Here is a 260,851-nt window from a genome sequence, read left to right as displayed (position 1 = left end):
TGAAGATGGTAAAACCTGGTTTTGAGTGTCAACTTGTTTGGGGAGCCGGAATGTTTGGGAATATTTATGTTTTTTCAGGTGACGGAACTGGCCTCTCTGGGATCGCTGTACGACACCCTGCGTGCCCGTCAGTTCGAGTACCCTCTGGTCCGCCTTTGGCTCTTCGCGACTCAGATAGCGTCGGGTATGGATTACCTGGAGACCAGGAGGTTGATCCACAGGGATCTGGCTGCCAGAAACATCCTTCTTGCTTCCAGGGAGATGGTCAAGATCGGGGATTTTGGCCTCATGCGAGGATTGAGCCAAGAGGTGGATCATTACGTGATGTCGGCTCACAGAAGGATCCCGTTTGCATGGTGAGGGCAGTTGGGAATCTAATCCATCCGGGGTTCTGAGACAAAAAAAAATACCCCAAAACATCATTTTTGGGGTTTTCCAGGTGTGCTCCAGAGAGCCTCCGCGTGGGCTCCTTCTCCCACTCCTCAGATGTGTGGATGTTTGGAGTCACCATGTGGGAGATGTTCACCTACTGTGAGGAGCCCTGGTTCGGCCTGACAGGCAGACAGGTACGCACTCGTTAGCCTACACGTGACCGCGTGAGACCGCGCTCCCCGTGTGTGTGCTCGCGTCACTCAGCGTGTTTGTCGTCACGTTCGGAATGTGACCCCGCCCAAAGGCCTTTTGATCGCACGCTCTCAGCTCTTTGTTCCCATCGATCCAGATCTTGTGGCGCGTGGAACGGGAGGGCGAGCGTCTGGAGAAGCCGCCGGATTGCCCTCAGGAGCTGTACGTGGTCATGCGGAAGTGCTGGGCCTGCAACCCCAACGACAGGCCAAACTTCTCGCAGCTCGGCATGTTGGTAGCAGAGGTGGGTTCAACCGCCCGGTGAACAAGCGATGGAGCCGGCGCCAGCCTGACCCATGACCTCCTTTACAGGCTAAACCAAAGGAAGTACAAGCCATGAGAGACTTTTCTGAGTCCCGAAAACTCGCACTCGCAGCCAACGACTTTGTGACCCTGGTAGAGCACAGGTGGGCAGAGGGGTGGGATGCGTATTTAATTCCATCTCCTGTTATTTGTTGTTTATGTTTTCGCGGGTCTATGCAGCCTGGAGATGTCCGAGTGGAGGGGCCAGAACCAGAAAACCCTGGCGGTGGGCTGGTTTCCCGCGAGCCTCACCGTGCCAACGCCACCTGCCGTCTCCGCCGTTCTGCCACCCACCAACTCTGGGCCTGGCCCCGGGCCCGTTTCTGCTCCCATTCCCGTTCCAGTGCCCGCTGCCTCCTTCATCTCCACTCCACTGAAGGGCAGCCTGCATCACACCGGACACGGAGACGTCCACCCAGACCGCAGCTGGGGGACGCCGGAGAGCCTGGATGAGTCAGTCATACTTCCTCTCTGTCCAAAACAACATGTCACTGTTTTACTACACCATTACTGCGGACAATAAAGATAGACTGGGTGTGTTTCTTGGTCTCACGTGTTTTCTGTTTTCTGTGCAGCAGTGGGAACTTGAGGCTACCGGGTCCTGTCAAAGAGAAGGAAGGCACCAATTTGCAAAAAATGGCAGGTGGGAACTGAAAATGTGTGGTAAAATGTAAAGAAAATATCGCTGTCCATTGGCTTATTGTGGACAAGCCTTCCCCCTGCTGGATGAGCTAGGTAGTGACGGTAGATATCTACAGTCACTGCTTAATCTAAATTGTTTGTGTCCAGGTATGTCCCAGAGCCTGGAGTCCGTTTTAGGTGGACATCGACCGCGGTCTCAGACTGTAACCACAGTCAGAGTGGATCAACAGGGCCGACTCCTCCCTCCTGTCATGGCCGCCCACAGTGCGGTTATGCAAAAAGACCCGCGGCGGTTCAGCGAGGCCAGCATCGTCCCGCCCCCTCGACCGCCACCTCCCAATCTCAAACGCCCAATTAAGTCCCAGAGGAGGCCAGTAGTCCTCCCCGTCCCAGGCGCCCCGTGGCCTCCGCACATGGTCATGGCGGCGCAGCCTCAGCCGCAGCAGAGCACCTCTAACCTGGCAAAAATGACACAGATGGCGCGCTCGACCCCGCAGCTGGACGACAACACGGACGGCAGGGAGCGAGAGCGCAGCCGAGAGAGGCCGCCCCACTTGCAGAACACCAGGGACAGCCTCGTCTCACAGGTGAGCTTTCAGCTTTCTGCACGTTAAAAAAAATGTTCTAAATCTGACCGAGTTGAATATTCCTGGGTCTGTAGGTCATGGGGGGGGTGCACGGCGTGACCATCGAAGAGGCCGACATGGCCCTCCAACGCAACGAGTGGAACCCAGTACGAGCTCAGCAACAGCTCAAGGTCAGGCGATATTTGGTAACGTGCCATTTTTCACTTTGGCGCGTTTTTGTTTTTTTTGTATTTTATTCAACCTGCTGCTTTTTCCTGTTTGGCGTCCTCAGTTGGAGCAGCTGTACTCGCTGAGCCTCTGCTCCAGGGACGACTGCCTCCGGATCCTCTCCAAGTACCAGTGGAACCTGCAGCTGGCCAGCCGCTACCTGATCCGGTGGTCACGTGAAGAAAAGGCCGGTCCTCGGTGACAAAGCGCCACCTCGGATGTTTAGAAAAACTAAGAAATATTCACGTAAAAGGGCTGTATTTTAAGAAAAAAAACCTCCTAAATGTTTGTTTGTACACCTGTTCTGAAACCTTTTTTTTGCAACATTTTTGTATCTTAATCTGTAAATATTGTAATAAAAATGACTTAGTGAATAAAATGGATAATCTGGTGATGTGGTTTAACAGGATTAACTGATTAGCTCCATATTGGCTGGATTTAAAACACATCAACAGGGTCCCTCATCTCTCCAGTCACTGTGGTGAGTTGCATTGTGGGTAGTGTAGGCAAACAATCTGATTCACCTAAAAATGTTAAATGACTGAAACACATGAAAATTGATCCAGTTTTCTTTCCGTAACATTTTTTTATTCATGGACAACCATGTTGACCATCCTCTACAAAACAATGCGCTGGAGAATTATTTGACAAGTCTGAACGTAAACACAGGCAGAAAACTAAGCATCCTTTAGCTTCAAGAAGCTAGTGATACCCTATTGGATATACAAGTGCTAAATATATGTGGTTACTACGGTAAACATAGCATCTGCTGCTGGAGTGGTGTCTGGAGGTTTTGGCAGTGGTCGCAGCATCTATGGCAACCACAGAAGTTCACAGTCACCTAACGAGACCTTCGTTTCACCACGTGTTGCGTTTAAAGGCACAGTTCCAAAGTGATCCAAAGCCCTGGGTTGGTTCTGAACTGGCCGAATTAATCTAAAATCTCCCACCAACCCGACCTTTAGCAGGTGAAATTGTTTGGTCTAGACAGGCACACTTGGCTCTGATCTCCTCGCTCCCTGCAACGACGTTCCCCGAAACAGCGTGGTGATAAAATACAATGCTTAACAATTCAGTCTGGGAGATTAGCATTTACGATGCTAAAAAACAGACTCCTAAACACTGACTGTACATCATGAACAACAGTAATAAACAATCATACGTGTATAAACACTATTACATTACTAGATGTTGGTGTCCGTTAGCGTGCTATTAAAGCTCAGAAGGTGGCAGATGCTCAAGACTCTTGAGACTTCAAAGACTTAGAGGCAAATGTGGCGGCTGGTCAAAACCAGCCTGGACAGTTTTACAAAATAACGCATCATTCAGTGTTTCAATAGTATTTGTGTAAATGGACAGCACCAGGACGATGAAGACACGCTGGAAAAAGCGAAGGAGACGATCAGAAAGTGCATAAACGTGGAACGGCGTCGGTTGCCCCGTTTACGAAAACACGGTGCTGCGCTGGTTGGCCTCGCCCACCTTCTCGAAGAACATGAAATCCTGCGAGGAGACAGAAGACATGAGTGAGAGGAGACCGGCGCCAGTGGCGGGCCTTAAAAGGAAGAAGGCGAAGCCTCACGATCAGGAAGCAGGCCCCCAGCAGGACGGCCTTCATCTTCACGTCCATGTCCAGCGGGAACTGGATGCCGAAGTTGTCGGTGTCAGTGAAGACCTCCTTCAGGAGGCCGCTCCACTGCTTGCTGATGCGACCGATGGGCTTGTCGTTGTCTTTGCCCTTCAGCTGCGGAGCAACAAAACGAGGGACTGTCAAAAAACGTTCGCCCTCTAGTGGCGGCGTGCAGGACAGGACCAGGAACGCCCAAGCGCTCACCTCAAAGTTGACGTCCCCGCAGCAGTTGCAGGCCAGGCAGGGCCCCTCCAGTTTCAGACACGTCTCCTTATTGGCCCCCTGGATGGAAAACCGGGGCAGGAAAGGGTGCCAGTCCTGTTTGATGTAACCTATTGTTGTGCCCGGGGGTGCCTGAACCTCCATCTGTGGGACCCCCCCCACACACACACACACACACGTTATCCCAGAGTGGCTGCAATACTTGGAGCCGAGCGGATGAAGACCGGCTGTGACGGGAAATGTAGCCATGAATGCTGAGTGAGTCCCACCACATAGTGAAGGCAACACATCTCACGTGGCTCCTGTCTGGCTGCCAAACAAAACTGCATTGTGTGTGTCTGTGTGTGTGTGTGTGTGTGTGTCTGTGTGTGTGTGCAGCCTGGCTCCTAGCCAAAGTGGACACACAACGATTCGATTAAGCAGAAAGTGAAAGAAAAGACTCTCAGAGTCGGGGGACGGTTGGGGCGGAGGCCAGTCCAGCAGATGCCTCCGATATCGACCTTTCTAGCTAGCTTACGTGCTAACAGTTAATGCTACTAAAATATTAGAGTAAAGCACATTTCTTTGCTTTCCTTTCCATTCCCGGTTGACTGGATCGCTTTGTCATTTCATTCTTCAAGCAGCACCGAATCAACAAATGACTTGTGAATAATATTTATCCTTTCGGGTATTCGAAAGGCCAAGAGCGACACCAATCTACCGACCTTTCTGAACACGACGCCTGATTATATTTGTCCAAGAACTACAGTCGGTCCAAAGGTAATTTTGGTGTGGAAAAATCAATAAACTATGAGACCATTGAAACTTATTCACACACACATTTACATTTCTATAATTGTGAGGACTCTGACATAATGGTCTGTCCTACACCTGAACCCAGGTCACAACCCGAAAATGGGCCTTTTAAGTGAAAACGTCCCGACTTTGCGGTCCTCGGGTCCTCACTCGCTACCACAACACACACACACACATGCACTCACAGACCTCTTGAAGGCAGCAGGGGCACCAGCAGGAGACGCAGCGGAAAGGTCGGATGAGCCGCATGACTTCGCGGTCCATGTTGTCTTTGATCTTCATGTCGAAGCTGCGCAGCGACCCGCAGCAGTTCCTGGTGCAGCAGTCGTTCTTCTCTTTGGCCTTGTAGATCTTCTGGCCCAGGCTGTTCTTGATCTCGTACTGGTTGTTGGTCTCAAAGCCGATGAACGCTGGACATCAAGACAAAGCAACAACCTGATGGGACTCCGCTGCTTCTTGAGCGGGAGCGACTTTGGCGAGCCCGTCTTACCTTCCAGGAGTTCTACTTTCTGGTGGATCAGGATCTGGTCAACCTAAAACAAAGCATTTGATTGTCATGAATGTGTTTGCTAAACCTAGAGGAGCGTCTAAAAAAGTTCCTGGAACCAAATAAAACCACCGCTAAAAGGGCCCTGTTCTGATGAGGGGAACCTGACCCGCTCAGTCCAAAAGAAAACAGCAGAACCTGAACCAGTATGAAGGACAAAGCCCAGCTGTGGTGTTTTCTAGAGGTTCTCCGTCTATACCTGTGTGAGGTACTCCAGCCCTGGTGGGACACCGACCGGAACGTTGCCAGGCCCGCTGAGCGGCGCCGGGGAGATCGCTCCGGGATGACCGCCGTACTCCGGTCCTGGAGCGGGACCGGGCTGGTACATGACAACCGGCGGCTGGCCTTGGTCATAGTTCATGTTGAAGCCTGGAGGAGGGGCCTGAGGGTCTCCGTACCCACCTGGGCCAGACGGGTAAGGGGCCACCATCTGGCCCCCGTGGTGAGCCATGGGGTACGGCGCCTGGTTGGGAGAGCCTGGATAACCTGGAAAACAGGCATCGGGCTCAAGTCCTTTTCAGAGGTTCTGATTATTCCATTTCCTGCTGCTTCTTAATGTCCCCTCTATATTCAGAGCTTCTTTGGCTTCAAATCACACAAAACTTCAAAAAATAAATAAATAAACAAACACCCTCACCTTCCAAAACACTAATAAATGCCGCTTCACCCCCGTCTACACGGAGCAGGGCGAGTGCTCAACACTTGTAAGTGTGTGAGAGTGCATGTGTGTGTGTGTGTGCCTGAGATCATCTCACAGAGCCAATAAGCTACTTATTAGCCAAGCTGCAGCGGCGGCCCAGCAGTCAAACGTCGGTACTGGAGCGCGTTGCACTTCTCGTGGTTAAATGCTGCACAAACAGCAGACGCCTTCCCCAACCACAAACGTAATGGCTGCAGATGATCTGACCAGTGGAAACACGCCGCCAGGAGCTTAGCGTCACTCGAGTTCAGATCTGGTCTCACAAGAAAAACCAGATCTTACAGCAAACACACACGGCCAAAAAGTGTGTGTGTGTGTGTGTGTGTGGGAGTGTGTGTGGGTGAAGGCTGATTTATTGAATTAAGCGGAATAATGAGTGTCACACAAAACACATGTCACCACTGTCCCATCCGAGCGGAAACACAGTCAAATGTTTAACAGGAAAAGAACGTGGTGCTAACATGCAGCATGGTCTGTGGTCACCTCAGAGCAGCGTTTCTCACTTCACTTCAGCAAGCTTCTTTTTTTAAAAAATATTAGCACGTAACATCAGGAGGGGACATGCGGAAGCTACCAATAGTCGTAGATGCAAGTAGGGTAACATTTTTAAGCCATTAGCTGCCAAGCTAGTTTTAGCTTCACCGTATTTTGTTATGTTTGAGATATTGATACATAGTGGCTAAAATTAGCTTGTAGCAGCTAATGTTGGTGTCATAACCTGTCAAACCGGTTTCATTCACCTGAGATGGCGTTTGGGGGGGGCAACAGTGGCGCTGAAGGTCATTTAAAGTTGTCGGGAAGTGACTTATTCCTGTTCTGCCTTTCCAACAATTAAAGAAAACCTGAAAGTCAGCAAGTTGCAGCGTCCCAGTAACGCAAACTTAAAATCAGTGTGAGCGGAAACCTGCCCGCACAACAACACCTTTCACCGCCTCAACCGCCAGGACAGACTGAACCTTCCAAACCGGCGGCCCGCGGAATTTCTACAGCTTAATTGAGGGCAAATTACCCAAAGACAGAGAAGGAATGCGGAGGCGGGGGGAGGGAAGGGGCGAAAGATCTAGAAAAACGTGGCTCGGACGGAGAAATGAGGAAGGTTAAAATCAACTGTTGTTGTGACATTGAGGGTAAAAAGGCAACGGTTGAGTCACTTACCAGGGGCGGACATGACCAGGATGGTTCGCTTCCCGGTACGTTCCTGGGGTCTCTATAGGAAACTGGAGGAATGGGGAGAGGAGGAGGGAGACAGGCGGAGGAGGAAATTCATCACATGGAAAACTGTTACCTCCTTCACTCACATGATGAAAGTGACAATTAAAGCGTCCAATAAACGCGAATTATTGCGAGCAGGTCGTGTGATTCAGTCACTTGGAAGTTCAGCTGCGCCCAATAAACTGAGCAAAAATGGGGCAAAGTGAAGTCAGGAGCCCCCGAGAAGCGGAGGGGGAAAGTGCTGGTAGTTGGTGTGATTTATGTGGCAAAGCGTGAACAGGGCGTTTTCCACATGATTCTGGGGGGAAAGAATTTCCAAAGGGAAGATTAGAGTCATAATTCTGGATCAAATTGGTCTGTTTGTCGTATCCTTCAGCAAAAGTCAGGAAACTCGGGGGTGGGGGTGTGTGTGTGTGTGTGTTTTCCAGGAAGGGTTGGGTGGTCATCCGTTTCTTTTTTGTTCTTTGTCGTTGGAAAAACTTGGAAAACCGACACAGAATCGCCCAAAACTGAGTTTTAGCATTTCGAACACAACTGTGGTTAATTAGAGTCCGTGACGTAATCCCCCTGTGGGGCCTCACCTTCAAACACGCGCGCGCTTATGAGGAACCCGCCATTTGGTCAAATTGAGCAGCGAATAAAGGCAAAAGCATTAAAATCTCACCTGTTTCGTCTTGGGCTCAGGATTTCCCCCAAAACTGGCAACAGTTGCGAGGAAACTCGACCCGCGGAGATGAGGAAGACTTTCCCTCCTTCCTCACGTCGCCGCCGTTGCTCCTCCTCCTTATCGTGAATTCCTCCTCCCCTCCCTCGCGACCTTTTTCTCAGGTTAAACTTAAAATGGCGACTATTTGATATTCTGCGAAGACGTTCCCCACCATGAAAACGCAAACATGCGTTTCTGTGTGTTTATAACACGGAGGGCGTGGCGCGGCTTTATTTATCTCCTGCGGTGTCTGAAGGAGCCACCAGGTGGCGCCAACGGTGCGCGGACGCCCTCGGTGACGTCATGGCTTCTGAGCGCGTTCATCAGAACTGGGGAGGGGATTTTTGTTTGTTTGTTTGTTTGATTGTTTGTTTTCCAGGTGAATTCCAGAGAAATTTGGGGGGGATTTTTTTTTTCAATTAATACGTTGCTCCGCAAAGTTCAGAATAATTGCGAATGTTTTTAATGTCCTAGAATTTTTACTGTACATTTTGAATCTAGAAGATGTTTAATGGCGTATGTTTTAAATTTTAATCTGAATAAAGTATTCTCTGTCGTTCAAAGGAACTGAGGGTCGCGGTTCAAAGGTCGGCACAATTTCCCTTCTACGGTCAAAACTCTGGATTTAAGTTTAGGTTTTGCACTGGTGAGATGATTCGATTTCCCATGTCAAAGGTCAGCAACATTAAGTTTCTTGAATGTGATGGAGAAAGGGTTTAAAACTTTTGCAAATTGAGAATTCTGCTTGTTTTCCCGCTGTAGAAATAGTATCCTCAGAGGTACGGCAGGAGGCTTTTAACCAAAGAAACAACAGCAAATCTGAGTAAAAACACGGGGACACGCTGTTGCCAGAACCATCGTTTCTGTGGAAAACTACTTGAATTAATGTTTCTTTTTCGGTTCTTGCTGCTCTTATTTCAGAAAAAAAACCAAGTATTTTGTTCTTATTTTGCTACGTTCTTCCTCAGACGCACAGGCCAACGGTTTTAACCGGTCTATATTTGGCACCTGCTGCAGCCTCTGGTACTTATAGGACTGAAAAACTGGGGGCGGGCACACACACACACACACACACACTCTATCTCACACACAAACACGAGAGGGTATAAAAACTTTCTACAAATACAAGTAACTGCTTTGACTGATAAGAGGAACATAATTGTTTTATTATTGCCATTTACGTGACCTCAGGTCTGCGATGATGAAACGAAACTACAGACTTTTACCCTTGTGACATTTTACAGGCAGATATTGGCCATAACTTCTTATATTTTGTGCTACATTACAGCCAAATCTGTCTTGGTATAGGTATATCCATTTAGAAATGTGTATAGAAGGCAAATATCACAGCTTATTTTCCATGAACTCTGCCTTTAATCCCTAAATATTTCCATATAAATTAGAATTTTTACTTACGTTTTTCTCGAGTTCAGTTCAAGATTCAAGATTCAAGATGTACTTTATTCAGGATAAATGTTATATGTTTTTATTTTTGCCATCATTAAGCATGTTTTATGTTCCTGAGGAGAAATTAATTCTATTGATAAACCAATGAACACGGGAAAATACTGATTTTACAGTTAAAAAGGTTCATTTTATTGCTGCAAAACATCAGAGGTTTAGATCTGAGTGCTTTATAAAACACCTTAACCCAGGTTTAAGGGCTTTTTATGCCTCAAACTCATTTCGACACAAAACAACGCCAACAATCTGTCCTCGAGTTCAAGGATTGTCCACCCAGCCCGAGGAGCCTAATGAGGCGTGCCTCTGATAATCAGCGCAGCCTATCTGACCCCTCCTGCCCCCCCCCCCCCAACATGCTGCCAGCCTCGTCTTTATTTATACACTGATCCATCAGCAGCGGCTATGTTTGGCCCGGCCTCGGCGTCCTGAAAGGGGAATAATTAGGACAGGGCGGCGAGTAGGGAAGAGTGAAAACGTGTCTGAATGTGCATAGACGGGAACAACACACACACACACACACACACACACACACACACACCCACACACACACTCAGTTTTACTACATTGTCTCCTGAGTGTTGGCAGCCAGTGGGTGGAGGTTGTGTGTGTGTGTGTGTGTGTGTGTGTTTGTGTGTGGTCTGCGTTGGGTGGCTATCTGCAGGACAAGTCGGGCGAAGCAAAGTGATCAAGTTTTCCAGATTAGAGCACCACTGGGAGGCTGATTTCATCTCTAATCTCTTTGGGCCTCCGGAGCCAAAACACGGATTTATTATGGGTGTATTTGGGATTATTTGGCTTTGATAATCGAGTTTATCATCTATGAGACAGTATTGTTGGCTTGTTTGCTTTTTGTGTGGAGATTTTACATCCAATAACATCAATTTTGGAGCATTTAAATGCACTTTTGTCTGTTGTTATGGACACTGTGGCGAAATCAAATGGGAAATTAGGGTTATTTCATCAGTCCTGGTTTTCGATTTCTGCCCTTTTTCTCAAAATTAGCCGGCGTTTTCCACTGAACTCGCTGTGACGTCACCAATACCGTGGTTGATTGCAGCTAATTTGGACCTTTGGCAATAATTCTGCCCATCAAACACCAACTACGTGCACAGATCTGAGTGGCAGCTTTGGGCTGAAACTGTTCTAAAGTTATTGATCAGCCTCACGGAGGCAGAGGCCTTATCTCCCTCCGCATCTGCACATCTGCCCCACGTGGCTGCAGATGTCGGGACTCATGCTGGCAGCGCCAGGCGGCAGATGTAATTGACCTGTCTGAGGCCAAACAGCCCGAACAGCCCCTCCATATAAACCCACCCTGTCCACAGGCCTACAAATACCAACACGCCACAGCTGGGACTCAGACCGAACAGCAGCAGATCTGAGGGTTCCTGCTCTGACTTCCTGTCTCCGACTCGCTCTCCGTCCAGATGCTTCGATCCAGCTGTGTCCTACCTGTCCTGCTCCTCCAGCTGCTGCTGGACCGGACCTGCAGCGCCGTGTTGCCTGACAGAAACGAGAGGGTAAGAGAAACTGTCAGTTTGGGACACGTCTGACCCCCCTTTGGTTTTCGACTAGAACTTTTGGCACAAAAACATTTCAAAGAATGTAAATTTTCCAGGTTATTGTTGCCAGTTGTGTTGCCCTGATCTAATTATTGTTAAAAGTCTATTTTTCTGAACATTTTTGATCATCTTGAATATCCCATAAATATGGAAAAATAAAGCAATCGGATGTTACTCATGTTGCAGCATCCAAACTTTGAAAAGGGATTTAGGATATAATGAAAATACCAAAAATGTCCCTTTATAATTTAAGGGGTTTTTTAAGGAAAGAATTGTAGAACTTAAACGTGGTCCTGATCTCTCCTCAGGAAATCGACTGGCAGGACCAGGACCTCCCCCCCCGCCGGGATGCTGGCTCGGTCCAGGCTGGCCTCTCCCAGGGTTCGGTTCTGGCGGTGGACGCGCGTCCGCCTCAGCCTGTGTCCGTCCAGAACCCTCGGAAAAAAAACCAAAAGAGGTTCGAGCGCCTCCTGGAACTTATTACATCTAAGGTTACTGATAGAAATGTGGAGTTTGGGATCGAGTTTAATTTTCTGCGTACTTCCAGGAGGAAACTGGCTCCTCTGGACTCCATCGGAGGTTTCCTGATGTCCAGGTCCCGAAGCCGCCAAGTGAGTGTCGTGATCCACGATTTAGGACGATCCGGGCGCAGAGTTCCGATTCCTTTTTGTATCATTGTTATTCAAAATGACGACATTGGACTTTATATTATTTACACCCAGAAATAAAACATTTGATGCTTAACAAAAAAATCCGATGTTTTAACGAAAAGTAATGATTTATTTTCTTCCTTTCAGGATGAACCTGATCGCCACTGGGAAGACTACAGGAAATAAACACAAATCTTATATTTTATTCGTTTAAATACGTTATTTGAATATCTATTTATTCATCATTATACATGTGCGACGCTTGTTGACTGTCGCCCTCTGGCGGCCGAAGATAAACACGACAATCACTTCTGTGTGCGCTAAGATGCTGTAAAAGTGCGCGTTTGGGTTAAAATACGACGAATAAAACAATCCCACGTGTTCCCAAAGACTTTTATTTTTCAAGCTACAATTAAACAATATCAGACTGCAGAAAATATAGATTTCGCTTGGGTATTTTTCTCTCTTCACTTTCAAATATGTACAGTTTTCAAAGAACAGGATATGTACACAGAACTGAAGCACAGAGCGCAACCGCTACGGGAGACTTACCACGCACTCCGAACAAAGAAACGATACAAAAAAAAAAAAAATGCAATAAAACCGAACAAATGAATGAAAAAGTCTCAATCTATGTGGCATAGGCTTATATTCTTTACATCACACCTGTGAGACATTCGTGTCCATCCTGATGCGCTTCTTATCCCACCTCTCAGAAAGTTAAGAAATAAACGATTACATGAAAACAGAAGTCGATATTTTACAACCATTCGTCAACAAGCCTCGGAGCCAGCGGCAACCCCCCCGTCGCGACTTAACGTTAAAAAGAAAGCAACGAATTTGATGCAGACACTGAGAAACAGTAAGCGCTAAATGTACACAGCTACACGCCAAGTACGGTCTAATTCAGTTGTAGCCCAACACCGAATGCCCCAACGCGTGGTAGAAATTTTACTCTGAGGGGATCGAAAAGTGCACAACTGAAAGAAAAGTCTGTGCAATCTTCATTTGCAGCAACGTCGGAGACCAAACGTTGGCAGATTGTACAAATTTAAAGAGTCTGGGGGAGCGGGAGCGCCCAAAGAAATAAAAGTTACCAAAAAAACAAAAATAAACGCTGCCGCTCGATACGGGCTCGCCGAGCGTCACATCGAAATCTGTAAAACGTCCCCCGGGAACTGGTTTTCAACGGTCACAATGAGCCGATTTGTCAATACAGTCAATAATTTATGAGACAAAACGCAACATGAGCAGACAAGAGACGAGGAAATAGCGTGCACGTCGGCACGGGTTCGACAAGGCGGCCAATTAACGAGTTAATTGTCAACGCTCCAGTGTCAACGAGGCCGCCTCTCCGGTTCTCCACACAAGACGAAACAAAAGAGGGAGAAAGGAAATAAATGGTTCTGATTGTCGGAAAGAAATCCTACAAAGTGGCGACAGAGTTGCCGTCCGGGCGATGTTGCAGGCTGTTTTGGCTGTAGGCATCAGAGAAAACGAGTGTTAGGAGGGAGGGGCGGGCAGTTCTAGGGGTCCTTTTTATTCCCCGACCGCCGCATGTCCCTGCACTTGTGGCAGTAAAAGACGTCCGGAACGTTGGACTTCTTGATCTTGGCGCAGGACAGGTGCACCCAGATGCCGCACTGGTTGCACTCGATCATCGGCCGCCCGGCGAACGGCTTCCCGCAGTAGCAGGTGATCAAGTCCCACGAGTCGTCTCCTGCGTTGCGAAAAGAAAGAGAAGCGACGTGAGATGGGCAGATGACATCGGCCGTTGCGTGAAACGCAGCAGCGCCAGACGTACCCGACTCCACCATGATGTCTTCGTCGGCGATCCAGGTCTCCCCCTCGCTGGAGCTCATCTCCGCGTCCCTGATGGACTCCTCCTGCGGCGACTTCCCCAGGGTCGGCGCGCCGCCGCCGCCCGAGGTCCTGTGCATCGCCAGCTCCTCTCTGATGGGTCGCACCTCCCCGTGCCGGCTCTCGGAGTCCGTCTCGCTCTGAGCGGAGCTTTTGAGTTTCTTAGCTTTGGGCTGTTTGGAGTTTTTGCTGCGTTTGATACGAGCCCTTTTCTCGCTCTCGCTGCTGCCGCTGTCCGCCGCCGATATGGCGGAACCCAGCGACAGCTTTTTCAGCTTTTTGTCCTTCTTGCGCTCCGCCTTCGTGCCAGCCGGGCTCTCGTACAAGGAGTCTTTAAGGCGCATCTTGTCCAGCAAAGTGCTATCGGAGTGCATGCGGCGAATGCTTTTGCCCTTGTTCGCTCGGGCTTTCCGGACAAACGTGTGGATGGTGTGAATGTCTGAGCTCCCATCTGCCCAAACATTGCCCGTAGAGCTGGTGCCCCCACCTCCACCTACGTCAGCTGACAACCCTGAACTGTGCGCAGAGCTAGACGATGTCGGGGACCAGGAACTTTCCTGGAAAACACAAAGAATCAGCATTGCAGTAAAACAAAAACAAAAAACACTTCACCATAATGACAATACCTCCAGTGGTTTACCTCTTTCGGACTTGGGATGTAACCAGCATATGCCAGGACAAAGCTGCAGAATTTGTTGAAGTCCTCCACAGTCCTCTTTTTCCTCTCTGGGGGCTGCAGCAACATGTATGTCAGCGTGAAATCTAAACATTCTGCAAAGAAAATTACTGAAAGGATTCAAAGCTGGAATACAAAGCTAAAAGTACTCACCAGAGGCTCCGTTTTGCACGCCAATAATGAATCTAGGGGAGGATAAAAGAACAATTGTAAGGAAGACATTTTGTTGGATTAAATGTAATTGTGCAGAAATAGCAACCACATTATTGCCCGAGCAATGAGACACATGTGGACAAACGATAGCATTAGCTTGCTAATGCAGCTTAACTAAGGCTATTAGCGATGAGATCATGCACAAACACCGTTTATACAACGCGGTTAAATTTATCAGCGACCCAGTAATAACCAATTAAAAGGGGAATTACCAAGTCAGACGTCTTTTGCCAGCCCAAGTTTACTGCGTACAAGCGCAAATGATGCTACTTTTTTTCCCCCCTTCGCATTTTGGGGTGATCGACTGCAGCCAAAGTTTGGATATTTCAAAACAGACCGCGGGGAACTTTCAATTTAGAGTCTCTGTAAAATAAAAAAAAATCGGCTGGTTTTATTATAAACTGTTGACAGCAGAGGTCTGCTCATTTCCAGCCAAACTTTAAAACAATAACGGTCAATAACGCGACTCTCGGTGTGCTAGCGGCTAGTGCTAGCCGACGTTTAAAAGAAGCTAATGCAACACGTCGTCCGAGACAATAATACCCGGGAATCGATCAGAACCAGCTGCACATTGTCAAATACATTTAATGCATTTCGTTTAAAGCGGTCATTTCTTGGGATTCGATTGACAAATCTTGGTGCGAGCAATCGATCGCTCGACCAGTTAGCTAAAACACGCTAGCTTTCTTAAAATGGAAGTGGGAGGTTTTGGGCTACAGCTCGGTTGGTGTAATGTTTAATCGATCGTTTTGTCGACACCAAACTCTAGCTTGGGGTTAATATTGCGAGCAGCTGTTGTGAGTTGATTTAACATTTTCAGTGAGCTGTATATCTCCTCTTAGATGTTGGCTATCCACCCACTAGCTACATTTTAAAGCGCAAGTTCGATGGGCGCGTTAACTAATCAGCAAGAGGACTTCGCTGCATAAATGCGGGATTGCGTTGACGGATCTGAGGAATTCTATCAATTTAACCTCAATTTCTTGTTTAGACGGCGAAACTGGCGGAGATAAACAATGGATGAAGGCAGGACGTGCATCCAAACGCAACGTTTGCGTTCGACACAACTTGCGCTGTTAGCCATCTTAAATGTCCGCACAACACGGCCAACAGATTACAAGGGTGAACCGATTAGCATCACGCACGGATCGTTTAATAGTTCACGACTAATGATGGTTCAACTCACCTTGGTGCTCAGACATTATGTCAAGCATTGTCGCCTCACCAACAAGGCCTCGATGCGAGTAAGAGAAGCAGCAGGCGAGCTAGCCGGAGTAGCGGCCGTCGCGCTGTGCCTTCCCCGGCGTGGCTGCACCGTACCGCCGGGTAACTCAACAGTCTCAAGCCGACGGCGAGAAGGACCTAAAAGACTCTTCTGGCGGACCAGTTCGCCTCGGATCAAAGTTTCCCAAGTTTACTCGCCAAGGATCCGGTCCATTAAGGTGAACATCCTCGAATCCGTCGCCACATAGCCGGACAAAATAAAAATTCCTGTACCGCTCAACGTCCAGCACTAAACTCCACTTGTTCACCACTGCATTTATATAACAGTCGATCCGACGATGCAGCTGAAGTCCTTCCAATGCCTTCGATCGACGCACGTAGCAGTGAAATTAAGTTTGCTTCGAGAAGTTCGATGAAGTTTTGCGTTTCCTCGATGAATGCAGACAAAACCACTCCAGTTCTGACTTTATTCCGCACTGTCGTCTCAGTGCGCGGCAGAAACCTCTTGAGGCTGCAGCGCAAAGTGTCGCCCGCTGCATTCTGGGTAACGTAGTTCGAAGGGTCTGTGGTTTACCCTACTCAGTGGTCGTTCGAAAACGTCAACGCACAACGTTTCCCAGGGCTGATTGCGAGGGAAGCGACGTGCCCTCTGGGAAATGCAGTATAAGGTGAAAGAGCCCAAATATGCTATCTAAAGCAGCACTCTCGACTGGGCAGTGAAACCTTTTTTGGAGTTGAAGCTTGCTGTGTTCCAAATATTCTGAAGGCTGACAGATTCCGTTATACTTTCAATGGAAAAGTAAAAACAAATTCTTGAGGGTTTTGATGCTGTATGGTCGCTTTTCAACGACTTATTTTGTATGCTAACGGGCTAACGCTACATGGGACCATGTTGACTGAATTATTACAACAAGGCGTTGATTCTGGCGGTTTTCTCATAATACAAGGTACATTTTCTAAAATGTCTTAATCGTGATTAATTAATCGTAATTGTAATCGTGTAAAACTGAAGCGGACAGAAAAGTCACATCGTTCTTATCTTGCTTTGACAGATTGTGCTAGCTATTCCGGTCGACGTCTCCTGAAGAGTTTGATTAACTCGGCACTTCACAGGTATTTAAATAAAAATATTAATAAAGATAACCCAGCGACTCCCTAGTTAAAACACATGTTACACAGTATTTTATTTTTTATTGTAAATGTAGGGAAGAAGAAGTCCATGTCCTCGGATTTGAAGTCAGCGAAGAAGAACTGAAGGATGGGTTAAAAATAACACATAATCAGAGGTAACTGTAAAAAAAGAAAATCTAACTATACATTAAAGAATCAGGCATGATGACCCACATTTTCACCATCAGAGTATCTTTTATTGGAACATTCCATTTGAGATTAATGTTTAATCTGATTCTGACAGTGAACGACCAGTCAAATCAGTGCAAACCAGTAGCACTTAACGTGACTCTCTTTTTTCGGACCAGACTCCACTTCCACAACGCGTACGCCGACCCGCTTGGCTGGAACGATAACACGCCTTTCACGGTTCACCGGTTCTGTGCTGAAGAACTTACCCGTCTGATGAGGACGCCACATTCCAAGCCGACGACGCTGGTGATCGATTCTCTGTCGTGGGTTCTGAGACACGTCAAATGCCCAACTGTCTGCAGGACTCTTCATCAACTTCGGAAAGGTGGTGCCGGATGCTATGTTGCGAATAAGTTGTATTTTCTAGTTTGGGGAACTGGAATGCAGTCGTTTCCCTGGTTCATTGTCTTCTTGTGTGTTTTCATTAGGGGGAGCTGCGAGAGCTGTTGTCGGTCTGCTCCACACAGACATGCACCAGCGGGGCACTGTGGGAAGTGTAGGCCACTTGGCCACTTGTGTCATCACCGTTTCACCAGGTACGAAGGCAGATGAAGCAGTGGCCAAGATAACAAAGCGGCTAAAATCAGGGAAGGTTATCCAAGATGTAGGTATTTCCATAGGGGAGGGGGGGGGTCACTCTCCCTGTTGTGGCAGAGGGTGCTAAAAGGTTTTTGTTCCCAGGAGGAAGTTTTCAGCATCCAAGAGGATTTTACAGTTGTGTTACAGTGCAGAGCCAACCAAGCCAGGCCCAAACATGCTGAGCCTGGGGAGCAGGAGGTGCCGTGTTACACATCATATATATTCCCACAACACGCTGAAGCCAAATGTGGCCAGGCTGAATGTGCCGCTGTGGCTTTTTACTTTCCTGCAGACGGACCCGGCGGCCAATTTGACCTTCAACCTCCGACTGTCTGATTCAGAACGAGAAGCAAAGGAGAAACTCGCACTTCCCTTTATGTTCAGCAAAGAGAAGTACAAACGTTTCCACATGTTTCAGACTTTTCACGCGGGTTTTTTATTAACGGACCTACAAAAACCGCCCCCTTTGTTTTACAGGAAGACAGCCCTGCTCTGCTCAGGCCCAGGTTCAGGACAAATTGTGTACGAGCCGGATGCTAACGACGACTATGACGAGGAAGACCCCGACGATGACCTGGACGTCTAATAATTAGACATAAATCCAACTAGAACCGCCTGATGTCCATCACTTGTTTCTATTGAGTAATAATAGATTGGCCACGTTTACAGAGGTTGAATATGATACAATTTTCTGGCCAAACATTTGGTATTGATTAAACATTCTAAAATTCCAATATGAACCAAATGATATTTTCAATCATCCCTGGAAGCAGTTGAATCATCCATTGTTGTGGTCATGTTCTCTGTATGTTAAAATAATATTAAAGGTTTATATTTTAATGCTTTTTTTCTTTGAGCTTCATTTAGAGAGGTAAATTCAGATGAGAACAGTCATTTACTTAAAAATATGGGAAAATAAATACAATAATCCAGCACACACACACACATTGACATAAAGTAAACCTACTAAAAACACCGATAGTTTAGGTTGGGCCCTTTTTCTGAGCTCTGCTGCATTTTCTGACCATTTAATTCATATATTTCCAGGGTCATTGTGTGAATTGCATTACTTTTTAACAGCCGGGTCACAGATTGTTTCTGGATTTAGATGATGGGCACCAGCAATAAAAGAGAACTCTACCTTCAGTCACAAGTTAATGTTTGAGCTTATTTTATGGCACCTATCGCGCCATTTTGAAGCAGCACCATCAGAAAGACGTTTTCTATGTGTAACCTCAACCAGACAGAGGAGCAGACTCGCAAATCCTCTCAATTCGCAGATTTTCTTTCCAAATTTTGCTCGTCCCCGTCTGTTTATTTTCTTCCACGTGGACGTGCTGCGCGCAACCGCAGAATCCCTCGCGGAAGTGACGGAAGCGCGGCGATGGCGGCTCGCAGCTTCATTCCGGATTTCAACTGGACTACAAACTGATTGGAAGTGGGCCGGCGAAACTTTGAGGAACTTTTCCAGAGCCGCCGCTCGTCGGACGCTGTGGCGTGGAGTCGCGTTGAAGTGCCGCTCGTCTATCGGCCTTCCCGCGGCCGTTTTGGGGTATTTTTTTCGTCCTACGGTCAAGGTGGTCACCCTTTCGAGCTAACATAGCTTGTCGGCTACGAGCTAGCGGTAGTCGGCTAGCTCCCGTGCTAGCTTGTCAACGAGCTGCGTGCTAAGGTCCACGGAGCGGCAGTCGGCGTGTAGCAGCTGTCTTTTGGCCACGTCTGCGTTCGCCTGACATTGTTAAAATGAAACTGCACGTTGTTTAAGATTAGCTGTGCCACAAGTGTGCAGAGCGAGGTACTCACACGTTTGCTTGGCCTCCAGTTAATTTGAATCGCTAGTTTGGCTGCTGCGGCTACAGACGGATTTTGCCGGCCGACGTCTGAGCAAGTTTCCCCCAGGAATCGCGACGAAGACTCCGGGCAACATCGTGCTACCGGTCGGGAGGTGAAGTGGGCTCCGTTGTGAGGGGTCTTTGCGTGCTCGTCGACATGCTGAAGACCCGACAGTGTTTGCTGGGGATCCGCACGTTTCTCGGCGTAACGTCGAGAATATGGGGCTTCATTATGTACATCCTCAGAAAGCACCTCCGAACGGTGAGAATGAGTTTGAATTTTGAACACGACCCTTGTGCTTCTGTGACAAATCGACCCATCAGCGATCATTGCGGGTGTAAACTAATTCTCCTCATTGATGTTTGGCTAGTTTTTGGCTCACCTGTCTGCCTCACCTGTGGTGCGTTTCTCTAATTCCATGCAGTGTTTTCGCCTTTAACAAGTCTTTCTGTTGTGTGTCGTTTCATCAGATTTATTTCTTAATGTTGCTGTAAATCCGCCAGTATTATCCTCACACGTTACATAAGCGCAGTTTGGAGTACAAGAGTTGTATTTGGTTGCATTCTTTAAACAAAAATGCATCCCCGAATTGGTTTAAATGGGGAATTTTCTTTACCCCTGGACAAAATCGGTGCAGGGGGACATTTTTGCCAGCCAAAAACTTGGTAATGGCGCGATCTGACCATAACTTTCCAAGTTAAACAGATGCTTGTTGCTGTTTTAAAATCCTTCCACATCCAAATGCTTAATCACAACAACCCACAACGCCAACCTGCAGCCCACCTTCACTTTAGGCACACGCAGGTGTCAAAGGTCTTTGCAGACGCCTGTATTCAGTGTGATATGAGTGGACTTTGCCTCTGCCACCCTATCATCCAACAATGCCTGGAGGAGCGCCCTGGAAGTTGTAATCATCCCGTTCGACTGCGGTTCACTGTGCGGCGGGAACGCTCGCAGGCTCTGGGAACGAGCCGTCCAGGCAGCATTATGACTGAAGTGAGAGGGATTATGTCAGCACAGAGAGCGCTCTGTTCTCTCCCTCCCTCCCTCCGTCCGTCTGCTTGTTTCCTTCGCACTTGTTTTACTTTTCTCCGGTGCGCTGCGACAGCGTCGCGGTTGGCGTGCGGGGCGACGGCCGGCCGGCCAGGTAAAGCATGCCGGTTAATTCCACGGAAACCCTTGAGCGCGCTCTGGGAGGAGGCAGTTAAATATACGACGCGTTAATGAGGGAAGCCTCCATGTTTCCCATCATTGCTGAATTGGATTATGAATTATGTGACGAGGACTTAATCCCGAGCATCCTGCACTGTCGGTGGATTGCATCCAGCTTGTTTACTACTCTGGCTGTCAACATGGGGGGTTCAAGGCAAAGCTATTAACCTTTGTGAGCTGCTCTTCAGGCTTCGGTGTTGCCCAAGACAAGTTCCTTGAGAGATCACAGCTGAATTATTGGTAAAAGTTCCTTTGGTGTTTGCAAGTCTGTTGTCCAGAGAGCTGATGGAAGGGTCAGCCGCCCCCCCCCCTCCCCCGACGCTTCCCAGCAGTCGCTGCTTCCATATGTCACTCAGGTCTCAGTGGGTGGTGACTGGGGAGGAGGTCCTGTCCAGAGCTTTGGTAACGGGCAGGACGCTCTCTGGAAAGTCACCCTGCAAGTCTCCTTTTCTGTGCTCGGCCCGCGCTCCTCTGACACCCACCAACAGCTGAAGGAATATAAATAGTCCTGGGGGGGGGGGGGGGGGAGCAGAGCCCCCGGGCCAGAGCGGGACTGAAGAGCAGTCTGAGGAAGCAGAAGAGTGAGCGTCATGAGGCATCACTTCACTGGCCTCCTGCTGAGTCGTGAAACCTTAATAGATAAAAAAAAGGACACCTGTACCTTAAAGCTGCCATGAGCTCAGCAGCGCGTCAGATGATAAAACCCACTCTGATTGACTCCACGTGCGCACACACTTGAAGTGATTGATACGTGAGGAGCACACGGATCCTCCGGGAAAATGGTTTCATTTCTTTCTTTTGCCGTCTTTATTTGCAGATAATCCAGTATCAGACGGTGCGCTACGACACGCTGCCCCTGTCCTCCATCTCCAGAAACAGACTGAGTAAGTAGATGAAACCCAACGGTTCCAGGAGCAGATTCCGCTCTTCCACCTCGCTGCCGTTTGCTTTCTTTTGTTTGTTTTTTGCCTTGTGACGCCTTAATAGCTCTATATTTGTAGTGTGTAAATTAACCTGAACCGGTCTGATGGGTTTAAAGCCTAAACATCGTCTCCAGGAGGCGCGTGGAAGCTGAGGGTTGTGAATCCTTCATGATATTATCTGGTTTCTGCTCTTGTGAGACAATTGTGGAGCCGTCAGGAGTGATTTAGAACGTGAGCTAAGCCAGCCTCTGCACAGCGATGAAGAAAATCCCTTGGGCACGAACGCGCTGCAGACCAGCTCGCATCAGATAAACAGATGTGATGAACGTTACCTTTTCTTCCGCCTTTTTTTGATGGGAAACAGTTGTGCAGCACCGGTTGGTAATAACGGCCGTGTGATGACTTGGCATTAAGGCATTTGTCACGAGTCATTCCGGCAGTCCACAATAAATGTGCACGTGGACGCGTTTAGACTGTGACCGCGGAGCCGATGAGGTAACGCTTGATTTTTACCTGCGCTGTGAGGACATTTTGACCGGTCCTCGCTCCTCCACGGGGTGTTTATGGGTTAATGCTTGAACAGCGGCGCGTGCCCCGTTGTGTGTTCCGCTCCATGTGTGGGTGACACTCTTGACTTGAAAAAGATTCCTTTTTCAGTTCCAGTTGACTCGCAGCTGAGCCTGGGCCGCTGGCCCCGCCTCCTGGGGCGCCATCATCGGCGGTTTTGATGATCTGCCGCGTCGTTGATCGGCGGCCTGCTCTGTTTGCTGTTAGATCACCGAGCTGTCGGCCGGAATGCGTCCGTGCGCGACCTGAAAACACAAAATCTTCACATTTGAACTTCCTGTTTCTGCCCGGCCCGGTTCTGGCGCCCTTTTGTCCGCATTAACGCGTCTCACCCGGGTCTCTCGTGTTTGAATGTGACCCAAACTTTAGATGGAGTAAAGAGGAAGATTCTGGTTTTAGACCTGGACGAGACGTTGATCCACTCTCACCACGACGGGGTCTTAAGACCCACAGTGAGACCGGGCACGCCGCCAGACTTCATCCTCAAAGTATGACCCCCCCCCCCCCCCCCCCCCACTGGTCACACACACATTTGAGCTAAAGGTCTCTACGTCTGTTGTGACGTCGTCTCCGTCTTCTTCGTGCAGGTCGTCATCGACAAGCATCCAGTAAGATTCTTTGTCCATAAAAGGCCGCACGTGGACTTCTTTCTAGAAGTGGTGAGTGTGAATCTGTGCTCACACCGATGTGTTTGAGCCCGGCAGCGCCGTTTACCCGCTCCACGCCTCGTGTGTGTGTGTCCCTGCAGGTGAGCCAGTGGTACGAGCTGGTGGTGTTCACAGCCAGTATGGAGATCTACGGCTCGGCGGTGGCGGACAAGCTGGACAACAACAGGAACATCCTAAAACGTAGATACTACAGACAGGTAACGCCCTCGGGTGGATTTAAACGGGTCCAAAGGTCCGCTCACACCCTCCTCACTTTCTGTTCGGTGTCTCTTCGCAGCACTGTACGTTGGATCTAGGTAGTTATATAAAAGACCTGTCTGTAGTACACAACGACATGTCCAGCATCGTCATTCTGGACAACTCGCCTGGAGCTTATCGCAGCCATCCAGGTACGTTTGAAAGCATCACCGACTGGATCCAGGGCGTTCGCCCGTTTCTGGGTCGGTTCTTGTGTTTTAAGATCGTGACGACGTCATTTAGAGCAGAGATTAGCTCAGGTTGTCAGTTCTGCCCACGCTGCTGATGATCCTGATGGAAAACCACTAAAGGTGTCAATTATGGGCTTTGTTTTTACACATTTTACTGGCATTTTGACGCCCTTGTCGGACAAATAAGTCACACACGTGGCAGAGACGAGGTCAAGAGAGGACAAATGACTTATTTTTGCTACAAAGCTTCTATTGTAACGCAGCTACACAACGTTAACCATCCATGGCTTCTTCGAAAGACTGTAATTAAAAAAACTTTCTCGTGTGTGTTTGTGCCCTCCCCTCCAGACAATGCAATACCCATCAAGTCCTGGTTCAGCGACCCCAGTGACACAGCACTTCTTAACTTGCTGCCTATGCTGGATGCACTGAGGTAGGAACCCAAACCCCCTGAACCACTTCCTGTTCCGCTGCCTCCTGCAGGTGGTCAACGTGGCTACGTTGTTCAGCTCAACGTCTTTTGTCGTCCCAGGTTTACTGCCGACGTGCGCTCCGTCCTTAGTCGAAACCTCCACCAGCACCGGCTCTGGTGATCAGCTGATCCGCGAGAGGGGCGTGGCTTGTTCTTCAGCCTCTTCCTCGCCTCTTCCATCCCGCCCCTCCGTTCCCGCGCAGACGACCCACCAGCCCTCCTGGGAGCCTTCCCGAGAAGGATTGAGGGTTGGGGTGACCCCCTCACACGGGATGAACAATTTTGGGATCACGGAAACCCAGAAGCTCATGAGGAGGGAGGGGGGCCGCTGTTTTTTTTTTTTCTTGATTCTTTCTCTTTTTTTTCCCCCCCCAGAAAAACAAAATGGAGCCTCTCTGCCTTATCGCTCCTGATACTGACTGTGTGCGTATGTGTACGCGAGTATCTTAAGGTCCCTTTTTAAACTTTTCTCTTTTTTTTGACAATTGGAGGAGGATCAGCAGAGAAGCAAGAGACAATTTTACATTTTTATTTTGTCTTCATCAAGGCAAAATACATCGTGCTTAAGTAGAATCATTTTAAGGTCAGAGCAGCTGAGGAGAAAATAGATCTTTTTTTAAAAAAGAAAAATGAGCCTACCCAAACTGATTCAGTTATTTCCCAAGGTATGTCTTTTTCCACCTGAATAAGAATGGATCTTTGGAAATTGCGTAACTTTGCTGACATCATCCCACCCATGGGCATGGTCAAAAAGCCCGTATTTGTTTATCCATCATTATTTCCTCAAAGTTCCCCTCAAGACTAACAGAGAGATGACTGAATAGAAGAAAAAGGACGACTTGTTAAGATATTTGGAGCGTCACGCCTCCTTTTCACGACCGATTCTTCCTCTATTATGACAGACTGCAGACCCCGCATTCGCCATGTGATGCCATCCTGATTTCATCTGATGGGAGTTGCACTTTATTGCAATTTTTTCTACCTTCTGTTTTTTTTTTTTTTTTGTTGCAGTTGGTTTTCTATTTGATTAAAGTTTGCAGTCTTTCCCCTCTTTCTGTACGGATCCGACTGCTCGGCCCTCCATCTTTAAATGCCTTCTGAACAATGTCGGTCTCGTCAAGGCTCACAGCAGCTTCTTATTGGCTCTGTCCAGGTCTGTGTTATTAATAAAACACGTGTCAGTATCAACCAGACACTTGGCCACCTTTTTTCACTCGATTGAATACGTTCTGCAGTTTTCACTGAGGCGACACTGCTGCCGCCCTGCGGTGCGATGCGGAACTGCACCATGACGCGGTTCAGACGGTTGAGCAAAGAACATTTATATTAAATACTGTTACTGTATATATGAGGGTAAAAAGACGCAATGTCCGATGTGGTCTAAAGCGGATAAAGAGTCTGGAATTTTTTTTTGTTTGACGAGAACGTTATGAAACTGCGGGAATTTACAAATGGCAAAAAAACCGGATCAGCAAAAGACAGTGATAATGGAAAACTTTTGGTGAAGAGGCGCATCTGCAAAGGTCTGCAGGTAATGTTCAAGGTGAGACATTAAAAATATGACGGAGACATGGAAGAGAGACGATATCTGTCATGACTAAATAATCCACTCAACAGTGGATTTACTGAAAGTAAACACAAGTAAAAGGCGATCTCCAGGCTGGAAATGAACAATTCGGTGATGGACGAGCATGAGACAGCTATTACATTGCTCTTTTATTTGCAGGTATGCCATTTGTCCCTCGACATTTGAGCGGAATTGCGAGTAGGTTTAATTGTTATTCCTGACCTATTTTACCTGTGAAAACACATATCCATGGTTTACGGACAGCCTTTCTTCTCCCTACATATGCAGCCGCCCCACACGGGCTAAATGAAGGCAATAGAATTCATAATTTGTGTTTTTTGAGGCGTTTTGCCCTCTGCAGCCGCTTTCTGCTGATGGGCCCCGGTCATATGACAAGGACAGCTGCCGTCTCACTGCTCTACGTCTCAGCGCGCGTTGGTTGATCAAAATAAAATAGTCCCCCTAAGAAAAATACCAGAAAGAATTGGAACCGCGCAGATACGTCCTAGCCGAGAGCCACCGGTTTATAAAGAAAGGTGCCAGTTTTAGTGAAAGGCTGAAATTAACAGAACAAAACCTGCCGTGCGATTTTGCCTCGACACTACGTCACAATGTTATTGTATCACTCCGCTGCATTCGCACTAGGAAAACAGCTGTAGAGCGCTAGCGGCTAGTTAGCATCGTTTGTTTGTGTCGTGTGTGTCAGCGACTTGAGCCCTTTCTTGAGCAAACTCCATCATCGCACAGCTACCCGGAGTGACCGACTTGGTGTCCGTCATCTCTCTATAACGATGAAATTCCAGTACAAAGAAGAGCACCCCTTCGAGAAAAGGCGATCAGAGGGAGAGAAAATAAGAAAGAAGTATCCGGACAGGGTCCCAGTAAGTAGCCAACATTAGCATGGTGACTCGGTATATGGGTGGCATTTAACTGGCGAACAGAAACGACGTTTAAGAGGTCGTGAAGAGTTGTAATCGTGCGATATCAGTCATCAGTTATTTCCCTCAAATCTTACATGGTGGTCTAGTCGGCTGAGAAGGCTAACATTAGAGGTTAACAAAAATGCTGTCGGGCGCAGAGAACAGGCCAGCTAGCGCTAGCTTCTTCTAATCCTTCCGGGTATTAATTTATGCTAAGCTAATACATATCGAGTGTTTTATCCTGTACTACACTAATCAATCAGCACTGCCCGTTTAGAAATATCAGCGAAAGAAGTAGGAGTGGATAAAAAGGGTCTTATATTAGGAACGTGGATGTAGGTAGCAGCGCAGCCTGGAATAGTTGTGCAAACAGAACAGGACACTTGTTTACGCCAAAGTGGCTCTCAGATTATTTCCACTAAATTTTGGTCCTAAAAGGCCGAAACGAGCTCCATCGAGGAGAGCTTTCTTGACATGAATCTCCTGAATTTGAGCCGCATTTTATTTTGCACAAGGCCTCTCATATCTTAATCTACTGATATCAGACAGTTATTTCTCAAGAATGCAACCTTCGGATTTTACATTTCTGATGAAAAGCACAGGTGATGCTAGATTTTGAATATTTCTCATTTCAGTGCCATCTAAAATCCCCCTTTTGAATTCAACTTCTTTGTATTTTGCTCACTTCTCTTTTTCTGTGTTTTCAGGTAATTGTGGAAAAAGCTCCCAAAGCCAGAATAGGAGATCTTGACAAGAAGAAATACCTTGTCCCCTCTGATCTGACAGGTAAGCGCAGTTTTAAAAGCTCGGTTCTATTCCATTAAAAAAGGACGCGTTTTATTTGCGATGCGACAGAAATAACTGTAATATCTGATCATCAGTGGGCCAGTTTTACTTCCTCATCCGAAAAAGAATCCACTTACGGGCTGAGGATGCTCTCTTCTTCTTTGTAAACAACGTCATTCCACCCACCTCAGCCACCATGGGACTGTTGTACCAGGTACCCGCTGTTGGTTTTCCCCAGACACGCTGCTCGCTGTTAGAAATCACACTAACGCATTTCTGTCTTTCTCAGGAGCATCACGAAGAGGACTTTTTCCTCTACATCGCCTACAGTGATGAGAGCGTTTACGGGAGCAGCCAAAGGGAAATCTGATCCCATCTTTTTGGAGACCTCTAAAGTTCATTCATTTAAATATTAAATCAAGCTCAGCAGCTTAGTTCCCAGAGTAAATATGTCAAATGCACTTTCACTTCCCTCTCATATCCATTTTTTCAAAAAGAATCTGCAGTCTGAATTGTATTTTTCTCCCCTCTATCTTTCACTAGCAGCTTGAGTTGCGGCCAGTTATTGGACTAGCGTAATATATAATCATAATTTAAGGAAAATACTAAAAATAACTTCCTCTTTGACAGGAGGGTATAGTTATGGCCAGACCTTTGGGAAGAGCCTTCCAAATACATCAATTTCTGATGCTTCTTAACACTGAAGCGTCCATATTTGTCTTCTTGGCCTGCAGGAGAACAAAAGTGTGTTGCGGTCAAAGCAGAAAAGAAATCATTTAAAGATGTTTTCCATTGGAATTCTGGGGAACTGCTTAATTTTCCCTAAGCAAAGTTAAGTAAATCGATCCCATCCTCCCGTCAGCTGCCACACCTCTGACCTAAGTAAGGAGTGTAATAGAATTCAGACTAAACCATCGTCTGCTTTCAGTGGTAAAGATATGTTAATTGCTACTATGATTATTGTTATTGTTGATTCTAGATGGCTTGATTTCTAAAGGTATTGTAAAGCTGAGTGCAATTTTCTCCTTTTTTAAGTTTTTTCTTTTTTTTAAAAAAAAGATTTGAACTCTGTATACAGCTGCATTACTCTTTCTCTCTGCTCATGACCGTACATGATAAAAATGTGAAGAAAACACGTTTTTGTTGTCTTTATTGAATTCATACAGTCATGTTTGCCCCGGGATATATGAAACTGCTGTTAGTATTAAAACTGTTTTATTTGGATGTAGTCAAATGGCAATATAGATTTATAGCAACCTGCATTAAATATTTGCCATCTGTTCAACATACAAATTACCCTCATATCTCTCAACAAATACTTCCGGCCAGTGTTATGTAGCCAAGAAACATTTAATCTTATGTTGTTTTAATGTAGGAAAAACGACAGTAAAATCTCTTTGACGCAAGATGGCGTTTTCTGTTGACTGTTGTGTTGCGTCCGATAAGGAACCCTCAAAGTATAAATACGCTGCTTGAGCAAATAGGATAACGAGTTTACGTTTCAGGGCCCCACCAGCAGAAAAAAACAACTCCATTTCCCACAATGCAATGTTAACGCAGGACAGGGCGGATGTCAGCACCGGAAGCTCACTGTTCCACCAAAAAGACGTCTCGGGTCTGTTTATACTTTTCCACCCAAGTTTTGGGATTTGGTCGGCTAGCCTTTGATTATATATCGAGCCTTCTACAACGTTGTTAACTCGAAAGGCATTTAAGTTCTCTTTTTACGACCCATACAGCATCAAAAGTAAGATTTCCTGCACTTTCATCATTAAAAAGATTCAAAATGCTCCAGCAAGCGCTAAGCGGCTAGCTAACTCGATTAAACTTTTGCCTTCCCGTAGGTTTAGAGCTATAACGGCTACCAGAGGTTTGAATATTTACACGCAGTGGTATAAACGGAACATATTGCATCGGCGACGCCTGGATTTACAAATAGAGCAGACCTTAAGAGTAACCAAATAGAGCTAGGTTAGCTACTAGCCAAATAGCAACGAGGCCTTTACACCCATTTATTACCCCCATGTGATACTCATGTGTAATGAAGCTATTTACGATATTGTAGCTACTTCGAATCACCTTCTAATAGCTGTTTTGATCTATGAAACCTCGCCAGCTGGCCCCTCCGCTGCCTGTCACCATGCCCGCCCTGTTGGAGAGACCTAAGCTGTCCAACGCGATGGCCAGAGCCCTTCACAAGCACATCATGAGGGAGCGGGAGCGCAAGAGACAAGGTGCTGAGTAGAATGCATAGAAATGCTTTATGGATTATTGTGTCCCTGTGCTGAAGAACCGCGATGTGATTCCATTTTTAGAAGAGGAAGAAGTGGACAAAATGATGGAGCAGAAGATGAAAGAGGAGGAAGAAAGAAAGAGGACAAAAGAAATCGAGGAGAGAATGTCTCTAGAGGAAACCAAAGAACAGGTGCCAATGTTGAGTCTAAAGCCGTCGGCATGTGTGCTGCAATTGGATCGCTGACTGTTAATGTCCAGGTGATGAAAATGGGTGAAAAACTCCAGGGGCTGCAGGAGGAGAAGCATCAGCTGTTTTTACAGCTTAAGAAAGTGCTTCACGAAGAAGAGAAGCGGCGCAGAAAGGAGCAGAGGTACTCCGGAGATCACTCAGCTCCACCGCTGTGGCACCAGCTTCAATTTCTTTTGTCTTTTCCAGCGATATTACGACGCTGACATCGGCGAGTTACGCTTCCAGCCTGCCCATGCATTCTGGCCAGCACCTGCTCAGCATTCAAGGTACTTTTCTCACCAATCTTCCGCTCGCCGTTTTCGACCGCTGCGAACGTGAGCCATGTCATTCTCTCTCTCTCAGGCAGCCCAGTGAGCCACAGCCGCCCCGGTGCTCTGCTTGGAGAACGTAGCAAACAGCTGTTCCCAGCTGCAGTAATTCCCGTGAGTAACGTGAGGAGTGTGAATTGGGATTAAATGCATTCGAAAAGTGGTGTGTAGGATCAGACACGGTTGATTGAAGGTATCAAAATTGTCATTCAGGCGCGTCACTACCAGACGCCTGGGTTCAGTTCAGCGTCAGCAGATCACGGACAGTTCAGCGGAGGCCAGGCGGTCCATGAGTCCTATGGTGTAGCTCAGGCTCAGCACCCCTCCACCTATGCTCCTGGACCCTCTGTGCCTGTTAGCTTTGCAAGCAGCTCTCAGATCAGAGGTAAAAGTCATTTGTGCGTGTATATTTTGATGGCCTCTCAGAATGACGTTTGTGTGCTTTAGACAGAAATGCTGCCCCAGGCTGAACCGCTCGGGAAGCTAATTGGATTTTATTGTCCACCAGGTGCATCTGCATTTCAGGCCATGCAGTACCTCCCCCATCAGCAGCCAGGCTACCCCGTGCACGGTCACTTCACATCCCAGCCGGGTAAGTTAACCTCATTTTTATCATCCTCATGGCCGCTCCGTGTCACACGATCGTGTTCTTCCCTATTTTGCACGAAGGATTCATTCCTGGAGCAGGGATTCCCCTCCAGAAGCAGCTGGAACATGCCAACCAGCAGTCAGGCTTCACTGATGCAGTAAGACAGACTTTAGGACAACTATACGATCTTAACGTTCACGTTTCAGGACGTCAGATTGGTTGTTATTGTTCGACAGGGTGCGTTAAGGCCGATGCCCCCTCCTGCTATCCATCCCTCTGCTTCTGGCCTGCTGCCCACCCCTTCCATGGCGGTCCAGATACCGACTGCAAAGGTGACTCGCCGAAACACAGCTCAGAGTTTTTTCGTTTTCAGGAGAAGGGTTGAAACCTCGAGCTTAACGGTGGTGTTTTCCCTCTCCCAGTCCCCGTTCCAGAGCTCTCCCCAGGGCGCTCCACGTCACAGCTTCCTCGCCCACAGCCAGACCAGTCAGAGGTTCTATCCCCACAGCAAGTAACTCGCAGTCGCCTTCACTGCCCATGGGATTTTTCAGCTTCACTCGGTTCTGAGGAAACCTTCTGGGTGACCGTCTGGATTTTATTTCCTGTAAAGGTTTTACTGTATTACGGAAGGCTGCAGTTCCACGTTCATTTGCCTAAACAGACAGTTTGTCATGTTATTTTAGCTCCGCTACTGTGTAAATAACTTGTACAAAGACGCCATAAGTTTCCGCTCAGTCAAAACCTGACAAAATCCTAAATCATTCACGAGACTTCGGTGTTTTTAAATCTGCAGCATCGCCGCCACTGTCCGAGCTTTGTTCCTCGAATAAAACCACAAACGCTACATCCAACAGTTTTGTGTCGTCTTTATTTTGGAGACATTCTGCACAGTTTGGACTCGATGTGAGAAGTAGAGGTGCCAAACCGGAACAACGTGCCTCCTGAAGCGGACTGCCAGAAAGCCTGCCTGGAGACCCTCCGAGGGGCCTCGCAAAGAACTTTCGAAAGGAATGGGATGGAGGAAGGACTTTAACAACTCAGGATGTTCTTTGAAGACAAACAGACCGAGCGGAGCGTCGTGTTGGTAACCTTTGTTTAATGGACAGGATTTAGGCAATTTTAATGTCAACAGAAAAATGCAGATCTCGAGTTGAAGCCCTTCATAATACGGGAACATATAAAAACAAAACGGTTGTGGTACGATGACCGTTCTTTCCCATAACCGTAGGAAGCTGCAGAATATTTGTAGGCCTACTCAGACTTTAACACCTGCGTGTCCACCAGGTGTCCACATACACATTTATTTAGCATTTGATACTTTCAATTGTTTTAGTGCTTTTCCTAATAGAACCCAAAGGAGGACCAATAAATGGAGTTGGGGAGCGAGTATGAAAACCCAAGATGAGAAAAATGAAGAAAAGAGGGAGAAAAGCATTGACCAGGCAATATCCCCTCCTCGTCCCCAGGTCCAGTGCATCCCGTTTGACCCTGAAACACAATTTCAAAAGTACGAAGAGAAAGAAAGGAAAGAAAAGTCAGAAGGAGGCCGGTGCGCAAGAGGGGAAGAATAAAAACGAGACGCATCAGGAGTGGACAGCATTCAACGACCCACCGTTCTGATCCGTGCAGCCCATAAATGTGCAACACAAACTGCGCTAACGAGCTTGCTAGGCTAACTTTCAGTAATGTCCAGTTTTACCAAGAATAAAACTCTAAAGAGGGCTGTTACATGTTCAGGCTACTGTCGGGACCCATCAGAGCCATTGCTGATCAAGCAAAACCAGGCCAACAATATAAAACACTTTGTATTACAGTAATCTCTCGATGTCCGGTCGCTTGTCTTCGTGTGACAATAATCCCATTCAAGTATTTATTTAATCAAAAATCACATAAAGTTATTACACAGTGTGGGGCAGTCATGTTAAATTTGGCCCTTTACATTTGCGGTTCCGTTTTCTTGTCCAGCCGGCGTCAAACTCCCTTTAAAGCTCTCCAGTGCGAAAATGAAAGAAGGACAGAAACGGTCTCACACACAACAACAACAACAACAACAACTACAGGCAGATCAAAAGTAAACAGTGCTCAAAAATACAACAAGCCTCCATTTATGTTATAGTGCTGCAATACATGCTGACAATAGCGCTACAGAAAACAAATGGCAACTCTGTTTCCTTTGTTTTCCGATACCGAAGGTAAAAATCTAAAATCCATGGATCCTGTGGGGTGGCGATGCCGTCCCACCCCGGGGGGCCCAATGCTGATTAATAAAGTGTGCGTGTGGTGTGCATGGCATCGCTGGGGGGGGCGCTCAGTGACGGGACACATGCTGCGGGGGGTGTCGGCACAGCCGCGGCGCTGTATTTACCTGCAGTGGCTCATTTACCCAAAGTTTTGACACTGATCGCAGCTTCCTCGTTCATTGCGTTTAGAACGGTGATCTGAAAGAGCGCCAGGCGGGTTTGGGTTAGTTCGAGATCTGCTGTGTTCCGACGCGGTTCGGTTTATCTGAGCGGGCACTGACCAGAATCTCCTCCCCGGCTTCGTTTTTGTTCTCTATCTCTTTGCCCAGGTCTCCGTCAGGGATCTTCAGATCCTCCCTCACCTCGCCGTTGTCATCGAGGAGGGACAGGTAGCCATCTTGGATTCCAATCAGCTACAAGAGGAGGTGAGATGGTCACATTGCGCCTGTCAGGAGTTCACGATTTAGCTAACGATCATCATAAGCATGAGATCTCTATCACTGACCCCCATAGCTGTGACCTCTGATCCCCTCGGGTCTCGATAACAAACCAAACTTCATACTTCCAACATTTGCAATACAAAGGCCGGGTTTTTCTGCCACATTTAAAGAGGAACAAGTGGGAGCCAGGAGAGCGGTCTCACCTGGTAGTCCATCCTCTTGATGTTGGGGACATCCATGTTGTGGGTTGAAGGGCAGATATCTTCATACTTCTTCCCGGAGAAGATGTCGATGCCAACCAGGTGCACCTACGCAGAAAAAAGGGATGATTTACAAACGTTTAAGACGTTTTTGTTGATTGTAACAGCAAGAGGAGCCACACGGGACCACACAACAGTCGCTGGTTTCAAGTTTATCTACTCAGATCCAAAGAGGGACGATCTTGACTAGTCAGTCATTCAGGGAGGGACGATGGGAAAAGTCAGAGACATCTAGAAAAGTGCTGTTCAAACCGCTTCTATCGACAAATTAATAACCTGATTGCATCTGTAAAAAATAATTACATAGCTGACAAAGCTCTTTGATTTTAGACACTGAGGAACTGCGACCCAGCCTCCAAACAGCATCCGGAACCGAACCGTCTGCTTTACCCACCTTGGCGTGGCCGTGCTTGCCCGTCTTGGAGGTGGACATCTCGACGATCTTGCAGGGTCGCCCTTTCAGCAGCACGAAGCCGTTCTTACGCAGGGCAGAGCACTGCATGGGGTAGGTGGAGGATGCCCCGGCATCGCCTGTCTGGAAGTCCAGGTCTGTATCTGCCATGTTTGCTGTGAAGAGGCCAACAAAACCAAAACGTGCGCGATTGTGCTTCGGCAACACTGACTAACTGAGGGACAGTGACATTATCCCAGCTCAATCGCACCTCTCACCAAGGATTTATTTATTTACCAGCTATAATACTGCTGAACAACTCTGTATTGTTACAACATTTAACCACTGCTGGCATCTACAGAGATGTCCTCCCATTCTGGACCACAGAAACTACCTTGTGAAGCCCAGAACCTCCCAATAGCCTGGATGTAAATATCGGCAGGTGATGTCGGTTAAAACTGGTCCTGTGAGCAGGAAGTTGCACTCGACGACTCAAGGCCGTGAACGCAACACGGCGGTGCTAAATTAAGCAACAGAAACATGGCACCTGTTGGCAGAACCAAACCCGGACCTGCCCTGCACCCAGAACTGCGAGGGGGGTTTCGAATTGTAGGTTAAATCGGGAATTCCGCGCTAACCTGCAGCTCAAGTTGCCGATTTAAAACGGGCCCCCATCGTCCAGATGAACTTTTATTCAGCAGGGGGGTTTCTGATCTTCAGCATGCCCCGAGTAGAGTCTAACGGCCAACGGCCAACGTTTTAAACACGACTTATTCGTGATAAAAGTGCGTGTTGTCGTCCGATTAGGTCGGTCAACAGAAAAAAAACGGGTCAAATCCGGGCCGCTAATCCGCACTCACGTCCCGCTAATCAAAGCCGGACAGGGGCGCCCACCGCGGAGCGTCAACGTGCCCGGCAGGTGGTAAAAACCAGCCTCCCGGAGCGATAAAACGGCGTATTTGTGCCGTTTCTGGGCTAAGCTAGTTGCGGCCTAGTACCGCGGCCCGCTGAGGATGCTGAGGCCCGAGTGACGGGGCTTTAAATCCGTCATGAACAACAAAAACAACCCCCCCCACCACCACCGCCACCACAAGGTCGGCAGGTGTCACCCTCAGGCCCGTTGAGGACCCTTCAGACTTTGGCCCCGGGGGGGCACCCGTGTGTCTGTGAAGCGGGTTCGGCCCGCTCGCTCCCGGTAATGACTAAGCTGATGGCTGCGGCGGCTCCGGCAGCTGTCTGCGGGCTGACGGTGGTGGTGGTGAGGGGAGGGGACGATGACAGAAGCGGTACCCGACTGACTCGGAGCAGATTTGGGGAGGATGGAGGATGCTGCCGAGAGTTTGCGGTAGTTGTGGATCCGCTGTGGGGGGGCGAATTTTACCGTAAAAAAAAGGCTTCAATCGGACATGGAGACACGTTGACCGCTCGGACAAACACACCTGCTGGAAGCCCGGAAAAGAAACCTACCCTCCCGGTGGCGTCTCTCCTCTGGTTAGAAATGCAGCAGCCTCTCGCCGGTGGTTTCCTCCCCCTTCTTTGGCTCCCCGATTCCGCGCTAACGGTTCGTCTGTTACCGTTATGCCTCCTTGTTGCTGATGTCGTCCCTTTTATTCTCTCCCCCCTTGAACTGATGGGTCGGCTGAGGGCTTTATTCCGCTCTCATTTCCGACCGCTCGCCTCTCGCCTGCTTCTAATCTGAGAGCCAGGTCGCAGTTGAGCTCCTGCAGAGATCCACGACTGCTGACGGGAACCACCGGGCCGAGCAGAACCACAGGCCGAGCTACGTCTGTGTGATGGGATTCTCCGCCTCCCCCCCCCCCATTCAAGCTCCACGACATGATTGATTATCTTTGTCGTTTTCCTTTGGAGCTGTCACAATAAAATCATTTTTGAAACCAGCGACTATTAAAGTCAACTTTTAATCTCTTGATATTTCAGAACCTCCTGGAATCATCCTTGTTTCTACTCACCTTAACGATCCGCACCTTTGTCGGATGTGCTGTTCACATTAACCTCCCAGCCAGTTCATGTTTAGTGGAAACACACACAATTTTCAGTATTTTCAGTATTTTCTTTGCACTCTAATGTTGAAATGTTACAGTTTGCGATTTCTGTATTCAGTAGGTTAACAAAAATGTGTTTAAGGTTAAGAAATTTTGACTTGAGCCATATTATTTGCATGATATGAATTTAAAATGAATTCTGATAACTTTTGCATAAATCAAAAAAACCATCATAATCACGCCGCCATACTTTTATTTTGAAAGGAATGTTTTATATCATTTCCCTTCTGCTCGCGCCCAGCTTCACGCGCTGTGATTTTTTTATGAATGCCCATGAAGCGAACCCTGACAGACGGGTCCGTCGTGCGCATGCGCGGCTTTTCATTCTCCCACAGCGGGGACGGCACTTCTCTGTTCCTCCGCTCCACGCAGCTCTTATTTTGAGCCGTGCACCACGCCTCGTCCTGCCCACAGTTGACACATGTTGACAGGCTTCCATAGCAACCGTAAGGGATGAATTCACATGGAACCCGGACAAAGACATTTTGCACACTTGTTCCATTATCAGCTTCCTTTTCTTCCATTATCAAGCTTCTGCCTTCTGCCTGCTGATCAGTTAAAGTTTGGAGATCTGATCAGGTTCGGTTGAAGTTGGCACTGAGACGTGCTAAATTTACTCCTGCAACTGGAGTCCGATGACCTCATGTCTCCAGGACAGTAGTTAAAAATACAGTTAAATATATGGAATAGACGCTTCGCTTTTCCTCTGAACACACTAGCTACTGTAGCTAAAATATATGATTAATTTCAACATAGTTCATAAATTATTCTTAGCGGTTTACAGGAAATATTTTCATATGACCACTGACCTAATATCAATTAATATCATGGCTATCATTAAACTGTTTTCTTATCGCAAATTGTAAAACTAAACTTTTGGGGCTAACGGAGAACCAAAAGCAATCCCCACGCTGTCGAATCACTGGAGATCCGTCTAATAATCTAATAAAACAGATTTTATTCTTGGGCCTTTTTTTGTATCATAAGTTTTTAATTTGTTTCGTGATTTTGAATAAGAAAATAGGTTCGTAACGCCGATTCCACGATGGGAGCACATCCCACAGTGTTCCGCCAGGGGGCGGTAGCTCCGCGACGGAAGCTGGCAGCCTCGACACGAGAAGAAGAAGAAGAAGAGAAAAGTTATGGGAAGAGCAGGAGGGAGGGGGCGACCGAGTGCGAGTGTAGTATTCCGGCAGCGAGCATGACCGACGCTGAGGCGCAGAGCGCTCCACCATCGGCACCTGTGGAAGACAAACCTCAGGTTGAGAGGAAAGTCATAGGTGGGTCATCGAAAGTGATTTCAAAAGAACTGCTATTTTAATGGAAGCCTTTGTAGCTCGCGCGCCTCGACTGATTAGTTTAAAATCTTGTTGGCTTCAGGGCACAAATAAAAAAATCTGAATTCTCCCCTTTGGTATCTTCACGCGTTTGATAAGTGACGGAGCTTTTTTTCTTCTTATCTCTAATTAAATCAAATCAAATCAAAGGCAAACTGAGATTTATCGTGGGAAGTTTATGTAAAAGTCCATCAGTCTCCAGGCATCTATAATTTGGCACTAGGAGTTGCGTGCGTTATTTAAATTAAATGGAGCCGCATGATTGTTTTAACAGGATCACATGACCGAAATTCCCTGTTTTCCGGGAGCCCACTGGTGCACGCGCCTGCACAGGTGTGGCTGATTATTATGGGAAGCGAACGTGCTAATTAAAATGCATTTGGGGTAATTTTCAGGAGGCAGAAGAGGGAGTTTTAATCAATATTTTAGGCCTTTTCGCAGATCATGAAGTGCAATCTCGGTTATTCAGCAGCAGGCCTGCCCCGTGACCTGGTTTCAAAGTCTGAATGTTAATGATTGATGCACAGAGCTTCCATTTCTTGTAAGCATTTCTTGTGTCCCTGCTACAACCAAGATAACAGTCCTATTGTATGTGAGCAGTCTGAGATTTATACACACTTTTAATAATGTGCTGCCTGTGGTTGTAGCTACTTTAGTTCAAGGTACAGTGAAATGGTTCAATGTGCGGAACGGATATGGATTCATAAACAGGTATGTCCATTTTCATTTTAGGCTCTCTTGAAGCCCCAGATTTCCTTTAGTAATTTTCAAATTGCTTTTGACAGGAATGATACCAAAGAAGACGTGTTTGTTCATCAGGTAAGGCAGACAGTATTTTCTTCATTTGATGATGTGGCGTAACAGTAATTCCATTATTTTTTTCATTGCTTTTCCATAGACTGCCATCAAGAGAAACAATCCTAGGAAATTCCTCCGCAGCGTCGGTGACGGAGAGGTTGTGGAGTTTGATGTGATTGAAGCCACAAAGGTGAGAGTGGGCAGTTTTTCTCCCGCCGCTGACGCGACGGAGCTGAGATTTCGTCTTTCAGGGCTCGGAAGCAGCCAATGTAACTGGCCCGGGCGGCGTTCCAGTCAAAGGCAGTCGCTACGCGCCCAACAGACGGCGCATTCGCCGGCGGTTCTTTCCCCGCAGTCCCCGGCCCAGTGACCAAATTCAACAAGCCGATGGCCAAGCGCCACCTGGGGAGGCTGAGGGATCGGGCGACAACGACGGCCAACCCCAGCAGCGCCGCCGCAGGCCCCGGAGACCCCGGCCAGATGCACAGGATGTAAGCTGAACCCTGTAAATGTGATCAAGTGCACCTGCATTCATACGGTCCTTATTTTGGAGCCTGTGTTGCGCTCTCTTTTCTCTTTCTCTTTTAAATATCTGACCCGATCCCTCCTCGGGAGTGTTCTTTGTCCTCACGGGTGTTTCTGATGTTTTAAGGGTGACACGGCTCAGGACGGAGCGGAAGGCAGCAGTCAAACGCAGCGGCCTCCGCGGCGCAGATTCTGGCGTACGTACCGCAGGTGAATGAACGACTACGGCGACTTATCTTAAACGCGCCAGCCTTGCTCGTGTTCATGCTCGTCCTGTCCCGGGTTTTTACCCCAGACCGTTGCGTCCGGAGCCGCCGGCCGATCAGGCGGCGAGTGATCAGAAGCCCGCTTCAGGGGAGAACTCGGAGCAGGGGGAGGAGAAACCGGCAGTGATCGCCCAGCCCCCCCAAACTAACGGCGACATCACAGAAGGACAGAAACAGCAGCGCCGCCAGCCCAGACGTCGCAGGCAAAGGAACTCTGAATCTTCTACCTCAAAAGTTGGTGGCAGCTTGTCAGAAGCGTCGCTTAAAATCGCCGCCGTCGCACAAACCTCACGTCTGTTTTTTGCGTTTCAGAACGATACAGAGAAGTCGGCGTCAGATCCCGGCACCCCGCCTCAGACGTCCAAACCAGGGGATCTTAACTCCACACTGAAATCGCCAAAAACGACCTCGACGCCTCCTCAGGAGTCAAAGGCACCTCAGGTAACGCCGCCAGGCTGAGCTTCGTCTGTCCACCATTGTCTACGCAGGCTGATCGTCTGTCTTGTAGGAGACGGCAGCTGATAAAACAGTCCCAGCGGCAGCAGAGTGACTCAGAGAGGACAGTCACATGACCCTGGCAAGAGGTGGGACCCCCCCACAGACACACACACACTCGGATGTAGTCACGCCTGGCTCTGATACGATGGGGTGCAAGATGTCATTTTAGGTGCTTTTGTCTTCCTGTAAACTCCATTTTTAATTTTTATCCTATGTAGGTTCTTGGGTCAGAGGACTGGACCCATTTTGGAACACATGCACTGTTCTCTCCTGCACTCCCCCATTCTCTTTGACACCCCCACCCAGTTTTTGTCATCACCCCCGCGCATCCTGTCCCCTTTGCGTTGTCCGTCCAGAAAGAGATGCAGCCGGAGAGGAGGGACCTTGAGTGGGTGGTGGGAAACTATTTAGACATAACTTTGAAAAGAAAAATGAGAAATGATGGACGTTTGCTTGGATAGCCCAGTTATTCCAACCCATCCATTTATAAACAAATTTTCTTTAATTGCCCAAGTGGGACACAAGTTGTTAATAGAGGGACCGACCTTGAATTTTATTTAACCTTTTGCTTATCCTTTGATTTGGGTTGAAGTGGGGGGGGGGGACCAAGCCTATGTGAAATTGGAAGTGCGTACTGGGAGTCTGTTTAGTTCATTGCCACCAAAATAAACCCTTGAAATATGTCTGCTCCCACCCTTTCTTCATTTGAGGGGCTATTTGGTCAGAAAAGGTTTTTCTTTGCTTTACTTTGGAGGGGACTTTGTGCAATGTCGGTACTTAAACATGCTTACAAATAAATCATGTTTGCAAATCTCAGAGTTCAGCGTTCCGCTGGTGTTTCGGTGCTTGTCCAACTTGTTCATTTCTGTTCAACTTAACGTACTCGATCCTGCTCCAAGGCTCAACAATTCAGGAAAATCAAAAATCCTGGAATCCTACCAAATGAAGTGGGATCTCCACAAGAGCAGAAAATGAATCAACCCTTCAAATATTTACAATACTTTCATTAAATGATAGGTTTCCCTGGAAAACACAAACCTTAGAATAGTTAATATACAAACTGGAGTGCATAAAGACTTGTTAGACCCCTGTACCTTTTAGCAAACGCACTATATGTACACAAAGTTCTCAACTACTTTTATAAATGAGTTTGTGCAAGATTCTCATGATCAGGTTGATAAGTCTCGGTAGCGTCTTAGCCTTAGCTCAACGTTGGCTCTTTTTTTGTTTTTTTTAAATTTCGGGAAGTAGATAAAGTGCAGGTATCCCATAGTCTCTTGCTTCAGTCCAGTGTCGCTGTGGAAACGTGGCGCCTCAATCGTCCACCCCTGAGCTTCGTTTGTGCATCTTTTGCTTCATCTTACACACCAACTGTTAATTCACAGCGATACCAGCAAAACGCACTTTTAACCACAATCAACCTTAATTTATCCGTCAAATTTAAGCCCCGCCCACATCCGCAGTTCAATCAAAGACTGGGTTTTTTTTTTTTTTTCTTCAGTTGAGGTCGCGGTCACCACCGAAGGGTTCCAGCTCCGTGCTGAGCTTGTTCAGGTCCATATCAATCATCCCTCCTTCCCCATGCTGGTGGAAATCCGCAGCAATCTGGTCAAAAGTCTTGCCCCGGGTCTCTGGAACCCGGAAGAATGTGAAGATGAGGAAGAACAGAAGCAGCGCTGCGAAGATCAGGAACACGTACGGCCCGCAGAGGTTCTGAGGACGGAACCAATCGGGTCAGAGGGAAACAATTCAGTGGTCTTTGATGTTCGTATAAATCCTTACCGCGACATATTGGAAGCACATGCCAACGATGAAGTTGGCGGTCCAGTTGCAGAAGCCGGCCACGGCCATGGCTGCCGGCCTGGGACCCTGGGAGAAGAGCTCGGCCACGAAGAACCAGGGGATGGGTCCGGGACCAACCTCGAAGAAGGCCACGAAGCTGTAGATAGCCAGCATGCTAATGTAGCTCATCCAGGGAATACTGTCCTAGTGTACAGGAGAACGTAAAGGTTCACCGACAGCGCCAACACACAATGCCGGCATCCTTGCGAGACTGACCAGCAATGCCAGAGCCGCCGTCATGATGACGGCGCACACGCACATGCCACCCAGTCCGATCATGTGGAGCGTCCGCCGACCCATCCGCTCTATCAGGAACAGCTGTTGGGAAGAAAACGGGCCGAATTTTAGTGCCATCGTCTCAGAAGAGACAGCTAACGTTACTTCTGAGGACATTTATATGAAAACCACAAACGGAAGCGTCTTATTTGAATGTGTTAGTTTGCAAGAAACACTCCAGGAGTAGTGAAAACATCATGAAACCAAGCAAGCGAAGCTGCTGCTTCGACCTTTTGTTGAGGTCAGTTGAACATTTCGACCTTCGCCAAGTGAAACGTGACGGTTCGACATATGGGTGAAAGCTAAAACTGCTATCTATATTTGCTCTTTGATGAAACTGTGATAAACACTTTAGCATTTTAACCAGGGGCGAATGAATTTGGTTACCGAGACAACGGTGAAGGCGCAGTTTACCACGCCTGCACCTATGGTGGCGTAAACTGGACTCTGGACTCCCGCCTTCATGAAGATACTGGTGGAGTAGTAGAAAATCTGTCCAGAGGGATTAAGAAGATCAATACTTGCTGGATCCATCTGCTACATACGGAAGCGGTAGCGACTGGGACTCACTGCGTTGATCCCGGAGAGCTGCTGCGAGAGCTGCAAAAGGATGGAAATGATAATCGGCTGGCGGTAGACCGGAGAGCGAAAGAGCTCCAGGATGGAGACCTTTCTCTCCATCTCCATCTTCCTCTTCTCCTCCTTCATCTCCGCCAGCATGTCGCCCACATCCAGCCTCCCTGTCAGCCTCTTTAGACCTGCGCAAATTTCCATGCGTGCATGCCGCCATAAATTCTCATTAAAGGAGGAAGTACGGGAACTCCGCGACCCTCACCTCTCTTGGCCTGGTGCTCCTGGCAGCGGACTATGTAGAGGAACCGGGGGCTCTCGGGGCAGAAGGGCAGAAATGACATCTGAAGAACAGTCGGCACGACTGTTACACCCAGCAGGAGAGGCCACAGGTCCTCGCTGCCCAGCAACTGATCCAGGCCCAGGATCTTAACAGGGATCAAACCAGGAATCAGAGGTTTGAAACATTTCAAACCTCTGATGCGAACATCTTTGCTGTGGTACCTGTGCTATGAGAATACCAGTGACTATCGCCAGCTGGTGCAGGGTTCCCAGCGCCCCCCGCAGGCTCGTGGGAGCGATTTCCCCCACATACATCGGTGTTAACCCCGACGCAAGTCCTGCGCAGACGAGACGTCTCGTTAAAAACTCTCCAGTGTCACATTCCTTTGATTTTAATAGAAAGGCACTCGCCACAGTAGACGCCAATGACGAAGCGCCCAAGGATCAACATCTCGAAGGAGCGGCACAGCTTGGAAAACGCCATCAGACTCCCGCCGATGAAGGCAAACATGTTGTTGATGAGCATGGCTTTTCTCCTGGAAATGTTCAAAAATATCCAGAAACGTCAGATATTTGCAATCTTAATCAATAAAAGCACTTTTTTTAACTGAAATATTAGAAAATATATGCTGCTCTGCACCTGGTGGCCTATAGAGGGCAGTGTCATGGAAAACACACTAAAGAAACTAAAATAACTGACATTTGTTATTCATTGTCACTTCCGTGATATTGTCCATTGTCATTTAAACCAGGTACGCGAATACTATTTGCATTAAAAGAGGCAGCGTTTCATATTTTCGAATACACACACAACGCTTCACTCACACACTCGTCCCCTCTTGTTGAACCATGCAGAAGAGTTGCAGACACTCTAGGCAGAATGATTCTGCACAGTAAAGGTCAAAGTCCAATCAGGGAACAATTGGCCTTTTTTTGGAAGACCTTGTCCTGAGTGGTCCCCAGCACACACTCACTGACCCAGTAATGCTATCATGGATCAGAAATCCAGTCCAGCTCAGGTTACTGTGGGGCGTGGGGACAGGGCCAAGTTGCCCCATTGTGGGATCCATCCATTTTAGATCCACACTGCCTTTAGAGCCAGATTTAAAATTCTGTTTAGGTCGATCTTTAGATCCTAAAGTTTGTCTTAATCAAGAAGCAGACTGGATCACACTCATTGTGAGGCAAAATAAAGGATTGCGTAATTCTGCTACATGTAGGTCCACTACCTGCCCAGCCACTCTGAGACAAAGCCCACGCAGAAGGAGGACAACATGCCACCGATGGAGAAGATGGCCACTGACAGCGACCAGAGGGAGGTGAGAGTTCCTGCAGGGATGGGCGCGCCGTACCGATGAATCCATGTGGCGTTATATTCCCCCTCGATCCTCTGCAGAAGGGTCGGAAGAGACGCGACGATCAGACGAAAACACGTTTGCAATAAGGCGAAAGCAAAGCTTAAATGTGCGATAACTGCACCCGTGGCAGAGTGTAAATGAAGATTACAGGAATCTATCAGCTGTCCTCCAACTAACTACAGTAGGCGCTGGGGAAAAACTGATTTTTCCTCACATCTACAATTGTTTCCCACTCGTGGGTTTGGTTAAAACATTAATGATGGGCTAAATTTGTTGGCCAAGCTGGAAAAGTGATTGATTAGAGACAAAATAAAGGAAACATAGCTTAGTAAGTCAGGCTACTGTCGAAAGATATCAACACAACATGCTAGCGCCCACGGAGGGGGACCCACTTCCATATTCATATAAATACCTTCCTGCTAATTAAAAATGTAGCAGTTAGCTTCAGTCAACACGCATGTCCATGTGTTTTTTGGAGTAGTTTACCCAGATTTTTGGGACAAAAAAAATCACCACCTCCATCTATAAATATTTTAGCTGAGGCTTGTCAGCAGCCTTCCAACCCTGATTCAAACCCCCCCCATTAAAACAACACTCGTAAAGAGGACAGAAATATCCTGGTTAGCATCACAGTGTCTCATGCCTGGGATTTTTTCCCCTCTGTCAAGTTTGAGTTTTAAACACCGTCTGCACGACATGAGGAGGCGCCGTGACCTTAACGTGAGCATGAACACAAAGCTATGTGACGATGTCCGGGAAACCTCACAGCGCTCCAGCGTGCGTTTTCAATGATCTCTCTACCTTCTGAGGTGCGTTGATCACGCCAATGTTGTACCCGAACTGCAGAGATCCCAGGACGGCGGTGAAGACCGAGAGAACAAAGGTTCCCGTCACTGTCTGAAAACAGAGCAATGGTACGTTCAGGAGGGTGTTGAGAACACAACTCAACACCAAGGCCGGCTGATATTATGGAACTGTGATCCTTTGATCCCTGATGACATCACCAACCACATTGTGGCGTTAATTTAAACTTTCCCCTCTGGCCCCGACACCTGTCTCCATGATGAGAGACGTCTATCGGGACAACAGGCCCGGCCAAGTGTTTACATCCCTGGGAGGTATTTTATCTGTAGCTGACAGCTAAGTTAGCATCAGAGGGGGATTTTTGATGACTTGTGTCTTTCAACCTGCTGACCAAAACAAACCCGCCATGACCGCTGGTCTGTTGACATTTTAAAGATGAGGGCGTGAAAACATTAAACACGTGACAAGAAACTGGTGGTTTTCTCACGGTTTTTATCAGAGTAATAATATTTAATGCCTTTTTGTAATTATGCAGCAGAGGAAGGTTGTGTTATGCTCTATTTAATTTATGTATTCATTTTTTTTAAATGACCTCAGGGGCCTCAATGTTAATGAGTTCAGTGTTTTCTTTGTTGTGGTCACACCTCCGGAGAAATTATTTGATAGCTGGTTTTGAGGTATCTGTTTTGCTGGTGGCAATTTAACATATCAGTTTATGCTCAGTGGTTGAATTATTATTGAGAGATTCATCAAATTTATTACCTGTAATTTCTGCTATTTAGTTGCTCAAGGTCATTGCTAAAACTAAATTGGCGTCAGAATTTCCTCTTTGGCTCAAACACATTCATTTCGGAAGAATATTTTGGCATCATTCTGAAAGACATTTAAGATTTTGCCAATTTCAAGTATTTGTAAGTTGATTCGTTTGATTGCACAACCAATTTGCAACTCAAGAAAGAAAAGCACTGACGTGCGGAGGAGAAGGAGTCGTGCGTAATAGCTCTCCAAATAAAATAATTACGCGCAGCTGAGCCAAATACGCACAAGTCAAGACAAAAAAAAAAAAACATTGTACAGAACCATCAACACTTTAAGACGCTGAAAAGAAGCCGATTCCCATTTCCAAAAGTTTTCAAGGAAAAATTAATACCTCCCCTCCGAGTTGCTGAAATCCAGTTGGCATGACTCTGGCAGGCAGCTGCAGATGACAGATGCGTCTGGTGCCAAATGGTGACACGAAGCGTCGCGACGGGGACAACAAGTCCCGACCTCAAGCTGCAGCACTCAAGCAACGATAATCGCACCAAAACGTAAGATCCAAAAGCCCGCACCAAAACCGAGCAACCTGACGCCTTGTGTTTGCGGGGTGTCTCGTTGTGTCGCTCCGGCTGGGTTGGGTGCCACCCACGTGCACGCCCTTTTCGGGGCGGCGGGTTGGCTGATGCGTTAAAGGGCAGAGCTCCAGCGTGTCCCGAGATCGGCCCACTGCGCCTCTGTTCTTGAGATCACGCAGCAGAGGTCGAGCCGTACGCAGGAAACGACATCATGACCTTAACTCCTATTGGCTGAAAGCGTGACGGGGTGTCAGGAAACCGGGGGCCCCAGGTGTGACGCGCAAAATCACTCCGAGTGACTGATCTTATATCATTATTGACATGTGCATCAAAATATGCTCAACAAATCCAATGTGGAGACCAAAGTTTTTAAAAATTTTCATGAGCTATACATTCACACGTGGATCTGTATAAGTGCACTTTTACTGACCTGCCTCAGTTACTTGGTCTCTGAAGCTGTCAGACCTCAGTCAAACCCGGCAATGACTTAACATTTCAGCGAGGGGCTCGTCTCTGACGCCCATTGTCAGTCTTTTCATCAGGGACAAATCTTCTATTTAAAATCACATGCCAAAGGGGTCACATCACGCCACCCAAACACACACACACACATAACAAAGCTTAATCCATTTCAACCAGGCAACAGGTGGGCACTAAATTTGGTCTGCACCACCTGAGTTGGAGTGGTTGGGTGGGTTGTTGTGGGGGGTGGGGGGTGCTGGGAATCACAGGCTGCAGTGGAAAAAAGTTACACCACGTCTCTGAGTGTTTTCAGATCACACCCCCACATCACGCCACCTCCTTTTTGGACCGCTGCCTTTTCCTTTCCCTATCCTCATGCACACTCTGAGGAAGAACGGAGGAACTTGACACCATCTGATCCAAGACTCACCCCCGCCACACACACACACAGACACTCTCTCTCCTCTCTCTACAGCATGTGACTAAATGTAGAGAAACCTTACACCATCAGGACGGTGGCACCATCCTGACCAATTTACGGCTTCATGAGTGCAAACTGACAGAGGTGATATTCTTATGTGTGTCACATGAATTCATACAGAGGCCGCTAAGAAAGTTGGGCCAATTTGAAAATAAATAAATGGTAATAAAACACAACCTGGATTAAACAGTCAATATTTCTCACCACATTGACGCTCTCACGGCACAAAATGTCAAATGTGTTGTTCAAACTGGAGATTTTGCCCAGTCAAAATGTCAATACACACACGTGACAGAGATGCAACAGCTGATGTGGGTTCCTCCTTGTTTATGACCTGTGTGTGTGTGTGTTTGTGGGGGGTCATCTGGTTCAAAATCAGCCAGCAGTAACCTCAGTCATACGATGGATAGCAGGTGTGAACCAAACATCTGACCCAGGTTAAATGAGACAAATTATGAAATATGTTCAATAGATTATGGTCCAATCACTCAAAATGGGGTTTATTGTATCAATTGTGCATATTTAAATGGGATTTGTGGAGAATTTCTTTACAAATTGGTTAGAATTAGGTAATCTTGAGTTAAAAACAAGGGGGATTCTAGATTTGGAGTGTAGAGTTACAGAACAGAGGAGCCACACAAATGTTTCTGGTTTTAAGATGCAGTGATCAATAATTTTACCAAGACCACAGCAAGACAAGAACCAAGATTAAGTGTGTATCATTCTGAGTGTTGACCTTGCTTGATGGCTTCTGTTCTGTGCACACCAGATCAGGGTCCAGTTTCTCTGGTTCCCAGATGTGATAGTTGTGTGATCATTTTTAGACGTGACTTCATTCAGCCGTTAGAGCAGATTGTGGTGTTTTCAATGCATGACAACATGTGGAATAGATGGATTAAAACAACACAAATACATCTCTTTCAGTCCCTGAATGTTATTAACATTCTGCACGAGAAGTGGAAACACAAGTTAAACAGGAACAGACCTTTCTAACAACTAAGCCCTGACCACTTGTACAGTTATACATCAGTAGCATGTCTCCCCTGTTACCTAAAAGTATTATTAAAACATATTTGTGATACAGTATGTGCATATAAGTTTTATTGTATGTGCCAGTAGAAAAGAGCTTATCATTCTGGCCACGAATCAGATCATCAGGATCCTCCTGCAAATGAGAAAGAAATTACATTTTCAATTTAAATAACACAGAAGCGCGAGTTTCACTTCCTTGTGACGTCAACGTGTAAACTTCAGGAGCTCAGGAACGTGTGCTCACAGTGCACGTATTGGAGTCAGTCGTTCAAAGAATGATATTTTCATACACTGCTGTAAAGTGATTCTACAGCGGTTGCACGGGGGAAAAATACAGAACAAGTTCACAATAACTAACACTCCAAGAACGATAGTTTACACAATATTCCTGCGTGTCCTATTTACTTGTTCTCTTGAATTCCTACATTTCTGATTGGACGGGAACGCAGCATCCCACCAATGACGTATTTAGGCGCGTGAGAGCGGCTGGACGCCTGTGATTGGACAGCTGTCCACACTTAACACGCGCCCCTCCCCTTTTTCATCTGCGGAAATCCCCCCTCGGACAACGTGCTCCACTTTTCGAACCAAATATTTTGGTTTTTCGGCAAAACCCCCTTTCGGCTGTTCTCGCTGGTGACTCCCTAATAATCGGCGACGGGACTGGCAAGGTATCGCCATGGCCACACAAAGCTTATCAAACAAAGAGCACGTACTTTTCGCATTCGGTCGATAAATCAAGTTTTGGAGTAGTTTAGCTAGTTTTGTCGAAACGTAGCCATAACGCGAATCGGCTAGCGGTGCTAATGCAAACGCACAAAAGTCGACGCACAGATCGGTTTCAAAGCGAACGCGTTAGACGCTTTCAGTGGTGATGAAGCTTGTGGACCAATTTATGGGTATTGTGATGTGTTTTTTTAATTATTATTGTGGAGGTGCAACGAAATCCGAAATCAAGATTTTGTAGGTGCTGAAAGAAAATGGAGGCTGGCTAACGCTAACAGGCTGTGGTAGGAGCGCTCGGAATACTTGACACGGTTTTTGCTTCGTTTTAATTTATATTTTGAACCGTTTTTGTTGTAATTAGCAAGAAAACGATGCATGGGTTTTTTATTATTTTTGGCGGGGTTGACAAAATCAGTGCAATGAATCAAAGTAGCCAATTAGGGAATTAAAATGTCCAACCTCTTCGAAAATCTGGCAAACCAAATCTGGTTAAAAAGTAATGATTACTTAAAGATTTTTTTGGGGGGGGGGGGGGGGGTCATAAAAGCAACTTTTAAGATTTTCTTGAATGACCCTTAATGAGATGACGTCATCGTCGATGTTCCTTTGCAGATCTTCCTCTGATCTGCCGGCTCATCATAGAGGAAGGATGGAAGATGAAGGCTTCAGTTTGCCTCTGAGCCAGGACACCTTTCAGGATCTGTGGGAGAATGTGTAAGTGGCGCTTTAGTCAAGAAAATCTCCAAAAGGAGCCGTCTGATAATCAATTCTTTTCCGTTTGCTGTTGCAGGGCGGCACCCTCCATAGTTACGATCCCAACAACGAGCTTGGAAAACGAGCAATGGCACCAAGAACTTGTAAGAATGCTAACTCATTTTAATAATTCAGTGACGTCTGTATGCATCCTGACTCTCCTGTGTCTCAGCTCATGAACTACCCAGAGTTGCCTTTCAATGAAGAACTCTTCAATCTGCCCTCGGAGATGGCGAGCAAAGACAGCGCGAACCTTTCCACCCCAACCGTCCCGGTTACCACCGATTACCCAGGAGAATATGGCTTTGAGCTGCGCTTCCAAAAGTCCGGCACTGCAAAGTCCGTCACCTCCACCGTGAGTAAACCCACACCCAGATTTAACAGGCCTCTTTTAGATGGGTTTAAATTAAACTAATATTCACAGCGGGTCTTAATAATTGAGTGACTGATGAGGTTTCTTAGTCAGATATAAAATGGAATTTCCACAGCTGCTTCATCTGGTTAAATTCTGCGAGACACTGCGAGAAATACATGATTATTGAAAGGTTTTACTTTTTTCTCTTCTGTTAATATTGAACCTTTTCTGTAAAACAACAGTAAATACAGTCTTACCTTATCTAAAGTCCTTTGTTCCGTTCCTGAGCGTGGCATTGGTGTGGAAACTCATTTATTGTGACAATTTACTAAATTTTAAGGTCTAGACTGGGCCAGTGTTTCTGGAGAGCCAATGGAAGTAATGTTTCCACGGTGACTCGTCCAGCAGCCCCCTGCGGTTGGTCAGTTTAGTTGAAGTTAGGCTGCTCCTCCCCAGAACGCCCGCCCCCTCCAGCCCCTGCACCGGTCTGTGGGAGAGCTGCAGTCTGCTTGTAAGGCTTTGACATGACGGGACATGTTCCTGCGCGCTCCTCCTCCAGCACAGAAAGGGTTAAAAAGAGGACCTGGGCAAGGTAATCTGTCTCTGAGTTGGACGATTCAGTCTGTGTTCCTTTGGAGAGCTTTAGTTGGAGTTTTGGGTTGTTTTTGTAGAGAGCAGCTGAAGTTTTCCACATCTGCTCCAGACTCGGGCTGGTCTCCTGATCACAACATGCACGTCTCTTCTCTCTCTGCGCTCCCTCAGTACTCCGAGATCCTCAATAAGTTGTACTGCCAGCTTGCCAAGACCAGCCTGGTTGAGGTGCTTCTCATCAAGAAGCCTCCTGCGGGCGCCGTCCTGAGGGCTACAGCCATTTACAAGAAGATCGAACACGTGGCAGATGTGGTCCGCCGGTGCCCCCACCACCAAAACGAGGACTGTAAGAGAAACGGCAGCACTTTGGGAATGTTTGTCCTGGCTGGAGGAATCTTACATGTGTTGTTCCCTGTAGCCGCGGCACACCGGAGCCATCTCATCAGAATGGAGGGCAGCCAGCGGGCTCAGTACTTTGAGGATCCGCACACAAAAAGACAGAGCGTGACGGTGCCGTACGAGCCCCCCCAGGTAGAACCGCTATCGCGCTGGTCTGTTTGTTTTTTAACTCATTTTACCTTAAAGCTGAATTCCTCTCTCCCTCATTTTAGCTCGGCTCTGAATTCACCACCATCCTCCTCAGTTTTATGTGCAATAGTTCCTGCATGGGGGGCATGAACCGCCGGCCCATCCTCACCATCCTGACCCTGGAGACTCAGGAGTGAGTACTGCAGTCACCATGACCGTCATTCATTTGCAGCCATTGGGCCACCTTTGACCTTCGCTCCGTGTCCGCAGGGGCGTGGTCTTGGGCCGCAGGTGCTTTGAGGTCCGTGTCTGCGCATGTCCCGGCAGGGACCGCAAAACGGAGGAGGCCAACAGCACCAATATGCAGAACGGAACCAAAGAAACTAAGAAGCGAAGTAGGTTTACATTTGTTGCCTAGCAGTCGGGTTTTGGGCCCCCCCCCGCTGCTTGTTCTGACCCCCATTCTGCTCAACAGAGAGCGTCCCACCTCCTGCCGCCGCCGCCGCTGCCAAGAAGTCCAAGACGGCCTCCAGTGCCGAGGAGGACGACAAGGAGCTTTTCACTCTGCAGGCAAGTACAGGTTGCCAGCACCGCAGAGCTCTTCGCAACTTGTTTGTAATTAATTCTGCCGAACTTTTTGCTGCAGATCCGCGGTCGCAAACGCTACGAAATGCTGAAGAAGATCAACGACGGTCTGGAATTGCTTGAAAAGTAAGTCGCCACTAGATGTCGCTGTCTTGTCCCGTATGACTCCCAGTTTATGATGGACTGACAAATGTCTCTGGCTTCATCTTCCCAGTAAACCCAAGTGCAAGGCCGCTGCCAAACCGGAGTGTCCCGTCCCTCCGAGAGGCAAGAGGCTGCTGCACCGGGGAGAGAAGAGCGACAGCGACTAAGGCGCCGAAGCTTTTCCCTCTGTCGGGTTTTAATCGTCCTTCTACGTACTGTCCTATTTTTAACATCCTGCCCAAAAATACAATAGTCCATTTAATCAGTGTTGTTTCCAGAGGGGGAGTAGTTTTATCTTTTTATAAGGATAAAAATACCATATGATGCATTTTTTGTACCGTTTTTTTATTTTTTATTTTTTTCCTCCGTTAAGCACAATTACAAACAATAAGAAACATTCTGGCTAATTGTGGTTTCATAATGATTTAAAGAAGAAAAAAATTGTTTTTTTAAGGTTAGTTGTATACGGTGTGGGCTGGCTGGATCACCCAAAACACAGATGCTGTTATTTTTATGAACCAATCAGCGTTTCTAGGACAGACTTCCATTTAATGCATCAGTGTCTTTTTTCTTTAACACAATCACAAATGTATCCAATAAGCTTTCTTTGTCTCCTTTTTTCTTTATTTTAGGGATGTTTGTTTTGTATAATAACTCTATTTTTCTGTTCATCTGTTTTTTTTCCACACTAAAATAAAATTGCTAAACATTAATGCCGTTTGGTTTTTTTTTTTCTTGGCCAAATGAGGGAATAAGCATTAAATGTGCTAATTGACATGTTAGCATGGTTGTTGCGCGACAGCGTGACCTGATATGACTAAAGCTCATCATAGTGTCATTATCAACTTATAAAACAGCTCAAAACATCACTTCCTTGTTGAAAGTCACAGGATGAAACTGTGACTTTCACTTATGCTGAGCAACTTAACAATTTTATAATTTTGTGGCTTAAATACACCATTTTTAGCCCTTTAAAATTATTTGTAAACTCAGGTACCAACAGCAAATTTCCACTTATTGATGCTTAAACCACGTTAACTAATATGTTAGGTTGCTTAATGATCAAAGTGACTTGGCTTTGATAATTGGAAGATCAAAGATCCTCCAGAATCAGCAACATCCCCCAAATTCATCCCTTGGTGGAGGTCACTCAAATTTGCAACAGAACACCACAGTAATTGACCAACAAAGCCAATGAACCCTTAGATCACAACCAGGAGAGAAATGAGGTCTTTGCTTTTCACGCCTTTATATTTCCAGGCGGGGCTGTTAACATGTTCTTTATGCGCTATGCCCTTATATTTCTCTCACATGAAAAGAAGGAAGGGGCATGTTTCAGCGAGCAGCATGTGACAAATAATATAAGTGAAAGAGCCAAAGAGGACCAGAGAGGCAGATGGAGCCCATAAGCGCGGACAGAAAACCTGCTGGTAACGTTTGATTCACCATTAATAAAAAACATGTTCAGAAAAGTGGATCTGCCTTTAAATGCAGATCTGCCTCCTCTTTATTACCTAAATCATAATTCTCTGACAGTTAAAAGTGTAACGGTAGCTTTATCTCACCGAGGGTCAGAGGTCAGACATGAGATCGGTATCAGAACGATGGATTTGCCTGTGATTTTTCCCTGTTTTTGCCCACAGCAGGACGCTTTCAAGCGTGTCGGCTGATCGCGGGCGTCGCTGTTGTCGCAGCAACAGTAATCCTGGCTGTGGGGGTGTGCTTGTTCCTGTTTGGTGGGTGCAAAGTTGCAGCATTTAATATCAAATAATGCCCAATTTAGTGCCACAATCACGTGGCTTATTCATCCATCCAATAGATCCAGTGAGTAACATTTGGTGACATCTAGTGGTCAGATTATAGAATGAATGAACGTGAATTGGAAGGGGACCCATGCGGGTGTCGATGTAAACACCACTTTCTTTATGTCATCTCTCAGCGATGCCATCAGTAGATCCGACCCCAGAGCCACCGCGGTGGCAGCGGTGCGAGAAGCTGCTCTGCGAGCTGGACCCGATGCTCCCGATGACCAGTCAAGGTCGTTTCACACCCGGTGTGATGTCTTACAGCTTTGCTCGTGCACGTTTAGACGTTCACCCCTGTGCTACAGACCCCAGATGCAGTCGGTGCCCAGCTGGTTGGATCTGGAGGAAGGAGCGCTGCTACTTCTTCTCAGTGAGGCTTTGGGAGAATCTCAATTGGAATGAGAGCGCAGAGTTCTGCTGGCGGCACAACAGCAGCCTGGTGGTGTTGGAAGACCCAGCAGAGATGGTAACTCGTGTCAGGAGGTCTACAGGAGAATGCAACAGCATGATACTCAAAACACTGATTCCTTTTCAGGATTTTCTCCAATGTGTGATGAAGAAGTACCCGAATTTCACCTTCCCATGGGTGGGGTTGACAGACACCCAGCAGGAGGGGCACTGGGTGTGGATGGATGGGTCTGACCTCCAGCGCAATATGCCGTAAGCACTGATAAGTTCTTCCCAGCTTTATTCTCACAGCTAGGTGTCACCAAATCCCACAGGAATGTCCAAATGCCAGTCAAAATCATGATCTATCCCGACTTTGGAACTTACGGTTCTGCTCCCGTGTGTGTTGTAAAGGCTGATGGTCGAATGGGACTCCAACGACGCGGACTGTGCTGACCTGAGGGGGGAGAAAAGTCTGTTCGCCGTCAGCTGTGACTCGTACGGGCCGTGGGTTTGCAAGAAAAAGTTATAACACTTATGCTGCTTTAGGTAACAGTGGCATTGATGAAAAAGTGCTTTTTCATGCTTTTATTTAAGGAACAGACACATGTGAAGCATGTACTGAAACAGCATGCACAAGTGTTCGAGAGGACATATATAATTTTGAAAGCTATTTTTTAACTAATTAAAATATGTCAATATCAAATATGACATCTGCGCTCATTTCGGATAGCTTGACAATAAAAATTAATTTTATTACATCAGTGCCACCTAGTGGTCAGCTATAAATATACAGCGCCAAAATAGAGTCATATGACGGAGGCCACCAAGGTCAAAAAGATTAATCTACTAAATCTAATGTCACAATACTGCGCAGTAGTATTGACGAGTGTAAACAAACGGATTCAGGGATTTTCAATCTTTAATTACTTACATTATTCTTTATATTTGTGTGGCATTGCCAAAATCCATGCAGAAGTGATGCTACAGTTTCCAGAATGTCTATTTCAGCTTTATTGAGCTTTACCGAAGCTTTAATCCGAGACCATTTTGGGCCATTAAATTCTTCAGCGCTCTGGATTCACATTGTGTGGTGGCATCGTCTGAACACTGCACACCTAGGCAGTTGTTTTGGAGACGTTTCTGTACGTCGAGCAAAAATGGTGCCCGTGTCAGGCATTCTGGTGTCTAGGCCAGCAAGACATGTCTTGTTTACATACTCTCATCTCAGCTTATTTACAAGTCCTATTAGAGGTAAATAGATCTCCTGTGGGTAAGTTTTCCACTTTTGAGAGTCAAAAGATCAGGAACCATCAACATCCAGTCAGTGAGACCTGGAATCATTTAACCAGGATGTTTAAGAGGACATTAATAAGCTGCTAATCACCATCCACTTGGGCTGATGCACCACGCAAGTGATCTTTTCCCTTGGGGGTCGCTCAGACGGTGTGGGTGCAGTAAATACACTTGACCTGTTTATTTTGCCTTTCTACCTTGCAGATGCAACCCACCTGTTCTTTCCAGTGATTTATGCTCTGCAGATGCTCCTAATAATTACAATAATCATTACAAAAATAATGAGTTATAAAAGAATCAATGATTTTAGATCACATGGAACAGGCGTTGCTTTACATAAAATAAACATATACTGACAGCTCTGCTGGTGGAGAAAACTGTACAGATGCTAATATTTCTTCTCTTTTGGAATATTTTAAATGCTATGCTGGAGATTTTTCAACCTTCCTGGTTTGCAGATTATGATTTTAAAAATGTTTTTGTTATTTCTGACAGAACTTTATGTATTTGGTTTGTCTGGGTTTCACATATATCATAGAAAGGAAACCAGCAGTTGTGCAAAAGCGCTTGTGTAAAGTTCAATCGTAGAAATTTAGTCTGATTGGACTGATTCAATTTGAAAAATGATAAATTATATTATTGTGGTTTTCTAATAGTCAGGAAGTTTGCCCTCTCGCGACCTTAGTGGGACTGACGTCATGGTGTGGAAATAAACAGCCATCCAAATATCACCTTACAAAACAACATTTTAAAGGCAACAAAAATGATATATTTTCAAAGAAACCCGCAAGTTAAGTGTTTGTTGTATTTACAAAATAATCATAATTTTGCTACGTAGGCTAGCTAAACAGCTATTAGCCAGCCACGGCTAATTACTACGCGTTGTGGCCGAAGTTTCACTTCAAGCTTTCTGTGTTACTCCGCGGACATTTTAAAATGGCCTTTAAACACCTATAATTGGGCTTTTAACGACCAGAATTAGGAGTACAGCGTTACTGTAAGCAGAGCAACTCATTTCAATGTCGAATGTGTGAAAATATAATTCAAAAACCACTATTTACGGTTCGGTGACAAAGCTCTTCGCTCCCTTCCTGGAGATGTAAACACTCGTATCGAAGATAACTTCACCCAAACATCCTGGCGTTAATTGGAAATCTACTGTAAAGTTAATCAGGTATGACGTTAAATATGGTCAAATTAAGCTTTTAGAACATTTCTGTTTTATTATTCCACTGTTAATTAGACACGTGTCTCAGTTTGCTGTCATTTTTGGATCCATTGCAAAGCTTAAAAAAAAACTCTATTTCTTACAGAAGCTGCATGTTCAGGTTTATTTTCGGTCTAAAAAAAGAATTTGCTTTAATATTTAATCTCAGCAGAAGAAACCTGTTAAAAAAAAGTGGCATCACGTATTTTTCCATCTAAAATGAGCCCCCCAAGCACAGAACTACTATCCAAATATACAATGTCTAGTGTGTCTAGTGATGGTGCTGGAAATCACAAATGACAACAATGTTTAGTTCCAGTTCTTGAAGAACTGCTTGAAGATGATGGTTTCTTTCCCTTGGGGCAGAATCTCCACCTGCAACACCGAAGCACATCAACTTTTACTGCTCGCTGTAGGAATTGGGCTATAATCCATGCGCCACCTATAAACGGCCTTATAAAACCATGACCGTCTGGTGATGCTGCATGAACCCAGGCCTGAGATCCATCTACTCGCCTGAGTTTTCATCCTGGGGTACTTCATTTGGTCGATGAAGTTATCGGCCATCTGTAGAGACTCCTGCTTCTCCTCCGCATTAGCGCCCTTTCCTGGATAGCGGACGACATCGGGGCTTAGCGTGGTGCTAGTTCTCTTGTAATTGATTATGCATTTTAAAACAGGATCCACCTTTCCAGACAAAGATCTTTCCATTGGCGCCGTTGTCCAGGATGAAGCAGTCGTCGCGGACCAGCAGGTCCTTCCCAAATGGGCTCTTGTCTGAGATCTTGGTTATTGTCATGGAACCAGTGGCATCAGACACCTGCACAGTCCAGGATTACAGGTATGTTATTGAGTGATTAATGTGGAAAATGTATGCCTGTAGAACATATGAAGGATATACCTTATATAGGGAAGCTGAGTTGGAGACGTCAGCTATGCTGTCATCCTCCGGCATGCTCTCTGGAAGCTCTGGCATCTGTCCCAGGACCTACCGTCAGAAAAAAACAACAGGGTGGATGGAAAAACTACAAATGAAAAGATGTCGCGTGCATTTCCATCTGTTGCTAGCACCTCAATCTTGAACCAGACGTGACAGAATTTGACTCCAGGCCGTGTTCAGCATTGTTTGTCTCTACCTTGAGCATTTCCTCTGGCTCCTCCCCCTCGCTGGTGTCAATGATGCGGGCCTTGCCGTGTCTTTCCGTGTCGCGAATCAGCGAGGCGATCTCGCGCACTTTCTGCTTCTCAAAGATGTTGGCCTTTGATCCGCTCCAGGACACAATAGTCTGTGGGACAAAGGCCCGGCGTGGGGGTGGGGGGGTCAAACTGTGCACCTTCCAATTTGGGTGTTTCCGGTGTGAGACCTCACCTCCCCGAGGTCGAGGATGAAGCAGTCGCCCTTGTTGAAGCTGCTCCAGGTCAACGCCACCTCCTTGGCACGGATGTTGCGCTTCCCTTTGATCTGATACAACCTGTGCACCGTGCCGCAGGTCTGAGACCTCCTGAATGCCGACTCAACACCGCCCTCCTGTGGGACAATCAGGAACTGCATCAAAAAACTCTTCCAGGCTTTAAAAAAATGTTGTCTTCTTTTCAGAACAAGTAAAAGCAAGCGATGAAATTCTAGCCCCTCACCTTGTAGCTAACCCCTCTGGGGAAGAGTGTCATGAACTCTGGGGTTTCGTAGCCCTGAACGTGCCTGTGCTGGATGGGTTCACCGCCCAGGAAGTTGTCCAGTTGGATGGCCAGCATGGCACAGGCCATCTGCTCGTCCCCGGTTGACTTCTCTCCTGCGACAAAGCAAAAGCCGTGGAGTGTTTATGCGAACGTTGGACGCGACAACTTGTTCAGTGGCCGACTGTTCTCTTTTCCTCTCTGTGCTTTCCTTGTTGGGAACTAATACATTTTCACCATTGTCTTTTTCACGTTCACACCTGCGTTGTGCAGACGATTGTGGGTAGGATCCTACTGGATGGACGTGCGGCTATTCGGTGAGTAACACTTTTGTAATAATTGCAGCACTCTGAAGGGATGCCATGCATTCCTTCAACAATCCTTATACGCGTGAGTGTGCATCTCAGGTGTCTTCATTCTTCACTCCAAATGCAAACAGCCTTTTTGCAAGGTTTTAAATACCTGCTGGGACTTGCTCGGCCTCGCGTGTCATTAAAAAGGCTTCTGTTGGGACACTCTGCAGCGGCGGCGAGGTCAAAACATTAAAAAGGAGCCGGTCGCTCAAAAGAGGGAGACAAATAATAGATGAGGCTAGAAAAGGTTACTGTGTCAATATAAGGAGCAGAAGAGTAAGGAGTAAACAAGAGGAGGTGGAGGGAGGTAAAGACACACTGAGAGGCAGCTCCGAACTGTGACAACCAGCTTAGTGTTACCTAAGCACTGGATACACGCTGGAAAACAACGGCCGCGCTTGACGGCCGTAACGGCCCTCCTGAATTTTTAACGGCCTTGGTTCTAAAACCGTCCGTCCCCTCCATCATCCCTCCGTCTAACCTCTCTCTCCGCACAATGGCGCTGCAGGTCAGCGCCGTGTCTCGTGTGTCACCGGTGATGGGTCGATTATTAGCCTCTCGCTTGCGGCGCGGGGCCAGCGGTGGGCGTGTAGCAGCGTGAGCGGCGGACAACTGTTAGCACTCTGGCAGGAGTCAAACAGAAACTTCTGATGCGTATCTGAGCGATGTGCTGCGATCCCACTCGTGCAGGATCGGGGCCGCCACTTCGACTTTATCCGAACCTTTGATTTTCCACCGGAAGTCGTAAAAACATTTTCCCGACTCTCACCTATCCACATGTGGATGTCAGCTCCCATCTCTCCACGGTTGTCCAGCACCAGGTACGAGTCCCCGTTATAAAAGGAGCCCACCTCGGTCTGATCCAGCGGCACCGCCTTCATCTTCTCCACCCTCCACACTTGGAGACCCAGGGAGCGGACCATGGGTCCGAACTGGCCCGGCGCTGCCTTTAAGGGGAGCATGCTGTCGGACAAAGAGAAAGGGAAGGGCTTTAAAAAAATTAAAAAAAACAGATAAGGGGAACACGCAGGTTGAAACAGGAAGTATGAATATGTCAGGTTCCGTGCAGGATTCGGTGACACCATGTAAGAGAGGATGTGAAGCTGGTGTGACTCTTGACTCATAAACCACTATCTTCATCAGAACACTGGGCCTATTTATATGTTCGGCAAATATAAGCATCCCTCCTAAGTCCCATTTCCATGTCAAATCATTGCATCGCATTTGCAAGTCTTGATGTTGTTTACTCATGTAAATGTGTGCATAAGCAGGCTTCTGGTGCTCGTGGGCCTTCAGGTTGGGGCTCAGTCAAGCCCCCACCAGGTGCTGTTGGGACACTTCAAGTCTTCTTGATGGTGTTATTAATGGAGACATAAGTGGGCGGGAAGGCTGGGTGCAGCAGCGCTGAGGGAAATGTCAAGAAGTGGCCAAAGCACAAACGCCGGAGGATGTCGTGGATGTCAAGGGAGCACTTACACTTAGTCTTGACACAAGATGAAGTATAATGTTGCTGCCTAATGACCGGGGGCATTGTTACGCAACGTAACACCCGGCTAACGCCTCATGAGTGTAGTTTAGAGATGCGGAAGAGGTTAAAATGAGCCGCCGTCATTCACATTTCTGACTTTAATGGTCTGTAAATTAGAAAGATGCAGAGAAGGAAAGTAATTAATTCCGTTTGGAATTAACAGTATCATTACATGAAAGCTAATTATGTTACTTTCTTGATGCTAAATAAAAGAGATGAAAAGGACTGAAAATATGCAGCATCATCAGGTTTCTTAAACCTCAGAAATCATTTCCGGAGTGACAACACACCAACTTTTGGCAGCTTATCGAAGCTGTGCGGCTGTACGGCTGCGATTACAGCTTCATTATATCTCAAAAACACCCTTAAAAGGATTGTTTATCAGGAAATCTGACATCAACATGACCAAGCAAACAGGATGTCAGCAGCTCTGCTGTCTAACTCCCCCCTCCTGAAATTCAGCCCTTTAAACAACAACTGGTGCTAATTCATGTGCAGAAGGTGAAGGAGTGATGGGGGAAATAAGGAGACAGGCAGGCCTCCCAAAGCTGCTGATGCAGGGGTTAAAGTTACGGCGCTCCGACGCCTCCAATGAAGAGTCTAAGAGAAATAATTCTGATCCACTTAACTGCATGATCTCCTCTGGGACCCCCGGCATGCTGTCCGTGCCCAGCTCCATTCTGCGTGTCCACCGGAGTGTGAGTGTGTGAGAGCTCGGAAGGGTCGGAGAGATCTGACGAGGAGGGGGAGTGTTTGGGATCACCTGGCTTATATGTGGCGGGTAACTGGAGCTGGCCCGATGAAAGCCTACCTGTGGCCTGCGGACAGGGCGCCATGTTGGCGGGCGGGGGGAGTAGAGTCGGGTTCAGGCTAAAGCTAAAGAAGCTAAATTGATCCCTAATCTGATGGTAAACTGTAGCTGCGAATCAATACCGAGCCAGGCAGAATCAGAACCCCTGATTAGCACGTGATTAGCGTTGAAATGAGCTTGTGGGGCTTCATTGATTGTTGATGGTTCTCTTTTGGTTTTTGCAATCAGCCCACTGAGGTGGACAAAGTTCTTGGGAGTGTTGTCACATCCCCCTGCTTCTGCCGCTCCCTCTGTGCTGGCTGCTCTAGTTTTCTGTCATATTTTGGATAAACCAATAATAAAAGTGGCACAATTGTTATTCTTAAACCAAATACCGTATTTTCACGACTATAAGGCGCACCAAAAACGCTGAGATTTTCTCACAAATCGACGGTGCGCCTTATAATATGGAGCGCCTTGTGTGTGGACTGAGTTCCAAAATCTGCTGTGCGCCTTTGGTGGGTGAACTACGGGAAATGCACCGCCAATCGATTAGTGGCACACCTACGCGTAAGGATTGCCTAAAATGGCGCCGGTCAAGCGAGACGCGTATGAGGCTTACTTTAAACTGCAGGCCATCGAATATGCGGCTGAAAATGGCGATCGAGCAATCAGTGTTTTCGCTTTATGAGGAGGCGGCATCTCTCCATACGCGCGAGGACAACTGTTGCGCAGCGGCTGCCCGCGGATTACCAGGAGAGGCTGGCCATCTTCCCTAACCCTAACCCTAACCAGGAGAGGGTGGCCATCTTCCCTAACCCTAACCAGGAGAGGCTGGCCATCTTCCCTAACCCTAACCAGGAGAGGGTGGCCATCTTCCCTAACCCTAACCAGGAGAGGGTGGCCATCTTCCCTAACCCTAACCAGGAGAGGGTGGCCATCTTCCCTAACCCTAACCAGGAGAGGGTGGCCATCTTCCCTAACCCTGACCCTAACCTGTGAGGATGAAGTTTTGATCACCCGCGCTGTTCGTTCACTAGACTCAGAGTAACCACGCAAACAACTGGAGTCCTTTGCAAAGGGGGAGCCGAGCAGCAGTTCAAGCTTCCTCTGTCAACTCCGTTCGTCTGCTGCTCGCTCACCTCTTTTATTGGTGCAAACAGAATGGGTGTCTCCACAGGATATCATAATTCATTGTCTTCTGACATCTTTACAAACTTCTCTAATCCTGACCAACAGGATACGTCTGAGTGCTGAGCTTGATAGTAAGCAGCTTCAGCACTTTTACGACACTCTCATGTTCTTCCTTTCCTATCAACATTCCTCAAACACTCAAAGTCTACATACATTAGCATTTAAAGATAATACTAATAACAACAATAACAATAATCCTTCTCACAAACCCTAACCAGGAGAGGGTGGATATCTTCCCTAACCCTAACCAGGAGAGGGTGGATATCTTCCCTAACCCTAACCAGGAGAGGGTGGCCATCTTCCCTAACCCTAACCCTAACCAGGAGAGGGTGGCCATCTTCCCTAACCCTAACCAGGAGAGGCTGGCCATCTTCCCTAACCCTAACCAGGAGAGGGTGGCCATCTTCCCTAACCCTAACCAGGAGAGGGTGGCCATCTTCCCTAACCCTGACCCTAACCCTAACCAGGAGAGGGTGGCCATCTTCCCTAACCCTGACCCTAACCCTAACCAGGAGAGGGTGGATATCTTCCCTAACCCTAACCAGGAGAGGGTGGATATCTTCCCTAACCCTAACCAGGAGAGGGTGGCCATCTTCCCTAACCCTAACCCTATTACCAGGAGAGGGTGGCCATCTTCCCTAACCCTAACCCTAACCAGGAGAGGGTGGCCATCTTCCCTAACCCTAACCCTAACCAGGAGAGGGTGGCCATCTTCCCTAACCCTAACCCTATTACCAGGAGAGGGCGGCCATCTTCCCTAACCCTAACCAGGAGAGGGCGGCCATCTTCCCTAACCCTAACCAGGAGAGGGTGGCCATCTTCCCTAACCCTAACCCTAACCAGGAGAGGGTGGCCATCTTCCCTAACCCTAACCCTATTACCAGGAGAGGGCGGCCATCTTCCCTAACCCTAACCAGGAGAGGGTGGCCATCTTCCACACCTACTGCCGCGACAAGATAACCGCGCCCAGCCACATCACCAACATGGATGAGATCCCTCTGACTTTTAACATCCCTTTGACCCACAAAGTGGAGAAAAAGGGACCAGCACGGTGGTGATACGCACAACGGGGCACGAGAAGTCGTTGTTCACCGTGGTTCTCGGCTGCCACGTAAACGGACAGAGCGCTGGATGACGGAAGGCGAACACTCCTTCACAAAGACTATGAGGCAGTGGCGGGCAGGTTATGCCACCATATGCGGGTGGATTGTAGACGCATGGGCTATGATACCATCTTCATGTATTGTAACGCTATTGTAACGCATCAACTCTGAAGCGGAACCGGTCGGTGAGTCCGATTCAGATGATGAAGAAGAGGAATTCGGGATGTTGGACATTGAAATAGTGCAGCTGTTTAATTCAGATACAGAAGATGAAAACTTTGATGGTTTTGTGGCAGAAGAATGAATATTTTGTTCAATAAATGTGTCAAAACTCGCTGTTTTACTTCCGTTGTCATTTTTTACTGTATGTTTCAGCATGTGCCTAATAATACGGTGCGCCTTATGTATGTTTTAAATACAGAAATAGCACCCATAACTGAGACTGCGCCTTTTAATACAGTGCGCCTTACGGTCGTGAAAATACGGTAGTCTCATCAAGTATTGACACTTTAGCTTCTCATGGATTTACAGGTAAATCGCTCGCCCTCGTTAAATCTCACGCCTGCAGCCTCGCCCTCATTTGACCAAGGGAAGGCCATAAATATTTACTCAAAGATTTGGACGTTTTGCTTTGCATGAACACACGTAAACGCGGCCAAACTTGCTTGTTTGCCCTCAGGGGTTAGCACTTCTGTGGAAAGAAAAGCAGCACTATTGTAAGGACAGGGGGGTTCAGACGGAGGCGACCAAGGTCACCATTAGCCAAGAGGGGTCAGCGGCTCCATCCTCCATTCACGGATTGATAAGCAGATGGAAATATGATAGCGGAACAGCTGACTGGGAGAGACCTGAGAGTGCATCAGTGTGCGTTATGTTTGCAAGATAAACTGAAATCAATACGGAGGCCGATGAGAGTTACGATAATTAGCATCAAAGTGCTCTCAACCTGCAGCCTGATGTTACGGAAAGTTGCGCAACAGCTGCAAATGAGATATTAATGTCTGTGGGGAGAGACGCAGACTCAGGAAAACTATCAGTGTGGTTATTTATCATTCTAGCAACCAGTTTGAATGAAAAGAGACGATCGATGTCCCCTCGCAATGTGAGATTCCTCAGGGCATGGAATGTTACAAGAAAACACAATAGGGTTGTGTGTGTGTGTGTGTGTGTGTGACGCTGAGAAGAAACTTAGCACAGTTTTCATCTGGTGTCTCTCTTTATTTAGTCTGAGTGTAAATCTTACCTTGTAGAGGGAGATGGTGGTGGGACACAACGTGTCTGAGCAGAGGCAGAGTGAGAACGAGTCAGAGAAACTTGTCTCTCAAAAAAATCTTTCTCTCTCTCGGCAGACACTTCCTGAATGTAGAAGCCCAGCCCCCCGCCCCCGCAGCCACAAAAATGACCACTTAATTCTGATGTCTGATGCAACAGGTCAGTTGTTCTTACTTTATCAGCTAAAACAATATAAGTTGTTTGCTGTTTCAAATGCTAAACCCAAGGTTTGGACCCTCTGACAGCACATTTGCACCCGATGACTCCGTCAGTCTGTCAGAATGTGGTAAGTATCACCAGAGCAACCGACCCAAATATTGTAATTAGTCATGTCAGGCGTCTCCATGTCAAATGCACTCTTTTTGCAATGGATACAGTTTCAGCCCGTGACGGAAAATGTGGGTTTCAACATCCTGAAATGCTGAAGCATAAACCTATAGTATGTTGGGTTCACATGATTTACATTTAAATCAATAATTGTCACTCAGTGTGGTAAATAAGTGAGCATGATCAAGTGTCAGAGGTATTTAATGCTTATTTAATTACAATCTGGGGATTTAAAAAAGAAAGTCATATTTTTGCTAGAACTTTGTCGCCATCTGGTGGCCAGAGAGAAAAAAAAGCTGCTTTAAATCTAAACGTAGTGAAATTAATGAGTAATACCTGCGAATTTACATTGTTTTAGCCTAACATTAATGCACCAATGCTTCTCATTTAACCCTGGATTAGTTTAAATGCTCTTCAAAGAATGAGAGTGACATGTAATAAAACTTTTTATTAGCTTTTTCAAAGTCAAAAAACAGAACAAAGTTACAGAACAAGAAAAACAATTTTTTTTTTAATATATACAGTGGCAAATTCAAGTGAACATGCCCGAACATGTTGCGCCTCCTCAGCGTGTAACCCTGTCTCACCCTCGGAGGCACATGATGTGCACACGCATACGCACATTCATACGACCGAGCGAGGAGTCCCGATGTTCCCTCAGGGTTAGATTCAAACATTGTGGACAGAAACCAGCGTCTGGGTCCATGCGGGGATCTGAGTGCAGGAACCCAAGATTTAAGATTAATCCAGAATAATCCAGTTTACTGGATACGGTTTCCAATCAGGACTCCCAGTCAAACCAATACAATTCCATTTGTCACAGGTAAATACACTGGCGGGGGGGGGGGGGAATAAACACTGATTTCAGAAATCACTTGTGGATGAAGAGGGAGGAGTGAGAACAGCCATCTCATTCCATAAACCTGGAGACCACATCGAAGTGGAACGGGAGAGGGACAGAAAACTCGGCATTTTCTTTAATTCCTGTTTTACAGCCTAATGTAGTCGTGTAAGAAAGCAGCCAGATGCAAAAAGATCACACTAATGTAGTGGGTAAAATGTTTCCTTTAAATAAAGACGCCCAGGGCCAGCAATCTCTGCTTGGAGGAGAAAAAAAACTGAACTGGGGGCCAAAGCATTTGCTCATCTACCATTAACTGCAGTGACACCGTGACCTGCTGACCTCACGTGCCCCCGCCCCCTTCATCCACATTATATAACCCCCCCCCCCCCCCCCCCTGCAAACAGGTTTACAAAGTTACCAAAAGCATACGAGAGAAAAGCTGAAAAATAAAATTTTCATCTATTCATATTCACACGTCTTTGTAATTGACTTAAATAAATGGTACGGTCCAAATCCCGCGTACAAGATAACTCAGCTGTCAGAAATAGAGCGAAGATTTGCAAAACACACCGGAAATCATTTTGGAAATTAAAATGAGACCTAATGATCGATTACAACGTATCGAAGAAGTGCTGCCTGTAGAAACAGTGATGACGGCAGCCGCGTCATACCAGTCTGCTAAATTAAAGGCTGAAGTTCAGGCTTTTTCTTCATATAAATCTTCGGGTTTTTCACAGGACCATCGTCTAGATTTTTTGTCTTTTGATGCAGAAAATTTTCAAAAGACAACAAGGTGATGCTGGTGGGTGTTTTCCCGACATTGTTCAGGTCTTTGGGGCAAAAAGGATGAAAAAGCGGATGGTGATGGAACGATAACTGTAGCTCTTATCAAACATATCAACTTAGCTTCCTTTACCCTAATTTGTTGCCGTCTAAATCTTCCAGCTTATAACTTTGATTAATACAACCCACTCCGAGAAAAAAAAAAAAAAAAAGGCTTTTGGCAATATTCTCTTTCAAAGACTATACATAGAACATTTTGAGGACTGGATGCGCTATAGAGTTTTAAAAGGAACATTTCCTTTTGTATGCTGACATCTTCCTGTCCTGGGTTTTGTAGTTGTCCTCCAACATTGTGTGTGTGTTTAAAGAAAAGGGGGGGGGGGGCAAAGTGTTTCAAAAGGCAGCCTTTGTTTCCTCTAGACAAAAAGAAATCACTTTAGGTTTGACTTCGTGTAGTGAAGGAGAAGCTCCGGTGGTCACAAGACCAAAGGTTCCCTCAAGAACAGTCACAGAAACTTCTGCCGCCGCTCCCCACTGGTTTGTCCCTCCGGTGGTTCAATATGCAGTTCCGGGGGCCCCGTCAGCTCCCTCGCACCCGACGCACGTCAGTTCTCTTCGTCGCTGTCGTCGGGGCTGATGGCTGGGCTGTAGGCCGGGGAGGTGGGGCTGTAGCCCGGTGATGTCGGGCTGTATGTGGAACCTTTAGGGCTGGTCGGCGAGTACGTAGGAGACGTGGGTGAATACTTGGGGGAAGTTGGGGAGTAAGTCGGAGAGGTGGGGGAGTACTTGGGGCTGGTGGGGGTGTAGGTCGGAGAGGTGGGGGAGTAGGTAGGAGAGGTGGGGCTGTACTTTGGAGTCGTTGGGGAGTAGGTGGGGGATGTTGGCGAGTACTTTGGAGAAGTAGGGGAGTACTTCGGTGAGGTGGGGGAGTACTTTGGAGAGGTGGGGGTGTACTCCGGGGAGCTTGGACTGTATGAGGGTGAAGTAGGGGTGTATTTTGGGGAAGTGGGGGAGTAAGAAGGAGAACTGGGGCTGTATGAGGGGGAGCTGGGTGTGTAGGTGGGCGACTGCGGGGTGTAGCGAGGGCTGGAGGGAGAGTAGGAGGGAGAGGTTGGGGAATATGAAGGAGAGGTGGGGGAATAGTTGGGGCTGGTTGGGGTATAGTTGGGGGAGGTGGGAGAATAAGAGGGAGATGTGGGGGAATACGAGGGGGAAGTGGGGGAGTAACTGGGTGAGGTGGGAGTGTAGTTTGGAGACGTGGGGCTGTAGCTTGGACTGGTTGGAGAGTAGGAGGGGGAGGTTGGAGAGTAGGACGGGGAGGTGGGGGAGTAAGATGGAGACGTAGGGGAGTAAGACGGAGACGTGGGCGAGTAGGAGGGGGAGGTGGGTGAGTAGCTGGGTGATGTTGGGCTGTAACTGGGTGAGGTGGGGCTGTAGCTTGGCGAGGTGGGAGAATAAGAGGGGGAGGTGGGGGAGTAGGAAGGGGAGGTGGGGGAGTAGGAGGGAGACGTCGGGGAGTAAGACGGAGACGTGGGCGAGTAGGAGGGGGAGGTGGGAGAATAGCTGGGCGAGGTTGGCGAGTAGGAAGGAGATGTTGGGCTGTAGTTGGGGCTGGTGGGGGAGTAGGAGGGAGAAGTGGGAGAGTAAGAGGGGGATGTTGGGGAGTAGCCAGGGCTCTGAGGGGTGTAGCCTCCAGGAGAACGAGGCTCGTAGGCAGGTGAGGTGGGCGAGTAGTTGGGTGACATAGCTCCGCCTACACGGAAGAAAAACCCTTTTAACACACAACTTATCGAACCGTTACTGTCGCTGTTTAATATCATTTTGTGACGCTTTTCAGATGAGAGAGACGTCTGCATGATCTGACCTGGAGATGGGATGTAGGGGCTGGCCGGGCCTGGAGACCCAGGAGAGCCAGGCGTGGGAGACCAGGCTGGTGAGTAACCCGGAGAGAAGCCGCTTGCATCAGACGCTGCGCTGGGAGAGAACCCTGCCGCTCCCGGTGTCATTCCACTTCCTGGAAGTGGGGGGGTGGGAAAGGTACTGCTCAGCAACTGAAACTTTAATATAAAGCAAAAGAACAAAAGACCTGAGGGTGCGCTCACCAACACTGGGGGACCAGGCACCGTAGGCTGGTGTAGCTCCCGTGTTCCAGGGTGTCATGGCGGGTGACATTCCGCTCATGGGGCTCGGCGCCGAACCGAAGAACATGCCAGTGGCTGCAAAAAGGACACATCCGTGTCAAAGTTCTTCAACAATGTTGCACTGCACAATTAAAGAAGCTAAAATGACCCAGCTTACATCCGGCCACGCTGATGCCAGGGATGTTTGTAGGGATCTCCATGCCGTATTTACACTTCTCCGCATCCAACAGCAGATCGAAGCACCCTGTACCGGCTGGGGCAAGCTGGCCGAGCATAATGTTCTCCGACACGCCTTTCATGGGGTCGCACTCGCCGTGGGACGACGCCTCCATCAGCACATCCACCTGGAGAACGAATTGCAAAGATCAACGTGAAAAACCATTCTGGACAATTTGGGAAGTATTCCCGGTGTCTCTCCTGTCTCACCGTCTCCTCAAAGGAGCACTTCATGAGCGGTCCCGTGTCCTGACGATTGATGCCGTGTCGTGTGATGGCCATCAAGTGGCCGCGGCATGTCATGGTGTCGCAAAGCAGCGCCAAGTGGCGGTAGTTGACGTAGGAGCCGTCAAAGGAGATGACGTGGTACAACTCCCTCTCCAGGGCCTTTCGCACCGCCTCAATTCCCAGCACCTGATGGTACACGATCAACACCTCAACATCTCCCGTCGTCCCATCAAAGTGAACTGCTTTTGAGCTTCTTTTTTAACCATTACCGTGAAGATCTCCACGATATCATTGGAGGTGGTCCTGACAGGATCGACGTCCTTCTCACTGAGAACCCTCATCAGGCTCACACCGTCCGTCTCAAGGATCCACTCCTGCAGAGCCTTGAACTCGCCGTCCTCCGTGATGATGATTTTTTTCTTGTTGTCGGTTTGGGGCAAGTGCATGTACACCTGGAGAAGAAGGTGACCGTTGACTTGTTGCTTCTCCTTTTACATTATGAAGGCCTGTGTGGGAGTGTTCACTCCGTTACCTTGCTGATCTGCTCAATTCCTTGAAGAGTCATGTCTGTCAGCATGTTCGACTCGATGCACCTCAAGAAGACATCGTCGTCCATTTTGTCTACCACTTCCTCATCCTGGAATTCAAAAGTGGATTTATTATTCAAACAATACCCGACTCTTGTTTGTGCTTTTTAAAGTTAATGCTCACCTCTTGAAACTTGTTCTCATCACTGTTCATGATTCTGATACGCAAAACGAGCTTCTCAGCGTTGTCATCGTTGAAGATGCAGTTGAGATCGTCTCCGAAACCTTGTGAAGTAGGGAAAAAAAGTTATTTTGGTTTTAACCAAACCGAAAGGGGCCGGGTCCCCGTGCTTGTGGCTCACCTGCATTGATCTTCTCTGCAATCTGCTCCATAGTCAGTTTGCGATCCGTCATGTGCTTGCGGTCGAGCTCGATGCGCAGAAGCCACGGTGAAATGCGGGTGACGTCAAAATCGGGCATCTCATAGTAGACGTTGACCCACTCCTGATCCTCCTCCACCACAGTGTTCTGGGGGTTCGGGTCGTAGTAGATGGCAGTGTTGGCCGTCACCTGTTTACAAAAGGGGATTCCCCCCCCCCCCCCATCAGTGTCGTGTAAAAGAATTATTTCTTGGCTTTAAAAAAAACCAGAGCTTTTGTGTTACCTTTCGTAAAGTTGTGTGTTCTAGTCGACAGAGGATGTCCTTGGCTCTCTCTGCATCACGCGCGGCCTGACCCAGCAGGAAAACAGTGAGTGAGGGGGTTTTGGGCCTCTTGGAGATGTTGATCAGCTCCTTCAGACGAGGCACGCCCAGCGTTACGTTCTTGGCCGACACGCCAGCATAGTGGAAAGTGTTCAGTGTCATCTGGGTGGCCGGCTCTCCCAGGGACTGAGCAGCCAGAGCACCGACCATTTCACCTGGATGAGCCTGGGAAAAACAGGAACACGGTGTTGAAAGGGTCGATGGGAGATCCGACAGCTCTAAATGTCAAATGCTAAACTCACAATGGAATGATTGAACTTGGTCTCAATCTCTCCCAGCAGCCAGTCAAAGGCCTCGGTGGACAGGCGGAACTCTTCTGTCATTCGCTTGGAGCAGAGGGTGGAGCGCAGGTGGATGTTGAAGAGCAGAGTGGCGTTCTGCTGAGCCTGTTTGCTCAGCGGGTCGTCCCCATTCACGATGACCAGCTTCTTACTGAGATCATGAGTACCTGGAGGACCAAATGCACACTCAAATTTAATGGTTACGGTTGAAATACTCGAATGGGATTTTCAATTTGAAGGGTGAGGAACTACAAGTTTCATTTAATGAGACATTTTTGAAGATACCTTCAACCACTCTGAGAGGGCTGAGGTCTGTAGGGGTTCTAGTGTTGATGCGGAAGATCTTCTGAGCGTTCCAGATCATTCTGGCCAAATTACACGGCAGCACCACCTACAGGACAATACAATGTTTGCAATATATAAGCCCCTGTTGCATTTGCAGGAGGGGGAAACCTGCTGGAGGTTTATCCACAAACGTAAAGGCCCACCTTACTGTCCCCAGTGGGGAAAATCGCTCGCAGAATTTCCCTGTCCTCCTTCATTTTCTCAAACTCCCTCTCCAGGGAGCTCTGCACGTGGGCGTTTGTCATCACGTCCTTTACGACGTCTTCCTGCAGCGTTCGCCTCAGTGCTCGCTCGTTAGTGCAGTCAAACTTAAACCTGTTCAGAGGGGACAAAACCAACACTTGAGACAACAAGCGTCTGACAGTAGGTTTAAAATAATCTGAGTGGACGTAAGAGTGACTTACTTCTTCTCAAATGCCCTGTGTGAAGGTTTGAGCGTTGCCACATTTTGGAATTCCACATTTTCTCCAGCCAGGCCATCTTCACCATAACGCAGCTGCACAACCTGGTTGATGGAGTTACGCACTGTGCCATCGTACTTCACCATTACCGACTCCATAGATTTGATCAGACGACGTTGGATGTAACCTTGTGAAAGAGGGTGCCGCAGTTAAGGACAAAAAAAGCCATTTATGGTGGTAAACAAGGTCAAATTTCTCTCGCCTCTACAGATAATCGTACCAGTCTCAGCTGTCTTTACGGCTGTATCGATCAGACCCTCTCTTCCTCCCATAGCGTGGAAGAAGAACTCTGTAGGTGTCAGGCCGGCCAGATACGAGTTCTCCACAAAGCCTCTGCTCTCGGGACCGTAGTCATCTTTGATGAAATGTGGCAGCGTGCGGTGTTTGAAGCCGAAGGGGATTCGTTTACCCTCCACGTTCTGCTGTCCCACCACAGCAATGACCTGAAGAAATGGTTTGTGAAAGGAAAATGGGTTAATATCAAATCCGGGTTCCATATGCTGTTGCAGTGTAAAAGTTTGTATTTTCTCACCTGGGAGATGTTGATCTTGGATCCTTTGGACCCGGCCACCACCATGGACTTGAAGTTGTTGTATTCAGAGAGGGACTTCTGAGCCGAAGATCCCGTTTTGTCTCGAGCGTCGTTGAGGATGCGATTCACCTGGTTCTCAAAGGTCTGCCTCAGCGTATTACCAGGAGTGGGCTCCAACTCGTTGTTGTGGGCTTTCTCAATAACCTGTGCGCAAAATCAACCACAACGATGTAACTTCTGCACCGTGACTGCAGTTAACCAGCTCAGACTGGAGTCAAGACAGGCGAGCCGTCATTCCGCTTACTTCTATCACATCCTGTTTGGCTTTCTTGATGGTATTCTGGATGTCGAGGTAGGTCTTGGCATCAGCGATGGAATCACCGATACCAATGGAATGACCTGGCAGGAAACAAATAATTGTAGCACAAATTGACATGACACTAAACACAATTATTTCCTCAGGTTTTTAAGCAGCGCGCCAGTAAAGTGTGTTTGTCGTACCCTCAATGAGCAACCAGTTGTTGACCACCGTCTGAATGTTTGAATAGAAGAGTCGGGTGATGTCATGGCCCATCTCCAGGTAGGAGATGTGGACAAGGGAGCCAGCAGAGGTCCCCAATGACTTCTTGCATAAGATGCCCATAATCAACTCCCCATTCTCCACAATGACCTGAATGAAGAAGTAAATTTGCTTCATTTGCAACTGTTTGCCACTCCTTTTAAACTAAGAAGAAAAAAGGAGAAAGGGGACAATGCTGTACCTTCGTGTCACCGGGTGAGATGTGTTTGTAGGGACCGCTGTCTTCATCATCGGGGTGTGTGCTGTGCGTGCGGATCACGTTAATGTGTCCGGGAATGATAAGGCTGAAGATCTGCTTGCCGGTCCAAAGTGCGCGCGGCTTGAGGATGGCTGGCTGGGGCATTTTCCCGTCCCACGTAGACAGAAACATCAGGAGATTCATCACTTCCCCCTGTATTGGAGGAACAGCACGTTAGGGTTCTTTCAGAGGGGAAATAACAGCTCCTCGGGGCTCCAGTCGGACTTCTTACTCGGTCTAAAAACACGTCTCTCTTGGTGAATTTGCGGACAGCTGTGAGAGTGTCCTGCACGATACCCATGACGGGCCTGTTGGACTGCGGTGTGACGATCATACGCGGCACCATCGCCAGCTCCTGGATCTCTGCCCTCGTTTCCAGAGACTGGGGCAAGTGGAGGTTCATCTCATCTCCGTCAAAGTCGGCGTTGTACGGGGTCGTCACGCTGGAGCGGAGGAAAAGGCAAGGAAGATGCATTTCAAATATACTGCTGTGGTTTCTGAGAAAATGTATTTACAGCACATTTCTACAAAAGGTTGCTGCGCGTTTTAGTATGAGAGTGTCCCTCTTTCAGTCAGTACCTGAGATTGAGCCGAAATGTTGACCATGGGAGAATTCTGACCCTGTGCCCCATCATGGACATTTTATGTAGCGTGGGTTGTCGGTTGAAGATGACGATGTCGCCGTCGCACATGTGTCTTTCCACCTACAGAGAAAAACACAATCCGTTGTAGTCTGAACACAAAAGCTGAACTTGGCAGTCAACAAGGTTTCCAAGATGTTTACATGCCTTGTAACCAATCTGCAGGTGGAGGTCACTTGGTTTAGGGTGAAATCGCAGGTCGATTCTGTCTCCGTTGTCGCGAATGATGTATTTGGCTCCTGGATACTGGCTGTTTCCTCTTCTCACCAGCTCTTGTAGCCTAGAAGTACGACCAGATTTAGGCGACATGTCGTTCCAAGTCTGCTTGGTTTTGTAAGTCTGTTTTTGGTACCTGTCAATATTAAAAGGCGTGACAATTTCTGGAAATGTCATGTTGGCTGCGATGGATCGCGGTACGCCCACTTGGTCGATTTGCAGGTTGGGGTCTGGGGTGATGACAGTTCGGGCAGAGAAGTCCACACGCTTACCCATGAGGTTACCTCGAACTCTGCCTTCTTTCCCTTTAAGACGCTGTTTTATGGATTTTAAAGGGCGTCCAGACTTTTGCATTGCCTGTGAAAAGAAAAACGTGTCTTTAAGCACATAAGACTTCATTCTCTATTGTATTTCAACACGATCTCAAAGTTTCGCAATACCCTGGGCAGGCCTGGCAGTTCATTGTCCACCATGGTGGCCACGTGAAACTGAAGCAGTTTGACATCCTCGGCGATGACATGAGCTGCGGCTCCACTCTGCTCATTTCTCCTCAGCTGGTTGTTGATTTTGACAATGTCGGCAAGCTTGTGAGTCAAGTCATCCTATGAAACAGCGGGCAAATGTAGGTGTAAACATCAGCTGTACCACCAAAATAAACGTTAGATTTAGAGGTTGCGTTACTTTACCTGGTTACGAGCAGAGCCCTGCATGACCACGGCTGGCCTGACCGCCAGAGGAGGCACGGGCAGCACGGTTACAATCATCCATTCTGGTCGGGCAAACTTTGAGTCCATGCCTAGAATGATGTCCTCTTCATCAGAAATGCGCTTGAAGATCTCGTGCACTCGCTCTGGGCTCAGAAGAATTTTCTTCTCCTGCGAGTCCTCGTTGACGTGCTTCCACTCGGCGTATAGTTCCAAGCCAGAGCGTCTGATACGTGGCTGATAGCGCCCGCAACCACCGTGACCCTACGGCACATAATTCGTGTTTGTTAGAAACTAGCTTCAGCGGTACCATAATGGATAGCAGGGAATATGAAAACACAGCCCAACAATACCTTCTCCTTTGTGATGTCTTCCTCAGTCTCTTGCTGCTCCATTCCAAATTTGTTGTCCATCTCCTCACCTCCTTCACAAATATTTTTCCCTTTGCACAGCTCGTAAACGTGCGTCAGACGTTTCCTGGGCTGCCCTTTAGATTTTACCAGGATGTCTTTGATTTTTGGATTGTTCTGTTGCCCGTGGTTTAAAAAGAGCAAGTTAGGGAGAACACAAAGTATATTTGATCAAATATCTGAATATTTAGCATTGAGCTTTGTTGACGTACCGCATCAACCAATAGTTTAGAGCAAAAGAAACAGACACAGCGGAGGACCTTCATTATCTTTGTCACAAAGCCAACATGGAAAACTGGCTTTGCCAATTCTATGTGCCCAAAGTGGCCAGGACACTCTGTCATGTTGCCTAAGAACACAGAATTTAGGACATAACATCAGGTGAATGCAGATACACAAGTATGCCTGCAGCAATTCATCTTGAAATGCCAACAAGAACCAGTACCTGCACATGTCTGGCATCTTCCAGTTCTTTCTATGACCCCTTGCCTTGGGTCCATGAGGCCACCGAGCTTCGGACGTCCTCCTTCTGTTGTTTCGGGGTATCTGATTCCCCCTTCTGTGACGGACATCCGTTTCTGAAAAGACAATTTGACCATTACGCGCCAAGATTTAAATACTTTTACTAGTGCACACACTTAATTTTACATGTCCAAAAATAGATTTCATTGTAAGGCATTAGCAACTTGTTAAAAAAAAAAAAAAAAAACCTTCATAAAAAATTTCTTGCCCATATTAAGAATTAATGTATACATTTGATAAAAATTAAACAATTAATTTACATAAACACGTATTATTTCCGTCGTCTGCAGTGTTTAAGGTTAATAAAACATGTACAACATATTTTAAATCCCCTTTTAATTTATTGAAGAAAAACACAACTAAGGTACTGAATGAATGAGAGCCAAGTAAAATCAAAATATCTGTCCACATTTAAAGAATAGCAAGAAATCAAAATCTACTCACTTGTGGGCCTTAAATAAGTAAGACACAAATATCAAGGAGGTTTATTTAATGTGGCATCATGTTTTTCTGAGAATGTTGTGCTTAAAGTTTGCAAACTTCCAGCTACATGCTAGCTAGCACAAGCTCTACCGGCGTTGTATAGCTTGCTAGGCTAGGCTAACAGCAATCGCTTCTGACACAAAGGCAAACGTCTTTATCACATTCGAAACTATAAAATATCGATTAAGCAAATCGGCAGAGTGATGTGTGGCCTGTTCGACAATCAACAAAATACCCAATTTCCCCAAAAGAACACCTACAAGTTCATCTGGGCTGATGATGCCGAACTGAACTCTCTTGATCGTGCGCAATGGGCATGCGCTGTCGCCGGAGGGCGGTCCGTGCATCCTGTCTATTCAAAGAGACGCGTCCTTCCTCGGCACGCCGCTTTGTGAACAGGAACAGCCGTTAAGTAGTCACCAAGACTCTGGTCAGGCCGCCAACGGTAACCGGAAAGTCTCCGGAGGCGATATCCCAGGGACCTTTGATGTCGGTTACCGTTACTGCCGGATTATCTTTAATTAAACGGCTACCGACCGCTCCCTTCCCTTTTCCTGGTCTACCCTGTGGAGCGCTCTAAGCGCTTCTGAGAGAATAGGCGCTCGACGGCTTATTTTATAGACTGAAGACTGGCTACGGGGTTACACACGCACAAAAACAGGGACTCTCTCGTTGGAGGGTGGGTCACGGATTGCCGTAGTAAAATGTCTATTGGACAGTTAAGGCAGTCACATGACTTATCAACGCTACCACACATACAGCCAATTAGGGGATGCCTTTGTGTTTTTTAACAAATAGAAACGTGGGGTGGGGATTGAGATAATCCTAAATCAATGTGATTGGCTGTATTAAAAGGACATGGGCGGAGCTACGCTTGTTTTGCATGTCTATGGTGAATATGCAATGACGAACTTCTCGATTGGTCCTTTATCTTGTTACTATTGAATTAGACAAAAGAAAACTCCAATGGCTGCGAGGAACTGAATATATTTTTGAATAATTTAAACAACCCCACCCACTTCCGATATTTTCCGAAAATTGCCGATGTTCATTTCTTCCCTCAGAGCAAAATAAAAAAAATTCTCTGTTCCCCCGTTCGTCTCGGTGTAGAACATCCCGGGCTCTAAGAAAAGTGGCTCAGTGGCTGAGGCCTGTTCAGACCCGTGATAAAAGCAGGGAAAATTGTCAAAATACATAATATTTTGTCACCGAAACGAATGATAATTGGTAATTTTTCGAGCACTTTAAGAAATACTTTGACTCTTCGACTTTTCGCCTGATATTTTTTCGGATTTCTGGGACTTTGTTGGGAACCTCGGACTCGCCTCCAACCGATGCCCGGCCAGTGGACTGGATTTTCCGTCGACCCGATAGGAAAGTCTCGGGGAAGCCTAAACTGTCGCCGCATGCTCGGTGTTTGAACTGGTTTCGGCATTTTGTACAAATGCGTGTTGGATGAGTTGTTTTCGACATATTTGCCGTTATTACTCATCGTTAATCGCGGATGCCTTTGTTTAAATTGTTAAACATTTTTCAAGGCCACGTTACGAAAAGCGGGTCGCGACGGTGTCGTTTAGTTATATAGAGTTAATATGGATTTATATCCTTGCCCGGATGACAATTCAAACGGCGTTTTTAGTGAATCCATTCAACAGATAGGAGATTTACAACAGAGGACATTTATTTCTCTTTCTTGGCGTCACAGCTGGCTATCATGTTAGCGCACCTCAGGGCTGTTTGACATGTTTCCTTCTAGTATTTTACTGCCCGATTTCCAGCATTATTTCTCCTTTACAACTGTAGTTTCTGTTCGCTTTACACAAACGTTTTGCGCTGGTGCTCCACCGATAAATTGTGATTTCATACGGGAAAGCAACTTAGCAGTTGAGTTAAAGCATTTTTGGACTTGATTCCACCGGTTAACGGGGATTAGATGCCCAAATTAGCTCTTCGGCTTTCAAAACCTGGATATCGTGAATAAAACGAAGCGTTTATTGCTTATTGATATCGTCGTTTAGTGTAAAGCGGCGCTGCTACGGTGGAATTGTGTGCTATTGTAGCTACTGTAAGGAGCTGATTAGCTTCAACATGGCGGCATTTGCCGCGACGCCGCTTGTTGAGAAAGATGGAGTCCTGGAATATTACTGCAGTAATGTGAGCCGCGGAAATCTCTTTGGTACATCGCACTCGGTTCCATTAGTCTCCGTTTTGCCCCAAAATTAAGGTTCTAGAAACCAAATGACTTGTACACTAAAGTCGAGTGTGTCTAATGTCCATTTGTGGCAGAGCAACTGACGAAATTACAGGGAAGTTTGCTAGTCAATATTTCAGGAGGTACTGTTTGGTCTATGGCGGTGCCGAAGTTGAAGCCATTTTGTTCTGCTTATTTATTTGTTTATAGGCAAGTCAGATTCGTTTACCCCCTAGAAAACGTCTATGTAAGACTTGCAGCCTTATTCTTAAGTCATTGTGTCAAACAGTGATGAAAAGATCTCATCTGGACTTTATGTATTTGCTGTATTATTATTCATACCAAATAATGAGTGGATACCTACCTGTTGTCGATTTTAAGGCAGAAAAGTAAACCGTGGTCTTTTAGACGACCCTAAAATAAAGGCTGTATTGTTGTGGGACACATGAGAGCCTAATCATTAGTTAATGTAGTCATCATCAATGTAATGGTTGTAAAAGCAAGATAAATAACGCTGTGTTGCAGTTGTTCACTGGGTTGTGTAAATAAAGAATGAACCAACATGATGGACTCTGGTTTCTTTTGTAAGTAACCCATTTTCACGCCATTAAAGTCAGTTAGGCCAGTGCATGTACAAAGTGAAACCGTGTTCGTCTTCCTGACAGCATGAAATACTGGTATGTCCTGTCATTTATTTTTTTACAGACACAGTAGGGTTCCGTGGCTAAAATCCGAGGATAAACCACATGTCCTCATTGAGTTATTCCACGTTGTCATTATTAAACTGAAAATATGACTGAAATGCACAGAAGAATGACAGTAAATCAATGATGACCATGTGCCATGCACAGCCAGCTAGATACAAAGGCTCCATTATGGACCAACGGGCGCCCTCTTCTGGACAATCTTGTAACCGTTCGGACGTTGCGCAACAGCAATTTCAATGCGGAAGTGATTCGCTATTTAGTCCCCCTACTGGTCAAAAGAGGTCAGTGCAGAAACCCGATGGTCTCAGTTTTGTGTTTTTAATGTAACTTGTTATTGATGTTCTTTGTAAAGTGTTGCAGTGAAGCTTACGATTGATCTGTAATATTCTGACATAATAGTCTGAATTAAAGGCTGAATATAAAATGAAAAACATCCCCTTAACCAATGAAGATAAAAGTAATTATTGTATTCTTAATGCATATTTCAAACCTACCTATTTTCAACGGTAATGAATATTTTATAGCTTGCATTTAAAAGCATACAAGTGCAGAAATTGCTGTAACCACCACAGTTTTATATTTTGACAAGAAATTTAATGGCAAGTGGAATTACCAATTATATTGGAGTATTTGTGATACTACAAAACAAATATACACAAATTCAGGACTTTGCTATTTAATTCCCGCGGAGGCCTGGTTATGGGATGCAAACCGTGATTGTCGTTTCTGAATTCTTTCCAGTGTCACGAGAACCTGTGACTCTCATGTCAGCAGGTCAAACGTGACAAGCAGGATTCCTTCCAGAGGCATCAAATCCCAGAAGAGGTGATGACCCGTGCATCTAGGGGGAGCTCTTGTCCGGAGTTGATGTTCTCTGGAGACGGTGAGGTATGAAGTGGTGGGGGTCCAGTATACCGCTGCAGGCTGAGGCGGATGTTAGGAGACAAGTTCGAATTTACACAGCCTGCCAATACAAATTTATTTTAAAACCTAATTGCTTAAATCGTTTATTCAGCGCCAACTAATAGATGACAGTGTGTCAGGTTTGCTTGTAGTTTCTGAGTTCATCTGCTGAGAATGTTCTCAACTGCATTTGCCCCGATGTTTTGTAATAAAAATGGGTGGCGCAGGGTCAGAGGTGTCCTCCCTCTCTTCAAATCCATTTGAGCAGTTTGTCCCATTTCTGTCCACCAGAGAATGTACTGTTCCCTGTAGTGTTTGCTTTGGCTCGTGTCTACGCAGAGCGTCTTCATTTTCCCTTTCATCCCTCCTTTTATCGTCCACACACCCTCTCAAACCTCGCAAATTCTTGGCTGCTATTCTTTTAATCAGTTTTTTTTGGTCAGCATCTCATTGTCTGGATTGGGAATGTTTAAGTCTGCTTCACTCTGGGAGATTTTTCTGAGGGGGGATCTTGTGTTAAGGTTCTTTCAGTCGTTTCCGGGAACTATCTGGGTGCTAAATTAATTGCTCTTGATCCCACCTCGCATCGCAATCGGCTTAGTGCTAATCTGGGGTTGTGGCGCTGCAGCCAAGTCTCGCCCAGGCAGCGGCTACACCAAGCCGTCTGCTCCTCTCAAGGTTTTGACCTTTGCCACACACTCCCCAGCTCCCCATTGTCACACACCACTTTTTTGTCCTTTCAGTTGTCGTGACGTTTGAGAAGTCTTTATTCAATGTGGTGTAGCTCAGTTCAGTCCACCGTTCCAGCCATATGGGACATCTACTGAAGTGGCCACAGTTTCTGTACATCTTCTCCTTCCCTTGTTTCATTTCCTTCTCCCCGTCTCATGCACTTTGACTTCTTGCCCAGTGTTTTGTGTCTCTCTTCCTTTGTGATGTCGTTGACCATCTGCTTCAATTCCCCCTTGTGTCACTTTGTTCTCAAGTTATTTACCTTACAGCTGTTATATTATGCTTTAACTCTTTTATCTTTTACTTCTGCTCACTTCAATGAGGCGTTAAGAAACGAGCCAAAAAGCAACATAAAGATCAAAGGTGTGCGTTATGTCTGCCTCCAATGTTATAACTGTGTATCTCACCGCCTGTTGGACTAATAAATCCATTAATGTCTCCGATGTCTCTGAGTCTATTACCAATTTACTCTGGGCGTCAAGATTGTTGTGACCTTCCTTTATCATTCTTTTGCAGCTCACTGTGTGCGAGCCGTCTCCAGAGGTGCGCAGCGAAAAGAGGACCGTTTACTGCCCCTCCAAATGCAGGCCGTCTAGAAACAGGAAGTACCGTCGCCCAGAGCGCAGCAGCACACGGCGTCAGCCAGCACGCAGCGACTTCCTCCTCCTCCTCTTCATGGCAGAACAGAGGCTCCAGCGAAAACACCCTCACGCTTATCAGAGAATTATGCACCCCTCCCCTCCAGTGCCCGTCCTGCTGAATGGCGCACATACACAGCAGGCTTTTCACCCCTCCACCACGTACTCCCTTCTCCCTTTCTCTCCCATTCTCTTGTGTCCACAATGCCCCCACCACCACCCCCGTCCCACCGCCTGCTTCCCCTTGCCAGTACAGCATGCCTGAGTAGCTGCCTGGAGATGAAGGAGCTAATTAATTTGATTTAACAGTCCTCTCACTCTGGCAGTGGAAAAACCAGCCGTCCGTTCCCCCCCTCCCCCCATAGCACGCCATATCAGGCACCCCTCCCCGATGATTTTCCTATCCTTTCCAGTCTCCTTTGGCAACAACCACACGCGGAACCATCTCCTCCTCTGCTCCGCTGCTTTTTCTCCCTCCTCTTTCCTGTTACACAACCACATTTTGCCAGCCGATTGTCGAACATCAAACTTCCGGAACTCTCGTGTGCGAACCAAACCCATCTAATTACTTAGCTAAGAATTTATTTATAGCATTTCATCTCCTGCGTGCGCGAAGGGATGTTCCGTGTGACTCAGCGGCCGTTCTTCTTCACACATGCCTGTTATAGCTCAACGCATCTGTTTTCTGGATCTGACGCAGGCCCGTGATGAAACCCCAGATCTGTCATCCGACCCAGGGACGAATCCTCCCCTTGAAGGGTATTAGACCCGTCCAGCATTATTCTACGGCCCTCGGCAGAAGTCTAGAACTTGCCGCTTGTCCTTACAGACGGCAGCAGGCAGGTTGGGGACGTCTGCTGGGCCCAGTCTGTGCGGTATGCGATGCGCGCACACTTTAGCTTTTCGGTGTCTCGCAAGCGAGGGGTGGCGCAGCGTCGAACTCACTCACCCCCGTATGCAAAAAAAAAAAAAAAAAAGTTTCCCTCTACTGCAATTTAACAATTTCTCTGCTGCATCTCTCGGCTGATGACAGTTTTCCCCAAAACTTGCACTTTTCATCTCACGACCGGCGCTGTTTCCCCCGGCTGCCCCTCCTCAGCTCGTCTGTTTCGTTGTGGGCTGATGCTGCGTGGAGTTATTCCTTTGCACTAATGTTACGAATGTTACAGAGCATCAGTTCACAGGTTTTTACTGCAGTTTTAGTCGAGCTAACTGGCGTCAACATGTATTCCGAACCGAGATGTCTAAGAATAGAGCCCAGCAGGCCTGTCGCCTGTCCGTAGATGTGCCCTAGCTGGCGTATTTGACACTTTTAACTCTTCAACGGTGCTTAAATATAAACAACAGCAAATTCAGCCGCGCCTCAGTAGCCAGTAAATATAGTTTTAAGGGTTCTGCGGAGACTTGACGCTGCAGTAGGTCTCTGTGGTGTGAGAATTGGTTTTGTAAACAGCAGAGAAGTGTGAGTTCACGACGTGTTCCGACACGCTCCCTTCCCTCGTCTAAAAGGAGGTGTCGTCGGGTTACCTGCTGAACTGCCCCCACGCCTGTAAGACAGCACCGAGAGTTTGAGCACGCTCCCCCATCTGCGCGGCCGCAAATGTAAACAGCCGCCGCGCTTATCTGCACATGTGCTCGCGGGCGATCTATGCGCCTGGGTTTCACGCTGCCCTTCTGTTCTCTGTGCACAGGACGCAGAACCGGGAGTAGCTTCCTCGCCCTTGCAAAGCCGCCGCTTCCTCTTTAAGAAACCACCATCATTTGAAGTCCTTCAGTGCCGTTCGACTTCCTGCTTTGATCTCGGCCCAAGTCAGCCGGAGAACAGGTTAGTCATCTCTTCTTTCATATCAACGAGGGATGTTTGCTTACCCTTGAACGCGTCTGACGGCACCTTCGCACGTTACGCGTCGGCCGCGATCGTGCCTGGATTTAAAACGGTATCAGGACAAACCAAAAACAAAAAGACGTAAACCTGTCGCCTTCGTGGGGTTTTCTGCAAGAAGCGTTAGAATATTGACCCTGGGAAGGGTGGCGTTGAGCTTTAACACGCACCGGCTTCAGTTGCACGAAAAACAAGCTGCAGACAGGACAGTGTTTTCGGAACTGTCAGTGACCTTTCTCTGCATTATCAGATAAAAGATGACTGACTCACCCGGCTTTTTTTTAAAACAGGAACAGAGGACATCCAGTACTGTAGGTCATTGCGGGCCCGCTGAAATTTGAATCTACGAGCCTGGTGAAACATGGCCGTCTATGAAAAGGCAGAATCTTGGGAAGAAACCAAACCGCTGTTCGCTTGCGGAAATCTGCAAATATGTAGGCAAATCGACTCATCGCATAGCTGCTATCAAAATCAATCATGTGAAAACCTAAAATCCTATCAAGGAAGGCTGCTTCCCACTAAAGAACCGCTGCGAGTTAATGTTTTACTTCACAGACACGGCTTCCTGCATGCAGCCATGTTTGGCAGCACGAAAGGCTTTGATCACGTCTGACCAAACATTCACTGAATGGAAGGCCAGGTCGGGGCGATTGGGGGGGGGCGGGGTGTCATGGGCCGGTGCCGCCACACATGTTTGGACAGAGCAGCCACGCCGCCAGAGCGCACACGCAGCGACCTCGTCTTTTCATGCAGACTTTGCAGGGTTTTAATTTTGCCCTCAGGCAACTTAAACATGTGTCCCATCCATACACACACACACACACACACACACACACTCGCACACACAGCGAGGGGACACAGGAAAGGAGGGAGAGGGGGGTAAAAAGAAAAGTTCGTCAAACTCAAAGAGCCAGAGAGGTCACAGGAACAACAACGATCCCAGAGTGGTTCCCATGGAGACAAGTGTGGCCGTGTACAATGAGGGTGAGAGAGTTATGAAAGAGAGGGAGAGAGGGAAAGGGCAGGGGAAGAGCAAGGGGGGGTGTTGGCGTCAAGGTTCAGTTAGTGGGTTTGGTTGGAGAATTGGGGGGGTAGTGCCCAATAGTACAGTGGGAAGTACGATGGCAGCGAGGTTCTCCCACCTGGTCCTGGTTTTAACGCCTCTCCATCTTTTGTTTTGGGGGGAAAAACGTGGTGGATTTATTCAAACCTTTCCTCCCACCCACAGATAACTGACTTAAAAGCAATTAATTGCTGCCAGTAGCACTTGAACCCTTTTAGTTGAGCGCGCGGACCACAGAGGAGCATCGCTGACCCTGTTTCTCCTCCCGTCTGTTCGGCTTTACCCCAACCTTTGTGCTTTAAAGAGGCACTTCACCGCCATTTTATTTGTTCATCCTTTGAAAACCCGTTTCACAATGTCTGGGGGTCTGATGGAATTAAATCACATCCTGACTGCCATTTTAGGGCCACGGTGTCAGCAAAATGTAATTTCCGCCCATGACTCATTTCTAACGTGGTACGCGAGGCCCATGCATAATGCAAAAGCGCTGTGTGACTTTCTTGCAAGGTGATGCCACTTCCACTGTTGTGCTCGTTGACACCCGGAAAGAACTGGTTCATAGTTCAGTCTATCCGGCCGCGCGGCGTCTACGTTGGCTTATGCAGCGGGCCGGCGCAGAGACGCTCATTCTTATTTTATTTGTGCGGAATATGATATGGTTCCTATCGCTTCAGGCGTCCGCTGACGGCTTTGGCTTCTCCGTGTTGAAAGCGAGGTCGTAAATATTTGTCGTCAACGCTGTAAAAGAACCGTGGCTTATCGGTTAGGGTTCGGGTCAGCCGTTCCACCAACGCTTGCTGGAAAAAGGAGCGTTAGAGCTTGTTTTTTTTAATCAAATCTGGGTCGCTCCAGCGTCGTAATACGTCTTCCACCTATTCTTTTTTTTATCAAAGTTACTGTCAGTCACAAGGCTCGAAACTTTAGCGTAGTCCTCAGTAAATTGGCAGAGTACCCCTTTAACGCCTCCCTTGAGGTCCCGAGGACGGCTCCTTTCCGCCATTTAACCGCTGCTGGTCTGTCCTCATTCTGTCTCACTGTTTTGGCCCGCTCTGGCCTCACTCCTCATCGGTCCAGCGCTCCTCGTGCCCAGGTTTTTTTTTTTTTTTTTGGGAGTTGGTGTGGTTCCTGTTTGTTTTCAGCCATTTTGGGGACTCGCAGTGTGTGTAACAAACTGCTTAAATGGCGTCCTCTTGCCTGCTTGCTCTCTCGCTGTCTCCCTCAGCCTCTCCCTCCCGCTCCCTATCGCCGGGCTTTGTGTATATAAAGTTGTGTTTCTGTGCGTGTGTGTGCGTATGGAGAGAGGGAACAACACTTCCAAATAAAAAAGGAAGATTGGATTCAGCGGAAGGGGTGCGTTTGTGGTTGGGGGGAGTGTATGCAGAGGGGGGGGGGGGGATTCACTTGCCGGTTTAAAAAGAGCAAAAACACTCAGGATGGTGTGTCAGAAAACTGGACAGGGAGAGCGAGCAAGTTTGAGTGTGAGAATCGCTCCTGCCCTCTGTCTTCACACATTGCTCCCTGTATGTGTGCACCGCCTCTCCCTGCGCTCTCTCTCTTTCTCTTTCTCTCCCTCCCTCCCTCTCTCTCTCCCTCGCACACTCAGACGTGCGCATACACAGACCGAGGGGGAGAGAGAGGGAGAGAGGGAGTGTGTGAGGGGAGAGAACACATCGCAGCAGAGATGCAGCAAGAGGTTTTCCGAGGTACGTTCTCTTGTATGCTTGCCTTCCTGAGAGACAGCCAGAGAGAATAAGAGGAAGAGAGGCTGAAATTCTGTCGTCCGCCCGCTTGTTTTTCTTCTCCGCTCCGCTGCCGTGGCGACGGTTTTAGCGCGGCGTGCGACGAGGAGGAAAAGCTTTATTATTTTGCTGTGTCGTGGCGCGAGCGCTGGTGGGTGTGCGCGTTTTGTGCAGTGTGTGTGTATGTGTGTGTGTGTGTGTGTGTGTGTGTGCGCGCGCGCGCGCGTGCGGACGTGTGTTAGTCCGTGCTGGGTCTGTTTATGTGTGTGCCAGTAACAGGCCTCGTCTCCCTCATCCTGTCCTCGGTCGCTGGCGCACCACGCAGTTCTTTTTTCCAGAGAGGTGACTGGTTCTGAGATTCTGATGAAACTTTTAATTTATCGGAGCCTCTCGCGTCTCGGTGGGTCGCGGCAGACGGAGGGGCATCCAGCCTACGTCACAGCAGATGTGAGCATTGTTGTTGGGGTCTCAACATGGTGGGCAAAGCCGCCGCCGCCCCCCACCCCCACCCCCTACCCCCCCCCCACCCCCCCACCCCCCCCCGGCTCATCTAAATTTAACTAAATTCAGGGAGTGTTTTTCCAGAAAAAAACCCAGCTCGCAGGCGATGCTAAACGCTAGCAGTTCTGGTGACTGTAGCTTATTTCTATTCCGGGCCGCCCAGCTTGTCCTCCATTTTAACCAGCCTGTTGTGCTGGAGCTCGTCTCCCTGAGAGCAGCAGAGGGCATATTTGATCTCAGCAGCCCTGTTGTGGTTGCCCAAAGCTGCACTTTTTTTTTTTTCCAAAACAACGGAGCATCTGCTTGCCAAGCACTCCGCATTCCTGGTAGCCAAGCCCCCCATGTTTAATGTATGGAATACGTGACCTGTGCTAGGGTAGAGGTCATAGGTCAGGGATTGGGAAGTGGAGTTTCTTTCTGCTGGGTGTTGTCGTACAGGTGTGTTCGTAGCTAGGATTGCCCCCTTGTTGTTTTGCACATTCCTGTTTACGACGTGAACGATGCTGTTTGTGTCTTTTACGACCCCCCGGGGTGGAAAGTAACACTGAGTCCGGCGATGTTGTTTACGCCCAAAACGCAAACAAAGTGGGCCGGTTCGGGAAAGCGACTTTCGATCTGGACTAACCTGATCCGTAGCGGCAGTTTATGGCGCGTGTAATGCGTGACTCCGCTATTACGCAAATGTCTCACGCCTGATTGAGACGAGGAACTCAGGTGGGGTTTACGCGTCGGTCTGACTGTGTCAAATTGAAAATGATTTGGGGAAATATTCTCGCAAAGTTCACCGGTTTAGTGTTGCTGCTCTCCGAGGGTACCTCTTTCCCCTCGCTCTTCCCTAATGCCTTCCAGGATTCTGTTGCAGCGGGAAGAATTCTGGGAATTACGTGCTGGGCCGAGAGCTAACGAAGAGCGCAGAGTACGGCGTCTCAGGCAGGTCCGTCGGTGCGTGGAGTGGCATGCAAAAACGCCAAATTACGCCAGTTTAGATGTGGGGGTGGGGGGTGGGGTGGAGGGCCAGGCGTGCAGTCAGTCATACTGAGCAGGACAGGACGATATGAGGGCCGGAGAGGCAGATTTAAAGTCGCTCCCACTTCCCCTCCTCACGCTGCCACCGCTCCCTGAACCATACCAGCCACCCCTACCTCCTCCCACCTCCGGTCCCCAACGCTCTCTTGGTCGGGGGTTGTCCAGAGTTCAGTAGCTGCTTAAGTTGACGATTCTCCCCCCACTTCCAACGCCCAAACACGCCCACTCACCCACCCACCCTTCACAAACCAACTGCTGCTCCGCTACTTGGGCCCCTCTGGCTACCCCTCACTGGGGAGAAAGCCCAACCGACACCTTCCTTTTTCCACATTCCCGTCGTGGCTGCCCCGCCAGTTGGAACAGCGAGGCCCCCGCGCGTTCTGCCTTGCAGGCACTCCCCCTCCACACAGAACTTAGAGGCCTGCGGTCCCAGATAGCACCGTGTCTTTCACCCTCCACCTTTAATTGCAGATGAGTGAATGCAGCAAAACAAAAACAAAAATACTCCTGACTTTTATGGTTCTGTTGATGCGTCTTAATCTCAGTTCTCTTTCAAAGGTAGAAGAAAAGTCCACAGCCGACAGCCGTTAGATGACTTGTGTTTGAGTAAATAGTAAAACGTGGACTATTATTTCATAATCAAAGGCCGTGTTATGTCATCATGGTGTTGCCAGTGGGCTGAGCCTGAGGTGGGGCATCAGTTGACTCCTCTCTCCTCCGTCACTCTTTTAATTGATTTTTAAAGACACAGATGTGAAAATCCTCTCCTCTTTCGTCACGGAACGCTGTTTCACGGCATTTGCCGAGAAGATCGTGGCTCTAAAACTTTAGCTCGCTGATTCTCGCTGGTGTTTCCGGAACGGTGAGGTCCCGGGTGCAGATCTGACGTCCTCCACGTGTGATGCTGTTGCCTGTTCGCAAACTCTCCGTCAGTGTAATTTCAAGCTGAGTGATTTCTGAAGCATTCTGACCTGCGTTTGTGGGCAACGTGCACAAGACGCTCCGCTAGCAGTCGCACGGATGAACAAAGTTATCTGAGCAGAGGAGGATTCCCTGTCGAGCGTGTGGTTCTAACTAAAGGAATAAAAATAGCACCGTGAAACGTCCTGTAAGGAAGCTGTGTTATGGCGCGGAATAAATTAGGATTTCATAACGATGAAACGTTAATACATTTATAAACATTATGGCTACCCGCGTGCTACAGGGCAATTACGCGCGTGCCATAATTGTGGGTAAATATGTTATTATTTTCAATTTATGTACTTTAGGACTGTGACCTTCAAATGACCTTATACCGTTATTGTCAGATTTTGAAGTCGTTGATGATCCAGATGATTTACTGTACATTTAGGCATCGTTTAGTGGAGCGCAGCTAAATTGTTAGCTGTTTGCATTGATATACAAAGCTAGAATAACAATTAAATTAAATTAACATATAGAGAGCAGTAAAATCAAACATGTTTGTTGGAATGTCATATTGTTTTAGGACGCAAAATGAAAACTGGCAACACAGTTTTGGAATTGACAGCGCACTCCGGGCACGGAGCTGGCCCATAAGCCCGCTGTTTAGCCGCGAATTAGTATTATGTCTATTTTCTCGCACATGAAACTGCAGGGCGAGATGGAGATTAAAGTTTGTGCCTCTCGTAATGACCTACTAAAGAGAAAATCCCCAGGACGGAGAGGCAACGGCGCAGACCCGCGTCTGACTGAATCCGACTGAATCAGCGTGCGCCAAACGCCTGCGCCGTTACACGGAGGCCCGGCGTGTTTGACATCGAACCTTTGGTTGTTTGCGCCAGCTCGATCTGCAGACGCGTTCGCGTCCTGCGGCTTTCCGTGGTGCCACAAGCGTAAACAGATGAGCACTTCACAGGCTGACCAACATGTTTGTTTTGCTCAGAACATCCTGTTGCATCGAGGTGTGGGAATAGAGTTGCTGTTTATTTTGACTTTGCTTTTAGGTCCGTTCTACGCTAACGGTAATGTTCGCTTCCAATGTGTCACAGATGAGGTTTAGCTTTTGCTCACGTTTAACAGCTTTGGAATAAACCCCCCACCCCTCCACATTTAAAGTTCATCACAGGCTCCCGTCAGACGGGGTGTCGTGCCGGCTCCGCTTGTGCAGCAGCTGTGTGCGTCACAGGGAGATAAAGAAAAGGAACGAGGGGGCGTCGTACGCACTTTCCTGTCCGCTCTGCAAGCATTAGATGAGACGGTGAAATTTTTAGCCTTTGCACGTCTCTCGGCGCGTCCACCCACTTGTAGCGGGCTGACGCTTGCCATAAGGGATTTCCTGCATCTGTCGCTCAACAAATGCGAGCGACAGCGACGGCCCGTTTGAACGGGCCCTCTTGGCGAGGCGGCGGCGGCGGCGGCGCTTCCTTGTTTTGTTTTTTTCACATTGCTGTGTCAAAAAAAACCTCTTGTTCTGATTGTGCCACACGCACCTTTGGCGGAGGCTGCCGACGTGCACGGGCGTCAGTCCACCTGTGACGGCGCTCGCATAGCTTCACCCTTTTGGTTTTGAATGTCATTTACAAGCCGGCCGTTCCTCGCTGAAAGACTTTGTTTACCCGTATCGGTCTCGTCCGTGGCTGCGTACGAGTGCACGTTCACCTCCGTGGAGACACGCATGTTTGTGTGCGGGAGTCTGAGCGCGTGATTATTTGTTTGTCTACGTGCAGGTTGTTGTTTTGCGTGTTTGCTCGGGCTCCCGCCCGTCTGAGGGTCGGCGGCGGCGCTCCTTTCCCCCCCGTCTCTCGGTCTGTCGCTCGCCCTCACTCTTTTTCTGTTTTTGTATCACCCCTTAACTCTCCCTCATCCTCACCCTCTCTCTCTCTCATTCTCTCTCTCTCTTTCATTCTCTCTCTCCCTCCTCTTCCCTCTGCAATAACAGTGCTGACCTAGTTTTCTGCCTGTTCAGTGCTGCCTGTGGAATTTTACAGCGGCCTGCCTTCCTGGCTGCTTTGCTGCTTGAAAACGCAAGCAGAAAAGCATGACTGAGGGTTTTTGTTCTCATCGCATCATTTAGGGCCCTAGACTCCCTCAAAACGGTGGTGTTTTCACAAACGTATCGATTTCTTCAGTCCAAAACGAATATATACATTGACCTAGGCCTAGGCAGAGCCGCCTGAATCTGTAGGGAGGACCGGCAGGTCCGTGTTCACCACCATGGCGGGCGAATTAGAATGGACATGAAAATAGCCCGTCGCTCATCTCCGACAGCTTAGCTGAGATTGTACCGGATGCACAGGGTGGAAAAACGCCCCTTCTCTGCGCACATGTGATCTCCCTCCCTTCTCTTCCTCCCTTCTTGCCTCTCCTGACGCGTTTGCCTTCACATATAAATGAGTAGAATCGTGCCCGGCAAACACCGACCCCTGCCAGGAATGGCGAACAAGGCTTTTGCTGAAATAACCCCAGCGATAGGCCCATTTTTACACAGTTTGAGGCCGGCGCTGCTCTCGATCGCGACGGAATCGGTGGCTTTCAATCAGCCAGAGAGAATGTCGTGTCACAGATGAGCGAGGTTGAACCTTGAAAATCTATTTTGAAGGCTCGGTTATCGCATGCTGAAACCTAAACCCGCGCTGCCATAGATTCATTCCTTCCCTCGACTCACCATCCCTGACGGTGCTTTCAGGGGTTAGCATTTCTCTGGGTTTGTTGTCCTTTCCACTCTTTGAGGCGTCACAACAGCAAAATTCTGCAAAATGTTATATGCGTGTAACGTTCTTATTTTGTGCCGGTGTAATGTTTTTATGTCAATACTCATGTTACGCATTCTTTTCTGCTTTCAGATTTCGGCGGCTGGTCATGGTGTCCAGTGAGAAGGCGTGGGACCCCCTCCATGCGGGCCTTTTTCAGTCATATCTGAGTGAGCAACGCCTGACTGCTGGGTTACCTCCCATTGTCAACATCAAACACAGCGCAGCAAAGGACGCCACGTGCCGCCGCCGTCAGAAGCTGTCGCCTTTGTCTTCCCCACAAACATCTGTCGTGCACGGAGACACCCCTCATTCATTTCAGGCTTTGTCCCAGTTACATCCGCCCGTGCGTTACTGTGACTCAAACGAGATTGAAGGGCTCCACAAACCAGTCCAGTGTCTTCGAGTGGCCTCTCAACCTGAAGAAGAGGAGAAGGAGGAGAAGAAGAAGGCTGAGCATTTGGAGATGAAGGGTAAAAGACATGTAGGCCGGGCAGAGACAGCGATGGAGGACAGGCTGGAGGACGTGGCTGATGGACCTAAGAATGCAAAAATCACCTTAAGCTTCCCACTCAGCGCTGCCCCACTTCCCACAACTCTCACGTCTCCAACCCGTTGTCGAAGCTCCTCCTCTTCCTCCCCCTCCCCTCACAGACGGCGTCCATCATCCAAGAGCTCAGATGAGGGATCATTGTGGAAACTGGATGCTACCATGGACATAAAGCACAGACAATTTAAGCCCCCGAGGCACGACAGCTCTCCGTCCTCTTCACCGTCCTCCTCCTCGTCTCCGATGACTGTTCACGGATTTATGAGGAAGGACATAAAATCCCCACCTCCCCTCAAGTGCTCCAAACTCAATCCAGAGACTCTTTTGCCCAGGTCACCCCCGAGATCCTCCAATGGCCCTTTGGGGGTCAGTTATGGCGTTGATGGATGGGACGAGAGGCATCGCTTGGCCAACGGAACTGCATCGCCCTCTGCCCAGATCCTCTTCAGTCTGGGCACTTCAGCCTATCAGAGAGCAGGAGATGTGGAGCGGAGAGAGAAAATAACAGGAAGACCAGCTGGGAAAGTTGGAAGCCCTCATTTAAGTCTTCACCCACCCACTCTCCACCTTCCTTCCCCGATCCCGCCTCCACCTCCACCCCCATCCGAGGGGCTTACAGCACCCGCGCACTCATCCTCTTTCCCCCCTCCCAACAACCTGAAGCCTGAGCTGATTTGCGGGGTGTGCCATCGGCTTTTCAGTTCGGCATCCTCGCTGACGGTCCACATGCGGCTGCATCGCGGCAGCCGCGCACTCAGCTGCCGTTACTGTGGTAAAGTCTTCATTCACAGCAAGAGACTGCAATCCCACGAGGGCTCCTGCGGGGTGCCAAGCCTTCCCTCCAACAACAGCCTGGGCCCCCCTCCTCTCACTGTGCAGCCAAAGGAGGAGCCACTGGAGGAGGGAGAGGTGAGAGTGGAGGGGGGAGTGTTCGTGGGAGGAACAGACCTCAGCAAGGCGCGGCCGGGAAAGAAAGCACGGAGCCTCCTGGCACGCATCCAGGGTGATGATGCAGCAGCCGCGGAGATACTAGAAGGTGACGAGAACCATTTTGTGAAGGTGGTAGATGGCAATGTCATTTACTTCTGCTCCGTGTGCGAGCGCTCCTACATGACGTTATCCAGCCTGAAACGCCACTCTAACGTGCACTCGTGGCGGCGCCGATATCCGTGTCATTACTGCGACAAGGTCTTCGCCCTGGCGGAGTATCGCACGAAGCACGAGGTGTGGCACACGGGAGAGCGCCGCTACCAGTGCATCTTCTGCTGGGATGCCTTTGCCACTTACTACAATTTAAAAACACATCAGAAGGCCATCCATGGGATTAATCCCAATCTCATCTCCAGCGAAAAGACAGCCAACGGTGGCTATAAGCAGAAAACGAATGCCCTCAAGCTCTACCGCCTCCTCCCCATGCGCTCCAGGAAGAGACCCTACAAAACCTACAGTGACAGTTTGCACAACGGCCTGTTACTCCCACCGACGGACACACCTTCACTCGCACTGCCAGGCCTAGGCTGCTCTTTGAGTCCCGGAGACCTGCAAAGCTTCATCAGAGGGCCGCACCCTGTAAAGCCCGACCCGGATGCTTTTCCTGACGGTTTCCCTGTTTCTTTGGATGTCGAGCACAGGGGCCTCTCCGCGTTAGCTCCCCTCGCCCAGACAGACATGTCCCAAATTCGGAAACACGACAACGAGGCTCAAGAGTCCGACCAAGCGAGAGGCAGTGGCAGCTTTAAAATGTCTAGCAGTAGCAAAACCAAAACTTCTAAGAGCGGCAGAGGCACAGACGCAGGCATGCCCTCGGTAATAACATATGGCCACTCCAAACCCTCTGTCATAGTTCATGGAACAGCTATGTCATCGTCTGTTATCGTCCATAGTAACCAGATCAGCCCAGCAGGTGACAGCAGCCTAATGAACAGTCCACCGTCTGAAGTTAGCAGGAGTAACAGCAGCCAGACGTCGCACAAGAGCAGCCCCAGGTCACTGAAAGTACAAAGGGACAGCGCAGAGAGCCACAGAAAGAGAACAAGAGACAGTTCAGATCCAGCAGACGAGCACTCGGCAGACAGGCACGACGGGGATGCCGGGAGGTTGTTTCACAAGTCGCGCAAGTCTCACGGTAGAAACGAGATCTCCAACTCCAAGTTGTCGTCGGCATCGGCGGGGTCCCAGGTGAAAGAGGCGGGGCCCTTGTGTCAGATTACTGTGCGTATTGGAGAGGAAGCAATAGTAAAACGTAGCATTTCCGAAACGGACCTCAGGAGAGACAAGGGCCACACGCCTCCAAAAGCCAAACGGAGCGAAGCGTCATCCGCCCGGGAAGCCAAAGAGTCGCGGCATTCCCACTCCCACCATCACCACAAACATAGACTCCAACACGCAGCCAGCCGGGAAACCCAGAGTGATAAGGAGGAGGAGGAGGAGGAGGAGGAGGAGGAGGAGGAGGAGGAGATGGAAGTCAAGAAAAAGAAATCCCAGCATGAAGTCAAAGGGTACTACTTCCGCCAGGAGGTACGAGAGCAGGAGAGTGACCACGACACCCAGGACAACTTGTGGCGGCCTTACTATTCCTACAAGCCTAAGAGAAAAGCCCAGGCGCACCTACAGAGGGTGAAGAGCTGGCAGAGAAAACTGAAGTTCAAGCGCTCTATCCAGCTGAAGAGGAGGGGAGAGAGGCTCAAGAACCATGCGGACAAAGAGACGGATAAATCGCTAGATGAGGAAGAGGACGGAAAGAGCGAAGCACTTGAAAAACTGTCGGCAGCCAAGCACGACAAGAGAGAAGTGAAAGACAAGAAGGCCCGCGTCTCTGTCCCTTTAAGGGACAAAAATAAAGACGCAGACGATACGGTTAAGGAGCCCTGTCACAAAGTTTCCGGTCCTCCTCTGCATTCTCCAAAGCTCCCTCTGTCTACCTCAGTAGTTCCAGCAAGAATAAAGAGACGACCTTGGACCAACGGGAATGCGGCAGAGTGTGGTACATGTGGCCGCTGGTTCTCCAGCCCCAGGAAGCGAGACAAGCATGAGCTGAGCCATCTGCTGGAGTTCGTTTGCCTTTTCTGCAGAGCCACTTTCCCCTCCAGAGACAAGTTGGAAGACCACCAGAGAGCCCAGCACCCCAAGCCGACCGAGGCCCCCTCTGTACCCCCTAAAGTGGCGCTCGGAGAGCAAGTTGAACGAATCGGGGATAAATCTGCCTCAGAGATGGCGAGAAATGACGACGAAAAGGCGGGGCGGGTCAACCTGTTAGGGAGCAATTCGAGCCCGAGTCGTCTGAGCAGAAGAGCATTGTCGCGGCACACGTGTCCGCAGTGTCACAAGGTGTGCAAGACCTCCTCGGCGCTGAATCGCCACATCCGCCGCCATGATCTGAGCAGTTCCCCAGAGAGAGAGAAGGAGGACAACGACTCGGAGCCCAAACCAACGGAAACTGCCGTTAATGCTGCTAGCGCAGACAGGGAGGCCGAGAAAGAAGAGGTTCCCGCCGCTCTCTCGGTTTCAGTCATCAGCTACTCGCCGTCGGACCCGCCCAACCAAGCTGTCTGTTTGTCGCCGCAGCAGCACCCAGACCAGCGACATCAGGTGGCAGAAACCAGCGACAACAAGCCGGAAGCGCCGGGGCTCGTGAGTTCATCACCAGAGAAGAAGCCCAGCCCGCCAGTTGCAGACCCTTTAGTAGAAAGCCCGGTTAAAGTCACGCCAACTAAACAGGATCACTCGTCAGCGGCGCTCTCAACTCTCCAGAGCGTGCTGGTCATGAACGGGTCGGAGTGCCTGGACTGCCGCATACCCAGCAAAAAGAACCTGGAGGACCAAATGCACAGACTGCACAGCCCCGCGCACGCCGCGTCATCCACCAACACCTCTCCAAACGCGCCCATGACGTCGCAGACCAGAATAACCACTGCCGCTGCGCCTGTTTCCAGGACAACGGCTCACGTCTCCGAGGGCGGATTCACGAAACGGGACGGGGTCATTGTGGACAGAGAGCGGCACGGGGGGAGTGGCTTGTTTGCATGCGCGGGTTACAAGGAACCACCTCAGGTCCAAGATCTCAGAGTTTCGTGCCTGTCCAGGAGTCCCTCTCCCAACGAAGCACAAGACCTGACCATGTACACCATTCTAGCCAGAGAGCGTGAGACAGAGAGGCAAAGGGAGAGAGAGCGAGAGCTCAAGAGACAGAAAGAAAGGGACAAAGACGTGGTGAAAGAGAGAGAAAAAGAGAACGAGAGGCACCAGCAAATGAGCAGGGTCGCGCACACTCCTGAAGCCCAGAACGCCCTGTTGGTGCCTAAAGAGGAGCCCTTGAGCCCTATGCCGTCCCCCCAGCATATCCCCACTCAAACCACTATGAATGGGCCCTCCTCCCACAGGCACACTCCCAAGTCCCCCTGCCGGCCCCCCTCAAACATCGGACTGTTAGCTCAAACCAGCAGCCAGGTTCACTCAAGTTCACAGGGACTCGACAGACTCGCACTGCCCACAGGAGCAGCTGGTGTCGGCGACCGCCCCTCGGCCCACGCCCTGCTTCTCCCCCGGGCCCCCCAGCCGCCGGAAACGGAGCAGCAGGACGTCTCCTCCAGAGATTCCCAGCCGGGAAACAACACCCCAGTGAGCTACTCAGCCCAAAATTACCCCGTACCCCTTATTGTTCCAGACAGCTACCACTCCGGTAAAAAGCAAGAGGAGAGCCTGCTCATGTCCTCCTATCCCGGAGCTCTTTCCTTTGGGACCCTTGGAAAAATCATGGTCCCCAATGGCGGCGACTTGGCCAAGCTGCCGTTCTATCCAGACCCCTACCAGCTGCTTTACGGGCCCCAGCTGCTTGCTTACCCTTATAATTTGGCAGCTCTTCCTGTGGCTCTGAACATGATGGCACCCGGAGGGGACAAGGTGGAACCCCTGCCCTTCCTCCCCACCATCTTCAACTACGCCGCCACCGCCGGACCGTACATGGGGTCGGCCCCGCACCCCCTCGTCGCCAACCCCGGCCTCTACAACAGCAACGGCGGTGGCAGCAAGAAGCAACGGGACAGCAGCGGCGGCAAACCGTAGGACGCGGACGCGGGATGCCGAGTATATAGGATGGAGAGAACCTGCTCCGTGTAGGACGGGAGTGGGAGGGGGCGCGTACTCACTGGGCCGTTGATTGCAATCGCACTGTACCCCTTCCTCTCTTTTACACACTCAGAGATGAGCATTAATTCGGGAGTAGGGGGAAGGAGCAAAGAAGGGGGGAGCAAAGCAGACGTTACAGCGACGTGTCGTTACTCCCCCGTCTTTACTCCCGCTTACCTGTCTTGCTGTAATGTTGTAGTTCTAGAGCTCCATTAATCTCCCTCTCTGATTCATGATATTATATATAAGAATAAGAACTGCTAACAGGGTGTTTGTTGCGTGGAGAAAAAAAAAAATCAATTCAGTCTGCTTCCCTTTATAGTCACTGCATAATTGAGGGTAAATGCTCTTCAGGGAAGGCTTGTGGATTCGAGTGTAGGGGGGGACAGGGCAGAAGAGCGTTGGCCCGGCACGGTAGGGGGTGGCGCATTTAATAACGCAAACCCTGCACGTGCGTCGGTGACTGACTGTCATTGCACTCCGCTGTTAAACTGTCCATGAGAGTCATATATGAGCATGTACCTGCATCCTTTGTAGGCCTTTGTGCATGCAGAGGTGGGCTTAAGCACGCAATACTGTGTCAGTGTGAAAACGTGCGCGTGCGAGCAGAGTGTGTGTGTGCGTGCGTGCGCGGATGGTCAGATCATTCTTTGTGAGACGCACACGGCGTTCCTTCTTTTGTCGGAATAGCTACTGTAGGTCAACGCGTAGAAAGTGCATTAAGAAGCGATTCCTCATATCCAAATCATAATGAAGTGACGGCTGGACGCACGTCTACGACAACGACAGATCATCTGAGCTTCTCACGTCCGAGCTAACCTGGCGACTCCGTGGCCAGATGACACTGTAGGATCTGTACAGCATTCACTATAGTATATACCTTATGTGCACAGCGTAGAAAAAAAAAATTAGTGGTCACTTAAAGGGACACTTGTAGCTGCTTTGGATATGTAGCTGGCCACTGGGTGTGAGTTTCAGGCTGGTGGACCATTGCACTTGTCGTTTTTCATCTCATTTCCTTGACATTTAAAAAAAAAAAAAAGAGGAAAGAATTAAAAAAAAAAAAAAATCCCCAAAAATTAAATCGTCGGTCTTCATCTTGTTTAGCTTTTTGCTGGTCGGTCGGAAGAGGCGGAGTTTCCTTAGCCAGCCAGATGACAGCGAGGGACTTTGAAAAAGAAAAAATTTAAAAAAGAATAATGGATTCAGGGTATTGAGTTTATTTCTGGTAAGGAAAAGAAGTATAAATGGGCACAAAAGCTGTTGGACTCTTGAGTTTAAAGAAAGACTTTGGGGGCAGAAACACTTTGTCCCGTATCCCACCTGAGGGGAGACGGGAGAATCCGTCTCCTGTCCTGTGTTTTATAGGTAGGAAAAGGCTGAGCTTAGCAGCCAAAGTGGTGGCCGAAACCCCCCCCCCACCACCGGGCGTCCGCCTGGGGGGGGGGGGCCATTGTGTTGCGTGTAACATTTTATTCTTTTTCTGTTAAACTATGTTGTTTCACCCTCTTCACCAGATGGAAATGACTTCAGTGAAAAGGTGTGTGTGAGGGGGGGGTAAGCTTAAAAATATGAATGTAAATTTAGTCATGAAGTTTATGAAGTACAGATTCATTAATGGTAGAGTTGGTTTCAGTTCCTTTTTTATTATTATTATTTCTGTTTTGACTCAAATAACCTGTAAAAGATCTGTATAACATCATACATATATACAGTAGTCCTAGGAACATGTCTGTAAACTTGGGTTCTTTATCCACAAAGCATGAGCAACACTCGCTTCCTAACCGTTTATATCCTCAGCAGATCCGGCATCACGTGTGCAGCTTTCCTCTCCGTTTCCTTCGGATGTTTTCTGGACTCTTCATCTTCCGCGTCTCCGTTAGATTTGTTGTTTGTTTTTATTATTATTATTATCCTTAATCAATTCGTCATAGGCTGAAGTTTGGGGATAATTCGCTAAACTAGCTGCCACGGCTGTCACGATTTAAGAGCTGGTAAATTCTCCCTTTTCCCTCAAGAATATGCTCATGCAATGCAGCAGCTCCTTTGAATGAAGTACGCGTGTGTGTGTGTACGCGTGTGTGTGTGTATGCGTGTGCATGTGTGTGTGATGGTACCAAGGCACCTTTTGGCTCAAACAGGAGCGTCGAAATAAAATGTGACCAACTGCAAGGGTGCACAAGCATCCCCCTTGGGTGTGGTTACAAGCCTTTTTTTTTTTTCCTTTTTTCTCGGTAGGCGCACGTATTTGTGTACGAAAAAAAAAAACAAAAAACAAAAACGAGCGACTGTGCGAATATGAAAAAACCAAAATACTGTCAACCCACCTGAGCGGCGTACCCCCCCCACCCACAGCAATATACGCTTATTTTTCTGTCGTGTGAGCCTTTCCTGTGGGGAAGGTTCGGTGTAAAAAATAAAACCTTGCTGTCTTCAATACACTATCTCAAGCCATTCCTGTAGATGGACATTGTTGTTTTGGGTTTTTTTTAATTAATTTTGGACCATTTCTTATGCCATAGTCTACCATCCTGGTTATCATAAAGACCAAAAGCATGCAAAATGACTTATTGTAGTGACTGGACTGGAATCTGGTGGTAATAAATAGCTATTTACTGTATGTTTTAGTTTAAATGAATGTGCCTCTGCTTTGATATTTAAATAATTCTAGTAAAATGTGGATCTGCCAGATTTCAAATGTTAAGGTGCCTTGTTATGGCATAAGAAATTTGACTAGCAAAAAGAACTTTTTTTTTTCTTTTTCTTGAGATAATTTGGAGATAGACTTCTTGGTTTTGTTTGCTACGAAGCGGTTGATAGATGTAGGGGTGTGGCTAAACTGTTTTTGGTATCGTGTACATGTTTAGGGTAATACTGTGCCATATAGAGCCCACAAAAAATATGTTAATGTTATTTTTAAAAGATGTTTTAATGTTGCCTGATGACTTTGTCTTTAGATTTGATACAAAGGCTTGTAGCCACAGCTCTCCCAAAGTCAGTAGTTTCCTTTCCCCACATTCTTCTGCTCTCTTCCTCTCTCTCTTTCTCTCTCTCCCCTCGTTTCCGTCTCCCTTTCTTTGCTGCAATCAAACAAAATAAAGTATTAACCTGACGACTCGACGAAATCGGCTGTCGCGTGTTCTCATGGTTTGTTTTTTCGCTGGTTTTCCGACACATTAAAGCTCGGCTTGATCCTTTCTTCTGAACCTGTGCTGTTCTGTGGTTGCCGGTAACGTTTTATCTTTTCCTCGGTGAATGTGTGAAGGCTTCTCTAAGTGATATCACCCACTGTGGCGATGGGTCTCTGCAAAATGCCCTGAAAGTTCCTTCAACCAGACGCTGTTTGTCTCCTCTTGGTGGCGTCAAGAGCTAATTTCTCCCCACTTTTCCAAATAGTGACACTCAGTGGTGAGCTGGGGAGTTTAATCTCAACGTCCCTGAGATGTTGACGCGGAATTTAGGGCCTTTTCTGCAGAAATGCGGTCAGAAAAAAAATAAGACTCATAACCTTAAAATATGAACTTAATACCTGAAGAAAATCCATTATGATATGAAAATAACTTTAGATAACTGGACACGCAGTATTAGTTTGATTTTAGTCATGATCCCGAGACTGAACGTCAGAATTCTGAGAAAATTAAAAACCGGGAATTTCTGCTGGACACTAATCAATAGATGGTATCAGAGTGGTCACGTGTCCAGGGGGGGGGGATAAATAAAAAAAGTCATTTCCAAAGATGCGCCATGGGACGTTTCGTGGATCCCCCCTCCCCCCAGTTATCACAGGGTTCCTGGAAGGAGACCATCAGAGGAATGCAGCCAACAGGGGGAAAAAACCCGAGTTTTATCGCTCAAGTCAGCCTGATTTGTTGCCAGCGGTGAATCAACGTTCCTGCGTAATGGCTAAACACACATCGACGGGCCGTCTGAGGTCACTCACCCAGCCTGCGCTCCGCAGCCACCCCAGAACCAGGGGCAGAAATCAATGTTAGTGCAGATATGTGCTCAGATCCTCACGAAAGCGCCTGTTTTCCCATCAGTTGGCTTCATATTTTCTCCCGCCGACATCAAGTTCCCAAACAGTCCTGTTGGAGGATCAATAACCTCCTCTGCCCTCTGGACCCAGCGGAAGCGCGCCAGTTCATCCCACCACACCCCCGCAGGCTCTGGCCCCTGGCTGGCCCGCCCAGAGGGCGCCTGGGGTCCGCAGAAGGTCGCAGGACGCCGAATACTCGGGATCTGCGGGAGCGACGGTGCTGAAGGATGGCGATGTTTTGGAAAGCTGTGGCTCTCGGGCTGCTGGTTGCGCTCGGCCCCGCACTGCAGGGCCGGGGGGCCGAGGCGCAGGGAAACGGACGGGACAAGGTGCGTTCAAATGCTGCTCGGTTCATGCACGGGGATACGCGCTGCGTTCCTCGTAGACACATTTTAAAAATCCTTAATTTTTGTGCATTTGTTAACACAGAGGGTCACCGTGGTAACGCTGGTTCATCAGCCACCATCATTCTGTGGAAATCCTAATTAATGATGCACGCTTTAAATAAATGTGCTGAAAAGTTTCCTTTACGCCAAAAACTCTCTGATCAGACTTAGAACTTTGCTCAGGATGGGGGAGGACAAACAAGCCACCAGATCCCCCCCCCCCTCCTCTTTTCTCCACCCCAGATTTCCACATTAGATTCGCGATACTGACTCGATTACTCCAATGTGGGTTAATGGCTTCACAGTTAAAAAGAACATTTCAAGTGATTCAAGTCCTGCATCCAGCATTTGGTCTCGCAGAAACAGGTATCGGGCGATGCGACCATGTTCCTGGGCCAGGAGAGGGAAAAGTGGAGGCCGCTGATCCACACGACCGTCAACCTGACTGACATCAGCAGGTGTGAATACAAACTGAGACCTTTTATACGCCGCGCTATTGCCCGCCTGCCTTCACCATCGTTCCCTGGTTTCCCGCAGCATCAAGTCGTCCTTTCAGTTGCGCACCTTTGACCCCGAAGGCGTGATTTTCTACGGGGACACAAAAGGAGGACGGGACTGGTTCGTTCTGTCCCTGAAGGACGGCATCCCCCTCATGCAGATCTACAGATCGGGCATGTACGTCAGCGTGGCGGGCGGCGCCAAGCTCAGCGATGGAGAGTGGCACACGGTGAGACCTCATGAGCAGGTTGCGGCGACGGCGCGCTGCAGCACGGCAACCGATAGGCTGATGGCGTTCTTGTGCCCCCGGTGCCACCAAGCTGGAGGTGAGCAACCATGGGGATTTTGTGATCCTAGAGATGGACGGCTCCAACAAACTGGTGGTGGGGATGCATCCCGCGGAGCCGGAGGAGGCCCTATCGGGCGAGCTGCGACTGGCGGTCGGCGGCGTCCTCATCAGCACAGACCACATGATCGTTCCGGTTGGTTTGCTTTAATGGCTGCGTCCCACAGTTCATGGTGTACTTGTGAATATTATGCGCTACTCCCTCCATGAAGGACCTGTTGATTCCTCTGTGACAGGTGGAGCCGAGGTTCGATGCCTGCGTGAGGCAAGGCAGCTGGTTAAACCTCAGCACCCCCTGGGAGACGGACGCGGAGGAGCTCTGGTCCTGCTATCAACACCTGCGACCTGGCAGCTACTTTTCTGGCGCCGGATTTGCCATTTTCAACACCTCAGGTGGGAACAATGTGTAGATAAGAGCGAGCGTGCCGACGCTGGTACGAAACCCAGGTGTCCTTAAGGCCTGGCTAATGAATCCCTCCTAAGTAGGAAATATATGCGTGTTTTTTCGCAGGCGTTTAACAGTTTTCATCTGTGGCTGCAGGGTTCGACATCGACACACACGCTGGGATTAAGGTTGAATTGCTGGGTGATTTCAGCAAGATGGACGGAACCATTTTAAGCATCAAGGCTGCTGGGCAGGAGCCGACATTCACCTTAACGTCCAATAATAACACAGAGGTATGTGCAGAGAAATGACTGGCTCTAGTCTGGACAAGCATCGTTGCTTTGAAGAGCTAACTTTACCGACCGTTTCGACCTGGCAGGAAGTCACGTTCACATTTGGGGAAAAGCAATACAGCATGAAAGCCCCACTCAGGAAACTGGAGATTATCTTTCAGTCGGATTTGATCCAACTACGTACAGATAAATCAGATATAACAGACTTGTCTCCGATTCAAGTCGGGCACTCAGGTTATTTGGAAAAATGGAGAAACGGACGACTGGGTCTCGGAGGCCTCCTAGGTGAGATTAAAATTGCCTGCGCGGGTTTTATATCATAAATTAAGAGGTCTAATTCAATGTAGATATCAAAGAGAAGTCTGTATGATTAACAGATGAATCTTTTTTTAAATTTCAGGTGAGAGTGAGGATGAAGTGGGTTCACACTTCTTGGCAGGCTGTCTAGAGAAAATCCAGGTCCAAGGGAAGGATTTGGACCTGGATTTAGCTGTCAAACACAAGTCAATCACCTCTCACAGCTGCCCTGCGTAGCACAGCAAATATATGAACTAGAAGACTGCAGAGGACTTGTTTAGCAGACATTAATATTCCACAAATGTAAAGTGTCAACACAAGAGAGCAGTCGTGCCTTAATTAAAGTGATTTTTTTTCACCTTCAGCCAAATGTGATTTTAAATAAGCAGGAGATAAAAAAAAAAAAAATGTCATAAAGAGATGTGTTGATTGTTGGACCAGTATGGGCAAAACGTGTTTCTAAATAAATGTGATTCTTCCTCACACGGATGAAAATTGTCTTGCTGCTTTTAAGGAAATTGAAGGTCAGTGCTGCTTTGGTGCATTTGAGCGCTAATAATAGAACAGATGAGTGAGCTTTAAAGCGCATTTTGGCGCCTCCTAGTGGATTCATGGGGAGATGCAGCAGAATGAATTCTACACATCAAAACATCAAAAACGTTGCTTTTCTTCAAAGAAGGAAGCGCAGATTAAAGACACGCTGAAAAATGTGAATCAAATATGCCAAATAGTCACCGACAGCACGTAGAAAAAAGCACTTGGAGAGCTCAAGACTTCCACCAAGGAAGCAGTTTCCCCACATATGTAACTTCTATGTTTATTGTATGGAGGCAGAAGTAATACATGGTGTGTAATAGTGTGGGTTTCTTTATGAAGCCAGACTGACTGACAGACAGATAAACACCGGCTGTCACAAATAGATGTCGTGATTTTAATGGAATATAGCATCTTAATTTAAAAAATAAAACTGCAGAAAAATGCACTACTTTTATGCCATTGTATTGTAACCTTCCACATAACGTTGCTTTTAAATAAACCCCGATAGATCAAATAATGTAACAATTTATAAAAATGTAATAACTAAAACAGCTTTAAGTCAACTTTTATCTGCGTCTATGTGCTGCTGAAAAGGGTGCGGTACCAAGCTATTTGCCGTCTTTTGTGACGTTACTGTCGCAAAGTCTGGGTGTCGTAAACACTGGCCGCCCACTGAAGATGGCGGCGGAGCTGCATCCGCGGAGCGGAAAGCTGATCGGCCTCTCCAATTCGAACCGTACTGCCCGGCGAAACCAGCCTGTCCAAGAGTTCAACCACGGACTGGTGCTAAGTAAAGAGCCGCTGAGGGACCGGGATGTCTTCACCGTACGCATTGACAAGAAGGTAAACAACCGCCTCCCCGGCCGCCGCTGCTTCCCCTTAGCGGGGGTATGAGCGGCGAGAATGGGGAGCAGCGCTGATGGGACGCACCGGTGGTCTGTCTCCGCAGTGAGAAGCCTGTCATAGCCACACTCGTACGTGCCTGGTGACAGCAGCTGTGGGTCTTGCAGGCACCCTGATAAGATTTTCACAACCTGACAGATAATTGTGGGGACTAAGCGACTTATCAAACACTGAGATACGGTGAACTCATCACTAAGCTAGCGATAACCTGCTCCTGGTTGTACCTGGTAGTCAGCTAGCTGTGCTAATTTAGCCAGTCACAACTAGCTTTAATGCAGAGTGTTGCTTGGTCAAATGTCACGTATTGGCAATAACCGGCAGTTGTTTGTGGGGTCGTTTGTTTAGCGGGGTTTTTTTTGGCTCGGTGTGTTCAGATGCTGCAGTGTTGGTGCAGCGGCTGTGCTGAATCTATAGAACCCTCGCTGCACACAGGTGAATGTGGGCAGAATTGGACTGGAATATTTCACAGACTTCGGGATTTAGCCATTGAGAGCCATCTGCAAACACACCTGATCCAGTATGAACACTCGGGTAGAGGGTTTGCTGTACATTTTGACGTTGGCCTCCAGATATTATTCTCTTTTACTCTCTTACACCTCGTTTCTGAAGTCTTCTAGACCCCTGCTTGGAATTCTAACCCGTTTTTCTCTTACAAAAACAAGGTTTGACTTGCTTGGTTTATATTTGAAGGAAGAAGATACAAATTAAGTGCTGCACAGTTCTCCAATTTCCTTGAATGTGCAGATTTCATATCACTTTATCAGAGGAACTTGTGCTCTACTGGCTCATATCTCTGTGTGTGTGTGTGTGTGTGTGTGTGTGTGTGTGTGTGTGTGTCCAGTGACTGTTTACTTTCGAGCTGTTATCAGTGCATTGCTACTTGTCTGCTGGAAAGGCCGTTCCCTCATGTGTCTGCTGCCAAACAGCATGGCAGCGCTTGTTCTGTGTAGCGGCGCCAAATAGACCAGACGGGTTCGATTGGTGGCAGCGACTCGTTTGAACGAGATTCGGAGCATCTCTCCTCCACCGGGAAGAACCCGTTGCACGGAAAGGAGCGTCCATCTGCGCCGGTGCTGTGAAGCACAATGGGAGCTGCCATAAACAGCCTCCATCGCTGCCCTAAAATCAATACCTCTCCATCCCGCAGCGCTCCGATTGGCATGAGCCTCCCTGTAACTCCGGCGGATGTTAAAAAATGGGCACGTAAGAGCCACTACATGAATGTTTAGCGTAGAAATAAACTCTTTGCATGTGTGAGAGGGACACATCCAGCTTTTTCCTCATTTAAAATGAATTATTACCTCTACTAAGAGCTGTTTGCAGAGTAACTAAACATATGAAATTTACGGAAAATGTTGATCGTGGGATTTTGGCGGAGTTCGGGTTTCCGCAGGGACTTTGACCTTTGACCTGACCTTTGATCATAAAGCAGCCTACTATGTTATGTAACCTATAGCCCATATATAGTGTTCTTCCACGACCGGTTAACTCGTTCAGTTACTTTCAAGTTGAACAACCTGCGTTAACCGAAGACGACTCGGATCTCTTTGCGTCCTCTGATCGGAATCCTAGTTTGTGCGCCCGCCGCGTGCTTTTCCGCGATATTTTCTAAGGCTGTAATATAAATCCCATAGACAGACAGTATCTTGATGTTGCACTTTTGTTTGGACGTCACTTCCGCCACATTACCCCCAGTCCTTCATGTAATGGAGCGCACTTGATCGGCGTCTCCGCCTCTGCTTTTGATGCAATTAAAATTTCATTGACTTTAAAATGCTGCTGCTGCTGCTCGACATGCGCGCTGGGATCCCGTAGTTATTGGCTGTTTGTAGGCATAAAAGAGGGAGGGGGGGGGGGGGGTCTGGAAGGCAGGCACCCACAGACTGTTACGTGAGTGAAAGGAAGGAGCAAAGTGGGTGTGTGTCTCCTCCGAGCAGAGACCCGGTCAGGCTGGGTTACTTCTAAATCTGTTAACCCACATTCTGGGGCTGTGGTAGCATGCTGCCTCACATCGCAGCTGCTCCTCACGCGAGGACGGCGTGGAGGAAAGAGCAGAAGGGATCGTTTTTCCGTGCGATGCCATTGATCTCGGATAATATTTAAAAGTGGAGTTTACGGGGAAAGATCTCCAGAGCTGCCTGGACGTTCGGGCCGGCCCCAAGGTCGACCGCCGGGGTGGATCCCTAAGTTGAGAGAGAGAGAGCCAGAGCGGAAAATCGGGGTGAGGCGGCAGGCCATCCCTCCGGTGGGATGAAGAGGATCCATGCTCTCGCGTCCTCCTCAGTCTTCCCGCGGCGCCCCGCTCCTCCGAGCAGCCGGCAGGAAAACAGAACTCGCCCCAGAGATCAATGAAGTATTGCATTAGTCCGGGCCGATGGCTGCCGGCCGTGCGATATGACTCCAATGTCATGCAATGACAAAGGAAAACAACCAGGAAACTTGGGTTTTTTTGCGCTTTTCTCAGGAATCTGGATGAAGGAGGAGGAGGTGGAGGGGAAGCTCGCCTGACGCCTGCGTCTCCATGGGGGCTCTTTTGTGCGGTTTCTGTCACTATACCATAAAGGAGGTATTAGCTTCGGCCACGTGCTCCAGCGGACGCGCGAAAGATCCGACCTTTAATCGTGGGATTTGCCTCCAACGTTCGGCCCCATCAGCTTTCTGATTAAAAATCGCTCCTGGTGTTTGCTTGTTTTCGGGTGTAGTTGGCTGTGATGTCAGCGAGATGTGGTGTGTTTGTCTAAATATAGCACAGGATGTGCGCTCCGCTCCCCCTCGTCTTCTGATTTTTAATCTCTGAAGTTGGATGCTACAGCAGCAAACCTACGATGACACAAGCTCATTCGCCGACAACGGGGGGGGGGGGATTCATTTCACCCCGTCGTCCCACATTCTTCAGACCATCGCCAGACGTGAATTCACTGTTGCTCCACATCTACAAAGCTTTTCCCAATGTTCTCCCTTGTGGCTTTGAGCTCGTTCTTTTTGCTCGGCGACTAAAAATAGCGAGCGCACTCGCAAAAAAGCGCACTTTGTTTGCTGTAGATATCAGTGTCTGCAGATTTCTGCCTCGAGGGTCACCTGTTATATGATTTTAGATACATTTATTGGAGAAATGTTTTTACAGGAAATACATCACAAGCTGATATTGCAGTATTCCTGTTTTTTCATTTAGCTTCACCTTAACATGCTAATCGCTGTGTGTTTCGTACACTCAGGAGTAAAATTCCGTGGACGTTTCTGCGTCCTGGAATGGACAAACTTAACTTATCATCGTGCTGTTTTCCGGTTTTAGTTGCATAAAAGCAACATTTGATCTACGGTGAATGTGAAAACTGGAATAACTCGTGGCCGTTTTCCCTCAGGTGAATTCCTGGAGCGGTTCCATTGAGATCGGCCTGACGGCGCTCGATCCTGCTGCGCTGGACTTCCCCAGCAGCGCCACGGGCCTCAAGGGCGGCTCCTGGATCGTGTCGGGCTGCTCGGTGCTGTGCGATGGCCGCTCCGTCCTCGAGGAGTACGGCCGAGACCTGGACCAGCTGGCCGAGGGCGACCAGGTGGGCATCCAGCGCAGCTCCCGGGGAGAGCTCCACCTGTGGGTGAACGGGCAGGACTGCGGCGCCGCCGCGAGCGGCTTGCCGCCCAGACTGTGGGCGGTGGTGGACCTTTACGGCAAGTGCACGCAAGTGACAGTGGTGAGCTGCGAACCGCCGCCGCCCTCGGCGGAGAAAGAGGCGGCGAAGCCGGAGGAGGGGGAGGAGGAGGAAGAGGAGGAGGCCGAGGAGGAGGAGGAGGAGGAAGAGATGGTGGTGTGCGGGGTGCAGGAGGATTCGGGGATCACAGCACTGATGAATGTGGCAGCCGTGAATGGAAGGATGAGCAGAGAAGAAGGTGAGAATTCTGTTTTCCGTCTTTAAAGCTCATCCGCCGTAACGTCCCCCCTCCTCTTCCTCGCAGTGCCTGAGCTGAACCGCGCTCACAGCAGACCAGACAAGTATCGCAACCACCTGGAGTCGGACACAGGTAAGATGCCACGGACGCGGCGTCGGAGCGTCGGAGCGTCGACGCGGCGTGAACAAGTCTTCTCCTGTCGCCTGCAGTTTTAACGGAACACCAGCTCTTCGACGTCTTCAACAACGCAATAGTATCTTTTTACCGCTCCGAGGACGAGGGCGGAGGGGACGAGGGCGGAGGAGGAGGAGGGGCAGGAGGAGGAGGAAGTGCAGGAAGCGATGGCTCATCCCGGAACGAGAGGGGCGGCAGCAGCAGCAGCAGCGGGGGAGGTGCGGCCAACGGCGACGCCGGAGGCGCCGGGGACTGTGGGAATACCAACACGGGTCCCGCTGGGAACGGCGGGGTCGGCTCTGGGGCGGTGCCCGGCGGGATGACCACCAACGACGCGCTGCTCTTTCACGAAAAATGCGGCACTCTGATCAAACTGAGCAACAACAACAAGACGGCGGAGCGGAGGAGACCGCTGGACGAGTTCAACAACGGCGTGGTGATGACCAACCGGCCGCTCCGACACAACGAGATGTTTGAGGTACCCGCTCACGGATCCCGTGGTCACGGATCCCGTGGTCACGGATCATGTTTCCACTGCAGTCAAGCTTTGGAAAGTGCTGAATTAATGCCCTTTTTTTTTCCAGATTCGCATAGATAAGCTAGTGGATAAGTGGTCCGGATCCATCGAGATCGGAGTGACCACACACAATCCAAACAACCTGGACTACCCTGCGACAATGACCAATCTGCGCTCAGGTGAGACACACACACACACACACACACACACACAGGATTTACACTGTAACCCAAACCTGATGTGGATCATTAATATCAGGTACAATCATGATGAGTGGCTGTGGGATACTCACCAATGGCAAAGGAACCCGCAGGGAATACTGTGAATTTAGCCTTGATGAGCTTCAGGTTTGTCCCCCCCCCCCCCCCCACACACACACACACACGCACACACACACACTGCATGCCAACTCTGTGTGTTCTGTCCACTCACGTCGACTGTCCCTGCTCAGGAGGGGGATCACATAGGGTTGATGCGTAAGGCCAGCGGCGCGCTCCATTTCTACATCAATGGCATCGACCAAGGTGAGGAAGAGGAAGTTCGGGGAGGTGACGAAGGTTAAAACGACCTTGGGGGGTTTGGTTAGATTCTTTACAGTTTTACGGTGGAGTTAAAGACGCCGTCTGTCTGCGGTTTGCTGGTTCTGTCTCGCAACAACGTGGCATTTTCCTGCCGTAGGCGTTGCGGCAGCCCAGACGCCCGGCGTGGTCTACGGCGTGGTGGACCTCTACGGCATGGCCGTCAAGGTCACTATAGTCCACAACCACAACCACAGCGACCGCCTCAGACGCAACAACGCCATCATGAGGGCGCTGTCGCCGGACGTGGGCCGGCCCAGGCCCTCTCTGTCCCTCACCCCGGACGCGGACGGGCCCGACAGGCTGCTCTTCCACGCCAACTGCGGTCAGAAAGCCGCCATCATCAGCGACGGGAGAACGGCGCTGCGGCCGCAGTGAGTCCCCTCCTCCGCCGCCGCTCCGTTTATTATGTCACGCTCGACATCCAACGCGAATTGCGTCCGCAGCGCGACGGACGACTTCAACCACGGCGTGGTCCTGAGCAACCGGCCGCTGCGCTCCAACGAGGTGTTCCAGGTCCGCATCGACAAGATGGTGGACAAGTGGGCGGGCTCCATCGAGATCGGCGTCACCACGCACAACCCCGCCTACCTCCAGTTGCCCTCGACGATGACCAACCTGCGCTCAGGTGACGCTGCGAACGCCCCCGTCGGAACCGCCTGAGGCCGAACTGGCGTGAACGGGTGCTGTTCTTTTTTCCCGCAGGCACGTGGATGATGACCGGGAACGGCGTGATGCACAACGGGACGACCATCCTGGACGAGTATGGACACAACCTGGACCGCCTTAAGGTGACAGACGTTCCCTTCCGCCGCCTCCAGGCCTCCAGTACGGCACGGTCAGCTCTTTGTTCCCGCAGGCCGGCGACACGGTGGGCGTGGTGCGGAAAGAAGACGGCAGCCTTCACTTCTTCGTCAACGGCGTCGCTCAGGGCCCGGCGGCGTGGAACGTCCCTCCCAGCGTGTACGCAGTGGTGGACCTGTACGGCCAGGCCGCGCAGGCCACCATCATGGACGACATGGGTGAGAGGACGGCGTCCTGCCGCCACCCGGGTCTACTTCCTGACAAACTCTAACGGTTGTTCTTCCTCAGTGGACCTGCCCCCTCTACCTGAGGACAGCTCAGACGGCGCCGCCGTCATGTCCCCGGGGAGCCCCTGCTCCGTAGGCGGGGCCAGCACCAACGACCTGCGCTTCCACCAGCTCCACGGCACCAACGCCGTCATCACCAACGGAGGGCGCACCGCCCTGCGCCAGAACTGCCGCAGCGAGTTCAACGACGCCATCGTCATATCCAACAGGTGACGGGACCGTGGCGATCGGCGCCGCCGGCAAACGCCGCTCGGCCACGATTCAACTCATCGTCTGCTCCTAGGTGCCTTCGAGACGGGGAGCTTTTTGAAATCGTCATCCAGAAGATGGTGGACCGCTGGTCGGGTTCGATAGAAGCAGGTGAGGAGCTCAGCCAGTGGCCGTCGCCGTGACAACGCTCGCACGGCGTCCTACTGAAATGTTTCCCGCGTGCGGCGCCCGCAGGTGTGACGGCGATCAGGCCGGACGAGCTGGAGTTTCCCAACACCATGACGGACATCGACTACGACACCTGGATGCTCAGGTACCAGAACGTTCCGGAGGTTCCGGAAACTCGTTTTTGATGTCGGAAGCTTAAATTGACGTCTTTTCGCGGAACCAGTGGGACGGCCATCATGCAGGACGGCAACACGATGCGCAACAACTACGGCTGCGACCTGGACTCCCTGACCACGGGCTCGCGGATCGGCATGATGCGCTCGGCCAGCGGCAACCTCCACTATTACATCAACGGCGTGGACCAGGGCATGGCCTGCTCCGGTCTGCCACCAGGTAGAGGACGTGTTGGGGGGAGGGGCTTGAGAGTTACACCTTGACTCACCCTTGTGTCTCTCTCAGAGGTGTACGCTGTGGTCGACCTGTACGGTCAGTGTGTTCAGGTGTCCATCACCAGCACCTCAGGCCCCCTGGACAACAGCCTGTGTACCAGCAACGTCACCGAGAAGAGTTTTCCAATCCAGTCGCCAGGTGGGCCGTCTTCCGTAGCGCCGCCTTAGAGGCTCCGCTTTTCATAGTTGTTAAACTCTTTTTTGTTTGTTTGTAGTTGCGGGCGTCGCCCATCGGCTCCACAGCAAACACGGCAAAAACGTGGTGCTGCTGGGCGATGGCTGCCAGGCCGCCAGGGTGGGGGGCTACTCCCACGGCATCGTCTTCAGCGCCAAGGAGCTGAAAACGGACGAGCTGTTTGAGGTAAGGAAACGGTGCGGCTGTGCTTGTTTCTGCTCCTCCCTCATCCTCCGCCCCCGTCCCTCCACAGGTCAGGATCGACGAGGTGGACGAGCAGTGGTGCGGCTCGCTGCACGTCGGCCTGACCACGCTGGCGCCCCCGGAGCTGCCTTCCTGCCCCCTGTCGGGCCTCACGCCCTCCCTCCCGCAGCTCCGCTCCAAGGTCACCTGGCTGCTCTGCGGCTCTGAGGTGCAGCGGAACGGCGCGCTGCAGAGGCAGAATTACTGCTGCTCGCTGGACCGGCTCACGGTAAGTTCCCCCCCCCCCCCTCTGCGACCCCCTTCCTTCCTTCAATTTACCTTTTTTCGTGGTTAAAGAGGCGACACATTCAGTGCGTACGTGTACTTTAATGGTGATGCAAACACGCGCTAGCACATTAGCTAAAAAACACAAATGCTCGGTGCCCAGGTGGGGAACCGTGTGGGCGTGAAGAGGTGCGGCGACGACACCATGCACATTTTCATCGACGGCGAAGACGTGGGATCCGCAGCCACGGCCGTCGCCAAGGTGAGCTGTGGCACATCTCCCATCTGGAGTCTCCTCCCCCGCGTTCAAGCGTCTCTCCTCGGCTTCCCCCCCAGAACGTTTACGCCGTCTTCGACCTGTACGGGAGGATTACGGCCGTGTCCATCGTGAGCTCGTCCTTGATGGAGGATGTGGAGAGCCTGAAGGCGCCGTCGCTGTCTTCAGAGAGCTGCAGTGAAGGCGAGGAGGACGGCACGCCCGTCAGAGAGGTGGGTGCCCGACGAGCACAAGGTTCAAATCGGCGCCGCGAGTCACGGTAAACCCGAGCGTCTCTGTGGCGTCCAGGTGGAGCCCGAGTCCTGCGCGCTGGTGCCGACCGTCATGATGTTTCTGGAGAATCACGGCAAGAATATACAGCTGTCCAACCAGAACCTGACAGCGGCCAGAGTGTCGAGCTACAACCAGGGCCTGCTGGTCACCGCCCAGCCGCTCGCACGCCAGCAGCTGTTCCAGGTAACTTTCCGTTGCATTTCCTGTAGAAATCAGCCAATGGTTAGTGGGTGTTCTCCTGCCCCCTAGTGGACAGAACGGTGTCCTACATGCTTTACATTAGTGTTTCTGATGGCTCCCTCTGGTCACCAGTTTCAGATAGACCGCCTGAATCCATCATGGACGTCGTCGTTGTCCTTAGGGGTGATCGGCCACTCACCCGACCGGCTCAATTTCCCGTCCACGGCGTGCGGTCTGAAGCGCTCCGCCTGGCTGCTGCAGCGTGACTCCGTCTTCCACAACTCCCTGAAGGTAAACGCGAACGGACACGAGCGGGTCGCTCAGCGACTCATTTATCACCAATCACTTCCTTCCTGCTCAGATATGCGAGAATTACGGTCCCAACCTGGACACGTGTCCGGAGGGGACGGTGTTGGGTCTGCTGGTGGACGCCAACAGTTGCCTGCACCTCTATGTGAACGGCATGGACCAGGGCGTGGCGGCGCAGGACATCCCCTCGCCTTGCTACCCGTTCATTGATCTCTACGGCCAGTGCGAGCAAGTACGTCCTTAAAACCTTTAGAATAAGAACAGCAACGATCGTCTAACGCCCTGAACTGAATATTAAAATAAACCAAAATTGTGTTGAATGGCAGGTTACTATAGCAACAAACAACCTACCTGCTGTGGGAGGGGACAGGGGCGAGGCCCGTTGCCAGGGCGACATGGAGAAGGCTGACATGGTTGATGGTGAGAAGCCAGTGACAATGGGTCCAGTATTTGACAGGTTTTTGGGGTTGACGGTTCCTTTAACGTCTTGACAGGGATCAAAGAGAGCGTCTGCTGGACTCCTCCCCCCGAGGTCAACCCCAACAAGACCTGCGAGTACCAGGCGCTGTGCTCGCGCTTCAAGGACCTGCTCACGTTACCAGGTGCGCCTCCACCACCGCCAAAGTTTCCCTCAGCGCAGTAAAAAGCATCTCAGATTTTCCTTTTCTGCCACAATTTGCAAGACGGCTACTTCAACGAAGACGCCAAGTACAACCTGTGTTACTGCGAGTCCTGTTACAAGCTGCGCGGCGACGAGGCTTATTACAAGAGGGGCGAGCCGCCGCGCGACTACGCCCTGCCCTTTGGCTGGTGCCGCTTCGCTCTCAGGTAAGACCCCTCACTCTGACCGATGAACAGCGCTAACGTGCTAAAGAGCATTGGTCTTATCTGCAGACTTAAGCCCCACTGCGAGGTCTCTAACGCGCTAAAGAAATGGCACATCGCGTATCACGGCACCAGCGTCGGAACCCTGCGGCGGACGCTGGACCACAACCAGCTGCTGCCCGGTATGGAAACCGCATATATTCAACACTACATGCATCACATTTACCCATAATCCTCCCATTCAGATCTGACTCTTGGGATTTATAGTTTCTGTTAGCTTCGGCTGAGCTAAGCTAATTAGCATTACTCGAACCATTCCTACAGTTCTGACAGTAGCACCTTCTCCTGATGAGGGACGTTGCTATGGCTTCCTTCTTGCAGGGATGTCGTCCATCTTCTCCGTGTCTGCGGTGAAGACTGAGGGGCCCAACGACTACAGCGAGCCAGAAGAGAACAGCGCCCCCGGCAGGGAGGTTCCTAGAGTGCGACTCTCTCCCACTATGCGTTACTCCGGAATGGAGCTCTTTGCCCCCAAAGTGCAGTAAGTCAGTATTTAACACAGTCTTGAAGTCCGTCACGACCCTCTCACCGGTTCTCCCGCTCCTCCCGCAGATTCCAGGATCCCCGCTCTCACCGCTGCCACCACGCTCAGGTGGGCTTCCAGGTGTGCGTTCGCCCCGGCTCCTACAAGGTCGGCCCTCAGACCGCGGGCCACAGCGAGCCCCTGGACCCTCGCTTCAGCAACACGGAGATCGAGTGGATCACCAAGGAGCAGGGCGGCACGCTCCTCTACGGCCTGCTCGTCCGGATCGAGTGAACGGAGCGGCGGGAAGCGGCGGGGCGGATCTCCTCACGCATCGAATAGACTGAAACCCAAACCCTGCCTTGTGGGAGAGACTCCTGAGATCCGATTCTACCGTTGGTTGGCTTTTTTTTGTTGGACTGAAAGGCCAGAAGCGACGGCGGATTTAAAGGAGGACAGTCACTGCCTGCACTTTACGTTACGGACACTCACAGGCGTTTTTGTTCTTTTTTTAGCGTTCATACGCCACGTTTGACTCCCCCCCCCACCCACCCACGCAAGCAGTTCTTCCCCTCTGGCACAGTCATCCGTGGTTTATTTTCTAGAGGAGCCGACGACTCGGCCAGACTGTGAAAACTAAAAAAAATAAAGTGACTAAAGGTTTGAATCCGAGCTGATGTGCACACTAACGGGGCAGCGGTACGACAGAGGCCCAAGAACAACTCCAGACTAGCTGACCTCATGACAGCCGAATGGTCGCCCTCCCATCACGTCCGTCTCCGGAGACCACGGCGGGAGGACGCGTCCCCCATCGTCGCCATCATTTACACGTGAATGTTTCTCGTTAGGGCTCCGCGATCGATCGATTGTACGCTAACTGTTCATCCCGGAATCGATCTTGACCTTCAACCCCCCGTCGCCAATTTGGCCCAGACTCTGCCCTCAGGACGCGCTCCAGTTCAACCATTTTACAAGCTCCGTCTTCTCCGAGCAGCTGTGAAGGGACGGAGCCGCACGAAGGACGGACTTCAAACGGAAAATGTGAAAATATTTAAAGTGGCTTATTTATGGCCCGATGCTGCTTTGTACAATTTAATTTGTTTTTTTTTTGGTTTCCGTATGTCGTGTTGTATAGGCTGTTACATAACAAATCATAATTTCCGAGTTTATAAAATAATAATAAACTGTCTGCACAGGATGGTTGGCACCTTTCGTTTGTCCTAAAACCGCTGACCTGGTCTTATTCTTGGACCGTCCGAGTGCCTCCGGAGGGCAGCGGGAAAGTCTCCGGCTGTGTCTGATCACCTGCTTAAAAGGAGGAGAAGCAGCAGCGAGGGTTTTCGCCTCTCGACAAAAGAGACGGACAAGAGACGTGTGAAAGATGGTTCCGGCTTCATTCAGAGGCACATCCCAACTTACACGCGGTCACAAACGCACTCAAACATCAGAAACCACCAACAACAGAAAATCCCACAGTTTTAAAAAAATAGCCAAAAGGTTCTTTGTACACGTTCGCATCTGCCGACGTGTGCGCAGACCCCGACCAGCAGCATTCACTCGGGATTTAAGCGTCAAAGCTACAGTGGGTGCTTTTATAAAAACACATGGTCACAGTAGTTCAAACAAAATGGCTCCTTTTGCTTCTCTAAAATAAATAAAACAGTGACATAAAAGAACTTCACTGGAATGATGCAGCGCTTCCACATCCCAGGCGCGATTTAAAAACGAACCAGGAAGCCGCCTTTTTTTTTTTTTTTTTTCTTCCTGCTCCGAAAAACCTGAAACCTCAAACAGGGTTTACAAACTACGGCGAGCCGGCTGCACCACAGCGGAGAATCATGGGAGCAAAAATAAAATCTCCATGTAAAAACCAGAATCGATATTTACACAGGCGTTAGCAAAGATTTAGCTACTACGACGTATAAAAGTGAGGTGAAGGATGGTGCAACCCAGAGGAGGGGAAAAGACAGCAGAGTGGAGGGACAGGTGAAGACAAACAGGAGGGACGAGATCTCCCAGAATTCACTGTGGCTGGTTGTGGGAGGACGCGACGACGGGTTCACAGAGAGGTCACCGAGGAGAAGAGTAAGATGGAGGAAGGCGAGCAGCAATTTGAATCGAGACCAGTTTCCGTCTCTCCTGGTTTACTTTACAGGTTGGTCTTCTTTTGTCCCCCCTTCGGTTTAGCAGCTTCAGAACTTCTTGGGACCCCAGGCGGAGGCTTGCTTCAGGGTCACGCCCGTCCCAAATGTGGGGAAATCTTCAGGGCTGCTCATGTCGGGAGCCTGAAATGCACAAAATCAACATTTGTATTGCTAAGCCACCCAAAAAAAATCATGTTTGTGAAGAACTGGAAGTCTAAAACTACCGTATTAAAAACAAACACGTTAGGGTGCATTTCTGTCTGTGACCACAGGGGGGCAGTAGCTGCGCGGCAGAAACGACGCATTTAAAACATCAATCAAACATAATCAGACATGTTGATTCAAACGTTGCACGATACCTTGTTCCCCGACGTGTTCCAGGGCGCATCCCGCACAACAAAGCCCTTGGCAGGCCCGCCGCCGCTGTCGTCCATGCCTCCTGCCCCGCCGGCCCCCCCATAACGAGATGGAGGCTTCATGTACGCCGCCAGGGTCTCCGTCTCTGTCAAATTGAGCATCTGAGGGCCGAAGAGGAAACGCTGAAAACAAACAGCGAAAATCCAAGCTGCTCTCGCCTCCGTGGGGGCTCTTACATATTCTTCCTCCAGGTTGAGCAGGTGGTCGATGGCGTTGTCGACAGTGTCGGGGAGGCCCATCACCGTCACTTTATCGGGTTCGTCTGAGCCCGGCGGAGGGAAGCGAATATCCACCTGAAAGCGACAAGTGAAACTGAAAACCTCCCGTCAAAAAGCAGAAGTTCGTCTCCGAGCCGAGGCCGAACCTTGAACTCCTCCATCAGCTTGCGGATCGCTTTGCCGCGGGCTCCGATGATGCGGGCGTGGGTCCTCGGGTCCAGGTGGACGTCCTGGCTCACCATCTCCTGCAGCTCGGCCACCAGCTGCTGGATGGTCCGACGAGCCTCCTCCACGTTCCGCTCGTACCCGGAGATCACGATCAGGTCCTGCCGGTGGAGCCAAGAGCTTCAACGGTGCGTTCCGAGGCGGTTCTCCGTAAAGACGTCGATAAAAACCCACCCACCTGATCCTCGTCCCCTTTGTCGGGGAACTGGATGTTCACGTCGTGATCTCTCCTGATCTGAGAGATGACGGCTCCTTTGCGTCCGATGATTTTGGGGTGGAACTTTGGATCCACCGTCATGGTCACCTTAAAGCTGCGCAGAGCCTGAAAATGAAACCAGCATGAGGGAATTCAGTCTGAAAACAGGTTTTCTCGTTGGGGGGGGGGGTGGGGGGGGGGTGCTGGTACCCTGTCTTCCTGCTCAGCCTGCAGCTCTTTCACCCTCTCCAGCAGACCCTGCTTGGCTCGCTCCACGTTGGCGGCCAACCCCGTCACCTTGATCACATCCAGCTGCTTCTCCGGCTGCGGCACCCAGATGTTCACCTACAAAAGAAAGCCCCAAACACATCGTGTGAACATATTTCTACCATTTACAATTGATTCAATAACAGCATTTTGTGACTTTAAACGCAATATAACTTGGATTTTCTCCGCACTGCCCAACAGGATCCAGCAGGGGGCAGCAGCGTAGACAAGCTCACCTCATACTCTTCCATCATCTTCCTGATCCCGCTGCCCTTCTGGCCAATGATGAAGCGATGGAGCTCGTACGAGACTTCCACGTCCTCCGTTATTGGAACCAATGCCTAGAGGAGAGTGGCAACATGATAAAAAAATAAAACTAAAGAAAATGCCAGGTTCATCGCCTGAGGGAAAACAGCACCTACCAGCAGGGCAGCTTTGGCCAGTTCGCACTTCTCTGCACGCCCAGAGATCGTGATGATGTCACACTTGCGGGGGATGAACTCCTCTGGACCGACCTCGCCGTTTTCATGCAGGAAGGCGTCCTGACCTGTTGTTCCAGCATGAATAATCAACATTCGGCGGCTTGTTCCAGGAGAGCTTCGTTGAGACTCTCACCTGCGGCGCTGTCGTCTCTCTCGGGGAACTTAATTTGGACTTCGTGCTCCCTGGTGATGTGCTGAATGCGGCAGCCTTTGGGCCCCATGATGGCGCGGTGGTAGCGCTGGGCGATGGCCACCTCCACGGTCACCTGGGATTCCTGCGCAAGGATAAAACAGTTAGCCGACGGCTAACTTAACAGGCTGGCGGAGCGTTTAGCCCCCCTCACCAGGTCCTCAATAATCTCCTGGATGCGTTTCTTGGCGGCCTCCACGCATTCCTTCGCTCCCTTCAGAGTGACCCTCTGACTGTTAACGCCTGTACGAGGAAAGCTGACGGCGACGCCGCCGTACTCCTCCGCCAGCTCCCGCAGCACCTGACCCCTCCGGCACACAAAGTGCCGGTGGTGGCGGACGTCGACCTCCATGCCGTCCTCCACCACATCGTCCTGGAGCAACAGGTTTCTCTTTCTCAAACAGGTTACGATAAGAATACGAGACAAAGCGCCGACTTCGGAATTACCAGGTTTTTGACCAGGTTTTCCAGCTCCTTCTGGGCCTGACGCACCGCTTCCTCCTTCCCAACTATGGTGATCAGCTCCTGCTCGGTGTCGTCTGGCGACGGGAAAATGATGCGGGCGCCCGTCCTGTCCCGCACGCGGCGAATGTTGGCCCCGCCGCGACCGATCAGGAATTTATGATACTCCGGTTTGGCCTGAAGCTCAGCGGTGAAGTTGTTGACTTGCTGAAAAGGGATGAAAGGAGAAGATATTCCGTTTCTGCCTCGGCAGGTTCCCCCCCCCCACCTCCCATTTTCCGACCTTCTCTTCAGCCAGCTGCAGCAGCTGTTTCTTTGCCTTCTCCACCTCGCCGAGGGGCCCTCGGATGGTGACCCTGTCGGAGCCGGAGCCCTCGGAGGGGAAGTGAATGTGGACGCCGCCGCAGTCGTCCATGATGGAGCGCACCAGGCAGCCCTTGGAGCCGATCAAAGAGTTGTGCAGCCTGGCTGGAATGACGACCTCCGCCTCCTTAATGTTGGCCTGAGGGGAGAGGGGGGGGGGGTTGATCGGGAACGTCAACGCGGCAGGTGACAAGCGTTCCCATTAAATGGTTGTGGACGTTGTTCTCTCACCAGCTCCCTCTGGATGCCGAGGATTCGCTCTCTGGCTGCCTCACAGTTGCCCTTCTTGCCCGTGATGACGATCATCTCCGAGTTGCTGTTCTCTGTTGGCAGGTCGATCTTGGTGTTGGTCTCCTCCCGGATCTGTCGGAATCAGCGGCCTTTAAGCGCGGCGCGGCGATTGCAAACGAACGAGAGCAGAATGACGCGAAAGCGGACCTTTTTGATGTTGGCGCCTCCTTTCCCGATGATGTTTTTGTGGAACTGCTTGAAGATGGGAACGGACAGAGAGAAGCTGTTCTCGATCTGCCAAAAGGAGGGAAAAAAAGAAGAAGAATCAGCCTGGCGGAGGAGGAAAGGCAGGGAAGTGCGGGGAAAAGCAACGAACCAGGTCTGCGATGATTTTCTGGAGGAACTTTGCACATTTCTCCACCTCGTTCTTGGGCCCTCGCAGCTGAACGATGTCGCTCTTCTGAGCCGGGTCGGGAAAATTAATGATGACCTGGAAGCGGATAGCACGCCATCAATGTTCGGAACGCCGTAACGGGCGAGTCTACGGAGAAAAGGAGCACCTCGGGGAACTTGTCTCGGACTTCTTTAATCTTTTCGCCCTTCTGGCCGATGATCGTCCGATGGAACTTCTGATCCACAATCAGATCTTTGGTGCGTTCGTTTTCCTGTCGATGGGGGTGCAGAGCTTTGAGACGTCGACCTTCGAGAGAAACAATGACACGCCCCAACGCACTCTCACCATTCTCTGGACCATCTCGCTGAGTTCTCGGCGAGCCAGCTGGACTCCCTTGGGGTCCCCTTCGATCCGGACCAGGTTGCTGCGCTCCGAGTCCTGGGGGATCCGCACTGACACTTTGTACTGCTCCTTGATGCGATTGACTGAAGCGAGAGGAAAGAAAAGCACGAGTCGGCGCTTCCTATGATAAGACAGAAAGTTCTGGAGGACTCACTGTTGGTGCCATTTTTGCCAATGAGGTGTCTGTGGAACCGCTGGTCTATGATGACTTCAGTGTAGTCCATCCTCACCAGCTGCACACACAAAGTCCCCATTTATGATTGGGAATTCTTTCACTCATCGTGGTTCCAGTTCTCACCAGGTCTTTGATGATCTCTTGAATCTGGGCCTGAGCCTGCTCCACCTCCTCCGTCGGCCCCTCCAGACAGATCCGCTCCTCTCCGTCCGTAAATTCTATGTGAACCTACGAAAACACACACGACTCCAGGTTACCACCGCCTCCCCCGCAGGTCGCGTTCTTCTCTGGCCCGTTCTCACCCGCGGCAGCTGCTGCGTGATCCGCCCGATGTTCTGCCCCTTCTTGCCGATGATGAAGCGGTGCAGCCAGGCGGGGGCGGTCACCTCCACCACCATCACGCTCTTCGCCTGCACCGAGGGGACACAGCTTCACCATAAAGCTACAAACGGCTCAGTCAAGGTTCCTCTGCCTCACCTTGGCGTACACCTGAGTGAGCGCCGGCCCCAATTTGTCGGGCTCCCCCCTGAGGATGATGGTCTCCGAGCTGGAGTCCAGCGGGGGCATCTCCACAGAGACGCCCGTGGCCTCCAGGATCTCCTGCAGGGTGTTGCCCTTTGGACCGATGATGTACTTGTGCTGGGACTTCTTCACCTCCACGGAGATGGTGGTGGTCTTCCGCTTCTGCGAGGAAGGACAGGGGATGTTAAACAAGGGACGAAAGGCGGCGGCAAAACGGCGAGCGGACAGGAACAGGAAGTGAGCTCTGGCTGCCAAAACAAAATACTACAAACAATATTTGTTCTGATTTTCATACAATGCACCAAATTACATTGACATTCTCATCCTGTCCTCCAGTAAAATCCAATTCCCTCTCTGCAGCGTCTCCAGCTCGCCCATCACGCTCCCTCTCCATCAGACCCCTTCATCTCTCACTCTGCCCTGCGCACTTCTGCCGCCGTGCGTGGGAAGGGGAGAAAAAAAGAAAATAACCACAAAAAGGCTTTGTGGAGATCAGCAGAGTTCACGGCGGCAGGTTTGTGGACTTTACGTAACGCCTCTGTGGCTTCCTGCCTACAACATCTGGAAGGAGGCGGAACAAACAAGGTCAGAATGCAGCCGAGCAGGCGAGACTCGCCTCGTGGGTTTGACTCCGCGGTCTGCCCGACATCTTCGGCGTTGCGATTGTTTTGCGGTTCGCGCCGCGGCGGAAACCGATAATAACAAGCCAGCTTTTCTTGCTATGTGACATCAAAGCGTCGCCGTGACCACACCTTGTCTTCGTAGATGGCTCTGATGCGGTTCAGGGCCAGGGCCACGGCCTCCTTCTCCCCCGTGATGACGATCTCGTCCTTGGGCAGGCTGGGCGGCGGGACGCTGATGCGAGCACCCGTCTCCTGGCCGAGCTCCTGCACCAGCCGGTTGTGGGCGCCGGCGATGAAGGGATGGAAGACCTTCTCCAGGGAGAGCCGCTCCACCGCACGCTTGTCCTGACAGCACACAACAGCACATATGCACTCGCTGACGGGCTGAAATGAACCCATTCCCGTCGGCCAAGGCGGACCTGTTCAGCGGAGATCAGAAGGATTTCGTGGCGAGCCTTCTCGATGCCCTCCTTTGTGCCGGTGATGCGGATGTTGGCGCTGGGGTCGTCGGGCCGCGGAATGGCGATTTTGGTGGCCGTCTTCAGCTCCAGCTCTTGCAGCTTCTCGCCGTTTTTACCGATAACAAAACGGTGGTGCTCTTTCGGGATGGCCACCGTGGCTGAAGCCTGGAGGGAGAAGGGGACGGGAGTGTTTGAAATCGATCGCCATGGAAACGCAGAGGGGGAAAATGGCAGCACAGTCAGTGAAGCAGGACACACAAACAGCCCGGGAGGGATTTTATCAACATATTTACACATCGTTTCCTGCAGCTATTGCTAGTTTCTGTTGTACTCCAATCTTTGTGACGTGTGCACGCACGCACACACACACACACACACACACACACACACACACACACACACACACACACACACACACACACACACACACACACACCAACCTATCAACTTACCTGTGTCTGCAGGCGAGCTACAATTTCCTTGCGAGCCTTCATGACATTGTCCAGTTTGCCGGTCACCATGATGGACAGACCCTGGTCTTTAGCCAGGGACAGCTCGATGTGAGCGCCCGTGCGCTGCATGATGTCCAAGCACACTTTGGCCTCCTCGCCCTCCCCGAACTGGCTGTTGTCCTTGTAGCGCCGCTCCTCCAGGGGCACGTGGAACACCTGCACCACAGTTCAACTTTGATGTTCTCCCTACATCGATGCTGCTGTGCATAATGGGGACTACTTGTTAGCTCCTGACCTGGGTGATAACAGACGCTTTGATGGGTCTGATCTTGCTCCCCCACGCTGGAGCCGGTTCCCCGGCTTTCTCCCCCGGCGCTCCCTTCTCTGGCAGGGGAGGGAAGGCCTCCAGGTAGGTGGGGATGTAGGCTTCATCCTCCGGGACACAGCCTAGCACCACAGAGGCAAACATAAATAACCAGGGAACAAGAAAACAAAAACACAGGAGAGGGGTAACGGGTGAAAGGTGGGTCTTACCTGGGATCTCCTGATCTTTGAGGCCACTGCGATGCTCTGCAAAGCTCTCAGGAGTCAACACTGCCACTGAGCTCATGGTTCAAGTCTTATTCCGCTATTCCGCTAAAATGCAATCCAGAAAACAAATTTTTTAAAAAACCGAGAAGATACCTTTGCAAATGACCGCTATGGCTCCTCAGACATTCTCTTGGTTCCCAGAAAATAGACGCCGTCTCTGTGGCATTGCTGAACTGCACCAACGTCCCAATTAACACTTTGAGAAAAACACAAGGTGCCCCAAGTCCTCTGGGACGGGGGTTATTAGAAGTCAAGAAAAGACTAAAATAACAACTGCTGCTGACCCGTCTTCTGATACAGAATCACAGGATCTTGCCGACAGTTACTCCTCCTTGAGATAGTTTTTTTTTTTAAACTCAAAAGGCCTTAAAATACTCCTCAGAGTCTGCATGGTCTGAGGACAGAGTGGTGCATTCACGGTGGTTATACGGTTGTTTACCGCTTGTGCAGCATTAAGATAAAAATACAGCGAGGCGACGCTTTGATGCGAGCTTGATGCTATTTCCTGCACAACAAACCATTTTTCCTCGCCCCGTCTTGCTCGTGGTTCAGCACAGCCGAACTACAACAAACGGCGAAGCGGCGAAGGACCTCGTCCAAATGTGCAGACTCACCTGCAAAGGGTCAATTGCCGAGAGTCCGTCCAGTTAGCAGCTACCGAAAGCGCGTCAGCGTGACTGTGTGTTCCTACTCCTGCAAGAACACACACACGGGCAGAAGGTGAAAAATGAAGGACTTCAACAGCACAAAGGCTGCAAACACCCACACTGCACCTCATACCCATCCTGCCCTCCTTCACTTCCCCCTCCTCCTGCTTCCACAGCCCATCAGCGCTCCTCTTAAGGTCAAAGCATTTAAAAACCATTTTATGGGGAAATTTAAATGGGAGTCCTGCGCTGTTGCTGATAAAATGGTCACAGCAAACCAACTGTCCGCCAGATTGTGCTCAGTCGTGACAAACTGGAGTCGCCAGATCGTTTAGAACTCTGGCAAACGCCAAACAGTCGCAAGTCTGCGCAGCAATGGCAACAGCAGCTAAAGCAATTTCACCATTGGCAACCTGTGCTCAAAATAAGAAGATAACGAGGAAATAAATAGAGAGTTAACTTCCCCTTAATATTACAGTTGAACTTTCTGAATTACCATTTAAAATCTAAACCTCAGCCAGATGAAAACTGATATCAAATTCTGATTTACTGCACAGCCCAACATAAATTTTATTCTAAAGCTGTACTGTCTGTTTGAAATACATATATTGTATTAATTTCACTGCAATAAGTATATCTAGATTAATTAATATTCAACTACATTTGTGAACCCACCCATATATCACTGTAAAAAATAAAACATTTAAATATAAAGATGCCTACATTTCATACATCCCATCAGTTAAACGGGGTGAATGAGTGGTTATATTGCCAATATTTGTTTAAATCCAGCGGTAATTTAAAGCACCGACACCTTAATTACCATAAATTAATCAGGCGACACGCGGTTAATGCTGGACAGCATCACCACAGAGGCGAGCGAATCTGAAGAGAGAGACCGTTTAACGTGTTTGCACTCGAACGAAATCTAAACGAGGGGCTTTTATCGAGAGAAAGAAATCCAGAAGCGGTTTAATGGCAGCGTGACTGGCGTGATCAACCCCGCCGCATCTGACCGGAGCCGATCGCTCATCGGCGGCTAGCTTCGGCGTGCGTGGCTGAGCGTTAGCTTCCAGGGACGTCTCTGCAAGCCGACACATGCAGAGTATCCGACAATGGCCCAGACTGCTCTGCTAGGCTAACACGCCGCTGTGCTCCGACCTCAGCCGGGGACGATTACGCGCAAGGACTTTCTGATAATCGGCTAAAAAACACACAGACGGACGGATAACCAGCAGGAGCTCCGCTAGCTCCGGGGATGCTAACCTCGCTAACCCCGTCCGCCTTACGCTGCTGGGGTTAAATAAGCTCCCCGCAAAATAAAGCCGGGCTGTCGTTTTCATGGCCGTGTTCCGAGTTGAATACAAACGGTGAAAATGCATCCAAAAGCCTCACCTTTCAGAGAGAAATTGTAACAGAAGGCGTATGTTTGACAGGTGATGGTGTAAACACAGATGTGATTGGTCTACGAGCATTTCCTCTGCCCGCGGAGCGATACACTGAAGCGTCGAGTATAAAGCAAATGCCGCAGTATCATTGCGCCAACAGAAGCATCTACAACAAATAGACCCGTGGGATTTAAATCGCACATGTACTCTCGCTTTTTTTTTTTTACACTGCTGTAAAATGTGAAGGTTAACGGAGAGATACGAAGGATTAAAAGGCAGATGACGGTGATGGCTCGGGATGGGTGAATTGTCTGACGTCCACTGGAGCGGCCGGGTCTACTTCTCATTCATAACGCCATAATTTTTCTGACGTTCGTGGCAGATTCGCGCACAAACCGGAGAAATCCAGAATTAAAGTTCTTTTGAATCAGAGCGGTTTAATTATTCACCTAAACTTCGAAACCGAGATGCTTTCGATGCATAATTAATCATACCCCCCCCCCCAAGTTACACTTGTGCTGACTCGGCATCTTCTGATAAATTATTAAAAATAAAAACAACATAGGTACTGTTGAAGTAAAAAAAAAAAAGCTCAAAAGACCCGATGCGGAGGTATAATTACACATAATTTAAAAATAAATGTCTGATTTTGTAAAAGAGGAGCCAACCATATTTTGCATCCACATGACTTTGAAACAAAATAGTTTCATTTACTTTGTGCAGGCTTGTTATTTTGAGTAAAAAAAAACACAACAGCTAAAACAACTTAGTTATTAGATCATATGTTAACATCCCCTTGTTTAATTGAAATGATTTTACTTTATTATTCTTAAAAAGAAAGAGAAAGTTTGAGATTTAGGCGACTGGTAACATATTAAATGATTTAAATGTAAGTAATTCTTAACAAATAAAACAACGCGTGATTAACCTGAAATGCTTATATTAATAATTATAGATTTTTTGTTAGAGTATCTGGGATTTTTGCAGCCGTGAAATAGTAAAGATGTTAAGTTTAAAATATCAGAAGGTGAATATACCGAAAATAAAATGGTCTGAAATTCAAAATAAGAGTTGTTCTGCTGTATAACGCAGTTTGTTTGATCAGTTCTATCTAATGTGAACAATCAACTGTTTACTTTGTGATATAGTTGAAGGTATTGGGTATTGGTTTGAATTTGTGTATTCTCACACTTTGAAGCAATCTACACATTATTTAAAAAATACAAGAATATTTAAATCACTCATTTGTCAGAGTAAACAGTCCCCTTTAATACTATACACAATACTTGGACCAGAATGCTTTTAAAATTTTGTAATTATACTAATGTGTCCAAGACAAGGTAGAAAAAATTATTCAATTTTTGTAAATTCCGTTTGTGAATATATTAAATAGATATAGCACTTTTCCAGGTAAATACCTAAACAAACCTCAACATATCACAGTACCCCAGCAAAACTGAGTTTTATAGAAAATCAATAAAATGTGCAAAAAATACACCTTTCATATTACAAAAAAATCATATTTTAGAGTGCTGAACAACTTAACATTGATTTGAAAGAATAAACATGCACATTTGATACAAATAAAAATCTTATTACATTGTTGTTATGCTTAGGAATGATCTAACGCTTTCATGAACCTGGAATAGTTTACAAGCGTTTGAAGGCCATTCTAAACTGCGCCTTTATGATTAGAAACGAGGATAAGGCACAACTTTATTTAAAATCGTACTTTTATTTTGAAGCTCCTTACCGGAAGTCGGTCCTGGCTGTGGTCATGCTGAGGGAGGGGGGTGTTTGCGCTTCTGCCTCCCGTCTTGTCTCAAACGATCTGCGGGTAACAAAGGAGGCAACAACAGGAGGATGATGTCCCTGCAGACAGCAGTCCTGTCAGAAACAATGAGAAAGTGAACCGACTCGGCTCCATTCGCCCCGCAAAGACGCACTTTAACCGCCGTTTTCCCCGTTTGCGGCGCGTCTGTAAAGTAACTCCACATTTTCTGGGTCGTGGCTGCGCCGAGGAGAAATTTTAACCAAGCGGTTGTTTTTGCTGCCCTCTTCACGTTGGTCCCCCGATATTAGAGCCGAATAGCCGGAGAGGAGGAAAAAAACACGCATCCGACTGAAAAGGCAAGTTATATTCTTGTTTTTGTGCGTTTTTAAGCGGTGTTTATGCACTTCTGGCTGTTTCGCCAGTGAGGTTTGGCCGGCGGAGGCACCTGTTCCCTTGACAGTGAGTTAGATAATGACGGTGTCATAGTGGTGTTTAACCACTTCATAGAACTGGGATAAAGTTGGGGTTTAAAAGGCGTAGTCTTGTTTTAGTAACTCGTGGAGGAAAACACATAAGATTCGATCTTGGGTAACAGAAATAGCCTTTAAAAGCGCGTTGATTTTGATTTTAACACCCGACCTCGCAACCCCAGACAGCAATTTTGCGAGGGTAGCCTCACATTTTCCAGCAAATCAAAGCTGTTTATTCCTCTTTCCTGCATTTCCATCTTGTGTGTGTCTGTGTGTGTGTGTGTGTGTGTGTGTCTGTGTCTGTGTCTGTGTGTTGTCCTCCGACACACCACTTCCGTTCCATCTTCCTGTCCACCGTGGAGTTGACACACACCTCATAAAGCCTCCCACCCTCAATAGCTCCGCATTGACCCATTAGCCTCCATAGCAGATGGCACACTGTACACACACAAACACACACACACACACACACACACACACACCAAATCGTGTTAATGGACAGCTTCTTCAGGCACTCAAGTATTGTCCCGACCATGATCTAATTGACAAGATCCCACCACATCTGGGATCGATTTAGGGGGGCAGAATAGGCTCACTGGAGCGAACGAGTGGCCCACTGACCCGACCCAGAGTGTGTGTGTGTGTGCGTGCGTGTGTGTGCATGTATGGGGTCTACCTATTGAAGTAACCAGGTCAACAGATTACAGTGAGACAAAGACGACTGGAGTCCGCCGGTACTGTTAGCGTGTTTCGGCACAATGGGACCCCCTCCTGGGGTGGAAGGCTTCACCCCCATCAAGAGTGACTTTCACCTCGAGGGCCAACGATGAAACCTGGAACCACAGAACAGTCCGGCTCCCATGTGGGCTCCCCAAACAAAGGCGAGAGGGAAAAACAAGTTGCTGAATTTGAAACCCAGAGTGACTCTTTATGAAACACTCGCCCCACGCAACAAACTGGTTTTACCCGCTGGTGCACTTTGTCAGTGACGTGTGGCTCCTGGTCTTCCTCCGTTTACGTCGACAAGTGGCGAGGAGAAGAAGTGGAAGAAGGTCAGGATCGGCATTCCGAAACCAAAAAGCAGTTTATTCCTCAGCTTTTGCTCTCTTAAGTTTTTACCTCCGCGTCGTAACATAATTTTCCTCTTTATCCTATATAAAATTAAAGTGACCTTCAGGAAATTTTCTCTCAGTTTGACATTTGCATGGATATTATTGAATTTCAGAGATTATGGCTTTTGCCCCAGAACAGCCCCATTTTAATCTCTGAATTCTTACTATTCCTCCCCCAGAATTCCTGTTTGGTTTTGTTGTTTTTTTTAACTAATAATAAGCTTAAAGCTACTTTAAAGGGGGCAGCTAATTTCCTGAGCATGCAAGTGTTCATTATTGTCGCCCCAATCTATAAGGAAGAATATAATAACGCTCCGCTGTCACGCCTTCTCCCGGAGCGGCTGCATTCCCAGCGTGAGTCAGAAAACACCAGCCCTCGTCCTGGGTCGCCTCAGCTGCTGCAGATTCCGCCCGAGAATGCGCAGCGCTGCCATTTGGCCACCCAGGAAGCAAACTAACCATCAGCTTTCAGCATATTTTTACAGCACAGGCCTCAACCGTCTCGATCAGGGAGAGACAATTGGTTTATGTTTTAACGTCGGTTAATTATTCATCCCACCGCGAGGCATGTGACGAACATATAACGCGGGCAATAACTATTAAACCTCAGCAAACGGGAGGATGAATATTTCCTGCACCAGCCAGTTATTGCTGCGAGATTGCCGAGCATTTAGCCGCGGTGCGGTACAGCTCTGCGTCTGAAGCTGGATTCCTTGGCTGAGTCAGCTGTGGGTGCAGCCAGTCTCACTTTCACCAACCTCATGCATGCGGGGCAAAGTTCAGACTCTGCCCCCGGAGACCGGGCCGCCGCTTCGGGAGCACAGAGCTCAAAGTCTGGAGGTTTGGTCGCCCTGTGATGGAGGCGTGCCATGGCGGTTCATTTCAGCTGTGCAACGTGCCTGTAATTACTTCTAATCATACGTTAGGGCTGAAAATAAAGTAGCGCTGGCTTGTTGTGGGATTGTGGGTGATCCGAGGTTCTTCACGGGTCGGTGGCGCGCACGCCTCTAGAATGATGTCATCGTTGCCACAAATCTGATTTATCTGTTGCTAATTGATGTTTTCTGACAGCGTGCGCCGAAAGGCATCAGTGTAACTTTTACTTTCCGTTTGCCCGTCAGGCGATGACCTCTTGCCCACTTTGACCTTTGCTCTCCGTAGCCTGACCCCTGGCTGGTCAGAGCTGGGAGTGGAACGCAGCGGGACTCCGTCAACCATGTCGGCCCAGGAAAAGCCTCTGAAGCCTCAGGCCAAACCCAGGCCGGAGATTCCTCCAAAACCGTCCCCGCAGCCTGACCCGTCTCCTCCCACGGGCGACGCGGTCACCGCTCAAAGCGTCTCCGGAGGAAAGGTCAAGAGCATCGTGAGCAAGTTCAGCAGACAGGACAGCGTGTCCAACGAGTCGGAGGATGGAGCCGTCAACGGTTCCCCGGAAGCCGCCAAAATTAAACGGCTCAGGAGGCCGCCGACGATAAAACCCAAACCGAAATCGGGCCGGGCCAGCCTGCCGATGCGGACGGGGGGAGAACAAGCCCCTCCCCTGCCGATGAAGAGGAGCCAAAAGCCAAAGGTGGTTGTGCCAGCGGACGGGGGCAACGACGCCGATGTGGAGGGAAGCCGATCAGGTAGAGTGATTATTGAGTGACCCTGAGCTGTTGCTAGCTACTAGCTACACACCCATTTGCCAAATATTGACATGCAGAAGCATCAGTACAATACCAGGTGACTAGATCAGTCAGTGTTCGTAATGCTGCACCCTCAGAGTCTTTTCATGGTTTATTCCCTGATTGTACCTGTGATAAAGTTGTCTGCTAGCTTTGTTAGCGCGAGGCAGCCGGGTCGCGTGACCTTTGAACTTTTACCTCTGCTGTTCGGAGCTGGTGATACCCAGCAGCACAAAGATGTGATTGTGGTGTGAATTCCTCCGTGGCCTCCTTTTCAAACCTGTGGAGCGGCTGCAGCTCAAAGGGGTTCCACGGGGGGGGGCGGGGCCTAATGTGACATTTGACCCGTTGATGCAAAATTTGCACGTAAACGCATGCAAAATAGTTTGGGGAACGCCCGACTGGCACTGTGCCACCAGGCTGCCAGCTCACAATCCAAATGTTGCCGTTTTAGTTTTGCTTTGTCAACACGTGCAGCTCCATCCTGATGTGTCAGTACGTGCGCTGCTTCTAGTTGCACAATAACTTCCTTGTTTTGGTTCCCTTGCTGTGCAATGGCCGTTTTCCCGGAATGCAACTTCACTTGTGGATTCCCTGGTTTGTCATTGATGAGGAGTTATTCAAAAAGAGAGGTTGGAATTTTGAGAGCTTGTAGTTCCTTTCCTGTCCACTGGGAAATTCCAACATGTATTTGGATTCTTTTGTCACCATTCCACGATGGAAAATGCAGGAATGTACATTTTATATTGACCTATTTAACCTTTGTTCTGATGTCCGTGCCGCCCGTCCTCGCAGCGATCGACTGCTGAGTCGACGAGTCGAAGTGAAGTGGGCAAAAGAAAATGACAAACTCAGGAATCGGATGGCGTGCACGTGCAAGGTCATCGCACGGTAGCTTCCTCATTTAGCCTCACTGAGAGTGGCCTTTCATGTCAAAACCCGAGTTTAATTTGCATTTCTTTTAGTGTCCAATTAAGAAATTCTTAAGTTAAAGTTCGAGGTCATCGACACTGTTTCCTTTTGCAGAGCCTGATGGAAAGGAGGTGGAGGTGGAAGTGGAGGTGGGGGGAGGAGGCGGGGCAGAGGCGGAGCACAATCCTGACATGCCTCTACCTTCCTCTTGTGAGCTGAACTGCAGCTGCTTGTGCCACCTCCAGTGGCCCGGCATGAAACTGATCTGGGTGCCCGTGGATGCAGACGGCCACGAGGAGGACGAGGAGAAGGGAGAGGAGGATGAGGCTGAGGAGCAGCTCAGCGGGGAGGAGTGGGAGGACTACGAGGAGGTGGAGGTCGGCGGGTGCGAGGCGGTGGACGGACAGACGCCGGTGGCCGGACAGACGGCGGGGGCCGATGACGGAGGAATGCTAAAGCAGAGCAAGGAAAAGTTCCAGCAGTCTTTGAACATTCTGATGGCTGAAGGTCAGAGGAGACGTTCAGATCCGGGCCCCCAATCTGCTCTCGCGCTGGCCGTCACCCGGTCAGAGTCTCCTCCAATCCCCCCCAAACAGTCCCAGTCGGTGCAGAGCCAAATCCATCCCGCCATGATCGAAGAAGAAAACATCTACGAGGCCACACTTCCTGTGGTGGAGTCCCTGCCCAGGAAGAACCCGACTCTCTGTAAAGAACTCGATATCCCTCTAATCAAAGTCCGCAAACCAGCCCGGCAATCTAAACTATCCACCAGTACTTCAGACCCCACATCGGAGTTTCAGACCCCCCCGAGTTCCAGCGCCACTGTGAACGACACGCCGCCAGCCGTCCCTCCGAGGATCCCTCTGACTCCGGTTCACAGGGCCGGCATTCCGCTCCCTCAGCCCACACTGGAGGAATGGCGAACTTTAAGACCCTCGTCCCCCGGCGGGCTCAGCCCCCAGAGGGCCATCACGCCACCTCTGAACAGCCCTCACAGGCCGCCGCCGCCTCCACCGCCGAATCCCAGGAGGCTCAGCTGCACCTCGCTGCAGTCGCTCACGGAGAAAAAAGGTCAGTCTGGGAGAAACGCGACCGCGTGTTTGACGTGAGCCACGAATAAGTTAAAGTGACACGTTTTTTGTCTCCCGCAGAGGAAAACGGGGAGGTTGAAGGCAAGAAAGAGGAAGAACTGTGAGTTGGAAAAGTTTGAGCATTCATTTCAGCCCGTTGATATCAAACTCTCTCTTACATCAGCCCACCTTCCATTTTTGCTCCTCTCTACGTACCTTTTGCTTCAGGTTGGACAGAAGAGGGTCCCTCCAGAGGCAGCTGTCCTTCACATGGGAGTCCCGGCTGCAGGATGGTAAAATCCACAAGCCGCAAATCTGTATCCAAGGAATAGGAGGAAGGTTTCATGGTTAATATTCAAAACGATACGACCTTTGCTCCTCAGAGCCGCTGTACCAGACGTACCGCGCCACCGTCATCACCAAGGAGATCCGACGCCAGACGGTCTGTCGCAACATCAGTAAGACAAGCATGGACTTCTCTATGGACTGGGAGGCCCGTCAGGCACCCAGGGGCAGCCCCGTGCCCACGCCCTGCCAGAGCACCCTGTGGCAAGAGCTCCCGAGCGTCCGGGAGAGCGGCGTCCTGGAGCGGCTCACCCCCGAGGAGTGCAAGTACCAGGAGGTGAGAGTGAGGGGGGTTGGTGGGAGAGTTTAATCTCATTTTAAAGTGATCGACTGACATTTATACCTGAATTAAAGTCCACTTTACTTTGGCGAAGCTCATATTATTGATTGATGAAAGCTGTTCCAGTTACACTTTCGGATTTTCCAGAACCAGTTAAAACATAGTATCCTCACAACATTAGCATGGCATGCTCCAGATCCTTTTATTCAGTATCCAGGGATGGTTTGTTTCCCTCTCATTTTCTTGAACTTGTTTAATTTACATTGTTTTTAATTCCGATTTCTTCGTTCGCCTTCTGGCTTTACAGAGTATGTTTGAGGTTTTGACTTCAGAGACGTCGTACCTTCGTTCCCTCCGAGTCCTGACCGAACACTTCCAGGACAGTCGCGATCTGGAGGAGACTATGATCATCAGAGACAAGAAAACTCTGTTCTCCAGCATCCTGCGGGTCCGGGAGGTCAGCGAGAGGTGAGCGGGGGCTCACAGGACGGAAGGATGCAGACGGATAAAGGAAAAGGGGGAACTTGAGTTATGAGCTGAAGCACTGAGAAGTCAGAAATAGGAAGGAAGCGGGAAATGTAATGTGTTATTTCCTGAGCCGAGCTCAGACGAGGGTCAAAGCATGCAAGTCTTTAGCAGGACCTTTCTGACACCACAGGTTCTTAAAAGACCTGGAAGATCGCATATTTGAGGATGTGGCCTTCTCCGATATCTGTGACATCATCCACTACCACGCCCAGCACAACTTCCCCGCGTACATCGACTATGTCCGTAACCAGATCTACCAGGAAAAGACCTACACCACGCTGATGTAAGGACAGTTTGATTGGGTTTTTTTTTTTTTTTTTTTACATATGGATGTCTGTTCTCAGTTTACATCACTGAAATCCACAGGAAGAACAACGCCCAGTTTGCCGCTGTCATCGCCCGTCTCCAGGAGTCGCCGCAGTGCCATCGGCTGCCCTTCATGTCCTTCTTGCTGCTGCCCTTCCAGCGGATAACGCGCATAAAAATGCTGGTGGAGGTGAGCAGTGGAGAGGCTCCTGCTCTTAGCAAGGATCCCAGAAACAGCAGGAAATAGTAGCTTTACACATCTTTGAGGTCTGCCTACACTGCCACCTATTGGCTTGGCATGTGTACTACATCTTCTAATTATCCACTTATCAATATATGATTCCGACTATAAATAAATCTCTTTAGTGACTGGATTAGTGTAAATGTGCATGTTGGCTTATTCCATTGAGGAAAAGTATCTCAGGGATTGGTGTCATTGGCGTGTTACCTGGGCGTGACCGCCATGGCGGTCGGATCTTCAGGCATTCTCGCAGACTGACACTTTTCCAAGAATTGAAAGTCGGCAGTCTCGAGGTTGCCACGGTGCGTTGCCTTGATGAATGTCCCCCAACCCATCGTTACAGCCCGTCACTCACAACAGTCTATTTGCACGCACCTGGAAAATACTTATCCTGCTGATGAACGTTGTTGTTTGCCTTCTCAGAACATCCTGAAGAGAACAAAAGAGGGGACAAAAGAGGAGCAAACGGCCTCCAAGGCTTTGGCTTCGGTGTCAAAGGTAAAGGCCGCTCACTCTTCACCCTCCCTTGTCTTGTCTGATGGATTTTCCTACCGACTGAGTGCCTGACAAACTGAAACAGGGCAGTTTTTCCTCCGTTTTAACAATCTTTTGTTTTTCCCCCAGATCATTGACGAGTGCAACACGCAAGTGGGAAAGATGAGACAGATGGAGGAGTTGATCTACATCCATCAATCACTGGAATTTGATAAACTCAGGGTATAACCTGGATGTGCCAAAATGTTTTTTTGGGAGCATTTAATCGACTGTCGGTTTTCTCCAGGCCATCCCCATCATCTCCCAGACCCGATATTTGGAGAAGAAGGGGGAGCTGCAGGAAATGGCCAAAGGGGCAACGATTTTCAACATGAGGGTGAAGTTCAACCCGGTCTACCTCTTCCTCTTCAACGATCTGCTCATCATCACTGCTAAGAAAGGGTGAGTTGTTGACACGTCATGAGTCATCATCATGACAAAGGAATGTCTGTTAGTCAGCAGCTTCAGCTATCAGATGGCCCACTGCCTTAGTTTCTTCCTCTTAGTGACACCCGCAGGCTGACATCTGCAACATGGGGAGTGCAAATAAGCATTTTGTTGCTCAGACATAGCTGTGAGTTAACATTTGCACAGCTAGTGTTTAAATCTGTGTAATAAAATGGCATATCTCTAAAAAAATTATCTGAAACTGAATATCTTATTGGTTATATACAGTGGGACCTCTACTTATAAAATTAATTGGTTCCGGCAGTTGTTTCGTAACCTGAAAATGACGCAAGTAGAGACGTGTTTTCCATGTAAATGCTCTAATCCGTTCCAAGCCCCCAAAAATTCAGACAATTTTTTTTTTTTTTTTTTTTTTTATAAATCATAAAAATGCATCAAAACATGTAACAAATGCATGTTACAATTAGATTACCGCACAATAAATGCAGGAATTCAGTGCAAGGCTTCTCCAGGAACAAAATGAACTTTAATACAGGCTAATTTTACATTAGCCCTCATTACCAACGAACGTTAACACCGCCATCTAATGGACAAACATACAAACACCCACAATAAATCCCGAAGACGACGAAGACGCTGGGATACACACAAACTTGTACATATTGACGTCCCTCCTAGCCAATGGGATTACAGAAAGATGCTAGGATGCTTAGGATAGCCAATGGCAGAGCAGCTACAAGCAAGTTTGCGTTCGCTAAATTCCGCAAGCTGTGAGTAGCAGCGGTAGCGTATTTTTGTCTTTCGTATCCTGACATTTCTTTTGTAACGAGGAAATATTTTCCCGTTGAGACGTTTCGTAACCTGAAAATTTCGCATGTAGAGACGGTCCCACTGCACACAACTGTACTTTAAAAGTGAGCAGAAGCTTGTTACTCTTAAATGTCACACTACTTCCTCAAATCTAGCAGGAAGTTTTGATAAAAAGGAATTGAAAATGTCTTTCGATGTGCCGCTTTGGTAGCAATTGAGAGCTGTATATTACCTGTGCTTACCCGTCTCACCACCAGGGCCGATCGCTTTGTAGTCCTCGACCACGCCCACCGCTCTCTGGTGCAGGTCCAGCCCTTGGATGAGGGCGCAGGCAGTAGCGGACCTTATGAGCACTGCTTCAACCTCACGCTGCTGGAAAACCACCAGGGACGCACGGTGGAGAAGCTGCTCAAATCGCCATCGCAGTGAGTAGCACGCTTTGACTTGCAGCTTGCTCTCAGACTAGACTTCCCCTTTTCAAGCCTTCTCACCCCTCAGGTCGGACATGCACAGGTGGGTGGCGGCTTTTCCAAACCCCACACACCCAGACGGGGAGGATAATGAAGTAATTTATGAGGACTGGGGTGAGAACTGAAGAGATGCTACAACAATGCTTCCTTCTCATAGATTCTAATGCTTTTTTTTTTTTTTTTCCCCCCCCTCTTCAGACTGTCCTCAAGTCCAGTGTGTGGAACAGTACGTGGCCCAGCAGACTGACGAGCTAACCCTGGAGCCCACTGAGATCGTCAACGTGATTCGTAAGACCACTGAGGGTAAGAATGTAGGCGAAGAGACGCTTTTAAATTTGGGATTTTGCATATTATCCATCTTGGTAATGGAATAAACAGGACTCATTCACACCCTTCCTCCTTTGACTTGTCCCTGACCCTCAAAACTGCCTTGACCCCAAACCCTGCAGCCTCCCATTTTGACATTACCACAAATCTTGCATGACCGATAAGACCTCAGATCTTCCCTTTGTCTCCTCTCCTCCCTCCCCAAAAGGTATGTACCAAGGCATCCGCCTGTCGGATGGACAGAAGGGCTGGTTCCCCGTGGGAAACGTCATCGAGATCACCAACGAGCACGTGAGGCGGCGGAACCTCCGGGAGCGCTACAGGGTGCTGCAGGCTGCGAGCAGGGTCACCAAGATGAACACCATTAATTAGGAGGGCGCCTTCAGACACTTGTAATCCATTCCATGATGACAGGTTTTAAAACAGGTCATAACTTTGGTGCCAGGCAGGAGGAAATGGCCATCACACTCACTGAAGAGGACAGAGTCCAAGGTTCCAGTGAGCTTGTGCAAGGCCATTTATCCTCAGCAAAAAGCCCATCAAGACAAGTGCCTTTGAATAAACGCAGGACATTCATCAGCTCCAGAGCATTTGGAGTACATTTATGGACTGAAGGTGAACCCTCATTGTGGCACCTGCTCAGGGTTGTTGTGCAGCGCCCCCTACAGTTTCTCACACACAAGTACAGCTTGTAGACAAATGTACATAATGTAAACAGACCCTCAACTATTGTGCTTTTAATAAAAATCTTTCTACATGGGGAGGCTCTTTTATCCAGTGACAGCTTAATCAAGCCATTCAGCTTCAGTTTGGATTTTACATTTTGAGACAGACAAGTAGTGAAGATGCCACCAGAACATAAGTCAAAAACCTTTTACTTTATGCAGATTATGGTGAACTTAAACAGTTCTCAGATATCCAGGTTCCAATCTTGGAATAAAGTGCAGCAAATTCGCCTGTGAAGAGAAGAAACATTTAGGGAGAAGACGTCACACGCAACTGGAGCCCTGTAAATACTGACCTCTAATGTGGTTCAGGAACCGTTGGCTAGGATTAAGGTTGATATGAAGACGTCTCTGACCCTCATGTGCAGCTGAAGGACCCGTCGGGTGATCTAATACAAGAATGTGGTGAGGGGGAAGGGGATGAAGTTAACTTTGAACTGCAGTTGTTACCTTCTCGGTCTTTGCGCACGATGGTGCCGATGCCAGTGGTGTCAGCCTGAAATGTCATGGAAGAGGAGGGGTCCGGATGACGCTCCACTGGATAGCTGCACCGCACCATCAACCTGAAAGAAAAAGCAACTCGCTGAGATGCTGCTGTGGGGTAGTTAAAGCCACAGACGGGTAGTTTCACGTACCTCTTGCTGACGCTTGTACCGACGAGCTCGGTGAAGAAAATCTCGTTTTCGTAGGTCATGGTGTCACCGTCCACCTGAAAACCACCTGGTTAAGTCAACAAGTGGAACCAGTCAAGGGCATCAAGGACCAACCTTGACTGTGGTTCCACATCTGTTGAGGGAAAATGAGAATTGAACTCTGGTTCCCTCCATCTCTTTGGGTCTGCAATTTTTGTCCAACAGATGGGTTCCGGCAGGATCGACTCCAGTATTGATGACTGTAAACAGGTCGATTGTCACGGTCACCCAACTGTTAGTTGAGCAAACTACAAAAATAGAAGCCATATCAGTCACACGTCACTGAACACCTGCCCTGCTTCTGCGGAGACGTTCTTACGGATGTATTCAGAACGGCTGAATTGACATGTCTTGGTAAAGCAGCTGTGGACCTCCGAGGATTCAGGATGCTGCACAGAAATCGCAAACGTTCCAGAGAATCCCTTCAGCGTGGCGTTCTGGAACACACGACTCCTCGTCAGTGACCTTCGAGGTCTGGCTGAACATTTCAGCGATCACCTTCTCACGTTGTACGTGTAGCCGGTCGTGAAGAGCGGCACATCCAGCTGCAGCCGCTGGCCGTTGTTGCTCATGATGTAACCGTGCTGGGCTGCCAGTTCCGTTGTCAGGACGGTAGAGCAAACGGCAAGCTGCCACGGATGATTGGAAGGATGGAGCGCCAACGTGAAGCTGATCCCAGAGTCCAAACAGGAAGCATCAATGTCTAGAGAAGCTGAGAGACAGACCATAAGACCTGCTCACCGTTGCTTGAGTAAAAGGAAAACACAAAACCCTTACAGAGGTGTGGGGCAAGTGCTGTAAAGGCTGCTTGGTGGAAATAAGTAGTGTTTTCTGGTAATATGATCAGGGTGAATTTGATGTGCAGAAGCAGCTGGAGAACCGCTTCCTCTTTAATCATCTATAAAGTAGAAGAGGCAGATGAGACACTGATGGGCTCTAGAGGAGCAAGATGGTGCTTTACCTTCTCCTCAACCATTGGGTGAGCAAAAGGCACTTTTAGAGTGTAGCCTTGAGTGTTGTTGGCATAGGTGACTTTTGTGATGGAGTGGCTGCTTTGAGTTGCAAACGGGAGCCCATAGCTTTCTCCATTCAAATGAACAGCCACCAAGACAACGTCTTCTGGGACCTCGCCGAGGTAGATCGTGAATGCCATCTCTGCCAGAACGGTGCCTGAAACCACGACAACGTTTAAACTCTGCTTGCAAAAACCGGACAGTGTCGGACTTACGGTTTTCCGTAAAGATGGGACACTGAACCACATTGGCCATCGTTCTGTGAAGTCTGAACCGGGTTTCCACTTGGTCCTCGTCGAGGAGGATTTGTTCGAAGTAGAGGTGGAAAATGTAAAATTCGAAGAGGGAGTCATTCACAAAGCTCTGAAACAGATGGAGCTTATCGTTTGTCGCTTGTCTGGAGAGCATCTAGGCCGACAAACTTAAGGTAACATGACCCGACCTTCCTGTGTCTCCCATCAGCGTCAAACGGAACGCCGATTTGGAATACGGAGTCGCGTTTCAGCACCACGTAGCCATGCTCTTCCGCAGTTAGCTGGTCCAGAAGATCACCATCGAGTCCAACGGCCACTTTGACAATACTGAAGGTTGGGTACAGCGGGTCTGGAGTCTCCCACACCATGTGGATGCCATCAGACAGCCCTACATCTTTCAAGAGATGCCAGGATTGGAAGTTTGACTGATTTTGACCTTTACTTGATTACAATACCGACCCATGGAGCATGCTGCCACCAAGTCAACCATAAGGACGACCCAGCTTTGCCTGGAATATATGGTGACTTGGACCACTTCCACTGGAACACCATTCACCTGTGGAGAAATTCATTTGAGGGCACCATGTCGCAGAGTCATTTTAAGTTGCCACGTTTACCTCACTGTAAAGTGAGTGAGGTTGACCATACGGGGTACGGAACACCAGCCGCCCGTCCGTCAAGTAGAAGGTGTAACCCTGCATCGAAGCCTCAGAAAGGGTCATAGGCAAGTGTTTTGTCTCACCCTGCTGGAACATCACCTGCCAGTCTGAGGTGGTGGAGCTGTGTGCCTTAAGAACAGGTTTTAGCAGAACAGGTATTGCACAGATGGCCAAGGTGCAGTTTTAGCACAAAGTACCGTTTTGAGGGCATTCCAGTCATCTTTACTTGTTCCAGATGAACAAGTTACTTCACTCCTGATATTCACCTGGGAACAAAACACACCAACCAGTGCTTAAAAACAAACAAGTCACTGGGGCGGTCAGGTACCCTTACCTCCATGTAGTTGGCCTCACAAGTCACCTCTCTGGGGGACCAGGGGAGAGAGGGAAAGCAGGTCTCATTCATGGCGTAAGTCACAGCCTCATCGTCTCGCACCACAAACAGGTTGAATCTGAACATGAACATCTCGTCATCCTGATAAAACCCATTTAAACATCAGCATAAATTTACAAGGGATGGATTCAGTGCATCCATCACTGAAATCAAGTTTTATACACACTTTGTTTTCAGTGTGAAGGCTGAAGTAAGATGCCCGAAGCGCCACCAGGCCTTTGAGGGGGAGGACTTGGACCGTGTAGCCATGCTGGGCACCATATTGCTCAGTGATAGGATACACATTATTCTCACCTGGAAGGAAGTTAAAAGCAAGACATTTTGTCCTGTAAAGTTCATCTGTGCTTTAAAATTATATTGATGCATGAAAAAAAGCCACCCTTTCTGGCAGGAAACACTTGTTTGTCCATTATTTTCACTCACCGACAGCTTCAAAGCGAAGTTCTTCACCAGTGAAAGACAGATCAACGGTTACCATGAAATAACGTTCACGACATTCCATATGAAGGACACCTGTTGGATTAGATTTTAAAATAAATAAAGATAAAGCATTATTTTTGGGAATCAAACCTTTAACTCACCATCAGGAATAACTGCACTTTGTACCACCGAGCATGCAGACACCAATATAGTCACACTGTAAAGTAAAGCAACACCTGTAATTGAGTCAAGCGCCACAGAGATGATAGAACAACCCAAAAGAAGCAGACGCATTCACTCACCAAAGACAAAAATTCAACATGATGCTAAAGCAGTGTCTTTAGCTAGCACAGATGCCAGCAAACTACAACTGCTAATCAACAACGTAACCAAACTTCTGATTAAACTCCACCTTAATCAAGTGAGATGTGGTGTGTTCTGCAGCTGAAGCTTTTATAAGGCTGTTTTAGGCCAAAAAGCATCACTCTGAGCTCACCAGTTGCAAATGAGTCCATGATGACTCTGATTGGCCAATGAGCGGCACATGTGAACGTGTCCGGGGACGAAGAGCAAGTTTATAAGACCTGGCTTCAGCTGCACCTCAGGGAAGCCAGTGCTCAGGAACCACAAGAACAGTGTTTGTCCTCAGATTGTGTTGTAGCAGGTGTAGTTTGCTAGCAGTTAAGCTAGCTTTAGACACTACCAGCACACTATGGTTGTTGTGTTTTCTATTGGGTATGATTAGTGAATTCATATTTATTTGTTGAAATCTGAAGGCATTCTAACTGTATTGTTGTTTCAGTCTAACATTGCTGCTGTCTCTATGGACAAGCACAACATCTCATCAGATTCCTGAAGGTATGGGTTCACTAGACATTTGTGGCTTCCAGTTATCAGTACTACAATGGCTCTGTTCATACAGGAGTTCTTCAAATGGAATGTCGTGATCGTTACTTCATGATAGCTGTTAATTTGTCCTTTACTGGAGAAGATCCTCAGTTTGAGGTTGTTGGTAAGTTACTTCCTGCACCACCAAAAAAAATTTTTAATGAGTGTAGAACTGTAAGCTGAATTTTACTTCAGATGAGATGGGAGCATATCCCATCACTGAATCTTATGGGGCCCAGCATGGCTACACTGTCCGCATCCTCCTATCGCAGGGCCTGGTGGAGCTTCGAGCCTCCTTCTTTAGCCACCACACCTCCAGCCAAGTATGCAGTTGTTTATGATGGCAGATGCCCAAATTCCTATCATTCTGATACTTCTGGTATACAATTATTTCAGGATGACCTGCTTTTCACATTCAGCTTTAATCTGATTGTGTCGCGTGATGGAGAAAATGTAAAATTTCCATTATATAAGGCCTGTTCTCCGACTCTTACTTGGGCTCCTCGAGAGGTCACATGTGAAGCAAACTACATGGAGGTAAGAGAGTTGCATCATGGTTCAGAGCAGTAGTTAGATTTGTCATTTGTTGAAGAGATAATACCAGTTTCTTTTAAAGGTGTCTGTGAAGAGCGACGAGGCCTGTCCAACTAAGACTAAAGAAGATGACTGGAATGCTTCGACTCAAATGGTGACATGTTACTGTTTGGGAGAATGTCTCTGCTTTTTAACCAACTTTTTTTCTTTCATAGGTTTATACATATGCAACCTCAGAATGGCAGGTGGTGCTGAAGAGGCCTGGCCAGCTGATGATACCCATGAACATCTCAGAGGCTTCAAGGCGTGGTTACGAGTTCCACTTGACTGAAGGAAGACTTGCATTTCGTACACCGTATGGACAACCTGATTCCTTTGTTGCTCCGGTAAACACTCGGGTAAATCGATACGTCTACTTTGAACAAAGTTGCTTGCTGATTTCAAATGCCAACAGGTGAATGGTGTTCCAGTAGAGGTGGTCCATGCAATATTGTTCTCCAGACAAGGCTGGATCATTATCATAGTGGACCTGTTGGCAGCCTGCTCCATGCGCAAGTATCAAAATGGCAGATTTAATGGGCAGTTATTTCTCTTGGCTCAGTAATTGAATCCCTTAATGCCAACAGATGAAGGATCACATGAAAATGGTTACTTGCAGTGGAAGATACCCGAGTTCCTGGATAAAGTTGATAAAACACAAGTTGCTGTTGGCATCAATGGAAAACTGCAGCAGACTCATTTCAGTGGTTTGGGCGACACATCTAACTCTTCTACAGAGCAGAGCGGTTATGTGGTGCAGCTGCAAAACTCCATATTCCAAATCAGAATTCCATATAATGCTGAGGGAAGACAGAGGAAGGTTGAAATTTATTTAAGCTTGGCATATGAAAATTGTGTATTGGAGTCGTCCAAAAGTGTCCATATCTTCACAGAGCTTGGTGTCAGACGGCCTCAAAGAATTCTACATCTTCAATCTCTATGTGGAGCAAATCTTGCTGGATGAGGATGAGGATCAGGTCAGTGTCAGAGTGCGCATCTTTAGGACACTGGTCACTCCTCTGCTGCCACGGCCATTGCTCTGTGTAAACGGTGAGTCCACTGGTGACGTGCTTGGAGGATCGTGCAGCATTGGGCTAAAGCTGGTTGGTTTTTCAGAGACCTTGTTTGAGGAGCGCACCTTCTTGGTCTACCTCGGAGATATCCCCGAGGACGTTGCTTTGGTGGCCGTTTCTCTAAATGGACGAGAATTCTCACTTCAAGAAATTATGATCGACTTCACCGTCACAGTAGTTGCGCACACCAACAGCACTCACGGTTACACTATGAAGGTGCCTTTTGATCATCCGGTGGTCATACAACAGGTAAAATATTAAAGAATCCATGTTCCACGTGGAAGCTTCAGAGAGCTCGCTTCTGATAACCGTGTTGTAGTTCTCCAAGCATGACAACGCCATGAAGTACACGGTGACGATCCAGTTTACGCTGCACGTTCTCCCCGAAAAGGAGCCGATTTACCACCAGACTGCAGTCGTGGCATTAATGGATGCCTGTAAGTCTCCAGCCTTTGTAGGCTTGAGTCCCTCTTCTGGGTGAAGCAAATCTTCTGGTCTGTTTCAGCTCCTCCAGAAGTCGACGCTTTCTGTTCCGATTCTGGGATCCGCTTCACGCTGGAGCACAGGCCCTTCAACCACCTTTGGCAGATCACCATCGGCTCTGACCTGCTGTCGTCAGAACTGGCCACCCGGCACGGCTACATCGTGACCAACGACAGCCAGAGGCTGCAGCTAGACGTGCCGCTCTTCACTACCGGCTACAAGTACAATGTGAGAAAGGGAGACCCTGCAAACATAATTCGGTTGAACAAAGATCACCGACGGAGAGTTGTTTTACAGAACGTCACTCTGAAGGGATTCTCTGGCACATTTGAGGTCCTTCTCCGAGATCCTGAAGCCTCAGAGGTCCACAGATCCATTACCAAGACGTGTCCCTTCAGTCTTTCTCAATATATCTGTAAGAACACGTCCACTACAGGAGGGTGGGGCTGTTGTGACAGTGATTGACTGAAATGACTTTTATTTATTTATTTATTTTTTTTTGGCAGCCTGCTCCACTAACGGAACCATGACTGCAATGGTTGACTTGTCTCCGAATGTCCAGAATGGAGTCATTCCCGCAGGAACCCATCTGTTGGACAGAAACTGCCGACCAAAAGACTCTGACCGAACCACAGTTCTGTTTTCATTTCCCCTCAACAGCTGTGGAACAACCGTCAAGGTGGCCCTGTCAACTGGTGGCAAATGACTTCAAGTTCTGCACCTTGATCTCCACGTGTTCTGTCTCCTGCAGGTCGGCAAAGAAGCCGTGACCTATCAAAATGAGATTTTCCTCCCGTCAGAATCCCACAACGGGGGAAATGCACTGGAGGGGAGTCATGATTTGCAAAGGTATCTTCCTGTCCGAGTTGTCCTGCCGACTGCCTCTCACTGAAGGAGTCTTGATGAACCCCTCTCCTATTGCAGTGTGACGATACAGTGCACTTATCCTCTGGATGGTCTACATCGCTTCTTCTGGACCTACATGTTTGACTCCGACACAACCGGTGTCGGTCGCATCGTGTATGCGAAGCAGCCCAGTCATGGTATGCAGTCTCCCAACGTCAGGCTGAGGCTAAAGGTTGTGTGACAAACTTTCTGTCTCCGACTGATTCCAGAATTGCAGACTTCAACCACGCAGCCCACAACTGCCAAGAGAAAATGGTCCGTCTTTCTTCAACCCAGTTACCGGTTTCCCAGTGGTTACGTTAAAATGCCAAACTTCCCAACTGTTTCTCAAAGGAGAGGTCAGTACTTGTTTAAGTGATCAAAAAATGTGAGTCCTGGTTACTAAACTTGTCTCTTTGCAGGTTTGTAAGGAGCTTCCAAAGGGCAGCCTCGGGGTGGTGCCCGTTATTGAAATGTACTGACTTAACTCATGTGTGTGTAACCTGTTCATGTCTGAAGTAAATTGGTTTGTATTCCAATAAAATGTTGTACACAGCTTATGGGTAGTGTTGAACAAAATTCCTGGCCCTATTACTTTGTGCAACCAGGTTTAGTTCTTGCATTCTGGAAATATGGTTGTCATGACATTTGTCAACACAAGGACCCCATTTCCCCCAAATAGATTTGGGGAAAGGACAGGGGACCTTAAATGGTGCAGTGGGCTTCACTTTAGTTCCCATAACTCTAGACCATTGATGTCTGAAGCATGGTGACTTGATGTTGGCAGCAGTAAAATACTTTGATTCCATTTAAACTTGGGATGGGAGTCCACCTCAATGAAGAGATGGGTTTAGGTGAGTCTCCAGACTGTACAACCAGGTACTGGTACATATTTAAAAATGCATTTGTCACAGGACACATGACCCTGCTAAATTAGTCATTTCCCAGAAGGAAAACTAACCCACCATCTTATCACAACTCAATTTTTCCTAAAACTTGGGTTGTTTAGAAACGAGTGGGTCAGCTTTGTCACCAACTTCACTGCTTCAGCCAGCTGAGTTTGATCTGAAAGGAAAATTAGCCCAGGACTTCATTTCAGGTGAGTGAAAGTTTCAGATCTTGAGCCACATGCTGCTTTACTGACAGCTGAGGAAGCATTCCCAGGTGGGGACATGGTGATGATGCAACTGTAAGAAAATTAAAATTCACTGTTTTATATCTTAAAGGCATATTCCATTGAGCCCATTTGGCCATACAAACAGTGCCAGTTGACGCCACTCAAGAATGCTAAATGAAGCTTCAAGTAATGAGTCAATTTTTTATGTTTCCCGTTTAGCCATCACTAGATGACTGCCATTTCTAAAATGCATCTTATAACATGTCCAGATTCAAGCCAACTCAGTTATGGATTTTTATTCATTACATAAACACAAATATTTCAATAACTGGCACCACCCCGAGGCTGCCCTTTGGAAGCTCCTTACAAACCTGCAAAGAGACAAGTTTAGTAACCAGGACTCACATTTTTTGATCACTTAAACAAGTACTGACCTCTCCTTTGAGAAACAGTTGGGAAGTTTGGCATTTTAACGTAACCACTGGGAAACCGGTAACTGGGTTGAAGAAAGACGGACCATTTTCTCTTGGCAGTTGTGGGCTGCGTGGTTGAAGTCTGCAATTCTGGAATCAGTCGGAGACAGAAAGTTTGTCACACAACCTTTAGCCTCAGCCTGACGTTGGGAGACTGCATACCATGACTGGGCTGCTTCGCATACACGATGCGACCGACACCGGTTGTGTCGGAGTCAAACATGTAGGTCCAGAAGAAGCGATGTAGACCATCCAGAGGATAAGTGCACTGTATCGTCACACTGCAATAGGAGAGGGGTTCATCAAGACTCCTTCAGTGAGAGGCAGTCGGCAGGACAACTCGGACAGGAAGATACCTTTGCAAATCATGACTCCCCTCCAGTGCATTTCCCCCGTTGTGGGATTCTGACGGGAGGAAAATCTCATTTTGATAGGTCACGGCTTCTTTGCCGACCTGCAGGAGACAGAACACGTGGAGATCAAGGTGCAGAACTTGAAGTCATTTGCCACCAGTTGACAGGGCCACCTTGACGGTTGTTCCACAGCTGTTGAGGGGAAATGAAAACAGAACTGTGGTTCGGTCAGAGTCTTTTGGTCGGCAGTTTCTGTCCAACAGATGGGTTCCTGCGGGAATGACTCCATTCTGGACATTCGGAGACAAGTCAACCATTGCAGTCATGGTTCCGTTAGTGGAGCAGGCTGCCAAAAAAAAATAAATAAATAAATAAAAGTCATTTCAGTCAATCACTGTCACAACAGCCCCACCCTCCTGTAGTGGACGTGTTCTTACAGATATATTGAGAAAGACTGAAGGGACACGTCTTGGTAATGGATCTGTGGACCTCTGAGGCTTCAGGATCTCGGAGAAGGACCTCAAATGTGCCAGAGAATCCCTTCAGAGTGACGTTCTGTAAAACAACTCTCCGTCGGTGATCTTTGTTCAACCGAATTATGTTTGCAGGGTCTCCCTTTCTCACATTGTACTTGTAGCCGGTAGTGAAGAGCGGCACGTCTAGCTGCAGCCTCTGGCTGTCGTTGGTCACGATGTAGCCGTGCCGGGTGGCCAGTTCTGACGACAGCAGGTCAGAACCGATGGTGATCTGCCAAAGGTGGTTGAAGGGCCTGTGCTCCAGCGTGAAGCGGATCCCAGAATCGGAACAGAAAGCGTCGACTTCTGGAGGAGCTGAAACAGACCAGAAGATTTGCTTCACCCAGAAGAGGGACTCAAGCCTACAAAGGCTGGAGACTTACAGGCATCCATTAATGCCACGACTGCAGTCTGGTGGTAAATCGGCTCCTTTTCGGGGAGAACGTGCAGCGTAAACTGGATCGTCACCGTGTACTTCATGGCGTTGTCATGCTTGGAGAACTACAACACGGTTATCAGAAGCGAGCTCTCTGAAGCTTCCACGTGGAACATGGATTCTTTAATATTTTACCTGTTGTATGACCACCGGATGATCAAAAGGCACCTTCATAGTGTAACTGTGAGTGCTGTTGGTGTGCGCAACTACTGTGACGGTGAAGTCGATCATAATTTCTTGAAGTGAGAATTCTCGTCCATTTAGAGAAACGGCCACCAAAGCAACGTCCTCGGGGATATCTCCGAGGTAGACCAAGAACGTGCGCTCCTCAAACAAGGTCTCTGAAAAACCAACCAGCTTTAGCCCAATGCTGCACGATCCTCCAAGCACGTCACCAGTGGACTCACCGTTTACACAGAGCAATGGCCGTGGCAGCAGAGGAGTGACCAGTGTCCTAAAGAGCCCCAGCCTGGCATCAATCTGATCCTCATCCAGCAAGATTTGCTCCACATAGAGATTGAAGATGTAGAATTCTTTGAGGCCGTCTGACACCAAGCTCTGTGAAGATTTGGACACTTATGGAAGACTCTCCCGTACACACAATTTTCATATGCCAAGCTTAAATAAATTCTGACCTTCCTCCATCCTCCCTCAGCATTATATGGAATTCTGATTTGCAATATGGAATTGCTCATCTTCACTATGTAACCCCTCTGCTCCACCAAAGACTTCTCCAGAAGTTCACCATCGATCCCAAAAGCAAACCATGCATCATCAAGTAGAATTATTGGGTCCACATCCTCAGGAGTCTCCCATTTTAAGTAGCCACTCTCATATGTTCCCTCATCTGGGGATGTGAAAGTCTTTGATTATGCAGAATATACAAGAATGATTTTACAATTAGAATTTCAATACCAACGCATGGAACAGGTGGCCACCAGATCAACCATAAACATGACCAAGCCTTTTCTGGCATACACAGTGCTTCTGAATACTTCCACTGGAACGCCATTTATCTGTTGGAAAAGCCATTTTTCCACATATGCATCATGTTTTACAAGTGTTTTTAAAGTACATTTACCTCAGTGGCAACCGAGTCCACCTGTCCATACGCAGTCCGAAGAACAAGACGTTCATAAGTCACGTGGAAGATGTAACCCTGCCTAAAAGCATCAGAGAGGCTCATGGGCTTCAGCTTGGCACCATATGTGTGGAGAACCATGTGCAAATCCTCAGTAATCAGTGGATAGTTCTGGAAGTGTGGCATCAGGATTATTCAAAGCATTGTTACATCAGCGGTGCAGACAGTGGGAAATATACCAGTCTGAAGCCATTCCTGTCTGCTTGTTGCATCTCAGATGGACAGGTGACCTCACGTTTTAGCGACACCTACAGAGAAAACAGCGTCGAGCCTAAACCGAAATACATGCTGCTAATTACAGGTAGACCCATTGTTACCTCCATGTAGTTGACTTCACAGGTAATCTCTTTTGGGGCCCAGGATAGGGCAGGAGTACAGGTCTTGTTCAAGGGATGAGCCTTCCACTGTCCTCCATGTGATACAATCAGATTGAAGTTGAAGCCAAAGACTTCATCTTTCTGAAATAAAAACATGAGGCAACAAATCTGTCATACAGTTATACCAACAGACAATCTCATGTTGATACCTTATTGTATGTGTGGGAGCTGAAGTAGGAGGCTCGAAGCTCCAAGATGCCCCGACCAGGGAAGATGTTGACAGAATAGCCATGCTGGGCTCCGTAGGTCTTTGTGATAGGATAAACACCCATCTCATCTGGGGCAAGTTAAAATAGATGCATCCTTGTAATTAGAACCAGGGGTTTTCTTAGTGTTTGCAGGGGGTTAGACTAAAGTCTTACCAGTAGCCTCAAACTGAGGATCATCTCCAGTAAAGGACAGATTGATGGCTATCATGAAGTAACGGTCACGACATTCCATTCTAAAAACTCCTGCATCAAGAGACAGCCATGAGCACTACTGATGATTGGGATCCACAAAATTCCTGCAACCTCATACCTTCAGGAATTTGATGAGATGCTGCGCTTGTCCACAGACACGACAGCAGTGCAAGACTAAAACAAAGAAAGTTATCATTGCTGGGGATCTCAGTGAAATAATCCACAAAACATCATACCTAAAAGAAAACCGAACAGCCATGGTGTTTTGGTGGCGTCTAAAACTAGCTTCACTGCTAGCAAACTACACAATTACACAACACCATTAGAAGACAACCGCTCTTCACTCCCTTCTTGAACACAGACTCCCTGTCGAGGTGCCTTTCAGGTCAGCTTTTATCATTATCATCAACCAACGATCCTCCTGCCTCACAGCCACAGGTGTTACAATCATTGCTTACAGGTGTGTTTGGACCTCAGAACTAAGATCACACCCAGTGAACAGGATACGGACTTGTGCATTAGTTTTGTTAGGTTGACATCTTTCATATCATTTCATTCATTTTGTAGTGCTTATCTTAAATGATAATACCTAAATGTTGTATAAAATTAGACATGTGGAGAAGAAAAGGGCTACATATGCACAATTGTGTGCAACCTGATGTTAAAGCAACCCTGACAAACTACTAACACGGTTGAAAGTGTTTGCCAAAGAGGCGAGATCTTTGAGGGCATCACGCTGTCGGACTTCACTGTTTTTAATGTGCGCGACATTCTCTCCTCTTGGAAAATGTTATTTCATGTCGCTTCTTGTCTTGATTAGTGGCTTAAATTTTAAAAAGGTCACTGGCTCTCAAAACAGGGGAGTGTAAATGGAGGAGAAATGGGGGGTGAGGTGTGTTCTATCTCTTTCCTGAAAGCAATGTTGCTCTCTGAATTCAAGCTTCAATGCATGTCAACAACAAAAGTTTAAAGAAAAATAAAAAATCGAATTTTCGTTGTCCTAGAATCTAAATGTAATCGACCAATACAATAATAATTAAACCGTCGTAAAAAAAAAATAAAAAAAAAGGTTTTTAAAAAAGACTTGTGTTGTGGCACTCGTTTATAAACCCAACAGTATGTTTCAAGAACGAAGTTAAACGAGTTAAAACAATCGTTACTGGGATTTCAGAAATCTGTAAAATCCGTGCTTATTCCATCGTTTTTAGCTTAGGTTAGCAGGGTCACAATAGCTCGGGTAGCAAAGGCCGATGAAAATACATTTCAGATGTCGGTTTTACAGCTTTTTTCCTCAATACAGTTATTTTTAGAAGCAAATGTTGGTGAAATGGGGTATTTTTAATGAAACATTCAGCGGGTTGACATTTAAATCTCTGCTGCTAACTTCCGCTGACTCACGCTGCGGTTGTCTGCGCGGCCTCGTCAACATTTGCGTCAGTTCGGGAAGCTGCGCAGCGGGTGGGCATCGTGTTGTCTGCCGTTAATGGAAACTGGCAGAACACGAAAAATAACAGCTTTTATTATTGATTAACTTCATTATTTCTCAAGTAAATGGCAGATTTGTTTCCATCAGCGGGAAAAATCGATTTTAGAATATGTTAATGTATTTTCCATGTTCTTGACCCCACGAACCAACCGTATCCAGCACCCCCCCCCCCCCCCCTTCATCACCTCTTCCCATTCGCATCCACCAATGGCATCCTCCTGTTGTCCTGAGGATGAGGAGGATTTGAAGATGAAGAAGCCTATTTATGAGCTCACAACTCTTATGCAAACAGTGGCCACATCACTGGCATTCAAAAGGCACATTTTGGACATTAAAAGTGAGACGCCTGAGGTGGAGACGATGCTTTCTCAGGTCCAGCTACTTCTCGTGGCTTCGTTTTCCTCCATGCTGCTGATGGAGGTCAGCAGTGCTCCACGGAAACACATGCCATCAGAACTTCTGCCAGCAGACCCCTTGAAGGACAAGGTGAGTGCTTCAACTTAAAGGTTTACTCTTACGGGAGCCAGCGCTTTACCGTGGTTTGCCTATTTTAGGATCTGGCCATCCTGATCTTGCTGAGGATCATTTCTGAGGTGATGGCTGCGGAGCGGGAGATGCTGCTCCTGCCTCAGGAGGGTGAGGAGGAAGCTGGAGTCAGGGAGGGGGAGGTGATGATGCGGCGCCAGGTTCCCTTCTCCCAGAGAGACCGCAAGGCAGGCTGCCGTAACTTCTTCTGGAAGACCTTCACCTCGTGCTAACACACATTTAGTTTTCAGTGTTTTCAGTATTTTGACAAATGTGTACAGTGTTTTATTTTTCACTTCCAAGAATGTTTCCGATGGCAAAAATGCAATAAATATACTTGTAAAACACAGCCCAACATGCCTTGATGGATTTCTGACTTTTTGGGATCATTTACGTCTACATTTTTAGCTAATTCATTAAAATGAAAGCAAAAATAAACCGTGACAACATGAGGTTTATTGTAGCGAGGCAGCAGATTATGTTGTAAAGCCACATGATACACTACATCCTACATTTCCCACAATGCAACACTCCAACTCAATTCAAGCTGCATCTGTAAAAATCTTTAAATATTATTTTGGTAATGAAAAACATTTTAATGACCAGTACCTACATCCGGTATTGGGAGATAAATCCACTCTCATGCTCTCTTTTTTTTTTTTTTTAGAAAATAAACTGGTTCATTCACAACAAAATATCCTCAGATCTGCTTCAGTACCACCAGAATTGTTTACCTCTAATTCACAGCATTTCAAATACGGATAGAATAAATTATATATGGGGATAAACAGCCAGAGCCATTACCGTACTCGTGGGCTGCAAATGACACCAGAGCATAAATGAGATAAGTGCTAATGTGAAATATCAGCTAGATAAATTAGCAAGAGGGGGGAAAATAATCCAGCAGATTTAATTAAATCAAAATCCACGAGGTAAGACGTTCACATTGCTCACTGTAACAGTCAAACATGGACGGAAAACAAGCAAAACAAGGTTGTATTGCCGAAAAAAAGCATTTCAAGTAAATTAACTTACCGTAACTGTATGCTAAATTTAGCTCGCATGTTATAAAATGTCTTCACGTAGGGATCAAGTTACACACAACAGGAGGTTCCGCAGCCCTCGAGACCCTGTTGCTCCTCATCACAGCGAATCTGACTTCATTGCACCGTCTTTTAATAAACAGTCAAGTATCAGGTAGACATTCGTTTCTGCTGTGTTTAACGGCGTGACCTTCCGTGGTGAACAGAGCTAAGCTAAACAAGACGGGTCGCAGAACTACCCGCTCCTTTTGTCTACATTTCTCTCCCTAGGCTACGTCTCCATAAAGATTCCCTCTAAAGGCTGCGAGTCGCCTAAAACCAGCCCGTTGTGTAAAGTCACAGTTTTTGCTTGGTGTGCTTTTTAATTGTTTGAGGCAGTTCTCACAGTTCTCCACGGTTATCCTAAAACCTTCCCACCTCTTGGCTAACTGGGGGGGGCGGAGCCCAAGCTGCCTGCAGGTCAGGCGGGAAAACGCAGAGGCGAGGGTGGAGAAGAAGCAACAAAAAGGAAAAGTTTCTGATGCTGAATGAAATGAAACGTGGTTGCTGGTTAACCAGGACCTGATCTGGAACAGACTTCGCTCCCTTGCCAAGTCAGCGAGTCAGCTGGAACTGGTAGAGTAACAAAGCGTAGTAACAAAAGGTGTTTTTAAATCAGCAGTCAGTGGAGATTTTGGCCGACAGGTCCTGGATGCGCTGGGCGCTGCAGCTCTTGCACAAGATGTGGCCGTCCAGTGGGTAACAGCCTCGGCCCTCCCCCTCAGAGGACAGCAGGAGGCCACATTCCTGGTGGACACACGCTCCAGTCAGTTCAAGGCAACAACGCCGCTCGGTTCGCAGTAGAAAACCGGTTCTGGCTTCAGTCTCACCTCACAGACGTAACAATTAACGTGGAAGCTGCGATCCAGAGCGACTATCCTGACCGTCTCCTCCTGACCCTGCTCCGGCATGATGGGCTCGCCGCACACCGAACACCGCGGTGCGTACTTCCTGCAAAGGAGACAAAATATTTTTGCCAGGACCTTGCAGAAGATGACAGAGTTTTTTTTATATAAAGGTGTGGAAATGTGGTCGTACCGGTGGAAGTCTTCTATGCAGTGGATCTGTGAGGTGGCGTCTACGGTGAAGGGGACCCCGTCCAAACAGCAGTTACAGACCACACACGTGAAGCAGCGCGGGTGGTAGGCCTTCCCCATGGCCCGCAGGATGCGGTCCAGGATGGGTTTGGAGCACTTGGAACAGCGCTCCAACGTACTCTGGAACAAAACGAGGCATTGGAACCACAGCTGCAGAGAAGATGGCGTTCGTCTTTTCTGTTGACTCACAATGTAACAGCTTTCGCAGTAACTCTTCTTATCCAGGGCGTAGAAAGGTTGCCCGCGGAGACGGGCATGGCAGGTGATGCATGTGAAACACTCCACGTGGAACACCTGCTCCATGGCGATACAGCCACTGCCGTCGCCGACCACATTTTCTCCGCAGCGGGCGCAGCGTCCTGAGGGGGAGGGGGGGGACAGGAGGTTAAAATACTGTTAATAGTAAAAAAAATAAAATATGACAGTAATGTAGCATGGACTGCACCAAAATAGTCCTCTGAAGGAGGGTGGTTCATATCGTAAACCAACTTCTTGGTGAGTCGATCCAACTCTTCCTCAGGCCTGGTGTTTACTGCCCCCTAGTGGAAAATAAGTGGAATCGTACGGTAAAAAGATAGAACGTATCAATAAAGCATTTTAAGGATATTTTGAGACAAAAAAGCGACTAAATATGGTTTTGAAAACAACTCCTACCTTGTTAGACTGATAAGAGAGAGTCTGTAAGTCTCCTGACCCAGTTTGGTTGTTTTCTGTCCCTCTCTTTGACAGCGGAACCTGATTAACCCTTCCCACAGATCCCGACACCCCCTTGTAACCCGCCTCGGCGTGCATCTCCTGAGCTTGATGCGGAGGGTACCAACCCTGCAGATTTGCCTGAGATTGGGGAGGAGGGCGCGGCGCGTGCTGGCGGGGAGGTGGTGGGGTGTAGGCCTGCTCAGCCTGTCTCCCGGTCTGAGAATATGTGACTGGCTGCGCAGTTTTGACCTGGACGCTGAACCTGGGCCCGGTGGGAGTGGAGGCGGTGGTGTAGGAGGCCGGGACGGGCTGAGGGTAGGGCTTAGGGGCCGAGGAAGAGGACGCGTAGTAGTCCTGCTGGTGGGAAGAGGAGTACTGAGGTGATTCACTGGAGTAGGGCGACCCTGGGTGGTACTGGCTTTGGGGGTGAGGAGGGTAGCCCATCGCTGGCCGACTCTGAGGAGACCCCGCGTTCTGGTGTGCAGACTTGTAATGATCCCCTGAGAGGTATTTGTTGTAAGGCACGTTGTCGTACAGCTGAGGAGACACAGAAAGTTACTAAGGAACGAGCAATACCGTGCGATCGCATGAAATTTGGTGGAAAAACAGAGAAGCCCCACTTGGGCGCTGGAGTCCTGTGTGTGGCTATCCAGATCAGCGAGCATACTGGTGAGAGAGTCGATGTCGGCATCAATTTTGGAGTGATAGCTGGCTGGTTTTTCCGGACCGCGGTGCTACAAACACGTGAGAACGTCGCGTTCAAAGCTGTTGATTTTTTGCAGAGTCGAAGCTACTGAAAATGCACCCACCATGAACTCGTAACCATCCACGTGGGGGCTCCAGTTGCGATCTTCTTTGGGGCCGCATGGAGGGGAGTAATAGTGATCGCTCAAATGATGAACTGGCCCACCTTTGAAGTCAAATCACATATTTCCGTTTATCTTCTTCGCATTAAAAAAAAGGCGATGAGTTATTTCTCACCTGTGGGTGCAGAAGCCATATACCTCCCCCCTCCTCCCCCGCCGCCGTTCGGGTCATAGGGGCCATATTTTGGGCGGAAGTCCGACATGCCTCCCATCATCTTGTTGGGGGCTCTGTAGACCGCTGACCCGGCAGGTTGGGACATCTGCGGTCCGGCTCTCTCTGGGCTATCCAGAGTTCTCGGTGGAAGCCAGGTGGGGCCCGACATGGCAGAGGCTTCTAGGAAAGGAGAGTTTCTGTCATGTTTCACGACAGCGAAACGTATATTTTCTGTATTCTAAATGCAAACAATATAAGAGCCAGTGCCCGTGGTCAGACAAGAGTCCCATGATCCCAGCCGCTGCTCATTTTTCACACGTGTAACCAATGGAAACAGAGAGATACTTTATTTTTTGTCTCCTATGGCAACAGAAACACAGAGTGGACAATAGGCTTCTAGATTTAGAGGAAGCCACTTGGGGGGTTTCCAGCAGCAGTGCACATTGAGCTGAAACGTGTATTTGTGTGCTTCCACACACATTCGTGCAACAGCAGTTTTGGAGACAAACAGGTGCAGATTTGAGGCTGCCCCTCGCCTGCCACAATGGTTATTGTCCTTGGATGTTTACACGCCTGGAATCACTGATTTTCAAGTGAGGCACAGACAAAAACAAGGCAGGAAATATTGTGTACCGACACGTGTCGCTGCAAATGTGGACACCTGGCTTATAACAATATGGCGCGTTTCCTCTGTGGAATACATGAGCCTGCAAAGTGGTGACTTGCACCTGACAAACACAGATGCACAGTGTGAAAGCATTTCCACACTTTCATAAATTACACAAAAATTGGCACTTTTGGACAAACAATCCATCAATTTACATGTAGGAAATGCTCTGAAATGCGAAACGTGGCGTTTTGCAGTCTGTTCTGCTGCCGAGTAACAATGCCAACATGGATTAGCTGCAGCAAACGGCATTGTCAGGGCAGAGAACATAATTCCCCACTCAGGTTGATTGCATGCAGGTTGTAAAAGGATTAGAATACTGGATAAAAGGCAAATAATAAAAGTCTTGCAGTTGTGTTCCTTTGTAATCATAGTTAATGTTTTGTCTCCTTTTCCCCCCCCAACATCCACAATGTGTACGTGGACTGACGCTTCACGGGGACCATATGGGGAAGAGTGGCCATGACTCCCAACCTTTCACCAGATTATGCCTCCATCCCACTACGGATGATCACAGAGGAGGCTTAATCACGCTTAATCCGACCATGTGATAACTACGCTGTTTCAAAGACAAACGTTTAATTTTATTGTAGAACACAAATCTGTTTTTTTTTTTGTAATTATTAAGAAAGCTTATCTGAACGCAAAATAAACTACTCAAGAAATGACAGCCGGAAACGCGCTTGAACTAAACACACAACATCCGGTACGCGCGATATCAAAATAAAACCTCTTCCTGGAAAAGAATTAGGAAACACGGTTCGACTTCGCAAAAAAGGATGAAATTTAAGACTGTCGTGGCTGACATGTGTTGGTTAACCAAACATAATTGATGGCGTTCGTTTTATCTCAAGTTAACATGATTTTCTTGGGCCGTTGTAGCAACTTTGCTTTAATTCTGAAGACAGCTGGCTCCTGTTAGTCGGAACGTCTTTGCCATCATTTAGCTTAACACGAACCATTAAAACTAAACTAAACAATAACGCGAGACAATTTAGCTGAAATCGACAGCGATTAAAAAACGAATATAAAATCTATTGCGCGTCCGCAAAGTACGTTCAATCGACATCAGCGTTTCATACCTTTTTTGAGTACCTTCCGCAATTCTCCTGCTTCCAGTTTAATCTACAAACCAGCGCTGCATTATCAAATAAAAGAAACTCGTCTTTTGTCCACAGTCGCGACACAGTACAGATTTAAACTAAAAAGCAACAAAGTTGTAACCACGGACACAATCTGTCTCGTTGCTCGTCCAAATCTGCTCTCGGCGCGTCGCCTTTGAGGAAAACAAACCTCCAGAGTAAAAGAGGAACCCCCTTTCAGCGACAATTGTGCATCTTTAACTGCAATGACAGGGCCGTTCACTTGTTTGTTAGCCTGTTTTGAACTCGAGCAGAGCTCGTGCGTCGCCCCCAGGCTAACCAAAACGCACCAGCGAGGCAACAATGAAGCAACCGCCGCCTACCCGACGAAGTCAGCCCCGCAAACGCGGCGCTCGCCTCCGCTGAGGTGATGGAAGCTGAGTGAAAGTGATCCCGAAATAACTTTCTTTCGGCTTCAGCGCCATTAACCTACTTTATGATGGATCGCGAGGCCTTTAGCAGCAGATCCCTGCTGCATTCCGGACATGTGACGTAGCTGCGTGTGCGCGCGGGGGGTGGTTGCGACCGGATGAGGAAAGTTTTGCTGTTTTACCTTTACCCAGCGTGCATTGCTGCAGTCTCCAAATAAGATCTCAGATGATTCGGTTAAAGCCGTTTTAATTTGATTTCTTCTTTCGCAAGACAAACAACGAAGAAGACAAAGTTTGCGCGATTGATCCTTGTAAATCGAAAGCTCGGTTGTCATGGTAACACCAAAGCCAAATGCCAAAGTATTTCTTTGAAATCGATTGTGTGGTTGTTTTCAGAGTGCTTTCATATCTTTTATCCTACAGTGATCGCCCTTGGAGTTCTTTGATGTTTAGGGTATAAATAAAGCGAGTTATCATTCGCGGGCCACATAATTAATTAGAAATTTTGATTTGAATAATTACGTTTATTCCAAAACGCGATTTTCTGACTTCTAATTCTAATAATTTTAGACATAATTAAGGCCACGATTTCGTCATTGCTCAAAATGGTTTTTGAAGGAATACATGCACACAAGGAACAATAAGAGGTTCTGGATTTGGTTTTGGGGGGAAAAAAAGAAAAGGTTGATTTATTTTTTATGTAGAAAAGTTCAAATAATAAAAAAAACTATTTCTTTTCCAGAATGAAATTCAAGAAGGGTTCAAAAACCATCTTGAGCTTCCAAACAAAGAAAAAATGGTTGCATCAGAGGATAAACGACCTACAGGGCTCGTTGAAGAGTTGCTAGGATCAGGTCAGCCATCATAACAAGCTTTTATCGCTGAATGGGGACCATGGGGTAGATCTGAAGTGTGAATGAGTTGATGATGCAGGCAGCTCTGGAGGAGAGTGCTGCAAAATATGAGGCTCTGGAGAAAAACCTCCAGAAGCTGCTGTTAAAAAAAGAGGAGGTCCACAAGAACCAGCTGGAAGAGAAAGAAGACTTACAAGAAGGGGCTGGAGAAGGAGCTCTCAGACAGAGGAAGACTTCCAGAAGAAGCTCTCTAAAAAAATGAAATCTTCCAGAAGACGCTGAGTAAAATCTGAGGCCGGAGCTCAAGGATGGGAAGAGAACGAGAGGGAGCCGAAGGAGACGCTCCTGAAGATGGCGGAATGGAAGAAGATCAAACAGAAGCAGGAAAAGGAAGAGAAGAGTGTTTGTTTATTCTGGAAGTGGAAACTGGTGACAAAGAGCTCAAAGTCATCTTCTAGGTCTAGGCCTTTAAAACCTTCTCTCAGCTTCAAAAATCTCCAAACAGTCCAAACCAATGTATGTGAGTGATCAACACTCTCTCCACATTTTGTTATAACATCTGAAGCCAATATGTTGGAGGCCTGGCCCTTGTTTTCTGTTGAGTGCCGAGGGACAATTTTTATAATGACAGATGCTATATAAATAAACATGAATTGAATTACAAGGCCTGTATTTCTGTATTTTCCCCCATATGTCTTGTTGTGCTGGACAGGCTCTGAATCTCTGTCCCAGTTACCCCATCTCCCCCTTTCTCTACCCCACTCACCATTTAATTTGGAGGCCCACCACATATCCCAAAGCATTTCTTTGAAGACAGCTTCTCACCACTGTCATTTGTTTTAAATGGATCAGCTACCTCCGCCAGTGCCTTAAGCTTGGGTTGGGCCCTGGGATAGCCCCTCTCCCGCCCCCTCTCCCTCCTCCGGCTCCTGCTTCCGTGAGCCGTCTGCCCTTATATGTCCAGAGAGCTCTACGATCGCAGGGAGAGGCGGCTTATTGTTGCACGAGCCATCAACACCGTGGCACCAGTGCCGAGAGCCAAAGTCAAAGCATGGCTTCAGTCCATATCGGACAGGCGACCAGGAAACCACAACATGGGGAATCCCTGTTTACACACGTTTAACAGGGTTTAAAAAAAGGGTCATTTGCTCATGGACACTGCACAAGTGTTTTTTTTCTGCAGCTGCAGAAGTTCAAAACTCCAAATAAGACAACAAAGGTGTTGCTGATGCTCGCTGATGGGCAGCCAAGGGAACAGGAAGTCACTCGAATCGTCGCCAGGCTTTGCCAACGGGATGGACTCAATGGCTTCCTCCCATTGGTGAACCTGTTTTGTAATGTTCTCACTTTTCCTCAACCGCCCCCCCTCATCCGTTCTTCTCACAATGCCTGGAAGTAGCCAAGACCTACATCTCCCTCTCTGTTTTGTTAATCCTTGTTTTCCTACGTGTTTTTTTATTATGTACAATTGATCCGACCTCCATCCAAACAAATAAGGGCATGCACGCCTTAACCACGGCGTGCAAAAAAAACTGCTTCCAATTTGTTTCTTTCAGGATTAAAAAAATTAAATGATGGGATGTCCAGTAAATAAGCACATTTCTGTGAAGCTAAAACAAGCAGGCTTCAAATTCTGCATTATCTACATTCTTTTCGATTAAAATAAGTTCTGAAATGGACCCGGTAACCTGGTTTAAAAAAAGCAAAAACATTATCAATCACACAAGAGGAACTTATGGAGGGGGTCAACTTTTCTCTCCTCTTTCTTTGATGTTTCCGATAAAACTAATGCGACGGAAAGAAAGGTTCGGAGTTCACGCCCGCAGCACCTCAATTAAATGTCCTGGTCCTGGCTCTCCGTGACCCCGAGGTCGCCCCCGTCCTGAACATGAGGTGAGTTTCCGCTTGTTTTTCAGTCTTTTTCTCACCCCCGCCTCCATCTTCATCCCTCCTCTCTTGTCTATGGCTTTCCTTCATTATGAATATTATTGGCGGATGTCCTGAGCGGGCGTTTTTCATCCACATCTCTGAAGCAGCTTTGCAGGATGCGGCGTGAAGCCCGTGCATGTGCGCGCGTACAAGGATAGTTCCTGTACATCTGTCAGCTTTGTCAGGGCGGGAGGCACGGTTGTTTTTCACCAACAGGAGAAGGTGTCTCCCATCTAAAATGATCTGTTTGGACTTCCTTCCTTCAGAGGCCTCCTAGCACGATGCCCCTGCTCTCAGGGAGCGAGTCAGAAGCTTCCGGACACAGTTGTGGCCTGATGAGTAATGCTTGTTTTCTTCAATCCGGCAGCTCCGGAGTGACACTGTTTTCCTTTCCGAACTCAATTAAACCATGACTAAATAATGACGCTTTTGAAATACTCGTGATTTTTTAATTCTCTTCCAGCCATCACTGCTTACTATTATTATATTATGTACTACTAGTACATAATCCATAAATTATTAGAATTACTTTTAGCATTCTAAGATAATAGCATCCAACAAGAACACACTTTGTCCTGAGAGGTGTGATGAGAACATATCAGCCGCACAGCTCATTTGATCACATAAAAACAAGACAAGAAACACGTTCAACGCAGACTATTTTTTATTAAATTCAACCTTGTTTAGAATGTAGAATTTTAGAAATGGCCCCAATAATGCCTTTATAACTACCTCAATATGAAATCATCATGCAACAAAGTTATACCAAAGCTTAAATCACCAAACCTCTTATTGATTAATGCCAATAACAACGGCAGAGCATGTTTATTCAACAATAGGCTGGTCTTCCAGTTTCCTCTGACAGTTTCCTCTATCCTGGAGGAGGGTGGACGGTAGGAAGGCGTTGGTGGGGGAATACTGGTGCTCTCTTGATTACCCCTGGATAGTCAGGCACGTACCGCCTCTCCCTGAGGATCTCCAAATGTATTTGTTCAACGCGATTGAAAAACACACGATTCTTTCCTGCCATTACTCCGCTCGGACCTGCAGGGGTTTACAAAAACTAATAGGCCCCTATAAATACTTGGATGTTGGGACCTGGGCCAGGGTCTTTCCTGTTCTGCTTCCAGTGCGCGTGGGCCATTGAGGAAAGAGGAAACAAGCAGCCCAGGTTGTAGGGCGGCTTCCTGCGCGACATTATAAAGAGCTCCCTCCTGTCGGGCTCCCATCACAGTGCTGCTGCGAGCAAGTAGAGACCCGTTGAGGACCTGGGCCACATCTGCTGTGGACTGAAGGCCGTCGTCGCGGTGCACAAAAGCTCTCGTCCCTGCTGGTCGGGGTGAGTTGTCAAACCCTTTTCTTGGACTATCTCATAACATATTTAGACATCAGCGTTCTCGATGAACTGAATTTAGATTGACAAATGAATGGAGCACGGGTCCTTTCACCCCACGCAGGTACGAGTAGGGAGCTGGTCTCACCTAATAAATGTGTCTGGGACACTCGGGAAAATTTATTCTCTCAGTTGTACAAAGGTAAGTCATTAGAGTTCTTTCAAAATAAATGCACCCACGCACACAAACGCCATAATTCTACCTCATCCGTTTACTCTGCCCAGATTCGAGTGATGGATAAATTGGGAGCTTACAGGATGGACAGAGTGCCAGAGGCCTCGGTTGTGGGATACGTGAAGGAGTTCACACGCCACTCCGGCGACGTGCTGCTGAACTTGAACGAACTCCGACGTCGCGGCATCCTGACCGACACCACCCTGGTCGTGGGCAGCGTGCAGTTGCGCGCGCACTGCGCCGTGCTCGTGGCCTGCAGGTCGGTGCAAAAGTCCAAGCCATACAGCTTCATACTGCTCCCCATCCACATCTAAATTCTCTCTCTCTCTCACTCCAAATTCAGCGGGTTCTTCTACTCGCTCTACTCCCACCGCACGTTGCTTCAGGGGCGTGGGCGCGGCGGCGAAGAGCATCTCAGCACCGTGTCCCTCCCTGACACCTTGGACCCGTCCAGCATCTCGCTGCTGCTGGACTTCATGTACACCTCTCGGCTCCCTCTGACTCCGAGCGTTGTCTCCGGGGTGCTCGGTGCTGCCACGTACTTGCAGATGGACCACGTGGCCGATGCCTGCCGAGAGTTCATGCAGCTGCACTGGTGAGGCAACATCTCCTGGTTTCACCGGGGGAAACACTCTTGGTTCTCACCTTGGCAGCAACTGATGAGGTATGTGGTTGTTTTTCAGCAGGGAGAAGACGAGCGTAAGGCGTCCCCCACTGGAGCTGGACTCTGCGGTGTCTCTATCCCCTGTTGATCCCAAAAGAGTGGACCCACCATACCCAGACTCCCAGAAATTCCTCACAGGAGCGATTGCTACAAGGTCAGGCTTGTGCTTGGAATATTAGTCAAAACTGACAAAAGTTTCCCGCTTGCTTGTCCGTTTGGTTTGTTCATGTGTCGACACCAGCACCACTGCCTGTTTACTTTTGTCTGTTGTTTGTCCGAGTTTCTAGCTCATTACAGCACTTCCTTTGTTTCTACCGCAGGCTCCCAGAGGATGTTGGGGGCTCTCTCAAGCCAGGGGCTTTCCCGACCTGCCAGCCAGGGTCAACGAGGCTGAAGGAGGGGCCGGAGTCACCACAGATGTGCAGTCCGTCTCCAGAAAGCCCCGCCCGCTCCAACTGCCATCCCAACTCCCCGTCAGAGTCAAACACATGCAACAAGAACCTTGTGGTGGGTGTGGAAGTTGGAAATCACCGCTTTTCTTAGAGCTTCAAGCAGGTTGACTGAATTCTGTTTCTCCAGGCTGACGTCAAAGCTTCGCCGGACCCAAAGGCTTGCAACTGGAAAAAATACAAGTACATTGTCCTCAACCCCCTCTGTGCAGCCACCTCAGTCAAAGAAGAGGATACCGAGGAACCGGCAAGTCGCTCATCCCCCACTGCAAATGGGAAGGGTCCGACCCCCAACCCACCAACAGAGGAGTGGTCTGGAGAAGTGCCTGGTCAGATTATTAGGTAAGACGTTGACAACTCAAAGGTAATATCAAGAAAAAAGAAATTTTAGCAAATTTCAAACTCTGCTCTCACCTCAGACAGGGGCAGGCCTCCTGCTATGAGGGTTCTGGCCGAGCCCCTCCCCTGGGGCCACCCCCCTCTGTGGATCACGCAACAGTTCCTCCCCCTTCCCAGGTTGAAAGAGGTAAAAACAAACCCTCCTTCAAGTGGCACGCATTGATTGGCAGTTTTCTTCATTAGTCTCACGTCTCCCCCTCAGAGACCAAACATCAACCTGCGATCAAGCATGAGAGTTACTATGTTCCCTACTGCTACTCTGGAAGTCCTCAAGGAACCAAACCTGCCTGCACAGGTGAGTTGAGGAGTACCGGTAACCTGCCGCTTTATTTGCATTGAGTTCCCATTTCAACCACGACGCTTATGTTCTCTTCCAGGAGGTGACAAACCATACCGCTGCAATGTGTGCGGCGCCCAGTTTAACCGTCCGGCTAATCTGAAGACTCACTCCCGCATTCACTCAGGGGAGAAACCTTACCGCTGTGACACCTGCGGCGCGCGATTTGTTCAGGTGAGAAGGTTAGCGAGGCAGACACCAGCGAGATGTGGAGGACAATAATTGCTCCCTCACATTGATATTAGACTGAACGTGTCATCAGCTGGGTTTGTCCTGGTTGCAGGTTGCTCACCTCAGAGCCCACATCCTGATCCACACGGGCGAGAAGCCCTACCCCTGCCACACCTGCGGCACTCGCTTCCGCCATCTGCAAACCCTGAAGAGCCACCTGCGCATTCACACCGGAGAGAAACCTTACAATGTGAGTTACGAGCCTTTCCGGACCGCTGTCGTGTTTATTCGGCCCCTGTGACATCGTCAGTTTGACCTTTTGACCCTCGTGTTTGACCAGTGCGAAAAGTGTGACCTTCACTTCCGCCACAAGAGCCAGCTGCGCCTTCACCTGCGCCAGAAGCACGGGGCCGTCACCAACACCAAGATCCGCTACAAGGTTCTGGCTGAGCCGTTCCAGCCTGTCCTGCAGGCCTACTGAGGGAAGCTGAGCCCCCGTCACGGAGAGCAGAAGGTTACTGGCTGAATCAGTAAGAAAATGTGAAGGATAGGCAAGTGATCAATGAACTACAGCATTTTAGCATTAGTAATAACTGCTTTATAACATTTGAGGTTGAATTTGGAGAAGCTTTTGATAAATGTACTGCCGGATGCGAGCTTGGAGCTAAGATGAACTACTGACGCGACTCTGGAGGGTTCTTAGTGTCAGTGAGACGGATATGAAGTTAAAGTGAATCTGAAGGTTTGTGAAGGTTAGGAAGAAAAGAGGATGTTTGCGATAGTGAAATGAGAGAAAAGCAAGTATGAAGGAAATGGGACGTTTGTTTTCTTTTAAATTTGAAGTTGTTAAGAAGAACCTAACTGGATATTTCATGATCTTTTGTGTGTATTTAACTCAAAATTATTTTAATGTGAAGGCCTGGAGCCTGTGTGTTGCAGTGATATCTGCTTTTTACAGTCCGAGCAGGCAAAGGACTCGTGAGGCTTAAGGAGTTTAAAACATGAGTTTAAATTGGTAATTGGAGAGTTGATAATATTTGTATGTGAGTTAATTTGCTGGACAAAGATGGTTTTATACAATTTAAATTAAATCATTTTTATAGCGATTGGAGATCTGGTGTTCAGTGTTTCATTAAATCTCCTTTGTGGAATAAAGAAATTTGCGTTTACAGCAGTGCACAGCTTTGCTTTCCCTTCTGCTTTTCTCCTCTGCACACTTCCTTCCTCCGAATTTCTAGCCCTGAATCAACTCTCCTCCACCTTTTTCCACATTTCTTTGGCACATTTGTGGAAACAATGAAGCCAGGGGCACCTGTTTCCTCCGGGTGCCGCCATGAGCTCACACTGCTTCCCCGTGGATGGGGGCCAGAGAATTCTGAACTCCCACCCTCTGTCATCCCTCATTTCCTGCTGCCCGGTGAGTTGTGGTCACAACAGGACAACACTGTCTGTGTCTCTGTTTAATGGGACGTTTAATGGGACTTTCCAACATCTGGTCCCTCCTCCAATCAAACTATTACAAAACATGTCAAATATCTGGTACTAAAACTAGCATTTATGACAGAAAATGGAAGCCTATTTTCAGGATGTGAAGGAAATCAAGGTTTATTTTCAATTTTGCTTATATTCTTTATCATTCACCCTGTTGAAATCCAATTAAATCAAGTACTTTTCCTTTAAAATGAGCTGTATTTACACATTATATGGAATTATTAAAATAAATTTAAAAAAGCCAGTTTTTATTATTGATTCACAATATATTATTTTATACTGACCTATGACACACATCTGAATATAAATGCAATCACAAACTCCGACAATCACGCGTTTAAACGCTAAAATGAGATCATGTTGTGGGATAAATAAACATGATGATCTGAACTTAAACCAAGAAAAAGATAAAAGTAACAAAAAAATATCTCTATTCCAAATCGAGTAACTTTGAGGTTTTGTCTCTACCAAATGTTATATTTTATTTTTGCTTCGTGATTTTTAAACACATATTGCATCGATTAATGAGCACATACATGAATAAATGTTATTAAACTTGAATGAGGTCATAGATTGACCAATAATCATTTAAGGGCACAACCCGTGATAACTTTATTGACAAGAAAGAGGAACAAGCGCAAGTCAACTTTGGAACCTGTAGCTTCATGGTAACAACTCTCTTTCACCGTAAAAGTTCTGAGTCAATCATTATCGCTAACAACTTCACTTTAACAACATCACATTGCCATTTCACGCCAAATGTTTCGGAAATGACTCAAATTGAATTTTAAAGGAAGGTTTTGTCGTTAACCATTAGCAAAGTTAAGCTAATCGTGACACCGACTGCGCATGCGTGATGCCGAACGTGGTGCTGCTGCCTGAAGGAAGATTTTTTTTTTTTTAAAAACCCCTTTCTTCTGCCATTGTCATAAATAAACCTGCAGACTTTGGACCATGCAGCACTGCAGCAGAAGCTGACGGAGGGCGGTGGGTAAGTGCTGGACGGATGCACTGAAGTTTCGGTCGCTTTTAACACTCTTTTGGACCCATCGACGAACTTTCCGTCTCTGGCTCCGTTCGTGCGCTGCGCTACAGACAGTAAATACAACGTAAAGTGCTTTTGGGCGATGTAATGTCACGGTTAGCTTAATAAAACGCCAAAACAAAAACGCGACTTTTAATCGTCGAGTAGTAATTACGTCACTGAATCGGGTCATGCAGACCTGGGTCTGGTCCATATACAGTATCTGAATGATTCAAGAACTTGGTTTATACCCCCGCAAAGGGGGTCTGTTAGTAAAATAAGTTATTGACTATTAGATCAATTTAAGAATTCCAGGAGATCAAAGGTGATCTGATTAAAAATAAGTGAAGACTTTGATCTTTAATTTTCAAAAAGATCAAAGCCAAGGGGCTATAATCTGCCATCTACATCAGCTACACTTTTGCTCAGGCTCAACCTCAAAGACAAGACAAGAACAATGCCAAAGTAATTGAAGGTATTCCAATTAATTTGATTTGAATATTCCTTTTGAATGGAAGTCAATATGTGAGCTGCTCGGAGGAGGTCCGCGTGCTTCTCTGGCTAGGAGACCTAGATTAATCCACCCAGGCTTGATCATTTTGAGAAAAACACAAATATGGACATTTTATTATTTACCCAGAAGAGCTGACTTGGGTTACACCTGTATGATTGCCCCCGACACTTATGGCGTCACTGTTGGCGGTTACATTGTAGGTCAGGTCATGTTGTTCAGCCAGAATTGCGTAAGACTTGTGTTTTTATCTCGTTCCCCTAAATAACACGCCCCACGTTATTTAGGTCATTAGAACCATCTGCGTGTACCAGATAGGTAGTATTTAACAGCCTTTAGGCAGGTTTCCCTTAAGAGTGCCCATGTGCAGTTTGGTTTTGAGTTCCAGAGAGAGAACTTCCTGCGGCGGAGACTGGGTCAAAGGTGACGCAGGTGCTGCAGAAACGGGCCAACGCTGATGCGTAAACACAAACAAGCGGCCGTTTTCCCTCCGTGCAGTTTAATCGGAGACAGTTTAATGATTCATCTGTCGTCTCTCGCCCACATCTGCTGCCCAGATGTGATAAGGCGCCCTGAGGCCGCGCTGACCTGCAGAGACCAAATTAACTTTGTTGTTTTAAACTCGACTGCGGGGGCGACGCGAGCCTTTCGTGTTTACACCGACATGGTGACCTTTTCTGTAGTTTCAGGTCTGACTTGTTTGACAAGTCTCAAGTTTGGATGAAGCCCTGCAGCCCAACGTCACGCTCGTGTTTCTGTGTCCGACCCCGCCGCAGTCATGGCCACCGTGGAGGCCAAAAAGGTCCCCGCGCCCGAGGGCCCGGACGGGGGCTGGGGCTGGGTGCTGGTCGGCGCCCTGTTCGTGTGCAACAGCCTCGTGTTCGGCCTGATGCGCAGCTCGGGGATCTTCTTCGTGGAGTTTGTGCAGTACTTCGACGAGAGCGCCCAGTCCATCTCCTGGATCTCCTCCATCGGTCTGGCGACGCAGCAGTTCATCAGTAAGTTGCGGCTCCTGTGGGCTCAGATCGGCTGGATGGACGCGTCCGTCTGTGAACCGCCGTCCTGGACCTCTGCCTCTGCGTGTGCTTTGCAGGCCCTTTGGGCTCGGCGCTCTCCAACGCGTATGAAACCCGGGTGGTGGTGATGACCGGAGGCTGTCTCGCCGGGCTCGGACTCATATGCGCCTCTCAGGCTACCTCGCTCGTTCACCTCTACCTCACTATGGGAGTCATTTCAGGTGAAAGGTCGTGTTTGGTTACCGAGTTTATTATTAGCCAGCTCTAAAGAAGGTAGTGACCCCCCCCCCCCTTTTGCTTTTACTGTTACTCCAGGTTTGGGCTGGGGGCTGGTGTTCACCCCCATGCTGGCAACTGTCATGGCCCACTTCACCCGCCGGCGGACCCTGGCGCTGGGTATCTCTCTGTCCAGTGTCGGACTCTCCTCCTTCGCTTTTAACCCTCTCTTCCAGCTGCTGGTGGAGAAGTACACCTGGCGGGGGGCCATTCTCATCCTGGGGGGTCTCAGCCTGAACTTGGTGCCCTGCGGCGCACTGATCCGCCCCAGGCGTCGCTCTGAAGCGCCCGTAGAGGTGAGAGACGCCCTCGTTGTCTGGGGCTTTGGCAGCGTTTGGAGCGTTGAACATTTCCTGTTCCCTCTCTGCAGCAGAACCCGACCAGCAGCCAGAGGTGTCCCTCCTGGTTCCAGAGAGTCTCGTCCCACCTGGAGCTGCCGCTGCTCTTGGAGAGGCCGTACGTCACCTACGTGATGGGCATCACTTTCATCAACGTTGGCTACTTTGTGCCGTACTTCCACCTGGTGGCCCACGGACGCCAGGCTGGGTTCTCGCAGTACCAGGCCGCTTTTGTCATGTCGGCCGCCGGCATGTCAGACATCCTTGGACGCGTCGTCTCGGGCTGGTTCTCGGACCTGCGTCTTTTGCGGCTCATCCACGTGCTGAGCCTGTGGGTGATGCTGGCAGGGATCTTCATCATCCTGCTGCCCGTCAGCTCCCTGAATGGCTCCTACCCGGCGCTGATGGTCACCAGCCTCCTGTACGGCTTCTGCTCCGGGGCGTTGACCTCTGTGGTCTTCGCCGTGGTGCCCAACATCGTGGGAGCAGAGCGCACGATGGGGGCGCTCGGCTTGCTGATGCTCATCGAGAGTGTCGCAGGGCTGCTGGGGACACCTCTGTCAGGTAGGACAAAGGAACTTCTCCGTGAAGCCGTTAAACCGCATTGCGGAAAAGGTTCACCGTTTGAGAGCCTGGTTTCCATGGCGACCAAAAAGCTTTTCCGACATGTCCGTGACTGGAGGTCACTTTCGATGATGTAAAGTTGAAATACAGCCAAAAACAGTCACACATTAATGAGAAAACGCTCAGCCAGTTAAAACTTATTACCCTTCAGTACACAGTGTCTCCACTCAAGAAGTTGCGCAACACGCCGGCCTTTCTCCACACCGTGAAGATAAATTTGTCGTCTTATTTTATTGCCTCTCTCCAAACCCAGCGTGGGTTTGACGCTCCTCTTTCTCCTCTTCAGGGTACCTCAAAGACGTCACGGGCAACTACGTGGCTTCCTTCATCGTAGCCGGGACATTCCCCATCCTCGGCATCGCCATCATTACCACCCTGCCCCACTATTTCTCCTGTCAGGACCCGCCGCCCCCCCAAGGACGTCCCGTGAAAGACGCCGGCGGGGGCATCCGTTCGGAGATGGAACAGATGAACAGCCGGACAAGCACGAAGGCAGTCTAACGCCGCGCGTGCCGACGGTGACGCCCGGCGACGCTGTGAGTCGGCGGCGTGGCTGCTGCACCTGCTCAGGTGGCAGGAAGGGACGAGAAAATGATTTTAGTTTCAGTGAGCACTCCAAACGGTGCAACTCTTCAGTGCCGTAGCAACACTCAGGGATTGGTTTTTGCGTCCGAGGTGGTGACGGCTGTAAACTTCAACGTCCTCACTCGGAACCACACGTACTGATCTACGCAGGACCTTTAATAATGGCGGCGGGGGCAGTTTTTTCACACACAGCAAATGAGAAAGTTATTTAGAGTATTTAGCGCGCGCGGTGTAATTTTGTTAATGAGTTTTAGACTCGCTGACAGCAGCGTTGCCGGGCAGGAATCCAAGCTCACATTTTCACCTGTCAATCATTGGGCGTGGAGACGCCGATGTGAACCATAAACTAAGCGTGCGGGGTGACCGACAGGGGAGGTGAACAGGTCGGCTCCAACAAGGTCCTGTGGGTTTCAGGAAAGAAAATGCACAACTACAGATTGTGCATAAAGAAAAACAGTGTGATTAGTACCTCACGTTGGGTACGCTGTAAAGAAAACGGCCTGACTTCCATTAATTAACAAAAAAGCCCACAGTGGGTGCTTGAAATTGTAGAAAAGATCAGTTGTACACAAGCACTTGCTGAAACATCTTTATTTTTGAATGATTTTAAACTGCATCATCCCTAATGTTATATTAATTACAACCCCATGATGAACATGATGCCTTCTGATTGCTAACATTCAAATGGTGCACATAAAGCCCTTTTCAGACACGCAAACGGGCATGACGCACCCCTAAATTCGATAACACAGATTTGCATTAACCTTGAGAAATTGCTTTTAAATCTTTTGTTCAACCTGATAATGCACAGTCGGCGACGGCGTTTCTTTGACCTCAGCTGCGATACTTGAATTATTCAGTCGAACAAATTATTTAAATATATGTCTTAACCTGGGCAATGATTGAAGATAGAATGGTAAATTATTGCACTCTGTCGTGATTAAAGTTTGCTCAAACTTTAACTGGTCTCGTTTTCAATTTCAATCGTAATCTGATGGCGCCCCCTGCTGGACAACTCTAAACGGAATAAACGCGCTACGTTTTAGTTTATTTTTTTAAAACATCTTTAGTACCTTACATGCTTGGACAAAAAAAGCCCTCAACTGTGTCCAAAATGTAAAATAAAACCCTGCATCGCAGTGATTACTTCACTATTTTTTGTCAGAATAGTTTAAAAAAAACAGATGAACATTAAAAAAAAAAACCCTTTTTAGGTTTAAAACGTTTGGCAGAGCGGATGTGTTTCCCTCAGCTACACATAAAAGACGCCTCATGCTGCTCTCGTAAAGCCGCTCGCGCTTCGGCTCCGTCGTTCTGATCTGGCGCACAAAGAATTCGCTGTTTAGAGCTCTTCAACCATCTGGAGTCGACACCAGCTGAGCGATGACCCAACATGTGGCAGCTAGCCAGGACAAAAATGTGCACATAGACGCCCCCTGCACGTGCGCAGGCATCTGCTGGACACATGCAGGCGGCGGCGGCGGCGGCAGGTTAGAACCTGATGTCGGCGCTGCGGCGTTTGAGCTTCTCGGGGTTGTTTGAGGCCATGTGTGAAAAGTCTCTGAAGATGTCCTGGTAGGTTTCATCGCCTGCAAACAGAAACGGGAGGAAATGAGGACCATAAACGTCAGAACCCTCCACGTCAAAGCGGCGACGACAAAGCAAAACAAGTTCCTGGAGCCGTAGCGCGTGGCGGCGGCGCGCACGTTACCTCTCGGTTTGCAGCAGGTGGCGCACTGCACAAGCTGTCGAAACCAGGCGGACGTCTCGGCGGGCGCACGGCGACAGACAACGAAAAAGCAGAGCACATCAGATACAGACGGAAGCCTGAAGGCGGGTTCGAGGAGAACCTCGGCGACCCGGACGGACCCACCCAACAGAACCTGCTGTTGGCTTTAAGAGCTCTCAGAGCTACGTCCACAAGTGGCACAACCACGTCGCTATTCCCGGAATAGATTTGGAAGAACGTCCTGGAGAACCAGAACCGAGGCTACACCCCCCCGGCCTCACTGCCCCCCCAGAGCCCATCCACTTATATGGTTCTTTATGGATTGGAGGCTCTTTCTGGTGTGGGCCAGCCCGCCCCCGGACGCCCCCCCTGATCCCTGCTCAGCTGAGTGACCTGATTGGCCGAAGGCTCCGTCCATCTCCCGCATCTCTTTGTTCATCTTGGCGATCCGCAGCCTGAAACGGAGACGCTTGTCTTAGAGAGGTTTTTTTATTTATGTGTCGCGACCTCGGAACTCACAGTGTCACGATGTCGGCGTTGGCGTTGTCCACGGCGATGGTGATGGGGTCTTTCTGGTTCTTGTCTTTGGCGTTGTAGTCGGCTCCGCGCTTCAGGAAGAGGCAAACCAGCCTGCAAATAAGGGGGGACAGGCAGAAACCTGATGATTGGACAGCCCCACGGCGCCCGGCTGGTTTCACCTGCTGCCCAGACGGAACTCTGACTTCCTGGTTCTGCGGTTTTTGCCGTTCTTTAAACTATGCGACACTCTAAAAAGGACCAAAACTCAGAAGAGAATTGATTTTTCCTAATCTGTGTAGAAAGTAACCCGGGGCTAATCTGGCTAGCTGAGATTAGCATCCTGGACGCCTCGGTTGTGCCGGGCCCAGTAAAGTAACGGGGCTCGGACTCTGGCTGGAGCCTTCGGGACCGTTGGAATAAATTCCTACATCCTGGCGTTTGTGCTCTGGGAAACCGTCAGATTTACTGCTGCAGTGTGTGTGTGTGTGTGTGTGTGTTACCCAGTGTGTCCCAGGATGGTGGCGTGGTGAAGAGGCCCTCGCCCGTTGCTGTCCGCCTGGTTGACATGCGCGCCGTTCTGGAGGAGGAATTCGCAGGCCGCCAGGGCGTTCTGGTGAACAAAGCGTGCGCACGTGAGCGCTCGCGTGTGCGTGCGCGCGTGTGTGTTTTCCTCAACTCCTGCGAGTCTCTATGTAAGCGCCCTCACCACCGACACCGCCTGTATCAGCGGCGTGCTGGACTCCTCGGACGCGTTGACCCAGTTGACGTTGGCTCCGTGGGCCAGAGCGTCGGCCATGACGGGGAAGTTCTGCAGCGCCGCCGAGCGGTAGAGCAGAGCCCCGGGATGAAGGCCGCTCAGGTCCTCGTCTGGCTCTTCCGCCTCTGAGAGGAGCAGGTTGGAGACGTTAGAGACGTTCTGAGACCGTTTCTGCGCTCGCTTTATCGCTTGTCTTCACCTTTGTGAACGCCTGCGTGGTTCTTCTGGACAAGGTCACTGAGGCTCAACCCTGAAAAGTGGAGACGTTAGTGTATCGGCTACTACGTGACACCGCCCCCCCCCCCTTCCCGCCACCACCGGTGCCCTACCTGTCACTCGAGGCAGCGTGGCCCGGGTGGGTTTGGGCTTCAGCGGCGGCTTCTGAACCGTCCGTTCTGGCGACGTGTTCCGCTTCCTCCTGGCGCTGGATCGCCTCAGCAGCAGGACGTTCCTGCCGGTCTCGGGCAGTTTCTGGATGAACTTCTTCTCGACGTACTTTGAGCGGATCCACGACTCCTTTTCTCCCCTGAGGGGGGCAGAAGATGGACAGCACGGCGTTCACGGCGCAGAAAGATGCTAACGGGACACAAAACGCCCTCTTTTCTTACACGGTTGAAACGCTGTTTCCGTACCTGTGGCACTTCCTGCCGACTGTTGCGCAACAGCGAGAAAAAGAGGAAGCCACTGAAAAAAGACGGTTTGACCGACAAAAGCGCAAGAATCTTTCACTGTTTTTTATTCTTCATCTCTGATCTTGTGAGGCTTCCGGAGCAGCAGCAGAAGGAAGTTACACGTGCTTTTCTGATCTTTTCCGACCACATGAGTCAACGGCAAAACGGCTTGGAAGAAGGTCATCGTGTGGGGGGCAAAGAGGACCAACCGCAGCCTGATTTAGCATAAACGCACGCAGTTGAACGTGTTAGCCTAGTGTGGCTACACGTCCCGATCGTTACCTGGGGCTGGAGGGGTGGGGCTTCTTAATGGTCATCTCCTCGATTCGCGCCTCGTAGATCCTGTTGATGACGGCGTTGCCCAGCTCGCACATCAGCTGCAGGAAGAACAGAAGCGGCGGTTTGTTTTTTAATCGAATCTCTTACGTCATTTATTTAATCGCTGCCATTACAGGAAGGAAACAACGGAGGCGCCACAGTTAAACGGTACCTTGACGAGCTCCGGCTCCCAGGAGTCCAGCGTGAGGGAGCGTACCTTGGAGAAATGGACTCCCAGGCTCCTGTTGGAGAAAGAAACCGTGAAGCAGTTACTCCAGTGGGTGTGTGTGTGTGTGTGTGTATGTGTGTGTGTGTACCTGTGTATTCCCGAGCACACGATACAAAGCGTGATGCCCAAGTTGATGGAGGCCCAGTCGGGGCCGGGCTCCCCACAGTCGCAGCACTGCTTGTTCCCCGGGATGGCCTGGACCTCCTCCAGGGCTTTGCGGCCTTCGCTCTCCTGATCCGCCCCCCCTCCTGCACCCGCTGCTCCCCCCAAAGAGCTGGCCGACACTGAGCTGCAGCGCTGACGCTAACGATGACACAAACAACGTGAGCTTCCTCTGCTGTAGGTGTGCGTGTGCACGCGCACGTGCACTCACTGGGCTGTGCGGGTCCTCTCTGTGCTCCTGAAAGGCTGATGCAATGCTGCTTTGGACGGCGGTGATCCACGCTTGCTGCTGTCTTTCGGAATCTGCCTGCAACAAACAACACCTACACACACACACACACACACACACACAGTGTGACCCACTTCCTCGTGAACAGGATGCTTGAATGCACGTATGCACACTCACTTTGACGGGGAGACCACCTCAAAACAGAAGCGCCGCTCATTTTCAGTGCTGTTCTTGACCGTGCAAAGCCGCAGGTCCTCCACCACGACGGTGAGCTGGTCCTGAAAGACACGTAAAAAAAATATATATTAAAAAATGACATCTTTCTTGTTCGACCTGTTTGTTCGTGACGTTTAAAACATACCTTGAATTTCTTCTGATACACCAGCTGGTTTTTCTGAATGGAAAACCAGCGCCTGGAAAAGTAAAACACGTGGATGAGAGAGCGTTTGGAAACCCGCTGAGAGACCGGGCGCCACAGACCCAGCGCACCTGTTCCAGGTCTTAAAGGCGTTGCTGGCTCTTTTATACAGGTAGCCCTCCATGGCGATGCCGTTGGCTGCATCCGCGTTGAAGTCCATGATGGTGTCGTCATAGGAGATGTCCTGGAAATGCCAACAAGCCAATGACTTCACAGAAACGGGGCAGATGGCGGCGCTGAACCCAGGGGGGGCTCGTAAAGTTGTCACCTTTTTCTTGATGGCGGCATGTCTTTGCTCCATGTCCCTCTTCTCCCGGGCAGAGTTTAGCACCAACTGAGTGTGCTGTTAAAACACGATTATATAGAGTCAGTTTATCCATTAAACCCTTTAATCACAGTTGATCCGGTTTGTCCTTTATTTGTCTTTCCCAACTCGTTGGAGTTCAGGGCTCGTTATCAGGAACAGGAATGAGGGAAACCTGAAGCTCTACGTGCTTCCTGTGCCAAACAGGACTCGCGGACTCATAGTCTTCGGCCTCTCGCTGTCTAAACTTCCCTCGCCGAGGGGAAGTGCTTTGTTGTGGTTTGGCTTTTTGGAATTGAGAAACAAGCGCCGACAAATTCATTTCCTGCTTCAAATTTGTTGACAATTTAACACTCGGGGGTAAAACCGTCGAGGGCCGGCGGCTCGGGAATATTTTCCTGTTTGGGAAGTGAAAGAAATGACACACACTCAGCCACGTGTCCACGTCAAACATTTCCTGTTGTTGCTTCGACTTCCTGTCGCCACCCAGGCGCCGTGCCATCTTGTGACTGTTTAAGCCCCGCCCCCCACACAAAGAAAGATGGCAGAAATAACCTCCTGTTCTTCATCTAACCTCTTCGCTCAGCGTCTGTCGATACAGGTCCAGCTCTGACAGCGACTGGTGGCCGTGCTGGAAGAACTGGGCCTGGGCCTCCATCAGCGACAGCATCTGTTATCGGCACAGGGCGCGAAGAGGACCCGTGAGTGTCCCGGCGCCGCCAACATATCAAAATGGGTCCCAATGAACTCACTGCCATCAGGATGTCCGTCCTCTTCTTGGCTTCGATCACGTTGATCTGCAACGCCACAGGAAGAGCGGTTGGAGACACGTTATGCTTTCGGAACAGCGGCGACCCCTCCCGGAGCCTGGAGGTCCGGCGGCCGCCCCCTCACCTGCAGGACGTAGTCCAGGGCCTCGGAGCGAAACGCCCTGCGAGCGTTGAGCAGAGCGTTGCTGGCCTCCTCCACCTCGTGCTGCTTCCCCCGGGGGGCCTGGGCGTTCCTGGCCTGGGCGCCCTCCAGACACTCGCTCCTGCGCTCAAACTCCTTGCGCACCTCCTTGAACCGGCGCACGTCTCTGAAGATGGGGCGAGAGGGGGAGGGGAGGATTACCGGCTTCTAATGTTTCCTTTTCCTGCTGCGCAAGCGAGCAGCGGAGCGACCCGCAGGCGCTAGACTCACTCTTTCACGAAGCTCTGCAGCTTCGTCTTCACCGACTGCGTGGTCTCCATCAGCTCCTTTGAGGGAAACGCACACAAAAAAGAAAGGGCGGCAGACGAATCGATCAGAATGAGGTGAGAAGATGAAGATAAAGGTCAAGAGGTCAGGCCCACTCACCCCCTGCCCCTTTAGGATGACGGAGAGCTTTGTGGAGAACTTCTCCAAACACCCCTGCAGGACAGAGGAGCTTCTTACACCAGCTTCATTGACTAATGTGACACCAGAAGGAGCGCGTGGACCACCCACCTCCATCACGGCGTCCCCGGAGCAGTGGTGTCCCAGCTCCTGCAGCCCGGTGGCGAAGCTCTTGCTGGTCTGACAGTAGACGCGGCCCGCCTCCACCATGGCCTGGCATTGTTTCACTAGCTGGACGACACCGATTTTACCAGATTATTAAAGACGCTTATTGAGATCTTTGAGGTTCTGAAGAAAGTCGTGAGGGAACAGAAACCCAAATGGAATATTCCACCCTGAAATTGTCGCCTGACGGCGCCACGTGGAACCACGGCGCACAGGAGCTCTCTTTGTTTTAAGACGTAAAGAGGAAGTGCACCTGCGGGTACTTCCTGTCCCACAGGTGTGGGTGCCAACCTCTCACCTTCTCTAGTCGGGTTTCGAGTTCGCTCACATGGTTCTGGACCTCTTCGATCTCGGCTCTGAAAGACAAAGCAGAAAAAGGCCGATTTAAACTCTTTATCGGGTTTGGGGTGAAGAAGTCTGCAAAGAAATGAAATTTAATGTCTGATCTTAGACCCAGACTCCGTTTCCAGTCTGCCGGCTACCCATGATGCCACAGTGGCGGCCTGGCGACGGCTACCGCGCGGTACCGCTCGGACACAACAAGCTCTTTCTCCTCTGCAGCCTCCAGGCTCCCACGGAAGGCCGCAGGACTCTTCGCTAGCTCGATCTTAATACCACAGCGTGGAGGGTTTAAACCCTCCGCGACGGACAAACATTCGAGAACATCACCACTCCGGTTGTCTTGAACGGGCCTCAGGGGCGCACAAAAAGCACCACGGAGGTCCCGCGTGAGGCCAGTGTGTTGCTTTGTTGTGCAACAAAACAGCTCTAGCGTGTGGTTCCGCTGCCTCCAGCAGAGAACATGAAGGTTGCAAGATGGAGGAAGAGAAGAGATAAGAGGGTGGCCTGGGGACAGGTTTTGTTCCAGGGCCGCGGCCCAATATCCTACTTCCTGCTGCTGCGACCCTCGGTCACGTCCCCATTTTGTGGATTTGTACCGAGTCGTTTGTGTGTTTTGTTGTTTATTAGGGCACCGTGCACCATGCAATCGAGGCCAGAGCTAAAAGTTTAAGGTTTCCGCTGCAGCTCTGCTCGCAGCTTCCTGTCTCTCCTGTTGATCACCACGGCACATCTCGCCTCACTTCCTGTCGCCCTCCTGCACCGCAGTCGCATAGCAACAGGAAGCGGTGTGGGTCTGGAGACATCACTGCTTCACTTTCTGGGCTTATGTGTGATAGACTGCTTCTGGTACCCCCCACACCCCCACCAGCCCCCCCCCAACACCACCAACACCCACCACCCACCCCCCAGTACAGAGGGCCGAGAGGAAGAGAAGGTGATGACGCCTGTGACTTCACTACAGCACAGACGGGGACGACCTGCCTTTGGACTCAGACTCAAGTAAAAGTCTGTTGTTGGATTAAGACGGAGACAAAATTGTTGGATAACTTTAAAGTCAATTAAGTAGTTAATTTGTTTTGAGGGTTATAGTGGGACAAAGAGTTATTGAACTGGTTAGAATGGGACAGAGAGGATAAATGAACTGGTTATAGTGGGACAGAGTGTAAATAGACTGGTTATAGTGGGACAGAGAGGATAAATGGACTGGTTATAGTGGGACAGAGTGTAAATAGACTGGTTATAGTGGGACAGAGAGGATAAATGGACTGGTTATAGTGGGACAGAGAGTAAATGGACTGGTTATAGTGGGACAGAGAGGATAAATGGACTGGTTATAGTGGGACAGAGAGTAAATAGACTGGTTATAGTGGGACAGAGAGGATAAATGGACTGGTTATAGTGGGACAGAGAGTAAATGGACTGGTTATAGTGGGACAGGGAGTAAATAGACTGGTTATAGTGGGACAGAGAGTAAATGGACTGGTTATAGTGGGACAGGGAGTAAATGGACTGGTTATAGTGGGACAGGGAGTAAATGGACTGGTTATAGTGGGACAGAGAGTAAATGGACTGGTTATAGTGGGACAGGGAGTAAATGGACTGGTTATAGTGGGACAGAGAGGATAAATGGACTGGTTATAGTGGGACAGGGAGTAAATGGACTGGTTATAGTGGGACAGGGAGTAAATGGACTGGTTATAGTGGGACAGGGAGTAAATAAACTGGTTATAGTGGGACAGGGAGTAAATAGACTGGTTACAGTGGGACAGGGAGTAAATAGACTGGTTACAGTGGGACAGGGAGTAAATAGACTGGTTATAGTGGGACAGGGTCCATGAGCGAACTGGTTATACTGGGATGTTCACCCTGATGTACAATCAGCAGTGCAGTTTGAGGAACTTTCACTCAGAACCTCAACACTGGCATTTGAACACTTTGGCTACAACATTCTGGTTGTGTTACGCCTCCGTCAACACCAGAAGGTCAAACACAAGACAGACACACCCGAGTCCTGCCCAGCGTCCTTGTCCAGCGTCCTTGTTCAAACACGTCAAATTTGACATCAACAGTTATTTAACCGCGTAAATCTGAAACAGAATGTTACCGCTGCTGGATGTTGATGCTACAAAGCAACAGGATGCTACTTTTAGCCTCCTGATAAAGAGTAACCTGTGTCAGAAATATCTGCTGGCTGTTCCCTGCAGGCCTGCGCGTCTCCTCCCAGTCCCTGACCCCAGACCTGCAGTCCCAGGGCTGGACCCCAGACCCACTTTGGCTGCTGTTCCAGTAAAATGTCACCAGTATATCCACATTCTATCCGTCTATCTACATGTCTTTGGCTTCATCCCTCCCTCCCGGGGACAGTAAAACAGGTGAATCGCTTACCTGAAGCGCGGGGAGTCTTTCAAGCACTCCTCAAAGTCCAGTTTTACGGTCATGTCTCCGTTTAACGCACGGACGCGGGATTCCGCGGACGCAGCAGCCTCGACTGAAGACGAGCCTTCAGCACAGACTCATTATCTTCCACCGACGCTTCACAAGTCGAATCTAAACGCAACTTCCTCCCGCACCAGGGAGCGACTTGTCACCGCGTAAAAAGGCGCAGCGGAGCGTTATTGGTGCGTAATTACCTTCGACTCAGCCTAAAATATAAAGAAATAGAGAGAAATAGTCCCGTTTTGTTTCCTTTACAGTAAATGGATGTTCCTGATGTTCCCGAAAGGACGCGATCGAGTCTGATAAAAGCCGGTCGGTTGATGTTTCCTCCCCAGGAGGTGCCGAGTCTGCGTCTGTCTCCCTCACCCTCGAGGGCCAACCCACCGCCTCTCATCCATTTCCGGGTTCCTAACGGCGTAAAAAGACAGCAAACTGCCCCTGTGGGCAATTTAACCCGCCTCCGCCAAGTTAGTTCCGTGATGAAAAGAGCGCAAAGATGGAAAAAAGACAGACAAGAACCTTTTTTTACCCGTCTCACTCCAACAAGACCCCCCCCTTCCTAAAAAAGCTGAAGTTGCAGAGAGACTGGGTGTGTAATCTGGTCGGACCAGCTCCACCGTTGTGCTCCTACGTAGGTGTGAACGGCTGTTTCTAACTGTCCAACTGTCTCGGGTCCGGGGACACGCTTGGACTCGGACCCTTTCTGTCTGATCGGGGTTTCTCTTCACGACAACGAAAGACTTGGACTATTGACAGAAGGACACTTAAGCAGAGAGAGGGACAAAACCAACAACAACCAATAAACGCCTTCAGTCTTCAGTGTTGTGCAAGTGGAAATAAGTGATGTGCGCGTTGTTATGTTGACCACAGACTGTTGCCACAGACGCCTTTAAGCCTGTGGTCGGTGTAATTACAACACTATCTATCTATCTATCTATCTATCTATCTATCTATCTATCTATCTATCTAGTTCTCTGGGCGCCCCCTGCCGTCCGGAAACAGGCACTGCAGGTTTGCAGGACTCCAGAACTCCTCTGAAATCAGGTTATCTGTTGTTTTTCTGCTCGTTTTTTTTCTTCCCCTCCGTGGCTCCATCCGTCAGTGTCTCGGCACCGTGATGCCTTCACTGACCAGCAAAGTGGAGATCGGGGAAAGGGCGTGGTTGCTTCTGTGGCGTTGCTGAGTTGCCCCTGCTGTCCGGGGGACGTTTTAAAGATGGGTTTAAAACGAATGCGTGTCCCAGTTGATGCAACGTATCACGTCTGAGATAAATGGAAAAATCCACCTCTGATTAGGGGAAAGCAACTTATTTGCGCGCTAAACAACCTGTGCATGTGCGCAAACGACGCACAGATCGGGTGCGGGCAGACATTAGTTCCTCGCAACGTTTGTTTTTGCATGTTAAACTTGGCTGGTCGTCAGGTTCTGATTTGACAGGAGATTCCCTTCACGTCCTTCCAAGAGTCAAAACAGACACATTTCCGGTTAACGGAGAATTTCGAAGTAAAAGCTCAAGTAAGCGAGCTTTGATTGAGGAAACATTCATCTCATGTTGTTGCTGAAATAATCTTTTCCAAACGGTTTGATTGAAAATGAAGTATTTTGACTACACAAAATAGTCTTGTTCTTATTATTACTAAGATTATTATTAGTAGTAGTAGCAGCAGTAATAGTGTTAATATTACAAATCCAGTGTAGTGTTTTGCTTGTTTTCTATTTGTTTTCTGTTTGAGTTTCTCAACTAATGCAAGAGTTTTTTTTTTTGTTGTTTTTTTTTAAAAAACGACATAAATAAAAAATTGTTGATTTCTTCCATGGAAAATACTTCAGGTTGCAATTTGGCATTTTAGCACCTTGTTTATGTTCAAATGTGACTTTGGAAAATAAATCAATCTTTAATTACGCAGCGGCTGACATTTGATAAGTGTGCAACGACTGTAGCATTGCTCAAATGGCAGCTAATGGTGAGTTGTTTTTTGCTTTTTTGCTTCTTTAAAGAAACAGACAGCCTTGATGCGACACGGTTTCTCCAAAGCGCCACCCGTCGTTCGCTTTTACTTTGAAGGTCCTCCTGTGCACTTCCGGCACTCCGCCGCTCTCATCTCCTCAGCTTGACGCGCCTCTCCTCCGCGCAGTCTGCCGCTGAGGCTGGAGCCGCATGAACGCGTTTTTTCTGCATAATGCGGGCGTGAAGTGCTCCCTGTGGTGGACGCGGAGCGGGGGGTGTGATTCAAGGAGGGCTGTCTACCGGCAACCGGGTCGAATTTTTAAAAAAACAAACAAATAAAAATGTCGAACCGAAAGCACCGGGACAACCAGGAGATCTGCGCCCGCAAGGTCCGAGAGCTGGCCCAATCCGGAGTAAACAAACACTGCTTCGAGTGCGGCCAGCCCGGGGTTACTTACACCGACGTCACCGTGGGCAGCTTCGTGTGCACGTCATGTTCTGGAATGCTGTGAGTAAAATTCAGCATCGCTGGAGGAATTGACAAAGTGGCAGGCCTGCTTGCACCAGGCGGCACCCAGACCCACTGTGCTTTCTCGCTGTGGTTTTTTTTTCCTTCTTGGGGGTGTGTGTGTGTGTGTGTTGGGGGGGGTTGTTGGTTGTACACAGCCACATCGTGCGTGCGCGCGTTAATTTACGCAGTGTCCGCCTCTCTTCTCTCCCTCTCCGACAGAGTCTTTTACCCGCTCTGAGTTCATTCGCATCGCGGTGCAGGTTTGACACTATCCAGGCTCCTTCTACGATCTGTGTGTCACGTTTAAGTCTGCATGCTCAGCCCAGTCCCAACACTCCCCGAGAAGACGGGTTCGGCATTGAATTGCGCAATCCTGCCCCACTTGGCTCCCCCTTTTTATTCCTTCCTCCCTAGCATGGAGAAATTAAGAGGTTCCGGTTACAGAAAGAAGTGTCACAAGGAGGGTGTGTGTGTGGATGTGTCACCGATTTCACGCCGATCCAGTCTTTAGAGCCACAGTCTCACATGTACTCCATGTTCAGCCGCAGCAGGGGGGTCGGGGGGTCGGGGGGTGGGGGGGGGGGGGGTGTCTGCCCTCTTGTGTTGACTCCCTCGCCTCTGAAAATCTCTCCATCTCTCCGGTGTGTCCCAGGAGAGGCCTCAACCCTCCCCACAGAGTCAAGTCCATCTCAATGACAACCTTCTCCCAACAGGAAGTGGAATTTCTCCAAAACCATGGCAACGAGGTGGGTGAGCTCTCCCTGTTTGGATGGGTTACGGCTACAGTTGTTTGAATGTCCCTCGCGGGCACCGGTCGAGCCAGTCAGACCTTATTTTTGTCGGCGATTGGGATAAGTGCTGCTTGCCGGCGGTCCGAGAAACAACAGGACGGCCAGCGTGCGGTCCGCCCAAACCGCCCTCCGCTTCCTCCGCCTTGGCGTCAGACTGTTTGTGTTTTTGAACCTGCAGGTTATCCTGCAGACATTTGAGGTCCTTGAAACGCCCTTAAAATCGCTCCTGGATCCTGGAAATTCCCTGTAAACATTTTTTCCCCCGGCAGGATTAAACCTCAGATTATCCATTTTGCTCTTATGTAAAAGTATTTAAGATGCCGGAATCAACAAATTGTTGGGTAGTTTTGCTGATCTGGCGGCCAGTAATCCCTAATCCTCATCACCAGACTCCTCCCACGGGTGGCGTGCGCCCGTGATGACGGGCCTCTGACAGACGCCATTAATAAGATGACAGTTCACGGAGGAGCTTATATTAAAAAATCCGTTCGCGCGCATCTGCAACACCTTTTGTTTGGGACTCGCCGCCCACTCCTGAGCTAAAATCACACAAATACCGCCGGGAGGGTCCCAAAGTGGACTGTTTTTAGCAGGAGGGCAGGCAGAGGTGGTTTTTAAAATTCCTCCAGCCGTGATTCAGAGGCAGTAATCTCTGGGTGTGAATCACCTGTTTGTGTTGTCCCCGCCGCGTCTGCGTCGTGGAAAGACCGGACCTCGATTGTTTGGAATCCGACTTCCTGTTTCCACGTTTTTGTGCGTGCCTTCAGGTGGGCAGGAGGACGTGGCTGTGCGCGTTCGACCCCAAGACAGACGGCTGTCCCGACATGAAGGACTCTCAGAAGTTCAAAGAGTTCCTGCAGGACAAATATGAGAAGAAGAAGTGGTGAGAACAGGGCGGTGCGACGGTCACCTGTTGTTTAAGGTGCTTCCTGAAGCTGCCGTTTTGTTGCTTGTTTCAGGCATTTTTCCAAAAGCAAGAACCGGAGGGACGCGGAGGGCCCGTGGAGCCCCGGGGTGCAGGCTGTGCCTCCCTCACATGGTCCGATGGTGAGCCAGGGCCTCTCCAATAACCTGCCCCCCAACAACAGGCCCTCCAGACCATTGGTGAGGGAGGTGTTTGGCTAATTCTGTGCAAAGTTTGGCTAGTTTAGCTAGCTGGGGCTAGACTAGCGTGAGGGAGGCAACACTCCCGATGCAGACGAAGGGCAGGGCGGAGGGGTTGGAGGTCCAGGATGAAACCTCTGAGGGTTCATTGAACATTAAAGATGTGTTAAAAACGAAAGTAAGAAGTTGATCGAATAAAAAGGAAGTGAGTGCAGAGTCGAGAGAGTCGAGCAGGAACAGATATCTGTCCCCCCCCCCCCCCCAAAACCGCAGGGTAGAAACAGATGGTTCAGACTGTCCCAGGTAGCGTTCTTATTAAAGCGTCTGCGTATGAATTACTGAGAACCGTCTCTCCTCAGTCTCAATCCCAGCTGCCCTCTTGGGACCGCGGCCCGGTGGTCTCACCCGCCGACATGCGGACGGACGCGTTCACCGCCAGGCCGCTGCGCTCCCAAAGCTTCCGCGACCCTCCCCTGAAAGGTCGGGCCAGTTGGTACTTCGGGACCGGACGCCGCCGAGCGATCACGTGACCGGGTTGTGCTCTCTCTCCCTCCTCCGCTGTAGACCCCAGCCTGTGCGGGATAGAACGGCAGCGTCCCGGATCCCTGTCGTCGGCGCTGGGGGGTCAGAGCCACGCCTTCCCCGCCCTCCCCCGGCCCTCAGGTACGCCGCCGCCCTCCCTTTGATCTCCAGTCTCATCCGGCCAGCAGTGACACCTGTTTCTTCTCCTCTTATCTCCTCGTAGCCAGTAGCTCTTTCAAAAACCACTTAACTTTGGGTAAGAACACGCCACCCGCCGATGCGTTTGGAGTGTGAGCCGATCAGCTCGGCCTCGTTAGGTGGCCACATTTCCTGCCACCCGTCGGGTGCCCCCCCCCTCAGAACCTGACAGCTGAGTGACTCGAGAAGACACACGGCAGCCATAAATAGGTCCGAGATTCCAGACGTCTATATTTGGCAACTGCGTCGGGTGCCGCTCGAACGCCCCGAGCGGGACCGAGGGTCGTTAGCACATGGTTGCTAGGACGGCGGCTAACCTCAGTCGGCCCGAACGCAGCCTAAAAACACACAGCTTTGTTTTTTTTGAGACGATGGCCCCCGTGCCCGGACCCCTCAGCTGTCAGGTTCGGCTGATGCTAGCTTGCTACCCGCAGAAATGCTAACGGTTTAGCTGCTTCCCGCCTTTGTCGTGGCTGCTTTTCTGCTTCGACGGTGCTTTTTTTCATTTCGCTGACCGCCTAATGAAAAGAACACGTCGCTCATGTGAATTTGACCTCGGCATGCAAACGAGACGGTTGCCGAGCATTGTGCAACTCTTGGTTATCTGCGCCCGCGGCCACGACTGAACCCGGCTCTGGCACAACGAAGCTCTCTGACTCTGAAATATTTGTTTTAGAGTCTCGCCAAAACAATCTGATTTCAAGGTCCGCTTGGTTTTTCGTTGGAGAAAAGAATCCCGTGAAACGAAGGAGCTTAGCCCGTTTACACGAGGATAAAAGCCCGATGCTTTCGATTGCAAATCTGTTATGTTCACGTTTAATTCTTTATTTTCAAACCGTAATTTTGGCACCAAAGCTGAGTCGGGTCTTCTCGCCTCTAGGTCGCTCCATTTCGACCTCTGGCGTCACGGGCCCCTTCAGGGCCTTCCCCAAGTCTCTCAGCGTGGACTTCGGAGGCCTGAACCACCCCCAGGGGCCGTCTCTGCCTCAGTCTGTGTCCCAGCAGCAGCCCGGGGGGGGCAGTCAGCCGTCGGGGGGCGGCTCCAACGCTCAGGACAGATACGCCGCGCTCTCACAGCTGGATAGCGTCTTCTCCGACACAGGTGGGGAGAAGAAAGCACAAGTTTCTGTGAGGGCCCCTGTTGACCAACACCCCCAGTAGTTGACGGAAAAGTCGGTATTTGTTACGTTTTTCTGCCCGTTTTTACAAGGTAACAAAGAGCGACAGATTCTTGCCGACTCAGCCACGTTGTGGAACGTCCTGCCTCTGAATTCCAAGGCTTTTAGCCCTCGTGCTCTGCTTCCGATCAGGCGTTCCCGGGGCTGACAGGAAGGAAATTGTCGATGCACTTTTTAAAATCGTCTCCGACGACCCAGGCCGCAGTTTTTAATGCGGGGCGGTCATGTGAGAAGCCCTGAAGCTTTCCCAGAGAAGCCCGGTTGTTCTCCGCCGCCTGCTCAAGTAATGAGCTTATTGATTTTCCGCCTCAGGATCGGTTTGATTCATATGGAGCAGAAGGCACAGATGATGTTTTATTTACTTAGCTCGATACTTTAGTTCTCCAGTGACCTCCAGAGTTCACCAGTCTGCTCGTTTGTACAGGAAGTCTGACTGAAATGTGTGTTTGCAGCTCCCCCTGGTGGCCCGCCGCAGTACAGCACCATCTTCGGCAGCAGGCTCTCCTCCAACTCGACTCCTGCGAGGTGACATAAAAACCAGGGTTTGTTCCAACACGGTTCCCCCTGAAATGTCTTTGTGAACTTATTATTGCATCCCTCTATTTTATGCAGCTCTCCCGGTGTGGATACAGTCTCTACCTCCCAAAACTTTGCGAGTAAGCATCGATTTATGAAGCATTTATTTAATATAAAAGTTAGTCCTTTAGTCCAGCATTGTCCTGTTTGTTGGACATGTTTGTGGACAGGAACGTGCTATTAACACTGAATGATCCCCCCCCCCCCCATGTGTGTCTCAGATTTCCCCAACCCTTTCAGCTCCAGCTCCCAGCAGCCTGTTGCCCTCTCCCCCAGTAACCCTTTCAGCAACTCGTCAGGAGGTGAGACTCGGGTTCTCGCGTCACGTGACCGGCGAGCTCGTTTGTTTCTGTGTGATGTCACGCGCGGGTTGTTTCTGCAGGTGAGTCCGGGGCTTTTGTCACCTCGCCTACATCCATATTTCCTCCAGCCACCTTCCCAGCACCCTCTACCCAGAAGGCATTTCACCCCGAGTCCACCGCCAACGAGGAAGCCAATGGTAAAGCTATTTACCTTCCTTATTTAATCCAAATTTGACAACTTTGTCTTTTTACAGACAAAATCATCTTTTAAAGTTTGATTGAACTCGTTAAAAAAAAAAGGCTTTGATTATTAATTTCTTGTGTTCCAGGGAAGCTTTACTGAAGTTAGCATGCTAACATGCTAGCCTCGGTCCTCTGTGATGTGTCAGGAGATGATCTTTCGTGTGTGTTGCAGGTTTTGCCTCCTTCCCGGGACCCGACCCTCAGCCCGCCGTCCCTCGGCCCATGTCGGTGAACCCGTTCACGGTAAGCACGGACCTCAACATGTGGCGGACTATTGGGTTCTTTCGCCACAACAGGAAGTGTAAGGAAGACATTGTCTTTCAGGGGAACGTCTACCCCAGCCGAGGGGCGTCCAAGAATCCTTTCATCTGACTCCTCCCACACCTCCCACCTCTGCTCGTCCGTCTCTCGGAAGCAAAAGCGGACGTGAACTCGAGGAGCTGCGGCCATTTTGATGCCTTTGGAGTGTTTTTCCGACCCTGCGCCACCTCTCTGTCTCATGTTTACGTGTTTGTGGAAAGTGTGTGAATGTAACAATGAGACGCGTGTGTGAAGGATGTGCGTTCCCCTCTGTCAACGTGTCAGAAGGCGTTTGCGTCACCTCAGGGCTCCGTAAGAGTCACGAGAAAACACACACACACACTCATATACACACACGTGTTGCTGCTGATGCTACTGCTGCTACTTTGATTTCATCTCCTGCTTTAAATTGCAACTATAAATATAAAAATCAGCCCACCGTGAGGTCTCTAAAAGCCTCTCGGATGCTCTACAGACGGTTCCAACAGCCTTAACAGCCTCCTGACACAGCAGGTTGGCTAAGATCCAGGCTTTTACACGTAGCGTGAAATGAGTATTCCTTTTGCATTCACCATTGTTTGTTTTTGTCCTTCCAAAGACCCCCCATCCCTCGGCTGCATGCGCTTCGAGGGTTAAACGGAGATGCCACTGAATGTAAGAGATTTTAAAATCAAATATGTTATGTAAAGAAAATGCTTCATGTACAGGACCAAAATGTTTCTGTTTGTTTGTTTTTTGGTTGACATGAAGTTGATTTCCATTAATATGCCAAAAAAAAAAAGTGACTCATGTTCTTTGTAACGAAAAACATTCATGTTCATAAAACCAATCTGAAGCTTTCTAAGACCTCTGGGTTTCTTTTTAATGCCCCACTTCCCGTCTTTAACAGCAGGGGGCGCGTCACACCCATTTACCTTCAGGCCTCGTGCAGCAAGGTCGCTGATGGATGTATATGACATAACATGGATACTGCATAGAGCAAAGATAGAACACCTTTTACGGCTTTCAGCGTCTGACATGAAGCCGTTTTAAATTATTCACCGTCATTTTAGTGTCGGGATGAACCCATAAATATTTATAAGGCCTATTTTTATCTAATTCAATTGGATTCTGTGCTACAGAGACTAAAAATGCCACGTTTGTTCCATGGAGCGGCTTTTTACAGCAGCAACGAGATCCCATTAAGATTAAGCGGTCTGCTGGTCTGGATTTTGGATATTTTGGGTACTGGACGAGTAAAACGTTCAGATTTAAAGTTAATATACTGGCATCAACATGGAGCAGACGGGGATTTTTGCAGTAAACAGCAGCCAACAGATATTACTTCATCCACAGACAGTGGCATTCAAGAGCTGTGGGAAATATGAAACACAGATGGACGATCCATTTATTTCAACGGAACAGAAAATTGGTGGATTTTAAATGCTATAACTGAACCGAGTAGCCTATATTTTTTGTATAGGTTTACTCTTGGCTAAATACTGATGATAACTTGATTATATGACAAAAAATAACCTAAAGAAAAAGTTTCAAGTGTAATTTTTAATGAAATAACTGTTTATTCCGAGCTCGGTCTGGGTCGTGAACGCAGCAGGCGCTTCAGAGTACGAGGCGGCGAGCGTCAATCCCGCTTCACAGTTGCCGCTCCGCTGCGCGCCGCGTCGCAGCGACACGACCGGAGCCGAACCGGGCTGGGCTTGGGTGGGTCTTAAGTCCGGAGAAACTGGGAGTGCGAGTAACGGGACGGGTTCTCCTCTCTGCAATATGGTGTAATGGGATTATAGCGCTCCTGCAGCGCTGGGAAGCGCGAGCAGCGGCAGCAGTAGTAGTAGTGGGGTAGTAGGCGGAGCTCCGCGTCGAGCTGCGCCGCATGTGCTCACCCCTGTGTTCCTGGGAAAACTTGCTCTGGTCTGTGCGAAGCGGAGGGAGAACCCGACCCAGAAGACGCGCAAGTAGACGCAAAGAGCTCCTCGTCCGCCTTCACCCGAGTCCTTGAGCCGCGGTACCCCGGACCGACCTTTGCCTCCCCTCTCACGTCGGTGTGGGAGCGAGGAAGGGGAGCGCAGTCCGGCGATGTGGGAATCACTTCTGTGAACAAAACTTGCAGAAATTCCCCCAAAAAGCACTCGAACCGGTATCTTGTGGGGGGATTTGCGCGGCGCGTCATGGAGAACCAAGCGGGCGACAGCTGCGAGGACGTGCGGAGGAGCGGCTACCTCCGCAAGCAGAAGTCCATGCATCGTCGGTACTTCGTCCTCCGCGCCGCCTCGGAACGCGGCCCGGCCCGTCTGGAGTATTACGAGAGCGAGAAGAAATTCCGCGGCAAGGCCCCCGTCCCGAAGAAAGCCGTGGCTCTGGAGACCTGCTTCAACATCAACAAGCGGGCCGACTCGAAGAACAAGCACATGATCGTGCTGTACACCCGCGCCGAGAGCTTCGCCCTCGCCGCCGAGAACGAGGCGGACCAGGACGAGTGGTACCAGGCCATGGTGGACCTGCAGTGCAAAAGTAAGTGCACGTGCACGCTCACATGCATGCACGCCGGAGTCTGCACACCCTGCACGAGGCTCATGCGTGAGAGGAGAAACGTGGCAGCGCGTGCAGAACTGCCACTCCGCAGTTGAGCTTCTGCCGAATCCTGGTATTTAACTGTTGTTTTTATTGTTTTTGCGTTGTTTGTCAGTTTGGATCGTGTTTTTGCTCCCTCTCACTTCGTTTCCCGGCGGCCTCTGCGTACGCACGAGCACGTCCTCCCAGTAACCACCAGTCCTTATCAGACTGGTGTCAGGTCAAGATATTTGCTCCCAGGTGCCCCCTCAGACTCCCTGCAGGGGCCCTCCCCAGCTGTAGGCCCTCCTGTACCAGCTCAACTGTTCAAACACACCCTGTTCTCTTGTTTACTTTGCCTGCTCTGCTGTTTGTTTTTTTTTGTTGTTGGTTTTTTTTTTTTCTGCTGACGCTGCAACATCGCATCGATCCGCCGGAGGAGCGACAACTGTCCCGAGAGTGGCGGCGAGTGGTGTCATCGCCATTTTACGTCCCCCCCAAACGTCCTCCTGCTAAAGTGAAACGCAGATATTTGTCATCAGGTGGGCGTGTGTAAACACAGCTGTCGGGCCGGGACACTTTAAATCACCTGTTCGTCCCGCCGGGAACACGTGACGCTAACTCTGACGCAGGGGTTCGAGGCGCTGGGGTCAAGCCAGGTGTGGTTGCTGCCGTTAGAGGACGGAGGACGGGTTTTGGATGCCGGGAGGTGTTTTGGGACAATTCGGGCTCCGGAATGATTGAGTCAGCAGCAAAGGTCGCTCGCTCTGACATCTTGATTTTATGGGCCGGAGCAGCGCGGGAGGTGAGAACCTCCGGTCGTCCTGGGAAACCAGCCCAGAAGCCGCAGAACTGGCTGACCCGTGCGTCCCAAACGCTCAGAAACGTGTCACTTCCTGCGTTCTGCCAGCGCGGTAGCGGCGAAGGGCCGCCTGCTGTGCAAACGGCAACACTCGCGAGCTTCCTCCTGCGGTATGTGCTGCACTTAAACTTCAAACGAGCAGCCGCGCACATGATAATGGGAGGGAGGGACGGAAGCTTTTGTACTGGGAGTGGGGGGGTGGGGGGGGGGTGAGGGGTTCAGGGACGCCGCCGATCGCTGTTTGAGCTTGCACGTGCAAAAATAGCCAAAGATGCCCGCGCATGTCTCACCGTGAAGATTCCTGCCAGGCATAATCCTCCGCTGCTACGCACAGTTAGACGTACCATGATGAGGCACCACAGCCAGAACACACACACACACACACACACACACACACACACACACACTCACACTCGTCCTCGTGGTGAGACAGCCTGCAGACAGAGAACAGCGTGAAGCTGATGATCACAGCGCCGGAGGAGCTGCGGCGTCTTCTGCTGCTGCCATGAAAGAAAAGCAGCGAAATAAGCCGCTTGTCAAGAAGACGCCGCGCGGATCGGCGTTTATCTGTCAAAATTCCAGGAGTGTTTCACCTAAATCACTGAGATTCCAAATATTGAGAATTATTTGGGAACTTTTTGCAGAATTAAAGTGATTCCTCATCCAAATGTGATTCATTTAATTAAAGAAAATGCACTTCCTTGTGAGTCAGTATAAGTTTCCCAACAACGTTCTGGAACACACGGGGAGTTTTCTCACGCCGGCTAGAAACAAAATGGCCATTCGGACCAACTGGAGGCTGCAGATCAAGACTAGCGCGGCTTCGCCTCCTCCACCCTGGGTCTGGGAAACTCCCCACGCCGGCCCGGGAAGTGGAATAACACAGGCCCCCTGCCACCGCCGCCACCCCTCGAGCTGGCGGTAATCCCACAAACAGAAGCCGGCTGCTGCGCTCCGATATTAAGATCCTGGTTATTTATTCAGCTGAGTCCAGTAAGACCCTTCTTGACCGCGAGTACAGTATCAGACCCAAGGGCAGCTATTTGCTAAAGTATTAGGAGTCGGCGGAGCGTGTAAAGGCTTAACCTCGACGGAGACGAGGCCGAGGTGCTGCCCGTCATCGGCGAAAGTTGTTGCAATGTAGCCGCCCTCGGTGAACTGAAGGGTTACCGAGCAGAAGATGCAAAATAAGCTCTGGAAAAAGCACTGAAACCAAGAAAAAACTGAAAGTGGGATGGTTTTATTTTGACGGTCGGAGGAAATTTGTTAAATTTGGGTTTCTTGATTAGGAGGCAACGCAGCATTTACCTCGAATTTGTTGTTTGTTCTTGTCAGTCCCTTCCTGGAAGTAGGGAAACAATCTACCGCTTTCGTTTTTTTAGATTGTCGCCTACTTGTGCGCCAGCTAATTGCACCAGTTAGCTCCAAATACTGGAAAGGAATTTCCACAAGCATCATTTTTTTTTCATCGGGAGCGGCGCAGACTCGCCACGCTAGGCGTTAGCCTACGGTGTGGGGGGATAAATCCAAATTGAGGGTGTTAATCTAAATGCTTCATAAAGCAACCGCGGCGCTGCTGCGATCAACAGCAATAACTGCGGTTTAGAACGTTTGCTCGTGTTAGCATCTATTACACATATTTGTTTAATTAGCTGATCCATCTCTCTTGAATAGTCCTTGATGCACAACAGCTCATCTCAGTTCTTCCCTGCATCTTCCTGCTAGCCGCTGCTAAAGCTTAGGCTGCGCTAGCCCACCGGAAACGTTGATTAATGAAAACATAAAGAGACAAACTTGGAAACTGTTTTGATTTACGAGCCGTTTAAGCACAAATGTCAACTGCGGTTCCAGTTTCCACGTCTTGGGGGTTTTTAGTGCTTTTTTTTAAACCGTCATTTACAATCGCTCAAGTCGATATGTTGTGTTTTTGGAAACTCATCTTGGCGAGGCAGCGAGACTGTAAGTACGGCGTTCATCCCCATCGGGTCTGTTGTGATCTTGGGAGGATGGCTGACGTCTCTGCGCTACAGTAAATCTCCATGGGAACGTGGGAAACACAGAGAAACAACATCTGTTTCTCAATAGAATGAAACTTATTATTCATGTGTCTCGCTCAGCGCGTTCTCTCCCCGGGTTTGATCTGTGCATTGTGTCACTTCTGACCACCACAAGCACTCCGAGAACAAACAATTCCGGGTCAGCTTGAGCTCCGAGTCCCCGCAGATCGGGGCCGAAGTCGGCGATGCGATGACATGATGCCGTTTCCCTCTGCTTGTTCTGGTGGAGCTACTGAGCGCTGAGCTGCACTTAAGCACCCCTCATCTGGCTAATTAGGCAGTAATTACAGTCTCGAGGGAGACGCGGACGCTGGTGGCACGGCAGCGTCTGTGTGTTTAACCAAGCCGGGGAGGCGAAAGCCATTAAGTCCTCATCCCGTTCACGCACGGGTTTTGAACGTGTGGCAATTATCCAGCTCAGACTGGACCGAGCAGCACCGTTGACTGATCCCAGAGCAGTTTAGGCTCTGAGCAGGCAGCTGTCATGACCTCTTTCCTTTGCGTAACCAGCTTGCGCACGATAACACTCTATAATTTCACTTAACGCCACACGGCGGCGCGGGCCGGCCTCGGGTTTGAGTGACGGCAAAGCGTGGCCCCGGGGGCGCCGAGGTCCAGCGCAGGTCGAGGGAGAGGCTTCGATTGCACGGTTGCTGGTGATTCCAGCCCGTAGGCGCCCTGGCGGTCACATGACCTTGCAGCCACCGAGTGTTCGAGACATTTTATTTATTAATCGTAGCCTCGACGTATCTACAAACGTGAAAAGTGGGGGAAATAAAGTACAAAAACGACGTGAAAGGAACGTAAACGAGCTTCCGCTTGCATCCGGACGCGCGTCCTTAAACAAAAATGCCAAAAAATACATAAAAACAATCTCAGCTCTCTGGATATGCACATTGAAAACTGATAAATCGGGAATACCGACTGCCGATTGGCATTTTTAACCATGTCGCTGACGTTTCCTGTTGCTCCACGGGGGGGGGGGGGGACTCCTCTGACCTGCTCCCTTTACCAAGTGGCTGAGTGTGCGCGTGGCGAAGGACGCCAGGCTTCGGATGCGTCACTGATAAATTTCGTGCGTTTGTGTGCGCGAGCATGTGCTCCGCTGGCTAACAGGAACCACATGTTTTGAGGAGAGCATTGTGTTCCTGAGTGTGGGCCCAGATAGGGATTGTAGGAGGTAGCGATGGATGAAGAGATACTAAGAGGAAGAGGAAAACGGGCGGGCACGGCAGCTGTTTGTTGTTTTTTCTCCTTAAATACCAGGACAAAGCGGCGCACAGCTGCCTCCCATCTCTCCGCCGTGGTGGCTCCGCATGGCAGCTGAGGATGTGGGTGGTGCGGAGGGCACGGGAGCCGAGATGGGGAAGAAAACGGGCTTGTTTTTTCACCCTCAGGATCCTGCGCAACAGTTTGTGGTGTTGGCGCAACATGCCGGTGCAGCGAGGTCACTAAGTTGAAGCAGAAACTAGCGAGAGGCGGCCGTCCAGCGCCAGAGAGGCTTTTCCTGATTTACGGGCCACATTAGCAAAGAAAGATGCGGGATTATACCCTGAGAATTCCAAATGTTCTCTTATATAATCTATACATTCACTGCAGTGGGGCGGATTTCTAGAAATCCCGCATTCCCGCCCTGGCTGTGGCTGAGCTGATGTTGTCCACGGGCCCTGCCAGAACTTGGGACCGCCACTCACGGACGCGGTCCCGGCAGGAGGCCACATTTCAGGCCCCTGGCGCCCACCCCTCAAAGGCGTCGGCCAGGCCAGGGAGACACGGCGTCGCCTGCATGCATGTAAATCATATTTAAGGACCCAGTTTGTGAAAATGGGGTTAGATTATGGCCTCTTTATGTACAGTCCGCATTCTCGAGGGAGGCAGCTGAGCACGGCAAATAAATCTGCATGAATAGACGGCAGTGTTGGTCACGTTGGGTCGCAGTTCCCCGGACGCGCACGCAAGAATGAAAGTTTCATGTGAGGATCGAAGCCGGTGCGTCAGTAGGCCGGCGCGGGTTATTTTCAGGTGGCAAAAATATGCGGAAACTTAAAAGCAGTCGCCTCGTCAGAACCCCTGCGTAAACAAGGTTGGGTCAAGGTTAGCTTGATGTTTTTTCTCTGCACGCATCGCCCTTATTCACGGAGGAAGCGGGACGCTAATGCGTTTTTGTCTCCGGGTCTGTTTTGCACCCCCCCCACACACACACACACACACTGCTGAAGGACGTTCTCGACGTTCTTCTGATTCTTCATCATGACCGACCGATAACCCCGTCAACGTAAAAAAAAAAAAAGGACTTTATTCACTGGAATATTGCAACAAATGAGTGGGGAAAGGGCTGCTGCATGCAGATGTTCACATGCTGTAGCTTTATGTAGCCATGAATGGACGTTCTATGATGTTGGAGCGAAGCTTGGGAGTAAAAGGGGGTGTTTGTGTGATATTTAGAGGGCACAAGCGAGGCTTTACTGCGCTAATAACTCCCAGTCTTGTGATGTTAAAGCTCGTGAAAGAGGGACAGTAAGGACGGAGTTAAACGCTGGATCTTAAAGAAAAGTAGGCGCTTGTCTTGGCTCCGCCCTCACGGCGCCGCAGCAGTTCGATCTGAAATATCACTACACGATTTTATAGTTCTCCGTTGACGTAAACTTCTTCTTTTTGGCAACTTCCCATCGTCCAGCCAACTGGTGCTGGGGTCAACGCGACAGGAAGTGATTAGCTTTTGATGAGGTCATGTTTTGTCAATAAGGGCTACTTTAGCATTTGAAAACTCCCAGAATGGTGCTGTCCCGTTGTGGATCCAAACAAATGATGCAAACTCTTTCGCGCTGTCGCACAGCGCTTCTCCAGTGCGGCGCACGCCGCGGCCATGTGTGGCCTTGAGTGAGTCATCAAGCCAGGAGGGGCGGGAGCCTCCGCGTGCACGCGGCCGCCGAGCCGCAGCCTCCGTGGCGTTCGACAAAACGTCTCTTCTGGGTCTGGAAGGAGGCGCGTCAGACCTTTTTCTTTTTTTTTTCCCCCGCAGTCACAAGACAAAACCTTCGGCCTTCCCAGATCTGGGAAAGCGTTTGTCATTACTGGACATCAGCTGTGGCGTCCCCTCCGTGCCGACGCCCCTGGTCTAGGTGCGGTTGTCACTGAGGACGCACGATCACGTGCGCTGTTGTCTGGCTGGGCTCCAGTCGTCGCTTTAAGCGGGAAACCATTGAATTCGCCCGTCCAGATGTCGTGTCAATCCTCAAATACACCAGATGCGAGTGTTTTAATAAAGCAGGTGCACGAGATCCTCCACGAGTGCACAAAGAGCTTCCTGTTGCTCTGAGAGGAACAGGTGAACCTCATCCGTGGGGGGGGGGGTTCTGCAGACGTGACGCTGATTAATTACGTGTTGCAGATTGCACGTTTTCCTGCTCGGACACACGTAACCTGGCAATTTGAGGCGGGCTCTAAAGCCTCTCCAGGCGGCGATGGCTTCGTAATACCGCAGTTAGCGGCGTGTTTTTATGTTGTTTTTTTTAGTCGGGCTAAATAACACAGCGCCATGATGCTGCCACACGCTGCGCTGAGATTTTTATCAGTTTTTTTCAAGTCGCACTGGATGGAAAAACACACCAAGGGCCTTAAATGTTGTTGCTAGCTGCTAAGAGCCGGATAACAACAGCTCTCACTCGCGTCCCCTTCCGCCCCGTAGCTCACCCCTTTAAACAGACTGTTGGTCGGGTGCCACCATCTCGCCGGTGGTGCCTCGGCTTGTGACCTCCGGACATGCAAGTCGCAACAGAGGAACAGGCTCATCTTCAAATATTTGTGTAAAAGAGGCTTTGGAAAAGTGGTACTTGAGTGGAAAACAGTTTTGTTTAAGGATTTCAGGGTGGTTCTATTTAACCAATAATTGAATCCACCCTGAAATGATGAGTCACGCCATTGTGCTCCTAAAACCGTGCAGATGTGTGGTCCCTTGCGGCTGGAAGTGAAGGAGTTCAGAGGTAAGTCTGTGCTACGGAGGCCGTGTGGATAACGGCCGCGGCGGGTTCGTATAAACCCCAGGTCGTTCTTTGGGCTGATGAGCACATTTCCTGCTCCAGACCTGTGAACAATTCAGTGGCTTAAAACACTAAACAAGGGGTCAGATGCTGCGGTTAAGTGAGTCCTTTGCCTTTTGTGTTGTCTCTGCCAGCTCACACAGAGCTTTCTCTTCTGCTTTTCCTCACCTCCCTAATTCCCCCCCCCCCCTCAATGCAGAACACCTAACACAAAGGATGAATGAAGTCCCTGTCCTCCCACTAACAGACACTGGGGTTTTATTAGTTTCAAGAACCACTCAATTGTCAATAGAGCAGCTTTCCAGGAGAGTTTCGGAGGCTTTCACGTATGAAGAACATTCCCTTCTGAGGGAAATGGGAACGCTTTCCGCAACAGTTGCACTTTTTTTGTCATTGTCATCGATTTGGAGCGCTGCTTTAGTTGTCAACAGCCTCACTTTTCCGCAGTGGTGGCTTCGCTGGTGTGCGTCAGGGGTGTCCTGGCGTCGGTGATGAATGGGCTCCCAGGTATGAGGTCACGGAGCCTGCAGGTACCGAGAGCCGCTCTCAAGCTAACGATGCATGCAGATCTCTCTCAAGAATCTGCAAAATGCTCGATATCAGCAGAACTCACGCTGTAAAGATGTTTACCACCCGCTCACTTGTAAATAGTGGTTGCCCCACCTGACGTTTGCTGATGTTTCAAGGTCGTATCGGTACTTTGCTCTGTCAGTGCCTCTCCATAAACACTCCTTCGTAATATACCTGAATTACCTTTGATTTCTGTCTCTCTGCAGGTAAGAACCCCACCGAGGGCGGAGCTTTGGGAGACTATGGAGTGCCAAACCCCGGACCCGCGTTTAAAGAGGTCTGGCAGGTGAAGGTTTGGCCCAAAGGTCTGGGTCAAGCCAAGAATTTGGTGGGGGTCTACCGCCTCTGCCTGACCGAGAAGACCGTCAACTTTGTGAAACTCAACTCCGATGCCGCAGCCGTGGTGCTCCAGCTCATGAACGTCCGCCGCTGTGGGCATTCAGAAAACTTCTTCTTTGTGGAGGTCGGGCGCTCTGCTGTGACAGGCCCGGGCGAGTTCTGGATGCAGGTGAGCCTATAATCTACATTCCCCTTTATGGGGGGGGAGTCGCACCCGCCTGTCTCAAATATACATTAAGTGGCCTGTAATCATCAAAATGCCTACCGATGAAAAGTAGGAGTGAAATTAAAGGTTAGCGGAGCCACCGGCGTGTTTCTTAAAACCTTTTTGTTAAATCTGTCAAACATATATCACACGGATCGACGCAACTCGCAATATAAGACGCCAAGAGTTGCCGTGTTTAGTTTTGATGCTCTGTTTTAGGTGGATGATTCAGTGGTGGCCCAGAACATGCACGAAACGTTGCTAGAAGCTATGAAGGCCCTGAGTGAGGAGTTCCGCCAACGCAGCAAGTCTCAGTCAAATTCAGGCCCCGGGGGAGGGGCCACAGCTTCTAACCCCATCAGCGTCCCCTCGCGCCGCCATCACCCAAACCCTCCTCCCAGCCAGGTGGGATTCACGCGTCGACCTCGGACCGAGCCTCCCGGAGGAGCAAACGGCAGCGTGGGGGTCAGCAGTGCCAGTGCCTCCCCAACGCCGCGACATAGCTTCCCGAGATCCCGCACCGCCAGCGATGGGGCGAAAGTTGAAGAAGGCATGATCGGGACCACACCGCTACAAGGACCGTGCTCCAGCCCATCGTCCAATGGGGCCTGTTCCACGACCCCAGTTCTCAGGTCAAAGTCAGCTCGTTCGGCGCCTACGACGACTACGAAAACGCCTCTTGGTCTGATGCGGTCTATTTCCACCCCGGCACCCTCACCGGCCCCGAGCCTGTCTTCCAGCTCTGGCCACGGCTCAGAGTTCGGTGGCATAACATCCTCTGCTACAAGTGGTCCCTCTGGAGCCTACAGCCGCATTCCATCCCATCATACATCAATTTCAGGCTCACCCAGTGACTATGGTTCCTCTGATGAATACGGCTCGAGTCCTGGGGACCACACGCTCCTCCCCTCCCCAAGCCTTCCTGGAAGCTCTGTTGGTAGCATGAGCAGCCAGTCCCTTGGTGAAGAGGGAGCCAACTATATCCTGATGGGACAGCGTAGGAATAGCATCGAAGGGGGTGTCAGCAATCACGGGGCATCGCCAGCACCGGGTACGCCGACGTACGGCTCCCACCCCCAGAGCAGGAGAATGGTACGCCGCTCCTCCAGCCGCGAATCTGAAGCTGAGCGTAGGTTGCTGAGCAAACGGGCCTCGTTACCTCCGATGGCACTCGAGAGGTTGGCCCCGCGTCAGCGTAGAGCCGAGGAGCCAGCTGACGAAGATTCGGCTGATTATGCCATCATGTCCAGGAACACCAGCCATGAGTCTTTTACGTCCACCGCCTCCTCCTCACAGAGGGAATGCGCCCTGAGCACCGGCTCAGGGGGCGCGGGAGGGGGGTACTTCGATGTGGCGGGTGAATTGAAAGCCGACGCCACTGGAGTTCCAGGCGGCGGTGGAGATTTAGGCGTGGACAATGGCTACATGTCAATGCTGCCCGGAGTTACTCAGAGTCCGGTGTCCTTGGCCCAGTCATTGGCCGTCTCTGTTCCAGACTCTGATTCCAAACCTGCTGACGATTACATGGCCATGACCCCGAACAACAGCGTGTCCCCTCCGCAGCAGATCCGACCCCCACTAACCTCCGATGGCTACATGATAATGTCCCCCAACAGCAGCTGCTCCCCAGACCAGCGGGCGAGCCTCTCTGGAGGGGCCTGGGTGGGCAGCGGCAGTGCCGATAGCCGAGCGGGGAGCGACTATATGAATATGTCTCCAATCAGCGCCCGTTCCGTTAATGGCAGCCCCCCGCCCCCCGAGCACACTAGTCATTCAGAGACCCATTCTCAGCAACAAGCCCCCAAGATGGTTTATTCTTATTATTCTCTTCCTCGGTCTTACAAGCACAACCCCACGACTGGACATTTTGACGACGGTCCCGGTCGGGGCAGAAGGCACAACGGGAGTTTTAGCAGGGGGATGGGGGGGGGGTCGCTCTATGAGCGTGCATCAGGAGCAACAAGTTACGGTTACTTCAATGGTTGGGCGACACCTCTCATTCTCCTCCTCGTCTTATTCGTCCAGCTCGGCCAGCAGCGAGAGCCTGGGAGAAAACGAGGCAGGGGGAGGCGGTACCGTACCTGGGGGAACTCCGTCCAAAGATGCTAGTAAGCCCCAGCAAAGGCGGGGATCCGGAGGATTGTCAAAGCAAAGTAACCACAGTAAAACAAGACCAGTGAGTCTGTTTGTTGATGTATCTAAGGCTAACACCCTGCCGAGGGTTCGTGAGAATCCCCTACCCCCCGAGCCCAAGAGCCCTGGGGAATATGTAAGCATTGAGTTTAAGGGGGAGAAGTGCAGTCAGGCGGGTGTAGGCGGAGGGTGCAGCAGGGGTCTTAGGCACGGGCTATCATTTCCTCATAGCTCAGGCAGCAAACATTCCCAACACAGGCCAACTTCTTGCTTGGGAAATCTTATGCCTCTTTCCCGTAGCCCTTCTGCCCCCATCACCCCCCCAGCTGTCTCTGAGTATGTCAACATGGACTTGGGTCCTTCTCCTTCCCCTTCACCTGTTTCTCACAATCCACTAGTTTTCCCCGCTTTCCATACCCCTCCCACGCCCCCAACTCTTGCTCATGCCCCCAAAGCCCATGAAGAGGCAACTTCCGGCCTCGGCGAGGAAGGGGCCCCAATGGCCGAGCCCCCACTTAGGAAAATCAAAGAAAATGTCCCTTCGGTGACCGAGTCTGAATCCCCACCATCTTCTGGAGACTACACAGAGATGGCCTTCAGCATGAACACGGACCCCGTCCCGAGGTCGTCCTCAAGCGTGTCCCCCAAGGCCCCTTCTCCCACCAGGACTGATCCTTCTGCTCCAACACTGTCTCGGGGTCTGGACTTCCCCCTACCCAAATCCGGTCCTAATCCGGACCACGGAGCAAAAGTCATTCGAGCCGATCCCCAAGGGAGAAGAAGACACTGTTCGGAAACCTTTCTCGCCGCACCTTCGAGCTCCGCCTCCAGCACTACGTCCTCGTCCACCGTGTCCCTCTTTCCAGAACACACCCAACCCGTGTCCCGCCGACTGGGCTTTGAAAGCATGCTGTGGGGGAATGGTGCTGTGACTGATAACCCCCCCCAGTTCACCCTCCCCGGGCAGCAGCCCTCGCCTGCAAACACCCAGACAGCTTCTACTGAGCAGGGCCTCAACTACATAGACTTGGATTTGGCCAGCAAGGAATGCCCCCACTTGGACCTGGATGGGTCCGCGGGTTTGCAGGCCGCCTCGCGCCTGTTCTCCGTGCTGGGCGGAGGCCCTGTGGTCGGAGGGCTGAGCGGGGCCGTAGGGAGCAGCAGCAGCAGCAGCAGCTCCAGCCTCAACACTTACGCCAGCATCGACTTCTACAAATCGGAGGAGCTGCGGACGCATCAGAACGGCAACAAGGAGGGAAAAGGTAAGAGCGGCGGTTGCTGTTCCTCTGCATCGGTGCTCAGATGGACCCTCTCCTGACCTCAGATTAGAGGCTACAACCTTCCTCCTCTTATATATCCAACTATATAATCTCCCATTCACAGTTATGATAAATCATAAACAGATTTCCACATCTGGAGTGGAACCCTAAAGTGGAACCCTAAAGGCAAGTGTGTTGCCAAAAAGAAAAAAAACCAGTCCTTTTTTTTCCCGCGGTCGCAAACATCTCACAGCGGTGCTACTTTTAGCAAAGGAAACCATTCAGACTCGCCGTTGAAGCCTCACGTTTAAAAAAAAAACCCTCCAACAACTTGTTCCACTGTAAAACTGGTGTTTGTAGACGAAAGCCCCGGAGGTTGATCCCTCCATTACTTCCAGATTTTAAGCTTTTTATTCATGTTTCCGGAGACATTCCACTTTATAAAGGGGAGTTTACAAGCGCTGGACAGCGGTTGCCAGGTTTGTAGTTCTCCCTGTAAAATGGTTATGAATTGAATTCTTTTCCCTTTAACGGGGTTAAATACCCTTTTCACACGTGGCCATCCGCAGGTTTGCTGGAGCTGCAGCGTCTATTCGGGAGGCTCGGGGGTCAACGGGGGCGTGCGCTGGATTCAGATTGTATTTACATTTCTTCCCCGGCTGTGTGGGCCAATTTTGTGTCCGCGGTGGAACGCCGCTTCCAAACAATGCCTCAATTAGGTCACTATGAGACATTTCATCACAGAGGGACTCTGTGAGCCACCGTTTGGACGAGAGCAGCCTGTCGGGCTTAGAAGGGGGGGGGGGGGTTATACATCAGTAAAACACCCTGTCGCTTCTCATGCCGATCCCTGTCTGCGACCTCCACAGGACGTGTATAGCTCATTGTTTCGGACCTGGACCGAACATGTCGTAGCCGCGGCGCCGGGCTCCGGGCGAGCGCCGCCAGGCTCAGCGGTCGGCTTTCATACATTCCACACGTGGACACGAAGCCTGAATACATACGTCGCCGTGTTGGTTTTACGAGAAAACAGAGGCCGGGTTGTCGGGCGCACGCAGGCCGCCGCAGCGGGAGCACATGGGCCGCGGCTCCTGAGTATGTCAGCGGGGCGGCGTGGGGGGGAATGTTACACATTGGCTGTGAATGTTGAGATGGGGGCCAGTGTTTCACTCACACAGCTCTCAAATGCCTCTGTACAGTGTTCCCCCTCCTTTCATCCCTCCATCCCGCCTCCCCTCCTTTCCTCCTCCAATAAATGATCCTTTTGTTTGAGTGTTTTCGCCGCGGTGGGCCGCCGGACCTCAGCAGCGCCAAACCCCCAAGACCGGCCGACTCTCCCCAAACTCTTTTCTCTTGCAGTTGGTAATTTGGGGGCTTTCTGCCCACCATTCCCCCCCCTTCGTTTCTCGCCTTCTCGCCGAGTTTCCTCCGTTTTGAACTCGACTAATTGTCTTTTTCGCCGTCTTTAACGTCCGATAGATTTTTCAAATTCCCTCCCTCCCTCTTTTGCCCACCACGCGCAACATTTCTCAGCCAACCTCTTCCTCTTTGCTGATTACACATCTCGCCGTTTTTACAGAGGCGCCCAAAATAGATGCCTGTACGGCAACACGAAGAACGCCATTTGTGCCGGCGGGCGGCGCCCGAAAGGAGAAAGTGCAGAGTCCCCGACAGCCAGTCAGGCGTAAACGGAACAGTTCAGAAGCGATTCATTATCTTGTCTTTGTGGCTGCTGCTGCTTTTTTGAGAGTTCTGATCCGATCTGTAATTACAGGGATTCCCCCCCCCCCACGGTTTGTGTAGGAAGAGAGCGTCTTGGGGCCGGAGGGCTGAAACTGAACAGCCGTATCGGGTCGTGTGCCAGCAACCGTCCGACCCGAGACTGCTTATGTAATATTTAAAAATATCTTCATGAATTAGATAATAGCGGGCGCGAGCAGTTTCCCTCAGAATAACATCTTTTTTTAATATCTGAAGCCGCTGTTTCTCGGCTCGCGGCGAATATTTTAAGTGTCTTGACGCAGAAAACGCGTCTGCGTTGGTGTTTAACGAGCGCTCAGGTTCAGCCAAAGTGTGAGCGCCAGTAATTGTGAGTGTGTGTGTGGAGCAAGTGCGGCCTTCGGGATCGGGCGAAATATTCCTTTTACGAAGCGTCCGGGGGTTTTTTCAGGATAAATCCTTAATTAATATTAGATCCGCGGCAGCTTCCTGTGTCTCCTCCAGGAAAACCACGTGAGAAACTTTTATTATCCGGGCTTCCAGCTGTCCCCAAACTTTATTCCTTTAACATCTGGAGTCCAACCAGCGTGTCGGGCCCAAAATAACCTGCAGCCTGTTAAAATTCCTCCGTTTGACAGGCGGAAATTTGGATTCAATCTGGAGGTGCGTTCAAGTCCTTAGTTTCTGTTTTGCTTCCGTTAATTTCCTAATCACACGAACATTGTTGTTGTTTACAGGGGGGGGGGTTACATTTGTTTACTGCCGTCTAATTGGGGGGGGGCATGCGTAGCTGATCAATTGGCTCAGCCTTTACTGATGTCATGTCCTGTGTCTGAAGCTGCTGTTTTCCAGGTGCAATTTTGGAAGTTTTGGAAAGTTTTGGGCCAGGAAAAAGTGCGCAATTTCATTTAATTTTTCAGAAATTTCTGCAAATCGTCTGTGTTGGAATTTAAAAAACGGCGTCAATAAAAATGACACAAGGCGCTTCGCCGTAGCGCCTCGGCCCAGTTGGCGCCCAGGCGGCACATTCGCGCCTCGTCCTGAGCCTCCTGCGGGCCAGGAGGAGGTAAACACGGATTAACAGCGGAACGTTCTGGAATCACATGCAGCCGGTTTGTGATGCAGGTCTTATCAAGGCGCACAGATGTTCTCGCCCCGGCGATGACGGCAATCGTGCCCGTATTATTGGCTAATAAATGCAATAAATGATAACGCCGGAGCGAAATGCACATTCTGTTCCCGTCAACAAAGAGCGTTTGAGATTTGGAGCTGGAATAAGTGGCATTTCTGCACCAGCCCTCCGTGCACGTCGCTCCTCTCGCTGTGTAATCCGGGGCAGTAGTAGTGTTATGTAAAGCGCCAACACGTGGCGGGGACTCGACCCCCCCGTGGGGGTGAGGCTCCAGGCCCGCGCATGTGCCTGCACTCCCAGGTTTATCCGTTGTCCTCGCCGCTACGCTTCGCCTTGGCGCGGTGGCACAACGTTCAGTTCCCGCGTGGCAGAACGTGGCCGAGGGAAACGCAACCGCGTGTCTCAGTAATTTCAGTTCCTTTTTTTTTTTTTTGTTCCCCCCTTTCGAGGGGTTAAAATTTCAAATGTAGAGCAGCCAGCTGGGCCGTGCATCCGGAGGCATTTTATGGTTACATAATCCCTAACACGGTCGCAGCCTTGCGTTTATGTGCATAACAAAGTCCTCCAATAGCCGGTTTGCAGCAGCTGATTCGCCGCCAGCGGGAGACGCACGCCAATCCGCGGCTACGCTAGCGCAGCGAGCGGCCTGGCGCCGTCCCTCCTCAAACGTGCTCGGCCACCTCAGGTGTTTTCTTCGGGACCTCCGTTTGGCTTTTCTCTCCGGATTCCGTTCGTGGACGCTTAAGGGCTGACGGGTTTTCGCCGTTGACCTCGCCGACCCTGGCGATGAGGTCATCTCCCTGCGCCAACAGCGCTGCAGCTCTCACCGACACACGCGAAACGCGACGCTAGCACATTCTTTAAACTCTGTGGGTGTATTGTATGTCCAGACAAAAAAAAAGCTACATGACAGATGCTAGCTACGCAAACCGCCGTGTCTTTTTTCAGCCCGCCGCGTCCCAGGAAATTCATAAATACGTGGGAGCAAATGGAACCCTGCCGTCTGTTTCATGTGGGCTTTAAAAATAGAGGACTGTCTGTGCAGGCCTGGCAGCGGCACCACGGACCTCTTTGTGGACACATCAAGGGCTACATTGAGAAACGGGCTAACAGGACCTGGAAAACAGATGCTAGCCGCTAGCCTTTTTTCAAGGTTTCCCCCGCTACTGGTTTTTGGCTCAAGCCTTCAGTTCATCTCTAAATGGCTGTTTGGATAAGCAGAAAGGCGCTTAATCGTTTGCCTTTGATAGGAGCCGGTGAGCGGCTGCGCCTCCGCGGGCGTGTTCGGTCAGGTGAAGGAAGCGAGCCCGGTTTGAGCGTTTCGCAGCTTGTCGGATGTGAAAACACCGGCGACCCGTTGATGTTATCAGAGGACGAAGTCTAGTGCGGCGGATTTACGCTCCGTTGCAGAAGTCAACAGGTGAATTCATCTGTGTGGAATGTAAAACCATTCACTTCAGTTCTTTTCTCCCCCCTGTTTGTGAATTTAAAACCCGACCCACGTCAATCAGAGCGCTCCGGTGCCGGGACTTCAGGACTTCCAGAGCGGACCAACGTCACTCGCCCGGCCTTGATCGCACTGCGTGGTTTTACAACGGGGAAATTTTCAGACGCTGGGGCAGATTGTTGACCCGGCGTGTTTGCCTTCGGTGCTGTTTGCCTCGTTTCAGCTGATATCAAAAGGCTTTTTCATAAGGACTCAAACAGTGGAGCTCGAAGGACAATCGGGTCCGGACGCACAGGGAGACTATAAAAAACGCACCTTTCAGCTCCTCGGAGCAGCCCACTCGACCTCGATAAAGGGCGTCTTGAAATGCTCAACCCCCCCCCCCCCCCCCATGGGGACTCGGTTGGACTGTTCCAGGATCACTACACCACTAATAAACCGGTTCTATTTGATCCAGCTCCCGGCCCCCCCGCCGCCACCTCGGTTTTGGTTCGGACCAAAATAGCTGAATGTGTCCAGGAAGCGGCGCGATTATGGGCTGTTATTTTGAGGAGATAACAGAGTAAATGAAAAGCGCACGTCACGTGCCCGTTTCCCTGGCGATGGCCATTGAATTCAACTCTGACGTCTTATCTGCCTTGTGTCTCCTTTTTGACGCGCCGCCTTCGCCCACCTGTCTCTGTTTTCAGTCGCACCGTCTTCCCACGACCTTGACCAGACCACGCCGTCGCGTCCCCCCCTCCCGGAGGCGCTCGCCTGGGTTTGATATTGTCGGGAAACTGCGTGGTTGTGACGTTTGACGGCGAGGTCAAGGCGGGAGAAACGCGTCACGGATGCTTTCAGTCCTGGCAACGTGTTTGGTGACAAGGTAGCGCATGGCTAAAGATAACGTGCTAACAGCTTTTTCTTCGTAGAAATGCATTTATTTGCTGGTTTGATACTCAAGGGGGGGGGGGGATTAGCAAAGCCCACGTTACTTTCAGAGCTTAGGGGGGTGTTTTTAGACGGCGAGCGGGTGACGTCACGATTGCACGCCGGGAATCACTAACGAGACGTGTCAGAAGCTGTCGTACGAGGTTTATTTTTTCGCCCCACAAATCCCCTCTGCTGCCCCGCGTCTGTCTAAGCGCCTTGCTCGAGGGCTTTGCGTCCAAGCGCTCTTCAGCTGGTGTGTGTTGCTGGTGCGTTGCCCGACCCAGCCAACGGTAATTAGGTAGTAAAACCTCGGCTAATGGCTCAGTCATGTTTTGACTCAGCGGTGCCTCATTCCCATGCATGAGGCGCTCACATCCAAGAGTCCGGTGGCGGCGGAATGAATTGTCCTGGCAGCTCGGCCGGTCAAAGAGGCGCCGCCGGGCAGACGAAATATGTGTGTGTCGTGGAGCTGAGCCATTGGACCTGTCGAAGGAAGCCCACCTGGGCATGTTTTCGGATAAACGTCCGCTTACGCGGGTTAGAATCCAGAGTGTCGCGGCAGCTTTGCTCCGAAATAGAAAAACCTGAGGCGGCTCAGCCGAGATGATCACCTCCAAGAAAGACGGGATCAGCCAAAAGCTCCTCAACTCACGGCGCCGGTGACCTTCGCCGGCGCCATCACAGACGCAGAGACGCGCACGCCGCCCGCCTCGTTTGTCCAAGCTCAGTCGCTAATGCGGCATTAAACAAAGCACTTTCCCTTCCTCTTCCTCTCTTTTCTCTTTTATCCCCCCCCCCCAGCTGCTTTGAATGAAGGAATGAATGAAAGTAGAGTGGGTTTTGGTGGACGACAAGTGCGTCACGCCACAGGTGTGCCGGCGAGGAAAGGGGGCGGGTTTGTGGGGGGGGGTCCAAGCCGACAGGTTTTTTTGGCCCCGGCTTGGCTGGAATGAACGATTTATTTCTTTTTTCCGCGTTGATTGTGGCTCTTATTGACTCCTTTTGTCATGTGCGCTTAGCAAAGAAGATTGACGCTTTTGTTCGTCCCTCAAAGAAGCGAAGACTTCGTAAATGTGTTTTTTTTTTTTGCGCACGTTAAAGAAAAATGTTATAATTGAGTGTGTAAACAGTGCCGGGTGGGTGTTGTACGCTAGCGGCAGGTTTCAATGGGAATTTTATTTGCAATGCAGGCGTGCGTGACCCTCCGGAGGTTAGCGTGCGGACGGAAAGGCCTCTTTTCTTCGTGAAAGAGAGATCTTTGTCGCCCGTATTTACAAACGATTCGTTTTGTCCGTCATACGCGGCCTCATTGTTGCTCAATAGAATGAAGCTACGTTTGGTGCTCGCAACGATCAACACTTTCTTTCTTTTTACCTGACGGAACAAAGCGATTCCTTCAGTCTGAAGATGGGAAACGCCGGCAGATCTATTTATTTTCCCTTTAGGTGCCTCGTAAATCGCCTGTATGGCATGTTGAGTGTTTGTATGGGCTGTTAGCGCCGCGGCTTGGGTAACCCCTGGGTGTACTAGCTTGGCCGCGGGCCCACCTCCCGTACGAGCCCCATCCTGGACACACAGTGCCGATTGTCTGCTGCGGAATGGGATGTATCCCGGGCCCGGACAGCTTTGAGCGCTGTGTGAAAGAGCGGAGGAGCCTCCCACCAGCTCTCCAGGGTTACCGAGGCCACAGCAGGAGGAGGGAGTGTTTCCCTCTTTTCACACACTCTCCTCCTTATTTGTCCACTTCGCCCCCTCCCTCCTTCCTCGCTCTTCGAGGAAAAGTTTTGAGCTTTTCTTTTTTTCTTTCTCACTATCCCTGGCTCTTGTCCTCCTATATAAATCCTGCCCCAGTTGACTGGGTTCCACAGAGTGTTTTTTTTTTTCTCTCTCTCTCTCCCTCCGGGGCCTCGGCGTCACCCGGCTGCCGCTTGTCTAACCGGGTCTGTCTGTAAAGAGCTTAGCGCCCATGGGCGTAGGGGAGCATTAAGCTGATTACTGTCTGCTAACGAGCCACTTCTCGCAGAGCGGGAGGCGAGCACTTCTGCCATGTTTGTTTGAATGGCGCGTTTGCGGGTGTGTACACACACACACACGTGTGTGCCGGTTGGATCAGGTGGATCAGGTGGAAGGGTCAGAGTTGATCCCGGGGTCAGTCAAAAGTGCTGAAGGTGACAGCAAGTTGAGAACCCAGTTTAAGGCTCCTGCTGAGGAGGTCAAGTTATTCTCAGAGGAGCTGCCGTCTAATCCTCGTTTTCCCAGCAAGACCTGCTCTGACCAGACAGTTTGATTTAAGCTCTTTTAGGCCGGACAGCTGGTGGTGAACGAGAGGCTAAATAGCATTGGTTGGGTCGGTTTAGAGATTTATTTTAGCTCATTTTACCGTGATTTTGAGAATTGATCACGTTACGACTTGGACTGGAAGTTAGTAGCACGGTAGTGGGCTAAACAGAGCAAAAGAGTAGGAAGCTAAAATCTGGAAATGCTAATATCCAAACAGTAGAAATGCGGAAATGATTTAAATAAATGAAAAATAATCTGGAACGAAGTAGCTCTCATTTAGTCGTGCTCAGGATCAGCATTAGCATCTTTGCTACAAAAGCAATCATACATGCTAATAACCCCCAGTCCCAGTAAGTTTTTGCTTTGACTGTTTACTGTCAACACCTTTCTCGCTAATGCTAAAGTCAACAACTTTATTGCTCCGCTTAAACAATTAGAACAGAGCTTCGTCGCTAACAACGCTAAAGGTTTATTCGTTTAGCTGCAAGTGGAAGTAGCTTTTACGGCTGGAAGTAAAACCAGGAAAGTTTGTTGCAGATGTTCACAATTGCCTGAAATGAAGGTCGAAGGTCAAAGGTTTTGAGTTTACAACCGTCATAACTTACAGGGTTTTTTTTTTTTTTTTTTTTTTTTTTTGAAAATGTTGAAGAAATAAGCGGAAACCTGAATGTTTTTATTGTAGTTTTAGCTCTTTCTGTAGCATTTGACATCTGTAAGGAATGAAGAGCCGTTTCACGTTGGAGAGCAGATCTGAGGAGCGGTGGGGCCGTCTTTGACTTCATATGGATTGCTCAACTCCAGCTGCCTGGAGGGGAACTATAGGCAACACACACACACACACACACACACACACACACACACACACACTGCAGTTACCTAATCCTGGCGTATCGACCGGGGACCATGCTCTCTGCAGCTCTGCTCGATGTGATCAGGAAGCCAAATTGTCCAGGAGTCAAGAATTTGATTTCAGACAAGCAAAAGAACATTTTCCAGTCCCGCCGCGCCGGCCGGACAACAAAAACATAGATTCTCCTTCCGCCTAAATGAGGGTAAGAACAAACAGCCCCCCCATCCCCGGGCGCGCCTTATGTAACCCATCAGAGCAGATCGAATGAAGGAGCGTGTTTGCTCACCGCTGCCATTATTGGCCCCAGAACGGTCGTTAACCTTTAGAGCGCCGTCTCACCTTCGCGTCAGCGCCACAACCAGCCAGGGGGGAGCTAACAGCTTCTGGCTCCATCCAGGGTCTAACGCTAAAGTACACGCGTTCTGGTCCTTAAGTGGTTTTCTGATGGCCGCGGGTGTTCTACCCTGTGAGCCATCCAAGATTGATTCGCAGATTAGCATCAATCTGCTCTTCTTCTTCTGTTTTTTTTTTAAAACCGTTAGCAACGACCCCTTTCCCAGCCTCAAAGAGAGGAGGACAGATGAGCTAGTAGCCGCACGTCCGCGGCGAACAAACGGGGATTGCGCGTCGCCCGTTTCAATGACCATTAAGGAAACTGTTTGTATTCATGCCGCCGGTTTCGTTAGCGCACGTCCCGTGACTGCGTCGGAGGTGTGAATATGGAGCGCCGCTTTTTCCAAAACAGCACACGCGTCGGCGTGCGAGGAAACGTGAACGGTTACAGACCTCCGTCTGTAAGATGACATCATGGGCTTGTCCGGCTTCCGCCGTCTCCTCACCGTCTGGCTGCTCCACTTAAATAAATGCTCGGTTCTTAATGGTTTGTGGTGTGCTGAGTCATGCCTGGCACCCGCAAACCAGTAGGATGGACGTCACTTTAGCAGCCGCGCGGTCGGTTTGGCTGTTTTTGCTATTTTTGCGGGCTAATATCGGTGTTAGCCAGGATTTTTTGCTCGTTAAACGGGGTATTTCAGTAGACGGTGGCGAGCTTTTGGGCACCGCGCGGCGCTAAGCGGAACCGAGCCAAGCTAAAGTTGAGCTAAAAGAACAAATTACGCAGCAGTCAAACCGGTCTTCATGCTCCAGGCCTCTTTTTACAAACTCCGACGGGCTTTCATTTACTCGGCAGAACAAACTCGGGCTGACCCGTGTGCGCCAAAACCGGCGGGAATCGCACAAACACTGCAGCCCCTGTTTAAATAACGGTCGGCCAAGCGCCCCTAACGTGCAGTTAGCTTTATTTCTGTTTTGCTCTGTAATGTAAAGACTCGGGAGGTTGATGTGGGCACTTTCAGGTTTAATTTTAGCGTGTTTACATCCACATGGGTTTACTGGCACATGTGGCCACGCAGCCCTGTCATTGCGCTGCTGTACTCAAAAAAAACATTTGCTCCGACTGAGAAACCGTCTCGCAGGAGTCGGTGCGATCCAGAAGCGTCTGGCCGTCTGCCGGCGACAGTACGCACCTACGCACGCATCAAACATGCTTATATAAAACCGCACATGTTGGACCTAAACTTAGCGTCGCTGAAGTGAATAGAGTAACCTGAGACGCAGCTTCTGGGGGCGTTAGCGCTGCTGTGGTATGAAGGGGCTATTAATAATTACGCACTTTATCTCTGCGACTCTGCTTCGTGTTATGAAACATGGCAGACGGGAGGCGCGGCCCAGACGTTCCCCCAACACGCGTTTTAAAGGATTTCTTTCTTTTTGTCAACAGAAGGTGCCAGAAAATCGGATTCTGGTTGATCATCGGGCTAATTATGCAAAACATTAAGCGTAATTAGCCCGTGTTGTGTTGCGCTAACATGGTTCGAGCGTAAGACGCGCGTTAGCCCTCCTGCGCGTTTGATCCCTCTACTGTTGACGCGTTTTCCACCGAGATTTGGACGCTAATGCGGTCTCTCTTGTTGTCAGCGGTTGCCGGGAGATGAGGAAATTGGCAGGCCACCCGCTTTTCTTTTTTTCCGTGATAGCGAGCGGCGCCAACAATAACACCGCCTGGAAACGCTGGGAGGAAACGCTGTGTGCTTTAAACACGTCTGGACGTGGGCGAGGTGGATGCGGGTGACAGAATTAGAGACCCGACACCGGGGTTACAGCCGGGGTCACCGCGGGCCAGTGCAGCAAACCCACCGCCAAGCAGCCCCGGAACATTTCTGTCGCGGGTATTTTAGTTTGTGCGCTCGAGCTACAGTATATTTACGCTATATTTAAGTTTTTCGAGTCCTCAACAAACATCCCTTTGTTGTGCAGCTTCTTTTAAACTTTCATCACATCACAATTTGCATTTACAACGAGCTGTTTGAATTTCTGTTGGCAGCAGCATCAACTCGCGTCCGACTGGTATGATGCTAACTGTAGCGTTGATATTAGACTCGATATTTACCCCCGAAAGCAGTAAGATGGCTCGTTGTTCCATGATCCGGCCTTCCTTGTTGCCATTTTTACTCCCAAAACTGGCGTAAAAATCAAGCCCTTATTGCCTCGTCGTTGTAGTATTAGCATTAGCATTGGCAACATGGTATTTAAGGGTTTGATTTAGAGCGACACGCTGATTAAACTCTCCGTATCACATCCCCGGGATGGTTGTAACCCAACCGTCGGAACGGCACCTGAATGCCTCTTTAAGAGGGCGCAACAAATTCTCGTGTTTCATTTCATCAATGCGCATCCACGAGCTGGCCAGGGCCACCGGCATTCTGGGAAAAGCAGAAACCCCCACTGACAAGTGTGTCAAGTGTGTGTGTGTGTGTGTGTGTGTGTGCTGGCGATTCACACTGTCAAAAAGCTGCTGAACTGGTGGAACAACACCAACAACACACTGATGGAGATAAACTGGTGGACTGAGTCAGCAGCCGGAGTGTGTGTGTGTGTGTGTGCGTGTGTTGTGACAGAGAGTGAATGAGATAACACTCTGAACATTTCATTTCTGCTGGCGTCACTCCTGGGCCTCCCGTCCGGGGACACAGCGTCCCAACGCCGTGTTTCAGGACGCCAGCCCGGCTTCTGTTACACAGGCGCCGCCGCGCCACCATCGGTATATTTAAACCCACTAAAGGTTTGAGATATCTGCTCCTGCGGCGTAAATCCACGTAAAACGTTTGGCTGTCGGACCCTGAATCGACCTAATTTGGCTCTAATTTCTGCGCGATGAGGCAGAACCTTCGGAGATGCTTTATGGGTTTACGGCCACTATAAAACTAATCGGTAACTTATCTGCAGCCGTTCAGAAGTAGATCAAGATTCAACTACAGGTCACCTGCACCCTGTAGACTGTCATAAAATATTAAAACCAAAAAAAAAAGGGTGATACAGGATTGCGTCTGCCTGAAAGCTACTGGACGACATGGTAGCCTCATTAGCTGGCTAATTTAGCCACGGGAGCTTTTGGAAGGTGACGCATGCTTCAACTTCCTGTTTGTTCTCAGTTTTGTTCCTGGGACTGAAGGAAGTGAGCCTGTCGCGGACCTTGGCTGAGTTGTTCCTGAAAACGTTAAGAAACGGGGGATTTTTAGGGGACTTTGTCAGATTAGCATTATTGCCTGGAACAGCCAACGTGGTCGACTCTCGTCAGTCTCCTTCTGTCCCCGAACATTCCTGCCGAAACGCACCCGCTCGGCCAAAACAAGGCCTTCCAGTCAACGCCTATACCCCCCCCCCCCACACACACACACACACACACACACATTTCTGGTTGTGTTTGCTTGGCGTCTGATTGACAGCAGCAGAGGTGCGAGTACGCGCCGCTTATCTGTCGGCAGCCCGCAGAGCAGGTTGCGCCGCTGTAGCACGTGGAAATGTACAGCGCGACATAAAGGCGGACTGTGCTGCGTTCAGAGCCGCAACAGAAGCAAAAACGTTTCGTCTCGGGGAATGCGGCGCTTTCCGGGACGTTACGCAATTCCGCCCAGTCGAGTGTTGCAAGACGCTTAATTTGAGGGGATTTGGCGCCAAACGCTCGTCTTGATTTTAGCCGTTTTTATCAGGAAAAACTCAAATTATCGAGCAAGGTCCGATTCCAGCTGCTTTAATGGACCTTTTCCAGTTCGCCGATTACATCACGCTTGATAAATGAGTTAGCTATTGACCGAGTGGGCGGGTGCCAGGCGGCGAAAGGTGAGCTGACGCAGCAGGAAGTGCAGCTGCACCTTTGATTTGCAGATCAAAGCTCGGACGGTGCACAAAGCCCCTCCTCCAGATGTGGTCCCCCCTCATTTAAGATGAATCTCAACGGAATGTGAGCAGGTTCGACGTGGTTGGTTCTTTACGTTGGGCCGTACGATCCGTTTTATCGAAGTCCCGTTCACGAGGACTCGCGGCTCCTTTCGCAGATGTTTTTTTCGATCCTTCCGGTTTGCTGTGAAACTGGGTCGCGGCAACCCGCCGTGAACCCGGGCCGACTGCAGCTGCCATGAATAAGCAATCATCGAACTGAGTGAACCGCCGTTCGAAGCCGGCGTGACACCCGCTGGGCGGGGCTCCGCGGGCCGAGCAGGTCGTCGGGTGCGAGCGTTCACAGAGGCGCCGGCGTCTGAGCATCCCGGCGAAGTTGAGCCGACCCGGGAGCCGCGGCGCTGCGGCCGCCAGCGTCGGATCCCTGAATCTGGGTGGAATCAGACGCAACGATGGCGCTTTAACGTCGCTCCGCTCTTCAGGTCAAAGGTCGGGAGGAAGTCAGCGTCCCACCTGAACCCGTAGTTGGAAGAGGAAGACGCACATTTGCGACTCGATCTTGAGGAGACGAGATCAGTGCGACACCTTCAGACCCGTCGGGACGTTTTAACGCTCTTTATGTCGGCAGCACATTTATGCCCCCCCCCCCCCAAACGTGCCCCTCATAAGAAACGTGCACCTGGATTTCCTTCACTAGGATAATTTATTGAACTTCTAATACATGTTTGTACGATTGTTTCAGTCCTTCCTGAATCATGTTTTTATGTCCCCCCCCCCAGGGCGCCGCTTTAATGCTATTGTGTTTGGGATGGGTCCAGAATCTCACACACTGTAATCTTAAATGAAGGCGCAGCCAAACGAACCAGGTCGAGGCTCCGCCCACTTTTCCGTGCTTTTCCGGGGAGGCGGGAAAATAACAGAGGCGGCGATCAAACGGTCGGGGAAGCTTTCAATTTCCACCGTCTCTCCGCTGAGACGTCCCGAAGACCCAGACTCCTCTAATTACCAGCTGCTACTGGCCAGACACCGTCTGGGGGGGGGCGACAGCCTCGACGACCCTCTCAATTCAAACAGTCGGGGGAGGGTCACTCTCGTGGCCGCGCTCATCCTCGCTGACGTGGACTCGCTCGCAGATGGAGGGAAGATGTGAGGAAATGAAGGAGATCAATAGACAAACCGCCGGTGTGTGTGTGTGGGGGGGGGGGGTCTTATAAAAGTGGGATCGTCTCCCGTCAGGGTGTCATTTCCTGTGTTTGCGCCGGGGAAAAGTCGTCATTAAGTGTCTCTAATTCAGGACTCGGCAGGTTTCGGCTCCACGTTTCCAGCCGGGGTCAAGGGTCAAAGGTCACCTTGAGAAATGCACCATTGTCTCTGCTAACTGGAACGATCGATTCGTGGCCCTAAAGATTTTTTCCCCTTTACAATCGTGGCCTTTATGCTCGCCCCCCCCCACGTCAGCAGGTTCCTGCGACCAGCGGCCCCGGCGTCATGTGACCCGGCCCCGGAATCACTACCGTGTCTGCATTCCTGCTAATCCCGTCAATTGTGCGAACGGTTCTCCTTCCCTCGGCCCTTTTTTTTCCCCTTCTTTTTTGCTTTGTTATTGTTTAGCTTTGTGCGATTTGGGGTCGCCGTGCGCGCAGGCTGATAAACGGTGACATCACGCGTCGTAATTAACGCGATAAGAGCGAGTCGGCGCGTAGACGTGTCATAATATTTATTTCTTCGCCCTCTATCTGCCGGGTTGTTTATCCTGTGTGTAACCAAACCGTTTCCTCTTGCTTTCTGTCTTGCAGAGTGCTGATGTCAGCGCGGCGTCGCCGGGAAGCCATCGGGCGCGACCGCGCGGCAGCCAATCCGGCGGAGAGCTGGGATTGGACACGCCCCCGTGAAGCACTTTGATATATAATGTACATTTTTCTTTGTTCTTTGCTTTCATCTTGTGGGGACGTGTGCCAAATAATGTCGTTAAAACAAAAACGAGCTGCTCTCCTGACTCGCGTGGGAGCCAATCGAATTCAAAGGTACAAAAAGTTTTTGTTTTTTTTTAAAAATGTCTGATGATTACAGATACAAAAGTGGATATTTGGTGTATTATAAAATGAATATAATTATATATCAGTTGAAAAAGTGCCTCACTTTCAGATTGTAGCTATTTTACAAAGAGCTTTGAGACTTCTTTTTGTGCTTTTTAAGGAAATAAAGCAGCAGAAGACGTAAATCAGGCGTTTGCTTTTGCTGCGTTCTCGTCGTGTTGCCCGAATACGTCATATTTATTGTCGGCGGCTCTTTGGCCATAAATTTTGGAACCGTTGAATATTTGAATATTCAAAATTCGGATCCAGATGTTCGATCAATGCGACACAAATGCAGCATTTTCGCAACCGCTGATTGACGGCGGTGATGCTAGAAACTAGCCGGCCTTCTTGTCTACTGTGAGAAATGTTAGCGCGGCTACTGTTAGCACTCTTCTCGTCATAACTCGTGCTGGTTTTACCGTGGAAATTGTTTTTCTTCATTTTAAGAGAGCCATAAAGTATTAAACACACAGTTGAAACAAAAAAAAGGGCACTTGTAGCTGCTAGTTTAATAGCTAGCTAGGCCAGATTAAAATATTAGCCTGGTGCATAAATTCAGCTTCCTGCTGACTGCAGCTAAGGACAGGACCCCTGACATGGAGCCAAGCAATCCCATTAGTGCTATTAGTGGCAGACATTTACGTCCCACTTGATCCCCTTCATCTCAGGATGCTAAATATCTTACGGTACATACAGTAGAGGATAGAGACCCTATCAATAGCCTTGCTAATGCTAGCTTTGCAGCAGTCAGCTTACTGTCTTTGCAACAATAACCTTTTGTACGCATTAAAGGGGATCTCTTGTGTTTTTACGTAATGTTGTCTTGCCTCATTTTCATTCTGTTGGTTAGCATCTAGCAGGAGGAATCCCTAAGTCCCAGATCCGAGCAAGCCACCGCCATTGCTAATGAGAAGAAGATTTGTGGTGCTTGGCGACTCTGCTGCCGTTAAGGGCCACCAAAATCGGATTCCAGGTCCCTTCAGTGTGCTGAAATAGAATTTTAAGCCTTTTTTTCCCCCATCAGGGTAACAGTGATAACAGTACGCTAAATGCTTGGCTCTCCTATGCATCAGCACACAAGTGCCTGTCTGTCCTTTTCAGTGTTTCCGTCTTCACCCCGATTCAGCAGCTAGCACTAACAGGGCTCCTCTAAAAGATCTAAAAAAACAAAACAAACTCAAGTCTATTTTTGTGTATATTTTTTTTTGTCTTGACTGTACAGAACTTGTGAATGAAATCGTTTATCTGTATTACGGAGGAGCCACCGGGCGGCTCGGACGATTTGTGCCAAATCCTCCGTCAGCACCTCGAGAAACAACCTCTGGGCCTCAAGTCTTTTGTTTGTCTTTTGAGGATCTCTTAGACGTGGGAAGGAGAGAGGACTGCGACATTTCTCCGCCCGCGGTCTGCTCATGTGGGCGGAGCAAAGGCCGTTCAAAGACTGCGTACGCTTTAACCTTGGGTTTGCCGATGACATTGACCAGAGGATTATCAAAGGAAAAAGGACACGTGCATCCATCCACTCCTGGTTCCCCCGCGTGTTCGTAGAAGTCTGCTCCTGGTCACATGACTGTCGGACGGGCTCGGGCAGCATTGATCTGGAGGAGCTGGACCCGGCCCCAGATTCAGCCCAGAAAGTGCGGATTGTGTTGTCTCCTAGAGACGTTCTCATGATGTTTTCAACACGCTTTGAAGGTACTTTTAGTTTACGAAAGGCTTCTGTTATCGTGACACCGATGGCTTCTTTCATTGTGAGCTCATTTGGAGATGTTCATAAAAGGTGCATGAAAGTGCTGCCGCTGTCACTCGTTTTTTTTTTCCCGTTTCTGAACCAGCGGAATGTCTTCACGGAACATCTGCACGTCCTCCCGTCACCCGCAAAAGCTCTTCAGCTGGGCGCCCGCCGCCACTCCCGATGATGAGATCAGTGCTGCTCAGAGCTGGCGGGCGGCCACCGGGTTTAATCGCACATCTTGCTGGCGACGTGAACAAAGTGGCGTTCGAGACCGCCCTCTCGCTGATGCACCCTGCCGAGCGGGCCAATCTGATCATCATGTGGCTGCCGTTGCATTATTAACGCAAGCTAACTTGGTAACCTGTTGGAATATGCAGAGCCTCACCTGAAAAGGTCCAGTTCACCCCCCCCCCCCCCTCCCTCCCAAAGGAAAACCCATTGATAATTCATAAAAGAAGATTATAACCAAAACAGATGCTGTAGCAACATAAACTGCTCGAGAGAACCAGCTCACCCCGGCCCACCCGAGAAAGCTCCTCTTTTACCAACGTGGAAGGACACGCTTCGTAGCATTAGCATGCTAATCAGTGTGTTTTGACTCGCTTAGCATTGACAAATTTATACATATACTGACACGGGTCCCCCTCCGCTCCACCACGTCTCTACAGTCGCCTCAAATAGTAACTACCAACTAGCTAACCTGAGTGTAAACGAACCCAGCGTGTTACAACAGCCACCAGGGGGCAGTAAAACCATCCGAGACAGGCTAGGGCTCCCTGTTCAGTACACACGAGTTTAGCTAAACAGCAGCAGCCATTAGCAGCAGTTTTATTTGGGTGTTGGTCACAAGTCGACGCTTCTACTGTGCACAATCTGTGTAGCTACATGATGTTAGCGATACAGGAAGTCTTTGGTGCTGTATAACTTCCTCTTTAGTGCTCAGGACAGGAAGTTCCCTGGCTACTCGATGCGGAAAATGGCCTTCGCTCCCACAGCCGATGTGGGAATGTTGATGTAGGCGGAATTCCGTAGCGCCAAAGTGCTTCCTTTCCCTCACGTATCCATGGGATGTCAGCAACAGCTCTGAGATATTGTTACTTTCCAGATTTAGATTTCATGGCGCTTTAAAGGTGCGGTCCACCATTCTTTCAGGCAAGTGGCACGTTAGCGTGCAACCTCCCGTATTGGCTCCGTGCGTACGCGCCGGTTTACTTTTGCATCGAACGCTTCGGTTATCTTGCATTTTAGCCGCATGAAAGCGGAGGAAATGAAACAATTGTGCATCAGACAGTTGGCGTAACCCGACCTGCGAACGCGACAGCCGATGAATTCATTTCCAGCTTTCCTCTTCCTCACCACCCACTCTTTTTCACAGTGTACTCAAGCCAAACAAAAAGCCTTTCTCCAACGCGTCGCCTTCTTCCTCCTCCTCCTCCTCCTCTTCCTCCTCCTCCTCCTCATCAGCACCGTCTCACCCTTTCTCTCCACTTCTAAGTGAACGTTTGCTACAGTTGTAGATTTTCCTTTACTCCAAGGCTGCATATGAGATGAGCCGGAGAGGACGAAAAAAAAATGGTGTGGGTGAGTGAGGGGGGGGTGTGACGGGGGAGAGGGGGGGGACCGTGAGGCCTCTGCTTTATTTTTCCTTGAAAGCTCCCTGAAAACCACAGACACATGGTACAGAATTCCCCTCAGAGTGCAGGAAGGGGGGGCATCGCTTTGCCAGTGAACAACACACACACACACACACACACACAGGAAACTGAACACTCAGCCACACAAAAGGCAGCACAAAAAGAGGGGAACTTTGAAGGAGCCGGCGGGCCAACGCCTCGACATGTCGGCACGCAGAAGCTTCCAAACATCACCTAAATACCTCTGAGCTCTATGGGAACGCCGCCGGCCTCACTTTCCACGGGGATTGGTGGTGACAGCGGAGAGACGGAGGTGGCGGCCCCGATTAGCACAACCTGCAATTTGATGGAAGTTGACTGGCAGGTCCCTGGAACTTTCCCGCCCTTTTTCTCCTTCGCGGGGCCCCTTTCGGCTCTGAACTGGTGTTTGGGTGGAAAACGAGGATAAATGTGACTAAAAGCTCGTTATTTCACGTGAAATAGGGCAACTTAATTCTTTTGATGCTTCTCTAAAGGCAGATCATCTAAGATGTCGTTAGCATTTTAGCACAGCAGTGTGTTTCATATTGAAGCTAATTTATAAAATGGGTAGCGTATAAAATCATTTTATAAGCTAGAGGATGCTTTTTACTTGCATCCAACACAGAAACTTTGATTTGAACTCATAAATAATCCATAAACCTTCTTAGAAACTTGGTTAGTAAGAGCGAAACTAATTTATTCGAAGTCGCGACCATTCCTTAAATCAATCATCTTTATAGTCATCATTATCCAGGACGCCACGCGAGGACAACAGATGAAAGGACACAAAGCACGCGAGCGCCATCTACTGGTTGCCTGGCAACTACTGTTTTTGGGTCGCCGTATAAATAACTCCCGACTTGATTGACAGGACGGATTAGCATAATTTGAAGGGATTCCAGTAGAAAATGTTTTGAAGTTGGTTTAAATGAATGGGGTGAAAACAGCATAATGACCTGTTTTCTTCATTTCCTCCTTTACGCTGTCATTAATGGTTTTTCCATGTGGGGGGGGGGAGGTTTTTCCACTCTTTGTAATCCCAACATGCAGGAATCCTCTTTAAAAGAGGAGACAGAAAATTCGTGTCAGCAGGCTGGAAAAGCTGCTGCTTGCCTGAAAAATGAGGACACAGGGAATGGGAATACAATTTAGCTAAATTTAGCTATGAAAAAAGGCTCATGTGAGCTTAAATGTCCTGTTTTGAGCTAAATGTTCGAAATGCTTTTTCCACATCTTAAGGTTAAAGAGAAGGCAACGAGAGCTACTTAAAGGATGTAATTTAATAAAAATGCCGTGTTGCCAGTGGTAATTACATAATCCACAGTCCAGATTTAAACCATTCCCTGCGTTTCTCATCTGCTTCCCAATGCCAGACGCGATTTTGAAATTATACCGAAGCAGTCGCAGGAAATCGACTTCATTTAATTTGAAAAGAAAATACTCAGAAAGGAAAGATCTGTCGTCGTTTCCCAGAATCCATTTTGGTTTACTCTAATTTCAGATAAAGAAAGCAGCTGCGGCATTTAGCGCGCTAAGCTTATGATTTAACATTAACGCACATCTGTCTCTAATATACTGATCTTTCCAGTCATTGTAGAAAATCGTACCCGAAAAAGTGAATAAACAAAGTGAGAATCTTTTAAGGGAAATTTAGTCCATTTGCATTGCTGTTTGGTTTATAAAAACAGGATAGGTTTGCCAGTCTCTTCTGAAAACAGCCAAAAATCACACAACTTCTGCATAATTCATAGTTTTTATTGCCTGGTGGTTCGTTGACCTCCAGGAGATCAGAAGGCCTCCGTTTTCGGTCCAGTGGCCTCATGTTTCTGTCAGCAGGGTCATAGCTGGAGCATCCTCAGCAGCTAGCATCTTAACGGTGACTCCAACGCCGCTAAAGGAAGCCTTTCCCAGAACATCGGTGTAGTTGAAGGACCACAGCCCGGCGGGCCGAGCAGGCGCCCTTGAAATGGCCGCGTTTGTGGCATCTGTCCGTGTGGATTGATGGGATTTGCTGGGTGGTTCTGGCTTGGCTGCTACCTCTGTTTGGTTTCCCGCTGTTCCGAAATTACCCGGGGGGATTCTGGGATGGTTTTGTTCTTTGAACTCCTGGTGGGTTTGGTTGAGGTGAAGTGTCAAAAAGGTGAAGATCTTGCGGTTCTTCCTGTATCTGTCGAGGGTAAATTCCTCCCCCGCCTCGGTGCTTCCGTTGGTCTTTGAGGGCACCTTTGGGTCTTCTCTTCTAATCTCACCTGTCGCAGAGACGTCACCGGCACCTGCCCCTGTTCCTTTGTACCACCTGTGAATCTGGCCCTTTTCCGGTCCCCAGATGTGCGGGTTTGTCTGGAAAAATCCCTCCAAACCCCTCTGGACTTTGACTGGCTTATCTGACTTGTGAATCAAAGGTTTGGCTCCCTCATGTGTTGAAGAGTCAAATCCTTGGAGCCTGGAGGTGTTGAAATGTCTTTGGTGCGGATTGCTTTCGTTTACACTTCCAGGCACCCGTAGGTGGCTCTCCTTTGATCCTGGAGTGATCGGCCTTTGAGCAGTCAAGGAAGGATCCCTCTGTGCACCTTCCTGTTTTTCTCTTTGGCTAAACCTGTACTCTGCTAACAAGGCTGGGTACAAGTTTGACATTGTGAACCTTCCTTTATCGAAACCCCGCTGTCCCGGGTCCTCTTTAGACGGCTCCTTGTTGGCTCCACGCTTAAGATGCTCAAATCCTCTGTAGCCAAAGAGTCTTTTTGAGGTTTGTGTGGGTTTGGAAACATGTGTCGCCCCCCCGCTAACGTGGCCGTTTACTGCAGCTTCCTGGCTGCTAGCAGCATATTCAGCCTCTGTACCTTTGGCAGGATGCGCAGGCGTTTGGGTTTCTGCTGAGCCCCTCTGCTGGTCTCTGCTGAAAATGATGGCAGAAGAGGCCGGTTTAACTGTTTTAGTGGAATTCTGAGGCTGGTTGAACAGATATGACTGTCCCCACGGGATCTTCTTGTTCCTTGAGTAGATCTGATTGATTTCCATTGGTGGTACTTGTGGTGCGGGCTGACGTCCAGAGACCAACAACTGGCTTATTTTTAGTCCTTCGTACGGTCTCATCGTGGCCATCTTGTTTTTCTCTTTATAACCGCCATAATCGCGTTCTGGTATTTGCTGCAAAGTCCCCAAATAGCTAGCATAGCTCTGAACTCGGCCGCCATAGGATTTCCTGGTGCCATCCGGGCCTTGAGAAGGTTGCCAGAGCCTGGAGGACTCCTGGAAAGATGACTTTCTCGTGATTTCTCTGGCCTTAACGCCAGAGTTTCCTCCACTGTGACGACCGTCGTGGCCTCGCCCTTTCTGTTGGAAGTGGCTCGTGGGAATGCTGCCCGCTGGCCTCGCTCGCATTCCCGCCACTCCAGCACGAGACTTTCTGTCGTCAGCAAAGTTGCGATTGTAACTCAAGCCCGGTGGATTGTCGGCAGTTGCTGACATTTCCTGACTTGGAGCTCCTCCAAAGGTCCCAGTTTGACTTGATGAACGTTGGTGACCAGTAAAACGAGAACGTTGATGGCTGTGCAGAGGCGTATTGGACACATCATGAGTCACTGGGACAGAGTGGAAAGAAAGAGGGAGATAGGGAGGACATCATTCACTGGATGGATGTTCTTTGATGCGTTTCTCTGCGTTTTTGCTTTGATCTGACGTGCCCAGGACCCTAAAGGCAGCTGCTTGTCCATTAGGTTTGTGATGGACGTTCAGCGGCACTTTGGCCCTCAACCTCCTGTCAGATGAGCTCTGTGAAGCCGCGGCCTCTTTGTTCTCACCTCTTGCAGTCAAACACGAGGTGAACGACAGCACAGCTGCGCAGACGAGCGCAGCCGAGGGCCTGCGGGGAAGCACAAGGACACTGCTGGAAGGGAGCTACGGGGAACAGTTTGAATTTGTACGAGAGGGTGAGATTTACCTTGAAAAGGGAGAGTAGTCCAACATTTTGCTGGAGCTGCTGCTGCTGCAGGTTGGGAGGCTGATTGGAGTCAACGCTCTTCACCTGAGCCCAGGTGAGGCACTTCCTGGGCGTGTGTGTGAGAAGGCAGCTTTCTAACCTTTTAAAAACAGCCTTCACAATCTGGCGGAACCACGTTTGAACCTTGTAGTTTTCAGCATTTTTAGTGACTCATTGAATAAATTCAGCCATAGAAGTAAGTACTTCAAAGCATTTATTTTTTCTTTGATTTTTTTCAAAATACATAAATATAAAAGAATAAATATTGTGTGCTTTACATCATTACATCATCAGTGTTTTGTGTGCTCGTCAGAAACAATGATATAAATAGAATCACATTATCCAGGGTAGGGAAGCTCCAGAACCCTCAGAACATGAGGCAGGACATCATGGTGAGGGTGCTGAGGTCCGTGCTGGTGAGAGGGTCTGCAAAAAGAACAAAAAGACTCCACTCAACTAACCTATTTGAAAGAAATGTGGTACACTTAACAAATATTCTGGGATAAACCCCAGGGAGGAGCCGCAATCTAGCACGTCCTGACAGGAAAGAGTTGGTGTTTTGTTTTTCCACTGTTGCTATAGCGATGCCGTAAATTTTAGTTTCAGCCCAAACTGGATTTCTCTACTATTTCGGGAGGGCACACAACATAAATGAACCAAGAAGTTCAAAGGTCTAAAAAGTTAAATAAAGTTTTGCTTAACTTTTAACACATAATCACAATTAGAAGTTCATTCATCAGGATAATGAACTAATTTGTAAATATATCCAACTTGACTGAAAGATAAACGGCTGAAATATATGAGTGACCTCCCTTTAAACTCTCACACGTACCTTCCTGGTCCCCGTTTATCTTCTGCCAGACTTTTTTCCAGGACCGGCGGAGCCGCGCTCCTCTGCTGTCCGGGAACGGCGCGCTCTCCTCGGCTGGAGTATCTGGACGCGCCCGCTCCTCCTCCTCCGCCTTCATTTCCTCCTCTTCCGCCTCCTCCTCCTCCCGGTCGAGGACTCCCGCTGCCACCAGCCGCTCCAGGACGGCCTCGTCGACCCGCAGCTCGGCTCTCACCCGAGCCTCCGCGGATATGGAGGTGGTGTTTCGGCACAGCGGGCAGGTGATGGACCGGGGCCCCTCCTCGGACCCCTGCGTCCGTGACAGGAGCAGCAGGCAGCTCTCGCAGAAGCTGTGGTGGCAGCGGAGCTCCCGGGGACACCGCCGACCCGCGTTAAAGGTCCGGTAACAAACTCCGCACTCAAGATCGGAACACATGTCAGTGGATTTGGGTCTGGGTCGAATGGAGAGTCCCGGCTGAGCTGTCTGGACTTATAGCTGAGCAGGGAGGACGTGTGTGGGTGGAGGACGGACTGCATCGTGACTCAGATCGGGAAAATACATCATAACCAACAATGAGAATCTGACTCATCGAAGTTTAAAATAACAATGATGTAACGAAACCCAACACCGCCTGGCAATGCCGATCCTTTTCCTGAGCCGATCCTTTGGCTCAAAGGACAGAATGCGGTCTGACGTCACAATTTGCTCTTCAACAAAGTGGGAATCGTCACTTTTCCAAAGGGATAATCAGGGAAATAAGTCTAAGATCGCTCGTGGTGGATATTAGAGAACAAATGTCAACACAATGTGTCACTGGTGTGTGGGTATTTGTTGACTTTACTGTAAAGAAATGAGGAAAAGATCCCTAAAATGTATTTTTAGATGTTCTGTTCAGATCTACTGTCCCCTCTGAAGTTGCCCAGACCTTGACCTTTGACCTCAGAATAAAAATTCACTATTTTTTTTTTGTTTTGTTTTGTTTGCTAAAATGTAAGTCATGAATAAGATTGTTTGAAAATCATTCACAGTTCCTGTCTTGGATCGGTTCAAAGAGCCAGCTCGTTCAAAAACAACATCTCAATAAAAACTCATAAACAGATTAACTCACAGATTAGACGATATTAGCGTGTTGAGTTCTGAGGGTATTTGGCCCCGCCATTGATTATAATCTAACTTAAATTCATGTGTGTGTCTGTGTGTGTGTGTGTGTGTGTGTGTGTGTGTGTGGCGTCACAGCCCCCTTGCAGAGTTTTTACTCTAAACAACCGCCCACTTTTCCCTTTTATGGTCATTCTCACTCAGATGTGGGCCAAGATTCACAGGCGTGTGTGTGTGTGTACGTGTCTGTGTGTACGTGTCTGTGTGTGTGTGCTGGTGCAGACAGTAAAACCCCTTTGTTAAGAAGGACCTTCCTGCTATTGGTGTGTTGGTCTTACAGTAAGTTACGCTCTGTTGACAAACTTGGGGTGAATTAGCAATTATTTACATCCCACGTGAAAATACCGGTAACTAATTTCTGGAGCTGTTTGTCTTGTAGGATGAGACAAAACCATCTGTTACTTCTGAAACATCATCAGAAAAAAAAGCAGTTTTCACATTTTTCAGTGCTAGATTTGGTGATCTTCTCACTGACCAGTATGACACCAGCGCCCAGTGATGATTTCCAGTAAAGCAGATGTGGCCCGTTCATCTCCAGCTTCAGCCTTCTGTGGACCCCCAGCCCCCAAAAGTATTGGTGAAAAAAGGGAAAAACAACCAAGCACGATGGCGCCAACACACAGGTGAGCTGAGGTGAGGTCAGAGATGTTCACTGACCCCGTTGTGCTGGTTTCACCTCTGAAACTTGGGAAAGCGCAGATTATCTTCCTGGTAAGATGATAATTAACGTCATATCGTCAACAGCGAGGAGTTGGTGCTGTGCACCTGAAACAGAAGGGATCTTAATGTTCGCCTCTTCTTCACATTCGCCCAAACAATCAGTCGGTGTGGTGAGATAATAACACCATTCGACGCCCTCGGGAGGCTAATCTGTCATTTTGTGCCTTGTGTGTCCTGGTTGCCTTCACATCACCAGGGGTTTAATTACAGCTGAGCGTGATGCCCTGCGGGAGACGGCGGCGGCAGCGGCAACACAGCAGAACCGGTCGAATCAGGTGAGATGGAGGTTGGACGCGGGGAGGTGAGCGGCAGGCCAAGCTCAGACACGTAGCTGCAGAACCGGAGCGCGCTCTCTGATGAAGGAAGCGAGGTCAGTAGAGGTGGCCATCAAAGAGTCCAGATCAAAGGTGGCATCTGCAGCGGCGGTAGGTGGCTCTTTTATCTGCTTCCTTGCATGAAACGATGGATCGGTGCCAGTTTTTGCTCTGGGGCCGACATGAGAACAAGACGGCCGACATAGCAGCCCATCCGATTGATCGGTTTATCGATACGGACAACGATCTTTATCGTTGTCGTAGGAATTCAGTCCTGTCAATGTGTGTTTGGCTTCAGGCGATGCGTTGCCGTGCACCAAGTCAACAGAGGGTCAATGCTTAGCAATGATCCCTGTGGGACGCCACCTGTTTTCGTGCAGAATTCTGATTTTAGCAACAAAAACTCATTGAAATTAATGATGTCTTCTGAGAATACAAACAAACAGGCCAACATCTAGTTTAACCTCACTTTACAGGCAAGCTTTAGATAGCTGGTAGCATTTATGACATCGAATGGCATCGCCATCCCACTCACACATACTACATTACCCAGCTGTCTAACCCAAACCAAAACGTCCCTGCTTTCCAAAAATGTCCTCACTTTGCTGGCAGAAGAAGGATTTTGGTCCTCATTCTGTAGCAAATACAAGAACAAACACACACAGACACACTTTGAGACTTCCTTGTTCCTTTCCCAGCATGTTTGTTTTCCTAAACTCCTGGATGTGCCAGCTAACCCCTCAGTGGGGCCGTCATTTGCATGCAAGATGTGCGGTTAAATGGATAAACGCTGTGACTCATGCTCGATGGAATCCCCTCTTAAAACAAAGCTGTGTGGGGGTAGAGGGGTCGGACTTTAGACTTTAGGACTGCTGAACTTGTTTTATCTTGCCAGGTCTGCACTGAAGTGTTTGGCATCGCTGCCCTCCAAGCACGGCCCCATCATGACCGGGGACGTCGTCCAAGTCTTTCAGCAGGAGGGTCCCGACGCTGGGGTCCCTGGCTCCGGCACCTCCCCTGAGGAGCCTGTGGATGTCGAATGTCCCGTCTGCTACCAAGAGTACAACCATTACAATAAGTGTCCCCGTATGCTCAGGTGCCACCATGTTTTTTGCACCGAATGCCTCCAGAGAATCCAGCTCTTACCCTTTGACCCCACACACCTCCACAGCCCACCAGCTATCCCCTGCCCCCTCTGCCGCTGCCTCACCCCCCTGGAGGCTGGTGACGATGCCCTGTCTTTACCCTGCAACTCCCGCATCCTGGCCAGGCTGCCCCACGTAGCCTTCTGCCTGCCCGGGACCGTGGCGACGTTCACCCAGAGAGTGGTGCTGTCCCTGGAGGCTGACAACAGGGATGCCCACTTTATCATCCTGCCCACCGTGAGCCTGAGGGTGCAGCAGATGTACCCGAGCAGGGTGTCGGGCCTGGTAAGCGAGGACGAGGCCATCCAGCAGAGCACGAGGAAGCTGTTTTATGTGCAGCTGCTGGCGGTCACCTTCTGGGTTCTGTTTGTGATCACCTGCGTGGTTGGAGTGGTGTTCGGTCCACATTTCTTCAGAAAGAAGTTTTAAAGAGGACGAAGTGAGAGAAGAAGTGCTCCCCCTATTGGGCGTTTTAATCTATTTTATAACTAAAAAATGTTTTTTCCTTCTAGCTAGAGAATTTTAGGTAAATAATGTTTTTTTTCCATACATGATTAATTTCTAGTTTTATTTAGCTTTCCTGGTTGCTAGGAAGTCTTAATTTTCAATAAAAAATAAATGGAAAAACATTTTGGCCTGCAACTACATCAGTTACTTTAACTCAAGTAGTCATGAATGTGTTAAGGGTTTTAAAATTGTAGCCTGTTTCAAACCTTTAAATAAAGTAAATAGATAAATGTGGACTCATTGGATTAATTCTTCATTTTAACATTTGAAGAAAGACCATCATTTTTGCAATCACCAATTCTTATAATTTGTGGTTACTATGCGAGGAAGGTTGGAAAAAAAATGGACTTTTACAAAGTTATTTTGCTCCAACGTTTTTCTTAAATGATCAACCGTTATTGTTCTATAACATTACTGAATTTAATGTCACGTCTCGTTTGCTTGTCCAGACGTAGAAATTCACTTTTACAACAGCGTCTGACAAATTCCAGAGCTGAGGTCAAATCAGGTGACGCGTTTAGCATAATGCTAATTGGCATGTAATTTAAACCCGGAAGCACTTTAATCATTGTGTTTTGATAAATATCGGGCGGAAAGTGAAAGTTAAAAGTTTTCCGTTCCTAATTTAACGCCAGGACGGGAGTGGGTTAATGACGGGAGTGAATTAATGACGAGAGTGAGTTAATGATGGGAGCGTTGGGAGTGATGGGAGCGGGATCACGTGCGTCCACAGCGGGGGCGGCGTGCGTGATGACGTCACACGCCGCGTTGGCTCACCCAAAAAAAAAAGTGGCGAAAAGTTTTCAGACCCCCCCCCCCCGCCCTCCCCGTGTGTTTTTGTTGGGGGAAAAAGTTGCCTGCAGTTCGGTCGTGTGGATGTAGCGCGTCCGTCGCCTCTTCGGCGCTCGTTAAGCGGAGGGAATGCGAGTTTTTTGCCGCCGTGTAGCCGGAGAGCGAGCTTCCGAGTGTGGGTCCCAGCGCCGCGCGTCCTCTGGCTCGGCCCCGAAAATCTCAGCGGCCGTCACCGTTTCACCTCTGCCGCCTCGCTAGCCAGCGAGCTAGCCCCGCCGCTAGCCAGCTAGCAGCCCGACAACGGTAACGCTACCTCGCCTTGATTAGTGGCTCTCTGGTGGTTCGGTTCCAGCTTGGACAGAAAAAAAAAGAACAGCCATGGCGGAAACCAAAATTATTTATCACATCGACGAAGAGGAGACGCCGTATTTGGTGAAGATCCCCATCGCTGCCGAGAATATAACTTTGTTGGATTTTAAGCAGGTCCTGAACAAGCCGAACTACAAATTCTTCTTCAAGTCCATGGATCAGGATTTCGGGTGAGCCGCTGCGACCTCTTTTCCCTTCGACTTTCTTTTGGCTTTTGCGTGGAGAACGAACCAAAACGTGCCGCGAATAACCGAGATCACAAGACTGCCAAGCAAGAAGCTCTCGGTTCTGTGTCGTGGACTTTGCTGAAAACGCGATAAATGACTGCGGGTTTCTGAGAATTAGACGCAAAACTGCCATTTTGTGTGGGGGGGGGGAAAAAACCTGGACGATAACATTTACTTTTCTCCAAAGTCGCTGCATTCGTCATGGAATTAGTTTTGGGGTGTGTTTGTGTAATCTCCCATTCGAACCGGTCCGATTAGCATCTCCCAGCAAAAGCTGCTTTGCCTTCTGTCCCATCATCTTTTTCACCCTCTTCTTCCCCCTGCAGATGTTTAGCACAAGGACTTTATGGGAACTAACATCACCTCCCAGTTCTGAGCCCAGTGAGAACAATAAGGTCACCAGGTCCAGTGGGACCGGTCCGTTCCCCTAAACTGCAGCATTTGCTGGTGTTTTCCATCCGTGTGGAATCTGAGGTGGCGCAGATGATGAAGCTACAAGTGGTTCTATAAATACTCCAGGCACGCAGGCCGGGGCATTTCTTAAAAGCACCATCATCACAATGGGAGACGTCCCCTGTCCCCGCTGCTTTTCTCCACTCATCCCCGTCTCTCCCGCCCTCCTCCGGCCCGTCGTCTTGTGAAACCCTCTCCTTTTCTTCCCCTCGGGACCCAGGCCAACGTTTTGTCTCCCCTCTTTAACACTCCGGCCCACCAGACTTCCTTTCAGTCCCCTCGGTTCCCTCCCTTCCTTGCAACCCTTTCCCCCCCCAGAAAAAGGCTGTCTGATCGTCCCTATCAATTAATCTTTCTCGCCCCCCCCCCTTCAACCCCCCACCCCGGAGTGCCTGCTGTGTATTTTCCTGTGGAGGAATGCACGTTTGTGGTTTGCTCACCCAGTGAGACCCCCAGGGCCTCTGTGGGCTCCATTGTGTTCTTGGATGAATATTAAAGCCTCTTTATTTCTTGGGATGGCACCATCGGGGGCTCTGCCATGTGGAAATGTCAAAATAAAGCGGTTTGCTACCTGGGCTGCTGGCTTTTTAGTGTTTTCACCTAAATTTCTGCTTTTTTTCTGCAGAATTAATGGACCTAAGTTAGGAACTGGAGCAAAACTAGTCCCTGTTGGTCCCCCGTGGAACCAAAGGATCAAGATGGCATCGTTTTTCAGGGCTTACCCCCCCCCCTCTCTTTTCTCATTGTTTACCCCAATTACAGTTCGACGCCCCGCCAGGCGTTTTGCATGAAGTCCAAAAATCCCAATAAATGACGGCTTTAACTAGTTTGCGATCTGGATCCGAGCCCAACGTTAGGTTTGTCGGTCCGGTGGACCTGGTGTTGGGGGCCCGGGCAGCCCCGATGATCGGCGCCATCATCCCAACCCTCGGTGATAAACACAAGAGGTTCCTTTGCTGCTTCGCGTTAGCAATTAGCTCAACAGCCTGTCGCCGGCTGAGTGCACTTATGTCGAGAACGGTGCAGCTAATTAACTGAAAATCTGCCGTCTGCTTTTAGACCCAGAGTGTGCTAGTTTTAATCCCCCCCCCCAGCTAATTATTTGAACATGACTAGCCTTATCGCAGCCCGCGCTGGAATTTACAAGTCCACTGTCAAATTAAGAGCTCTGTGCAACCAGAGGAGAAGTGATTACCTTTTGACCTCTCGCGCCTGTAACGAGCGAGCGAAGAGTGTGTTTCCTGGTGGCGACATGTTGTTGGGGGGGGGGGGGGGGGGTCTTTCAAAGGCCCAGTTAATCTGAAATATATCTGTCCAAGTTCAGACGAGAATTTTCAAACACTCTCGGCGTCAGCTGTCCAATCAAAGCAGCTGCCCCCCCCCCCCCCCCCCCCCCTCCAAGACCCAGGGGTTGAGAGCGCAACAGTGTGTTTTCATTTTCCCTGGTAGGAGGCCAGCTGTCGGTGAGAGCTGTGTGTGGCAGGGGGGGGGGATTTGCAGAGCGGCACTGGGGCTGGAAACTTGTGGCTGGACGGGGGCCATTTGCTCGGTGTCCACATCGACAAGGAAGGGCTGTGTTGGCCCCGAGTTATTAGATATTCTTCTGCGTACATCTGCCACTTAGTGGGATCTGGGAACCATAAGTAAGATTAATGGTGAGGAAGGAGATGCTGTGTTGGCTTTTAGGAATTTAAAGCCAGCGGGGGACTGTGAAATGTATCTTGTAATAAATCCAGAAGGAGCGTCGACACGTTACAGGACCTCCTTTGTCGCGATACCTTGGGAAATGTCCTCTTTAAGAGTTCCTTATGTTTCTTAATCGGGTTGTCATGGTAACACGCAGGCTGCATTTTAACGCCACGCCTGATAATGGCCGGACACCTAGACAGGCACTCAATCATCGGGCCATTTTTAGAATGAATGTCATATGTAAACGTAAAAGATTCACTGTTTATATCAGTGGGACATTTTGAGGAGGAGTTTTTTGGGATGTTAATGCAGCACTGCAAGTAATTTAGCATGTGTGTGTGGTCACTTGTTTGTGTGGAGGCCCGAGGAATGAAGACAATTGCGTTCCTGGGATGAATGTTGCATCTGTTCATGCGTGTCTAGATGCAGAGTTTTGGCTCTACGTGTGTCAGAGGTGCTCCTGGAGTCCCATGAATATCTGACAGTTGTGGAAGCCTAGCTTGGATTTTAACGTAATTTTGGGGGTTTGGGGAAGCCACGTGAGCCTCGCACGTCTGCCTGCAACAAATTCCCTGCGTCGCCGCAACAATCTGGCCTTGTGCTAACGCTCAGGCCACAAAACCAGCTCTTAGGAGCTGCTTACGACGGCCCGGTGGACCTCCACCAAGTCTGGAGACCAAGCTGGCAGAGCCGTCGTTCTCCGGAGGTGGAAGAGTCAGATATCTCCTGTGTGGCGCTGGTGTCCAGACCCTGCCCCCGGTAACTAGCGTAATGACCCGGGAGTGGGTGTTTAATGGGGGCAAATTACACAGTTGAATGTGGCTGTCTGTCTTTGTGACAAACGCTGAGGAAGAGTCCCGAGGAGGGATGAAAGGCAGGCACGTGTTCGGTCATAAACGTCCGTGTCATCTGTCCCCGTGTGAAGAATAATTGAGACGTTAATGCACTTCAATCCTTTCTCTTCTTTTTCTCTGTTTCTCAGGGTGGTGAAGGAGGAAATTTCCGACGACGGCGCCAAGCTGCCGTGTTTCAACGGCAGAGTGGTTTCATGGGTAAGACGCGATCGAGACGTGCATAATTAGCCTCCAAGCGTCCGTGCTAACGGAGAGACGTGTCCCGTTTCCTCTGCGTTCGTGTAAGGATTTCTGTTTGGCTGGGCCTGAAAGTCCAGCGGAGCTCCCAAAAAAAAAATCCCCAGTGAACTCCCAGAGCGCGCCGACACCTCAACACATTACAATGCTAAATGTGGTTTGTGTTTGAGGAAGGCAAATGTTTCTCATCAAGCATGTGAGCTACAGCTCGCTACCCCTTTGTAGAATAGAACGTTTGCCAGGTACGTCTTTTCCTCACGTCTCCCAGTTCTCCGCCAGATGGCTTTGTTGTCGCCTCCCGGCTCTGCAGGTTACATTTAAATCGAGATAAAACACCGATGCTGGCCCAGATCAGCCGGTTTGAGGCCAAGGCATCTGTTAAGTGCATAAGAAAGAGGGAGAGACATTTAAGGGGGGGGGGGGGACTCAGACAGCAGAGGTACTGATATGTGATGATCTGGCCAAGGCGGATGGAGGGATCCCAGAAGAGGAGTGTTTGTGTGATGATGAAATGATCACCGGGGAAGGAATAGCTAGGGTGGAGAGGGGGACTCTTATATTTGAAGAGGTGGTGTTTTGTGTTGGATGAAAACGTTTAGAAAAGTTGAGCGCTGTGAGTGTGTGTGTGTGAGACTGTGTGTGTCGCAACTCTTGCTGCATAATGGATAGAGATGGCTTGAATGTGGGATCGTGTTTCCGCCCCCGAGACATCCGACTGAAAAGGCTGCTCTGTTTGGGTGTCAAAGTAATTGACATCTTGCCTGCTTCCCTCTCCCCACACGTCCTTTCACTCCTCCTTTTCTCCCTCCGTACTTCACATCCTTTCTCCCCTCAAATGCTGCTTTCTTTTCCATTTTTTTTTGCACCCAAACCTGTCGTTTATTTCCCCCCTCCTTCTTCCAGTTGGTGTCTTCAGACGCCCCGGCAGCAGACCCTCCGGTGGCGGTCGTCCCTCCCGTGGAAACGACAGCCCAGCCTTCGCCGCCTCCCCCGCCCCTCCCACCCCCGCCTGCCGAGAGAACCGGGGGCATCGGAGACTCCAGGCCACCCTCTTTCCAGTAAGCAAAGCGCTCTTCTCTGTAATTACCTGCAGCACCGATCCCTTCTCCCACGGCAGTAACGAGGATACAGTATCTTTAACCCCCCCCCAGTATCCACTTACAACAGCGAGGAGGCTGTAGATCATCTGAATCTGATCTTTCCTGGAACCGCCCTTCGTTAAGGGTTCGTGCTTATTTTCTCATTTGTGAATCTTTTATAACATGTGAACTCTGCAGACTAGTCAAACCCGTCGGTGCAGGCGAGTGTTTGGACCTCCTCCCCTCCCTCTCTGGTGTCTCCCTTTAATCCGATTCCAGATGAAACAGTCTCTCTAACTGGAGCAAATGTGCGGTTTGAAGGCTCCGCCGCACAGGCCGTTTCTTCCCTTGCTGTATTTGGAGCTGGACCAGCACCATTCCCGCTCCTAGAAACCCAAACTTGATTTTACAGGGACGCGTCGTGACTGATAATGTTGTCGTTCTGGGTTTCTTTTTGTTTGTTTACAGTCCAAATGCGACGGGCAGCGTGGAGACCCTGGACGACCAGACCGAAACGGAGTCTGTGGTGTCCTTCAGGAGGGAGAGGCCTCGGCACAGAGAGAGCATGGAGCCGCACGGTGAGAAAACGCTTCCACCCACCAAACAATGGAAAGATGCCCATACAATTAAAGAATGTTGGAGTCAAGGTGTTTAAACCAAAGGGGGGGTGGGGAAGCAAACCTGGGCCTGAACCAACACGTGTCCCTCGTCTGGTGTCACAGGTCCCCGCATGAACGGACAGAGTCGACTTGAGCGCCACCTGGCGGGCTATGAGAGCTCCAGCACGATGATGAGCAGCGAGCTGGAAACCACCAGCTTCTGTGACTCGGAGGACGATGACACCATGAGCAGGTGAGGAAGAGTTTTGGGGGTGGGGGGGGGTGTTCGGTGCATCTGGATAAAAGAGCATTTCAGCTTCACCGTCGCTTCCACCTGACGCTTGATGTTGCAGGTTCAGCAGCGCCACGGAGCAGAGCACAGCCTCCAGGCTCCTCAAACGCCACAGACGCCGCAGGAAACAGCGCCCCCCACGCTTGGAGAGGGTAATGCTCGCTCAGCAGAGGGGCTCGGGGATGCTTTGATGTGGCGACGCGTGAGTTAAATGTACGGTGTGTGATTGCAGACCTCCTCCTTCAGCAGCATGACAGACTCCACGATGTCGCTGAACATCATCACCGTCACTCTCAACATGGGTCTGTAATTTCCTGGCGTTTCCTCTTTGAACCTCCGTGACTTCCCGGAAATCCCTCATTTGCTTGACGCCCTTCTGCTTTTCTCAACCTTGACAGAGAAGTACAACTTCTTGGGCATCAGCATCGTGGGCCAGAGCAACGAAAGGGGCGACGGGGGCATTTACATCGGCTCTATCATGAAGGGAGGGGCCGTGGCTGCCGACGGACGCATCGAACCCGGCGACATGCTGCTGCAGGTGAGGAAAACGCTGTCGGACGGCTTCCCTCGATGTTCCTCATTCTAATCGTTTGTCGTTTTGAAATCCTGGAAGGTGAATGACATCAACTTTGAGAATATGAGCAACGACGACGCGGTGCGAGTGCTCCGAGAGATTGTACACAAGCCGGGGTGAGTCGCCGAATCCTGATCGGATGGCGTGGATACTTCTAAAACCAGGCGTAATCATGATCGTCCTTTCCAGGCCCATCATCCTCACTGTGGCCAAGTGCTGGGACCCTTCTCCTCAGGGCTACTTCACGCTGCCCCGCAGTGAGTGCACAGCTTCTGCCTCCCCTCCGTGGCTGAAGGTGGATCTTTAACTGTCTTCTCCGCCCCTGCAGATGAACCGGTCCGACCCATCGACCCTGCGGCGTGGGTGAGTCACTCCGTGGCGATGACCGGGGCCTACCCGCCGTTCCCCGGCAGCTCCTCCCTCAGCACCATCACCTCCTCCTCCTCTGTGACCGAGACCGAACGTGAGAGCCTCCCCTTTAGCTTTCCGAATCAGTCCGATGTTAGGCTCCCGCCATTCATTCCCTCCCGTCTTCTCCCAGGATTCGACGAGTTCAACCTATCCCTGCACTCCGACATGGCTTCCGTTGCCAAGGCTATGGCCTCACCAGAGTCGGGTCTGGAGGTCAGGGACCGCATGTGGCTTAAAATCACCATCCCGAATGCTTTTCTCGGTAAGGCTGCAGCAGAAACGAGGAGGGAGCGTTGCAGCGCTGTTGAGCTGTCTGTGTTAAACCCGCCTGATTTGTGGGCGGAGCTAAAGTGCAACTGTAAATGTCTGTTTTGCCTCAGAACATCTAAATTGGAATCACCTGCAGGTGAATCACAAGCTGGACAAGAAAAACTCCACGTTTGTGGTCTTCGGAGTGAAAATATAATGGATCTAATTTTAAGTGTCATTTCTGGCAGCTGATAGAATATTCTTGGCCTGAATGAGCCGTCGTTTTAAATCCCTTTTGATCATAGCGGTAACCGTTTAAAACCCTAAAGCCCTCATGCTGTCCACGCTGGAACAGGTTCAGACGTGGTGGAGTGGCTCTTCCACCATATCGAAGGATTCCAGGACCGCCGCGAAGCCAGGAAGTACGCCAGCAACCTGCTGAAAGCCGGCTTCATCAGGCACACGGTCAACAAGATCACCTTCTCGGAGCAGTGTTACTACGTCTTTGGAGACTTAAGCGACTGTGAAAACTGTGAGTAGACGGCGAAGAACGCTTACGGTGTCGAATCGCGCGTGTTCCGTCTTCACTCCCTCCGCTCTTGCCTCCCGCCCAGACATGGCCAACCTGACCCTGAATGACAACGATGGCTCCAGCGGGGCCTCGGACCAGGACACTTTGGCCCCCCTGCCTCTCCCTGGGGCCTCCCCGTGGCCCATGATGCACACGTTCCCCTATCAGCCCTACCCGACGCATGCCTTCTCCAGCCAGCCCCCACCGTATCACGAGCTGTCCAGCTACAGCTACGCCCCCGGCAGCACCGGCAGTCAGCACAGCGAAGGTGAGCGCCGACGCCGAGACCGAAGTTTAAACCCGCTCACGATTTGATTGAAAACTTCTTCCTGTCCACAGGCAGCCGGAGCAGCGGGTCCACAAGGAGCGAGGGAGACCGGCGCCGCACGGCTAAAGGTCCCGGCAGCACCGTGGGCGGAGGTGACAAATCCCCCTCGGCAGGCGGAGAAGGAGGAGGAGCAGACTCGCGCTCTGGCAGCGGCAGTGAATCGGAGTACTCCACCCGCAGCAGCCTGAGGCGTGGCCATGGTTCCGCTGCTCCCAGCGAGCACAGCCACGCCTCCTCGCAGCGATCGCATCACCACCGCATGGCGCCGCCGCCCCACTTGTCCCCGTACCCACCTGGTATCTTGCCGTACAACCCCATGATGGTGATGATGGTACCCCAGCACCCACATCCGGCCATGGCGGCCGCTCACACTCTCCCTCACCCGCAGCAGATGCCCACAGCCATGCATCCGGCTCTAGCGCCGCCACCCTCCTCCACTCCAGGCGGGCCTCCCGGAGCCCCGCCCACCCGCGATCTGGGCTCCGTGCCCCCCGAGCTGACTGCTTCGCGCCAGTCGTTCCACCTGGCCATGGGCAACCCCAGCGAGTTCTTTGTGGATGTCATGTAGATTTGGAGGTGGCCTTTATGTGAAGTTAGTGTACGGTTCTGAGGATCTGATGGTAGCCTTTTCAGCTCTCACGGGCCTATTGGATGAAGGGCACTTGCTGCAAATTTGGTGAGAACAGGGTTTAAAATTAAGTAGAAAAAGACAAAGTAAAAACAAGGAGAACCGACTGCTTGGTTCCTCCTTCAAATCCACTAAGTGCTGTTTTATTCCGGTTACACACCCAGAGAAAAACAGCTGGATGTTGCGATAGTGTTTTTTCCTTAGAGGCAGGTTCTTGTTAGGAGGGGGAGAACCTTCTCCAAATGGACTTTGTGCTGTCCATCCGTGATGTGCACTGACTCCAGTTTAACGCTAGAGGGTGCCATAAACGCTGTGTACGTGATGTGGGTACAATCCTAGACCCTGTTGGTATGGCAATACCATATTCAGTATAACGAGTGCCTTATTAGCATTTTTAAAAAGATATTTTCACACTACAGGTACAACACATTGTTTGACAGTAATGATCCACACTACAGAACTATAAATAATGTGAAACTAAAAATGGTCCAAAAATGTCAGAAATGTGTTTAGTAATCACTGTCTAGTGGCCTAGTTGTCAAATAACTTCTATTATGAGTTCTTGAGTGGGGCTGTAGAGGTTTAAAGGTACTAATAGATGGAAACAATGCGCTGAAAGTGGTACTTTTGCATTATATATTGTGTATATCTTTAAGTAACTGTGATCCAAACACTCCAGCTCCCTGTGCTTTTTTTTTTTTTTTTTTTTTATGTTACTGACTCACATTATCCAGACCTTTCATTGTTGTATGAGTGACTATATCGATCATGTGTAACCAAATTGTAAAGGTGCTAAATGAAGAGTCAAAAAGAACTGACAATGACTTCGGTCTCAATGTTTGATGTCATATCACCACCTTTGTGTATTTGAGAATAAATTTGATACTTATTGTTTGACCTAAAGTATTAAGGTTTTTTTTAATGCCAAAATCGAGAAGATTTTGAAGATGTTGCACGATATCATGAAGTTCAAATACATTAACCTACAGTTTACATAGGATATCATCAATAAACACACTTAAATAAAATTAATTGATGTTTGCAAGTGGAAGCAGTCATGAAAGTACCTTTTGTCTATAAATTCATAGCCCGTCTTCTCAATGTTTACATTTAACAGATATATCTATCACTATATATGTTTAGACATAGCATAGCATTTTTAGCCATAAAATTGTTTGGCTTCTAGGTCAGATGTATTTTTTTTTTAAGTTTATGACTACATTTCCCACAATGCTGCGGCCTGGTGACGTCACTGCCGACGGGGCTTCGCAAAGACTGGACCAGTGGGTCATTTGAGTGTCGTTCAGCAGCCAGCCGGGCATTCAAGACGTGACAAAATAACAATCCAGGTACATGTTTACTATACATCATTACCTCGTGGATTGTCAACTGGAATAGAAATATTTGATTTCGTTTTTGGCTTTTCGGTTGTGTGCAATCGGTCAAGTTAGGTAAACGTCATTACCTAGCCGCTAGCTACGATCGCTAGTAACTAGTCGTACGCGGTAACTAAACATATATTTATGCGCTTGCTTTAATTATATCTGTTTTTTTAACTGAAAAGTCCATATTTATTTTTATATATATTTGGTGTTATAGATTTAAAGAGACATAATGATGCTTCGCAAAATAAGCCAGACATCCGCATTGTGCGGTACAATCCTGCGGGTGGCTCCCGTGCTATCAGGGTAGGTACACTTTTCCGAACATTATTGCGATATAACTGCTCATTGGTGGACTCTTAATGGTATTATTTTTTACTTTTTTGGCTCCAGAGGTCCGCGTTCTGCCGGAGTTGTGGTGCCGAATGCTCGTCTATACGCCAGCCAGGCTGCAGAGGTACCAAACTGTTAGCTAATATTGACACCTACAGTCATTCCGACCTGTTATCATCAATCATTCTTTAGTCACTTTCTGTAGTTAAAGGATATTTTGGAATATTTATATATATATATATATTTATATATTGTCCTTGTTGGCTGAATGACATAACGTTGACACCCCGCCCCCCCCCCCGCTTCTGCCGAAACTAGGGGAAGGTTCACCGGTCACATGATTCGCCCATAAGGTCACAGCGTAAATATGGGTGACACCTGAGGGTTCAGGACACGCAGGTGAAGGCGGACTCGTACTGAAATTACCTTCCATATCGCTACTCTTCAGCACGTTAATGCGTAATAACTGAGAGTTTGACTGGTGGCAGTGATTATAAGGCATAGTTCTGATACTTTTGGCACTGAAACCCACAAATCTAGGTTTGAGGTTTGTCTGCACACCGACTGAGGTTTGCCAGCACACCGACAAATCTGTGAATGCGTAAACCCATCTGTAAATAGACAAACACTCTAAAGCGCAGATTGTTAACTGTAAACAAATAAGGAAAGGTGTCAACAGCCTTCACATGTCCAGCAGTCAGCTGATGTCCTCAGGGCGAGGTAGCAGTTGTTCCTGTCCTCAGTCGCCCTTGGGATCAGAAACAAATCCACCTGGATGTCTCCCACCCTGTCCTACCACATTCCTCGCCCGAAGGCAACAGCTAATTCTAGTTAGCGGTTTACAGCTAAGTTATATCTGCGCACCTTTTTAGCCCACCCCAGCACGTCCTGGACACGTCCTTTAATTTTTCTCTGACAGGTATTAGGAGGTTCTCTGATGTTCTACTGGGGCAAATATCTGGTTTCATTCAGCTTGTCTGAGAGCATTCTTGGTCTTTTTCTTTAGGCGGTTCTGGATAAGCCAGCGGCAGTCGGGAGCGATGCCGCCACTAAGGTGGAACAGAAGACCATCGCCACGGTATATTCTGTTTTTCAGCATCATTTTGAGTACTCTGAAGTTCTTTATTTAAACAAACATCATGTGGTGGTGATGGTTGGAGCGTCAGCGAGCCTGTTTGTGCTCATTTCTCCCTCTGTGTGACTTCAGGATTCCAAATCATTCGCTGTCAACATGTTCAAGGGACAGATTGAGACTGCCCAGGTTTTCCCGTACCCCTCAGGTAACCCGCCGAGTCACGCTAGCACCTTTTTGGTTGATGAAAGGTGATGCGGCCTAATCGCGCGTGTGTGTGTCGTAGCCCTGAACCAGGAGCAGGAGCAGTTCCTTCGAGAGCTCGTGGGACCTGTGGGGAAATTCTTCGAGGTAACGCCAGTTCTGCTGTGTTCGACCCGAAGCTCGGGACCTCTCCACGTGGTTACTCTCTGTTTGCTCTGATTAGGAGGTGAACGATCCCGCCAAGAACGACAGCTTAGAGAAGGTGGAGGACCACACCATGGAGGGTCTGAAGGAGATGGGCGCCTTTGGCCTGCAGGTGCCGGCCGACCTTGGCGGCCTCGGACTCTCCAACACACAGGTTGATGAGATCGACGTTCCACCTTTTTGAAGGATCGCATCAGCGGTGTCAGCTGACCCGTCCTAAATAGCGTCTCGCTCTTTCAGTACGCTCGTTTGGTTGAGATCGTCGGCGTTCACGACCTGGGTGTTGGCATTACTCTGGGCGCCCACCAGTCCATCGGCTTTAAGGGCATCCTGCTCTTCGGGAATCCGGCCCAGAAGGAGAAGTATCTGCCCAAGCTGGCCTCAGGTACTCACACCAGCTTCCGTGGTGCTGATTTATCAGCATTTGGAACTTGTGATGCTTAATGTAACCTGTGTGTTTGTGTGACCTTTCAGGCGAGCACATCGCAGCCTTCTGCCTCACGGAACCAGCCAGCGGCTCTGACGCCGCCTCCATCAAGACCACCGCCGTCCTGTCACCCTGCGGAAAATACTACACCATGAACGGAAGCAAAATCTGGATCAGGTAGTGGCGAGTGTCAGAATGTTCGGTGTCGCCACAAGGGGGCATCGTTGCATCGTTTGATTTGTCTCCTCTCGCTCAGCAATGGCGGGCTGGCTGAGATCTTTACAGTGTTCGCCAAGACGCCCATGAAGGACCCCAAGACGGGGGAGATGAAGGACAAGATCACGGCCTTCGTCGTGGAGAGGAGTTTTGGCGGCGTGACACAGTGAGTTATCGCTAATGCGCCGCCACTTTATTAAATCTGTGTATTCGCCCTTCACGTCACCGGACATCCCCTCCGCCTTTTTTAGCGGTCCCCCCGAGAAGAAGATGGGAATCAAGGCGTCCAACACAGCAGAGGTGTACTTCGATAACGTCCGCGTGCCAGCCGATTGCGTGCTGGGAGAAGTGGGCGGGGGCTTCAAGGTCGCCATGAACATCCTGAATAATGGCCGCTTCGGCATGGCGGCTGCCCTCTCTGGCACCATGAAAGGTGTCATCAGCAAGGCGGTAAGGCTAGCGCCTAACAGACAGGAAGTGGTGCGGGTGTATTGGCAGAACCTGCATGTTTCCCTGTTTTTTTTCAGTTCATCGCATTTCCTATCTGCTGCTCTGCTCGGCAAGTTCTGTCTTCACTGTGGGCTTGTGGGAAATTCCGACGCTCTTCACTTTGGCTCGTATCCGCCGTGCAACTTCCTGCTCAGCTGCTCCCGTAACAGCGCGTTTGAAACTTTCAGAAGCAGAATCTGAACCGCTCGCCTACCTTGTGAAATGCAACCAAATGCCGCAGCTTTGTCTCTGAACCTGCTCAATAAATGAGGTTAAGATTAGCATTAGCAACCAGCAGCACCAAATTAGATATTTTCCCCTGCATGAGTGTAGGTGAGGACTAAAGGCTACCAAAAACACACATTTGGTCGATTAAGTCCATGTTTATATGGAAACCTCAGTTGTGCAACCGGTTTCAATGATTCAAAAATAAGTTTAACTCTATAAACAAGGAACAAGGAATTCTGATGACACACGTGCAGGTTTAGCTTGACTCACCGGCCAAAGAGGATTTAGGTTGGAGAAATATCCCGAGATATTTCACGCAATTATGCCACTATCACAGCCCATAAGAGGTCCTTAACCCTAACGAATGTCAATCCAGAAGCTTAATCAGGGTTTATTTATCACATATACATTGGGTGTAAACCACAATATGTTGGGTAATAAGCTGCTTAGCAGTGGTCTTTTTTTGTTATTGGTCCTCAAAAGGTTTTCATCTGAACTTCTATGAACTTACTGTAACTTCACCATGAGGAGAAGAAGTGAGCGAGGATGTGGAAACCTCAGTTGTGCAACCGGTTTCAATGATTCAAAAATAAGTTTAACTCTATAAACAAGGAACAAGGAATTCTGATGACACACGTGCAGGTTTAGCTTGACTCACCGGCCAAAGAGGATTTAGGTTGGAGAAATATCCCGAGATATTTCACGCAAGTTCTCCGCTCGCTGACCTGGTTAAATCAGTCTTAACATTTCTGGTATTTCCTACCCCCCCAAAGAACCGATCACCTGACTGTGGTCATTTACAGGTGGATCACGCAGCCAACAGAACTCAGTTTGGGAACAAGATCCACAATTACGGAGCCATTCAGGAGAAGGTGGCCCACATGGCCATGCTGCATTACACCACCGAGGTCAGACAGACATTTCATCACGCTCAAACTCTAAGCGGCGCCCCGTTGACGTCCACTGATTTTTCTGGCTTTTCCAGTCAATGGCGTACATGGTGAGTGGAAACATGGACTCCGGGGCCACGGAATTCCAGATCGAAGCCGCCATCAGCAAGATCTTTGCCTCCGTAAGACTTGAAATCAACCACATGTTTACATCCTGTTTTCTCTGAAAGAGGACAAAGGTGTGTGTGAATCCTCATTGTGTGTGTGTGTGTGTGTGTGTGTGTGTGTGTGTTCAGGAGGCAGCGTGGACAGTGACTGACGAGTGCATCCAGATCATGGGCGGTATGGGCTTCATGAAGGTACGTGTCTGCTGTGCACGTTCTGCTTCCTTTGACGCTCACTGGCCAGCGTCTGAAAGCTAGGAACAGGAAACCAGATTAAAATCACACTTTCCTTTCACCGCATGCATGAGGGAACGTCTTCTCATCCGCTGCACAAAGCAAGATAAACCTGTTGGCTGCACGGTCCAGCCACGTACTCGTGTCTGTGTGCGGTTTCTGAACAGAACCTTGACAGAAGCAGCAGTGGCCTCGTATGTAGGTCAGTCGGAGGCCTGAGTCACAACAGCATTGCAAAATTCCACATCTGGGCAACTGAAAAGGACACTTAAGAAAAGCCGCCATGATCGGCGAAATGTGCCGTTTCCCTGCGAGCCGTGCAGAATTTAGCCAGACTCACAGAGGCGTGGATAAAAGGGTCTTCGTTTTTGTTTGGTTTCGCTCCTGAGAAAGGTTGGTGAGGTCAAAATGTGTTTGCAGGATTCCGGAGTGGAGAGAGTGATGAGGGATCTGAGAATCTTCCGGATCTTCGAGGGCACCAACGACATCCTGAGGCTGTTCGTGGCCCTGAATGGCTTCCAGGTGACGTTTGTCTGAGTGTATCTGATGCTAAAGTAGTAAAGAAGCAACTTCCTCAGATTTATTTTAAGTGTCTGCTTCCTCTTAAAAGTTCTGCCGAAACAGATTTTGTCAGATGTGTGTGAAATGCTGCACAGAAGAAGTGAGCGAGGATGTCGGCTTTCGTGTGTTTTTATGAAATCCTGCTGTGTCGTCACCTCCGATAAGCCTCCGACAGTTGCCGGGATCTTCGCTGACCTCTCACCGCTTGGTTGCGATTAAAGTGTTGGATTTTGATTTGTGCCGTTTTTCGCGCAGCTGGAGATAAATGAGGGGAACCGGTCATGGGATGTTTCTCCCGCTGGCTGCGAACGCCTTCTCGGGGGCCGTGGGAGTAAATAAATCATTTCTCGTTTCCTGCAGAACGCTGGGAACCAGCTAAAGGGTTTGCAGAAAGCCCTGAAAAACCCCCTCGGCAACGCTGGGATGCTTGCAGGAGAACTCTCCAAGAGAGCCAAAAGGTTGCGTCTCACACACACACACACATCGACTCTCTCTCTCTGGGGTTACTATGACGACACTCTTCTTCTTCTGCTCCACAGGAAGGCGGGTTTGAGCACAGGTCTGACGCTGCAGGGGAGCGTCCATCCAGAGCTGGCGCAGAGCGGCGATCTGGTGCGTCCCCCCGGGCGTCCGCGCGATCCTCCGCCCCCTTCAGAACCGCCCACCTGACAACGGCCCGTTCCCTTTTTTTTGTCTTGCAGACCGTCAAAGCCATCGAGCAGTTCGGCGCCGTGGTGGAGGAAATGCTGATCAAACACGGCAAGAAGATCATCGGTGAGCGCGCGGGGACGGGAGGCGCCGGGGTGTTTCGGGGGACTGTTGTCAAACACGTTTTTCTCCCGTTGTAGATGAGCAGTTTGTGCTGAAGAGAGTCGCCGACTGCGCCATCGACCTTTACGCCATGGTGGCCGTCCTCTCCAGGTACCCCAGCATCACCTGCACCACTCACTGCTTTACACCTGAAGCTAACCTGTGTCCTCTGTGCAGAGCCTCGCGCTCCCTGAGCGACGGCGCCGCCTCGGCTCAGCACGAGAAGATCCTGTGCGACACCTGGTGTAAGGAGGTAAGATGCTAGCGTGCTAGCGGTCAGACGATTGTCAGCGCACCACAACCCGAGTTAACGCCGCCGTCCGTCTTCAGGCTTACGGGAGGATCACGCGAGACGTCCAGGAGCTGCGCTCCAGCGGGACCAGGCAGTACTTCAAGAACCTGCGGGCCATCTCGGCAGCCGTGGTGGAGAACGGAGGAGTGGTGTCGACCCACCCGCTCGGGTTCTAAACGCCCCCAGCTGTGGGAGCGGGGGTGTTAGCTTCAAAGGCTTTCTGACAGAAGTCCCAGAGATGCAGCACTTCCTGTGGCCGTTCAAAAGCCACGGGGCTGATGTTGATTTAACTCCTTTGGTTGAACTAGTTTTAGTTAATTATTAGGCCTGATTCCATTTAAGCTAAACGATCAAGTTGGTTAAGTTTGAGTTAACTGAGAATGAGCCTTTTTTTAAATTTAGCTGATCCATTTCTGTGAGAAAGCCTTCATTAATTTCCCAGGCTAACTGCTCTCCAAGTATGTTTTGATACGTTTCTTTTTTTGGTACTCTAATCCCACTTTTCATTCGCAACTCGAGCCACGTTCCCACCTCGCGGTTCGGTTCAGAACAGAATGTCCCGCCCTGACCTGGACCGTGTAGCGACGGAATAGCTAAAGAATCGATATTGTTTGTAAAAACAGAACTGCTGACCAGTCGTAGGACTCCACGTATACGCAACCTTCCCCCCAGAAGAAATGTTTTATAAAGGTTATTTTCTGGCCTCTGATCAAAAACATCCAGCGTTAATTTTTGATTAAATTTCCTCCTTTAAACTCGCTGAAATACCTCAAGATAGTAAAATATAGCGCTCCATGAACTGTTCAGCCCTGCTACAGTGGAAACTGACCACCTTTGCCTTCACAGCCTTTACGACTGTAGCCCATCGAATGATGTAACTGTAGATTTTTCTGATTTTTAAGTTATGTTTTGGTGTGTTTGTTTTTTTTTTGGGGGGGGGGGGGGCAACACAATATGCAGGAAACTGAGTAAAAGGCAGTCTTGAACTAATCTGTAAACCATGAAAGATGTTTACACGCGGCACTTTGTGGCATCTGTGTCGCGTTCAAGTGTACTGTATATAAGAGGGTAATTATGTTCTTTAACGCCTATCTGCAGGCTTTGTGAGCCCGCTTTGTTCTTCAAAGGAGAGATTACAGTCAGGAACAAAGAGCCTTAGAAAAATATCCTGTTGGTGCAACAAATCTTGAATGAACACATCAACTTTGCCAACACGGCAGCTTCCGGCTACAAATGTAGCCAGCAACGCCTGCAGTCGCTTGGGATTTTCAAGAAATATGTTGTAACCGCATGTGTTCTGCCGTTCAATAAAACATGTACATTTGTGTAGGAGTCCATCCATGTCAGAAAGTTAAATTCGTTCGCAGATTTCTTTTAAAATCAGACTTATCGTAACATCGGGCCGATAAGAAACAGGAACCTCTTCCTGGTTTCGGAGTCGTGCTGACTCGAGCGCTTTTGAAGGCGTAGAGGTGGCAGGTTTTTGTTATTGTGGTTGCAGAAAATCCCCCAGCATGCACCGCTGTCGGACGACCTCGCCCAGTTAGCTTAACCGAGCGATGTCGCTAATTGTCGCTTTCGTCTTTGTGGTGTCGAACGCAGTCTTTTAAATGTTGGTTTGTTTTTAAAATACTAAAATATAATGATTATTAGCCCCGCCCCTTCCCCTTTGCCCATTAATCTTCATTAGCTTGCTGCAAACATGCACTATTTTGAAGGAATTTCAAGGAACGCAACTCGTGCAGTTCTGCTAATGTAGCGGGCAGCTCATGATTATGGGCGCGTGCGGAGATGAAAGACGCCACCGGGGACAGGTGAGACAGGGAACAGGTGAGTCAAAAGAGACAGCAGGGGTGACAGGTGACAATACAAATAGTGTGAGTTTAAATCGTTTAGAAATTAAAGTGGTTTGTTTATATGATAAATATTTTTAGCGACTGGTTAGAGTGGGGTATAAAGGATATATGGACTGGTTAGAGTGGGGTATAAAGGATATATGGACTGGTTAGAGTGGGGTATAAAGGATATATGGACTGGTTAGAGTGGGGTATAAAGGATATACGGACTGGTTAGAGTGGGGCATAGAGGATATATGGACTGGTTATAGTGGGGCATAGAGGATATACGGACTGGTTAGAGTGGGGTATAAAGGATATACGGACTGGTTAGAATGGGGCATAGAGGATATACGGACTGGTTAGAGTGGGGCATAGAGGATATACGGACTGGTTAGAGTGGGGCATAGAGGATATACGCACTGGTTCGAGTGGGGTATAAAGTATATACGGACTGGTTAGAATGGGGCATAGAGGATATACGGAGTGGTTAGAGTGGGGCATAGAGGATATACGGACTGGTTAGAATGGGGCATAGAGGATATATGGACTGGTTAGAGTGGGGTATAAAGGATATACGGACTGGTTAGAGTGGGGTATAGAGGATATACGGACTGGTTATAGTGGGGTATAGAGGATATACGGACTGGTTAGAGTGGGGTATAGAGGATATACGGACTGGTTATAGTGGGGTATAGAGGATATACGGACTGGTTAGAGTGGGGTATAGAGGATATACGGACTGGTTAGAGTGGGGTATAGAGGATATATGGACTGGTTAGAGTGGGGTATAGAGGATATACGGACTGGTTAGAGTGGGGTATAGAGGATATAAGGACTGGTTAGAGTGGGGTATAGAGGATATACGGACTGGTTAGAGTGGGGTATAGAGGATATACGGACTGGTTATAGTGGGGCATAGAGGATATACGGACTGGTTAGAGTGGGGTATAGAGGATATACGGACTGGTTATAATGGGGCATAGAGGATATACGGACTGGTTAGAGTGGGGTATAGAGGATATACGGACTGGTTAGAGTGGGGTATAGAGGATATACGGACTGGTTATAGTGGGGCATAGAGGATATACGGACTGGTTAGAGTGGGGTATAGAGGATATACGGACTGGTTATAATGGGGCATAGAGGATATACGGACTGGTTAGAGTGGGGTATAGAGGATATACGGACTGGTTATAATGGGGCATAGAGGATATACGGACTGGTTAGAGTGGGGTATAGAGGATATACGGACTGGTTAGAGTGGGGTATAGAGGATATACGGACTGGTTATAGTGGGGCATAGAGGATATACGGACTGGTTAGAGTGGGGCATAGAGGATATACGGACTGGTTAGAGTGGGGCATAGAGGATATATGGACTGGTTAGAGTGGGGTATAGAGGATATATGGACTGGTTAGAGTGGGGTATAGAGGATATATGGACTGGTTATAGTGGGGCATAGAGGATATATGGACCATAGGATAACAGATTTAAATATTCTTGCTCTTTTTTAGTTGTATTTTGAAGAAGAACAACAAACATTTTCTTCCAGTAAAAAACAGTTTTACTGGTGTTGCATTTGTTTCACAAGCTCATTAATGTGGACACTGGATGTCCAGTTGTCCACCTGGAATTAAGACAAATCAGGTGATTCGTTCCATCCTTTACCCTGGTCTTTGTAATCCCAAACTCTTCCAGCTCACCCTGAAGTCTACAGGTCTGTGAGTCCGTGATGGACGAAATATCTGGATCAGCCAGGAAAACGGAAAACATTTCCTCGGCTCCGCCCACCTGCGAGGAACACGAAGAAGCTCCGGAGGTCTCCACCGACAGCAGAACATCCGGGTCTTTGTGAAGAACAACCGCCGAACAACCGTCGAGTTAAGTGCCTCCAAACCACACACTCGAGCAGCTGCCAGGTTCCTGAAGCACACCTGCATCTGACCCCATCGGGTTCTTCCTTTGTTGTCACAACAACCGTCTAAATCGCTCGAGGAAGTCACAACTGGTCGGGCTCTTCCTCCCCCAGTGCCGATGGGACCTCGAAGGAGATGATCGTCTGGGCCGTCAGCGTTCGCTCTCTGGGAAGACAAAGTCGAGTCAGAATGACATTCGGAGAAATCCTCCGCTCTGTTGCCGTACCAACGAGCTGAAGGCGGAGCTGGAAAAATGGAAAACGTTGGAAAACGTTGGCTGGAACGTCAAACCAAACCTAACATCGGCTATCCTAACAGCTAGCTAGTGACAGCTAAACTAACTGTTATGTCTATGTTTGCTACATTTCTGAGTAAGAACACTTATTAAATAGTACCTAATGGACTGGTTATACTGGTTATACTGGGACAGAGGCTAAATGGACTGGGGACATGACAGTATAAAACAGGAATGATTTCTTCTTCTTTTTAAAAAAAAACAAAAAAAACTTTCTGCCTACTTTAGCATATATTCTCTTGCTTTTAACGACATTTTAGTTCTCGTGAAAACTCATCTGTTGTGATTCATTATGGTAAAACCTCAACATCTGGGAAAATTCTTAACCCCCCCCCGTGAGTCAATGGTGTCAGGTTATCACTCAGTTTCAGCGTATGAATGTTGTTTGTTAGCGAGGGGGAACATCTTGAGGTTCCTACCGTGTCTGATGCTGTAAGCTCGTGCGGTTGGCGAGCAGCGTCCAGCCGAGGACGACCTTCAAGTGGCGGGAACAGCAGGGGAAGCTGTGACTAAGCTCCACCTGAAGTTCCTCTTTGCGCAAGCCGTAAACAACCGGCGCGATGCATTGCGCCAGGCTGAAGAAGGCAAAGATGATGACAGCCGAGAGTTCCTTGGTATCCTGCAGAATCAGCCCCCGCTTGAACAGCATCGTCAGGACGAAATTCACAAAGTTCGGGAGGATGAAGACCCCCAGCTGGGTGCCGTGCAGGGTGATGGTCTTGAACCCGGCCAGGTTGCGCCGATTGATGACCCCCAGCCTCCTCCCCTCCATCAAAATCCTCACGTAGCTGTAGAGGATGAGCAGCGTGCACACGCCGATGAACAGCACCTTCTGCAGCTCGCCCTTACGCAGCTGCTCCCGACCACACTCTCCATGGTAGCCCACCCAAGAGCTCCCTGAATCCGGCTGGAGGAACAGACTGAGGGCGATGGCCAAAGCCATGATCCAGGTGAGCCCACCGAGCAGCCAGGGCCACCACCACCACGTCGTCGAGTACGACGTGTAGCGCATGGGGTAGCACACGGCGCAGCAGCGGTCCAGAGCCATGACCGTTAGCGTCAGGAGGATGTTAGATCCGCTGGTGATGAGGACGGCGACCATGGCCTGGCAGGCAGGGCGGCCGGGCTGGGCGCGCAGATAGACCTGGTAATGGAATATGCTGCTCATTCCGAGGTAGACCAGGGCCGACAGCAACAGGTGGAAGACCAGCACGAAGCGCGCGTGGCTGCGGAGGTGCTCCACGCGCACGATGGTGGAGTTGATGACAAAGTTGAAGAGGAGCAGCAGCGTGAAGGATGCGGTGGAGACGTAGAAACGGACGCAGGTGTAGCTGACATCTGACACCACCGTGGTGTTGTTGGCTGACATGACGAAGATGAAGAAGATGATGGTGGGAGGGAAGGTCTGTCCGCCGCATGATCCTCTCCACTGCTGTCTCACTGAGGAGTGACTCAATGTGACCAAACCGCTCAATTCTCTCTTGCTCTTTCTGTCTGTGTCTCTCTCTCTCTCCCTCCCTCACACACACACACACACACACACACACACATTTGGATGTGAACTACTCTTCTTTAACTTAACCCTTGCTGCCACCTTCTGCTCAGATTTTGAGTCACCTGTTTAGCACCTGACTTGAGAGAATAAATCCATTGATTGTTAAAGTAGCAAAAGGTGCAGTTGAAAAGGCAAAATGCAGTTAAAATGGCATTTTAACTATATTTTCTGGACTAAATATAGAAATGTACAGTTAAATGGCAAAAAGTGTAGTTAAAATAGCAAAAGTCACAGTTAAAATACAAAACAGTGTGGTAAAAATGTCCCAAAAATATATATTTTTGTATGGTATGTTTAAGTAGCAGGACGTACAGGTAACGTAAAATGATAAAAGGAAAACTGCAGAGCGAAAGTGACAAAATTCATGCTTAAAATGTGTCGTTATAGTGGCGTGTTTTACAGTTATAAAATAAACCATCAAGTTACGTATAGACCGGAAGTAGTAGAACACGCGCCAGTGAAATAGTTTTAGGACTTCCTCTTTGTTTTCTTCAACCTGAAGTATTTGGGTGTAAATCCGCAATGGCTCCACCTCGCGTCTCCTTCTGGTACTACAACTCTTCGCCTGACTCAGAAAACTTAAATTGAGCTATTTGCAACATAATCACTGCACAGCGTCGACAAAACACGGAAAAAGACGCCGTTTGATACAAATATTAACAATTTTTATCTACGTGTTGGTGGTTGTGATGAAACATCAACGAGTTGAAGGGCTCGTCGCTCCAGAGTGTGTTGTAAGTAACTCTTATTTACATGAACTATTTATTAACGTGTTACTGATTCAGAGAGAGCTGCGCTGCAGGTTTTGCGTGCGTGCTTGTTTGTGCGTGGGAGAATAGGGGCTGGATTTTGACAAAACAGAAACTGAACTTCGTCCGTCTGAAGAAGAATCCGAGGAGTTCGTTGCAGCCTCATTTTCTCGGTTTTCCTGCACGCGAACGCACCAAAAAAGGTAAAAAAATAAAATACTATTTTTTATATTTCTAGTATCGCATCTTTAAACGATTTCTATTTCAATTCACAAGAAGAGTTTGAGCAACTCGCGTAAATCTTATTTTTATTATCTTAGTCGTTTATCTTATTTAAAGCTGGTTCACTGGACTCAGCGGACACATTGGTGCTTAGCGAGGTTTCAGGTTAAAGAAAAAACATTTCTTCCAACCCCCCCCCCCCCAATTATTTCAACTTGTCTTGGGTTCTTTGAGCGGTAACCGCAACTCTTAAAGATTTTTTATCTCAAGTAAATATTTCCTGTCCCGGAGAGAGAGAAAAAAACATTTTCACCGATTTATTTAGACTCATGACATTAAAACCGAGAAGCAATTGTTTGAATTGTGTGCATATATATCAAAAAAGTGCATTTTTCCTCCAAAAATGAAGCGACGTATGTCTATTAAAATTGGTCTTCATGGCCGGGTGCATCTCTGTCAAGCATTAGCTAGCACGTTAGCATTACCCCGTGGGCAGGATGCTGCTTTTCTTTCAATTTGATGAACTAAAAGATGAGGAAACTCGACACCGTGTTGCGAAACACAGTCTAAACGTTTCAAGATGTTTATATAAAAAAAACAAGGCAATTCAAATACGTTCGAGGTGACGTCATACAACGGGACTAACCGCAGATCCTTGAGGGTTTTTTGGTTTTTAAAAAAATTGAAAACCATGTTTTTGTGTCGCCAGTCACAAAATGGAGCCGCTCCACTGAGTTTTGAGCAGCAGGTGTTACAGTAAAGATGCTCCTCGGATGAGCGATTGCAAACCGCACAGACACTCAGACGTGGCCCTGTGGGACGCCAGGAGGACCTTGTTAGCAGCACACTGATGAGGCCGTGTTTGGGTTCTTTCCCAGGTTCCTACCCACCCAGGCATGGCGTATCAGCAGCAGTACCCTCCCGCCATGCAGGCCCAGCCTCCGTACGCTCCCGGGATGCACGGCCAGCCATCGTACGCCCCCGGGATGCCCGTCCAGCACCAGCCGACGCAGGTGGTGACGGTGACGTCCTCCCAGGGACCCGGGAAGTGGAGCACGGACCTGTGCGACTGCTGCACCGACATGGGCACTTGTGAGTCTTGAGCATGCAAATGATGCTGCCGAGCAGGTTCGGGGGCCGTGGCGGCGCCGCCCTGCTGATGGGGGTTTCGATTAGAGCGCTAAGCAGCCGCGGCGACCCATCGCCCGCTGACACTCCCTCATCACCGGCGCGTTGCCGGGATACCATGCAAAAGCGGCCCATCGCTTGTTCCTCAGATACAGTCGCGCCACCAAAGCAGACTTTGGCTTTGCCGCCTTTGGCTTATTCTAGTGTGGTGTTGATGTCTAGTGTTATGTCGAATGTCGCAGCGGCACACCATGACAAATTCCTAGTTTGTGTAATACTGTGTATTACATGATTCTGAGGTCATAAATCCGGGAGTTAATTAGCATCTATCTGTATGTCCGCGCAATAAACCCGAGCTGTAAAAACTAGCGAATCAAAGTCCACAGGTGACTTATTTCAATCCCATGATCGGGTTGTTTTGAGTTCACGCCCGAGCAGGTGGGTATCGTTTTACCTGAAAGTCACGGTGGAAGCCGTGTTGCCGTGGCAGCAGCCCCTCCCCCCCCCCCCCGGCCTTGACCTTTCGTTGACATCAGCTGTATCTTTATTGTATTTGAACCAGCTAAATCAGCCACGTAGTCATTTTACAACAATAAGTCCCAGTGTCGGCCGATGGGCGAGCTGCTTCTGTTTGGGGCAGGAAGTTGAGTTTCTGCCCCACCCCCCCAGGTTGCTGCGGGCTGTTCTGCTTCCCCTGCCTGCAGTGCCAGACGGCCTCGGACTACGGCTGGTGCTGCTGCATGCCCCTGCTGGACTTCTGCTGCGTGGTCTCCTGCATCCTGCGCTCCAACATCCGAGAGCGTCACAACATCCCCGTGAGTCCTCAGTACCCCCCCCACCTCCCCCTCCCGGGGCAGAAGGCTCGTCCGCTGACCTCCCTCCTCTTCCTCCTCTTCCTCCCTCAGGGCTCCTGCTGCGACGACTGCTGCAAGATTTACTGGTGCTACCCGTGCGTCTGGTGCCAGATGAGCCGCGAGCTGAAGATCAGGAAGAACAACCCCACCAGCCACTCGGTGGTCACCACGCAGATGATGAGCGCGTGAGGCGCCGGAGCACGTTATGGCAGATCAGACCCCATCTGCAAGCCTTCACACATTTCTGAGGATGGGGGGGGGTTGTTTTGATTATAGTGTTAGCTTAAAGATAACCAAACTAGATTTAGTCTTAAGCTTCGTTCGTATCTTTACTGATTTGAACAACTTCAGGCCTGTTCCTTTGCTCTGAGTTTTCAACCACTCATGCCAATAAAAAGCAAATTTTTGCTCATTTCCAGTCATAAGTGCCAGCGTCTGAACATTTCGAAGCTGTTTTTTTCCCAGATTTCGGCAAGATTTTCTGTTGCAAACGCTTTCACTTCCATCTTTCATAGCCGTTTGAGGGAAGTTCAGAATCTGAGATTTGGAAATTTGGAACAGTCACAAGGCTGCTAATGCTAGGCTACACATGCTAAAACCAGTGGGACCAAAAACTACTGCATTAGCTTCACCACTGGCTGCGGGGTGGAAGCTAATGCTAAATATGCAAAATGTTCATGCAATAATAACACCCCAATAACGGAAGTTTGAACAGTCAAACAAGGACGTTGGGGTCGGTAAACAGAAGTTTTACCCTTTGTTCCTAAAATCGACTCTCAGTAATTTCAACAATCCGCTTGGTGCTCGCTCATCACAGGAAGTAAACACACGAGGATGATAATAATCAGCACTACATAATATAAAAACAGGTCTAAAAAAGCTCAGAATTCAAGACAAAATTAGCATCAACACAAGATTGTGTCACTCGTAGCAGCAATTTATAGTGTAAATATGGACTGAAGTAGCTAAATGCTAATATCACTGACCTTCAACTACAGAATAAAGACAAATATATTTAGATAGTGTTCATCTTAATACCCTACAGGCTACTGTAGCAACAGAATGGCCTTTAGCGCCCACGGAGGGGGACCTGCAGCAATATTTATTTAAGATCTCAGTCCCAAGTGGCTAAAAACCATTTAAATATCCAAGCTGTTGAACATTCTAATACTCTACAACTGAAGCTTGAAGTGTTGACAGGAAAGGAAAGGCGGATCCGGACGCTGCTGCAGAGACGCAGAGTCGAGGTTTTTGGCCGAGCTTCAACCCAAATTTACTGAAATGTAAAACATAATAATCCTCCCTGAAACTATTTCCCATTGGTGGAGCCTTTATACAACCCGGGTTCTTCGAGATCGCCCTCAGCTTTATCTGAGATGAATTTAAAGAATGTAAACAAACTAAATATAGACTGGGGGGGGGGGACTTCCTGGACATAAAGCTGCACAACAACAGGTCTGGACACAGAGCAGGGGACACCTCAGGGTCCCACCTGAGGCCTTTTCCCCATGATCACCTCTGAATCACCACAACTGTCCCGAGGTTCTTATCAGACCAGACTTTGTTGATTTTCCTCCACCAGGACGCAGGAAGTGGAAATTTGGCAGCCGGTGTAGAAACGTGGGCGTCTGCCTGTCTGAGCATGGTGGGGTTGGCTCGTTAAAAACGCCTCGTGTGAAACCAAGATAACTTTCTCGGGGTTTTGAGCTGATCCTCAGCAGGTTTACTTTCACATTTGTCTTACGAGGAAGTGGTACATGTGTGTGTGTGTGTGTGTTCTTGTACTTGCTACATACTGAGGACCAAAAACCTCATTCCTGGAGCAGTCAGGTCAGGAAGTGAGGATAGTTTGGAACCAGGTTTATGTGAGGTCAGGAGGTTAGTGGGGGACGCCTTATGCCCGTGAAAGTCCTCACAAGGATGGAACTACAAGGACATGTGTGCTGTGAAAGTGGAGAACAAAGAGAAAAGTGCAACCCTTGAAAAATGAAGCGGTCCAAGCCGCGGGCGTGGCGCCCCCTGATGTCCGAGAATTGTATTTCCGTATTTCGCAATAACGAGTTTTAAAGGACAAAAGAGCGATCAAGATCAACTCTATGAGTTCCTCTCAGACGCCACTTTCCTTTTGAGTTATTGATTGACGACGGAACTAGAAATCACCCTGAGTGGCTGCAGAATTTTATTTGAGAGATTTGTCGATGTGGAGGAAATATAATAATAATAAAAATAAATAGACATATATAGAGTGCAGTTGCCACCTGTGGCCTGAAGATGGCAGCGTTGCGCAACAAATCGACCTGTGTCGGCGGCCGCTTTCAGTAGTTTCCTTATTTCTTCCTTATTTCGGTAAATAATCGCCTCTTCCTTGACATTGGCATTCACGAACGTTAAGCTAACCCTAGATGCAATTAACGAATTAACGTGTCGATGTGTTTCTGATTCGGGAAGTGAAGTGCAATTAAAGGAAATGCGTTTTTAAAGGCCCAGGTGCCACTTCTCGTCGAGTTTTGCTCATCATGGTTACAAAAAGAAAAAAAAACAAAAAAAACAAAAGAGGAAGCTCAGTGTCAGCTCGGCCCGCGTGGAGGAGGACGATGGACGTCTACCAGGAGGCTGTGGACTACCTGGACTCCCAGCAGGTCCCAGGTACCTTCAGAGTTGCGTCTGATGCCGCTGCTATCCTGTGAGGAAAAGTCCCCATAACTATTGAGATGTTTGCTATGATTCCAACATGTGTTTTCAGTTGAATGTGAAGCAAAGACGGAGGAGGAGGAGGAGGAGGTCTCCTGTCTGCTGTCTCCTCTCCACACGGAGAGCCTGGACCTCCCGGACACCCCCGTGAGTCGGCCAGCTGGGGCTCTTTTACTAAATCCTTGCATTATTTCAGCGTTTAAGTAGGCACAGCCTTCGTCACACTCGAGAAAAATACAGAAACAAAGTGTGTTGCTGAGGTCTACTTCACTTCCTTTTTCTATTCTGACCCTCGGCATGAGAAACTGAGACCGCACCTGCGGAAAGCTGCAGAAAAAAGTTGTTCAAGGTTTTAATGACGTGCTGCTGCCCAATCAGACGCCATGGCGCCCGGAGGAGATGCTGGAGAGGAGGCTGGTGGTCCTGAGGGGCATCCTGAAGCGCGAGGAGGTTTATCTGAGAGAGCTGGACGCCCTGCTGATGGTACGCCTCCCAAACATGAGCACAGCTAGCTTACACAAAGGAGTGTAAAAATAAGAGGTTTTTTTATGTCCACAAGCGAGGCTGCGGTCAAGGATTGTGCACCTTCACTTCCTCATTTCAACCAAATACGGGCCGGTCTCGATAAAAAAGGTTCCTCTTCGGCTCTCATTATTCTCGTGTCACTATCATCCAGCAGGGTTTGAAGAAAAAAACAAAACAAAAAAACCCAGCGCATTAGCTGCTAGCTACGTTCTTCTCCGTGTCTCTTCCAGCCCATGAAGGCTCTGTGGGCCTCAGCCGGGACCTCCCAGCCGGTTCTGTCCACCCAAGAGGTCCAGACAGTTTTTTACCAGGTGCCTGAGATCAGAGACATGCACCAGAGCTTCTATTCTGGGCTGAAGGCCCGGCTGAACGGGTGCGACCACAACGGGTCCGGATCGGGTGACCGCCCTGGCCTTGACCTGATGGTGGGGGACCTCTTCCTGAAAATGGTGAGTTCTTCCGAGGAGATTCTTAGGTCCTGCCGTCCTTTAGCCTAGCTTACTTTAGCACTAGCACGCTAGCTAAGCTGTTCTCTGAGTTTCTGATTTTTAACGGTTTCAAGGGATCCGAAACTCTTTAACGACAGAAGGGAAACGGTTTGTCCCGTTCCACCTCCGCAGGTGAACCAGTTCAGCCTGTACGGCGGCTTCATCGGCAACTACGAGGAGGCCGTGGAGGTGGTGCGCCGCTGCGCTCACACTGACGCTCGCTTCAGAACCCTGGCAGAGGTACCCGAACCCCCGCCCCCCCCGTCCTGCTGCGGTGCTTCACGCTACACGCTAACGCTAACAAACGCAGCTAAACGGTCTCTGCTTTGTCCAGAGCATGATGTCTAACACCGGCTCGGAAGGGAAATACACCTTTGAAGGTAAAGGCGAACTCAGGTGGAGCACAGATGAGGACTGATCAGCTCTCTTTGAAGATCAGCTCTCTTTGAAGATCAGCTCTCTTTGATCTCTTTGTGCAGCTCTTTTGTACCGGCCCCTGGACAGAGTGACCAAGACGACCCTCGTGCTGCGCGTGAGCTCTTTTCTTTCCCCGAACGGACGCCGCCCCATCCCGCAGGTTTCTGACCAACCCGACCCCTGTGTGGTGGTTTCAGGACGTCCTGAAGACGACGCCGGCCGCGCACGTTGACCACGCCTCCCTGCAGGAAGCCCTGAGGCTGTCTCGCAGCTTCCTGGCCGGCGTGAACGAGAGCTCGCAAAGCAAACGGGAGGTCACGCTCAGCCGCCGCATGGTGAGCCGGGTCGCCCGGGACGCGCGTGGAACCCGACTTCGTGGTGCCGGAGAGGCGTAAATTCTGCCTGTGTCGCTGCAGAACCACCGGCTGATGCGCGACGGCTTCGTGGTGGACGCGAGCGAGGGCGAACGCTACCTGCGCCACCTCTTCCTTTACACCGACCTCCTGCTGTGCACCAGGGTGAAACGGGCGGGCAGAGGGTGAGCACGCCCGCGGGACCGGCCGTCGCCCGGAGGGGAGAGAGATCTGAACGTTTGTTCCCCTCCAGGAAGCAGGACCACTACCGGTTCTGCTGGTACCTGACGCTGGCCCGGCTCAAGCTTCGCTGGGTGGCGGAGCAGCGTTCCCCGGACCTCCGCTTACACGCCATAAGGTCCAAGATGTTCGTCTTCCAGCAGCAGCTGAGGCAACACAAAACGGTACGTTTGTGCACAAGAGACACGAACGCGAACGTCTTTTCCTGAAACCTGAAAACGTTCCGTCTGAAGAAGGCGTCCAGGATCCTGGCGGCTCGCAGCAGGAAGAAGGTGGAGCAGATGGAGCTGATGCTGCTCACACACTCGCCCCAGTACAGACTGGAGCTGCACAGCGCCAGCACCGGGGTACACACACACACACACACACACACACACCCACACACACACACACACACACACACACACACACTCTCACAATTCTGGCTTTGCGAGGACCCCCCTTTGACGTAAATGGTTTCGCTGACCAGAACCATTCCAACTAAGCTCTTTTAGACCACATCCTGACCCTCAAATGATCCTTTTAACAGGGCCAGGCTGAATGATTTCACTTTGTAAACACGGCCCCAATTTTCCAGAAGCATTAGGGTTCTGGTGCTCGATATGTAATCAATGCGAACACACACACACACACGTCTGACGTCTGGTTCTCCGCAGACTCACTCGCTCCTCTTCTCCTCTCTGTATGAGCTGGAAGAGTGGAGGGAAGCCATTCACAAGCTCACCACCGACGGTAGGTCAGCAGGCCGCCACAGGTGATACGATCGCAATTAGCAAGCTAGCCCTTAAAATGTAAGAAAAAAAACTTTTTAGGAGGTAAAAAAAAGCATAGATTGTAATGAAAACAGCTTAAAAATATCTTTGGTGTGGGGATGAGATCAAATCTTCCTATTTTGTTGTTAATTTTCCCTTTTCCCCCCACGAACTTGCTTTGATGTGTCATTTTTTCCCTTTGATCTGTTCATATTTGGACCCTTTTATCGTGCGAAGCTTCCTTTGTGAGATCTTTGCTGTTCTCTGACGCCTCCGCCTCTCTCAGATGTTGAAACCGTCCCTCCGGACTTGCTCACTCTCACCGGCTCCTGTGTGAAACTGAGAATGACCCAGCAGCCGCCGCTGCAGAGCTCCAGCGCCGGTACAGCCGCCGTCTCTTCTGTCCTCACCACACGATCGCTTCCTGGATTTGAAACGCAAGCCGAGGCGCTTTGATCTCTTTGATCTCCTGTCATGATCTGGGATCTAACGACCCTTTTTTTTGTCTCCAGTGAAAGACGAGGAGTCTCTGTGCGGGACTCTGGGTGTCGCCGTCCACTCGGCCCGCGGCCTGGAGCAGCCGGCCTGTAGGTCACATGACCACTCCGACCCAAAAGCCCAGCAGGTGGAGCCTGATGACGGCTTCTTTCTTTTCCAGGCGCCTACGTGTGTTTGGAGGTGGACGGTTACGAGTTCCACGACCGACAGGCCCAGACGCACTCTTCCGTGCGCAGCCTGAACCCTCACTGGGATCAGGTCGGTTCACGGACCAGCACCAGCACATTTCCGTCGGGTTCAGAGGGGTTTTAATCCGTCCATCCTCGGAATTCTGTTTAATTCGTCGGTGTTGAACGTGAAAATGCTGCAATTCTCTAAATGTCAATCCTGAACTGTTGTTTTGTCCTAATTTTACAGTTTTTGAGGTTTTGTGGCTTTTAAAACTGAAACCGGGGAACTTGCGCGAACTCTTCGCGTCTAGACGGAATCCGATCTGACGTCGTTTGATGATTTAAACCTCTGCTTTAAACACGATCGGCGGCAGTGAAACGGCCAACTGATCCCTCCTGTAGCTGAGATCAGAGGGCTTAAACGCTCCCGTCGGAGCGTGGTCGCCGCCGTTAACCCCGCCCACTTCCTGTCCAACAGGAGCTGTATTTCCAGGTGGACGGTGCGCAGCAGCTGAAGGTGATCTGCGTCAGCCAACCGTGTGTCCAGGGCGATGACGCCGTCGTGGCTAAAACCTCCGTCCAGGTTTGCAGACGGGTTTCACCTCTAACTTCCTGTTGGACGACCATGTTGCCTCAGAGATTGTGTCCTTCAGTTGGACCCTAAAACCTTGACTGAGCAATGGAGGAGGCAGACTCTCAGCCTCGGCCAGGTGAAGCTCGCCATTTCCCTAAAGTACCGCCCCCACCAGGTCGGCCCGCCCACGCTGACCTCTCAACAGCAGCCCGTCTTCGGCGTCCCTATCGCGGCTGTAGCTCGGTAAGCTAACTAACCTGAAGAGACGTTAGCTGCTTTTTGTCCTTAATACATTCGTTTCTCTGTCAGACAGGAGGGCGGGCTGGTCCCCCACGTGGTGCGCTGCTGCGTGGAGGAGGTGGAGCGGAGGGGCATGGACGAGGTGGGCATCTACAGGGTGTCGGGGGGCGCCCTAGACATCAGCACGCTCAAGGCTGCGTTCGACAGCAGTAAGGACACCAACGTTTCTGTCGCTCATCCGTCCTCGCCACAGGCGCATACCGCAGCTAGCATAAACTCAGCTACACTGCTAGCATGCTAGCTAAGCTGCCGAGCCACTTCTGCGTCCGTCCGGCTCAAGCCTGCCGCACGTTTTCCTGCGCTCAGATCTACGTGAAGCCGTAACCAGGCTGAGGAGCGCGGAGGTGAACGTGGTCTGCGGCGTGCTGAAACTCTACTTCCGAGAGCTGCCAGAGCCCCTCGTACCCACCGAGCTCTTTCACCGCCTGGCCCAGATGTTGGGTAAGATAATGCAACCACCCCCACCCCCTCCCCCGAGAGTTCTGCAATTTTATGTCCCGGAAATACACTCTGTCAACGCGTAGAAACTTTAGTGTTCAGCTACTTCTTCTTTCGTTTATGGGCAGCAGTTAATTTGCCGGCTCGTTCTGTCTAGAATTTACAGCTCCGACCCCTAAACCTTCGACCCTGCCGACCTTGAAACGTTCCCTCAGCGCCGGGTGTTTTTTGTCCTCGCCTGCAGACATCCAGGAGGTGCAGTCCCGCCTCCCGTCCCTGGTGTCTGTCCTCCAGTCCTGTCCGGAACCCAACCGGCACACCTTCCTCTACCTCCTGCACCACCTGCAAAGGTCCGACACCAACGCCGGCCCTCCAGCGTCTCCCCGGACGTCTTCTCACTGAAATCTGCCTTAATTGCTCCTCAGAGTCTCGGAGAAACAGGACAGCAACAAGATGTCTCTGATGAACCTGGCAACGGTGTTTGGACCCAGCCTCTTACGCCCCCCTGTGGCCGGGCTGGGACCTGGCAGTGTCCCAGTAGATATCTCCCAGGAGGTGGTGGTGCAGGTCAGCCACGTGTTTTATCGTAAGGTCACGACCCGTTTGGATCCTTCCAACGCTCCGTTTGTGTTCCAGGTGCAGGTGGTGTTCTGGTTCCTGCAGTGCCGCGACCTCCCTGAAGCTCGGACATCCCTGCAGCCCGACTCGGACCAAGACGATGAGTCCACCCACTTATGAGACCCCCCCCCCCCCTCAGCCGCCGTCGCGCGTCCGTAGATAAAATTCTGTAAGACGATAAAGGTATTT

General features: G+C 49.4%; 37 protein-coding genes and 6 long non-coding RNA genes across 79 annotated transcripts in view; 25 read left to right on the top strand and 18 right to left on the bottom strand.

Moving 5' to 3' along the window:
- Positions 1–2,746, top strand: part of tnk1 (tyrosine kinase, non-receptor, 1) — a 5,051-nt gene extending 2,305 nt beyond the window's left edge. For 5 of the 7 annotated variants that reach the window (XM_029840124.1, XM_029840123.1, XM_029840121.1 and 2 more), the window contains exons 5-14: positions 1–8; positions 79–356; positions 440–566; positions 722–868; positions 937–1,031; positions 1,108–1,380; positions 1,503–1,570; positions 1,717–2,156; positions 2,231–2,341; positions 2,428–2,746. The exon at positions 1–8 is cut by the window's left edge and continues 145 nt beyond it. In XM_029840124.1, the coding sequence (XP_029695984.1) occupies positions 1–8; positions 79–356; positions 440–566; positions 722–868; positions 937–1,031; positions 1,108–1,380; positions 1,503–1,570; positions 1,717–2,156; positions 2,231–2,341; positions 2,428–2,565 (1,685 nt within the window). In that variant the 3' untranslated portion in view covers positions 2,566–2,746. The remainder of the gene's footprint in view (positions 9–78; positions 357–439; positions 567–721; positions 869–936; positions 1,032–1,107; positions 1,381–1,502; positions 1,571–1,716; positions 2,157–2,230; positions 2,342–2,427) is intronic. The other 2 variants (XM_029840125.1, XM_029840120.1) reach the window with 2 other exon arrangements.
- Positions 2,747–2,929: 183 nt separating this feature from the next.
- On the bottom strand, positions 2,930–8,272 carry LOC101078918 (phospholipid scramblase 2). The gene is made up of 8 exons (XM_003966881.3): positions 8,134–8,272; positions 7,413–7,474; positions 5,757–6,043; positions 5,501–5,543; positions 5,200–5,420; positions 4,198–4,359; positions 3,946–4,107; positions 2,930–3,866 (listed from the first exon to the last, which is right to left on the bottom strand). Exons 2-8 carry the CDS (start codon positions 7,423–7,425, stop codon positions 3,807–3,809), a joined length of 948 nt encoding a protein of 315 aa, XP_003966930.1. The 5' UTR covers positions 7,426–7,474; positions 8,134–8,272; the 3' UTR covers positions 2,930–3,806.
- Positions 8,273–12,229: 3,957 nt separating this feature from the next.
- On the bottom strand, positions 12,230–16,346 carry phf23b (PHD finger protein 23b). Its single transcript, XM_003966907.3, has 5 exons — positions 15,787–16,346; positions 14,541–14,572; positions 14,352–14,444; positions 13,656–14,268; positions 12,230–13,571 (listed from the first exon to the last, which is right to left on the bottom strand). Exons 1-5 carry the CDS (start codon positions 15,812–15,814, stop codon positions 13,378–13,380), a joined length of 960 nt encoding a protein of 319 aa, XP_003966956.1. The 5' UTR covers positions 15,815–16,346; the 3' UTR covers positions 12,230–13,377.
- A 105-nt stretch (positions 16,347–16,451) lies between these two features.
- Positions 16,452–18,605, top strand: elp5 (elongator acetyltransferase complex subunit 5). Its single transcript, XM_003966908.3, has 8 exons — positions 16,452–16,771; positions 16,877–16,937; positions 17,030–17,110; positions 17,303–17,511; positions 17,615–17,790; positions 17,868–17,963; positions 18,058–18,158; positions 18,243–18,605. Exons 1-8 carry the CDS (start codon positions 16,657–16,659, stop codon positions 18,349–18,351), a joined length of 948 nt encoding a protein of 315 aa, XP_003966957.1. The 5' UTR covers positions 16,452–16,656; the 3' UTR covers positions 18,352–18,605.
- A 502-nt stretch (positions 18,606–19,107) lies between these two features.
- Positions 19,108–25,061, top strand: ctdnep1a (CTD nuclear envelope phosphatase 1a). Its single transcript, XM_011606662.2, has 8 exons — positions 19,108–19,859; positions 21,628–21,694; positions 22,670–22,788; positions 22,888–22,959; positions 23,049–23,165; positions 23,246–23,357; positions 23,745–23,829; positions 23,929–25,061. Exons 1-8 carry the CDS (start codon positions 19,755–19,757, stop codon positions 23,987–23,989), a joined length of 738 nt encoding a protein of 245 aa, XP_011604964.1. The 5' UTR covers positions 19,108–19,754; the 3' UTR covers positions 23,990–25,061.
- A 1,015-nt stretch (positions 25,062–26,076) lies between these two features.
- Positions 26,077–27,608, top strand: gabarapa (GABA(A) receptor-associated protein a). The gene is made up of 4 exons (XM_011606663.2): positions 26,077–26,316; positions 27,063–27,141; positions 27,237–27,355; positions 27,431–27,608. Exons 1-4 carry the CDS (start codon positions 26,227–26,229, stop codon positions 27,509–27,511), a joined length of 369 nt encoding a protein of 122 aa, XP_011604965.1. The 5' UTR covers positions 26,077–26,226; the 3' UTR covers positions 27,512–27,608.
- A 1,050-nt stretch (positions 27,609–28,658) lies between these two features.
- gps2 (G protein pathway suppressor 2) lies at positions 28,659–31,374 on the top strand. 3 transcript variants are annotated; one of them, XM_029840128.1, is made up of 11 exons: positions 28,663–28,756; positions 29,258–29,375; positions 29,457–29,566; positions 29,635–29,747; positions 29,813–29,892; positions 29,969–30,048; positions 30,148–30,319; positions 30,443–30,526; positions 30,604–30,680; positions 30,760–30,855; positions 30,946–31,374. In XM_029840128.1, exons 1-11 carry the CDS (start codon positions 28,712–28,714, stop codon positions 31,036–31,038), a joined length of 1,068 nt encoding a protein of 355 aa, XP_029695988.1. In that variant the 5' UTR covers positions 28,663–28,711; the 3' UTR covers positions 31,039–31,374. The 3 variants fall into 3 exon arrangements, with proteins under 3 accessions (XP_029695986.1, XP_029695988.1, XP_029695987.1); XM_029840126.1 differs by having other exon boundaries at positions 28,659–28,756; positions 30,760–31,374; XM_029840127.1 differs by having other exon boundaries at positions 28,701–28,888; positions 30,760–31,374.
- LOC101079370 (eukaryotic translation initiation factor 5A-1) lies at positions 31,375–35,742 on the bottom strand. The gene is made up of 6 exons (XM_003966883.3): positions 35,322–35,742; positions 33,858–34,030; positions 33,407–33,511; positions 33,045–33,176; positions 32,889–32,961; positions 31,375–32,011 (listed from the first exon to the last, which is right to left on the bottom strand). Exons 2-5 carry the CDS (start codon positions 34,023–34,025, stop codon positions 32,899–32,901), a joined length of 468 nt encoding a protein of 155 aa, XP_003966932.1. The 5' UTR covers positions 34,026–34,030; positions 35,322–35,742; the 3' UTR covers positions 31,375–32,011; positions 32,889–32,898.
- Positions 35,743–37,044: 1,302 nt separating this feature from the next.
- Positions 37,045–40,159, top strand: LOC101066652 (Y-box-binding protein 2-A). 2 transcript variants are annotated; one of them, XM_011606667.2, is made up of 10 exons: positions 37,045–37,197; positions 37,902–37,965; positions 38,040–38,073; positions 38,153–38,242; positions 38,304–38,543; positions 38,705–38,787; positions 38,873–39,077; positions 39,156–39,284; positions 39,352–39,427; positions 39,560–40,159. In XM_011606667.2, exons 1-9 carry the CDS (start codon positions 37,119–37,121, stop codon positions 39,391–39,393), a joined length of 966 nt encoding a protein of 321 aa, XP_011604969.2. In that variant the 5' UTR covers positions 37,045–37,118; the 3' UTR covers positions 39,394–39,427; positions 39,560–40,159. The 2 variants fall into 2 exon arrangements, with proteins under 2 accessions (XP_011604969.2, XP_029696356.1); XM_029840496.1 differs by lacking the exon at positions 37,045–37,197 and adding an exon at positions 37,218–37,795.
- Positions 40,160–40,331: 172 nt separating this feature from the next.
- On the bottom strand, positions 40,332–45,949 carry LOC101066876 (solute carrier family 2, facilitated glucose transporter member 1). Its single transcript, XM_003966912.3, has 11 exons — positions 45,624–45,949; positions 44,471–44,566; positions 43,541–43,701; positions 42,723–42,847; positions 42,534–42,649; positions 42,295–42,457; positions 42,030–42,217; positions 41,847–41,951; positions 41,400–41,501; positions 41,124–41,327; positions 40,332–41,054 (listed from the first exon to the last, which is right to left on the bottom strand). The coding sequence occupies exons 1-11, from the start codon at positions 45,654–45,656 to the stop codon at positions 40,839–40,841; spliced, it is 1,509 nt and encodes a 502-aa protein (XP_003966961.1). The 5' UTR covers positions 45,657–45,949; the 3' UTR covers positions 40,332–40,838.
- Positions 45,950–47,668: 1,719 nt separating this feature from the next.
- LOC115250779 (uncharacterized) lies at positions 47,669–49,210 on the bottom strand. Its single transcript, XR_003889360.1, has 2 exons — positions 49,082–49,210; positions 47,669–47,915 (listed from the first exon to the last, which is right to left on the bottom strand). It is a non-coding gene; the product is annotated as an uncharacterized lncRNA (long non-coding RNA).
- Positions 48,298–52,177, top strand: tp53 (tumor protein p53). Of its 2 annotated transcripts, none has more exons than XM_003966884.3 (11): positions 48,298–48,453; positions 49,121–49,222; positions 49,299–49,365; positions 49,434–49,616; positions 50,379–50,553; positions 50,626–50,738; positions 50,819–50,928; positions 51,006–51,130; positions 51,211–51,305; positions 51,382–51,446; positions 51,535–52,177. In XM_003966884.3, exons 2-11 carry the CDS (start codon positions 49,158–49,160, stop codon positions 51,629–51,631), a joined length of 1,095 nt encoding a protein of 364 aa, XP_003966933.1. In that variant the 5' UTR covers positions 48,298–48,453; positions 49,121–49,157; the 3' UTR covers positions 51,632–52,177. The 2 variants fall into 2 exon arrangements, with proteins under 2 accessions (XP_003966933.1, XP_011604971.1); XM_011606669.2 differs by lacking the exon at positions 48,298–48,453 and adding an exon at positions 48,482–48,792 and having other exon boundaries at positions 51,535–51,631.
- A 113-nt stretch (positions 52,178–52,290) lies between these two features.
- Positions 52,291–54,255, top strand: LOC115250778 (CD209 antigen-like protein C). Of its 2 annotated transcripts, none has more exons than XM_029840847.1 (6): positions 52,291–52,894; positions 53,111–53,200; positions 53,404–53,502; positions 53,575–53,735; positions 53,805–53,929; positions 54,071–54,255. In XM_029840847.1, exons 1-6 carry the CDS (start codon positions 52,861–52,863, stop codon positions 54,186–54,188), a joined length of 627 nt encoding a protein of 208 aa, XP_029696707.1. In that variant the 5' UTR covers positions 52,291–52,860; the 3' UTR covers positions 54,189–54,255. The 2 variants fall into 2 exon arrangements, with proteins under 2 accessions (XP_029696707.1, XP_029696706.1); XM_029840846.1 differs by having other exon boundaries at positions 53,108–53,200.
- Positions 54,256–56,149: 1,894 nt separating this feature from the next.
- On the bottom strand, positions 56,150–64,201 carry capgb (capping protein (actin filament), gelsolin-like b). The gene is made up of 9 exons (XM_003966885.3): positions 64,045–64,201; positions 58,956–59,149; positions 57,795–57,949; positions 57,529–57,687; positions 57,296–57,445; positions 57,061–57,147; positions 56,847–56,979; positions 56,676–56,767; positions 56,150–56,534 (listed from the first exon to the last, which is right to left on the bottom strand). The coding sequence occupies exons 2-9, from the start codon at positions 59,146–59,148 to the stop codon at positions 56,469–56,471; spliced, it is 1,035 nt and encodes a 344-aa protein (XP_003966934.1). The 5' UTR covers position 59,149; positions 64,045–64,201; the 3' UTR covers positions 56,150–56,468.
- On the top strand, positions 56,895–67,960 carry LOC115250780 (uncharacterized). 2 transcript variants are annotated; one of them, XR_003889361.1, is made up of 5 exons: positions 56,895–57,000; positions 58,107–58,150; positions 64,151–64,232; positions 64,319–64,359; positions 67,865–67,947. It is a non-coding gene; the product is annotated as an uncharacterized lncRNA (long non-coding RNA). The 2 variants fall into 2 exon arrangements; XR_003889362.1 differs by lacking the exon at positions 64,319–64,359 and having other exon boundaries at positions 67,865–67,960.
- On the bottom strand, positions 64,834–75,932 carry polr2a (RNA polymerase II subunit A). Its single transcript, XM_003966913.3, has 29 exons — positions 75,576–75,932; positions 74,756–74,888; positions 74,523–74,659; positions 74,254–74,427; positions 73,883–74,164; positions 73,637–73,798; positions 73,333–73,553; positions 73,128–73,260; positions 72,919–73,043; positions 72,572–72,782; positions 72,283–72,492; positions 72,023–72,191; positions 71,826–71,920; positions 71,522–71,725; positions 71,210–71,432; positions 70,933–71,116; positions 70,672–70,843; positions 70,469–70,574; positions 70,145–70,350; positions 69,804–70,067; positions 69,502–69,709; positions 69,324–69,424; positions 69,145–69,249; positions 68,882–69,064; positions 68,595–68,798; positions 68,326–68,512; positions 68,130–68,243; positions 67,892–68,041; positions 64,834–67,780 (listed from the first exon to the last, which is right to left on the bottom strand). Exons 1-29 carry the CDS (start codon positions 75,660–75,662, stop codon positions 66,633–66,635), a joined length of 5,898 nt encoding a protein of 1,965 aa, XP_003966962.2. The 5' UTR covers positions 75,663–75,932; the 3' UTR covers positions 64,834–66,632.
- A 3,051-nt stretch (positions 75,933–78,983) lies between these two features.
- zbtb4 (zinc finger and BTB domain containing 4) lies at positions 78,984–98,378 on the top strand. 4 transcript variants are annotated; one of them, XM_029840984.1, is made up of 4 exons: positions 78,984–79,101; positions 80,365–81,361; positions 82,178–82,311; positions 90,501–98,378. In XM_029840984.1, exons 2-4 carry the CDS (start codon positions 81,194–81,196, stop codon positions 96,016–96,018), a joined length of 5,820 nt encoding a protein of 1,939 aa, XP_029696844.1. In that variant the 5' UTR covers positions 78,984–79,101; positions 80,365–81,193; the 3' UTR covers positions 96,019–98,378. The 4 variants fall into 4 exon arrangements, with proteins under 4 accessions (XP_029696844.1, XP_011604972.1, XP_029696845.1 ...); XM_011606670.2 differs by lacking the exons at positions 78,984–79,101; positions 80,365–81,361 and adding an exon at positions 81,866–82,088; XM_029840985.1 differs by lacking the exons at positions 78,984–79,101; positions 80,365–81,361; positions 82,178–82,311 and adding an exon at positions 84,974–85,134.
- Positions 98,379–98,800: 422 nt separating this feature from the next.
- Positions 98,801–100,160, bottom strand: LOC115250808 (uncharacterized). Its single transcript, XR_003889390.1, has 2 exons — positions 100,022–100,160; positions 98,801–99,161 (listed from the first exon to the last, which is right to left on the bottom strand). It is a non-coding gene; the product is annotated as an uncharacterized lncRNA (long non-coding RNA).
- On the top strand, positions 100,145–102,817 carry shbg (sex hormone-binding globulin). Of its 2 annotated transcripts, none has more exons than XM_011606671.2 (8): positions 100,145–100,446; positions 100,849–100,961; positions 101,041–101,230; positions 101,322–101,483; positions 101,584–101,740; positions 101,889–102,025; positions 102,112–102,310; positions 102,426–102,817. In XM_011606671.2, the coding sequence occupies exons 1-8, from the start codon at positions 100,345–100,347 to the stop codon at positions 102,557–102,559; spliced, it is 1,194 nt and encodes a 397-aa protein (XP_011604973.1). In that variant the 5' UTR covers positions 100,145–100,344; the 3' UTR covers positions 102,560–102,817. The 2 variants fall into 2 exon arrangements, with proteins under 2 accessions (XP_011604973.1, XP_003966935.1); XM_003966886.3 differs by having other exon boundaries at positions 100,155–100,446; positions 100,864–100,961.
- A 688-nt stretch (positions 102,818–103,505) lies between these two features.
- Positions 103,506–115,066, top strand: neurl4 (neuralized E3 ubiquitin protein ligase 4). Of its 2 annotated transcripts, none has more exons than XM_011606672.2 (29): positions 103,506–103,702; positions 107,125–107,650; positions 107,717–107,782; positions 107,860–108,302; positions 108,409–108,520; positions 108,600–108,688; positions 108,793–108,865; positions 109,020–109,293; positions 109,366–109,547; positions 109,625–109,710; positions 109,779–109,941; positions 110,012–110,219; positions 110,294–110,370; positions 110,455–110,533; positions 110,612–110,781; positions 110,848–110,976; positions 111,053–111,198; positions 111,266–111,484; positions 111,644–111,742; positions 111,817–111,969; positions 112,046–112,213; positions 112,343–112,501; positions 112,572–112,751; positions 112,846–112,939; positions 113,014–113,121; positions 113,203–113,347; positions 113,414–113,526; positions 113,726–113,885; positions 113,957–115,066. In XM_011606672.2, exons 1-29 carry the CDS (start codon positions 103,538–103,540, stop codon positions 114,159–114,161), a joined length of 4,791 nt encoding a protein of 1,596 aa, XP_011604974.2. In that variant the 5' UTR covers positions 103,506–103,537; the 3' UTR covers positions 114,162–115,066. The 2 variants fall into 2 exon arrangements, with proteins under 2 accessions (XP_011604974.2, XP_029696848.1); XM_029840988.1 differs by lacking the exon at positions 103,506–103,702 and adding an exon at positions 105,732–106,328.
- Positions 111,565–113,029, bottom strand: LOC115250807 (uncharacterized). Its single transcript, XR_003889389.1, has 4 exons — positions 112,871–113,029; positions 112,596–112,766; positions 112,309–112,495; positions 111,565–112,233 (listed from the first exon to the last, which is right to left on the bottom strand). It is a non-coding gene; the product is annotated as an uncharacterized lncRNA (long non-coding RNA).
- Positions 115,067–115,240: 174 nt separating the features above from the next.
- hdlbpb (high density lipoprotein binding protein b) lies at positions 115,241–131,994 on the bottom strand. 4 transcript variants are annotated; one of them, XM_029840990.1, is made up of 29 exons: positions 131,936–131,994; positions 126,471–126,548; positions 123,297–123,375; positions 122,626–122,727; positions 122,387–122,538; positions 122,092–122,307; positions 121,598–121,804; positions 121,308–121,523; positions 120,511–120,717; positions 120,336–120,443; positions 120,157–120,261; positions 120,013–120,091; positions 119,802–119,941; positions 119,623–119,727; positions 119,439–119,552; positions 119,270–119,356; positions 119,063–119,194; positions 118,752–118,970; positions 118,454–118,675; positions 118,161–118,379; positions 117,950–118,091; positions 117,757–117,881; positions 117,571–117,675; positions 117,278–117,412; positions 117,050–117,193; positions 116,793–116,972; positions 116,605–116,721; positions 116,371–116,529; positions 116,043–116,152 (listed from the first exon to the last, which is right to left on the bottom strand). In XM_029840990.1, exons 4-29 carry the CDS (start codon positions 122,699–122,701, stop codon positions 116,060–116,062), a joined length of 3,804 nt encoding a protein of 1,267 aa, XP_029696850.1. In that variant the 5' UTR covers positions 122,702–122,727; positions 123,297–123,375; positions 126,471–126,548; positions 131,936–131,994; the 3' UTR covers positions 116,043–116,059. The 4 variants fall into 4 exon arrangements, with proteins under 4 accessions (XP_011604975.1, XP_029696850.1, XP_029696849.1 ...); XM_029840989.1 differs by lacking the exon at positions 131,936–131,994 and adding an exon at positions 127,638–127,696; XM_011606673.2 differs by lacking the exons at positions 126,471–126,548; positions 131,936–131,994 and adding an exon at positions 124,725–124,853 and having other exon boundaries at positions 115,241–116,152.
- Positions 126,528–136,729, top strand: arhgef15b (Rho guanine nucleotide exchange factor 15b). Of its 2 annotated transcripts, none has more exons than XM_011606676.2 (16): positions 126,528–126,847; positions 129,195–129,698; positions 130,764–131,720; positions 131,801–131,840; positions 131,948–132,012; positions 132,103–132,341; positions 132,652–132,812; positions 133,003–133,155; positions 133,239–133,368; positions 133,843–133,917; positions 134,044–134,136; positions 134,201–134,355; positions 135,429–135,596; positions 135,670–135,755; positions 135,840–135,944; positions 136,177–136,729. In XM_011606676.2, the coding sequence occupies exons 2-16, from the start codon at positions 129,290–129,292 to the stop codon at positions 136,338–136,340; spliced, it is 3,000 nt and encodes a 999-aa protein (XP_011604978.2). In that variant the 5' UTR covers positions 126,528–126,847; positions 129,195–129,289; the 3' UTR covers positions 136,341–136,729. The 2 variants fall into 2 exon arrangements, with proteins under 2 accessions (XP_011604978.2, XP_029696851.1); XM_029840991.1 differs by lacking the exon at positions 126,528–126,847 and adding an exon at positions 127,882–128,013.
- A 98-nt stretch (positions 136,730–136,827) lies between these two features.
- On the bottom strand, positions 136,828–140,577 carry LOC101068006 (uncharacterized). 3 transcript variants are annotated; one of them, XM_011606677.2, is made up of 19 exons: positions 140,428–140,577; positions 140,287–140,342; positions 140,129–140,218; positions 139,872–139,999; positions 139,646–139,786; positions 139,509–139,577; positions 139,270–139,440; positions 139,112–139,208; positions 138,841–139,046; positions 138,614–138,761; positions 138,347–138,555; positions 138,163–138,283; positions 137,892–138,097; positions 137,705–137,822; positions 137,461–137,633; positions 137,329–137,402; positions 137,144–137,256; positions 136,990–137,082; positions 136,828–136,924 (listed from the first exon to the last, which is right to left on the bottom strand). In XM_011606677.2, the coding sequence occupies exons 1-19, from the start codon at positions 140,445–140,447 to the stop codon at positions 136,857–136,859; spliced, it is 2,301 nt and encodes a 766-aa protein (XP_011604979.1). In that variant the 5' UTR covers positions 140,448–140,577; the 3' UTR covers positions 136,828–136,856. The 3 variants fall into 3 exon arrangements, with proteins under 3 accessions (XP_011604979.1, XP_011604980.1, XP_011604981.2); XM_011606678.2 differs by lacking the exon at positions 140,287–140,342 and having other exon boundaries at positions 140,428–140,545; XM_011606679.2 differs by lacking the exons at positions 140,129–140,218; positions 140,287–140,342; positions 140,428–140,577 and having other exon boundaries at positions 139,646–139,763.
- Positions 140,578–140,702: 125 nt separating this feature from the next.
- On the top strand, positions 140,703–144,587 carry LOC105416843 (uncharacterized). Its single transcript, XM_011606680.2, has 19 exons — positions 140,703–140,860; positions 140,928–140,983; positions 141,048–141,137; positions 141,209–141,336; positions 141,410–141,550; positions 141,630–141,701; positions 141,763–141,933; positions 142,002–142,098; positions 142,174–142,406; positions 142,480–142,636; positions 142,703–142,908; positions 142,979–143,096; positions 143,165–143,370; positions 143,440–143,557; positions 143,649–143,821; positions 143,894–143,991; positions 144,067–144,185; positions 144,258–144,386; positions 144,450–144,587. The coding sequence occupies exons 1-19, from the start codon at positions 140,838–140,840 to the stop codon at positions 144,455–144,457; spliced, it is 2,343 nt and encodes a 780-aa protein (XP_011604982.2). The 5' UTR covers positions 140,703–140,837; the 3' UTR covers positions 144,458–144,587.
- Positions 144,588–145,424: 837 nt separating this feature from the next.
- Positions 145,425–149,226, bottom strand: LOC105416844 (uncharacterized). Its single transcript, XM_011606681.2, has 19 exons — positions 149,077–149,226; positions 148,959–149,014; positions 148,802–148,891; positions 148,589–148,716; positions 148,380–148,520; positions 148,242–148,310; positions 148,003–148,173; positions 147,841–147,937; positions 147,557–147,768; positions 147,329–147,479; positions 147,057–147,262; positions 146,869–146,986; positions 146,595–146,800; positions 146,408–146,525; positions 146,144–146,316; positions 145,974–146,071; positions 145,780–145,898; positions 145,579–145,707; positions 145,425–145,515 (listed from the first exon to the last, which is right to left on the bottom strand). The coding sequence occupies exons 1-19, from the start codon at positions 149,097–149,099 to the stop codon at positions 145,508–145,510; spliced, it is 2,313 nt and encodes a 770-aa protein (XP_011604983.2). The 5' UTR covers positions 149,100–149,226; the 3' UTR covers positions 145,425–145,507.
- Positions 149,227–150,675: 1,449 nt separating this feature from the next.
- On the top strand, positions 150,676–151,084 carry sst5 (somatostatin 5). Its single transcript, XM_029841002.1, has 2 exons — positions 150,676–150,812; positions 150,881–151,084. The coding sequence occupies exons 1-2, from the start codon at positions 150,687–150,689 to the stop codon at positions 151,082–151,084; spliced, it is 330 nt and encodes a 109-aa protein (XP_029696862.1). The 5' UTR covers positions 150,676–150,686.
- A 203-nt stretch (positions 151,085–151,287) lies between these two features.
- trip6 (thyroid hormone receptor interactor 6) lies at positions 151,288–157,102 on the bottom strand. Of its 6 annotated transcripts, none has more exons than XM_011606682.2 (10): positions 156,989–157,102; positions 154,708–154,926; positions 154,536–154,636; positions 154,347–154,460; positions 153,685–154,263; positions 153,476–153,569; positions 153,220–153,389; positions 152,972–153,150; positions 152,764–152,884; positions 151,288–152,680 (listed from the first exon to the last, which is right to left on the bottom strand). In XM_011606682.2, the coding sequence occupies exons 2-10, from the start codon at positions 154,913–154,915 to the stop codon at positions 152,549–152,551; spliced, it is 1,698 nt and encodes a 565-aa protein (XP_011604984.2). In that variant the 5' UTR covers positions 154,916–154,926; positions 156,989–157,102; the 3' UTR covers positions 151,288–152,548. The 6 variants fall into 6 exon arrangements, with proteins under 6 accessions (XP_011604984.2, XP_029696857.1, XP_029696854.1 ...); XM_029840997.1 differs by having other exon boundaries at positions 154,708–154,923; positions 156,989–157,009; XM_029840994.1 differs by having other exon boundaries at positions 156,879–157,003.
- Positions 156,971–157,931, top strand: LOC115250809 (uncharacterized). The gene is made up of 2 exons (XR_003889391.1): positions 156,971–157,262; positions 157,669–157,931. It is a non-coding gene; the product is annotated as an uncharacterized lncRNA (long non-coding RNA).
- Positions 157,932–160,373: 2,442 nt separating this feature from the next.
- Positions 160,374–164,452, top strand: bcl6b (BCL6B transcription repressor). Its single transcript, XM_011606684.2, has 12 exons — positions 160,374–161,048; positions 161,167–161,244; positions 161,328–161,536; positions 161,621–161,872; positions 161,961–162,095; positions 162,262–162,448; positions 162,521–162,732; positions 162,810–162,916; positions 162,992–163,084; positions 163,167–163,300; positions 163,410–163,547; positions 163,638–164,452. The coding sequence occupies exons 3-12, from the start codon at positions 161,337–161,339 to the stop codon at positions 163,776–163,778; spliced, it is 1,599 nt and encodes a 532-aa protein (XP_011604986.1). The 5' UTR covers positions 160,374–161,048; positions 161,167–161,244; positions 161,328–161,336; the 3' UTR covers positions 163,779–164,452.
- A 941-nt stretch (positions 164,453–165,393) lies between these two features.
- slc16a13 (solute carrier family 16 member 13) lies at positions 165,394–170,124 on the top strand. 4 transcript variants are annotated; one of them, XM_029840999.1, is made up of 7 exons: positions 165,499–165,779; positions 167,007–167,321; positions 167,417–167,560; positions 167,655–167,911; positions 167,986–168,517; positions 168,864–169,077; positions 169,109–170,124. In XM_029840999.1, coding segments are annotated over exons 2-7 (1,368 nt in total). In that variant the 5' UTR covers positions 165,499–165,779; positions 167,007–167,101; the 3' UTR covers positions 169,110–170,124. The 4 variants fall into 4 exon arrangements, with proteins under 4 accessions (XP_011604987.1, XP_029696860.1, XP_029696859.1 ...); XM_011606685.2 differs by lacking the exon at positions 165,499–165,779 and adding an exon at positions 165,394–165,456 and having other exon boundaries at positions 168,864–170,124; XM_029841000.1 differs by having other exon boundaries at positions 165,496–165,779; positions 167,989–168,517; positions 168,864–170,124.
- acap1 (ArfGAP with coiled-coil, ankyrin repeat and PH domains 1) lies at positions 169,392–179,352 on the bottom strand. Its single transcript, XM_029840992.1, has 24 exons — positions 178,747–179,352; positions 176,318–176,375; positions 175,966–176,085; positions 175,837–175,890; positions 175,681–175,736; positions 175,393–175,576; positions 175,251–175,295; positions 175,073–175,168; positions 174,463–174,537; positions 174,266–174,378; positions 174,138–174,189; positions 173,954–174,054; positions 173,759–173,870; positions 173,474–173,688; positions 173,329–173,398; positions 173,121–173,215; positions 172,497–172,693; positions 172,367–172,417; positions 172,117–172,292; positions 171,911–172,020; positions 171,411–171,521; positions 171,285–171,346; positions 170,661–170,751; positions 169,392–170,481 (listed from the first exon to the last, which is right to left on the bottom strand). The coding sequence occupies exons 1-24, from the start codon at positions 178,797–178,799 to the stop codon at positions 170,433–170,435; spliced, it is 2,346 nt and encodes a 781-aa protein (XP_029696852.1). The 5' UTR covers positions 178,800–179,352; the 3' UTR covers positions 169,392–170,432.
- Positions 179,353–180,912: 1,560 nt separating this feature from the next.
- Positions 180,913–187,316, top strand: agfg2 (ArfGAP with FG repeats 2). 2 transcript variants are annotated; one of them, XM_011606687.2, is made up of 14 exons: positions 180,914–181,253; positions 181,909–182,002; positions 182,815–182,930; positions 183,007–183,151; positions 183,511–183,631; positions 183,716–183,814; positions 183,897–183,929; positions 184,752–184,973; positions 185,502–185,574; positions 185,662–185,705; positions 185,847–185,927; positions 186,008–186,124; positions 186,343–186,413; positions 186,495–187,316. In XM_011606687.2, exons 1-14 carry the CDS (start codon positions 181,087–181,089, stop codon positions 186,540–186,542), a joined length of 1,431 nt encoding a protein of 476 aa, XP_011604989.2. In that variant the 5' UTR covers positions 180,914–181,086; the 3' UTR covers positions 186,543–187,316. The 2 variants fall into 2 exon arrangements, with proteins under 2 accessions (XP_011604990.2, XP_011604989.2); XM_011606688.2 differs by lacking the exon at positions 183,897–183,929 and having other exon boundaries at positions 180,913–181,253.
- Positions 187,317–187,829: 513 nt separating this feature from the next.
- Positions 187,830–216,933, top strand: LOC101069368 (insulin receptor substrate 1-B). The gene is given in 5 exon segments (XM_011606690.2): positions 187,830–188,978; positions 196,753–197,054; positions 197,310–199,013; positions 199,015–200,485; positions 214,858–216,933. Coding segments are annotated over 5 exon segments (3,828 nt in total). The 5' UTR covers positions 187,830–188,635; the 3' UTR covers positions 214,866–216,933.
- A 3,231-nt stretch (positions 216,934–220,164) lies between these two features.
- Positions 220,165–222,588, bottom strand: LOC105416847 (uncharacterized). Its single transcript, XM_011606692.2, has 3 exons — positions 222,470–222,588; positions 222,330–222,391; positions 220,165–222,110 (listed from the first exon to the last, which is right to left on the bottom strand). The coding sequence occupies exons 1-3, from the start codon at positions 222,493–222,495 to the stop codon at positions 220,348–220,350; spliced, it is 1,851 nt and encodes a 616-aa protein (XP_011604994.2). The 5' UTR covers positions 222,496–222,588; the 3' UTR covers positions 220,165–220,347.
- Positions 222,589–222,707: 119 nt separating this feature from the next.
- On the bottom strand, positions 222,708–223,806 carry LOC101069604 (RING finger protein 227). Its single transcript, XM_011606691.2, has 2 exons — positions 223,341–223,806; positions 222,708–222,934 (listed from the first exon to the last, which is right to left on the bottom strand). Exons 1-2 carry the CDS (start codon positions 223,771–223,773, stop codon positions 222,876–222,878), a joined length of 492 nt encoding a protein of 163 aa, XP_011604993.1. The 5' UTR covers positions 223,774–223,806; the 3' UTR covers positions 222,708–222,875.
- Positions 223,807–224,971: 1,165 nt separating this feature from the next.
- Positions 224,972–225,563, bottom strand: LOC115250736 (uncharacterized). Its single transcript, XR_003889308.1, has 3 exons — positions 225,425–225,563; positions 225,154–225,261; positions 224,972–225,044 (listed from the first exon to the last, which is right to left on the bottom strand). It is a non-coding gene; the product is annotated as an uncharacterized lncRNA (long non-coding RNA).
- On the top strand, positions 225,511–227,407 carry LOC115250735 (RING finger protein 225). 2 transcript variants are annotated; one of them, XM_029840491.1, is made up of 3 exons: positions 225,511–225,641; positions 226,426–226,626; positions 226,702–227,407. In XM_029840491.1, the coding sequence occupies exons 2-3, from the start codon at positions 226,475–226,477 to the stop codon at positions 227,102–227,104; spliced, it is 555 nt and encodes a 184-aa protein (XP_029696351.1). In that variant the 5' UTR covers positions 225,511–225,641; positions 226,426–226,474; the 3' UTR covers positions 227,105–227,407. The 2 variants fall into 2 exon arrangements, with proteins under 2 accessions (XP_029696351.1, XP_029696350.1); XM_029840490.1 differs by having other exon boundaries at positions 226,426–227,407.
- A 593-nt stretch (positions 227,408–228,000) lies between these two features.
- On the top strand, positions 228,001–237,437 carry dvl2 (dishevelled segment polarity protein 2). Of its 3 annotated transcripts, none has more exons than XM_011606693.2 (15): positions 228,001–228,513; positions 231,695–231,764; positions 232,707–232,861; positions 233,351–233,529; positions 233,605–233,734; positions 233,835–233,925; positions 234,006–234,075; positions 234,172–234,311; positions 234,387–234,463; positions 234,537–234,604; positions 234,676–234,810; positions 234,889–235,020; positions 235,363–235,539; positions 235,622–235,846; positions 235,918–237,437. In XM_011606693.2, the coding sequence occupies exons 1-15, from the start codon at positions 228,353–228,355 to the stop codon at positions 236,472–236,474; spliced, it is 2,367 nt and encodes a 788-aa protein (XP_011604995.2). In that variant the 5' UTR covers positions 228,001–228,352; the 3' UTR covers positions 236,475–237,437. The 3 variants fall into 3 exon arrangements, with proteins under 3 accessions (XP_011604995.2, XP_029696310.1, XP_003966937.1); XM_003966888.3 differs by having other exon boundaries at positions 228,353–228,513; positions 233,351–233,460; positions 235,918–236,474; XM_029840450.1 differs by having other exon boundaries at positions 233,351–233,460; positions 234,676–235,020.
- Positions 237,438–237,769: 332 nt separating this feature from the next.
- On the top strand, positions 237,770–245,377 carry acadvl (acyl-CoA dehydrogenase very long chain). Its single transcript, XM_003966925.3, has 21 exons — positions 237,770–237,883; positions 238,134–238,222; positions 238,310–238,373; positions 239,256–239,327; positions 239,457–239,529; positions 239,608–239,672; positions 239,749–239,883; positions 239,970–240,114; positions 240,204–240,333; positions 240,413–240,538; positions 240,624–240,822; positions 241,893–241,997; positions 242,075–242,161; positions 242,276–242,338; positions 242,798–242,899; positions 243,299–243,396; positions 243,478–243,550; positions 243,640–243,712; positions 243,787–243,859; positions 243,926–244,001; positions 244,079–245,377. The coding sequence occupies exons 2-21, from the start codon at positions 238,149–238,151 to the stop codon at positions 244,214–244,216; spliced, it is 1,971 nt and encodes a 656-aa protein (XP_003966974.2). The 5' UTR covers positions 237,770–237,883; positions 238,134–238,148; the 3' UTR covers positions 244,217–245,377.
- A 2,048-nt stretch (positions 245,378–247,425) lies between these two features.
- LOC101070056 (odorant receptor 131-2) lies at positions 247,426–249,821 on the bottom strand. The gene is made up of 2 exons (XM_003966926.3): positions 248,510–249,821; positions 247,426–247,960 (listed from the first exon to the last, which is right to left on the bottom strand). Exons 1-2 carry the CDS (start codon positions 249,457–249,459, stop codon positions 247,879–247,881), a joined length of 1,032 nt encoding a protein of 343 aa, XP_003966975.2. The 5' UTR covers positions 249,460–249,821; the 3' UTR covers positions 247,426–247,878.
- A 621-nt stretch (positions 249,822–250,442) lies between these two features.
- ponzr1 (plac8 onzin related protein 1) lies at positions 250,443–253,023 on the top strand. The gene is made up of 4 exons (XM_003966889.3): positions 250,443–250,597; positions 251,495–251,708; positions 252,414–252,559; positions 252,650–253,023. Exons 2-4 carry the CDS (start codon positions 251,513–251,515, stop codon positions 252,785–252,787), a joined length of 480 nt encoding a protein of 159 aa, XP_003966938.2. The 5' UTR covers positions 250,443–250,597; positions 251,495–251,512; the 3' UTR covers positions 252,788–253,023.
- A 1,968-nt stretch (positions 253,024–254,991) lies between these two features.
- LOC101070285 (breakpoint cluster region protein) overlaps positions 254,992–260,851 on the top strand; it is a 5,956-nt gene continuing 96 nt past the window's right edge. The window contains exons 1-22 of one of the 2 annotated variants that reach the window (XM_011606696.2): positions 254,992–255,244; positions 255,342–255,436; positions 255,668–255,772; positions 256,045–256,263; positions 256,435–256,542; positions 256,637–256,682; positions 256,782–256,834; positions 256,917–257,054; positions 257,136–257,257; positions 257,326–257,476; positions 257,546–257,659; positions 257,969–258,044; positions 258,351–258,446; positions 258,577–258,651; positions 258,723–258,820; positions 259,211–259,315; positions 259,386–259,549; positions 259,616–259,755; positions 259,913–260,047; positions 260,202–260,394; positions 260,470–260,611; positions 260,681–260,851. The exon at positions 260,681–260,851 is cut by the window's right edge and continues 96 nt beyond it. In XM_011606696.2, the coding sequence (XP_011604998.2) occupies positions 255,115–255,244; positions 255,342–255,436; positions 255,668–255,772; positions 256,045–256,263; positions 256,435–256,542; positions 256,637–256,682; positions 256,782–256,834; positions 256,917–257,054; positions 257,136–257,257; positions 257,326–257,476; positions 257,546–257,659; positions 257,969–258,044; positions 258,351–258,446; positions 258,577–258,651; positions 258,723–258,820; positions 259,211–259,315; positions 259,386–259,549; positions 259,616–259,755; positions 259,913–260,047; positions 260,202–260,394; positions 260,470–260,611; positions 260,681–260,782 (2,607 nt within the window). In that variant the 5' untranslated portion in view covers positions 254,992–255,114 and the 3' untranslated portion in view covers positions 260,783–260,851. The remainder of the gene's footprint in view (positions 255,245–255,341; positions 255,437–255,667; positions 255,773–256,044; positions 256,264–256,434; positions 256,543–256,636; positions 256,683–256,781; positions 256,835–256,916; positions 257,055–257,135; positions 257,258–257,325; positions 257,477–257,545; positions 257,660–257,968; positions 258,045–258,350; positions 258,447–258,576; positions 258,652–258,722; positions 258,821–259,210; positions 259,316–259,385; positions 259,550–259,615; positions 259,756–259,912; positions 260,048–260,201; positions 260,395–260,469; positions 260,612–260,680) is intronic. The other variant, XM_003966927.3, reaches the window with a different exon arrangement.

This window comes from Takifugu rubripes, chromosome 8 (genome assembly GCF_901000725.2).
Source record: "Takifugu rubripes chromosome 8, fTakRub1.2, whole genome shotgun sequence".
NCBI lineage: Eukaryota > Metazoa > Chordata > Actinopteri > Tetraodontiformes > Tetraodontidae > Takifugu > Takifugu rubripes.
The sequence above is the reverse complement of the archived record's forward strand: the minus strand, read 5'-3'. Positions and strand labels throughout refer to the sequence as shown.

Excerpts from the sequence above, each read along its gene's own strand:
- LOC101069604 (XM_011606691.2), bottom strand. The coding sequence starts at position 223,773 with ATGTGTTCCGATCTTGAGTGCGGAGTTTGTTACCGGACCTTTAACGCG. Across the intron at positions 222,935-223,340 it reads GATAAACGGGGACCAGGAAG|ACCCTCTCACCAGCACGGAC; the intron begins GTACGTGTGAGA and ends TTCTTTTTGCAG.
- gabarapa (XM_011606663.2), top strand. The coding sequence starts at position 26,227 with ATGAAATTCCAGTACAAAGAAGAGCACCCCTTCGAGAAAAGGCGATCA. Across the intron at positions 27,142-27,236 it reads TGTCCCCTCTGATCTGACAG|TGGGCCAGTTTTACTTCCTC; the intron begins GTAAGCGCAGTT and ends TCTGATCATCAG. Across the intron at positions 27,356-27,430 it reads CCATGGGACTGTTGTACCAG|GAGCATCACGAAGAGGACTT; the intron begins GTACCCGCTGTT and ends TGTCTTTCTCAG.
- LOC105416844 (XM_011606681.2), bottom strand. The coding sequence starts at position 149,099 with ATGGCTGTTCGGTTTTCTTTTAG. Across the intron at positions 146,317-146,407 it reads CAGTCTTTCTCAATATATCT|CCTGCTCCACTAACGGAACC; the intron begins GTAAGAACACGT and ends TTTTTTTGGCAG. Across the intron at positions 145,899-145,973 it reads GGGAGTCATGATTTGCAAAG|TGTGACGATACAGTGCACTT; the intron begins GTATCTTCCTGT and ends CTCCTATTGCAG.
- phf23b (XM_003966907.3), bottom strand. The coding sequence starts at position 15,814 with ATGCTTGACATAATGTCTGAGCACCAAG. Across the intron at positions 14,573-15,786 it reads CATAATGTCTGAGCACCAAG|ATTCATTATTGGCGTGCAAA; the intron begins GTGAGTTGAACC and ends ATCCTCCCCTAG. Across the intron at positions 14,445-14,540 it reads CGTGCAAAACGGAGCCTCTG|CCCCCAGAGAGGAAAAAGAG; the intron begins GTGAGTACTTTT and ends ATGTTGCTGCAG.
- bcl6b (XM_011606684.2), top strand. The coding sequence starts at position 161,337 with ATGGATAAATTGGGAGCTTACAGGATGGACAGAGTGCCAGAGGCCTCG. Across the intron at positions 163,085-163,166 it reads AACCAAACCTGCCTGCACAG|GAGGTGACAAACCATACCGC; the intron begins GTGAGTTGAGGA and ends GTTCTCTTCCAG. Across the intron at positions 163,548-163,637 it reads CCGGAGAGAAACCTTACAAT|TGCGAAAAGTGTGACCTTCA; the intron begins GTGAGTTACGAG and ends GTGTTTGACCAG.
- LOC101066652 (XM_011606667.2), top strand. The coding sequence starts at position 37,119 with ATGACCGACGCTGAGGCGCAGAGCGCTCCACCATCGGCACCTGTGGAA. Across the intron at positions 37,198-37,901 it reads GGTTGAGAGGAAAGTCATAG|CTACTTTAGTTCAAGGTACA; the intron begins GTGGGTCATCGA and ends CTGTGGTTGTAG. Across the intron at positions 38,074-38,152 it reads AAGACGTGTTTGTTCATCAG|ACTGCCATCAAGAGAAACAA; the intron begins GTAAGGCAGACA and ends GCTTTTCCATAG.
- LOC105416843 (XM_011606680.2), top strand. The coding sequence starts at position 140,838 with ATGGTTGTTGTGTTTTCTATTGG. Across the intron at positions 140,984-141,047 it reads ATCTCATCAGATTCCTGAAG|GAGTTCTTCAAATGGAATGT; the intron begins GTATGGGTTCAC and ends CTGTTCATACAG. Across the intron at positions 141,138-141,208 it reads TCCTCAGTTTGAGGTTGTTG|ATGAGATGGGAGCATATCCC; the intron begins GTAAGTTACTTC and ends ATTTTACTTCAG.
- LOC101078918 (XM_003966881.3), bottom strand. Across the intron at positions 5,544-5,756 it reads GGCTGGAGTACCTCACACAG|GTTGACCAGATCCTGATCCA; the intron begins GTATAGACGGAG and ends GCTTTGTTTTAG. Across the intron at positions 5,421-5,500 it reads GAAAGTAGAACTCCTGGAAG|CGTTCATCGGCTTTGAGACC; the intron begins GTAAGACGGGCT and ends CTTGATGTCCAG.
- capgb (XM_003966885.3), bottom strand. The coding sequence starts at position 59,148 with ATGCTCCCCTTAAAGGCAGCGCCGGGCCAGTTCGGACCCATGGTCCGC. Across the intron at positions 57,688-57,794 it reads CCAGAGGGGTTAGCTACAAG|GAGGGCGGTGTTGAGTCGGC; the intron begins GTGAGGGGCTAG and ends ATTGTCCCACAG. Across the intron at positions 56,535-56,675 it reads ACCCCAGGATGAAAACTCAG|GTGGAGATTCTGCCCCAAGG; the intron begins GCGAGTAGATGG and ends TCGGTGTTGCAG.
- shbg (XM_011606671.2), top strand. The coding sequence starts at position 100,345 with ATGGCGATGTTTTGGAAAGCTGTGGCTCTCGGGCTGCTGGTTGCGCTC. Across the intron at positions 100,447-100,848 it reads AGGGAAACGGACGGGACAAG|CATTTGGTCTCGCAGAAACA; the intron begins GTGCGTTCAAAT and ends TCCTGCATCCAG. Across the intron at positions 102,311-102,425 it reads GGGTCTCGGAGGCCTCCTAG|GTGAGAGTGAGGATGAAGTG; the intron begins GTGAGATTAAAA and ends TTTAAATTTCAG.
- trip6 (XM_011606682.2), bottom strand. The coding sequence starts at position 154,915 with ATGTCGGGCCCCACCTGGCTTCCACCGAGAACTCTGGATAGCCCAGAG. Across the intron at positions 154,264-154,346 it reads CACAGGACTCCAGCGCCCAA|CTGTACGACAACGTGCCTTA; the intron begins GTGGGGCTTCTC and ends GTGTCTCCTCAG. Across the intron at positions 153,390-153,475 it reads TCCTTCAGAGGACTATTTTG|GACGCTGCGCCCGCTGCGGA; the intron begins GTGCAGTCCATG and ends CCTCCCCCTCAG.
- LOC115250778 (XM_029840846.1), top strand. The coding sequence starts at position 52,861 with ATGGAGCCCATAAGCGCGGACAGAAAACCTGCTG. Across the intron at positions 53,736-53,804 it reads TGGAAGACCCAGCAGAGATG|GATTTTCTCCAATGTGTGAT; the intron begins GTAACTCGTGTC and ends ATTCCTTTTCAG. Across the intron at positions 53,930-54,070 it reads GACCTCCAGCGCAATATGCC|GCTGATGGTCGAATGGGACT; the intron begins GTAAGCACTGAT and ends TGTGTTGTAAAG.
- LOC101070056 (XM_003966926.3), bottom strand. The coding sequence starts at position 249,459 with ATGTCAGCCAACAACACCACGGTGGTGTCAGATGTCAGCTACACCTGC. Across the intron at positions 247,961-248,509 it reads AGCTTACAGCATCAGACACG|AGAGCGAACGCTGACGGCCC; the intron begins GTAGGAACCTCA and ends TTGTCTTCCCAG.
- neurl4 (XM_011606672.2), top strand. The coding sequence starts at position 103,538 with ATGGCGGCGGAGCTGCATCCGCGGAGCGGAAAGCTGATCGGCCTCTCC. Across the intron at positions 111,485-111,643 it reads GCTCGCTGGACCGGCTCACG|GTGGGGAACCGTGTGGGCGT; the intron begins GTAAGTTCCCCC and ends CTCGGTGCCCAG. Across the intron at positions 111,970-112,045 it reads ACGGCACGCCCGTCAGAGAG|GTGGAGCCCGAGTCCTGCGC; the intron begins GTGGGTGCCCGA and ends TGTGGCGTCCAG.
- sst5 (XM_029841002.1), top strand. The coding sequence starts at position 150,687 with ATGCTTTCTCAGGTCCAGCTACTTCTCGTGGCTTCGTTTTCCTCCATG. Across the intron at positions 150,813-150,880 it reads CAGACCCCTTGAAGGACAAG|GATCTGGCCATCCTGATCTT; the intron begins GTGAGTGCTTCA and ends TGCCTATTTTAG.
- gps2 (XM_029840126.1), top strand. The coding sequence starts at position 28,712 with ATGTCAGCACCGGAAGCTCACTGTTCCACCAAAAAGACGTCTCGG. Across the intron at positions 30,320-30,442 it reads AAGCAGCTCTCAGATCAGAG|GTGCATCTGCATTTCAGGCC; the intron begins GTAAAAGTCATT and ends ATTGTCCACCAG. Across the intron at positions 30,527-30,603 it reads TCACTTCACATCCCAGCCGG|GATTCATTCCTGGAGCAGGG; the intron begins GTAAGTTAACCT and ends TTTTGCACGAAG.
- ctdnep1a (XM_011606662.2), top strand. The coding sequence starts at position 19,755 with ATGCTGAAGACCCGACAGTGTTTGCTGGGGATCCGCACGTTTCTCGGC. Across the intron at positions 19,860-21,627 it reads TCAGAAAGCACCTCCGAACG|ATAATCCAGTATCAGACGGT; the intron begins GTGAGAATGAGT and ends CTTTATTTGCAG. Across the intron at positions 22,960-23,048 it reads TGGACTTCTTTCTAGAAGTG|GTGAGCCAGTGGTACGAGCT; the intron begins GTGAGTGTGAAT and ends GTGTCCCTGCAG.
- slc16a13 (XM_011606685.2), top strand. The coding sequence starts at position 167,102 with ATGGCCACCGTGGAGGCCAAAAAGGTCCCCGCGCCCGAGGGCCCGGAC. Across the intron at positions 167,561-167,654 it reads CACTATGGGAGTCATTTCAG|GTTTGGGCTGGGGGCTGGTG; the intron begins GTGAAAGGTCGT and ends CTGTTACTCCAG. Across the intron at positions 167,912-167,985 it reads GCTCTGAAGCGCCCGTAGAG|CAGAACCCGACCAGCAGCCA; the intron begins GTGAGAGACGCC and ends CCCTCTCTGCAG.
- LOC101066876 (XM_003966912.3), bottom strand. The coding sequence starts at position 45,656 with ATGCCAACTGGATTTCAGCAACTCGGAGGGGAG. Across the intron at positions 43,702-44,470 it reads TGATCAACGCACCTCAGAAG|AGGATCGAGGGGGAATATAA; the intron begins GTAGAGAGATCA and ends ACCCTTCTGCAG. Across the intron at positions 41,055-41,123 it reads TGTGCTTCCAATATGTCGCG|AACCTCTGCGGGCCGTACGT; the intron begins GTAAGGATTTAT and ends TTCCGTCCTCAG.
- acap1 (XM_029840992.1), bottom strand. The coding sequence starts at position 178,799 with ATGACCGTAAAACTGGACTTTGAGGAGTGCTTGAAAGACTCCCCGCGC. Across the intron at positions 173,871-173,953 it reads GAGGTGGTCTCCCCGTCAAA|GTGTTGTTTGTTGCAGGCAG; the intron begins GTGAGTGTGCAT and ends GTGTGTGTGTAG. Across the intron at positions 173,689-173,758 it reads GAGAGGACCCGCACAGCCCA|CGTCAGCGCTGCAGCTCAGT; the intron begins GTGAGTGCACGT and ends TGTCATCGTTAG.
- acadvl (XM_003966925.3), top strand. The coding sequence starts at position 238,149 with ATGATGCTTCGCAAAATAAGCCAGACATCCGCATTGTGCGGTACAATC. Across the intron at positions 242,900-243,298 it reads TGGCCCTGAATGGCTTCCAG|AACGCTGGGAACCAGCTAAA; the intron begins GTGACGTTTGTC and ends CGTTTCCTGCAG. Across the intron at positions 243,551-243,639 it reads TGGCGCAGAGCGGCGATCTG|ACCGTCAAAGCCATCGAGCA; the intron begins GTGCGTCCCCCC and ends TTTGTCTTGCAG.
- agfg2 (XM_011606687.2), top strand. The coding sequence starts at position 181,087 with ATGTCGAACCGAAAGCACCGGGACAACCAGGAGATCTGCGCCCGCAAG. Across the intron at positions 181,254-181,908 it reads ACGTCATGTTCTGGAATGCT|GAGAGGCCTCAACCCTCCCC; the intron begins GTGAGTAAAATT and ends GGTGTGTCCCAG. Across the intron at positions 183,152-183,510 it reads ACAGGCCCTCCAGACCATTG|TCTCAATCCCAGCTGCCCTC; the intron begins GTGAGGGAGGTG and ends GTCTCTCCTCAG.
- dvl2 (XM_029840450.1), top strand. The coding sequence starts at position 228,353 with ATGGCGGAAACCAAAATTATTTATCACATCGACGAAGAGGAGACGCCG. Across the intron at positions 232,862-233,350 it reads TCCAGGCCACCCTCTTTCCA|TCCAAATGCGACGGGCAGCG; the intron begins GTAAGCAAAGCG and ends GTTTGTTTACAG. Across the intron at positions 234,076-234,171 it reads CACCGTCACTCTCAACATGG|AGAAGTACAACTTCTTGGGC; the intron begins GTCTGTAATTTC and ends CAACCTTGACAG.
- tp53 (XM_003966884.3), top strand. The coding sequence starts at position 49,158 with ATGGAAGATGAAGGCTTCAGTTTGCCTCTGAGCCAGGACACCTTTCAG. Across the intron at positions 50,929-51,005 it reads CTGACCCTGGAGACTCAGGA|GGGCGTGGTCTTGGGCCGCA; the intron begins GTGAGTACTGCA and ends CCGTGTCCGCAG. Across the intron at positions 51,306-51,381 it reads AGGAGCTTTTCACTCTGCAG|ATCCGCGGTCGCAAACGCTA; the intron begins GCAAGTACAGGT and ends TTTTTGCTGCAG.
- LOC101079370 (XM_003966883.3), bottom strand. The coding sequence starts at position 34,025 with ATGGCAGATACAGACCTGGACTTCCAGACAGGCGATGCCGGGGCATCC. Across the intron at positions 33,512-33,857 it reads GCAAGCACGGCCACGCCAAG|GTGCACCTGGTTGGCATCGA; the intron begins GTGGGTAAAGCA and ends TTTTCTGCGTAG. Across the intron at positions 33,177-33,406 it reads TCAAGAGGATGGACTACCAG|CTGATTGGAATCCAAGATGG; the intron begins GTGAGACCGCTC and ends CTCCTCTTGTAG.
- LOC101068006 (XM_011606677.2), bottom strand. The coding sequence starts at position 140,447 with ATGTTGAATTTTTGTCTTTG. Across the intron at positions 137,634-137,704 it reads CAGCCGTTCTGAATACATCC|TTTGCTCAACTAACAGTTGG; the intron begins GTAAGAACGTCT and ends CTATTTTTGTAG. Across the intron at positions 136,925-136,989 it reads GTTCCTGAACCACATTAGAG|GCGAATTTGCTGCACTTTAT; the intron begins GTCAGTATTTAC and ends TTCTCTTCACAG.
- ponzr1 (XM_003966889.3), top strand. The coding sequence starts at position 251,513 with ATGGCGTATCAGCAGCAGTACCCTCCCGCCATGCAGGCCCAGCCTCCG. Across the intron at positions 251,709-252,413 it reads CTGCACCGACATGGGCACTT|GTTGCTGCGGGCTGTTCTGC; the intron begins GTGAGTCTTGAG and ends CCACCCCCCCAG. Across the intron at positions 252,560-252,649 it reads GAGAGCGTCACAACATCCCC|GGCTCCTGCTGCGACGACTG; the intron begins GTGAGTCCTCAG and ends TTCCTCCCTCAG.
- polr2a (XM_003966913.3), bottom strand. The coding sequence starts at position 75,662 with ATGCACGGACCGCCCTCCGGCGACAGCGCATGCCCATTGCGCACGATC. Across the intron at positions 73,554-73,636 it reads AACTGCCAGGCCTGCCCAGG|GCAATGCAAAAGTCTGGACG; the intron begins GTATTGCGAAAC and ends TTCTTTTCACAG. Across the intron at positions 71,921-72,022 it reads CAACTGGTTGCTCATTGAGG|GTCATTCCATTGGTATCGGT; the intron begins GTACGACAAACA and ends GTTTCCTGCCAG.
- LOC105416847 (XM_011606692.2), bottom strand. The coding sequence starts at position 222,495 with ATGTTGGACTACTCTCCCTTTTCAAG. Across the intron at positions 222,392-222,469 it reads GACTACTCTCCCTTTTCAAG|GCCCTCGGCTGCGCTCGTCT; the intron begins GTAAATCTCACC and ends GCTTCCCCGCAG. Across the intron at positions 222,111-222,329 it reads CTCGTGTTTGACTGCAAGAG|TGACTCATGATGTGTCCAAT; the intron begins GTGAGAACAAAG and ends ACTCTGTCCCAG.
- arhgef15b (XM_011606676.2), top strand. The coding sequence starts at position 129,290 with ATGTCGGCCCAGGAAAAGCCTCTGAAGCCTCAGGCCAAACCCAGGCCG. Across the intron at positions 131,841-131,947 it reads GGCAAGAAAGAGGAAGAACT|GTTGGACAGAAGAGGGTCCC; the intron begins GTGAGTTGGAAA and ends CTTTTGCTTCAG. Across the intron at positions 134,137-134,200 it reads TGGAATTTGATAAACTCAGG|GCCATCCCCATCATCTCCCA; the intron begins GTATAACCTGGA and ends GGTTTTCTCCAG.
- LOC115250735 (XM_029840490.1), top strand. The coding sequence starts at position 226,475 with ATGACCGGGGACGTCGTCCAAGTCTTTCAGCAGGAGGGTCCCGACGCT.
- elp5 (XM_003966908.3), top strand. The coding sequence starts at position 16,657 with ATGGTCGCTTTTCAACGACTTATTTTGTATGCTAACGGGCTAACGCTA. Across the intron at positions 16,772-16,876 it reads CGGTTTTCTCATAATACAAG|ATTGTGCTAGCTATTCCGGT; the intron begins GTACATTTTCTA and ends TTGCTTTGACAG. Across the intron at positions 16,938-17,029 it reads ATTAACTCGGCACTTCACAG|GGAAGAAGAAGTCCATGTCC; the intron begins GTATTTAAATAA and ends TTGTAAATGTAG.
- hdlbpb (XM_029840990.1), bottom strand. The coding sequence starts at position 122,701 with ATGAGCTCAGTGGCAGTGTTGACTCCTGAGAGCTTTGCAGAGCATCGC. Across the intron at positions 118,092-118,160 it reads AGGAGATTATTGAGGACCTG|GAATCCCAGGTGACCGTGGA; the intron begins GTGAGGGGGGCT and ends ATCCTTGCGCAG. Across the intron at positions 116,973-117,049 it reads ACAAAGGGGACGAGGATCAG|GACCTGATCGTGATCTCCGG; the intron begins GTGGGTGGGTTT and ends CTCCACCGGCAG.
- zbtb4 (XM_029840984.1), top strand. The coding sequence starts at position 81,194 with ATGAAACCCCAGATCTGTCATCCGACCCAGGGACGAATCCTCCCCTTG. Across the intron at positions 81,362-82,177 it reads TGCTGGGCCCAGTCTGTGCG|GACGCAGAACCGGGAGTAGC; the intron begins GTATGCGATGCG and ends CTCTGTGCACAG. Across the intron at positions 82,312-90,500 it reads CCAAGTCAGCCGGAGAACAG|ATTTCGGCGGCTGGTCATGG; the intron begins GTTAGTCATCTC and ends TTCTGCTTTCAG.